General features: G+C 40.3%; 7 protein-coding genes and 2 non-coding genes across 22 annotated transcripts; 2 read left to right on the top strand and 7 right to left on the bottom strand.

Moving 5' to 3' along the window:
- The first annotated feature begins 46,658 nt into the window (after positions 1 to 46,658).
- RPGRIP1 (RPGR interacting protein 1) lies at positions 46,659 to 77,134 on the top strand. Of its 2 annotated transcripts, none has more exons than XM_072624078.1 (13): positions 46,659 to 47,084; positions 51,483 to 51,556; positions 53,027 to 53,172; positions 55,253 to 55,416; positions 56,236 to 56,394; positions 57,216 to 57,333; positions 61,883 to 62,811; positions 65,023 to 65,128; positions 67,469 to 67,569; positions 71,087 to 71,279; positions 72,158 to 72,242; positions 75,246 to 75,373; positions 76,377 to 77,134. In XM_072624078.1, the coding sequence occupies exons 1-13, from the start codon at positions 47,055 to 47,057 to the stop codon at positions 76,487 to 76,489; spliced, it is 2,346 nt and encodes a 781-aa protein (XP_072480179.1). In that variant the 5' UTR covers positions 46,659 to 47,054; the 3' UTR covers positions 76,490 to 77,134. The 2 variants fall into 2 exon arrangements, with proteins under 2 accessions (XP_072480179.1, XP_072480180.1); XM_072624079.1 differs by having other exon boundaries at positions 46,678 to 47,084; positions 51,483 to 51,567.
- SUPT16H (SPT16 homolog, facilitates chromatin remodeling subunit) lies at positions 76,848 to 106,983 on the bottom strand. Its single transcript, XM_072624076.1, has 26 exons — positions 106,493 to 106,983; positions 97,946 to 98,038; positions 97,466 to 97,636; positions 96,684 to 96,836; positions 95,877 to 96,023; positions 94,913 to 95,064; positions 94,383 to 94,555; positions 92,868 to 92,958; positions 91,939 to 92,012; positions 91,715 to 91,827; positions 90,600 to 90,665; positions 89,926 to 90,021; positions 89,722 to 89,837; positions 89,484 to 89,637; positions 87,426 to 87,553; positions 86,756 to 86,891; positions 86,511 to 86,637; positions 86,192 to 86,310; positions 85,650 to 85,775; positions 84,909 to 85,021; positions 84,293 to 84,368; positions 83,599 to 83,768; positions 80,995 to 81,124; positions 79,913 to 80,042; positions 78,966 to 79,043; positions 76,848 to 78,219 (listed from the first exon to the last, which is right to left on the bottom strand). The coding sequence occupies exons 1-26, from the start codon at positions 106,556 to 106,558 to the stop codon at positions 78,074 to 78,076; spliced, it is 3,144 nt and encodes a 1,047-aa protein (XP_072480177.1). The 5' UTR covers positions 106,559 to 106,983; the 3' UTR covers positions 76,848 to 78,073.
- Positions 106,984 to 107,783: 800 nt separating this feature from the next.
- On the bottom strand, positions 107,784 to 165,780 carry CHD8 (chromodomain helicase DNA binding protein 8). Of its 5 annotated transcripts, none has more exons than XM_072624071.1 (38): positions 165,581 to 165,780; positions 141,427 to 142,484; positions 140,491 to 140,862; positions 139,377 to 139,762; positions 137,993 to 138,107; positions 136,810 to 136,992; positions 136,635 to 136,703; positions 136,142 to 136,197; positions 135,584 to 135,701; positions 134,383 to 134,466; positions 131,951 to 132,088; positions 131,670 to 131,791; positions 131,278 to 131,521; positions 128,634 to 128,810; positions 128,166 to 128,309; positions 127,513 to 127,768; positions 126,675 to 126,885; positions 126,249 to 126,444; positions 125,588 to 125,755; positions 124,964 to 125,143; positions 124,059 to 124,169; positions 123,672 to 123,868; positions 123,167 to 123,366; positions 122,895 to 123,051; positions 122,698 to 122,787; positions 122,328 to 122,431; positions 120,765 to 120,894; positions 118,463 to 118,538; positions 117,993 to 118,047; positions 117,600 to 117,807; positions 116,968 to 117,176; positions 116,161 to 116,877; positions 115,598 to 115,749; positions 114,980 to 115,282; positions 113,922 to 114,035; positions 113,557 to 113,736; positions 113,215 to 113,331; positions 107,784 to 108,790 (listed from the first exon to the last, which is right to left on the bottom strand). In XM_072624071.1, exons 2-38 carry the CDS (start codon positions 142,267 to 142,269, stop codon positions 108,200 to 108,202), a joined length of 7,773 nt encoding a protein of 2,590 aa, XP_072480172.1. In that variant the 5' UTR covers positions 142,270 to 142,484; positions 165,581 to 165,780; the 3' UTR covers positions 107,784 to 108,199. The 5 variants fall into 5 exon arrangements, with proteins under 5 accessions (XP_072480172.1, XP_072480176.1, XP_072480175.1 ...); XM_072624075.1 differs by having other exon boundaries at positions 122,895 to 123,036; XM_072624074.1 differs by lacking the exon at positions 165,581 to 165,780 and adding an exon at positions 165,186 to 165,205.
- LOC140515089 (small nucleolar RNA U6-53/MBII-28) lies at positions 114,244 to 114,353 on the bottom strand. Its single transcript, XR_011970846.1, has one exon. It is a non-coding gene; the product is annotated as a small nucleolar RNA U6-53/MBII-28 (small nucleolar RNA).
- LOC140515088 (small nucleolar RNA U6-53/MBII-28) lies at positions 120,024 to 120,133 on the bottom strand. Its single transcript, XR_011970845.1, has one exon. It is a non-coding gene; the product is annotated as a small nucleolar RNA U6-53/MBII-28 (small nucleolar RNA).
- Positions 165,781 to 166,512: 732 nt separating the features above from the next.
- RAB2B (RAB2B, member RAS oncogene family) lies at positions 166,513 to 187,482 on the bottom strand. Of its 2 annotated transcripts, XM_072624088.1 has the most exons (8): positions 187,368 to 187,482; positions 187,015 to 187,086; positions 184,501 to 184,568; positions 180,463 to 180,545; positions 180,136 to 180,228; positions 169,875 to 169,986; positions 168,998 to 169,066; positions 166,513 to 168,243 (listed from the first exon to the last, which is right to left on the bottom strand). In XM_072624088.1, the coding sequence occupies exons 1-8, from the start codon at positions 187,411 to 187,413 to the stop codon at positions 168,136 to 168,138; spliced, it is 651 nt and encodes a 216-aa protein (XP_072480189.1). In that variant the 5' UTR covers positions 187,414 to 187,482; the 3' UTR covers positions 166,513 to 168,135. The 2 variants fall into 2 exon arrangements, with proteins under 2 accessions (XP_072480189.1, XP_072480190.1); XM_072624089.1 differs by lacking the exon at positions 168,998 to 169,066.
- Positions 187,483 to 187,543: 61 nt separating this feature from the next.
- TOX4 (TOX high mobility group box family member 4) lies at positions 187,544 to 212,468 on the top strand. 5 transcript variants are annotated; one of them, XM_072624085.1, is made up of 10 exons: positions 187,766 to 187,831; positions 188,078 to 188,146; positions 191,601 to 191,663; positions 205,176 to 205,418; positions 206,705 to 206,965; positions 207,296 to 207,523; positions 208,884 to 208,964; positions 209,376 to 210,155; positions 211,037 to 211,200; positions 212,031 to 212,468. In XM_072624085.1, the coding sequence occupies exons 3-10, from the start codon at positions 191,661 to 191,663 to the stop codon at positions 212,089 to 212,091; spliced, it is 1,821 nt and encodes a 606-aa protein (XP_072480186.1). In that variant the 5' UTR covers positions 187,766 to 187,831; positions 188,078 to 188,146; positions 191,601 to 191,660; the 3' UTR covers positions 212,092 to 212,468. The 5 variants fall into 5 exon arrangements, with proteins under 5 accessions (XP_072480184.1, XP_072480183.1, XP_072480185.1 ...); XM_072624087.1 differs by lacking the exon at positions 191,601 to 191,663 and adding an exon at positions 203,532 to 203,721 and having other exon boundaries at positions 187,781 to 187,831; XM_072624083.1 differs by lacking the exon at positions 191,601 to 191,663 and having other exon boundaries at positions 187,544 to 187,831; positions 208,884 to 208,955.
- A 421-nt stretch (positions 212,469 to 212,889) lies between these two features.
- METTL3 (methyltransferase 3, N6-adenosine-methyltransferase complex catalytic subunit) lies at positions 212,890 to 233,153 on the bottom strand. 3 transcript variants are annotated; one of them, XR_011970436.1, is made up of 11 exons: positions 232,900 to 233,136; positions 217,476 to 217,693; positions 216,984 to 217,388; positions 216,356 to 216,531; positions 215,451 to 215,667; positions 215,044 to 215,231; positions 214,773 to 214,811; positions 214,502 to 214,610; positions 214,301 to 214,366; positions 214,069 to 214,201; positions 212,890 to 213,206 (listed from the first exon to the last, which is right to left on the bottom strand). XR_011970436.1 is itself a non-coding variant. In XM_072624080.1 (11 exons), exons 1-11 carry the CDS (start codon positions 232,997 to 232,999, stop codon positions 213,095 to 213,097), a joined length of 1,743 nt encoding a protein of 580 aa, XP_072480181.1. In that variant the 5' UTR covers positions 233,000 to 233,153; the 3' UTR covers positions 212,890 to 213,094. The 3 variants fall into 3 exon arrangements, 2 of the variants coding, with proteins under 2 accessions (XP_072480181.1, XP_072480182.1); XM_072624080.1 differs by having other exon boundaries at positions 214,069 to 214,181; positions 232,900 to 233,153; XM_072624081.1 differs by lacking the exon at positions 214,301 to 214,366 and having other exon boundaries at positions 212,954 to 213,206; positions 214,069 to 214,181.
- A 9,426-nt stretch (positions 233,154 to 242,579) lies between these two features.
- On the bottom strand, positions 242,580 to 261,854 carry SALL2 (spalt like transcription factor 2). 2 transcript variants are annotated; one of them, XM_072624543.1, is made up of 3 exons: positions 261,293 to 261,854; positions 244,367 to 247,200; positions 242,580 to 243,897 (listed from the first exon to the last, which is right to left on the bottom strand). In XM_072624543.1, the coding sequence occupies exons 1-3, from the start codon at positions 261,363 to 261,365 to the stop codon at positions 243,403 to 243,405; spliced, it is 3,402 nt and encodes a 1,133-aa protein (XP_072480644.1). In that variant the 5' UTR covers positions 261,366 to 261,854; the 3' UTR covers positions 242,580 to 243,402. The 2 variants fall into 2 exon arrangements, with proteins under 2 accessions (XP_072480644.1, XP_072480645.1); XM_072624544.1 differs by lacking the exon at positions 261,293 to 261,854 and adding an exon at positions 247,659 to 247,825.
- Between the last annotated feature and the right edge of the window lie 4,054 nt (positions 261,855 to 265,908).

Below are 265,908 nucleotides of genomic sequence, written 5' to 3'. Positions count from 1 at the left end.
GGCCTTCTCCTGTCACCACCGCCACGAGCGCCCCCCGCAGCTCCCCACTCTGCCTTTAACCTGCCATTTCACAGCTGCCGAAGTAATAACATTGCCAGTGCGTCCGCTCAGGGCCCTCCCCCGCATGCCCCTGGTCTCCACGAGGAATCCCAGACGAGGATCCGAGGCCTTTGCCCCGGCCGTACCTCCCTCTGACGTGCCTTCTTGGACCACCCCACCCGCAGGGGCGAGGTGCCAGCACCCCGACTACGGCCCACCCTTCTCCAAAGTTACTGTGCTGAGATACCCAGAGGTTCTGCATGTGATTGGGGGCAGCACTCAAATTATCAATGCCCTCAGGGCAAAGGTCGGGCCTTCTAGACCTTAGCCTGAATGGGCCAGGGTCTCCCGGTGCATCCTGGGCCATCTCCAGTCATCCAGATGGCTCGGGAGGAGAAGCGAGGCTGGTGACTGCACAGCCCTCCCCCACCCAGATCCAAGTCAAGGGCGAGTGATGTCATCCTCTCCCTGCCGTCATCCTCTCCTGCCGTCATCCTCTCCCTGACGTCATCCTCTCCCTGCCGTCATCCTCTCCCTGCCGTCATCCTCTCCCTGACATCATCCTCTCCTGACGTCATCCTCTCCCTGACGTCATCCTCTCCCTGACGTCATCCTCTCCCTGACGTCAGGTGCGTACCACGGGGCACCAGAAGTGCTAGAAGAATCTTGTTAAGAAAAAAACGCGCACACCCCAGGACAAATGTGGGGGGCCGAATAACGTGTTTTCTGTTTTCCGTGAAGCCTCGCTCAGCGCTTGGCCCTGAAGGGCCCCAAGACTGCTTTGTATTCACCTGGGTTCGTCCAAGGACCATCAGTTGTCTCCAGGTGGAGTCTTCTGCCCCTCTCCAAGACCAGCACGGGATCACCTGGCTGCTGAGGTGTGGAGGATGAATGGGGGCACTCCCGCTGATCAAAGCACAGATACCTGGATGTGTGGAAGTCCTTCATGGAAACTGCCACCTTCACACTGATGTCACAGCCAGTGGATGTTTGCTGAGAGCCGCTCTGCGCTCTGTTCTGAGCAGTGGGGATACAAAAGAAGGCAGAAGACGGCTGGTGCTCATGGGAACAACTGTGTACTCACAGGATACAAGCCAAAGAAGTTGGAAATCATCAACACTGGGAGAGCACTAGAGTGAAGGAGGATCAGGAAAGAGTTCTTGCAGAAAGTAGCATTTTAGCTGGGACTTGAAGGAAGCCAGGGAAACCAGGAGGCACCAGGAGGAAGGAAGGAAGTCATCTGAAGCATGGGGAGTTGGCAGATGGCATTTCTTCTGATTAATAAGAAAAGCAGCTAACATGTATGTAGCGCTTACCGGGTACTGTACAAAGCGCTTTACAGATCCTTACAACAACCCCAGGAGTAGGTGCTATTTCCCATTTTACAGAGGGGTAAACTGAGGCAGACAAAGGCTAAGTGACTTGCCCAGGGTCACGTAGCTCATAATATGTGAGGTCTGATTTGAACTCAAGAGTCTTCCTGACTCCAGCTGCATCTATCCGCTGCATCATTTAGCTAGCTATGAAGAATAAAAAATATATGGAAAAGTTTATGAAATAACATCAAGTAAATAGACAAAGCCAGAAGAATGAAAATACCACTTGCTACAACTGTGTAAGAGAAAAAAAAAGAGACTAAATGGACAAAGAATCCTGATTGAATATAGAGCATCCGATTAAAGGGTTAGGACATTTTATAGGTTAAAATTAAAGTAAATATGAACTGTTACCCAGTGTGTTTAATCAGTTATGTTGATATTGAATATCAAGGTTGTAACAAAGGTTTTTATAAAGAAAACTGCCACCTTTATAGAAAATGAAAGAAAAATGTTTTCATAGGATTATAGAAAATTCTTTAGCAATTATTTGATAGAATTGATTATTGATTGTGTTCTAGATACTATAAGGAATCCTAAAGGAAATACCGTAAAAGAGAAGAGTCCTGCCTTCAGTTCAACAAACATTTGTTAAATGTTCATAAAACCGTGGACTTAGACCTGGAAGGAATCTTAAAAGATCATCTAGTTCAATCTCCTCATTTAACATATAAGGAAATTGAGACCAGAGAGATTAAGTAACTTGATGAGGTCACATGGGAAATAAATGTCGGGGTCAACATTCGAACTCAAGTCCTACAGCTCCAAGTTCATTGATTTTTTCATTGTACTTTGCTGCCTATTAATTGTATGGTACTATGCTAGGTGTTAGGAATTCAAGAATGACAACACAAAATCCTGTTCTCAGTGACTGAATAATCTACCATAGTAGTTGGAATAAGATATGTACACAGATAGCTATAATATACATTAGAATATGATTAAGTGTGTAAGAGAGAGGGAAGGATGACTTCCAGCCATTGTAATGAGGGAAACCTCAGAAGAGAAGGTAACACCTGAGCTGGGCTTTGAAGAAGTAGCATTTTTACATCAGAGATATAGAGGGAATCTAGAGCTAGCTATTCTGGCACTCAGGACAAGCAGCAAGAAAAGTTTACTTACATCAATTTGGCAATTAATGTAAAAATAATGAGACGAAAAATTCATTTGTGACGGGAAATTATAACTCATTACAAGGTTCACGTTAATGATACGGTAGCTTATTTTAACTAGTCTTACCAAGTAGAAGTTCAGTCATTTCTACGCTGGTAAAAGTGTACAAGGCTATCAACATGGAAGAAAATTTTAAATTGTATAATCTTTTAAGTTTGTCTTTTTAATATTTTTGTGCCCTCTAAATCAGGGGTTCTGAGTGGAAAGATTTATTGGATTTTTTTTCAATTTTATTTCAATTGTATTTCAATCAGTATTGATCAGGGTGATTCTACAGGGACAATGATTATAAGCAATTATTAAGGATATACTTATCTACTAATAAACATATAGTCAGTTTACCCAACTAATATTAGTATAAGAATAACATATTAATGCATATTTTACAATATAAGGATAAGTAGATAAGATAGATTTTTCTTTTCTGTATAGTAGGCCTCAAACTTTAAAACCTATAAATTCCCTGGTCACTACTTACTTACTAGTTTTAAAATTCGCTTGCATAAGAATGAGGGTATCTGCACCCTGTTTTGTTCAGTTACTGTGACCAAACCGCATGGGTGGGATGCTTTGGCTTGATATAGAAAGTCCTCCAGTTTATTTTTGTACCTGTGGACCACCCTCTCTTGCCCAATGTGAGGAGGAACCCATCTTACGATCACCTAGTAGAAACTATATTAGTTATGTTGTGAACGCAGTTATTGAAATTTTAAAAATAGATTCATAGAACCTATGCTTAGAGCCCTTGTTTTAAATATTGATCACCAGGAACACAGCCCCAGCTTCCTACCCTAGTTACAGCTTTGAGGGAGTCCATGCTAATAAGCTATAGAGCTTGAATATCTAAATACCACACAATGACAAAACTACATACCACTGCCATTTCATGATATAATTATTGAAAAGTCTCCATTAATGACTGTCTTGCAAAGTAGGAAGCTGTGCACACTTTCACAAACCTTGGGCAAGACATTTTATTTCCCTGGGTCTCAGTTTCCTCAATTGTCAAATGAGAGAATTTTACTGTATGGCCTCTGAGAGCCCTTCCAACTCCAAATTCCGATAACTTCACACAATTTACTTAGCTAGTGTCACGTATTCATTATTAGACGGAGCTATGCAAACAAAACCAATTCCTCTCAATTGAAGATTTTCCTCTAGAGAAGTTAAAAAGCAGTTTTCCATAGCTGTTTTTTATAGACCTAATTAAAAGGATTTCTGCTCTTTGGATTTTTCCTCCTCTGCATTCACCCTCTACTCTTTTTTTCCAACATCTATTGAATTTACCTCATACTTTTCTTTGGGCGAGGGGAAAGCTGGATACCTGTCATAGACTTTCACACTGTATTTTGGACGATTAGAGGAAGGGATTGCAAAAATCTCCCTTTCCCAGAGCAGAGGAGACCTGAAAACAAGGTCAGACGGAATGTGGGAGTCTTCGAAGTTTAAATGCATAAACTAAAATACATAGGCTAACTCCACCCTGAAACTTTCTGTCTGGGTGCTACGGAGGGAATCGGGAGATTAATGAGTAACAAAATTCAACAAAATCTCACCAGGAAAGGAGTAGAAAATAGAACCTGTTTGAGGGATTCTAGAAAGTGCTGTTCCCAAAACCATCCGAGGAAGTCCGGGAGGGAAGGGACTGTCTTTTTCATCTTTTTGTTATCACCATGCTTAGCACTAGGCCTGGCAATTAATAGGCACTTAATAAATGTTGATTGATAGATTGTGGGGATAAAGGAATCAAACCCTGGGATAAAACAACTTTAACAGCTCTGAGGAAGTCATTGACTTCAAGAACGTGAAAAAGCTATCTAATCACTGGCCCAACCTCCCCAATTAATTAGCATTCACCTCTCTCGAGGACTCAGAAATTTTTATAATCTTTGTTTCATATTGCATATATTGCAATATGCAATATGCAATATATTGCATATATTGTGAAAGCGTAGAGTAGGTGTTACAGAAAGCCAAATTCAACGAGTTATAAGAGAAAAAAAGGTGAGTAGTATAAAAGAGGTTCAGTTCACAGGGGAGAACCAGACATTGAAGGAGAGGGAAATTTGGTGGTCTTTGCTACATAAATGTTTATGTGCCAGTCTTTTTCCCCTCTCCCCCACTGGGTTGTAAACCCATGTGGGCAAACAAAATAATTTATTCATCTCTTAGCTATCAAAGCACCCAGCTCACAACTTTGCACATAATTTGTTGTTCAATTGTGCCTGACTCTTTGTAACACCATTAGCAAAAATACTAGAGTGGTTTGACATTTCCTTCTCCAGCTCATTTTACAGATGAGGAAACTGAGGCAAACAGTAATGAGGAACTTGCCCAGTATTTGAACTCAGGTCTTCCTGATTCTAGGCTTGGAGCTCTCTCCACATTGTCACTTAGATGCCACAGGTACATAATAGCTATTTGGTAAATGTGAATAAGCTGGGAATCCAAAGAGAACGTTAATCAATCACTTAACAATGATTTCTTCAGTAGCCACTAGGAACTTGGACTCCACCCCAGACTTTCTTCAGTTTTCCGTCATTATTTTATATATTTATTGTCTTGGATCGCTGTAGTGCTGAGAAGAGCTAAGTCAGTCATAGTTGATCATCCCACAGTTTCTGTTACTGTGTACAATTTTATCCTAGTTTTGCTCACTTCACTAAGCTTCAGTTCATATAAGTCTTTCCAGGTTTTTCTGAAGTCTCATCATTTCTTATGGTACAATAGTATTTCATTATATTCATACACCAAAACTTGTGTAGTCATTTTCCCAATGGATGGGCGTCCCCTCAATTTCCAGTTCTTGGCCATCACAAAAATAGCTGCTATAAATATTTTTGTACATGTACATTTTGTACATACCTTTTCCCATCTTTATGATCTCTTTATGATATAGACCTAGAAGTGGTGTTACTGAGTCAAAGGGTATGTACAACTTTACAGCCCTTTGGGCGTAGTTCCAAATTGCTCTCCACAGTGGTTGAATCAGTTCACAACTCCATCAACAATGCACCAGTGTTCCAATTTACCCACATCTTCTCCAATATCTATAATTTTCCTGTTTTGTCATGTTACCCAATCCAATAGGTGTGATGTGGTACCTTAGCATTGTTTTGATTTGCATTTCTCTAATTAATAGTGATTTAGAGTATTTTTTCATATGACTATAGATAGCTTTAATTTCTTCCTCTGAAAATTGTCTGTTCGTATCCTTTGATCATTTATCAATTGGAGAATCGTATTCTTATGAATTTGAATCAATTCTCTTTATATTTTAGAGATATTAACTGTAAAATATTAACTGTAAAAACTGCTCTCCAGCTTTCTGCTTCCCTTCTAATCTTTGTTGCATTTGTGCAAAAACTTTTCAATTTAATATAACTAAAATCATCCATTTTGCATTTCATAACATTCTGTATCTCTTGTTTGGTCATAAATTCTTCCTTTCTCCATAGATCTGAAAGAAAAATTATTCCTTGCTCTCTTAGTTTGCTTATAGTATCAGCCTTTATATCTAAACTATATGCCCATTTTGATTTTATCTTGGTATAGTGTGTGAAATGTTGGTCTATTCCTAGTTTTCTGCCATACTGTTCTCTAGTTTTCCTAGCAGTTTTTGTTAAATAGTGAGTTTTTATCCCAGAAGCTGGAGCCTTTGGATTTGTCAAAGAGTAGATTATTATAGTTATTAACTATTGTGTCTTGTGTACCTAACCTATTCCACTGATCCACCCCTCTATATCTTAGTCAATACCAAGTAGTTTTGATGATTGCTGCTTTATAATACAATTTAAGATCTGGTACAGCTAGGTCACCTTCCTTTGCATTTCTTTTCATTAATTCCCTTAATATTCTGGACCTACATGGTCCAGATGAATTTTGTTATTCTATATTTCTAGCTCTATGAAATAATTTTTTGGTAGTTTGATTGGTATGGCACCAAATAAGTAAATTAATTTAGGTAGAATTGTCATTTTTATTATATTAGCTTGGTCTACCTATGAGCAACTGATATTTTTCCAATTATTTACATCTGATTTTATTTGCATGAAAAGTGCTTTGTAATTGTGTGTATATAGTTCCTGAATTTGTTTTGGCAGGTAGACTCCCAAATATTTTATAATGTCTACAATAACTTTAAATGGAATTTCTCTTTCTATCTCTTACTGTTGGCCTTTGTTAGTTATATATCAAAATGTCAATGATTTATGTGCGTTTAGTTTATATCCTAGCATCTCTTTTTTTGTGATGGCAAAGAACTAGAAATTGAGGGGTGGCCATCAATTGGGGAATGACTGAACAAGTTTGGTATACAATTGTGATGGAACACTATTTGCACTGTAAGAAATGATGAGCAAGATGCTTTCAGGAAAACCTGGGAAGACTTACGTGAATTGATGCAAAATAAAATGAGCAGAACCAGGAAAACAGACAATTCTTAAAATGAAAAATGCTATCCCCTTCCAAAGAAAGAACTGATGGAGTCTGAGTGCAAAATGAAGCCTAATTTTTAAGTTTTCTTTATTTTTCTTGCTTCTTAAAAAACAACATGCTTTGCCTGATTTCATATATATAACTGATATCACATTTCTTACCTTCTCACTGTGGGGGGAGGGGTTGGGAAGCAGAGGGAGAGAATTTACTACTCCCTCCTGTTCTCCCTTCTTTCTTTTGTCAACACATTCACATTTGGTTTAGTGCCAAATCTTTTCCCTTTATCATACTCCAAGTGGTGTAGCCAGGGGTAAACCTGGACAATTTAAGTGTTAAAATATGGGAGGGAGAAAAAGTAAATGCTTGTTAATGGGGGGATTAAATGAAGATAGGAGGAATGTAATTTAGAAAATTAAAGAAAAGATGAAGACTTTGTTTGAAACTTTGATTATGTCTTCTTGAGGCAAAGATTTTGTTTATTGTCTTTATTGTCCACTCCTTACCTCTGTCTTTTAGATACCCAGTTTCCTTCAAGACTCAGCTCAAGCACGACCTCTACATGAAGACTTTCTTTTAAAAAAAAAAATTTATTAATTTATTTCATTTTAGTTTTCAACATTCACTTTCATAAGTTTTAAATTTTCTCTCCCTTCCTTCCTGCTCCCTCCCCAAAATGGCATGCAATTTGATATGGGCTCTACACATACATTCCTATTAAACACATTTTCACATTAGTTATGTTGCATAGAAGAATTATAATGAATGGAAGAAACCATGAAAAAGAAAACAAGACAAAACAAAAAGAAAATAGTCTGCTTTGCTCTGCATTCTAACTCCATAGTTCTTTCTCTGGATATGGATAGCATTTTTCACATGAAGCCTTTCTTAACCTAGTAGCTGCAAGTCCTTTTCCTCCAAAATTACCTTGTATGAATTTTATATGTACCCAATCACCATTCTGTTTAATAAAAAGCATTTGACACTCCTGACCTCTCTTATACACCTTCTCCTCACTGTTTCTTTTTTAAAACATTTATTTTATTTTTTGTTGTTGTAACATTTGAATTACAACTGTGTCCCTGCCTTCCAATCCCACACTAGAGGTCAACTTTTGACACAGATATATACATATATATATATATGTACGCATGTATGTGTATATATATATATATATATTATATATATATATATACTAAACTGTACAATACAATCTTTTTCTAAAGATGGATAGCATCTTCCTTCATGAGTTCTTTGTAGTTGATTTGCATACTCACATAACACAGAATAGCTTAGTCATTCAATTTATTCTTTGAACAATAGTGTTGTTTTTGTATACAATGTTCTAGGTTGTGTTCATTTCACTCTTCATTATTTCATGTAAGTCTTTCCTTGTTTTCCTGAAATCAACCTGCTCATCATTTCTTATAGCACACTAGTAGCTCATTCACTGAGTTTCTTGACACTCATTTCCTAGTTCTCCTCCTACGTGTATGGATGGACCAGCATCCTTTACAGGATTATCATCTTTGCCTCACCCCTTATCCCTATACTCTCAGTGATATTGGAAGTTCCTTGGAGTATATGGGGTGTTCCAGGAGGACTAGCACCTTTCTTGTGATAAGTTCAAGCCCTTTTTAGGGCTGCTCATGCACTTTGGTGTCCACCCAACCCTCATGTGTGGCTCCAAGAAGCTGTAGTATGCCCAGCAGCCATACACTGGTCTGAGAAAAGGGACTAAGCCAGGTTGAGGGTAACTGAGAGGCCTCACACCCATCAGTGAGTTAAGGGGTTATCTACCCCAAGCTTTTAAAAACTTCCCCCATCAGAATGGGTGAGTGAGAACAATTTGTTCCAATAATCATGAAGATAGCTGAAACAGCAGCTGTGGAGTTCTTAGAGCTTGGTCAGACATCAAAGATGCCAAGGTTATCCACTGCATCCTAAGTCATTACCAGTCATTTTGACTTTTGCCCTGCCACTAGACTTTGATGACCCTGGAAGAGAGAGTGAGACAACTTTTCCACAATTCTGCCTCATTTAAATCCAATTCACCCCTGAGTCAAGACATCACCCTAGATGTCACTGGTCCTCTTCAAAACAGGACAAACAGCAACAACATGAACCTTCCATGGGTTCAACTGTCATCTCTATGTAGATGTTCTTAGATCAGTGAATCTACTGCTAGTCTTCTCCTGAACTCTAATTGCTTTCCATGCCCCTAGTCTTTTCCCTTTGCAGTACATTCTCTAAATAGTAATTGTTTCTCTTTTACCCAGGGGGGTAAAAGACCCTGAGGGCCTTACCCTCCCAGTTCGATTTTTTTTTTATTAAAGGGGCCATCCCTTGAGTAACTACTTAAAGAAGGGTCTTCATTGAATGGGTGTATCTCACTCAAAGTGAGAAAGTGATAAGACCTTAGCCTGAAAAGGCCAGGGTCTCCCATTGCATCCTGGGCCATCTCTAGCAATCCTGATGAATATCAGGTCACTGGGCCCAGATGGCTCAGGAGAAGAAAGTGAGGTTGGTGATCTTGCACAGTCTCCCTCACTCAAATCAGTCAACTGCAAGTCATGTCATCCTCTTGATGTCATGGTCCTCTTCGAGAACTAAGGACAAATACAACAACATTCTCCACACAGTTCCCAGACTGATATTTCTAAAGCACATGTCTCCCCATGTCACTCCCTTGCTGCAAAAGTTCCAAGCAGTTTTTGGACTTCTTCAGGTCTCTAGGAAAAAAATACAATCTTCTTTATCTTACTTTCCAGAATGTATGTGTGTGTGTGTGTGTGTGTGTGTGTGTGTGTGTGTGTGTACACACATATGTATTCTAGGTACAGGGCTTCTTAAATTTTTCCCACTCACAACCCCTAGCACTTCTTAAACTGTGGGTCACAGCTTCATATGGGTCACAACCCACAGTTTATCAAGAATGGGGTGGGGAACCTACAGCCTCAAGGTCACATGTGATTCTCTGAGTCCTCAAATGCAACCCTTTAACTGAATGCAAACTTCACAGAACAAATCCCTTTATTAAGGGGATTTGAATTAAGGAGATTTGAATCCTAGATTCTAAGAGATATGTGTCACATATCATATACACACATGCATGTATATATCATGCATGTATATGCATGTATTTGTGTATTGTTTGAATTTACATATACATACACATGTGCATGTAATATATGACAGGAACATGTAATATAATTGTTATTATATGTTACATACAACACAATGTAGTATCACATATTGTGAGTGTGTATATATGCATATTAAACATATATAAAACATACACACATATTTTTACTTGCCTTCCCTATTACAATGTGAGCTCATTGTGAGTAGACGTTGTTTTACTCCTTGTATTTATATTTTCAGCTCATTGCCCTGGTATATAGTAAATGTTTTTTGCTTGATATATTTATATTCCTCCCTTCCATGATCTCTCTATTCTAAGCAAGCTGGCCTGCTTAATGCCCCTCACACATGCTTAACCTTCATCTCCATCTCCACGTCTTTGCACAGACTGCCCCATGCCTAGAATACACTTACTCCTCACCTCAAGCAATCCCTTATAACTCTATTTAAAATGTAATTGGGAAACATTTAACAAAATAAGTAAAAAATTAAACATAGATGGCATTCCATTTTAAAATCAATACCAGTATTCAGATAATATCAGTGTTATTTCTATTTGAGTTTGACACCGCTGCTGTAGGCAATTCTCTAAGAGCTAAGTGGTAGAGAAAGTACCAGCTCGCACTAGTAGAGGGAGTTTCCTCTCAGAGTCCCTATGCCTTAAATGTCATAGGTTGTATTGCTATGAGAAATAAGTAACCTTGTCATCTAAGAAAGAAAATAAGCATTTGACACTGGCTTTCACTCACTCCTGGAATGCTCTCCCTCCCTAGCTCCATTTATAACTTTGCTGGCTCTTTTTAAGTCCCAACTAAAATCCTACCTTCAGGAAGCCTTTCCCAAACCTCTCAGTTCCAACTCCTTCCCTAGCTTAGTGATTTTCTAGTTATCCTGTTATAGCTTGTTTGGATATATTTTTTTGTTTGGTTTTTTCTTTGTTTGTTTCCCCCAGTAGACTGTGTGCTCCTGGAGGGTAGTGATTATCTTTTTCCTTTTTTAAAATTTTATCCCCAATCCTGGGCACAGTGCTTGGCACACAGGAGGCACTTAATAAATCCATATTGCTTAAATTAGTAGCTGATACCTCAGGTCTGCAAACAGAACCTGTCAGTCCATCCATAAGCATTTATTAAGAGCCTACACTATGCTAAACTGAGGATACTAAGGGGCAAAAAACAGGGAGCTCACAATCTAGCAGTGCCTATGATAAAGCCCAAAGCAGATAAAAGCACTGAATGACATGTGGTTTAGTAGAAATATTTGCCAATGTCAGGTGTCAAGACCAGGAGATTAATAATTTATGGTCAATAGCAGGATGGAAAAACTCTGCCATTTTAAGGAGAGGTTGGGATAGTAAGTAAAGAACTTAACTACTCTTAAGAAACTTCCTATTATTTCTTGCATTTTTCTTCTTTTGCTTGCTTTTCATTCTTCTTTTAATTCTTCCTCTGTCTTCCTTTTTATGTTCTCCTCTTCTCCCTCTTCCCAACCAGAAATAGCCTAAATCTGGTTTCTTGTAGATTAAATCCTCTTTAATGCGGTTGCCATCTGTTATCCTTCTGGCTCTGAAGTACAAGGTTTCATCCTCTAGTAGGTTTTCATTAAGCTAATCGCTCTCCCTTAGTTCTCTCTCTCTCTCTCTCTCTCTCTCTCTCTCTCTCTCTCTCTCTCTCTCTCAACCACTTACAAAATGGTTTTCAGTTAACAAGTCTCACAATTCACTATTATAGCCACATTCTTTTGATGTTTACTATTATAATGCAGGCTGGCCTTACTGGTAAACGTGAAAATTAAAAAAATAGCGTGACTTGCGGAAGAGGTCTTCGTCTCTAAATGAAGCTATGAGGAAAAAGCTCTGCCCCCATCTGATACTGCATCACTTTACTGCGTTCTCAAATTATTGTTGACTGCCTAACTTATGTTTACCTCAGAGCTTTTAAAACCCCACATAAGCTGGCCTTAACCTATTGTTCCAGCTTCTTTGGACAATACTCTCCCTCTCATATTCTGCAGTTCAGCCAAACTGACCTTCTCTCTGTCCTCACTCACAATATTCCATCTCCCATCGAGGTGCCTTTGTATGGGCAGTTGCCAGTTCCTGGAATGCATTTACTTTACCTCAGAGTCCTTCCTCCTTAAAGAGGAAACCTTCTACATGAAGCCTTTCCAGATGCCATCAACTGCTAGTGCTCTCCCTCCCCACATACCTTGGCATTTGTTTTACATAAATGTTTGAATGCTTTGGCTTTATGTTTATGTTACATATATCATATATGTATTTGTGGCCTCTCCTTGGGAGTAGGGATTGTTTAATTCTTTGTACTTCTATGTACTTATTGTCTGTTAGAAAATAAACTTGTGAACTTCTTAACAAAAAAAAAAAAAATCCCAATGGAGGATCTCAAGGCAAAATGCCTGCCACACTCAGAGAGAGAAATATGGAAGTCACTCACATATTGTAGCAGATCATGTTTGTGTATGTGTATGTGTTTGTGTATCATGTTCTGATTTGTTATACGATTTCTTTCATTTATCTTAGTCTGACTACATAGCATGACTATTGTGAAAATATACTCAATAGGAAAGTATATGTAGAATCTATACAGAATTGTATGCAGTCGTGGGGAGGGAGGGGGGGAGCGGGGGGGGGTATGTGGGGGGGATAAAATCACAATTGTATGGCAGTGATTGTTAAACATTACAAAATAAAAAAAAAAAAAAGAAAATAAACTTGTGAATAGGAATCATTCAATTCTTTGTATCCTCAGCTCCTAGTACACTGCCTGGCACGCAACAGGTGATTAAGAGTTGTTGATTGATTGCTCAGATTAGCTCTTCTCTACTCCCCATTCTACCAATCTTTTTGTTTTGTAAATCAGTCAATCAGCAAGCACTTATTAAGTGCCTGCTGTATACCAAGAACCTCACTAGGTGCTAGGAATACAAAAATTTGATCAATCCCTATTCACAAGTTTATTTTCTAACATGAGAGATGAGAAGTACATTTATAATTATATACAGAATAAATATAAATCGAGCAAAAAGATAAAATCTCTGCCCAAAATCATGGGTGCTTCAGTCTATCAGATAAGTGCATGGTAGTGGTCAAGACAAGAAGAGTTGTTAGAATATGAAATAATACTGAACGGGGGATACTGAGATTACAGAGGTAAATCATAGGACTATACATTTTTGAAACCAGTGAGGAGGAATAAATAGGTAGATCATGATGGGCCTTCTTCCACCTGAGTTCTAAGGAGACAAAAGAAAGCTAAAAGGAAATCAAAAGACTTAAGTAGATTTCAGTGCTAGACTAGAAGAATATTTATATTTTAACATTTACTTAAATCTATATCTGTAGAAAATTAAGATCATGGCAGGTATTAAATCTGTAATATATAGCATACGATTTAATGCTTTAGTATCTTATACACTGTACTTACTGGTGGGATTATATAAAATCTTTATGAGATTAAGAAAAATCATTCAAAACAGGAGAATCTTTGTTAGATCAGCTGACTAGACCCAGTACATAGGTTACTGATTCTTGCAGAGTTTCCTCAATTCTCAGTCAGTCATAGGTATTACTATAACTCAGATAGTTCCTGAAATTCTAAGGCAGAGCAGACCTTACCTATAGGCAGAATAGAGCTGTCTACATGGTGTGTGTGTGTGTTAGTCCTTCGTTGCCGAATAAGACTATGCCATCAGAGAAATAATGACATGACTTGCACTTGACTTTGTTTTGAGTGAGGGAGGGCTGTGCAGGTCACCAGCCTCACTTCTCCTCCTGAGCCATCTACAATTTACAATTTCAAGGAAAAAACAAACCAGCCTTCCTCTCAGCCTCTAACACAGACACAGACACAGACACAGACACAGAGACAGGCACACAGACACACACACAGACACAGACACACACACAGACATACACACACAAACATACACACACACACACACACACACACACACACACACACACACACACACACACACACACACACACACCCTCCTGAACTTGCTGAAAAGCAAAAAGCCCAGAAGCAACATGTATCTTCTCTATTCCTCCCTGGTTTATTCTCGAAATTTCTCTAAAAGGAACAAAGCTTTGCACTCTATAATCAGAGCTACATTAAAATTTAAAATGCGAAGGCTCCTAGGGAGATTAACATAAATTCACGTCAGTAACAAAGATAGCTCTCATTTACATAGAACTTTAACGTTTTCAAAGCACTTTCTTCAAAGTAGCTCCCTCCTCCCCCAAGAAAATATTATCTCTACCACCACTTTCTTCTCAACTAGGTGTTAAACTCCCTGGATAAAGTAAATTCTCTGACAAATTGTAAACTTACCTTAAACTGTGTCCTTCTTGACATGGCCCCTTGTTCTGGCATTGACTTAGGTCCACAACTTTGGTTATTGTTTCAACATCGCTGAGGATCAATGTGGTTGACTGCTTTGAAGACTCACCAGAGCAGCTCTTTGGACTGGATCTTTCAAAGAAAAGAAACAGCTGCAAGGAAAATCTACCAATAAACAAGACTCTCTTCCCTGAAGAAAAACCTATGAAAGCACACACATCTTCAGAGCATCGATGAAGACACAGACTAACACAGAGATACAGATCAGCGAAGTCAGGCGCAGAGACATACTCTAGGACCTGGACGGATGTCAACAAAGTCATGTAGAACCCCAGGAGAGATGATACTGTTCCCAGAGTCGTGGGAAGAGACGTATAAAGGGAAAGCAGGTTTTTACAAAGCAGAGTCAGGATGTGGAGGAGGGCCCTTTGCAAAAGGTACTGAATGTGCAAAACTTCACATAACAAATACAGAGCATGTCAGTAACTAGCATCTATGTATTGTCAAACACGTACCATGTTCTCTGTTTTGCACTCTCCTTTGTTCCCTGGAAATAATGAAGAAGGAAAAGAATTCTTCTTTTCTTCTTCATCCCAGCCTATCAACAACCTGCCTTTTTTTTTTTTTTTTTTTTGTAAACTTAAGTTAGGACAAAGTAGATGTACTGGTAACCTTGAAAAGTCGTGGCGTTGACTTCAAGGCAATAACTGTACATGTAGTAGAGTTTTCCCTCTGCACTGATTTAACATGAAATGTTAGTCCATCTGCAGAGAGGGTAAGTGATTGCCTGTTCTCCATAGTAGATAATATAGGGGATATGAAATCTTTTTGTTGAATCTCAGCCTTACCCGACATTTATTTGTTTGGGAGCTTTGTGTCAAAGGCAACCCATATGTTGACCTCTGTTCTTGGCCCTATACAACATGCAAAAGCTATGTCCAGATTAGTGTTTGTGAATAAATCCTTTCTACATAAGATGTAGAATTGCCTTTTTAGAAACTTTAAAGTTCTGGAAATCCCCTTAGGGAGAGATAATTAGAGTTTTCTTTTCAGAGCAGCACCATGGCAGAGTGGAAAAAGAATTGGATTTGCCATCAGAGGAAGGTTAAAGTCCAGGAGCTGTGGGATCCTAGACAAATCAGTGCCTGTCTTCACTTTAATTTCTTCATTTATAGAATAGGAATTCTAATCCGTACACTACTGTTTTGAGGATCAAGACCTTATTAAGAACTTACTATGTGCCAGGCTCTATGTGAGGTACAGGGGATACACAGACAAAAATAGAACATGTCCTGCCCTCAAGGAGCTTATGCTCTATAAAGGAAGATGATGTGTACATATATATATTAGTGGCTGCAAAATAAATATCAGGTAGTTTCGGGAGGGAGTGCACTAGAGGCTGAGGGGATTAAGAAAGAAAGCATATAGAAAGTAGGGCTTGAGCTGAGTCTTGAAGGTAGTAAAGGGATGTACAGGGTGAAGGGAAGGGAGAAGGAGTGTCATGTAGGTGGAACAGAAAGGTCAATTTAGCTAGACCATGGTAGCCATGAAAGGAAGAAACATGATAAGGTTAGAAAGGTAGTGTGGGGCCAACAGGGGAACAGAGAAACAGAGGAGTTTCTATTTCATCCTAGAAGGCACTAGAAAGTCATTAGAATTTACTGAGGGACACAGCTGGATGTGCACTTTAGAAAAATCACTGGTGATTGTGTGAAGAATGGATTGACATGGGAAAAGATTGAGGTAGAGAGACCAATTAAAAGGCTATTCCAATAGTCTGAGCAAGAGGTGACCAGATGAAATAATGTTATGTGACAATGCTTTATGACTCCAAAAATGTTCAATAAAATATAAGCATCTTCTTAAAAAAAGAATTGCATAGCTTTATTAGTAAAGCTAGAAGCTTTTTCAGGTGTTCTTTTAATCTATGTATTTTGTGAAGTGCAGTCTCTCCATTGTGATCTACAAAGAGTTAATTTCTAATGTGCTTAAATGAGACTAGATCAGATCACTTCTTCCAGAGCCTGGCAGACAACAAAAGCCCTTGTCTATTTGAGATTGGCTAGCTGGAAGAAACCAGAGGAAATAACTGAGCAGAGATTACAGAACAAACACCTGCTGTAAGTTCCTAATTTGCATACCTGTATTTGAATTTTCCATTTTACTTTCATGTAGTTTTCAAGTACTGAAGTAGAGGTTTGTTCATCTGTTTCTTCTTTCAGCTGTATTTCTACCTCTCTTTTCTAAACCATGGTTTGCTCTGTCAGTCTGCAGCCACCTTCAAGTTTAGACGCCTGCAGAGAATGACTTCTGTCGCTTAAACTCACATGAGACTGATTTAGGAAAATCATTTTAATAATTTGTAATGAAATTATTTCATTTCAGTAGAAAAAAACACTTGGCATTTTGAGGAAGAAAAAGTTGGCATGAAGGGTAACACTGGAGGCTATCAATGCAGTAATCCAAGGAACTTAGAAAATATTGATCTAAACAGACGTCCATTTTGCTACGATCATGAATCTTCCCTCTTCTCTCTGAGCTAGCAGTTCTTCATCAATGTGGAGCACACTGATCAAAGATATTCCAGCTAGCCTAGTAAATCTCTTGATCCTCTCCTGGAAAAGTAACTCTCAGGTGAATTTTGAATGTGGGACTGAAGGAAGTGGCCAAATTCTGAGTTTCTTAATTTTTGACCTACCTAGTCAAAATGTGAATCTTGGAAGAATTGGCCAATACCCTTTGTGTCAGATGGGTTCAGATCACTTGGGAAGGCAATCAGCAGCAGCTGTCTGGCTATCCTTTGTCCTTCTGGGAGAAAGACAAAAAAAAGCACTTGCTATAATGACATAAAAATTATCACAGTAGTAGCCATTACTAGGAAAAATTATCATATAGCAACTTTGAATTCTGGTCAGCCCTACTCCTCCTATTCACAGCCATTTCTGCCTTTCTTTTGCTTCTATCCTTACACTGTCCTATCTACCTGTGTTTAATTTACATTAAATCTAATTTACTAATCAAGGGGGGGACTATGTGGTGAAAAGGGACATATCTCTGCTGACTTGTCCCTTAAACAGAATGGCTCCCGCAACCCTGACCCCCCTCATCTCTACCCATCCACCACACACTCTGGATTCTGTCTTAGAAGGGAATTCCCTCTAGTTAATTTTTCATAGTTACTACCCAAGGATAAAAAGGGTAGAGATATCTCCTCCAAAGACTACCCTGTGAAATGAGCAGCCTTTCCCTCTTTCTATTCTCTTGTGGTTCTCCTTTCCTCATCTTGCCCACCTGAACTAGATTAATAACAACTCATTTTTAGAACACTTTAAGATTTCTAACAATAATAATGACTAACATCTATATGGTGCTTGAAAGTTAGCAAAGTATTTGACTTGCTATCTCATTTGAGACTCACAACAAACCCAAGACAGATACTATTGTTAATTACCATTTTACAGATGAGAAAACTAAGGTTCAGAAGAGGTAAGTGACTTGCTCCAGGTCACACAGGTGGTGATTATTAGACCTTGGGGGTTGGCATCAGATCTCCTTCCTCCAAGTCCAGCATCCTTTCCACTCCACCATACTTCCTCTCCTGGTAGCCCAAAGCACACACAGTTACATGTGCAACTGAACTTTACTCAGGATGACAGAAATCAGGGTACAAGCTATTTACAATTTCAGTAAATGCCAGGACATTTTTTATGATAGCTTGCCATAGGTTTAAAGATTTAAACATTTCTTTCCAGGAATTGCCTATTTCTTGTTACTCATTCTTTTTGATCCAAAGATCCTTTTTGTAAAACCTGTAGATTCTATCATCCGCGGGGTTTCAATCTACTTTGTTATTTCACCCTCTGGTGATTTTTTTTTTTTTTTTTGGTCCCTAGAAAAGCAAGATTTTTTTCCATCTGGGACCAAGTCCATTCACTTTATTTTCTATTTCAAACTGCTCTCCTGGTAATCACCTGCCTCATTAACTCTGTAAAGTCCTACTGAGATTTGCCCCCATAGGAATTCTGTTTTCTGTCAGAGTTTAGATTCTTTTAGCTAGGGCTGTTCTCCTAGTATAGAGGTTCTTAACTTAAGGTTTGTGAGCTTGTTTTAAATTTCTTTTCTTTGGTAAACAGTATTTTATTTTTTCCAATTACATGTAAAGATAGCTTTCAACATTCATTTTTTCAATAACATTTTGAGTTCCAAATTTTTCTTCCCTTTCTTCCCTCCTCCTCAAGATGGCAAGCAATCTGATAAAGGTCATACATGTACAATCAAGTTAAACATATTTTCACATTAGTCATGTTGTGAAAGAAGAAGTAAAATAAAAGGGAAAAGCCATGAAAAATAAAAAACAAAAAAAGTGAAAATAGTAGGCTTCGATATGTACTCAGACTCCATGGTTCCTTCTCTGGATGTATGTAACATTTTCCATCATGAGTCTTTTGGAATTGTTTTGGGTCACTATATTGCCGAGAAGAGCTAAATCAATCACAGTTGATCATCACACAGTGTTACTGTTACTGTGTACAATGTTCTCCTGGTTCTGCTCATTTCACTCAGCATCAGTTCAAATAAGTCTCTCCAGGTTTTTTCTGAAGTCTTCTACCTGCTCATCATTTTTTATAACACAGTTGCCTTCCATTACATTCATATACCAAAACTTGTTCAGCCATTCCCCAATTGATGGACATCCTCTCAATTTCCAATTCTTTGACACCACAAAAAAGTCCTGCTATACATATTTTTGTACATGTGGGTCCTTTTCCCATTGTTATGCTCTTTTTGGGATACAGACCTAGAAGTGGTATTGCTGGGTCAAAGGGTATGCACAATTTTATAGCCCTTTGGGCATAGTTCAAATTGCTCTCCGGAATGGTTGAATTAATAGAATTGTCATTTTTCTTATTTATCATTTTTATTACGCTCAGTCTACCCTTGAGCAATTGATATTTTTCCAATTGTTTAGCTCTGACTTTATTTGTATGAAAAGTGTTTTGTAATTCTGTTCATATAGTTCCTAGGTTTGCCTTGGCAAGTAGATTCCCAAATATTTTATATTGTCTACAGCTCTTTTAAATGAAATTTCTCTTTCTCTTTCTTGCTGCTGGGCTTTGTTGGTAAGGTATAGAAATGCTGATAATTTTTGTGGGCTTATTTTATAACCTGAAACTTTGCTAAAGTTGTTAATTATTTCAAGAAGTATTTTATTTGATTCTCTAGGATCTCTAAGTATATATTGTATCATCTGCAAAGAGTGATACTTTTGTTTTCTCATTGTTTATTCTAATTCCTTCAATTTCTTTTTCTTCTCTTATTGCTAAAACTAATCAATATTTTTAGAACAATATTGAATAATGGTGGTGATAATGGGTCCCTTTGTTTCACCACCGATCTTATGGGGAGGCTTCTGACCTATCCTCATTACAGATAATGCTGATGGTCTAAAAAATATTTTGACAATTATAATTGGTTTCTTTTGTAATCTTGTATGTCAGGTTTTTTACGTTTAAAAATATTGTTCTGAGAAGGGGTCCAAAGGCTTCCCTAGATTGTCAAAGAAGTCTGTAATAAAAAAAGGTATAAGAATCTGTACCCTAGTTCCTCCATTCTACATTAACTCATTTCTATATTTCCGAAAGCAAGTTTGCTTAAAAGAAAAGAAAAAAAAGTTACTTAGTTATCTCACAATTTGCCCACTACTTTTCTCTTCCTTTTTTCCAAATCATCATTTCATCTGGTCGACCTAAACCCTATTCCCTTACTCAATCTGCATGTTAAGAACAATCGCTCGTGCTTGACACTGGAAAGTTTTGTATTTTTATTATTTTCTTCAACTATTTGTGAGTTCATAGATGGCTACTCGTTCCACCAGACCTCAGCTCTTTCATATAATAGTGCACAGTCTTTATGAGACATTGTAGGGAAAAGAAAGTCATTATCTGATCAACAAACATTTGGTGATATTTCGCTGAACACATATAGACTGATCCTAGAACATTAGGAACCCCAGTGTACTACTGGGCAATCCTAAAAGGCTTTCCAGCTGGGTAGGACCTGTGAGAGCTTTTGCTCTGATGACAAAGCCTTTGAGAAATGGCTAGGGTCACTTCGACACTACAATGAGTCATGGGAAGAGGACTTTTAGTAACAATTTCATCCCAAAGACGTTTAAATTACTTAAGATCTTCTATTTACATTAACCAATAAGTATTTCTTCAAGGGCTATTCTGTACCAGGCATTGTACTAGGTGCTGGGGCTATAAGAACTATGAATGAAACAGTCCCTGCCTTGAAAACAGCTTACATTTTACTTGGGTACATGAGTACATATAAAAATATATATGACATAAACATAAAATGAACAAATAGAGATATAAGCAAAGTAATTAAATGCAGGATATTTGAAGAGGGAGAGTATTTGCAATTGGAGGCTCTAGAAGGACTTTGTACAAGGAAAAAATGGTGGTCTTTTTTTAAAGACAGTGATGATTAGTATGTCCTCTTGCCCATTTATTTTTTTAATTATTTTAAAAATTAAATTAATTTTTTTCTAATTAAAACAAGCATCTTTTTCTCTCTTACCTACTTCTCCCCTCACTTCTCTGATTAAACAACAACAAAAAAGAAAAAGAAAAAACTTTATAACACATCTTCATAGTCAAGCAAAGCAAATTCTCTCATTGGCTAAACTCATAAATACATCTTATTCTGTATTTTGAGTCCACAGGACTCTGTTGTTGAGAGACAGGCACATGCTTCACTTTTTATGATTTGAAATTTGTCATTTCAATGACCAGAATTCTAAAGTTTTCCAAAACTACTTTTCTTTATAATGTTGTCACCGTATAAGTTGTTCTATATAAGATAATTTCAGTGCCCCCAGAAAGTATTCCTGGTTCTCAAAATAATGAATTCCCACACAGATTGGTTTCTAAATTTCTACAAACAGAGTTTCATTCCTTTGATTTAAAATATGAAGCGCTATTAAAGTACAAATACCCAAGATAAGTAAGGAGATTTTAAAAATGTTCTCAAATGAGTTTAAGCATAAATTATATCCTAGGGATTTTAAATTTTTGGCCAAATTCTAGAATCCATTAATAAAGTTTGGTTTGTGAACATCTGCAAAGGGAATTGATGATTACATGGTTTTGCCAAGAACAGGTCATGCCAGATTAAACTAATTTCCTTTTTTGATAAGGTTACTAGAATGACAAAATTACATTGACATAGCTTGCCTCAATTTCAGCAAAGCATTTGAAAAAGTTTCATGCCATCTTAGCATGCAAGACTGTGAACTGGGACAGACAGTGGTATAATGATGTGGATTTGAAACTGACTGAATGACTAAACCCAAAGAATAATCATTAATGGCTCAGTATAAACTTGGAGAGAGGTCTCTATTGGAATACCTCCAAGATCTGACCTTGGTCTTGTTAGGGTCAACATTTTTATTAATGTTCATTCAAGAGAATGAAGACATTGAAGGACTATTTATGAAATCTGCAGATGGCCCAAACCTAGGAGAAACAGTTAATATGCTGAGCGATAATCAGGATCCAATATGAGCTCGAAAGGCTAAAATGATGGACTGAATCTAATAAGAGGTAGTTTAATAAAGTTATATTTATTTTTGTTACAGTTACATTACAGAATTATGCTATTTTAATTGTATAGATTAATGTAGAAAATAAATGTGAAGTCCTATAACTGAGTTAAAAATAAATTTCACAAGTACAAGTCTGGAGTGGTTTAGACTGGCATTCCTTCTAATTCTGAAATACTATGATTCTGGAAAAGGTAACATATCAAATCTTATCAGTCATAGAAACATAGCATGTTTTACCTAGAAGCAGGGGTATGCTAGAAATAGCTCCTGCCCGCCCCAGCAGATTGTTAAATTTTTAGGGTGAACTTTTACATCTGAAAAATAGGCAAATGCTGTAAATCAGGGCTTGATTTGTTTTAAATAATATTTTGGTTTTTTCTAAATTACATGTAAAGATAATTTTTAACATTCATTTTTTATAACATTTTGAGTTCCAGATTTTCTCTCTTCCTCCCTTCCCCCCTCCTTAAGATGATAACCAATTTGATATGGGTTATATGTGTGTGTATATTGATTTATTGTCTTGGTGATCTTCTGGACTTAAAGAAGTCAACAGAGAAAAAGTTATAATGCAAATTAAACGTCAAAGGGTAATGTGGGTCTTTGGAATTCTGTTTGTTAGACATTTATCTGCTCACCATGGAATAGAAAGGAACTAGACATCTTCTAGATCAATATCCTCATTTTTCAGACGAAGAACATGAGACCTGGCTTATCCCATTTGTTTTAATTCTTCTAAGCAACATGACTAATGTGAAAAAGTGTTAAAAGGAATGTATGTGTAAGAGCCCACATAAGATTGCATGCCATCTTGGGGAAAGAGGGGGAGGAAATTTGGAACTTATGGAAGTGATTGTTGAAAACTGAAAACAAATAAATAAATAAATTTGGGGGAAAGAAAAGAAAGTTGAGACCCAGAGAAGTGACGGATTTTCTCAAGGTCATACACCACTTCACCATTTACACTTTTCTTGAGAACAGATTTTTGATAGAGAAGGAAGGGAAGAGAGGTGATGAAAAGGCAAGGCACCTGAATAGGAGTAATGAGGAAAGGAGACCAGGTAGAGGAAGCTGGAAGAGCAAAAAAAATTAACTTATTTCATTTCCTTATAGTCATCACTGTCTATACCTGTACACAGAGAGAGTCCTTGGTTTTAGAGGATTTTATAAAAAAAAAAAACCAAGGCCATGTGGCTTCCAGGTTCATTTGTTTGTGTTGGAATGGGCACACACTGGGATTCTCCAGAACCGTTTGATGCCTACATGTTAGAGAACTATACTGTGTCCTTCCAATACTGCCCTGTAGAACAGGGTTTAAAATGATCCCAGCTCCAGGTTTAGCCATCTGCCTAATGCTACAATAGATATTTCCTTTTAGAGTAATTTAATGAACTTCAGGGGCTAACTTAACTTTTAAAAGCAAATTTTTTTTACTGAGTTTTCATGGCTGTTTGTTTCTAATTCCAAGAATATTCATTTGCTAATAAAAACATAGCAAACTTAAAAGCCTCTCCACAGAATCAGTATCCCCAAGTATGCCAACTAATTTAAAATGATGTTAGCACTACTGAAACTTTGCCTTTATTCTTTAGTTCAGAATGATCCAAACCTACCAAAGAAATTTCTATGAAGCTGTCACTACAATTTAACTACAGACAGCAAGGGAGTAGATATCTTAGGACTTGTACCTGTGCTTAGGCTACACATGAAAGCAAGGGTGACATTTTTTAACAGTCTGCTTGCTACCTGTGTTCTCTTTCAGGGTAAGAATTGTAAGGGGTCATTGCCTCTTGTGGATGATATAACTGATGTAGCTGGAGACATGCCTATCAGAAAGAGTGACTCCAAGCCCTTGATGATAACATCTACTCAAGGTAAACTCAGTGCTTGAGCTGTTCATTAATAATATATATTTTTAAAAAATTAAGCCCACACTCAGCCTTTTATTATACTGAATTCAGTATCAGGTTTAACCTCTTAAGAGTCTTTCTCCCTCTCCTTGTCCTTTTGTAGCAATTTCTGAGTTGGGGTAAGTCTGTACCAATTATGAGAAATAAAGGAGTTGAAGATAACGGGTTATGTAATGGGAATGGGGTAAAAGGAGAGGTCAAAGAGAGAGAGAGAGAGAGAGAGAGGGAGGGAGAGAGAGAGAGAGTGGCTGAATTGTTTACTTATAGTCCTATGGACAATGGGAAGAACTAAGTGTCTTTAAAAGAGTTAACCTCAAGGAAAATGAAAACATTCTTAGCCCTATTTTTTGACCTGGGCTGTTGACAGCTTGTCTGTGACTTAGGGAGGCCTCTAGTGGAGAACAAGAATGTAGCTCCCCAGTTTCTACATGAGAACAAAACCTCTGATGTTTGTGTGTGTGTTCGTCCTTCGTTGCCAAAGAAGACCTTGCCATCAGAGAAATAACGAAATATATGAGATACATATATATGTGTGTATGTATATATATATATGTGTGTGTATGCGTGAGTGTATATGTGTATGTGTGTGTATATATCTATAGATATCTATATAGATATATACACACACACATGCACACACAAACACATATATATTCTCCACCCTATCCATTACCAAGGTAAAATAGGTATCTCTGGCAATGCATTCGTCAACCTCATTATCAATGTGTACATCCCTGCAAAGTACACTACCAAGATAAGTTAACTTATCCACAGCATTCAAAACTTCTCTATTTGCTGTAACCAGTGGTTCTAGGTATGGATGGCTGATGGAGCACCTATGTTTTCTTGGTGTTAATTGTTAGGCAAATTTATTAGAAGCAGCAGAGAATTGATCCATACTCTGTTGCATCTCATCTTTAGAGGCCACATTGAGTGCACAATCCTCTGCAAACAGAAAATCATACACGAACACTCCCTCCACTTTAGTCTTGGCTTCTAGACTTTTCAAGTTGAAGAATTTACCGTCAGTGTGGTAGCTGACCTTGACAGAGCTAGCTCAGAGTTTGGGAGGCTCCGAAGGAAAGTATGGGAGAAAAGAGTTATTAGACTGACTACTAAAATGAAGGTCATTCACCAAAAAGAGCCATTGTGCTAACCTCATTGTTGTATGCCTGTGAAACCTAGACAGTATACCAGCACCATGCCAGAAAACTAAATAACTTCCATTTGAATTGTCTTAGGAAGATTCTGAAGATCACCTGGCAGGGTGGATACCAGACCCTGAGGTCCTTTCTCAAGCTAAACTGCCAAGCACTCAAACTCTGCTTCAAGAGAGTGCAATTCCAATTGGCTGACCATGTTAGAATGCAAAATGTAGGCTTGCCAAAAAGACTATTTTATGGAGAACTCTCACAGAGCAAGTGTTCACATGGTAGTCAGAAGAAGCTATACAAGGACACTCTCAAGGTCTTTCTTGGGAACTTTGGATTTGATTGTGTGACATAGGAAGCACTGGCACAGGACTGCTCAGCATGGTGTACCTACATCAGAGAGGGTATTGTGCTATATGAGCAAATTAGAATTGAAACAGTTAAAAGGAAATGCAGGATGTGCAAATTTAGAGAATCGACCCCAAATGTTCACACAGACCATCTGTGCCCAATCTGTGGTACAGCATTCTCAACTTGCATTGGTCTGAGCAGCCACAGTTGGACACACTGAAACTTGACTCTAGCATAGTGATGTCATTTTGGTTCTCTTCAAGAATGAAGGACAACACAACCAACCAACCATCTCTGCCACCTTTCTCTACCACACACATATTTCTTAGTCTATTTTTAATTTTTTCCTCCAACAAGCATATCAACAATGTTAATTTTAACTTGATTTCACTGACATAAAAGAGTTGGGTTTTGTTATTATTGTTGTTTTGGTACTTTTGGGGGATAGAATTGGGGTGAAGCACAGTCACAAACATAGGGAAGGAGACAGTGTGATTTGGGTGCTGTGCGTTCTAGCTCCCTGGACTTCCTGAGTCTTTAAGGACATTTTTTTTCAAAAGTCAGGGAGGAGAAGACACTTAATATCTTTTCTTCTGAGGACAGAAGATGGACCATTAATGATCCTATATTTAACGGGGTGGAGCAGTTACAGCTACGCTGACATCATCAGAAGATCCATAGAAGAGAAACTGAGAAAAAGAATAGTTCTACGAAGGAATCCACAATCTGGTCTAAGCACAATTGTTATAGATAAAAGAAAATCACAAATCACAGAACGACAAAATTTTAGGGTTGGAGGGGACCTTAATAATCATTTAGTCCAATCCTCATTGAAAAAAAAATACCACTACCATGTACCTGACAAATCAGTCAGTGGACAGCTATCATCTTAACTTGGACATCTTAAACTCAACACATACAAAGCTGAACTCCATATCTTACTGTCAAAACTTACCCGCTTCCAAATTTCCTTATTATCATCAAACGTACCACCATAATCCTGGTCACCCAGATTTACAATCTAGAAGTCATTCTTGACTCTTTACTATCTCTCACCCCCCCATATCCAAAATGTTGCTAAGTCCTATGGATTCTACCTTACTAATATCTCTCTTATGTGTTCCTTCCTTTCCACTAACACTGCTACCACCTTGTTCAAGCTCTCAGCACTTCATGCCTGAATTATTGCAGGAGTCTTCTCATTGGTCCCATGTCTCAACTTTCCTACTCCTGTCCATCCTTCATTCAGCTACCAAAGAAATCATCCTAAAGTGCAAGTCTGACCAAGTCATGCCTCTAATTAATAAACTCCAGTGGCTCCCTATATTTTCCAGGATTAGCCATAAAACCCTCTGTTCGGCATTTAAAACCCTTCATATTATCCAGCAGCTAGATGCTGGTAAATGTAAAACTAATTACTAAACAGGAATTCTTTCTCTTTTACCCAGGAACCTTAAGGGTCTTCCCCTCCCAGTTTGATTTTTTTTTTAAAGGGCCATCCCTTGAGTAACTACTTAAAGAAGCCCATTCATTAATTGGGCATGTCTCACTCAAAGTGAGAATGTGATAAGACCTTAGCCAGAAAGAGCCAGGGTCTTACATTGCCTCCTCCCATATGGCTCAGGAGCAGAAAGTGAGGTTGGTGACCTTGCACAGCCTTCCCTCACTCAAATCAAAGTCAACTGCAAGTCATGTCATCATCTTGATGTCATGATCCTCTTTGAGAACTAAGGACAAACATAACCTCTGAGAGAGTAGTAGCTCCTCTCCTTCTCCTTCTCTTCTCCTACCCTCTGGTGTTCTACCCAGGGGAAGGTACACTCCAGGCCCAAAAGCTGTCTTTTTTTCCTCTTGGTTTACTGGCTATATTTCTTTTTTTTTTTTCCCTTCCCTTTTTTATTTATTTATTTATTTATTTTTATTTTTTGATGTTTAACAATCACTGCCATACAATTGAGATTTTATCCCCCCCCACCTACCCCCCACTACCCCCCTCCCTCCCCATGACTGTATACAATTCTGTATAGATTCTACATATACTTTCCTATTGAGTATATTTTCACTATAGTCATGCTATGTAGTCAGACTAAAATAAATGAAAGAAATCATATAACAAATCAAAACATGATACACAAAAACATACACATACACAAACATGATCTGCTACATTTTGCGAATGACTTCCATATTTCTTTCTCTGAGTATGGAAGGCATTTTGCCTTGAGAACCACCTTTGGGATTTTTTTTTTTTTATAAGAAGTTCTTGCGTTATTACAAAATTCCAAGTCTACCAGAAAAAACTCTCGCACACTGTGGTCGTTGCTGTGCACAAAGTTCTCCTGGTTCTGCTCCTTTCACTCAGCATCAGGTCATATAAGTCCTTCCAGGCCTCTCTGAAGTCTTCTTGTTCATCATTTCTTATGGCACCATAGTACTCCATTACATTCATATACCATAATTTATTCAGCCATTCCCCAATTGATGGACATCCCCTTGACTTCCAGTTTTTGGCAACTACATAGAGTGCTGCTGTAAATATTTTTGTACATGTGGGACCCTTTCCCATTTTTATGATCTCTTGGGGATATAGTCCTAGTAGCGATATTGCTGGGTCAAAGGGTATGCACATTTTTGTAGCCCTTTGGGCATAGTTCCAAATTGCTCTCCAGAATGGTTGGATGCGCTCGCAGCTCCATCAGCAATGAATTAGTGTTCCAACTCTCCCACATCCTCTCCAGCATTTATCATTTTCTTGTTCTGTCATGTTTACTGGCTATATTTCTTGCTCAAAGATCAAGCCTTAAACCCAATTCACTCTGGAGCTCATAGACTGGACAACAAGTCTCCACCCACCTAGCACAGAGTGAATATAATTACTAAACAGGAATTGCTTCTCTTTGATCTAGGAACCCTGAGGGTCTTCCCCTCCCAGTTTGATTTTTTTTTTTTTATTAAAGGGGCCATCCCTTGAGTAACTACTTAAAGAAGCCCATTCATTGAATGGGGGTATCTCACTCAAAGTGAGAATGTGATAAGATCTTAGCCTGAAAGGGCCAGGGTCTTACATTACATCCTGGGCCATCTCCAGTTTTCCTGATGAATATCAAGTCACTGGACCCAGATAGCTCAGAAGAAGAAAGTGAAGTTGTTGACCTTAAACAGCCCTCCCTCACTCAAATCAAAGTCAACTACAAATCATGTCATCCTATTGATGTCATGGTCCTCTTCAAAAATGAAGGTCAAACTCAATAACGGCTGGTAAATGTTTAACAACCAACTTGGGGGGGGGGAGTGGAACACAAGACACACTTTTAAGTTTAATCTGCATTATTAACATTTTCTCCATCACTGTCTTAAATCTAGACCAGGATTGGGGAACCTGCAGCCTTGAGGCCACATGTGGCCTTTTAGGTCCTTGGGTACAGCCTTTTGACTGAGTCCAAGTTTTACAGAACAAATTCTTTTATTCAAGGGATTTGCTCTGTGAAGTTTGGATTCAGTCAAAGGGCTGCACTTGAGGAGCTAGCAACTGCTTTAGAGTTGAACATTTTATCCAAACCCCTCATTTTACAGATAAGGGCCATTTATGTTAAATGATTTGACCAAAGTATTATTAATAAGTAACAGAGGTAGAATTCAAATTTGGGTACTCAGACTCCAAATCCTGAGTTTTCTATTCAAAAGTTATTAAAAGCAATCATGAATAAAAAATGAAATAAAAGTCATCAGTATCTTTAATATTCCTTCTACCTCTAAGATCTATAATGCTATGATTCCTTTTGTCTTCTTGGAACTTCAGGTAAGAATGTAAAATCTGGAACATACTTGAGTAAGATGAGCAGGAAGGAGTTGGAGGACAGCTTCTCTCGACTTCAAGAGGAGAGTTTGCTGGTAAAGGAGTTATCTTGGAAGCAAGAAGATCAGATCAAAAGGTATATTGAAATTATTTTTCGTGTTAGCAGAACTTTACTTGTTGACTTGGATGCATTATGCCAATAAGAAAGCGGCAAAGATGAAATATTTACAGAGGTATCTACACTTAGAAAGATAAAAGCAATGATAACTCACTTTGAAAGTAATTTTTGAGGTAAAATAATCATACTAGCTTTATTGCAAAGAACAAGCATTGATGGCCTTTGATATGAATCAGGAAGTAACTAGAAAACCCTGACATTCTAATTCTCTGGGTGTTAGTCTCAGTTGACCTAGAAACATCCTCCCTTTCAACATGGAACAGTACTAGTTCTCTTGAAACAGAGAAGGAAGCACCTTTACATTGCTACCTTTGAAATTCATGGAAAAATTGTCCTTAACAAAATAATAGCTTGGCTCAGAGCATTGGACAAGAATTGGAACAACAGTACCTTTAAAACCTTATTTTAAAACTTGACAGAAGTGCAGGGGCAGCCTTGACTGAGAAGCAAGGTGAGGGTGTTCTTGGACCCACAGAATCTCAGAGTTAGAAAGGACCTTGAAGAACATCCTGACAAGCTTGTACCTGAACAACAGTGCCCTCTGCATCATTCCAAACAGTAGTCATCCATGATTTACTTGGAGACCTGTAGCAAGAGAGAAACTACTGCTTCCTGAGGCAACCTATTCCCCTTATGCATAAGTCTAATTGTTAGAGATTTTCTTGCTCTTGTACACTAATATTCTAGATGATCTATTATTTCATCGATGTGGGTACTTCCTCCTATTATGTTTTGTCACATCAAGCCTAAATCTCTCTCTCTCTAACCTCTACCTATTGCTCCAGGGTTTGCTGTTTGGAGCCAAGTCTTCCACATGACAGTCATCCTAAAATCTGAAGATAGGTGTCATGTTTCCTCTAAGGCTTCTCTTCTTAGGAAAAAGGATCCTCGTTTGCTTCAGCAGGTCCTCATGTGGCTTGATCTTGAGGCCCATGACCATCCTGGTCACTGTCTTCTGGATACTTTCCAGTTATCAATATTCTCAAAATGGAGTATCCAGAGCCGAACATAACACCCCAGATGTGGTCTGACCAGGACAGAAGACAACAGGACAATCACCTCCCTCATTCTGGGTGCTGCCTTTCCCAATGCCATTTAAGTTGTCTTTAGCATCTATGGCTGCTTTATGACAGTATTATAGTTCACTCAAAGCGCTAGAGCTAAAGATAGTGATGGCATCCCTATTCTTTCTTCTCTTCTCCCAAATAAACATATTCTATTCCTTCAACTGATTTTCATGTGACACGTCCTCAATGACAATAACCATAGCCAGCATTTATCTATCTCTAAATTTAAGGTTTACAAAATGTTGCTTTCTCCCTCCCTCTCTCTCTCTCTCTTTCTCTTTTCATTTGATAATTTAGCATCAAGGGCTGTTGAAGGTCAAAATACATTTTTCCTCATGGTTTCACCCAGTGGTGGTATTGATACATTTTAGTGTTTCATGAGGCAACAGGGGTCTCCCCCCCCCCCCCCCCCCCCCCCGCGTCATATGTGGAGATTCAAAAGGTTCAAGACACATAATTTCTGGGTAATTCAATCATTTTACTAATAAGGCCAGCATGTTTATTGATAAAGGGATGGTCATTTTGTCATCTCTCTTGGACCAAAGACACTTTTGGAAGAGGAGTGTTCAAAAGGATGGCAAACAACTCTGACTGGTTAACAATTAATGATTGGATGGATCTGGAGAGAACATGAATGAATCTGAACTTTGATTACATCATCCACTTAAGTCCCCCCACCCCAGCCTTGGGGAATCTATTCAAAGAATTTATGCCTCACCCAAGCCTGAACAGAACAAACTGGCTCCCCTACTTGGTTGGGGTCTGAACAAGAAAGTCCAATCTTATTATTAGCAATGTCCCTCAACAGACTGAACTTTTAAAAATCAGGACTTCAGAAAAAGGGGGATACTCTGGATCTAAATCACTGGTTATTAATAATTATTTCTCTCACATCCAATTTTTATTAAGTGTTTATTAAATAAGTGCTTGCTTTATGTTAGGTGCTAGGAGAGATACAAAGTTTAGATCAAATGTGGAATTTGATGTTCAGCGTGTGATATACAAAAAATTACAATTATAATTTGCCTCATTGTATTTGCTATGACAAATGTGGTCTTAATAGAAAGAACACTAATCTGTGTTCTAATCCCATTTCTAGACCCTAGATTCTAGTCTATAACCCATTAACTGTCGATCTAAGCAAGGTACTTAATGCTTTTGTGTAGTAGATTCTTCACCTGTAAAGGAGGAAGAAACATTTTCCCTACCCATCTTACAGTGTTGTTGTAGGATAAAATTTTAAGTGAAATCAGCAATTATTTACTAAGTGGAAACACTTTGGTCAGTAATGTACTAGAGGCACTGTGTTACCAAGTCCTGTCAGTATTACCTCTGTTTATATCTCATCCCTTTTCCTCTTTTCCCACTGCCACAGTCCTAGAGTAGGCCATCATTACCCCTCACCTAGACTACTGAAATAGCCTTCTAATGAGTTTTTATTCTTCTCCCTTCTCAACTGAGTCTATCTTTTTTATATTGACCAGAATAATTTTTCTTACTAATCTATCTGACTTATAACTACAAAGCTCAAAAAAATCCATAGCCTTTTTTTTTGTTGTTGTTCCCTACTGATTTTAGACTTCAGATGACTTTGCTTGATCTTCAAGGCCTGCTACAATAAGGAATGAAACTGCTTTTCCATCTTTATCCCAGACTAATCTATTCCATTTACTTTTATATTGGACAACAACACATACTCCAAATATGACCTATGATTCCCCACCTCTTTGCGTATTCTCATGCTGTTCCATATGCCTAAAATGTCCTTCTTTCCCCTTTTCCTGGAAAATTCCAAACCATCCTTTAAAACCCAGCTTAAGTGCACAAGCACAGAAAAGAGAGAGATATATCTGGAAAGTACTTCCTGTGAGAGAGCTAAATATTGATTAGATTGCAATCTTAATAGGAATATGTAGTACAACAAAGTAATCAAAAAAACAGAGGACATAATTTTAGGCTACATTAAGCAAGACAGTGTAAAGGAGAGAAATCCTTCCTACTTACATTTTGCCAAACAGAACTGGATTAAGGTGCTCAAATGTACTGACTAGGTACATACCATATTTCCATTAACTTACCTCAGATAGGACCTCACTCCAGCAAAATCATCTTTTTACCCCTTCCTAATTCTGTATCTCACTCTTCTCATTTTCCCCAAACCTTTTCTTCTCTCCTCAGTTCTCTCATACTTTCTCATTCCTTACCCTTGTTCTCATTCTTTCAGGTAAGGGGCTTATCTCTTACCTTGCTGAGAAAAATGAGGCTGTTCCCCATCTTCTTTTCTCTTTATATCAATGCCCCTTGACATTACCCTGCTTTCGCCCTTTTCTTCTATTCTCTGATGAGATGGGCCTTTCCCTCTACATATGCCCTTTCATCTTCATTCCATCTCTTTGAATCTTCTCTAGCTGAGTGACTCCTCAATGATTCCCCCAACTCCCCTTTGAACCTATCACCTTCAAAGAAGCCCAGTTCTCCTCCATCCTTGAAAAACTTTCACTAGATCCTACTATCCCCATAGTCTTGTATCTCTCCTTCCTTCCTCAGCCAAACTCTTAGACAAAGCTGTCTACACTTGTTGCTTCTACTTTCTCATCTTTTTGTCCTTCATCCTCCTGTTGCAATTTGACTTCTGACCTCAATAGTCAACTGAAATCACTCTCCAAAGTTTCCAAGAATTTCTTAATTGCCAAATCTAATGGTCTTTTCTCAGTCTTCATCCTTCTTGACCTCTCTACAAAAGCTTAATAAATGCTTGTGGGTGGATTGTCTTGTCAAATATCATCTGGAGTTTTGTAATCAGTTTCGGAACACTGACCAAGACTGGAGTTTAGAGATGAGTGGCCATGATAGACTGTAACCTCGAATTTTTGCAGCTCAGTCAATTAGCACAAATCACTCCAGGAGTCAAGGTTAGGAATGGACTCACTTGTGGGCTAAATTATTGTCCAGGAAGTGCACTGTCCAGGACAGCCTGACTAAGCTGGTACCCTGCTAGTTCAAGTCTAATGGTAGAACAAACATGTCCTTCAATAATTAAGAAAAAGAAGTTTGCTTAGCTGTAGCATAGAAAGGATATTTATTAAGGATATTCTAGCACTTAGCTTGGGTAGTTGTGGTCTCCTTCTATATGGCAGGATTAGTTACTTTTGGGGAATCTGAAGGGCCCCTACTTCATGTGTGTTGGTTTTTTAAAAAAGAAAAACTTTTAATTTTTTTCTCAAGTGTATGTAAACAAAACATTTTAACATTCTTTAAAAAAAAATGCCTTGAGTTCCAAGTTCTCTCGTTTCGTCCCTCTTGTCCACCCTCCTTAAGAAAGCAAGCAGTTTGAGACATTATATTTCCACAGTCATGCAAAACATTTCCATATTAGCAATGTTGCAAAAGAAAACGCAGACCAAAACAAGAATAACAAAATTTAAAAAGTATGCTTCAATCTGCATTTAGTCTCCATCAGTTTCCTTTGGGGGTAGGTAGCAGTTTCTCTCATGAGTCTTTTGGAAATGTCTTGGATTGCTGAAAAGAGCTAAGTCAATCACAGTTGATCATTGTACAATTGCTATTACTGTGTACCATGTTTTCCTTGGGCTATTCATTTCACTTTACATCAGTTCATGTAAGTCTTCTCAGGTTTTTCCAAAAGCATCCTGCTCATCATTTCTTATAGCACAATAATATTCCATCACAATCATATACCACAATTTGTTCAGCCATTTCCCTATCGATGGATATTCCCTCAACTTCCAATTCTTTGCCACTACAAAAAGAACTGCTATAAATATTTTTGTACAAACAGGTCATTTTCCTTTTTCTTTGTTGTCTTTGAGGTACAAACCTAGTAGTTGTATTGCTGGGTCAAAGGGTGTGCAGTTTTGTAGCCTTTTGGAAATGGTTTCAAATTGCTGTCCAAAATGGTTGGATCAGCTTACAACTCCACCAACAGTGCATCAATGTCCGTTTTTTTCCACATCCTTTCCTATATTTGTCATTTTCCTTTTCTGTCATATTAACCAATTTGATAAGTATGAAGTAGTACCTCAGAGTGGCTTTAATTTGCATTTCTCTAATCAAAGTGATTTAGAGTATTTTTTCACGTGGCTATAGATAGTTTTTATTTTTTCTTCTGAAAGCTGCCTGTTCATATCTTTGACTATTTATTAATTGGGGAATGACATGTATTCTTATAAATTTAACTCATGTCTCTAGCCTTTAGCAGAGAAATTTGCTGTAAATTTTTTTCACCACTTTCTGCTTTCCTTCTAATCTTGGCTGCATTGATTTTGCTTATGCGAAAACTTTTTAATTTCACATAATAAAAATGATCCATTTTATACCCCATAATGTTCTTCATATCTTGTTTGATCATAAATTCTTCCCTTACCCAGTTTTCCCAGAAATTTTTGTCAAATAGTGAGTTTTTTTCCCAAAATCTTGGATCTTTTGGTTTGTCAAATATTAGCTTACCGCAGTCACTTACTACTATGTATTGTAAACCTAATCTATTCCACTGATCTATTTCTTAGCCAGTATCAGATTATTTTAATGATGACTGCTTTGAAATACAGTTTTGAAATCTGGTCCCACTAAACCACCTTCCTTCACATTTTTTTCATTAATTCCATGGAGAGTCTTGATCTTTTGTTCTTCCAAATGAATTTTGTTATTGATTTTTTTCTAGCTTTATAAAAAAGATTGGGGGAGTAATTTGTTTGGTATGGTACTGAAGAAGGACATTAATTCATTAATAAAATTAATTAAATAAAGGTTAAAGAATGAAGGTATTAATAAAAATTGTCATTTCTATTGCATTGTCTCAGCCTACCCAAGAGCAATTAATATTTCTCTAATTGCTTAGATCTGATTGTATTTGTGTGATGTGTCTTGTAATTGTGTTCATATAGTTCCTGGGTTTGCCTTGGCAAATCAACTTCTAAATATTTTATATTGTTTGCAGTCACTTTAGATAAAATTTATCTTTCTATCTCTTGCTGCTGGGCTTTGTTGGTAATATACAGAAATGCTGATGATTTATGTGGGTTTATTTTATATCCTGCAATTTTTGCTGAAGTTGTTAATTATTTCGACTAGTTTTTCAGTTGATTCTCTAGGATTCTCTAAATATACCATCATATCATCTGCAAAGAATAATCATTTTGTTTCCTCAATGCCTATTCGGATCCCTTCAATTTCTTTTTCTTTTCTTATTGTTATAGCCAGCATTTCTAGAACAATATTCAGTAATTATGCTAATAATGGGCTAACACGTTGGGGGAAAGTCTGATATTGTAGGAACTTCCTATTTTAAGTAATCTTGCTAACTAGGTGGTAACTGCAGTCTCTACGCAGTTGATGTACTGCAAATGCTGTTAGCATGCTCTAAATTTGTCACACTGGGGCAAATCCCTAATCACCCTGACCTAGTTATGGCTCTGGTGAGGAGACCAGAGACAATTTCATGCATAAATCAGTTGAACAGTCTGAAGATGTTTTGCCAGGAGAAGAGAAATTATAAGGGGAATATAACAACTGTCCTTTTTAAAAATGAAATTTTATTTTTTAATTAGCAAGTATTTATTTTCACTCCTTCCCACTTCCCTTTCTTCCCCCAAGGTAAATAATTTTTTAAAAACCTCTTGTAACAAACAAGAATGTTCATGTTGGCCATGCTGGAAAAGAGGTATCTCCTTCTGTATATTTAGTCTGTCATGTTTCTGTTGAGACGTGAATAGCATTCTTCAAGTAGTGCTCTGCACCTTGAATTGAGTTTGATTGAATTTGAAAAATAATAAAGTGGTCCAAGGTAATAACAACAATAATGGCTTTACTTATTCTTTCAAAAAGGATGAGGACAAAATTGTTAAGGCTCACAGCCGAGGGAAGGACTAGTGGGGATCCCAAAAGGTCTAGCAGGAATTTAAAAACTGAAGAAACCATTGAAAACCTGAAGGACCGAGTGTGGCAGTTGCAGCGACATAATGAGGGGCTCAACCACCGTCTTCTGATGTATAAACAGCAGCTGCGAGTCCAGAGCTCTGGGCACTCTCTATACAGCTGTGTACAGCCACGGATCAATACAGGGAGGAGGCAGCTTCACACTTCCGATGCTCAAATTCCAGCAAAACTCAAAAGAGGTGAGGGAAGACTAAATCCTATCATGGTTCATCAGTGTTAGAACTTTGCTAAAATATATGCAAGAAAAAAGAATTCATTAACCATATTTCCTCACTGAAACTACAATAAAACATGCTCCCTTTCTCCTTTTTGAACAATAACTAAACAGGTGAGACTATTTACTTAATTGAATCTGTAGTATAATAACAACCTCAATCTTATGCTGATGGGAAATAGTGGATAGGAAGCCTGTCGGGTACAGACTATGGGAAATAGTGACTTTGCCAATTGAGCCCAGGAGCAGTCAAGACGAGGAATTCTTGGGTCCAGGGCAAATTCAGAAGAGATAGCCCAGCCCTCAGAAAGTCTGGGCTATACCTCTCATGTTTTTATTGACTTTCCAAAACTCTACAAGGAAGTTGGGGGTGGGGAAGCAGCAGATAGGGATGGTGGGGTGGGTTGGGGTGGGGTTGGGGGGAATGACACACTAATTGGGAAAGACAGGTCATGGGAGAGGGGCAGACACCATGGTGCCTGGGTCTTGGAAGGAGGTGCCTTAACAGTCTGATTATAGAATAAGTATGGCAAGAAGATCAAAAGGTCCCAAAGGAATTAAATGTAATACCTCCATTTTGATGTCAAAGGGCAAAGCCTTAGCATTTCTTGATAGTTATGCTGTGTCCAGAGGAGATTGTCTTCACAATGAGACCTATGTCTTGAACCTCATAATTAGAAGAGACTACATTGAAAATAAATTTTAGGGACTAATAAGGCCTCTTCCCTGTAATTGAAGGATATAGGGGCTGAAGAGCTGAATTTTCTTACTCTTTCCACACATATACACAGATTCTACCAGGGTTTCCTTCTCAGCCATGCCTCTCCGAGCAGCTAATGTCTGTGTTTGCCCCTTCCCCAAATATGGGAAAACTCTACTGTGAATGAATATTCTGGTAACTGGCCAAAGAGCTAAGGTCACATTCTCTTGTTAAAATATTAGAGTTAGATGAGCATAGATGAAATTCACATAAAATATATTATCTCATATAATACTGTAGTTTCAACCTATCCTTGTCAACTAAAATTTTTACAGCTAAGAAAGTAGCAAATTTTTATTCTAAATATTCCCTTTCCTCTCCTCTCTTCCTCCAATTCATGAGATTCTGGGGTTTTGTTCAATTCTTAGTGGCCATTTTGCTGTCAAAAAACAAAAAAAGAGATGTCCTTCACTAGACCACAGTGCTGTTTAGAGTAATCTCTTGGTCCTATAGGCCTCAAATCCCAGTAAGACTTGGTGTTCTGGGAAGGACTGTGCCACAGGCTCCATCCTCTGACTGCATCTTCTCTTATAGGACCACCTACCAGACCAAGTTATACAGCCCCTCCTATATACAAAGAGCATTTGATGGAAGAAGTCAGAGCTGAGATGCCCAGTGAACCGTGAGTTTTTATTGTTGTTGGTTTTTTCTGATCTGACACCCTTGTTTCAACAGCTTTATTTTAAAAGTCATTCTGGAGAGAAAAAATGAGAGTTAACTCTTCAGTTTCCTCCTTCCTTGATTTGGGAAGATAAAAATCAACTCCAGGACAAATTCCGAACTTATCTTTAAAATGGGAAAGTTTACATTCTGACCTCAGAGAAAAGTGTAATCTCTTTGATACACATTTAAGGAATCTCTATATATACCTAGGGGCAGCTAGGTGGTGCAGTGGATAAAGCACCAGTGCAAGAGTCAGGAGGACCTGAGTTCAAATCTCACCTCAGACACTTGACACTCACTAGCTGTGTGACCTTGGGCAAGTCACTTAACCCCAATTGCCTCATCCTGGGTCATCTCCAGTGACCTCGATGAATATCTGGTCACTGGATTCAGATGGCTCTGGAGGAGAAGTGAGGCTGGTCACCTGCACAGCCCTCCCTCACTCAAAACCAAGTCAAGTGCAAGTCATGTCATCATTTCTCTGATGGCGTGGTCTTCTTTGGCAGTGAAGGACTAGCACACACACATATATACCTATCTCTCTAGAAATTTCTTTTATATTTCTTTCTGCTTTGGGGGATTTACCATTCATACAGGCATCTTCCATCTGCCCTGGGGTACTAATTCCCAGTATCTTTCATCTTATGTGTACCCCTAGTTCTTAATCCTGTCTGAGCAACAAATTAAGCCAGCTTTTATTCCCTTCTCTTTTCTTTTTATGCTCCCAATTCTAAACTGTATATCTTCTTTCAATAAAAACGTAATTTCTATTATTACAAATCCCCTTATTAGTGTGTGCACAGCTAACAGAGTCCAGATTATGACCAACAATACTCTGAAAGTGGATGAACTAGAATTGTCAACCAAGTCTTCAGAGAAGATGTGGTCCAAAGATGAAGACTGTGAAGAGAAAAGCACCTTAGAGTATGCGCAATTGGCCACAGAGTATAGGTATGACAAGGTAGCACTCTGTGCTACAAAAGTATACTCAGCTAAGAAGGTTTTTCTTCCCTTTTAAAATTTCCAGGAATGTATAGGATTAGAGTTAGATATATAGAGTATGCTGCAAGCCCATGAAAGTCTAGAGGTGGGTACTTACATATAATGGTAATTTGTGAATTCCATTTCATAGAAAGCATAGATGCTATTTCATCACCAAAAAGCATCTAGCGCGTAATCCAGTGACTCACACTGAGTTAAAATATATTTAAGCCAAACATCCTTGTAGAAATAAAAATTCCCTTATTCTTTGACTTAGGGCCAGTTGGGCATGTAAATGGTACATGGAAGGAGGTCAAACTTCAAAATAGCTATTTTGCTATGTCTATTCCTTTTCCCATCCATCCTCTCCTTCTCCTCACCCCATCCCATGTATCCCCACATATGGTGTGAATAAACTGGTAGAACCCAGTTTATGGAATTAAAAGTATCAACCACGACTCAGCTGGTATACTATAAGAAGGAGGTGATGTTTCTACCTACGTCTCCCACTTTTGTGGAGTGTTCATCTAAGGCTTTTAGTGTGTGTTCACTATGTATTCTGTCTTCAGAGCTTCCATTAGAGAGAATGTGGAACGGATCCAAGTGATGAGACTCCTGCATGAAAGAAGCTCTGCCCTGGTGGCAGCAAAGGCACAGCTAGCAGACCTACAGGAGGTGAGTGAGAGCTGCGTGAGTGGAGATGGGAACTCAGGGCTTGGCCATGCATTGTATCACACAAATGTGAGGTAAAGAAAGGTTGCCAGTACATCATTCCTGGAGCTGGCAGCAACTCCTTAGGTTTGAGGGAGTCACTGTTGAACTACTGGGGCAACTCACTTTGCGCTTTTTGTGAGAGACTTCTAAATAGCACCTACAATGCTAAACATCTGCCCTCCTCCACTAAATTAATAATACCTGTACTACTGCAGCTAGGGCTCAATTCTACTTGAATTAACACCAACATTATTTCCCTAGCTAGAGATGTAGCCAGCTCTGGGGAACATTCCTGAGACACTTATTGAAGAAATACACTGAATAGCAAGTAGACTTGTGTGCATGTGCTTATACATATGTATGTATCTATGCATGTACATGTGTATATATGTATATGTGGATATAGGATGTTCCAAAAGTTTTAGTTCAGTCTTTTAACTTTGGTAGGCTAAAGCTTAAGCTTTATGTGTATATGTGTATGTACATATAAAACACACATATACATGTACACATATACATATATGGTGTCCCAAAAGTCTTAGTGCAGTTTCAAGCTTTAGTAGCTAGCTTAAAACTACACCAAGACTTTTGGAACACAATATAGATATGTGTATGTATATATATTCATACATATATGTTTCATATCACTTCAAGTGCAATACATAACAATCAGTCAATTTCATTTATTAAACAGGTACTGTGTGCCAATCACTGTGCTGATATGCCCTGGGGATATAAAGACAAAGGATAAAATAGTCCCTGACCTTGAGGAGCTACAAATTATAAGAGGATACAAAAGCAAAAAATAGAGACTGATAGACCTCAAAGACAGGAAGAACTTGGTTTAAGTTCTGCCTCTGACATATGTCTTTAAAAATTAACATTTATATTTTTAATTTCATCTTGAATTCATTTTTGTACCTTGTGCCTTTGGAAAATATAGAAATGTAATAATGGATTATCTTCATCATATTTCAATAAGGCAACAACCTGAATTAATGATGTCCTAGTTCCTCAGGAAGTCAACCATGCAACTTAATAGGTATTCTATACCTAAAAAAAGAATATATTTTGCTTTTCCTTTCATTATTTGATTAAGTTTTCATGAGAATTTGTGGATGAGCTCTAAGTGGTATAATCTTATTCTTGAATGAGAGGGACATCTGCTGCTGTATTACACTCCACCTACCCCTTGTCGGCCAGTTGACTAAGTACCAGCTGGATGCAGATCCCTCTGTCAGATCTAGAAGAATACCTGGGCTGAGTAATACTGCACAATATCCTTATACACAAACCCACAAAGGTATGTAAAAACTCTGAAGCTCCTTCTCTCTAAGGTGAGATTAAATGAGGTTAATTTGAGAAGCCCTGGTTCAGACACTAAACCAAAACAATAATGTAGAATCTAGGTAAAGTTCCCAGAGCAAGGTAACGGCCACGCACCTAGGTACATCACTATCTTACAGTTGAACACCTGGGAGGGTTAAATATTTCATTTCAGCAAAAGATGCTTCTTTTTTCACCTAGCCCAGTTTCTTAGATTATCCCTTGCTCATTTAGTCAGACTGGTCCCCTTTCTTTCTGTGTGTCTAAACGATCCTTATAAATCTTTCTCCAAATCTGTGTTGCCTTAAGATTCAGTTTTATGTTGTATACACAGATATTTATGTAGTCTTAATCTAGTGATATGGCTAGCAGTCAGAGCAATGGACATTTCTGTGGAATCAAGTTCTTTTTTTAACTTCCATTTATGAGTTACATTAAAGGCAATGAGTTCCATTCCAATCATGAGTTACGTTAAAGGAAAAAGTAAGCAGATTGCCAAACTACAGTCGATATTTTTATCTATGCTAATAGATGAAAGAGGTGGTATGGCTAATGTAAAAAAATTGATAGTCAAAAAACCAGTTATTATCAGCTTTGGAATGACTTATTGTTATGTATGAGTTTTCTCCCTTTTCCCAGCAGATTACCCTTCATAATTTTATCTTTCCCAAAATGGCATGAAAATGAGTTTATATTCTCTCAGCTCACTCTGACTGACATGGAAGTATGACATAACATGACAAAGGTATACTTGATGAAAGGTGGAAGCCAGTTTGAGATTTTAAACATTTCATGGAAGATCAACTAGTAGATCATCCATGTATGGATCGTCAGCTGAGCTTATCCAATGCACTGACCGTTTGAATCTAGAAAATAATCCATCTTGTCAAACTGCAGAGGCAGCATCAGTGCTTCTTAACCTGATAGGAGAAAGGATACATGCATCGTGAGTGAATCCAAAAGAATTCTCTCCTAGGGGACTCTCCTGATTGGTAGTGGTCTAGCCTCTCCTGGGAAAGAGTACCCTTCCTTAATACCACTGCCACTTCTGGAACCACAAACCTCGATCAAATCACCTGTGCCATTGTAGCAGAATGAGGCCTATTGTCTCCTATGGCCCCACTCACCATCCTCTCACTTTCTGGGCCAGATTGCCCCTCCCTGGTCACTGTTTTCCTGTGTGTGTTGTTTCATCCAGTTGAAGGTTGGGACTATGCTTTTCTTTTTGTCTCCAGCTCTTGGCATAGTGCTTAGTGCATGGTAATCCTTTAAATATTGCTTATTGATTGAACTGTGTTAGCCCCTTTCTAGCACATCTCTCAATACAGGGGAGGCAAATGCACATATTTATAATAAGGAAAAAAGACTAGACTGTGATTTCATGTAAAGAAATTTATTCTACCAATGCAAGTCAACACCTCTGAAATTTGTAGTCTTAGAGACATGCCTAGGACATTAAAGTTTAAGTGACTTGCCCAAGGTCACACAGTCTCTGTGTATCAGAGATAAGACTTGAACTCAGGTCTTCCTGAACTCTAGACCAACTACTGCTGCTCTGTCCTATAATAATAGTTCCTATCTTATACAGTATGTTAGAATTTACAAAGCACTTTTTACATCACAATTCTATGAGGTAAATGTGAGTGTTATTATCCCTATTTTACAGAAGAGAAAACTGAAGCTTGGAGAGGTTCAGTCTCTCACCCATAGTCATACTACTAGGGCCTCAAACTGAGACCCAAGCTCAGGTTTTCAGACTCCAAGACCAGGCTTTATATTATGCTATGCTGTTGATTTTTCTCTTCTAGGTACATGATTCCTCCAGAAGATGTATTTGTCCCTCCAATTTACACCTCTTAGATAATAAGAGTTACAGCTCTCTCCAAAATATCTTACGTTTCTGAATGCCAGAGCACTCAAAATTAGCCAATTCAATGAAAATTATTTTTCAGACAAGATTGTTTAAGACAGTTAAACAACTGCAAACTTCCTGAATGAGATCTGCTGTGGTGCTGTCACCATGGAAATTTGAAATATTTAGAACTAGAAGGAGAAAAAAATCTAGGACATTGATTTGTTCAGAAGCACCAACACAATGAGCACCTTCAGCATATTCTTCTATGACCTGAGCAGGGGTGCAGATTTTATAAAGCCATGCCACCTCTACTGCCTCTAGCCTTATTCCCTTGCAGGGTAGAGAGGATCTTTACCATTCAAGCTGTGTGTGTTCGTCCTTCGTTGCTGAAGGACACCATGCCATCAGAGAAATGATGACATGACTTGCACTTGACTTGGTTTTGAGTGAGGGAGGGCTGTGCAGGTTGCCAGCCTCACTTCTCCTCAGAGCCATCTGAATCCAGTGACCAGATGTTCATCAGGATGACTGGAGATGACCCAGGATGAGGCAATTGGGGTTAAGTGACTTGCCCAAGGTCACACAGCTAGTGAGTGTCAAATGTCTGAGGTGAGATTTGAACTCAGGTCCTCCTGACTCCTGCACTGGTGCTCTATCCACTGCACCACCCTGCTGCCCTACCATTCAAGCTAGGTAAAAGATGGCAGCCTCATTTAGGAGACAGCATGAAATAACAGAAACAATGCTGGACTGGAGAATATCTGACCCTTGGACAACAAAGCCCCATAAACCTGCTAGGTCTCAGTTTTCTCATCTGTAAAATAAAAATCCTTAAACATATGATAGGATATGTCTTATTTAGATCCTGATATGTAGATCTGTCCAAAGTCCCTTCCTGTTCTAACGTTTAATAATCTCAGGTCGATAAGGTAGTTTCCTATTTAATTCTCACCCTCAAACTTGGGGGTGCAGTGCGGGAGGAAGATCTTTTTCTCTGCTTTCTCCTTCCATTTCCAGATATCAGAGGAAAATGACAAGGGTGAGGTTGAATTGCCAGGGGCATTTAACTTCAAAGCTGTTATCTAAGGTCCTTTTAAATATTCAACTGAAGCTAGACTTTTAATGTCATTTAAGGTCAGCAAGACAATTGATTTTTAAAAATTTATTTGTTTTCAATTTTCAGCAATCACTTCCACAAGCCTTAAATTTTCTCTCCCTTCCTCCCACCTCCCTCCCGGAGATGGCATGCAATCTTATATGGGTTCTACACATATATTCTTATTAAACACATTTTCACATTAGTCATGTTGCATAGAAGAATTAAAACAAATGGAAGAAACCATGAGAAAAAAACAAAACAAAACAAAACATAGCACAAAAGAAAATATTCTGCCACATTCTGCGTTCTGATTCCACAGCTCTTTCTCTGGATGTAGATGGCATTTTGCCTCAAGTGTCCTTTGGGATGTTTTAGGTCTTTATATTGCTGTGAAGAGCTAAGTCTATCAGAAACAATTCTCACACGCTGTAGCTGCTACTGTGTACAATGTTCTCCGGGTTCTGTCCTTCTAGGTCTCTCTGAAGTTGTCTTGTTCATCATTTCTTATAGCACAATAGTATTCCATTACATCCATGTACCATAACTTGTTCAGCCATTCCCCATTGATGGGCATCCCCTTGATTTCCACTTTTTGGTCACCACAAAAAGAGCTGCTATAAATATGTTTGTACATGTGGGACCTTTTCAGCAAGATAATTTAAAGGTCTGTAGGTAACTGTTGTTTACTTAAATACCTATGGCAACTCAATTCCACCTTTCCAGCTTTTCTCCGTGGCCTGGAAATCAATCAGTCAACAAGTAACCAAATAGGTTATTAAATATCCACATCGAGTTATTAAATACAAACTATGTGCCAGGTACTGTACTTGCAACAATTGGAAAATGCAAAGGAAAAGAAAAACCCTGGCTAGGGGTTAAACCAGTATGTAATAATACAGGTTGCTGGGAAAGTACCCAACTGTTTTCTATAGTAATCTACACCAGGACAGCAGTCTCCTAAGTGCAAAAAAAGGGATGGGAAGGTAGACGCAGGATTTATTATTGTAAACTATATCTTAGCCACCTAGAAAACTTAAAGAACCTTTTAAAATTGCTGTCAGAACATAACTACTGCAGTATAATTCAAACTAGGAGGATTTGCTTGTGACAGATATTACAAAGGGGAGAAGCAGCATGGTTTATAGTGAATAGGAAACTTGGAGCCATGAAGGAAACAAGGGTTCATTAAGTGCCTGCTTTGCAAACAGCACCATGCTAAGACATTATACAAATAATATCTCATTTGATCCACACAACAACCCTGGGAGGTAGGTGCTATTACCCCCCTTTTACAGTTGAGGAAACTGAGGCAGACAAAGGTTAAGTGACCTGTCTAAGATCACATAGCTAGTAGGTGTCTGAGGCTGGATTTGAATTCAGGTCTTTCTGACTCTAGATGAAGTGCTACATTCACTGAGTCACTAGCTTCCTCAAGGTAGAAGAAATGGGTTCAAGTTCAGCCTGACACATAAAGACCTCATTGCTTTCAGTTAGTCATTTAACTCAGCAGTACTCTAAGGCCAATGAGGTCAAACTCAAATAGAAATAGATTGCTGCTGGATGCATGCTGACTTAGAAAACCACAAATTAACAAAATCTGTATCTAATTTTTATTTTTCTTGTTAAACATTTCCCAATTACATTTTAATCTAGTTAGACCATACTAGGGAGTTTTGCTGGCCTCCTGCTAGAATTTGACCCTCTCTGCTCTAGGCAACTTTTTTTTTTGAGGTAATTGGGGTTAAATGACAGTGACTTGCCCAGGGTCACAAAGACAGTAAATATCTGAGGCTGGATTATGAATTTAGCACCTCCTGACTCAAGGGCTGTTGCTCTATCCACTGAGCCTTTAGGTAACTCTTTATAAGTTTGCAAGGTGTCCACCTGCACTGGTAGAGGGAATTTGCTCATCCAGGAGTTCTCTCTTAACAGTGAAATCACAGTCCCCGGCTTCATCCCAATTGCAAAGATATTTTCTCTTGCTCTGTTCCACTCCCTCCTCCACTCCAATTTTATGTTCAGATGTGCTAGAAAGAAAAAATATAGGCCTGGAAAATAAGGAGATATATATTTAACTGAACTCTGCCACACATACAGAGTCATGGCCATGGAAATAAGGGGACTATGTTATTTGTTAGTGAACCAGGCTGGCTACCTAGAATTTCCAAGTTTCTGGTGCTCCACTGCCTAAGTTTGTACTAGTTCTTGGCCAGTGAAACAGACCTAGAAAATAAAGGTGTTAGTGACCAGGAGTGTCCTCACCAGCCTGGATCTACTCTATGTCCTCTGTTCTCATCCTCCGAACTCTTCTACTTCCCTAGACACTTAGCTCTGAAGGGTAACTCTCCTGAAGCAGCCCTTTTGACTTTTTCCCAGAAGTCCATTCAATGGCCAGGGCAAGACCCTGGAATCTGGTGAACTTTGAGTAGTCTGCCTGGCTCACAAACACCTAAGTCACTATTGTTTCCACAGCAACAGTTCTGTGGTTGGGTTAAAGCCAGGTTACATAGAGATACTCAAACAGAGTTGCTTTCAATGGAGCTATAAGGTGTACAAAACAAATTTGTCCAGCTTGTCTGCAATTATCATGACAATAAGAAACCTTTAGGTATTTCAGGTGATCCCAGTGAGTGATGATAGTCAGCTATACTAGTGTTAAAAATTTTAAGTCTCTATCACTCCCCATGGTAAATTAAGGTAAATTACACCTGCCTTTGTGAATGCCTCTTCTACCTTTAGAATTTCTGTTTTGCCTTTTTCCTTATCACATGACATCAGAATCAGGGAATATTAAGTACATCCCATAATGCTCTGCTATCTCAAGTGGATGAACTCAGTACAGAACTGAAGGAAAAGAACAAGAAGGTGGTGAGTCTGGAAAGTCAGTTGGCGGATATGTCCGTCCTGCAGATCACAGTGTCAGAGGTAAGTAAACTGTATACAAGCTAGGCCAAATGCCTGCCCCCAGTCAATTGTAGATGGGTTGCCCTAGAAGATCTAAACAGTCTCTTGCAATTCTAGGATGCTATAACTTAGAAAGTACCATGACTTTGGCCTCCTTCTTCTAGCCAATGATATTGTTTTTCAATCCATTTGGACTGGTGGCAAAAATCTCACCTGAAGAGTTTCTGGAAGAGGTTCATCAGTCCAAGGACTTCTCTTTGTGAGACCTCTTGACAGCCACTGTACGTCACTTTCCAGGTCTTCTCAGTCTGTTTTTCATGGTATAAATGAAAGACTGAGAACAGTACTAGAAGTAGAAATCCACTGTCAATTACTAGCGCTGTAACAGCTCTGGACTAATTTTTCTGATGTCATTCAACTCGATTCAACAAATTAGGTGCCTGCCATATATAAGGCACAGTCCGAGGCACCAGGAATGCAAATATTGTTTCTCAGTCATGTCCTACTCTTCATGACCCTATGGACCATACTATATTGTCCATGGGTTTTTCTAACTGGAATGGTTCATCATTTCTTTCTCACAGGCAAACACATAAACACACAGGTAATACCGACTACATCAGGTGTTCTAGTACAGGTTCATTCTTGATCCAGGCAAACAGCAAGACCAGAGCAGCTTACTTTATTCTAGCCTAGTCTTCTCACAAGGGGTTGTTGATAACAGGATCACCAGCTCCTACAACTTCCCTAATCACTCCTCACAGGAGCAGGCGAGATTGTAGTAGGAGCTACAATGCCCACAGGTTCCCTAAGCCTCAATGGGGGTTGGTTGAAGCAAATACAGTTTCCCCTTCCAAGCCTTTATGGGGGCCAATCAAGGCACACACAGCATTCTGGCTTGTGGGTTCTTCCCTCAGTGACCAGTGCCCACTTAATTTATAGGGCAACAGACAAAGAAGGCATTTTGCCAACAATAAGATCACAGGTTAACTTTAGCACTATTGTCATATTCAGTGCAAGCATAGTAATGATTACATTGTGTTATCCCCATATCTCACTTCCCAGTCACAGTAAAAATTGTTTACCACCAAGACTTACAATCTAAAAAAAGTAACAAAATCCTCCTTCCTTACAGTGTGTCAAGGCAAGCAGAGGTTAAGAGTCTTGCTTAGGGTCACACAGCTAGTAAGTGTCTGAGGAGCTCAAATCCTCCCGACTTCAGACTCAGCACTCTATCCACTGAGCCTACCTGCCTTCTAATGATGCATTGATGCAATTTAGGCTGTGCTCTCAAGGAACTGACCTAATGTTCAGGTAGATTTTGTTGTTTTCTCTTAGACTTATGCCACTATGCACTAAAATAAAACACCCAGCTGTTAACTGTCAGTCCTTTGTTAGTCAGCTAATCATAATTAACAAAAAGAACTACTGACAATTCTTTCTGTTGTAAAGTTAAAACATCTCATGAGGATCTTCATTAACCTAAGCTAACTGCTCAGTTATACCCATGATAGTTTTAAGAACATTTTGAATTGTTTCAAAATGTTGTCAAAAACATTTAATTCTCAAAAATGTTTTGTGACGTTGTACTTTAAAATGTTTATTATTTTTAAAATGGTTTCTTACATTTTCTGTCATTCCCTCTTTGCCCAAAACTGGAACAATCTTTTTTTAAAATTAATTTATTTGTTTTCAGTTTTCAACAATCACTTCCATATGTTTTAAATTTTCTCCCCCTCTCCACCACCCCTCCCCAAGACAGCATACATTCTTTTATATGGGTTCTACACACATATTCTCATTAAAAACATTTTCACGTTAGTCATGTTACATAGAAGAATTAAAAAGCATGGGAGAAAACATGAGAAAAACCAAAATAAAACAAAACATAACAAAAGAAAAAATAGTCTGCTTCATTTTGCATTCCAATTCTATAGCTCTTTCTCTGGATGTGGAAGGCATTTTGCATCAAGAGTCCTTTGGAAACATTTTAGGTCCTAACATTGCTATGAAGGGCTTAGTCTATCAGAAACAGTCCTCGCACACTGTAGCTGTTACTGTGTACAATGTTCTCCAGGTTCTGCTCATTTCACTCAGCATCAGTTCAGATAAGTCTTTCCAGGCCTCTCTGAAGTCTTCCTGGTCATCATTTCTTATAGCACAATAGTATTCCATGACATTCATCTACCACAGCTTGTTCAGCCATTCCCCAATTGATGGGAGCATTTCCTTGATTTCCAGTTCTTGGTCACCACAAAAAGAGCTGCTATATTTTTGCACATGTGGGTCTTTTTCCCATTTTTACGATCTCTTTGGGATACAGCCCTAGAAGCGATATTACTGGGTCAAAGGGTATGTACATTTTTATAGCCCTTTGGGCATAGTGGAACAGAGTCCTCTTTACCAATCGGTTGTTTCCCCTCCTTTAAACTTCTATCTATAAGTCACCTCATTAAACTATCATTAACCAAATACAGTTCCAATAATTTTGGACCTTTTCAGCACCTTAAAGAAAATCTAAGATGATGAAACTTAATAAAAATACATATGCATACACAATGAATATACATTGAAATTGTAAACTGCACAAGAAGAGGATAGGTTTGGTGGTATTTCAAAACTATTTGTTGTTAAGTTGTGTCTGATTCTTTATGACCCCATTGGGGGTTTCTTGGCAAAGATACTAGAGTGGGTTGCCATTTCCTATTCAAGATCATTTTACAGAAGAAGAAACTGAGGCAAAGAGGGTTAAGTGACTTGCCCAGAGTCACAGTTAGCAAGTGACTGAGGTGGGATTTGAACTCCTAAAGATGAATATTCCTGATTCCAAGCCCAATACTCTATCCACTATGTCATTTGGCTGCTCAAAGCTATTTACAATAAAAATAATAGACTCATAGTAATAACAGCTTGTCAGTCCTTTGCTCTGTTGTCCTCCTCTAATATCTCTTTGGTTGTCCATTTACTTAGGTACCAATTTATACTTTAGTTTACGTGGTCATATTTAAGGTGTAGCCTCTTTTCCTAGTTTGGGTTTCGTCACCTTGCCTTATTTTGTCTTTCCAAATTTCTTTATATTGCTAGTATTGCTCATTAGTAGTATATATCCTTTTAATGACAGCGTAACAGTGAGATATTCATCTGTTTAGCCAGTCTCCAGTTATTAGATATTTAGGCTGTTTCCAATTTAGGGTATTATAAATAATGCAGTAATAAATGTATTTGTACACATCTTTTTTTTTCTTTTTAATTATATCCTTGGGATAGACTCCTATACTGAGATTATTGGTATTTTTCAGTTGTATAAGTCTTACAGTGCACTGTCAGATTGCTCTGCAAAATGCACCACTTTGCAATAATGGCAGCAAACTCTTAAATGTACCTGTTTCCTCATTATCCCATTAGCACTGAGGATAGCAATTTTTTTTTTGTTAATTTTTGCCAATTTGACAGATACGAAACTGTACCCCAAAGTTGTCTTAATCTACATTTTTATTTTAAGTGAAGCTTAACTTTTCCCATTGTGTTTATTTAAATGCACATTTCTTCTTTTGTAAATTGTTCAAACCTCTGGGTCATTTATCCACTGGATATGGATCTACTAGAGTTAGATCATTGGGTCATACCATTTTATATCTCTCTGATCATGTACTCTTCTATTTTTGCATCATTTTCTTACAAATTCTAGATTTCATGGCTTTATCTGATATACTGCCTATACTTTTTTTCTAATTATCATTTTTCTTTTTATCTGGGTATGCTACTTTTGTCATAAAGATTTTAAAAATTATATAATTAAATTAATTTATGTCTTCCTGTGCTCTGTAGCACTTTAAGTACATATAGCTTGCACTATATTAACTTGTGGCAGTTTATGCAAGCATTTTTCAATTTTCTTTTGGTTTGTTGTCTTCCCATTTGTATTTGTCAGTCTTTAAGGGCAGAGACTTTTCTGTTCCTATTTCTTTGATGTTTTTCTATGCCATATTGGACATTCCTCTGCACAGCAGCATTCAGTAACTAACATTTAAAGACTGACAGCATTCCCTCATCTTCATGACCAGGAAAGCATTGCAATGTGAGTTTAGTTCTTCAGATCTGGGTTTTCTCAGTGCAGGGAGTGAGGTGGACAGCTGTAAATAGTAGCTGAGTCACTCTTTTTCTTGGCTGTGCATAAAACCATTCTTTCAGGTTTCTCAGTAATTTATTTTAGCAACACTTTCATCACCCCCTACTCTCTGTTGGTCCAGAAGGACTTGGTTTGGACTTATGCTTCCTTACCTTGGTTTCTACATTCAGGATGATTAGAAATAGGCAAGGAAAGTATTAAAATGATAGCAAAGAGACAAATCAAGATCTTACAAACTCAAAGCATCAGTTTTTGTTAAGTAGTCAAAAATGTTCTATTTTTTTTTTCAGTTTCAGGACAGAATGGAGGATTTAAAAAGAGAGAAAAATCTGTTGAAGGGAAATCATGACAGACTCTTAAAAAAGTGAGTACAAAGTGAGTACCAAGGAAGGAGAGAGGAAAAGAGAAGGGTCTGTCCTGACTAAGCAGAACTGAGGAAGTGGGGTTCAGGGCAGCCTACCTGGGTATAATAACCCTAAGGTTGGTGAACAGCTTGGGAGCTTCAATTCAGACAAAGAAATGTAATGAATTCTTTATTATCTGTGGCACATTTTAAAACCAGGCTTAGCTTCCTTCTGTCAGCTAGCAACTTCTTGGGCCATCAGTTTCAGTATGCTCAAGGAATGCAGCCTAGTTTTAATATTAGCCTAAATAAAATATAATTTGAAAAGAATTACTTAAAAAAAACTTACTTAAATCCCTCTCCCCTAAATGATTGTTACACATTCTTTGGAATCATCCATGACAGTGTTGTCAAGTTCAATAGACATGTGCCACTTAGCCATACACAAAGATCTCTGCAGGCTGCATGTTGACTTAGAAACCCATATATCACCTATTTTTATTGTCTTTTTATTTATTTTGTTAAGTATTTCCCAATTACATTTTAATATAGTTTGGGTTGCCACTGTGACTGACACCTCAGATCCATGCTGTTGTATAAACTAGCTGAAGTTTAGCGTTAGCTTTCTTGGCAAAAGTAATGGAGCTATTTGCCATTTCCTTCTCCAGGTCATTTTACAGATAAGGAACTGAGGCAAACAGGGTTAAGTGACTTGCTCAGGGTCACATGACTAGTAAGTGTCTGAAGCTGGATTTGAATTCAGGTCCTCCTGACTTTAGGCCCTCTACTCTATCCAGTATGCTACCTACTTGCCTACATATATATGTATGTATGTATGTATGTATGTATGTATGTATGTATGTATATATGTATACATACACACACACACACACCTACACTTTCTTATGTTCTACCTTCCTTTGCCCCATAGGACTTCATTGCTAGACCTATTGAGTGCATACAATAGATCTGGCAATGAAGTTAAGTTATATTCTATTAGAACATAAAGAAGATACAGTCCCTGCTCTTAAGTACTATAATTTTAAAAACTAGTTAAAGAAGCAAATTATTTCTGAATTTGATTTCCTGACGGGGAAGGAGGAGAAACATTTTCTCTTATAATCAATATAGCCTGTCTTTAAAAATGTCTTGGTTCATGATTCCCAGGCTAAAGAAAATCATATTATAATGAGAAGAGCCTTGGAGGGGCAGGACAGTAGCTTTGGCAGACTTGGGAGAGGTTATCCAAGCAGAAACCTGAGAATCTGACAGGGTGTGGATCATTTGTTTTCCATGGACCCCCAAAGGTTCCGAGGCAGTTGGGAAACAACAGTTGGGTATCCAGTGGGGGCAGGAAGAACATGAGGGGGAGCAGATGAAGTCCTAAACACAGGAAATGCTGAAACTATGGAAAATGAAAGCCATGATGACAACCTCAAATTGTTCACCTGATATTTCCTCTCTCCCCCACACTTCTCTCAACATTCCCAGCATGTTAAACAGCAGCAATCAGCCTCACTGGAGCACTGACCTCATGAAGGAAAGGCTCCAGCAGAAAGTCTCTCATCTACAAGAACAGCTGGATTCTGAGGTAGCGGAGAAGAGAAAGATCTTGCTTCAGTTGGCTAAGGAACAGGGTAAGTGACAAGGTGTTTCAGTGGGTAAAATTCTGGAATACCTGGGTTCGAATCCTACCTCAAAGATACTTAGCTATTACTTATCAATAACTAAAAGTAGATGCTACCACTTTAGGATTCTTAATAGATCCCACTGTAATTTTTTTTCACCTTTCTCTTATTTCCTTGATGTTTCATCTTTTTTCCTCTCCTTTTCTGCGTGAAGACAGAAGGAAGGCCCTGATGCACATATGGATTTAGCTGTAGGAACCTAAACAAGTTGCTCTTCTTTCTTTCCGCCTTACTTTCCTAAAATGAAAATAACATTAGGCCATCATGAGATCAAATGAGATATTGTATTAGAAAGTACTTACTTGGCAAACAGCTCTAGTAAATTTGTCAAGAAAACACCAAACAGGGTCATGAAGAATCAGATGAGACTGAAAAACAACTCAGAAACAACAATTGAAAGTACTTTGCAAGCCTTAGAGATAAACACACTCACACACACACACACATACACACATACACACACACACATACACACACACATACACACATACACACATACACACACATACACACACACACATACACACATACACACACACTCACACACACACACACATACACACTCGGATTGTTATGAGTAGAATGTTATGGAGTTACATCAAACTGCTGTTACTTGGCTTTTGCTTTGTGGGGTTTTTTTCTCAGAAGAAAGATGTTTTATTTTCTCTTTCATCTCCCTTATAAAAACTCAACTCAACATGAGAGGTTGCTGCACTTTTTATGTCTATACACTAAATACAAGACAAAATGGTACAGGATGAAACTAATCAGTAACACTGTTATAAAGCCCCATCTAAATGGGCTTCCAGTTCAGGATTTGTAGAGGCAATAGACCATTACCATTCCTTTCTTAATTTCTGCATTTCTTCTCTTAAAGTACTCTATTAGCTACTTTTTAAGTGGGTTTTTTATGTATAATCCCATGCAATCTAATCTAACACCCTCATTTTTGCAGATAAGGAAAATGAGGCTTTAGGAAAGCATCCATCTGTACTTTGGTTATTTGTACATATGCCTCTACTCTAACCACTCTGTAATCTCCATGAGTGTAGGGATCTTCTCTGGCCAAAGCTTTTTATCTCTACCAGCTAGCTCCTAATACAGTGCTGTGTACATACCAGGTACTTAATAAATGTTTGGTGAATTGAATTTGTAGTTGGTCATGGATAGCTAGGCTAGAGACACCAGAAATCAGGTCATATTTACAGTCAATGAAGAATGGCACAGACAAAACATTTATACTTTCCCACCTTTGTAATATTTTCATCTTCAGTAGAATTAAAGATTTTTCTTGCTTTTGTCTTCCATACTTTGTTTCCTTGGAGAATTGCAAATTAATATTCTCCTTTGCCTTATTTATTATGCATTCTAGGAGTATTCAAAAGTCTCATAATTGGGAGCTGCCTTTTTAGTCATGAGGCCCCTGAAGTTTGGGGTTTAGATGGTTAGCAAGGATTTATTCATCGTTCCTTGCTAGAAGATTTTTTTTTCTGACAGACCTCATATAACTCTCAGTAATGGGACACAGGTGGTAGAAGAAGCAAGCAAGTTCAACAGCAGGTGACTCTACTCAAACTTCCAAAAAATGTCACAGAACACTGCCTCCGACCCACCCCCTCTCAAGAGTTTGTAATCCATGGCTTAGCCATATCAGATTCATATGTACATCAGGGCCTTCCTTGTGTCTCCACTCAAGAAAGGATAGAAAGACTAGTGAAACACCAAGGAAATAAGAGAAGGGTAAAAAAATGAGATCCATTAAGAATCCTAAAATGGTAGCACCTAATTTTAGTTACTGATGAATAAATAGCCTAGAGAACATGAAAGAAAGAGAACTGGGGGAACAAGGGGCATAAGGAAGGTAAATCTCATTGCTTTGTGTTCCTATGGCCAAATTTACCAAGGTAACTTTGGATAGCAAGGGATATTTTTTCCTTTTACTAGCTCAAAAATCTTAGTCAAGTAAATTTTTTAAATGCCTTTACAGACTTTTTAATGCCTTTACAAACTCACTTGTTTCTTTCTCTAGCTGAAAATGCAGACCTGAAGCAGGAAGTCACCCAGATGCTAATGAAACATAAAATGGAAGTAGAACTTCTCCGACAGAAAACTACCACCATGACCACTACTAGTAGCCAATCAGAGCCAGACTTTTTGCAACCTTCACACCAAGATTATACTAAAGAAACACAGGTACAAGAATTGGTTTGGCTTTTTATTTTTTGTTTTTGAAACACAGGTAATCATTTCTTAGGAGTGGTCTGAACCTTGGGCAAGTCACAACCCTGATTGCTTCCAGAAAAAAAAATCCTACGTATTTTATGAATTAAATACATCATTTCTAGTAAGGGGTCCATCAACCTCACTAGAAAGTCATAAAGATACATGACACAGAAAGGATTAAGAGCCTCTGCCTTGGAGTCTAAACTATGATGATAAAAATATAGAAAAGATGAAGAATCATGTACTTCAGGATGAACTAGAAATTGTGAAAACCACAGGAGAGGGCTCTGGTCTTTAATGGTGGGTCAGTACCCTTTAAAAAAAACAAATAGTAAGAGAACAAGTGAACAGCCAAATAATCCGCATCCAAAGTCAAACACAAAATACAAAAAGCTGTAGGGAGTTTGAGAAAGGTGAAGATGGAGAACCTTGGAAAGCCAGAGCTCTAAACTATCTTTTCTCACCTTAATCCTATCCGGCTCCTCACAACTTTAGTGTACCCACTGCTATTTAAAATACAAGGGAACAAGGAAAATAGTAGCATCATAGGGTTATAGGATCATAGATTTAGAACTGGAAAGGACCTGAGGTGACCTCTTAAAGGCTCCTTCATTTTCTAGATAAGGAATCCAGAGACTAGAGAGGTTGCTTGGCATCAGGGCAGAGCTAGGATTGGAGCCCAGAGTACTTAACCGCAGTTTGTGCTGCCTCTTACAAAGAATATTGTGAGGCAAAATCTGCTGATGACATTCCACCAATGTTTTTTAACCAATTCTTTTCTCTTTGAAGACCCATGAACTGAACTCTCTACTAGAAATCCAAGAAGAGGAAAAGAACCTGTCTTGGGCTTACAATCAAATGAAGGCAGCACATGCAGAAACTGCACTAGAATTAAAGAAGATGAGAGACATGCTGCTTTTGCAGCATCAGATCAACAAACGTTATCAGGTGCAAAGAAAGAAGGGAACAGGAAGTGGGTGAATGTGAAGTATCACCATTTAAGAGAAGGGAAGCAAAGTTAAATAGGGACTGACGTATCCTGTGTTGTCATATGTGCCATTGTATCGCTGTCTGCAAAATTGATACCTCTTCCCATGGCAGAGGTTGAAAGACAACAGTGTTTTCATAAGACACTGGCAATAAGAGTAGATCAGGGAACAGCTACTGCATATGGGTAACGCGGAGGTCCACTTTTAGAAACCATTTTTTGCTGCTCTCAAGAACCTGACATTCCATGACACTACTACCTCAGTTGTTTCTGGGGGTGGTGCCATCCTTGAAGAATTCCCTGAAAAAGAAAACCAAATAAATAGCTACTCCTTTCTTGAAAAAGATACTGGCAGAATATCCCCTAGCCCAGTTTTTCCTGAACTCCTTAAAGCAGAGTTCTTCATCTGCAGTCCATGAACTTTTTCCCAATATTTTGATAACTATATTTTAGTATATTTTATTTCCTTTGAAATCCTGTGTATTTGAGGCAGCTAGGTGGTTCAATGCAGAGAACATCAGCTCTGGAGTCAGGAAGACCTGAGATCAGTTTGGCTTCAGACACTATCAGTGTGACCCTGGACAAGTCACTTAATGCCAATTGCTTCCAAAAAAAAAGAATCCTAAGTATTTTATGAATTAAAACACATTATTCTGGTAAGGGGTAGATCATCCTCACTAGAAAGCCATACATGACACAGAAAGGGTTAAGAACCCCTGCCTTAGAGTCTAAGCCATAATAATAAAAATTACAGAAAAGATGAATAATCATTTTGTTTCAGGATGAACTGGAAATTGTGAAGACAAAAGCTGATAATAGTGAGAGAGAGCACAAGGAGGAGTGGGAGAAGTTGAATCAACTGCTGGACCTCAAGAACAATCGAATTCAGCAGCTGGAAGGTAGTTCTGGAAATCACAGACTTAGTTAAAGCTTCCTCTGCCTTCTCCCAGCCTCTGCTCAGGGAACTGCTGTTTTCTCGGTGTGGGTTCCTTACTAACCCTACCTCCCTCTGTGATTTTCCTAAAAAGTCTCTTCTCGTGGTTTTTAAAATGTTCTGGATTCAAATTGTGCCTCCGGAGCTTACCACTTTTGAAATCTTTGGTCAAATAACCTCCCCGTCTTTATAAAACGAGAGGTTTGAATCAAGAGCCATTTATCCTGTCATCTTATTCATACTCTTAGCCTGGTAGAACAAGAGCTTGTTTCTCTCATTTATCCTGTCATTATGTTTTACTGTGTGCTATGCTATCGTACCCTCTCTGGGACTCAGTTTCTCAACTGTAAAATGAGGGGTTTCCACTGGCTTGAGTTCTCATGTAGCTTTCTAATTTAACATTCTTTAAGCTACATGAAGTAAGCTACAGAGGGAAATGGCTTCTGGTATTAAGGTCAGTCACTTTGTTTTCTTCTTGCTCTGTCCTCTTGTCTTGTAGTTTCTCCTTTAGAATCTGTACTACATCAAGCTGATGTAGGCTGAAGCTTCTGATTGGTGCCTGGTGGAAGGTAATGGTTCAGATGAGGTGGAAGGGCTGTATGTGGCTGCCAATATCCTATCAGTATTGCTTGTCTTTTTGTATTTTTCCCTTTCTAATTCATCTAAAGTGAAATTGTGCCTAATACTGCATTCAACAGAATAAAAATAAATCATATGCTCTCCTCTAGGCCCTCCCCTTGTCATTGAGGCACTGCAAAAGTTAAGCCATAAGGTCCCACAGGGCATTTTGTAACAGACCCTCTGTGGTGGTGGAGCTCTGTGATTAAATGTGCCTGTAACAGGCACATGGTAGTAGTCATATATGTCACATAGTCACATGTGGTTATAAGATATAGAGTCACCAGAGAGGAACTCTTTAAGAATGTGGTATACTTTGTTCTTTCTTCATTCAACATTCCAACCCTACTCTATTTGTTGGGAATAGTAAAGCTGAATTTCTTATAATGATCCTCTGACAAACCATGACAGTCATGGTCTCACTAGGTGGCACAGTGAATCGAATGCTAAGCTAGAGTGAACCAGGAAGATGAGTTCAAATCTAGCCTCAGACATCTATTAGCTGTATCATCCAGGGCAAGTCACTTAACCTCTGTTTGCCTCAATTTCCTCAGTCGCAAAATGAGGAATAATAACCCCTAGCAAGAAGGGGTGTTGTGAAGTTCAAGTGAGATAATATTTGTAGGATGCTTAGCATAGTGCCTGGCACTAATTGGTGCTTATCTTGCCCCCTCCCCATTTGTCCAAAACAGTCTCATCTGGTTGATGAAATCATACATAAAATATTTTTCTGAGCTTGATGTATATATTACCTTCAATATTTACTTTTCAATCCATTTGGTCAATTCTCTCAGAAGAAGGCACGGGTTTTTTTTGACATGTGACGGATTTCATAACTGAAGTTAAAAGACTCCCAGACATAATGCTTTGCCCTAGAGTCACTCTGTTGCTTGAATGGCCACTGTCAGTCCTTTCCTGTTTCTACCAGTTAGTTTACTACTCAGCTCTTGAATGAAAAGGTAGTTTTCTTTCCCCTTCAGCACAGCTCAAAGATGTGGCTTATGGTACCCTGAGGTTTCCGTTGCGTCTGGAAATGCCAGTCCACAGGGAGAATATGGTGGACTGTCTTCAGCTGCACCAAGGAGAAAACCTTTTTGAACTGCACATTCACCAGGCCTGCCTGTCACCAGCAGCCCTGTCCCAAGCTGGAGATGCCCAGCTCACCTCCTTCTGTACCTATTCCTTCTATGATTTTGAAGTCCATTGCACCCCTCTGGCGGTGGGGCCACAACCTCTCTATGACTTCACCTCCCAGTATGTGGTAAGAGCAGATTACCCTTTCCTGAACTATTTACAAGGGGCTTTATCCCAAATTAACCTCCATCAGACTGCAGCTCTTGACCACAATACCCTTGCCGTTGGCTGGCTCCGTTTTGACAAAGTGCTAGAGACAGTGGAGAAGGTCCACGGTACTGCCATTCTTACTGGTAAGTGCCTCCCCTGGCTTTCCCACTGCTCTTAGTCTTAGTGTAGATTTTCCCAAGTTCCCCGACTCCTCTTGAACTGTTTTTACAATATCTTCCTTTGTTTCTCAGCCGTGTTATTACCTTTGTTTCTTCCATGCATGTCCCACTTTCTGGTCTCCAGGAAATAATGGAAAGGACTTTGGGACATTGGATTACTGGATGAGGCTGAAATTCCCTGTAGCACACTGCCTACAGGCATACAATAAACAATTAAAAGCTCAAGCATACCTGTCTGCTAAGGTGCTTAGGGCCAGGAAGGCTCAGCCAGAGGAGGTGAGGAGAATGTACCAACATATTTCAAAGGAGCTATTGCCCAGCAGCTTCTCAGAACAGCACGAGCCAAGTTCATGCGATTCCCCTAGCCTTAGTCAAGTGTTCTGAGCTCATTGCCAATAGTGGCTCTCATTCAAAAGGATAAGTCCCACTTTTCAGTCTTCATTCTTAGAAAATGCATTTTGTTCATGGAACATTAAGGAAGGATGAAAAAAGTATGTAAAATGTACTTTGAACTTATTTTTTAAAAGATATTTTGTGGGTATAAGGTCTTCATTTCTCTCTCTGTCTAGCCTTGAAGAGTGCACACAGTATGCTCCCTGAATTTAGATGCAAGATATCCTTAATCACTTATCTTAGATTCTCTACTTGATTGAGCTTGCACTAAGTTTGAGAGTAGAGTTCTCCTTAAAGTTGCTTTTCTGGGCCAGTTGTTTTTTTTTTTTTAGAAGAATCCTTTTTTTTTTTTTAAATTTTCACAGTCATTCTGTGCCAGTTTTAAAGACTAAAGACATAAATAAGCAGGTTTGTTGTAATCACCATCAGCAGGAAAAATTTCAGGAGGTCACATTCTCTGCTGGGCAGTACTCTGATCTGCTTGTCACAATTCCAGAAACCCACTAGCTTTTCCACAACCAATGACCTACCTCTTTCCAGTCCAGATCAGAGACTTTCAAGCATAGGAATCAGTTGTGGGTGGAAATCATCAGGTGCTGCAACCTCCAGAGTCGACGTCTGGGTACACAGCCTAGCCCATATGCTATCTACCAATTCTTCACCTTTTCTGATCATGACACACCCATCATTCCTGCCAGCAACCATCCCTACTTTGGTGATCAGGCCAGCTTCCCAGTGCACATGACCTTGGAATTGGATCGCTATCTCAGGCAGACGGTCCTGCCTATATATGTGTTTGATGACAACGAATCGGAGCTAGGCTGGTTCCTTGGCAAAGTTCAGGTACCTCTGCTGCCTCTTGCACAAGATAAAGCCATTCAAGGTGAGGGCTTAATGTTATTGGACCATTCTCCTTACTCCCAAGCTATCTTTATTTGCTTGCTTGAAATAATGCAGGCTGAAAAAATAGCTACAAAATAGACAGCAAGATTTCATCAAGAACAATGGAAGACATTAATTCATTGCTCTATGGATCCCTTATAGAAGAACCCAGGACTTTTCTGTTTTTTACCAGAAACATAAATTAAACAAAATCCCTACAACTTGGTAGAGCCAACTTGAATGCCACACTTTATCTTTGATATGAAGTGATCAAAGCTTTATAGTAGTGATTCCTAGGATTTTTCCTAGTTTAGTCTTTCTACTTTTCAGTTTGAGGTCTAATGTTTCTTATTACATGATAATGAGCTGTGGCATTAAATCATTCCCTCATTTTGCTTTCTTCATTTTTTAAAACTCCAGACAATAGCCATTATTATTCTTACATGTATCCTTTCCCCTAAATTCAATTTCCTAGCTATCTCTTTTCCTAAATAGTAGAACTGATCTCATTCCTTTCTATCCTCATCTCGGTACCCCTTCACCCTAACTCCCTCTCCCTTGTGCAATCTTTCTGAATGTAACTCTGGGAAGATGGGTATGGAAAAGAGTGTATAGAGGAGTGGGGGTGGTAGGATCAGGAAGCACTGATGCCAGCACCAACTTGGCTTAGCTGGATTTGGAGACATTCATATTCTAGCTCTGCTAATTTACCTGTGTGACCTTGAGAAGATCACTTTACCTTTAAGTCTCTTATTTTCTCACTTGAAAATGGCATTACAGATTAGCTCTAAGTTCCCTTCCAGCTTTAAATCTATAACACTAGGATACTTCTATGTGGTCTGGTTAATTATCAACACCATGATTACGTGAGTTATCACGAGTTACCTGAATCAAAGGTATTCCTCAGTGGGGGCTCCTAGAAAGCAAGCCATATTCCTGTACCTCTTTTCCCACCTAGAATGCTTACATTGTTTCACTCTCCTGTAAATTCAGTAATGTGTGATGCAATTCCTGAGTAATATTAGCCAGTAATATTAACCAATATTGGCTTATGTGATGGACCTTCATTTTATTACCAAAAAAACCTAGATTAATTCACACCTGAAGGAAAGTTGTAATATCCAGACTTTGATATCTATTCATACCCGTGTGTTTCAGGTAACTTCAACCTCAGTAACCCTATGGGGAAACCCAATGGAACCATTGAACTGAAATTGGAATGGGAGTCTCATTACCTTTCTCCAGAGAGTTTACTGAAGCCAGCAATCCAGTCTGTTGAAAATGACAACAAGGCACCCCTGTCTGTGGAAAATTACAATGAAGCACCTTTATCTGTAGAAAAACACAATGAGGCAAACCTGCAAGTAGAAGATTACAATGAGGCACTCCACTCTATAGAAAACAAAGAGATAGACTTGCATATAGAACATTACAATGAAGCACCCCTGTCTGTGGAAACTTACAATGAGGTACCCCTATCTGTGGAAAATTCCGAGGCACCCCTATCTGCAAAAAAGTGCAACGAGACAAACCTATCTGTAGAAGATTACAATGAGGAAGATTTGTTTATGGAAAGTCATAATGAGGCCAACCTGCATATAGAAGATTATGAGGAAAGTCTGCCTATAGAAAATTTCAAACTAAACTCATCCATAGAAAATAATGATGAAGCAAATCTGTCTAAAGAAAACTGTGACAAGGCAAAACAGTCTATTGAAAACTGCGATGAGGCCAAGCTGACTATAAAACACTGCGACAAGGAGGCCAAGCTGTTTATAGAAAATTGTGAGGAGGAGGCCAAGCTGTCTATAGAAAACTGTGAGGAGGAGGCCAAGCTGTCTATAGAAAACTGCGAGGAGGAGGCCAATCTCTCTATAGAAAATTGTGATGAGGCCAACTTGTCTATAGAAAACAGTGACGAGGAGGCCAACGAGTCTATAGAAAACTGCAACGAGGCAAAACAGAATATAGAAAATGACAATGAGATGCCCCTGTTGGTAGAAGATAAAGCATCTGAACCTATAGAAAATTATAGTGAGAAACCTATAGAGATTCCAATTGAAGAAGAAAACATTTTATTTCACCAGGTAGGGAGCCCTTTGCATGTTCTAGTAAGGAATGAGGAAGGTGAAATTGTTATGGTGACTGGGGTGAAAGGAAAGTGTTTTTCATATACTAGGTGCTTAATATATATTTGTTGAATTGTTACTGAAAATACTGTATCAGTACCATTCAATTCATTAAACATTAGTAAAAAACAAAACAAAACACAAATCTACTATGTGCCAGATACGGTGCTAGGTGTTGGGCTACAAAAATTGCCAAATATTTTATGCATTTTGTAGTTGTTTGGAATGAGAATTCCTATTCTTCACTCCTGTATTTAGCTATTATTACATAGAAATGCTGGTGATTATATGGGTTCATTTTGCGCTTGTTATTTTATTGAAACTACTGTCTAAATTAGTTTCTTTGCTGATTCCTTGGGGTTTTCTAAGTAAACTACCATGTAATTAGCAAAGAGAGAGTGCTTTATCTTTTCTTTGCCTATGTTTTTATCTTTAATTTCTTTCTCTTATTGCCTTCACTAGCATTTCTGGAACTAGTCAAATGACAGCATGGAAAGGGGATCATCTTTGTTTTACTCTTATATTTATCAGGAAACAGATGCAAGAACAAAACCAGAACAGCTCTTGTTCTTGAGGAGCTCACTCTCCATTGGGGGGAAGAGTGAGATGTGTAATATAGAAATTTAAATGCAAAATGTGTACAAAATAACTTATGGGAGGAAGATAGCTAGGAGATAAGATCAGTCTTCTGTAGGACATGACATTTGAAGGAGACCAGGGATCCTGTGAGGCATTCAAAAGACAGTCATTCAAAAGCACAGGGGAAGGAAACACAGAGGGCATCCTTTTCAGAGAACAACAAGGAGACCAGCTAGACTGAAGTGTAAAAATGTATAAAGGAGAGTAATTATATTGAACCAGCAGAAGAATTTGTCTTTTATCTTAAGTGTAAGAGGGAGCTTCTAGAGAAAGGGGGTGTCACATTTGGATTTGTGTTTTAAGAACACCACACTGGCAACTCAGAAAAACTGTTGTGTTTCAGGAATGGCTCTTTGGCAGTTACCATACATAGAAAATATGTACTGGAGGAAGGTGGCCGATTAGGAGGCTGCTGCAAATAGTGTAACCTGGAGATGATAAATTCCTGAACTAGTGTGGAGGCAGGGTAAGTGGAGAGCACCAGAATGATGCAGGAGATGTTGAAGAGATAGAATTGTCAAGATTTAGTGATTGATTGGATAGGAGTGTTAACAGTCAAAGATGACACTGAGGTGTGGTGAACCTGTATACCTAAAAGAATGATGGTAACTTAAATAGAAATAAGGAATAAGAAAGTTAGGTAGGTTTTAGAAGAAAGATAATTCCATTTTGGATATGTTGAGTTTGAGATGTATATGAGACATAGAGGATAGAGATGTAAAGCAAGCAATAGGTTACGTGGGACTAGAGTTCAGGAGGGGAAATGAAGGCCAGATCAGTAGATTTAGTAGTCATCTGGATAGAGATGATAATTGAACTCATAGAGGAGAGAGATAGAAACAGAGAGAAATAGAGACAGAGATTCAGAATAGGACTAACTCCTGGGCTACAACAAAATAAAGTGGGGTGGGGCATTGATGATGGTTCAGCAAAGGGAATTAAGAATTAGTTGGCCAAGTAGGTTGCAGAAAATCAAAGAAAGATCATGAAAACCCAGGGAGGAGGGAATATCTGGGAGGGAGGAAGTCAGTTCAGCACAACTATTTGGTTTCACTACAGAGAACAGTCATCGTTTTTGTTTCTCAGTTCTTCTGGAGTAGAGAAATGACATCTAAAATGAATTTGAAAATCTCTATTTTAGACATTATAGTTGTGGAAATTTCCTCCCCTAACCCTTCTGAAAAGAGTTAGATGACTTCCATTGCTAGTATAACTGAGTCTAACCTGCAAGAAATACAAAATAAACATTTAGATTTAGAAAAAAAAGGAAAGGAAGCCTCAGGTTGAAAGCTATTTGAGAATAAAATATGGCAGGAAAGATGAGTAGAAAGTAAAATCCTAGTTTTGATTTCCTGATTGGAAATTGATTAGAGATGAGAGCTAAAGGGGGGAGGGTAAGAATACCTCCCCCTAGTCCCAGCATTAATTGAGCACCTGTTGCTTAGTTGCTACTGTTTAGACCTGATGGCCATGGAGGAAATAGACTGAAACTGCTGCCAGCTGTTCTATGATGAGTGTCTTTTTCTGAAGGAGGTGAATGAGAAGAAATTGTCAGATGCTACTGATGATGCAGAAAAAGAGCCAGAGGAATGTTACCCAGAAGTAAAGCAGCAAGAGTCTCCATCTCCTGGCATTGGTATTGTCTCTTTTAAAATCTAGTTTTACCACGTGATCCTTAACCACTAAGGAAACTTAGTTAATCCTTTCCTAAACTATTCAAGCCTCTATTTTTACTAAAGAACAAAAGTCCGAGACCTCATGCTGTGGTAATAATCTGATGGAGTTGGTAACCCATAGTCAGGCTAATCACAAGTTTAGCGTTAGCATCTTAATTAATTATTATGCTGTGAGTTATCCCTAAAACCCATGAATTACTGAATTGGGAAGAGCAGAGGGGGAAAGTGTGTTTAACTAGCTAATTACAGGAAAATCCATCTTCATAGGGTTTAGGGAACCTTAGAGAACATTCAGTAAAACTGAGACTCAGGTTATATACCTTACTCAAGGTTCAAACATGGGAAAGCCTTAAAATTCTCAAAGGAGAATTGTGAGACTGTATAGAATTTTTTCTTACTGGTAAGAAACAAGCGTCTCTGAACCATGACTCAGCTCTTCTTTCCAATAGTGAGGGAGCCCTTTACAGGAAATTATCTCAGGAATGCCTAATCTTGGATCTTAAATATTCTTTATCTATGCCCTTGGCTACTAGCTTGTAAAAACCAAATGAACTGCTCTTAAGATAGGGAGTGTTATCTAATAGACTTCATCTATCTAACATGTTCCTTCCATCCATTTCCACATTCCTTTTAATCTGCCCGGTATCCATTGGCTTTCTGTTCATGGAGAATATAGTTGATAAGTAGAGATAAAGGAAATTCTAAGAAGATCAGGGACCAGCTATTTAATTTATAAGTGAATGTAGAAAGGGAGGCTGTCTTGCTTTTTATATATAAGGTAAAGACTATAAGCTTCTTGTGGCTAAGGATTGCTTCACTTTAGTTTTATATCTGAAATGCTTAGCATAACATCCTGCACATAGGTATCTGATACATGTTTGTTGAATTAATTAGATAGACCAAAGCAGAACTATTTGCACCTTCCTATTCTTTCCAATAACCCTCTTTCTCCTGGACCTCAAATGATCAAGAGTAGCTCTTTTCTTTGTGTCAGCACCCCAGTCACACTGGACACAAGCCAAAAATCTGTAGTACATTGGTCCTGGAAGAAGTGCTACCCTTAATCAACAAACATGCCAGGTGTTGGGAAAACAAGGACAAAATGAAGCAGTCTTTCTCCTCATAGAGTTGACAGTCCTGGCTCTTATAATAGATACGTGGGCTTCGTCAAGTCACCTAATCTCTGTTTTCTGAGCAGTAAAATGGGGATAATAATATTTTTGCTACTTTCCTCAGAAAGTTGTCTGTTATGAGGAGTGGGCTTTGTAAATCCTAAAGCTCTATAGAAATGTGAGTAGAATAGCTCTGGAGGAGGCTTCCCAGCATACTGGAAAGAAGTATTGGTTCTAGAGTTAGACAACCTGGTTTCAGATCCCAGCTCTTGGGATAACTTCCTGCCTAAGTTGCATTGGTCAAATCTCTTAACTGATGTGGCCTCAGTTTCCTCATCTGTAAAATGAGGGAGTTGAATGAAATGATCTTTGTGGTCTCTTTCAGCTTCAGATATATGATTCTATGAGCCTATGTTACTGTTGCTCTTATTTTCAGCGAAGCATTATGGGCATGATATATTTTAAGAAAAGAAGCAATTTCTATTTAACGTAAAATGGCTGTTCTTAGTTAATAATGGTCTAATGGCTATTGTGGAAGATACCACAGAAGAAAGGAATGTGCCTTGTTTAAACTCATATGTGCCTCTAGTTTTGTAGCATTTTCATATGCTGTATTAAGATAGGAACCAGCTTTATTTGAGATCTTCCTGTCTCTGGGCCTCCAAATACTTCAGGGTAGATCTGAAACAAGGCCTTGTAAAAGCCTTGGCAGGATTTTAGTATCCCTGGGTGTGACTATTTATTGACTGGAGGATTTGCTGCCTCATGTGCAACTTGGTTTATCATAAAATGCCTAGGTGACACAGAATCCTCTCCTGGCATGAAAATTATTTTTAAAAAGTGTAAAAGTTTCCTGAACTTGTGTCCAGGCAGTTCCCTGCATGTTTGCAGCCTCTGCTTCTGGCATACATATTGCCTCTCCTTATCTTTGTCCTATACTGGAGCCCTTACTGAAGGATTTTTCTTTCCTGTTTCAGAAATATGCATGTGATAGTTAGAAAAGTTTCAGAATGAGTGAAACTTTGTGAAAAGAGACTTTACATCTTTGCAAAATACAGTGCATTTCTGGATGCTATGACCTTATGACCTAAAACCAAACAATGGGGTGGAGAAGTGTGTACTGGACCTTTTGTTGGGAAGGATGGGTTATCTGGCACAGAGATATAACTCCAACCTTTTCTACGGCAGCTAATCCACCTTCTGAACAAGCCGATGACGTCAGTGAAACCCAGACAACAGACAGTGATGACGTCATCGTGGCACCCCAGACTCAGAAAAGGCCTAAGACGGTAAGTCAGTCTGGAGATAACTAATGAGGGTGAGACAAGATGGTATAAATTTTGATAACAAGTTATATTTAAATGAAGGAATAAAAAGCAGCAGCAAGCTCTACTTCTTATTTGTCTATCTCAAAATCTGAGACAATGTGGTGCAGTGGGTAGAGAGCTGGCCTTGAACTCAGGAAGATTTAGGTTCAAATCCCTCTTCAGACATAGCCTGACTATGTGACCCTGGACAAGTCACTTCACTTCTCAATGTTCTTGGCTCTAAGACTCTTTAGGTTGCACACAAGGGACTAACCTGTGTTGGTAAAGGGAGTTTCCCCAACCAGCGTTTCCTTATATCACAAGTGGTTTAGTTTTTATCCTAAAAAATTATGAAGTCATACTATTTCTAGAGTTCCTGAGGCCCTCCGTAGGCATCTAGTCCAGTTCTGTGTTAGTGGAACATCAACATTACTTAGTCAAGTTTGAATTATGCTATGTTGGAGATCTAGTGTGCTGCTTACTATGTGCCAAAATGATTATTTTATTTTATTAAATGAACTCTACCTATGAGGGCAAACCACCTACAAGGACTGATCTTTCTACTCCACTCTGTATCAAACTGAAAGCAATTTTAGAGTCCGGAGTGTGCTTCTGGATTGTCTCTTCCAGGTTCCTCACAGGTCACATACATATATATACACATACATGCATACATATGTATATGTACCTAAATGTGTATATATGTGTATGTATATGTACATATGTATGTGTATATATAATATATTATATCACGGTCATATCAGAAATAAAAAAACTGGTACAAAACATTGGAACAATAGTAAAGAGAAGAATTAATATATGGACATGATTTAGGAACATATTTGTTTTATTAGATTTTTTTTAAAAAAAAGATCAGAAAATCACTATTACTGTGAGCCTTGTGCTTTGCTAAAAAGACACATATTGAAACGGTGCAGCTTAAAAATAAATTGTACCTGTATCACTTGCATCAGGCATCTGTCAAAACTCTGTGTCTGCCCCAAGTGGACTGGTAATCATTGGGGTTCTCATGAAGTAAAATGGGGAATACTGAAAGAAGAATCTTCCTTAGTTAGTAGAGATAAGAAGTAGTAAGTAGGGGGTGTAACAGCTGGGAAGAGTAGGATGATTTTTGGTAGAGAGGCAAGGGGAAGGTTTAGAAAAGTGGTGTCTGCACAGAGAAAACATTTCATTTCTACCTTCATTGCTACAGATTTCTAAAAGTGGTCAGTAAGTATTTAATAAATATCCATTGTGCTTTTCTAAATGAAGTATATGAAAGGGTTCTTGTCCTCAAGGATTGTACTATTGTCGTAGTAAAAAGAGCACTGGGTTTGAAATTAGAAAACCTGGATTTGAATTTTGATTCTTTCATCTTCCTTTCTACTGTAATATTGTAAATTTTATGTTAACTAGTTGGGAATAGGTTTCCCTATTGCCATGCATACATTTTCCGAGGGTCTCTGTGTAGAATCTGTGATACAAGAATGTTGAGAGAAAGAAAATAAGTCAGGGAAGGTCTGATAACCAACCATCAATATTTCCCGGAGATGGATCTCAACCCTTAATCACTTAGAGCCTCGAATATTCAGGTTCCTCTGGTAGAGTTTGCCATTCCCCAGTCATGACTGCCAGTTTTTTTCCCTCTCTCTTCTCCCAACCTCCTATCATTCCTCATGATCTTGGCTCTGTAAATGACAAGGCCATTTGGTTCATGAATTCCCTGGCAAAGAATGGCGCCATCTCATGCAAGATGAGAGCAAAGCTTGAGAGCCATCTTTTTTCTTCCGACCTCTACATCCCTTTTCTGCCTTCCTTTGCATCTCCATTGTCCACCATTCCAGCCCCCATTCCCATCTCCAAGCATATCTCTGGGCAAGAACACTCTTTTATTATCCTCAGTCACTCACAGAGGTGGAAGGGGAAAAGATTCTGGTACTTGCTTCATATCGTTTCAGAGGAGGCCTCCTTGTCTAAAAATAATCCCCACACTACCTAGGATTCTACTAATTAGTGATTCAGTTGGGTTACAAATATTAAACATCTCCTAGCTATAAAATAATATGTGTAATATTTCAAGAGTGAGAAGGTCATTTATACCTTAGATTAGTAGATTAGTTTAATCTGGTTATTTTCCTAATACTTAGATGGAATGGGAATTTTGATAAGAGGGAAAAGGAACACTTTGGTAGTATGCAAGCTTAAGTTGGGTATCACAGAGGAGGTTGTTGATAGTTACCAGGCTTCATGAGGACCCCAAACTCCTAGGGATTTGATGATAAGGGTTTAGAAAGAAGGTATCATTGCCTGGGTAGTGAGGTATGGTATAGTGGATAGAATGCAGGGCCTGAAGTCAGTAAGACTCATCTTCCTGAGTTGAAATCCAGCCTCAGATGCTTAATTAGCTGTGTGACCTTGAGCAGATGACTTCACCCTGTTTGCCTTAGTTTCCTCTTCTGTAAAATGATCTTGAGAAGGAAATGGCAAACCACTCCAGTATCTGTGCCAATAAACCTCCATACGGGGCCACAAGGAGTCAGACATGACTGAAAAATGACTGAAAAACCCCAAAATAGGCATTATATACAAATTGTATATATATCCGAGGATATCCTACGTAGATTCCAAACAGAAGAGGGAATACCATTATCAGGTGCATTTTTCTCCAAATTCTATATGTAGATGCTACTGCATCAATTGTACGGATTATGTTACAGAGCCCTATTAATGACATACACACTAATTCAAAAGAGATAGGCCTAACTGTCTAGATTGGAAGACTAAAATGGATGAATAAATGCATAGTGCCTAGACTGTGACATCCAGATGGATGAGGGACCAAGTGAGTGTACGTCTATCTTGGGACAGGTACTGAGCTGGCCCAGAATATGAAAGATGGCATGGCACTGTCAGTGATTTTAAATTATTCCCTGCCTGCATTTTAGTTACAAAATTCTCCCAGTGATGCTACATGTCTGTGAATCATGCAGTGGCACAATCTCAAACAAATCAAAACTGAGTCATCTGATGGGTAACCAGAGAGATGGAGAGTAAGTAGAAGCAGGCTGAAGTCGATTTACCAGGGATGACTTTTATATTGTAGCCAAAGTGAAAGAAGACATTTTTCAACATCAATTGTAATATTCAAACTTGTTCTATAATGATGTGAGACAGTTATTATTTAGACAAGTATTTTTTAAATCTACCTGAGCAGAAAGTTTTCCCAGCTCTCCCTGAATGTGTACATAGCAAGCAGATGCTTAGTGAGGGACTGGGACAGAAAACTTCTGAGTTTTGTATATAGATTTTCCACGAATTAACTGAGTATTTATATACCACGTCTCAAGGCCATAGTTTTGCCACCTGTGACCTGGAAATGATACCATGCTTCTGCTATAGGGCTCAGAGGGATGTTGCTCGTTAACCACATATAAAACGTATAATACCTAGAGTGTGGGAGAAAGCAGAGAAATGGAGATATTTTTCTTTTTCTTGTCAGAATTCAGACAAGATTTGCATTGAAATTGTGTCACTGGCCTTTGACCCCGAGGCTGAAGTGATGTCTGATGAGAGCATCCAGCAGGTGTATGTGGAGTACAGATTTCATGATCTGCCCTTGTCAGAGACGGAGACACCTGTATCCCTTCGGAAACCCAGGGCAGGAGAAGACATCCACTTTCATTTCAACAAAGGTAAAAACCAACCTTCCTGCTGTTCAGGCAGATTCCCTCTGGTCAGAGGTCCTGTGGATTCAATGGGGGAAAGAACCTGATAAAACTCAGGCTGAGAACTTTCTCTAATTTGTCCTGATGGATTATTCTGGTCCTTTAATAGATACGGTCTTAAGACTATCAAGGTGGTGGTAGTGATGGTGATGAATTATCTGTGAAAGAATCTACATTATCAGATTACCATGACTACCGAGTGCCTCCTAGGAGTACTCTAAACTGGGTTTATGTGGTAGGAAAAAAAATCTGTTATCTGCCAGACCACATGGCTACTACTAAGAGTTCCTAGGATTTTATTATGTCCCAGACCAGGGGTAAAGAACATGCAGCCTTGAGGCCACATGTGGCCCTCTAAGTCCTCAAGTGCAACCCTTTGACTGAATTCAAACTTCACAGAACAAATCTCTTTAACAAAAGGATTGGTTCTGTAAAACCAATCAAAAATTAAAATCTGTAAAACTCAGTCAAAAGACTGCACCCAAGGACTTAGAAAGCTACCTGTGGCCTCAAGTTCCCCACTCTTGTCCCAGACCTTTACTTGGACAGTTTGGAAGATGCATTTGGCTTTTTGTTCTATGAGAAGCAAAGTGATAAAGTAGAAAGAGTCCTGGACTTGTAGTCAGAATTGGATTCTAATTCTACCTCAGGTACTTAGGAGCTGTGAGACCATGGGCAAGTCACTTGATTGCAGTTTCTCTATCTGTAAAATGGGAATAGTAATGCTGGCACGACCTACTTCTCAGGGTGGTCATAGAGAAGTCTTTTGTAAACTTCAACATGCTAGATAAATGTGATCTGGATATTGTGAACAAAACTTAGGTTTCCCTTTGTTTTGTATACAGTGATAGACCTGAACCCAGTGGAACACAGAGACCGAAGGAAGTTTCTCTTTTCCATGTTGCAAGAAGAAAATCCTGAGCAGAGGCAGTAAGTACCTCCTACCTACTCTTGGGGAGTGGAGCTATGCTGTAGCAGGTTCTCTGCCTAAAGCCTATGTCTCACACTGCTGGATACACAGGGTGTCCCTTTTCAAGTTCATTTTCCTTTGATTTCCACATTCCCTGAAATCTGAGTATCGAGAGATTAAATCTCAGTTGTTTGTGGCAAGCTTACTCCAGTAGTACAGTTTACCTCCTCATGTGTGCCCCAACCATTGGTGGTGCTGATTTTGCTGGTGTTGTACAAGCCAAACAAGAGACTATATGCCTGACTTCCCTCTTCAACCTTTATATTCCAAGGCAGTTTGATCTGTCCAGCATATAATAATGATAGCCCACAAATGCTGGATCTATGTTTTACTATGAATTTCTATTTACATTTTTTCTTTGTAGGTTTAGAATTTTTTTTTTAAAAAAAAGCATTTGTAAATTTAATAATCTTTAACAAAACCTCCCCAAAAATATAAAACAAGGTAAAGTTTTAAATGTGAAACACTTGGGTATGAAGGACTATTAATTCATAGGCTACACATATGAAGGGTTTTTCCATTAAGGAGGTGATCTAGAGCAGATGCTGCAGACAACTGGAAAAAATGAGATTTGATATTATTACCCCCAGAAAAAGATGATGGAGGAAGCCATAATAACCTCTGTGCTGGCTTTATCATCTCAGAAAAAGTTTCTGAGAATGATTTATACATTTATACATATCCTTGATGAAAATATGAGAATGGAATTAGTACTTTTACAAATGACTTCATGTAAGAGAGAACACATCTTCATGTCACAAAATTACTTGAAGGGTGTAGGGAATACAAAATTTCAGTTTATTTTAATAAAAAATAATTGATTCAGTGCAAAAGGCAGTCTTAAATGCTCTCATCCAAAAAGTCATCCCCCTTGCATATGTTATGGTCACTCTTTCTATAGTACTTTGAGATAATGCCTGTCATCAGTGTCAATAGTGATGTAAGATGGGGTGGAGAGATGCTTCTGAAAGGTGTTTACTCCTATCATTGAGGATAAATTTCAGATTCCAAATGGATAATGGATCCCTTTCAGGTGGTGAGGTACTCCAGATGCCCTTGTGTGTAGGTAATATTGTGCTGACCGTATCAAAGGCCTTCTTAATGATGTTTCTGTCACCTCAAAAGAGGTCAACATAACATTCTATACAGGTGAAAACAAATGAACAAAGCATGCTTACTGTCCAGACTGAGATATTCCTTTGGAAAGTCTGCTCACTGAATTATTCTGTTAGAGCTTATATCTTGGGCTAGTTATTAAAAGGAGGGTAAGAAATCTTATTTTGTCGAAGGAAAAATAGGATATTTTGCACAGCAGGAAAACACTGCAGCGCTTTCAACAATCCTAAACTTCTCCTTTGATGCAAGAGATAAATTTTTTAACAATGGGTTGTAACTGAGGAGGGGAATCGGGGAGTCACTGTGCTTTCAAGACTTGGCTTAGTGGGCTCCTCTAAGTCCAAAAAAGTTGAGCCCTATTCCTACCTTCGGACCAAATATCAATATTCTTCCAGTGATGTTAAATAGCTATGAACCATGGAAAACCACAATCTGTGAAGAATAAAAATTGCAAATGTGTAAGTATCCTTAGCTTCGTGGTAGTTTAGAGCTTGATGCAATAAGCACAAGGCCATCTGGCAAACAGGAGCGTCTGAAGGATCTTCCCCATCCACAGGGAAACTAGCTTTAATTTCTCCAAAAGGGAATCGAGAAGCGCATAGCTGGGCCAAAGGAGGCGATAGAATAGGATGGCTTGCAAGCCAGAACACTGAAAGAGCTTCTCTAATAAAGTATGACTGGAAAAAGAAGTGGATCATGTTGCGGGAGAAGAGAGTAATGAACAGCTCAGTACATGGGGAAGGTTAAAATGCCTGGAGGAAAGCTGTCAACAGCCTGGGGGGATTTCCTGAAGTCCCGCAGGATGGGTGATGTTCTGCATCACTAGGGTTAACATCCCTATCTACAACAATCACAGGTCCACTGAAGCAAGCTTTTCTCTCCCCTTCTTTTGGAATAGATGTAACCCACCTTGTTTTTGTTCTTATTTTTTGCTTTGCCCACTGTTGCTATGGCATGCTTTGGCTTCTAGGCTCTTCATCCAAATGCTGCCACCACAGCCATTTGAAACTGAAGGTGAGGAGCCTGGAGCTTCAAATGACCAGGGTGCCCCCTTTCGAGACTGGTGGTACTGCTAGGGAACCTTTCAAGGTCCAGAAAAAGCTGGACTCTTCTTGCTTTGGCTTCTCCCTTTTACCCACAGGCTTGTTTTGAGTTTTTGTCAGTTTCTTTGCTTTAAAAAGCACCTTTTCTTTTTTTACCTGTAACTGCAGTTACCTACATAGACATAGACTCTTGTCAGTGTCTGGGAGCCAGTGGAGCTCCAATACAGCTCTCTTATCTAGCTATTGTCTGCAACTTCAAGGCTGGGCTTGCTTCCTCTGCCCTTGCCCAGTTTGAATACTTTATTGTTCTTTGGCCTGTTCTGAAGAAAGTACTTTGTTTCCCAGGGGTGGTAGAAATGGGAGTGATAAATAAACATGAGTTATTAAAAAACAAATCTTTCTCTAATCCTTCCACCTTTTGTCATGTTCTTTCCATTACTGAGCCAATGTGATAGAACATTTATTTGGGTTTGATCTTGGCTCTGTCAGTAACTAGTTTGTATAAAATCGTTTAGCCTCTCTGGGCAATCTGTTATTTTGTAAAAAGATTTTGAAGGTATCTCCTGGTGCCAAGAGTCTGATCTTGATTTCTGTCTTTTCCTTGCTTACCTCTCCTCAAGACAGTATTTTGTGAGGTTTTCTAACCCTGAAAGACAATCCACTAAGACATTTAAAAAAATAAATGATTCTGCTTGTCCCTGAAGAGGTCATTGTGTCCATTTCCTCTGTTAGCTGGAGGAGTGTAAGAAAAAAGGATATCAGAAGGTAAAGCCTGCTACAACGAATGCTGTTTCTTTTCTTTAGATTGAAATTTATAGTAGTGAGTGATCCTGAAGAGCAAAAGAACGAGTGCCAAGAAGTAGGCTATGCTTACTTGGAACTGTGGCAGATCCTGGAGACAGGAAGAGACATTTTAGAACAAGAGATAGACAGTGAGTAACCTTACTTCCAAGGCGTCTCATTAACGAACACTTTTTCTTTTATCATCCTCACCATCACAAGTGCAAAACTAGTTGGATGCTACTAAAGTTAGAACCCTTTTCTGTTGCCATTTAAATGTAGCTAACTCTAAAGTTGGCCTATTACTACCCTATAGAGTCTAGGACCAAGTTTTTAATAACATTGGACCAAGGTTGTAGGTCTTTTAACTCCTTAATTGGTATTTTTAGAAAACCAAACTCCATAAATGTTTATGACTTCTCCCGGATTTGGATACATTGTGCAAAATGCTGATGGGTATTCACTTTCAACACTAATTTTCTACCTTTTCCTTGATTATAAAGAAATCTAGGTTAGAAAAACAGGCCCTAAAAGAACTTTGGCTTCCTTTATTGCTTCACGAGAGACAGTCAAGACCTTAACTGGCTTTGTCTTTAGTATTTCAAGGAACCATGGAGTGAAATGAGGACTGGACTTTGGAGTCAAGAGATCTGGGTTTGAATCTCAAGTCTCATACTGAGCAGTTGTGTGAACCAGGGTCAAGTTTAAGTCTCAATTTTCTCACCTGTAAAATGAAGATAAAATAACCTGTTAGTGCCTTAAGAGTTTTGTCATAAGGATCACACAAGTTAATATATGCAGAGTTATGTTTTCATCCCTAGAACATTATATAAATGTCAAACTATTATTTTCATTTGTCCTGGAGGAGACTGAGCAGCAGCTTGACCTAAGTGGAAATGGGCTTCCATCCAAGAACACCTGCTCTTGACTGCCACAGGCTGTCTCTCATCCTACACCAGTCACGTCACCTCTTAGCGCTCTAGTTTGAGAGTAGGTGAAGGAAATGACGGGAGTGACACCTCTAAAGAAATCATAGGTCCAAGCCCCCTGTCCTGTGAGGCGATTTCGCTGCCAATCACCACCATTGACCCTTGGCTCCCAGCACAGGGTGAAGAAAATCTAACTGCTCTTTTCATGTTTTCTCTCTTGCAATAGTCATCAACCCTCAGGACAAAGCCACCTCCATTGGAAAACTGAAAGTGTCTCTTCAAGCAACTGATGCACTTCAGGCCATTTTCAAGGAGATGAGTGAAGACATGCATTTGTGATAAAGCAGATGCTTGCAAGGGGTCTCTTATTTAGAATTGAATATATATATGTATATCACAGGGTCATTTTGAGGGGACTGTTGTAAAAGTCTGCTTACAAAGTGCTTTACTATTCCACAGATTTATACCCCTATATGCTTAATTAGTGCCATCTGGTGTCTTCCTCACTATCATGGAGAAAGCCTAGACTCATTACCTTTGTCTGGTACCAACTTTAGAATGACTTTACTATCTGTTCAAATGTGGCTCCTGCAGTGCAAGGTCTTGGCACTTCATTAGGTGAGAATGCAGACTTGAGATATGCTCATAACTCTTTCAGGCTACTTTGGGAACTGTACAAAAGAACTGTCACAAGAGGTGAACTTACAAAAAAACACATTTTATTCATCTTTTAGTTCTTCCAAAGTTGAAAATATCAAGTCCTACTGCTAAGGAGAAAAAAACAAACAAAAAGCCTCTCTCTCTCTCCTAAAGTCACAGGACACAGAATGATCTGTTCTGGGACGGGTGAGTGCAGAGGACTAGGAGGGGAAATGGCGAGCAAACCCCCCCTCCCAAATATTTAAACAAACAAAAAAAACCTGTTCAACAGAAACTGTGATAAATACAGGACAATGCAAGACAAGTAAAAATGAAGAACAGTGACCAGTGGCTATGTTGTCTTTCTTTCCCTCCTTCCTTACTTTCCCTGACAGGATCTTTTAGGATATTGAACAACTTTTTTCATTCAGAATTGCTGATGCTTCAAAACAAGCCCTTAAGATTTCATTAGGAATTGAATGTGAAGCACTACTATTTCTTCTTGGGTGAAATGTCCGTACACAAAAGCAGTATTATTTTCTCTTGCCCATTCTGTCATTTATGAATTTGTGGAAAAAATGTGATGGTGAGGCAGGGAAACACCGCTTGTCTCATCTCTGGAGACAGCAGGAAGACCTTGCATGAGTCAAGAAGGCAGGGAGAGTGACAATTACTGAAGTTGCTGCGTGGAGCTTATGGGTTATAACAGCCTTTAGCAACTGCTGATTGCCATCAAAAGAACCTTTTCTTGAGTACTGCAAGAACTGGGGGAAAGGATTATGGCAGTAGGGGAGGACAGGAGGAGAGATTGAGCCTGCTGGTCAGGATCCAGGGTGCAGGCAATGCCCTATGCCACTCTATAAAAAGGATACCTTTGAGCTGCCACAGAATCCATGTGGCTCAGAACTCAAGCCCCTCGGAAATGGGTTACATATGGGTATCATAATCAGAAGCCAACAAGGTCTTCCTGGCAGAGGATGACAGAGAAAAAGAGAGGAAGGAAACTATATTAATAGCTGATGCCTCTGGCCTTCTTCAAGAATACCTTGTCCCTTAGCATCTGTGTGGGGCCATTGATTGGTGTACGTCGTGGTCTCAGGACATGTAGGCTGGTGGGCCCTGGAATTCACTGAGTAGATTGGTCCATACAAAATGGCCCCAAAACCCATGAACACAAATGGCAAAAAGTCAAAGAAAACGAAGGGAAAAATACAGTTTCTATGTCATGTAAAATATTTAAGGGTTGGCTGGAGGAAGAAGGGATTATAAGGTGAAAGTTCAACTCTACTTCCTCTTTTTCTTGGGGGGTGCAGAGCTGTGTCTGGAGCCACGGCTGGAGCTGCGGCCTGAGCTATGCACAGAACCCTTTCTTTTTCGGCTCATGCTCCGGCTTTGTTCCTCCTCTTCTTCGTAACGGCTTTCACGGTCAGCTGAGAAGAAAACAGAGGTGACTGTCAATCAGAGCCTCAGGTTCCTGATAAACCCACTGCCAAGATATAGCAATTCTTGTTTAATGTAAGGGGGTTGCTCAGCAGGCCTCTCCCTCCCTCGTGGGGCTCTGTGTGGCCCTGTTCTCTCCTGCTCTGTGCTCGCTTCAGTTCCTGGCTTTGGTGCCTGTAATGGAACACCCTTGGTACTGGGCTGCTCCCTGCCACCCTCAAGCAAGAACTGTCTGTACGACTTTCCAAACTCTGACACAACCCCTTGGAAATTAGGTGAAAAAAGCACCAAGACCATCAAGGCACAATTTCGGTGCCTAACAGCATGCTTTACAAAAACCTTCCTTAGGGCTAGAAGTATGAATTCAGGTTTGGCTTCAAGGATAGATCTGGGTGCAAGAACGTTTCTGGTTACAAAGGTCTCTGGCAGGTTGTCTGCTTCATTACATCGCACTGAGCCTCTGGATGTGTTTTACAACTATCCAGATCTTAAGATTCACTTCAGAGGTGGAATGCCATAGAATTCCTATCTGATTATCTGGACCACAATCCTAGGTCATGTCACAGGCTTGAATGTGTAGAAAAGAATCCAACCAGGCACATTCTTATGCACAGACCTAGATTTTCTTCCATCTACGCTCATTCGAACTAGACCATTGGCGTAAGATGAGTCTTCACCTGCCATGCTCAGTAGGTAACCCCAACATGACGTGCTCCCACATCCTTTGTCAGCTCACCTTTTCTTGCTTCTTCCTCCAGTTCATCCCAGTCTTTTCCACTTTCTTCTTCACTGCCCAGTGACTCCTTGGAATAGTCTGTAACAGAATAGATTCAGGTTTAATCAATTGTTTAGGGGACTCAGGGACCAGGACAGATATGGAAAGGTAGCTTCCTTTTTCCCTAAGAAGTTACATCTAATAAAAGTTAGATCTGTTCACGAAGAAGAGAATGAGATGACATGATGAACTAAAGATGACAAGAGTCCAAGATATCAAGCTAGAAGGAAGGACAAAGGAAAATAAATTCTTCTTATTCTTATGGCTCCTGCCTCTGTTATTTTATGTGCTTTTCTAATTCCCCTTAAATATGACATTTCCTCTCAATTCTGAATACTTAATCACATAAATTTTCATACCTCAGGGCCAGGGATGCAACCCAGACTTGGGCTGGGAAAAGAAGCGGGATAAACAAAGGGAGGGGAAGTTAAAAACTAGGATGGAGACAGTATAACAAAACTGATGATAAAACAAGAGGTGAGGCTAAGGTGGAATAAAATACTAGTGGCCTGGGTATAAATATAATTTTTACAAGGACAGGCAACAGGGGCTAGACTTGGAGTGGGCAAATGGACAAGAATGGGGAGTATGCTGGTAACTCGAGAGTAAATGGGATGTAGGGAGTCATAAAGTTAGCTTATATTAGCAAATTCACGAGTTGTATAAGACTGTGGGTACAATTTTTTAACATGCACATGCAAAGGCCCTGTGACTTGGAAATTAGAGACCTATCTCAAAATAATCAAACAGTACTTCAGCACACATACCTCCAAGATGGAATTTGGATGGGAACAGATAAAATTATGTGAAATAATGATTATTATTAGACTCTGGGACTGAAGTGCGTTCTACTTAAACCCAGTGAATCTGCTTTAGCCAGGACAAATGATGATCCTAAAAATACACACCGGATTCCTCTGCTTCTGAGGAATAGTCTTCATCACTATCCTCCTCCTCCTCTTCATATTCATCCTCCGAAGGATTAAAAGTTTCATCTTCAATCTCAGATTCTGAGTCTCCTACCTCAGCATCACTCCCCTAATATCAGAATAGCAGAAACCATGATAAGAAAGCATTTCATATTTTTAAGATAGTTTCCACCAATAATTTAGTGAATCCTTTAAAAACAGTAGTTCTAGTTTCATTTTATATGAATAAATTGAGATAAAGGTAAAGCCAAAAGATAAAGGCACTTATCCAAGATCACCAAAGTCAACATAAAATAGTTCTGTTTGGACCAAGCTTAGATTCATAGATTCTTAAAGCTAAAAGGAATCTCAGCGATTACCTGATTCAACACCACCTCTTTTATTAACCAAGTCAAGGGTTGACAGGCATAGTGGCCTTTCTATACTTAAGAAATTGAAAAGATATCCTACTACTTCTTTATTTCTGAACAGATCAGTTTCTTTTTCCTTCAGGCAAACAAAAAATGAAAATAGGCTGTTCTGAGAAAGGAGACTGATTGTGGTGTGGAGGATGATTTTTAGAAAGCAACTTCTTATGAGTATCTAATATTCTCTGAAGACCAAAATCTATTTCAAAGACTAAAAACACTCATTAAGAATATGCTTATCCCTGTGATTTGAAAAACAAACAAGAGTGGACACAACTGCGGAAAGAATATGGATTTGAAGTCAAAGGACTTGGGTCTGTGCCCCAGTTCTAATGTGATACATTGAACAAGTCAATTTCTCTAAGGTTCAGTTTCTCTCAAATGTCAAAAAATGGGGACAATACTTGTGATAATAAAATTAGGCAAATTGTTCTACAGCTATACAAGTGTGTGCTATTATTTGATCAATGATTTACCTGTAAGGTGGATTAGAGAAGAGTGGTCCAAACTTGATACTGTTCTCCTGACTTCCTCCTCTCAAGTGGGGCTGGTCTTTTTTGCTCATATGTCAATCTCCATTCCCCCATCCATCCAAAAGGTACTGGGCAACCTTGTACACATCAGCCACTGACCTGAAACCCTAAGTTCACATACCTCACCTTCAGGCTCCAAGAAAGACCAACCACCTTGTTCAAAAAAGCCCTCCGGATCATCCACAATAGTCTTCATGATTTTGGTCCAATTGAGGGACTGTACTCCTTCAGTGTACTTCAGGTCACAAGAGCTAAGGGAGTTATATAATATCAAAACCAGTACTGCACAAAGTCCTCAATATTCCTGACCAGTACCATCTTCCTTTAGTCACTAACATGACCAAATACATGTAGCATTTGCCTAAACATAAGAAAACTTCTTCCTTGTATAAGGGTACTGAACCATGTCCAAGTGTCTCCAAAGTCTGGCTTCACATAGCAAAACCCTGCTAGAGTACTAGTCCTCACTGTGAAGCTCTCCTCTAAGTGCTAAGATTTTTCCTTTTTAACTGTTTCTCTTTTATCTGTCTACGTTACTTTTTCAAAATGAATTTTTATTACTATCTTTTACTTTCATATCATTAAATACATCAGAGAATCTGAAAATTATATGCAACATTCCACATCCCACCCATCCCCCAAATCAATCATTTCCATCTTTTGTCATCTTTGTCAGTGTGTTGGGTGTGAGGTGAAACCTCAGATTTTTTGTTTTGATTTGCATTTCTCTTGTTATTAGTGATCTGAAGCATTTTCATATGGTTATTAATAGTTCATTAGAGAACTATTTGCTCATAATCTTTGACCACTTATCAATTGGGAAATTAATTTCTACGTTACTTCTAATGATCCTTTTCCTACCCAGTGCCGCACTTACCTTACTTTACTTGATTTTCTTTCCTCAACCCTATCTTCACTTGTTTTCTTCAGTCCTTTCCCACTTTCCCTCTTCCATTGATATACCTTGGGAAAAGCACCTGGCCTCAATGACGGCCTGTTCGGGGTGGGGGGGGGTGGGGGGGGTCTCTGTGTTTACACAGGTGATAATTTCAGCCAATGCACTGTCTCCCAACTGGAGTATGTGGGCAATGACAGTCTAGCCATTATCTCCAATGAACTTATCCCTTCTTTGGCCCCATGTCTCTTTATTAAACACATGTGCTCCATAAGATAGGAATGTCTTTTTATTTTTACTAACTTCACCTAACACCTAGTAAATATTATTCTAAGTATTTTCCTAAACTGCTATAGAAACAGATTATAAGGGAAGTAATTTCAATTACAGTGGGTGAGTGAGGAATACAAAAGGAAGAAAAATAAAAAATGAAAACAAAAGGTCTAGCAGTCCTAAGATTTTAACTTAAAAACTGCCCAAGAATATTATCAGTGTTACCTATACAGAGATAAAAGCAACCCACCAACAACCATGAAAAAAATGTGCCAAATTACTAAGAGCAATGCAAATTAAAATTACTGAAGCTTCACCTTACACACATCAGGCAAAGATAATTAAAGGAAAACATAAATGTTGAAGGGCCTACGGAAAGAGAGGCACAATATTAATGCACAACTGTTGAAGCCATGAAACAAGTTCAATAAATCTGGAAAATAATTTGAAATTATACTAGAAAAGCTACCAAACTATCTTTTGACTCAGTGATATGACCATTATGCACATATCTCAATGAGGTAAGAAGTTCTATGCATACAGAATACACGTATACACACCTATGTTTACATAAACATTTCTATTAACACTTTTTGTGATATACTTGTAGTGGGAAAGAACTGGAAAGAAAGTGGATGAATGGGAAATGGCTGAACAGATTATGGTACAGAAATGTAACATAATACTGTGCTTCAAGAAAGAGTAACATGAAGAATTCAGAGACCCTTGGAAAGATTGGTATGATACAGTAAGTGTGACAATTTATATGATGACCACAAAATTACGAAGGAAAGCAGCACGACAAGTCTTTAGCTCTCTGCTCAATGCAGTTACCAGTCATGATTTTGGGAAACTAATGGTAGTACCCCTGTTGCTCCTAAAGCAGAGACATCATGGACTACAGGCACAGAACAAGGCATTTTAAGAGATGAATGCTGCTTCACTGTACTTTGTGACAGAGGAGAGTTCTACTACTTGTAGTGGTGGGGGAGGGTATCTTTAGAAACTGACAGTTAAATAAGGAAAATATCAATGAAACATAACATTCAAATTATTCCCAGTGTTCAGTTCTTAGATTCCAAAAGCATTTCTCACAGACAAAATTCTATAACCACTTCCTTTAGGTAATTTACAAAGCAAATTCAACTCCTATTACCCTTCCAGCTCTTCCTAAGGATGGTTCTTCTTTGCTAGGTGGTCCCACTAGAGAAACTTTCCCCTAGCTGAAGTACGGACAACTTGTCATCAAAACAATATGCTTTTTCTATTCAATCTTTCTTCAGCAAGTTTACAGAACTAGTAAGGAACGTAACACTTTGTAATAAGAATCTGAAATACTCTGAAGATATTTTGTATGAAGTATTTAAAAAATAACAATGTAGATGCTGACTCGCAAAGAACAATACTATGGACTATGGCTAAGCATTCAACATAAAGGGGCCAGGCCGATCTTAGGAGCATCGCTAGTTTTTTATATACCACCTATACAATTCTTGGTATCAACAATCCCAGAATTCTAAGTTCCATGGAAGAAAGCTTCCTTCTGGATTAACTTACTTCAACCACTCCTTGATGGGGTCGAGAGAGGCCACGGGGATGGCGTTGATCATGGTCACTTTCTTGCTGTAGTCTTTGTAGACTATCACCATATCAAAATTCTTCAGATGAAACTGGACCCGCTCAAAATGAATGAGCTCCACTTCATCCAATGTCACCACAAAAGGTGGCTGGGGAAGCAGAAATGGTCCATTACCTTTTGGGTATATCTGGAAACCCATTAGCATTTCCCCATTCTTGAATAATCCTATTTAATATAACAAAGAGCTTGCTTATTTTGCCATAGCTCAAACACATGAAGAGGTCCTACTAGAATCAAAGACTTTTTGAGTGGGGAGGGACCTGAGAGAAGAGCCTCCTTTATTTTACAGTTGAGTAAAATGAAGTTAACTGGCTTGTAAATGAATTTCACAGCATTAAACGTACCCTCACAGGTAGAAAAAATTCAGTAGAATTTATAGCACGGAAGTCAACACTTTGGGAAGAAAGTTATAATATTAAAAAAGTTGAAGGTGAAATAAAAACTGCTCTCATGTCTTATATACAATGTGCTGATTATTAACAAATTAATTGAAAATGTTGATAGAGATGTTTAGAGTGAAAAAAATTAAGATCTAATTCTCAACACTTTCTAGTCAACTAAAAACTGTTTCCTTCTCCATGCAAAAATGTTAAGTAATAATGAGATATTCACCCATTCTGTAGCATTCACCAGTGCACTACTAGTGGGCTGCAGTAGGCAGGTGCTTCTGTAAGGGGCTCCATTAAACCTGGAAAGAAGTAAGAAAATAAATTCACACTCTGTGCAGAGCAAGATCAGAAGGCCAAAGCCAGCAGGAGCTAATCCCATAATAGATATGCTTTTCCTTCCCATTCCAAATTCTCAAATTCAAGTTCCATCATACCCACAGGGGATTCTCGTCTTCCAGTGCCAGATACATTTCAATCTATGTTCTACCTACCTCCCCGTTTCCTTCCCTTTGCATGTGAAATGTCATATTCAAAGGAAGTTTAAAGAATTACAGAATGTTGAAATCTGAAAAGGACCTTAGAGCTACAACTAGTCCATCCCCCTCATTTGTAAATTGAGGAAACAGAGAGCTAGAGGTGAAGTAACTGGCCTAAGGTCCAAGCATAAGTAATAAAACTGGTTCTTGAACCAAAACTTTCTGATTCCAATGCTATTTCCATTACAGCATAAGGGTAAGAGTGATCAAAGTGATATTAATGGAGGGGGTCTTCAACTTTTTCCTATCCCTATGGTTAGAAATAAAGTCTGCAGGACTCTAGGCTAATAAGAAATATTTTACCCCAAGTCCCTAAAAGGCACTTCAAACTCCAGCTCCTCCTTGGTTAGGGCTTCAACTTTCTCAATGAAGTTTTTAAAGGCTGTTTTCAGCTTGTGCCTCATCTCTCTTTCCATCTGTACAAAAAGAAAAACAATAACAAAAGATACCACTTTGACTTTTAAATATAATGTTTTATTCCAAAATAATTATCATATGTATCTTTAACATCAGCGCTTGCTATTTATATTCTGGATATTTCTGGAGCTATGGGGGAAAATGAAATGCTAAGAAGTTACAGTTTGTTCAGTGTTACAATGGCAATGACGAAAAATATTAGAGTATGTGGACTAGTGTTTTATCCATTGATTTACTGATAAAACAGCAGTTTGTATAATATAGTGGACAGAGGGCCAGACTTAAGAGCCAGGCCCAAATCCTGCCTCTGAAATTTTCCTAGCTATGTGACAATGTACCTACCAGCCCTTACCATTTCTGAGCCTGTCTCTTCACTTGTAAAATGGAAATAATATCTCACAGCTGTTGTGAAGCTCAAATGTGACACAGGTAGAACACACTGAAAACTGTCTTGTGTAAAACGTGCATGAGATTACAATTTTGTACAGCCTTTTTGCTAGCCACCGAGTTCTACTTCAAAAAGATTTAGAATGTCATTAATTTATTACTCCGAGAAACTGGCAATCCAAGACTTCAGATCTTATCCTGTCTATCTTCCCCTCAAATCAGATCCAGAATTTTACTGGCCTGCTCAGCATACAGGTCATCTCGGTCATGCATATGCTGGTGTTTTCCCAAGTCAGTGGTGATTTCTCCCACTTCAGTGTAGAACTGCACATCAGTGTGACGCTTTTTCCCAAACATGATGGCATTCTGGCAGCAAGAAACAGAAAACATAAAGCAGAAGTTGGGAGGCTCAGACTACACAACAGCCAAAAAGACAATATACAGGGTTGGAAAAATAACCATCTCTATAATGGAAGCAGCACTGGTCTTATTAAGATGCTTTCACATCATGCCTATTGAGAGGACTAAATGACTCTGAAAGTATTACACGCAATTCATTTTTGTGAATAAAGAACAATATTTGACCAATCTAATGGAATGAATTTCTAGTGGGGACCATGAAGGCATATAAGAGGAATAGGTCTTGGGGGAGCTGGATATGCTGTGCAAAAGTTGAAGAGAGATGGAAAGAGGGGGGGAAAAAGGAGCTCTAGAGTAGTCAGATACCAGAGAAACAAAGACCCTTCCAGACCCTTCTCTTCTCCCCTCCCCCTGGAGTATACCTTGAGGTGAAAGTGCAGGACAATGATCATTTCCCCATCACAAGGTTGGAATAAGGCGTGCTTAATGTTGTTGTAGAGAATATCCACTTTGTCTCCTCGAACTGATGTGAAACGGAAACCTGGATGAAATAAAGAGTGAGTGCCTAACAACACTATTAAGCAAAGTGGAACAATACAGTGCTTCAGAAAAACTGGAAAGGAAAGAAACGGCTTTTTCCTCTCTGTAGTATATTATAAATTATGTAAACACCACAACACTTCCCTTTCATTGTACTTCTCAGCTTTTCTACACCTGCCAGTGATTCAGAAGAATCCTTACCATTGACATGAGCTTCCAGGGAGCCTTGCATTCTCTTTTGGGCAATGTTGGGTCGGATGTACAGATCCTTCAGCTTGGGATTACTCCGGTTAAGATTGATAACCAGTGAGTCTTGTTTCACAATGCCCTGAAAAAACAGATTGAATGGGAATGTAATTATGTCCCCAAATGTCCCTATCAAGTAATCTGTGTGTCCTTTTTCTATGCATATGTTCAGGCCCCAGTCAAGTGTCCCCAAGGCTCACCTCCTTTTCTTTTTCTTCTGCTTCCCGAGTCTTATAACGCTTTTGAACTTCTTTTATAATTCGAAAGGCATTCTGAAGATTTAAAGATGGTACGGACTGTTCTCCAGGTGCCTTCATATTTGAAGCTCGATATGTACTATGGTAGAAGGGAAAACAAATGTTAGAGGAGGAATTGTTATAGTGACACTGGGCTGGTGTTACTGACCTCAGAACCTTTACGTTTAGCTTAATGTCTCAAGAGGAGAAAGGGACCACACCGAAGAGCGAGAGGATGATGAAAAAGATCATACTACAGATTTCTTTTGCTCTTCAAAAGGAACGGATCTGTGAAGGGTTAATCTAATCAAAGAGAAGATGTAATTAACTTTTCATCTTGAAACCAGATCCAACACTCCAAATTTAACCCATCATATCTCATTCAAGGAAACAATCCATCATGGTAGCCACCAATTTAGTTGGAGAAGGGATTTGGGATTTAACTTCTCTTTAGTGGGTAGAGTTTAAAACTACACTGACTACATGTCTGCCTTTTGCCAGGAACACCATATAAATGACCCTAAATGAATCCTGCAGGAGACATTGTGAGTTTCCCAGACAAAGAGGAACTCAGGATAGAGGGATCAACTTTGGCCAGCAGGAATTTTGGGATAAGTGGTGTCTGGGAACTCACATTTCCTTGACAAACGTAGCCTCTGGATTGGGAAAAATATTGCCTTCGTTTCTGCCCAGAGCACTGCCGGGGCAATAGAAGTTGATTCGCAGGTAGGTGTAGTCTCCTTCCACAGACATACTGATGTTCTATTCAAAGAAAGGGAAGACAAAAAAACACACAGAAAAGATTTCTTTCTCATCTAGATGTTACCCTGTCTTTCCTTTTCAAGTCAAATTTCTTGAAAAAGCTGTGTATGCTCATTATCTACTTTCTCAATACCCTTGTAATCTGGCTTTTGGTTCAACCAGTTTAAAAAAATGTCTTCCACAGATCACTAATAATCTTAAAATCCTGCCATTTCTTCAGTTTCCATCCTCCTTTACTTCACTTCAGTGTCTACTACGGTTAGTTATCTCTTCTTCTGGCTCTTTTACTTCACTAATGTACTATTTAAAAAAATCTCTTATGGGTACTCTGTCCCTTATCAGATGCTTAACGTGGGTTCTACTCAATACTGCAGGCTCTGGTTATTTTCTCTCTACACAGGAGTATCTCTCCTTTAGGAATGTCGTTTACTTCCTTGTTTTCAATGATTACTTTTACATGGATGAATCCCAAATCTCTGGGTTCTGACCACTCTCCCCGAACCTTAAATTCACATTTCTAGCTGCCCAGAGACCATCTTCACCTGTATGTCTTGCTAGTACCTTAAACTCCATAACATACCAAAAGATCTGTGATTTGTCACTCTGAGAACTTCTTCCAGACATTCAGACCATAATCCCTCTTTGCCTCAGAAGATTTTTTCATGAGTTGTGCACTACACCCTCTTCACTCAATATATCATTAGCAAGAGCTGGTGATGAACTCTCTGAACTTAGCTAATTTAGTGGTCCCAAATACTCTCTGAAGCCTTTAAAGCTTACCATACCTTATATATTATCGAAAAAGCATTTGAGAACCAAGGGTCTTTTTTCTTTTTTGGAAGCTATCTCCCTATATCACACTAGGCTAGAATTACACCCACAGCCCTAATCCTACTACTAACAGGCACAGGTGTCTTGATCTGTGCAGTTTGTGATGTGGACAGGTTTGCCCATCTTTAGAATCTTGGTGGCCTCAGATCCCAGAAGGTCATCACACTGGTGCCATATTTAGTGCAGAAATCTGACGGGTTTAGCTCAATGCAGCTAGGACCTACTGAGCTCAAGAGATTCCACAGCCTTGGTCTCCTTGAGAACGAGGATTATACATATTGATATCATTCCCAATCGATCTTCTTGTTATAAGGAACTAACTGATTCTCCAAAACCCTATTCCTCTGATGATTACTATTTCTGCCCATGTCACCCACACCACCCACCTAGACTACTGCAGTAGTCTCCCAACAAATTTTCAGACTCTAATCACTCTGCCCTTCAATTGATCATTTACATCACTGCCAAACTAGTCTTCCTTAGGCATAGAGCTGGTAATACCTTTAAAGATTTCCTATGTTCTACAGAATTAAAGTTCAAATTCAACTTCACATTTAGAGTTCTTCACAACATGACAAAACTACATTTTTAGCCTTGTCATATTCTACTACTAAACTCTGAATCAATTCTGAGGGCAGAGATCATACCTTACCTAAATTTACCTCCCCAATCAGAAAAGTCTGATTCTGATAGTCCACTTTAAGTAACATTTTTCTCCAGCCCTCTTTGTTTCTATGTGTAGAAGATCCAATATTTATCACTATGGAGCTTATTATATTGAGAGTGAATTAAATCCTCAATGTTTAACACAAACACAGGTGAAAAACTTTTCCTGAAGTCCTAGGAAAAACCAGGTAGACATATCTATTGCGAAATAGGTTAATCTGAAACATTTTTTTTTAGAAAGCAAAAATGGGGAGGGAAATAAAGAATAATAGGAGTATAAAGCAGATAATGAATAAGACTGGAAAAGTGCATGAAAGAAGATGGGGCTACAAAGAAGAAGGATAAAGTGAAACAACATACTTATGAAGAGCAGAGACAATGGTCTGTAAAGAACTTTAGATAAAACCTGGCCTAGAATATGGTAGTCAATTACCTTGATTGTGGCAATATGGAAGGGTGTTGCGATGCCAAACACAGGCATTATTACGGTCTCATATTTTTTATCAATGTAAATCTTCATTTCACGGATATGTAGCTCCTTAGGCATCAGAGATGGGTTCTTGTAGGACACATTAGATTTCCGAGCTCTAGGATGGGAACAATAAATGTGAACAACAGACTTCAGAAGTCTTAGGACTCAATCCCTTCACAGTCACTGGCAATCCTCTTACTTCTGAATCTGCTGTTCTCCTTTCTGCTCTGTCAGTCGCCTTTTGGCTTCCTCATTGAGTTGTGTGGCCAATTCCTTTTGATGTGCTCTCCTCTTCTCCTCCGCAGTCATCTCATTCTAAGGGGAGGAACAAAGACAAGTTACTAAAACATGTAAAACAGCTATGAGCAAAAGATGTGAATAATTTACAAACCAGGGGACCTACTCGTGTTCTTTCTGTGAGTAAAGCTGCTCTCGAACCTCGTCCCAAAAGGTCCTCAGCCTCATCTTTCTCTTCTTCCTCTTCCTCTTCATCCTCATTCTGCAGTGAAGAAGAAACACACATAGGCAAATGAAAATTGAGTTTTCCCACATCAGAACATCTTTAAACAAAATAACTCCTAAACTTACATACCTTATTCCTCTTCCTATGCCCTGGACAAATATAATCTGCTTAAGATCTTTAGCAAAAATGTTTTACTTATTTATGTGACTAAGTAAACGTGTAGCACCTAATCACAAGAAATTTCTAGTTATATGGCCAAACACTCAGTAAATAATATTCAGATCTGCCTAGCTCCACAAAACTGGTCAAACTGAAGTAGAGTGTCACTATCAATGCTATAATCCTGGAGTGAGAATTGTGACTTAATTCAATACAATCTCATGGATCTTGAAGAGTTTTGTCTTTTAAGTCCAATATTCTCACTGAATTGAACAAAACTGACTAGTTTTATAATTATTTTTTATAAAGTTTGTACAGGTAATTTGGGGAGGAGAAAGAAGGGGATCCCCTTTTGTATTGCTATTTAAAAATAAATTTCTATTTTTGAACAGACAATAGACCAAAACTTAAAGTGGACTGCAAACATGTATGACCATTTCCCTGTGCTTTCTCACCTTTAAGAAGATGCCCACATTCTTCACTTTCTTCTTGACAGAAGTAAGAACGACAGCTGGACCATCCTAGGGCAAAGTGCAGGAGATGGACAATGCTCAGATAATGACAGCACTGTCTTCTCCAAACTTAGCACAGCAATACCTCATACTTAGTGATGTCAATCACTATTTAAGGAATACTGGTTTTCATTCTCTAGATATGGATTACCAAGAATGCAAGCTCATTTAGAGCAAGATTAATGTTTGTGGCTATGTATTCACAGTACCTAATCCACCATAGGTACTTAACAGATATTGGCTGAATTCATTATCTTAAGCAGTATGGCCCTAAAGCTAATTGATTTCAGTCACAAACATTTTCCTTGGATACTGACCTACCACTTCATTCTCAGACAACAAGTTAATATAATGTGAACAATGAGAGAATTGTGTGAACTATACTAAGTCTATCTGATGTCTCCATTCTGGATCTAGCTCCTTTCCAATTTCTGCCTTGTGAGAAAACTATTTAACTATGGGAACTGTGAGAAAACTTTATTACATTGTTCAAACCTAGCCCTGTGTGGCTGGGAAGCTGGACCACCTCTACCTGTTGCTCAAAGACCTTTAACTAAGAACCTGAGTTATAATGACCAGAAACCCAGTCAGATCCAAAGACTGATAGAAGTTTTCTCACAATTATGTATTTCAAGCAATCCATGTCTTATCTCAAAACTGGCCCCATACTGGTTAATCAGTTAGTGGTTCCTTTAACTGAACACACAGTTGAGAGAAGGGAGAAGGGCTTCTGATTTCAGGGAACTGTACCTGTTCGTTCTCCCCCTTGCAGCTTAGAAAGTTCCTAATCTTTCCTCCAATTAGAAACATTACCTAATCTTATATCCTGTTAGTTGTTTTTTTTTTTAGTGCATAAAAATGTCTGTATTTGAGGTCCAATGCCAAGTCGAGGCCAGGTCTTGACTTGTTATACAATTGCCTTGCATTGCTTAATAAATCTAGAAGCCTGAACCTCTGTTTCCTCAGTTATTTCAGATTTCACCCATCACAAAAGACCCACCTATGAAATTTACTTCTACAGTTGTGGAATACCAATGGTTCAAATGGTTAACACCCACCTCATCAACAAGAACTGTGTCACCAATGAAAAGAGCATAGGTTTTTTCTTCTGGTTTCTTTCCTTCCTTGTTAGTCAGATCTGAGAATCCCATATTGATGCTAAAAACCATCCCTAAAAGAGCAATAATGGGGATCAATGAAGAACAAAAATTTTACAGAGAAGAGGCAAGATGGGAAAAAGGAAGATACTTTTAGAAAGAACCATCATGTTGCAATGCCTCACCTTTTTTCAACTTGTACTGATTTTTACTATTGATTACCAAGGACCCTTCACGGAATTCAATTCCCATTGCAAACCTATAAAAGAAGTGAAGTCAGAATTCAACACAAGCGGAAAACATCTAAATATGGAATATTTGGCAAATATGACTTAGCTCTCACAACTCTTCAATGACATGGGCACTAACAAAATGTTATTCTTAGTTTTTCTATAGGTACGCAAGGAACCACAAACATTATCACGAGGTTCATCCACACTGGTCGATCAGGTATGAAGTGGGATTAGGGTTCACAGCCTTTAGGCTCTTTACGTCTAGTCTGGTGATGGTAAGAAAAAAAATTTACCTAAACTAGTTTCCTATCCCTATACTCAAGCCCTCCCCATTTTGTGCTTCCCAGTGCCCAAGCCTTTCAAACATTTAAATTTTACCATGCTGTCCAAAAATCAAAGCCAGGAGCTCTCTCTTCCTGTTACACCCACATATACCCACGCCCACACCCAGTTGGGCTCTCAGAAACTGTTAGGGGTATGCTACTAGAATGGCCATGAAGGTAGACTAAGCTCCACTTCACTCACCCATAACTAGGCCACACGATCCAGTTGTGACAAGCTGGTAACTGGATTTTCAAGCCCTGGCAGCCAACTGAGCCAGCACTTGGTACAGCCTGACACATTTCTTCTCATCTTTCAGAGGCCCAGGAAGAACAAGTATGTACCCTGGAATGGCTTTCATCTAAGAAGATTGCCTAGAATTTTTCAAAAGTAGAACTTAACTGAATATTTTCTACAGGGTACTGCTTAGAATACAGTGTGAAGGGCCCCCTGAAATTATTTCTGCTAGTCATAGATTGACCTAAAAGGATGATTCTATTAGTTACTGCCCACAGAAGAGCTTTAATTCAAAATTATATTTGTCTTACAGAATGCCTTACCCAAGATTTTTGGTGATTTTGTTGAGCAGGTCTGGTTTTTGTTTCTTGACCATATCCATGACAGCATTGTATACTTCACATAGCTTTACACCTAAGGGCAAAGCAAGTGGGAGGAGGAAAGTCTAAGAAAATGTGACTTACAAAAAATTCATGGACCTCCCCTGGCCCCGCCTTTTAAAAAGTTACAATTAAAACCCAACAAACATCAAATAAATTGAGTATATCCATATATAAAGCATAAAAGAGAAAGAAGATTGTATACAAAATTGGAAATCTCTTCCTTTTAGGTATGTAATAACTTCAACGTGGAACTTTCAAAGCTGTCCTGGCTATGTTTTCACCTGACTTCAAGGATTAACTTTCAAAAAAGTATAAAATCTCACACAGCAAACTTTATCTACTTTTCAACCTCTAAGAAGGAAGACCAAATCTGGGTTGGGCAAGTGGGAGTTGGCAAGTATCATACTAAACTATAAAGTCTAAAATATTTCAAAGTAAGATTCTTATAATCAGGACAACATAACCTCCCTTTTTTCTACTTATCTAAGTTGTGAAAGAATAGACATTTCAAATCTGAGTGTTCTCTAGTTAGATTAATGAAATGATGAACCAAGACATAGTTTAAGCTATAACACTCATGGTCTTTACTAAGGGACAGCTAGGTGGCACAATACTATCCACTGCTGGGCCTAGATTTAGGAAATTCAAATCTAGTCCCAGAAACTTACTAGTTACGTGACCTTGGGCTAGTCACTTAACCCTGTTTGCCTCAGTTTCCTCATCTGTAAAATGACTTGGATAATACAATAGTATACCACTCCAGTACTTTTGCTAAATGAGGTAATGAAGAGTCAGACATGACTAAACAATAACATGGTCTTTGCTAAGTTTTTCTCAAAGTCCATCTTAGAAAAGTGAGGTCAGCAGGCTTTAGCAATAATAGGTGGGCAAAAAACTAGAGGTGGTGGATAATGGCAGGTCTAGTCACCAAGCAGCTACTTTCTGAACTGTAACAGCATCTAGGTCAGTCTTGGATTCATTCTGATTTGTTTCAAAAACAAACAAGAGAATTTAGACTCTCTCCTATAAAAGCTCCATTTCTTCCCATGGACAGATCCTTCCAAAATCCTACTAGCTCCCTTAATTTCCATGAGAATAATCTGAAACAAAGAGAAATGTAGTATTTATAGGACAGATTTTAAATTGCAGATCAGCAGAAAACCAATTAAGGGAAAAAGAAAGTGGTTTTCTGGGAGTGAAACATTTAATTTTGAGGAAAATAGAATATGGGAATTAATCAGCGATATACATCAAAACATGCTATTTCTACAAATATGAAAAATATCTCTTAACTCTTCATAAAATAGATTTATAAGCATTTTAAATATGCTCCCCACTCTCCCAATAATTAAAACTAGAGATCAGTTTGTCTAATAGAGACTTAAGGATATGCAGAAAAGACACAGCCAACGTTTCTGTATATTTTCTCTTAACTATCTTTTGCAGAAACCTTACCATGTCTCAGTTCTTTCAGCAGCTCTTCTTGTAGCTGGAGCAGAAAGTTGTAATTCTCCTGGACTTCCTGGGGAGGATCTACCATCAGCGTTCGTACAAGATTGGAGCAGTAGGATTTGAAGCGAATACCCATGGCACAGGTGATGGCCCCAAAATGCATGTGGTTCTTGTCACTTGAGACCCAAAATAAAAAACCAAGATACTATTGAAGCCAGCAAATCACTTAGTACCCACAGTATATATAACATAGAGTCAGTATATTCCTTGGTCTTTGCTGAAAGTGCAATGGTGACCTAAAGCTCAGCACTGTATAATTTATAGTGCTCTAGGGAAGCTGAAGATATACTGACTGAAATCTAATTATTGAGTCCAGCAATATGGAGATAAGGAGCCACTTATGCTGCAGTCCATTGTGAAATGAAAGGAACGCAATTCCCTCAGAATGGGGGGATGAGCTGCCGGCTGCAGCTACAAGGGTACTGACAACTGTAAGACTGCTGGAGACAGTGTCTTAAAGGACAGTTGCTTACCTAACTACACTGAACTTGAGATTGTAGTTGCCGCCACTCTGGATGATGGGAGGGTAACACATCTCCACCGTTGAAGGGTCCGCTCCAGCTAGGTACTTCTTCTCTTCAATGGCCTTCTCCACAGACTCAGCCAATTTGCTGTGACGAACTTTCTACAATACATCCAGGAAGGAGGCAACAATTATAGGGTTATCCTGATTATCTGACCCTTTATTATGGGGGGGTGGGAGGTGGCACCGCAGTAACATGGTTCCTGATGGCATACAAATCTCAAAAAATAATATCCCAGTCTTACAGAATATGTCTTCGGTTTAAATCCTGGGAATTTTTTTTTTAACAGACTCAAGAAAAAATGAAGAAATTATAGTTTAAGTATCTGGAATTCCCAGATATGTTAAAAAACGCTCAGTAACATTAGATGTTTTCTCACTCGTTATTTCTACTGGCAACTGTTCTTGAAAGAAGTGACAGTCACACCACTAACAAATGACCCAAGTTAGATCTGTAAGACATTTCACTATTGAAAACAAACGCACAGCTACCCTCTACCCTAGAGTGACATGATTCTAATGAATTTCACTTTGCTCTACAGCATTAGAGAATTTCTAAGCAGCATCACCGGACAAAATAATTTTAAGACTGACCTGGCAAGAGAAAGAATGGGATGTGGGGGGGAAGGATGTGCTTTCCTTAGAAAACTGTAGCAAAATATCTTCTTAATTATTTAAGATTCATTTACTTTATTTTATTTTTGCAAGGTAATTGGGGTTAAGTGACTTGCCCGGGGTCACTTAGTGTCTTTCTTACTACTTAGTAAGTAGTGTCAAGTGTCTGAGGCTGGATTTGAACTCATGTCCTCCTGACTCCAGGGCTGGTGCTTTATCCAGGATACTACCTAGCTGTCCCTCATTTACTTAAAACAAACAAACAAAAACATCTGAGGTGATGTCTCTTCCACAGTTACCTCATCCGCATCAACAATTTCCATGACTCTTTCCTTGAAAAATTTGTTGAAGACTTCAGAGGTGATGTTAGCCGCCTTCTTCATCAGAGTAAGCTCTCCATCCTCTTTTACAGCTATGGTATATGCCACAACTGCACTGATATCGATCTGTGGACAAAGGAATATGTAACCTGAAATACTCTATTAAAACTATTAATGAGGTACAGCTAGATACTAAGATCTGTGAGGCTAGGGACTGTGTTCTGATCTTATATTTAGCACTGTAAGGAGCCTTAAAGGCAGAGAACCTAGCATAGCTCTTTTTACGCATTAAATGTTCAAATATTTGTTGAAAATATCTAAAGTGGCAGTAACAAGAAAAAAATCTCATTAGCTAACAAGTTATTATACACATTATCTTCTCTGACTGGATAAACTTCCAAAAAACGGTCAGAAAAAAACTTTTTGCTAAACCATACCAGGGAAACATGAAGAAATTACTTATGTCCATAAAACATAAAGTGACTCTAGATTAAAAAAAAAAGAGTTGCGGAACAGAGGAAACAAGTCACCAAAAGTTAAGCAAGAAGACTGTCAATTTCTTGGTCAAAAGGATTTTCTGGTATTTATGAGGTCCTTGAATATTAATCTTATTCTGACCAAAAAAATATAAGTGTCTCACTTCCTGAAAACAAAACAAAACAAAAACATGAAGTACAGTACCCTACTGCTTGAGAATGAATTTACTTTTCCTAACCCTATGGAACGATCCTTATACTTTCAGCTTTCTTAACCCTACCGCTTCCGGTCACTCATCAATTCTCTTACTTTTTCAAAGCCCTCTCTGTTAAGGCAGTCGTTCCAACTCTTCATGAACTCTCCAGGGAATTTGTCTTTGCTGAATACCCCGATTTTCTTGCCACTCTTGCTCTCTTTAATGGCTTCAATCATTTTGTCGAAATTGCCTTTGTTACTCTCATTCTAGCAACAGGAAAAGGGAGGTGATGTTTATCATTAATACAGAAAAATGAGATCATTCTAACAGTTCTTAGATATAAATGCTGCATTTAGCTAAACCAAAAAGCCAAACTTGGGCTCAGCATTAATTTCTTTACAGTAGGTTTGATTGACCTAAACTGAAAGGGAAATAAAGGCCCATACTGTTTGAAGACAGCTATGACTAAGCAGGTTTATTACTAAGCATAAATGAATAACAGGTCGAGAAAGAAGATGATTAAGGGTGGGGAGGCAGTGAAAAGGCTTCAAATGCAAACAACAACAAAACAGATGCCGAAGTATTGGGAATACCATGGGTATGTTAAGTTAACCAGAGAGACACGTGGTGATTAACATTAAACAAAGAAACTCCTGCCAGTTTCCATGGAGAAGGAGCACATAACACAAATGGATTTAGGAGTTTAAAAGTTCAAGAAAAGAATTGTCATAATGCCCAATATTCATCAAGGTATGAATTTAATGTCACAACCCAACACTCTCTCTTTGAATTCCCTCAAAATGGGGGGGGGGGTGGGTGGGTTGTTTTTTTGCTGGCATTACTCTCATTATGTTAAATACTTAAATGTTTGCAATAAATTCTTTTAATTTCTTACTTTTTCTCGAACCAGCAGTGTGATGGCAGGAGCACCATTTGCATTTTCATTACCCTTGGTGTTGGCAATTTGTTTCAAGAACTCTACTTTTTTCTTGCTGGCCATGAAGAGGATCTTGTCATCACAGAACACCATAATGGTATCAGTTAGCTCATAACCAAAGAGCCACGTCTAAGGGAAAAGAGAAGTCAAGATACTCAGGCAGAAATGGAAGATTTATTCAATAAAGAATGCTAACTGCATCCTACTATGATTAGGATGGCTGATACTCATGGGATATTTGCCTATTCCTGCCCTTGGCTAAGAGAGCCAAGAGCAACACTCAAGGTCACTGTCGATGGCATTCTTATTTCACCCCCCCCCCCCCCCCCCAAACCTTTTGATCATTTCCCCTTCCACACTGACTAAATCTGAATTCGGACAATGGTATCCAGGCTAAAAACTCTGCTCATCCCACCTCTGATGGTTCCACCTACTTACCTGAAGGGCAGTAGATTTGGCATAAACAATCTCTTCATCAACACCTACTGAAACAACAATGGCATCAATGTTGGCATACTCATCCTCTCCTTTCTGAAAGACAAAGAGCAGAGTATTTGGTCACTCAATTTTTTTCAACTGTTCATTGCCAAGAGAAGAAAACAGTAACCTAGGTATTTATCCACAAAGGAGATGAAACAATCCTCCCCCTCCCCCCCATTTGGCATCTATTCAGCTCCTCCTGTTATAATCAGAGCTTCTTGACAGAAGAGAATGATCCTGTGATTTCACAGCTATTTAGTAGACCCCCCGCCTTCCTTTATCTCTGTGTCCATGTTATAGAAGGACAAGGAAAAAAGAAAGCCATTCTGACCCCTTAGCTGTCTAAAGTCCTATCTCCCCAAGTCTTCTTGATTTCACTGTAAAGCTCCTAGCTGCCAAAGTGGTTGGAGGATAAGAAGGCAAATAAATCAAGCACAGAAGGAGAAACTGAGCTGCATGGTATAAAGCTTTATAACTCTATCTTATGATAAAAGTAGTATCTAAAACAGAAAGCACTTGACAGAATTTTAATAGGACAGTTTTTCTTAGTTTTTTTGGTCCCATATTACTCATACTGACAGTGATTCTTCATAGATAGGTATTGAATGCTCTCCTGATAATGTTTGATATAAAATTTTGGAATAATCTCTTTGTTCTCTCTCAAGCAAACTCAGAGGGTGCCTCTTCCTATGTCAACAAAAGCCTGCCAGGGCTGACTTAACATTCCTTAAGAGACCTTTAACCTAAGACACTATCTTGAATAATGGGACGTTTTTCATATCTTAATATTTGTAGACATATACTATGTTATGGCATGTTAATGGTAAAGAAAACACAGACATCTTGGGTCGTAATTTCTATGTGAAACTTTGTCAAACTCCGTTATCTTATTGTATTTACAACCTATGCAATTAAGAAATTCCTTTACTAATGGTCTAGTCAGTCAGTTATGGAGATCATAAATCTGAAGGACACAGAACACTTCTTTGTCCTAAAACATATTTAAGGCTGCCCAATTCTTTGTATCGGTAGCCAGAACATTTCTGGCTCCATAATGCATTATACCGTTTTCTTTAATAGGGAATTGATTAATTAATTAAATCATAAAATGTATGCATTTAGCCTGTTGCCTTTTCTTTAAAGAAATTTTAAGGTCAACACTCCTTACTCCTGCTTCACAGAATCCATCACTTCCTCAAATTATAGTCTGAGCATTACCTTCAACCTGGTCTTTTCTTATTCCTCCAATTACTAATCCTCTATCTTCTTTGTACTGATTCTATATATTCATACTTGTTAGCTCCTTGAGTAGGGATTGCTTCATTCTTTGTATCCCTGGTACCTAGCACACAGTACTTGGCAAATAGCAGATAGTATAATCCTGGTATTTTCATAAATATCTTACTATACTTAAATATTTTGTATTAGCCACCACCTTTGTGTATAATAAAATGTTTTCACTTACTCCTTACAACATTAAGACTCCTTACAACTCAATTACTGAGTTCTTTTGAGAAACTTCTTTTGAAATTTGGAGATAGCCAAAAAATTAATCAAGTGCATCAAGGGAGGATTTATTCTCTTAATTTCAAGATAAATGACAACTTAAAAAACTCACAGGAGTACAATTAAGTCCAACTATTTTAAATGGTACTGTAAAATTATTTGGGACTTAACAGATGAAAAGGAAATACTTATAAGATAAAAACTTGGACTGTGGGGAATGGGAACAAACCTCAGCAGATTGTTTTCATCTCTATTAATTACCTATTTCTCATAAAGTTTCCATGGATCACAGAATATGCTGTAATACCAGGGAGCAAATTCTTAACTACTGTCTGATCCTTTCAAATGATTATCTTTGAATGTTTTTCTACAGAAGATGTTGGAACCTAGAAAGAATTCAGGCTCAGAAGAAAACTCACATGACCTAATGATATCCAAGAGTATTAGATACATTTCCTTGTGATACAATGTCAACCAAAAGACACCTGTCCATACCCTTGATTAATTAAATATTGCTATTTTGTAATTTAGACTTTACAAAAGGATGGGGTATCTCCATTTATATCAATGTCTTTTGTTTTCACTTTTAGTTATTTCTAGAAATATTCCTCCTTCACGACCTTCCTTCCCAATGGAAGCTTCCCATCTAACAAAGAAAAACAGTTAAGCAAAAGTATCTGAAGGTGACCAGAACTGATAATGAAAACAAACACTCCACCCTGGAAGGTCCTAGCTTCTGCCCACAGACATATTTCATTATCTGTTCACTGGGATCAGTACTGGTTTTTCAATTATTTGAATATGACTTCCTTTTAGTGATCTTTTTATTTATGGTGTAACAAAACGGAAACTATCACTTTTTTTTAAATTAATTTTATTTCAGTGTCCTACAATCACTACCATATAACTTAGATTATTATTTTTCTCTCCTTCCTCCTCCCTCCCCGAGACAGCACACAATTTTATGTAGGTTCTACTCAAACTTTCTTATTAAATACATTTTCACTATAGTCATGCTGTGTAGAAGAATTAAATTGAATGGGAGAAATCATATAACAAACCAAAACGTAATACACACACAAAACAACGATCTGCTACATTCAGCAATTGAATTCCATAGTTCTTTCTCTGGATGTGGAAGGCATTTTGCCTTAGAAGACCATTGGAAAGTTTCTTTTAAGTCTTTGCATTGCAATGAAGTTCTAAGTCAACCAGTTGTTGTTGCTGTGCACAAAGTTCTCCTGGTTCTGCTCCTTTCACTCAGCATCAGTTCATATGAGACCTTCCAGGCCTCTCTGAAGTCTTCCTGTTTATCATTTCTTATAACACAATAGTGTTCCATTACATTCATATGCCACAACTTGTTTAGCCATTCCCCAATTGATGGGCATCCCTTTGATTTCCAGTTTTTGGCCACCACAAAGGGAGCTGCTATAAATATTTTTGTGCATCTCTTGGGGATACAGTCCTAGAAGCAATATTGCTGGGTCAAAGGGTATACATATTTTTGTAGCACTTTGGGCATAGTTCCAAATTGCTCTCCAGAATGGTTGGATCAGCTCACAGCTCCACCAACAATGTATTAGTGTTCCAACTCTCCCACATCCTCTCCAACATTTATCATCTTCCCATTCTGTCATGTCTGCCAATCTGATAGGTGTGATGTGGTACCTCAGAGGTGTTTTGATTTGCATCTTTCTAATCAAAAGTGATTTAGAGCATTTTTCCATATGACTATAGATATCTTTAATTTCTTCCTCTGAAAATTGCCCATTCATATCCTTTGACCATTTATCAACTGGGGCTGACTATCACTTTAAAGTACTTAGGTGCAATGCACTGTCCTAGGTACTAGGACGGTGCAATGCACTGTCCTAGGTACTAGGAAAAGAAAGACAACCCCATTCCTCCCCCAAAGAAGCTACTGCCTGCAAAGAGCTTCCAAAGAGTTTTTCATACATGTATAGGCTGAATTAAAGAGGATTTTAACTCAAGTAACATATAAAAATATCCATACAAAATTATAAATGCTGGGGAAGATATGTTAAAATCAGAACACTAATTTATTGCTGGTAGAGTTATGAAATGATTCAACTATTCTTGAAAGCAATTTGGAACCATGCCCAAAGGGCTAACATGTGCATACCCTTTGACCCAGCAATACTACTTCTAGGTCTATATCCCAAAGAGATCATAGAAATGGGAAAGGGTCCCACATGTACAAAAACATTTATCACAGCTCTTCTTGTAGTGGCAAAGCATTGGAAATTGAGCAGATGCCAATTAGTTGAGGAATGGCTGAACAAGTTGTGGCATATGAATGTAATGGAGTATTATTGTGCTTTAAGAAATGATGAGCAGGCAAATCTCAGAAAAACTTGGAAAGACTTATATGAACGGATGCTGATTGAAGTGAGCAGGACCAGAACATTGTACACAGAAGCTGCCACAAGGTTCGATGACTAACTGTGATGGAGGAATCCAAGACAACTCCAAAGGACGTGTCCACATCCAGAAGAAGAACGACGGCATCTGAATGCAGACTGAAGCCAGTTATTTGCTCTTTTGTTTCCTTTTTTGTTTGTTTCTTCTTTCTGGTGGTTTCTCCCATTGGTTCTAATTCTAATTCACACGACTAATGTGAAAACAGGTTCAATATGAATGTGTAAGTAAAGCCTATATCAAATTACATGCTGTCTTGGGATGGAGGAGGGGAGAAAATCTGGAACTCAAAATCTTACGGAAGCGAACACTGAAAACTAAAAATAAATAAATATATATATTTTTAAATTCATGCAACATATAAGAATGTAAATTCCCTGAAGACAGAGATTGTTTTATCACCTGCAGCTTTATCTTTAGCAGGCTGCTCAGCACAAAGTAGGTACTTAATAAATGCTTGGTAGTTTGGATCTCTTTACATTGAAATCAGATATTTAGGACTGGATGTTCTTGAAATACGTGTAAGCACTTCCAGCACTGTCTGCTGTGTCCTTTTCTCAAAGAAATGTCTGTGACAAGGGTTTATGTTCTTGATTAAAAACCTCACATCCAACTTTAAAACAACAGAAATGACTGTACTCATGGTTTTTATCACCTAATATACATCACATTACCTGCAATTCTCCATAAAGTTTTTTGATGTATGTTCATGTACATAAAATTAAATGAGCCAACATAATAACCAAATAAATATTTATGATAAAGATCATGACATAACCATCTTCTAAAATCTTTAGAATTCCTGTCTTATTTTTATTGAACAAATCAGAAGGGATAACACTTCCAGGACCAAGGAAACCAGAAATTTCATTGTAGAACTTTTGATAAGCATCTTTCAGATTTCCAGAGAGATCTAGGATCACTTCACGACTTTTTGAAAAACTGATCTAGGATGGTCAGTTAAGGTGTCTTCATTTGACATTCTGTTTGTTTTTTCTGCCACAAAAGATTAATTTTAGAGGGAGGTGGGAAGTAACTATGATATAAAGACAAAAGCCACTAAGACAAACTGCTTTAAAAAACTGATCAAGGTATACATAACACACCCCCCCCTCCCTTTTTCTAAAAAGATTGTGGCCGCTTGTCATCTACCCTACAATAGCACTTATGCTTTATCACCCTTTATTACAATGTAAACTCTTTGAGGACAAGGAGTGTCTTGCTTTTTTATGTTTACGCACTGTGTTTGGTACATATTAATAACTTAAATGTGTTTACATTCACTATTAACGGAAATTTCCCTGTCCTTCAGTAAATCCTATTTTCATACCTTATTGTGGTATGTTTTTGAAGGCTGTGGTAAAGTCTAAGTAAGCTCTAGCTCAAGCTGGAGACAAAATATGTCTGTGACATGAATGCCAGGATCACTAAACTGAGGCTCATCACCAAAAGGGTGGTCGTGTGGTGATAAACATTTTTAACTCTGATAACTGTCTTTTTCTAAGAGACAGATTGTAGTGGTAATTTACAGTCTATACTGGTGACGAGAGTATCTAAACTGATGAAATCATAAATCCTCTGAGTACTGAAGTAGGAAATTTCCCTGCAGCAAGTAAAGACAGAAAGAGACCACGTTGGTCTTTTTTTGGTTTTGAGATTGGGATATATATCCTCAAAATTGGCTAGGCAATGTGACAGCTAATGTAGCGCTGCCTTAAAGCATGGAGAAACTGACACAAGAAGTCGACTGATTTGCTATAGGAGAGTTAGTCCTAAATGGACACAGTGCGGCAGTACCTTTTCTATTTGTACTTCTCATCTTTTTTTGGGTGGAGCTATAGGTGTAGAATACTGCATATACTGTCAGATACAACTGATAGATTGGTTTTTAGAATTCTTTTTTTCCTCTTTTTAAAAAATAAAGATTAGGTCTTCCCATCTTGCCTATTAATCAATGGCTGCTCGAGGACCTGATTCCACTACTCAGTGGCAAGGTAAGTTGGAGTTATTCTGCTCCAACATGGGCTAGTTCACCCAGGCAACCTAGTGGTCCCTTGGGGTTTACCCTATTGATGCCAGATTTAGTGTGGACACGTGATAGTGGCTTCATCCACAGCAGCTCAAAAGATCTGCCAAAGACATCATCCTTGGTAGAGGGATTGCCAAGTCTGTGTCACTACACTCATCTCTTCTTTAAAAAACAAACAAAAACCAACACCCAAAACTTTGGTACAAGGGATACTAAATGGCTCGAGAAGGAATATATTTGGGATGAAGGTGATTTAAGAATAAAAGATAACAATAAAAACAAGATTTTTAAAATTCCCCGAATGGGGCACTATTGGGGCCCCCAAGTAGAAGAAACACTGGAAGTCACCAAGACCAGTCATATAATTGAAAAATAAGTATGCTTAACAGCAGCAAATCGTTGGGGAGCTCATTCTAGTTAATTTTTAGTCACTCAGCCCTCTCTGAAGACTTTAGAGATTGTTTAGAAGCTCAAGACATGGAGCTTGTACAAGAATGTCACTACCCATCTTAACTCTGTAAAAAAAAATAGGGTGGAGGAAAAAATTAAAACAAACAACAGCTTATCTAGATAACTGTGCATACTCCATCCCTTACAATTCACTTTAGACACTATCACTTATTCCAGGAAGAAGTCCATTTTTCTTACAGTTGGTAGTAACTTTCTCCCTCAGACCTTATAGAAGATTTTGTTTTGTTAACTGTCCAATAATACCAATCATGTAATAATGTGTATTAACAGCTATTAGACCAGAAGCTTCTTTAAGATTGAGATCATAGCTTCTACCTTTACGTGGCCTGCTGCAGTTCTCTACACATGCTGAACCTGAATAAAGTATTCTGGATAAACTAAATATATACAGAAAGCTCTGCAAATGAAAGATGAATGTATTCATTTATTAACTTTTATAAAAATGAACAAAGCATCCAGAATTCTAGTAATGAAACTGTAACTGGGCCACTATTTTAACAAACTAATACATCTTATATACAATTTAGATGCTGACATCTTAAGGTGTCCTTGCTTTATCTAGCATCTAACATGCTTCAATCTCCTGTGAATGATACTATCTATCACACTTACATTGTTACCAAGTAAACAGTGAGAAAGTAAAAACAAATCATTACAACTTTCAGAGAAACAGGAAAACTCTAGGCAGAAGCCTATAACGTACTGATTTAAACACAGCATTTGACATTAATAATCAATAGCCTTCTCCACATCTTCATACGGATTTCCACCAATTTCCCAAACATGGCAGATTCTATGTCTCACTTTAAGCAGCGAGGCTAAGTTTCAATGACTGTTTCACACCTTCGCACAATCAATGAACTGATTCACAGTCAGGAAAACCAGGCACCTACAACCTGACGCTGGAAACAACTTTCATACCCAATCTGACCACAGCGGGGAGGGAAAAAAAGGTGCAGACTTGACAGTTCAATCTAAGCCTACTTCCATCCAAATTAACATTTGGAAAACAGCAGCTTCACAAGGAAGCGTGGACCTGCAGAGTGCCCATCTTAGGGACTTTTTCTCTGCAATCAAAATAGGCACCAGCATAATTACAAGAATCTAAGGCTATTTTAGCAAATAAGTCACAAACGAAGACAACATTCTACGCGTATATTTTTCTCTCGTGCTGATTTACTAACTACAGATGTTCACGAGCAATACAGACGAAAATACTTCATTTTAAAGGCTCCATCACAGACAGTACCACACAGTAAAACTTACTGAGCCTGACAGTCAAATCTGAGTTAAAATTTAACTAGCCCCCTTTCTGGAGGGGGTGGGGTGCTGCCACCTCCTATTCCAGACTGAGATAGGGGACATGAACGGTCATTTCCAGACTCGGACTCGGGCACAAAGTCTTCTCTGAAGCTCCCCTGTAATCACTGTTCCTCCTGGCTATTTTGTTCACCGAACACAGGGCGGACTTCTAGAATTCCTGCCACGAACCTCCAGTTGGACTCGCGTTTTCAAGTCCACCAGAAAGACTCCCGGTCTTTGTAAGACACAGGAGATAAGGACGCGTGAGCAGCCCTGCGGACCGCGAGCCCGGGCATCCTCCGCGCCTGGGGGGCACCTCCAGCCCCGGGGCCGCCTCGGCGGCTGGGGGAGGGTCCTCCCCTTCGGACCGAGGCCTCGCCCCCCCCGCGGCCCCCCCAGGCTGGGCCGCAGCGGGGGCGCGGTCAGGGAGGCTGCGTGAATCCCGCCGCAGCAGAGGCAGGGCAGGCTCGAGCTCTGACTGGCAGGAGCCAGAGGGCGGGAAGCGCCTCGGAGGATTATGGTGCGTGACTCGCGGCCGGCCAGCGGGAAGATGGTGGGGGCGGCCCGAGGACGCCCGCGATGGGGCTCCCGCCTCCGCCGCCCGACGCCGCCTGCGGTGAACGAGGAAGGGGCAGGGAAGGGAACGGAATCGGAGGAAATCCCTCCGGGAAAAGAAAAAAGGGCGCCGAGAGGCAGAGGCATTATGGGATGGCGAGAAAGGCTCTCCCCGGGGGTTATTACGGGCTCTTCCTTACCCGCCAGTTGCTGTAGAGCCTTTTCACCCGCCGGTAATAGGCTTCTTTGTCCAGAGTCACCGCCATGGCCCCGGGAAGCGACTCTTCTTTGGGCTCCGAGAATCACGCGAGGTCCCGGCTTCACCGCCCGCTCTCGGCCCCGGAATCCTGCGCTCTCCTAGTGACCCGGAAGTAGACTCCGAGAAAAGGGGGGGGGGGGCTCCTTCCTCTTCCGGGATTCCAGAGAGTTACAATTATTTTTTCCCCCGGAGGTTGCTAGGATAGGCGTATGTAGGTTAGAAAACAAAAACAAAAACAAAGACAACCCCCCCACGCTAGATTCACAACAGACGGAAGACCCGGATTTTCGCGGGGTTTTCTAGGCAACTCCTTTCGGCCCCGCGCGAGCACGCACCCTCACGTGACTCGCGCGGAGACGCGCCCGCTCCATCCACGCTCTTGCACGTGGTCTCCCAGAGCACCTACGAGCGGGTAGCGGAGGGGGCCGGAACTCAGGAGAGCGGCGAGGCTGCGAGGGGCCGCGCGGGCCCCGCCCCGCACGTGAGGGGCTGGCGCGCGTTCCGCGGCGGCCGCGCGGGCCTCTAGAGGCCCCGCCCCTCCGAGGAGGTCGGCAGGCTGGGAAGTCGCCCGGCTCATTAGGGCTGAGCGGGCCGCAGACCGCGGTTTCCGCCGGGGACCGTTCGGGAGGGCCCCGCCCGTGATTAGCTTCCCCTCCCTCCAGGCCTGGGCCGGCTCGGTCCCCGCAGGCTGAGGGGGCCGGCCCGGCGCGTGGGCACGCTTCGATCCCGGGGCAGCGGTGAGGGGAGGAGGCAGTCTTGGCCCTAGCTAGCTTGGTCTGCTTGGGCGGCGAAATCATAAAATGGTTAAGGGGGAGCTGGGCCAAGATAAGGAAACCCGGCCCGGGGGGAGGCCGGCCACAGGGCGGTGACATCATGTTTCCCACTGGTGGAGTCCGTGTCTTAATCACAGCACTCAGGAATGACCTTGGGAAGGGGCAGGGCTGGCCCGGCTCGAGTACGGATACCAGGGCCGTAAAGGCACGGGGAATCTGGGCTTTGCGCCCACCTGGGGAACAGGTTGTCATCCGGACGAGCCGAACCGGGCTGCCCCGTTATTCACCTGCTGGAAACGTCTCCTGTCAGAGCCGCAGAGGCAGCCCCCGGCTGGGTTAGCTAGCTGACTTGGGAAAGAAATGGCTGATGTCTGCCTGGAAGGAGCATCCTTACCTCGCTGGAAACAATTAGCATTTTACACTAAGTAGGAGCAAAAACAGCACTGGGGAAGAGTGGAAAAGGATTAACTTAAATTTATTAATGCCAAGGGGAAGGAAGGTAACAGTTCCCGTCCCTCCAGCCTGTATCCACAGTTCCAGCAGGAACAGGCTCTTGCCAGAGGCTGGGGCCAGCGCTACAGTCTGTTGTTAATGGAGGTGTCCAGGGAAGGGGTAAGTGAGCACACCAGCGCTCCAGTCTCCGTTCCTTCCCCAGAAACGAGGAAGTGGTTATGTATTATTTGATGAGTTCCCCCTGCCCACCCAATCCTCTCGTTTGGGAGCAATTAGGTACAAGTTTTCTTTTTCTTTTCCACCTCCCCGAGTCCTGGGTTTTCCCACCTCTCTCCTGCCCCTTTCTTTCTCCACAGTCCAAGGGCCAGAGTGAATGAAAAAAATTGGACAACCACTAAAGCAGTGGGGGCTATGCTGGGACTTCAGTCATCAGCATCTTCACTGGAGTCCGAGTTGGCTGGCATCATAGGGTCATCAATGAGTGAGAAGTCCCTTTCTGAGCTATCGTAGCCCTGAGATAAGTCATCATCTTCTTCCTCCTCCTCTTCTTCCTCTTCTTCCTCCTCCTCCTCCTCTTCTTCCTCAGGTTGCAGCGGTGGCAACCTGAGGGCTGTGCCTGCAGAGGTGGTGGTAGCTGGCGTGGAAGGATAGCTAGAAGCTCTCAGGCCTGGGTGGTGGTGATGGTGGTGGTGATGGTGGTGGTGGTGATGTTGGTGATGAAGCATTGTGCTGGAGTCTACATGAGGGGATGAGACTGTACCTCCCATCACAAATGGCACAAAAGGCAAAGATGTAGAGGTGGCACTGCTGTGACCCAGTGATGACACAGGCTGTAGGCCACTGCTACCATGCTGGAAGTTACTATGCAAAGACAGAGGTCCAGAGCCCCCACCCTGCATGAGGGCCATCATTTTGGAGAGGTCTGGCCGTACCCTGCGGGCCCGCTTCTTGCTATTGTCTGGTGCAACTGGGCCCGGTAAGACCCGGTTGAACATAGTGTCAGGGAGATGACCCTGGGAAGAAGGAAGGGAGGAAAAAGGGAGGGAGACAAAGGAGAAAATAACAAGTCAAAACAAATTTCTTAGTTTGCAAAAGTTTCCTCACAGCATGCCTCACTAGTTCGTATTTTAGGATATTCCAAAAAGTGTGTATGTGTAGGGGGATGTTAGGCTAAGTAACTTAGAGCACAGTATTAATTTAGGCCAAGGTCATAAACTTGATAGCTTTGAAGGTCAGCTAGGTTTGCTGTTTCATAAATTCATAGGGCACTTCCATCCCACCCTAGCTACTCAGCTCACAAACCTATTATCTTTTGGCCACATAATCACAATGATCGAGTTTAGCTCCAAAGAAAAGAAAAAATGCACCTCTTTCCCTTTAATGCAGAGGTGGGGAAAGGTGGGTGTGGAAAATACATATAAACAGACATATATATATATATATATATATATATATATATACATATACATATATATATGTATATGTATACACATATACACAGAGAATCAGTTGATGGGTTGGTTAGTTTTTCTCAACTGCAATTTTTCCCCCTTTTTTATTCTTTGTTAAAAGGGATGGCTCTCTAAGGAGGGAAGAAATGAAGGATGTATTTGGATATGAAGGTGATGTAAAAACAAAATATATGAATAAAGACTTAAAAACAACAAAAATGTGACGGAACAAGCCAGTTTGCCTGGTTTACTATATCAATAAACTTAGATGACAATTAAAAGCACACGCATAATCATGGTGGCTTGTAACATTATTTTCACAAATGATTTTCATCATATTCAGATTTGGCCATATTACTCATTAATGCACCAGACCACTGAAGCACTGGATATGGAGCCAGAACACCTGAGTTCAAATCTCAAACCTGACACTATCTGTACAACTGAAGGCAGATTAACTTTAGACGTCTAACATCTTTTGACTTCCACTTTCTTCTCTAAAATGAGGGCTTTGGTGTAGCTGATCCCTAAGTCCACTTAGATGCTTCACGATTCTATTCATACCTTTCCCCATCTTGGAAAAGAGAATATCTTAGTGCTGTTATGGACAGGGGGCGGTCTGACTATTGTATAATATCCAGCAGTCTTAGAATAATAATCCAATTCCTTATTTTTATTTGACAGTTGTGCAAGAGGCTGTTACTCACCACTTATAATTCACGCTAACTGTCCAAGAGGATTGTTCTTTTAATTGTCGCAGTACTCACAGTGAGTGCATTACTGAGGCAAATGTGCCTGAGTTAAAACTAAAGAGCCTTAAACTATACTCAGAATAGGAAAAGATGACAGAACTGCTACAGCTTGGAATTGGCACTCTGCCAGTTACACAGTACTATATGTAAATACGTAAGCCTTGCCCCACAAAAGTCCTTTTCTGATGGCTATGCTGGGAGAGTATAAGCTCAGGCCAATCCTATATCAAAGCTAAGAGAAAGCTTCCAGGAGAGGTCAAGGAGCTGGCTGACTGTTTTCTGAGGCCCAGGTAAATTCTGGGAGTAGGTAAATTAGGAGAGATTAATAACTAGAGTGGCCAGAGTGATGATTTTTTTTAGTCACAGAAACTCTTGAAAACCATTACTAAACTCTAGCAGAGTTACGATCTAGGTATAAGAAGCACCAACATTAGCAAAATCACAATCCCCAAAACACTAACATAAATTTATACACGGTGTACCAAGAGTTTTAGTGCAATTTTAAGCTATTAATGCTTAAGCTTGTGCACCCTGTATATAGATATGTGTGAACTTACACACACACACACACACACACACACACACTCTCTCTCTCTCTCTCTCTCTCTCTCTCTCTCTCTCTCTCTCTCTCTCTCTCTCTCTCTCTCTCCCTCCCTCCTTCCCTCCCTCCCTCTCCTCTTTGTCTCTGTGGAACATGCTGATACCATCAATGTGAGAATCCTTTGGTACTATGAAGCCTGATATTTGAGAAATACTCAGATAAGTCTTTTATTTATTCCTTATCAATAAATATGATTATTATAAGAAAGATATTGTGCTAGGTGTTTTTAATACAAAACAGACAATTTCTTTATCTCTAGGCTTAAGTTCCCTCCCCTTTAAAATGCGGGGATCAGACTAGTTATATTCTATGGTCCTTCACAACCTAAATTTTAGATTCTGTGACATAGTTCTTGCCAATTGGTGACCTTATGGGTGCATACAACTTAATCCCCCCCCCCCCAAAAAAAACCCCACCCTACATGTACATTCACATTGGGAAAAACAAGAATGATTATTCACTTTACAAAGCATCCATTGTAGGTTTCCATATTAAGCTCTTCTGAGCCAATAAGAATGATTTGATTCATGCAAATTTCAGGGATAAATTCATTACATAAACTAAGGTAAACCTGTGTAAATAACAAGGTGGACACACATACAGCAACAACTCTAGGTTGTAATCACATGTTTAAAGCACCAAAATGGGGAAAAAACTTCGGAGGTTTAGACAGCTGCTGGCTGTACCCCCCACTACCCGAATCATGACAAAGGCACATCTACATGAAAAGATAGCAAAGAAACCTAATGGTCCCTGGCCCAGTCAAGATCTGAAAAATAGCTAGATAATCCCAACATGTTTGGAATTAACCATTACCTTAAACCCTTCTAAAATGTCTAGTATATTTTCATTTTCTTAGTCAAGATGAATTAAAATTAACTTTGTTTTGAGATTCCTGGGATTAGTTTTAAGACAGAATACTATAATACCATAAAACACCACTAGGAACTACTACTCTTATACTTCTTTTCATCCATATATAAAATGAAGATGAGAGACTCCTAGTGGATAGAAAGCTTTTGGGCTCAAGTCCCACCTCTGACTTCTACTAGATGGGTTACCCTGGGTAAATCACTCATTTCAAAAGACTCATTATTTCAACCTGATTATTCAATTGAAACTCCTCTCTCCAAATTTACCAATGATCTCTTAAGTGTGGCCTTATCTCTCAAGCTCTTGACAGCACTTGTTACCATTTACTAGACTCCTGAAATACAATAAATGCTTAAGAAGTGCTCATTGACTGCTACTCTGTCCCTTCTGGGTTTTCTGGACACTGCTCTACTCTGTTTCCCTTACCAGTCTGTCTGACTGCTCCTCAGTTTCCTTTGCTGGATCATTACCCATAGCCTACCTTCTAACCATAGGTGAACCTCAAGCCTCTATCCAGGGCTATTTTTTCTACACTCTCTTGGTGTCTTTATATAATACCTATGGATTCAATGATCATTTCTATGTAGATGACTACCAAATTTATACATCCAGCTATGGTTTCTCTCCTGAGCACCAATCTCATCCACCCCACCGACTATCTATGAACATTTTAAAGTGAATGTTTCATAGGCATATATCTCCACAACAGAACTCCATATTTTGACACAAGGCCCAAACCTTTTTCAAACTTTCCTATTTCTGTTGAGGACACCATCATTCCTTCTAGTCATTCAAATCCACAACCATGACTTTACTGTCCCTCCCCCCACATATTCATTTAGTTAAAAGTGTTGGTGATGTTACCTGCACAATATCTCTCAACTTTGTCCCCTGTTCTCCACTCACATGGCCACTATCCTAGTTAAGGCCTCATTACTTCATCTGAAACTATATTAGCCTTCTAATTAGTTTCCTTGCTGAAGTCTCTTCCCCTCTTCAATCCATCCTTTACCCTTTGGTGATGCCAAAATAATGCTGCTAAAACAGTGGTGAGACCATATCATTACACTTTTCAAGGAGTTCCAGCTTTCTGACATGTAGGATAAAATAAAACTCCTCTGTTGAGCATCTGAAGTCTTTCACAAACTGGCTCAAGTCATTTTACACATTACACTATCTTTTGGTCCAGTCAAACTGGTCTTCTTATAGTCTCTCAGACACAACAGTTCACCTCCCATCTCCATGCTTTTGCAGAGACTGCTTCCTTTGCCTGGAATGCACTTCCTTCTCGATGGGCTTCTTTGAATTCCTCATTCCCTTCAAAGCTCAGCTCAAGGGCCACATTCTACACGAGGCCTTTCCTGATGCCGCACTTGCTAGTGTTTCTCCCTGACCTCCAAATTAAATTACTTTGTATATACTTATATGGGTACATCATGTTTCCCCTGATACATTGTAAGTTCTTTGAAGGCTGAGACGGTTTCCTTACTATCTTTATTCCCAGGGCTAGGCACATAGTAGATGTTTGAACCCTTGCAGATTTGCATCAGTTCTGAGTTTCCTAACCAGACTCCCTAGAACAATGAAATCATAGGTCTGGACCAAAAGGGGAAGAAGCGGGGAGATACTCATCCTTAGAAATGTTTGTATTGAGGAACAGATTATTAAATAAAAAATGAACTACGCCAATAAAGAAACTTGGAAACGAGGCCTTAGAGCGAGTCCAGTGGAAAAGCAGGCTATAACCAAACAGGCCTCACCTTCTTTCCATTCCGGGAATTGATTGTTTGCATTTGTTCGATTCCCAAACAACTCATCTCTGCCTTGTTGGGTTTTTTACATCTGAGCCATTTCTGTTTTCGGTGATCTTCCATATACTGAAGCAGAAACACAAAGCCAATTATCTTAAAGGATCAAAGATTTCTCTACTGTACTAGCTAGGGTGGCTATATAATTTTCAGAAAGGATTAAGTAGAATAGTGCCACTATGTATCCTCCTCAAAAAGGGATGAGGGAATATTAACTAGGAACAATAAAAATTTGTTTCTGGCATGCCTTATCTTTCTCATGCACTATCAAAATGAATTTAAATGGTCACTTACAGCTAGGAACCGAGGATCAACAGCAAATTCTGGATGACCCTGTAACCACATTTCCAGCTCAGCCCGACGAGGGGCATCCTCACCCACCAGCAAAGTGCCATCAACCTTATTGATGACAGGAATCCGGGCTTCCAAGTCTACATCAAGGTGATGAGGCTCCTCCATACACTCCACCTCCAGCTGTAAAGTTAGAATCTGACTCATGAGGACATTTTCTTATTTGGAGGAAAGACAGTCATATCCATAAAATGAATTGAAGAACTTAAGTGTTCCCAAACCATTCCCCACCTAATGTTCACTGATTTAATTAGGAAGAAGGCCCAAGAGACACTATATTATTCCACTAAAGGCCCAGGTCCACTCACCTCCACTAGCTTCTTTCGGCTCCCCTTCTTCTTATGGAATAGTGGATGTCCATCTCCCAGCACTCCATTGGCCATCAACTTGTGCTTCTGGAACGTCAATTTCAATCCTTCTTCCTAAGAGACACATCAGGCACCCATGACATAATATGGTACATGTTCCCAAACTGAAGACTAAGTCTTGGTGAACTTGAGCTCTGTATCACCCTATGTCTCAATAACAAAGAAAAGGGAGACCACTAGATTGGTTATTAGAAGTCAGGAATGTAACATAAAACCTTCACACCTTTATTTTCTCAGAAATATCTCCATTCCATGGCCCTGTGCCCCTCAGATGTCTATAAGAGAAGTGAAGTTTAACTCAGTAACACCCAGTGCAGAGCATCACTGTCCTGCCTGGTGCTTCAGTATTAGCATGGCAACTCATCACAGAGGCACATATCTGGAATGAGATTTAGATACTTCCCTCTATTTTATGATGACTGACAAGCTGATTGTGTTTATCACTGAGGGGCTAGCAATTAAATTTTAGTATACATTGACTTGGGAGTCTTAGCTAAGGTATGGGTGAACAATTCAGAGGCCTAAAAAGTGAACTAGAGTTGATTTTAACATTAATTTGATTTTAGACTTCCATAAACAGTATTACTACATCAATTTCTCTATGCTTTATATAAAAATGCCATCCTACTTCAGATATTGTTTTAACTTAAAAGAAGAAAGAAATATATACTTGTGCACACATGAAATGCTAAATTACTTTAATAACTACAGCTTTCTAATAATTGATTTGATGTCTGGGTCACTAAAAAGGATCCTTTTCTTTTCAAGATTTTCTTTAAAAATATTGTTTCCATCTCTTTCTTAGGGAGGACAATTAATGATCTGACCCCTTTAGCTACTCTTCCCCCTTCCCCTCCCAAATAACCTCCAATTTTTTTGGCTTTTTCATTTTGAAGTCTTTTAATCAAATCAGCTCAACATCTTAGCTGAGCTAGTGAGATTAGTTAAAGCAAAGAATCCACTTCCCTACTCCCCTTTACCAAAGGTGCTCAGCTCACATCTTTGATCTGGACTGTAAATTCCTTCTCGTCCATGCCCCGTCGAAGTTTGGTGAACTGGGCTGCAGCAGTACTGACAGCAGCCACCTCCTCTTCTGCCATCGAAGCTGCACTACTGCTTCGAGGTGTGGGCACAGGTGAGTCACCATATTCGCCTGGAGTCAGCAGAGGACTATCCAGCAGATGGTTGCCTTGTCCCAGTGACCCTCCAGTCATCATTTCTTGGTTCCGGCGGTTGGAGGGCCATTTCCCTGAGAGGACAGCCTGGCAGACGAGGTCAATGCGGTTTATCAGGACACGATCCTGGTCAGGAAGAAAGAAAATCAATATTAGTTTTAGTCTAGATGTTGACAACAAAATGTATTTAATGAACCCAAACAGGGCTGCAAAATTGGTAGCAGCTAATATGCTTTGAGGCAAAGCCTTTGAGGCACAGAGGCTAGTTCCCAGATTCCAGATCTCCTAAACCCACTCAGACTAGACTACGGTCACTAGAGAAACAGCAAGATTGATCCTCACAATGAAAAACAAAAACAAAACAAAAATTTCCATTCACACCTCTCCCTTTACTCCAATTTTAATTTCCCCTTCACTCTGGGCCTAGAAATAGGTTATTACCTTGGGCCATTCAGAAGCTCTCTGCCTCTCCTGAAGCAGCAACAGTTCAGGAGTCATTTGCTCTCCATCTTCGTTAGGGAATCCATCTTGGGACATAGTGAGGGACATGAGACTCTCTTCATCATAGAGCTTGGAGCAGGACTGGTCAGCACCTGGAGATGACACATAGAAAGAAGTACCCAAATGAGCAGAGATGGAGGAAGAGAAATTACATTATGACTGAATGGATTATCAAAACCAATCCTGAGTATCTCATGAAGAATAATGCATTTATAAAACAAGGGAAAATATCTGTAAAGGTGGAGAACTCTCAGCATGGAATATTGTATATTATCAGATTTTACTGAAGTGTGCTGGCTCATTTTGCTGAGCTGCCTTGTCTTCCTCTTTTTAAAAAAATTTTTGTCACAAATGATGGCTTGAATTGTAGGGTAGGGAGGAGGGATGTATTTAGAAATAAAGGTGATATAAAATCTCAAGACAGATTAAAAACAAGATTAAAAAAAGGGGATGAATGAGAGAAAAACAGGAAAGGATCAACAACCCCAATAACCTGCACTTACTCAGCTTCTCTTCCTTTTCATCTTCACTATCTTCAGTGCTAGAGCTGGAGCTGGATGAGGAGGAAGAAGAGGAGGAGGATGGTGACAGTTTGCTTAAGTCCAGCTCAGAGTCCGAATCATCCTCTTCCTCCAGTTTGACTGGCGGAATACTTTGGGAAGCCATAGGGATAGGATCAGAGGGGGCTACCCGTAGCTCATAGTCTTGGGTCGGCCTGCTTTTGGCCACCGCCTCATGCTCTAGTTTTAAGGCCAGATTCTCCAGGTTGGGGACACGGGTTGCTGCCTCCTCTGGTAGCTTTTCAGCAGGAGCATCTGGACGCAGGGGCAGTGGTGAGGCAGTGCTCGAGGCATACTGTTGGTGCAGCAGTGGGGTAGAACAGCGTGACAGGGATGGAGCTGGTGCCCCTGCCTGTTGGCTCTGCATGTAATTCATACGGGCAGCCAGAAAAGAGAAGTCAGGGTCCTGCATAATATTGCAGTCTGTTTGGCTCACCCCATGGCGGGCTGCCCCTCGGAGAAGTTCCCCATCATGTCGAACTGGTTCCCACCACTTGGGCAATTCAGGGCCTGGGGGTTGGCACAATGCCAATCGGTCTTCTAATAACGGATGGCATAGTACTTGTTCCCGTAATCGCCGAAGCAACTCAATTCGGAAAAGAGTGCGTGAGGCCCTCTCCTCTGTGATGGGTTCAATGAACAGAGTGGGGTCTGGGGATTCTGCAAGGAGACACAAGTGAAGAAGAGTTAATTGCTAGTTCTTTCATCATTCCTTCCCAGTCATCTTGGATTTATTTCAGAACCACTTACCATCTCCAGCAGCAGGGGGTAGACGGCACACTTGTCGGCACATGGCCACGAAACCATGGAAGTACTTGGTAAGGCTTTCATCTGTTTTTTTGTCCAGACGGGCAAATGTGCGAAATCGACCCCAGTGGAAATGTAGGGTGTCAGGATCAAACTCTACTCCAAAGGTTGACACCACTCGGTAGAAATCTGATTCCTCACGCCTTGTCCATCTATAAATTGGAAGAAAAAAAATACAAGATCAATTAACAGGTGAACATAGGAGGCTGGTTACAGTTTGGCAACTTAAGATCACCAATGCCAACAAAATTTGGGAGGAAAAGAAATAAACATGTTTGAGAAAGGCAGCAGAAGAGATGGTTAATGGTATCTGAAAAACATAGAATTAACAAACTAGCAATAATGTGAACATGGTATATCAATGGTTTCCCTTATTGGAGCAGACATTTCTGGGATATTGTGCTCAAAAGTGGGTTTCTTAATCCCAAAGGTTCTATAACTTTAGCAGGTAAGAGACTGTCTCTTTGTAAGAGGTTCTCAAGAATTCCTCTCTTTAGAAACCTGAAAGATGACTAGAGAAGAAAGATAATATAATTAGAAATCTCAATTTATTCATTCCCCTTCCACTGATTTACCGCTGCTGCTTCTCTCGCCGTGCAATTTCTTTCAGTTTGAAGGCTGCCTCACAACGTCGCCGCCGCCGATCCCCACGCTCGGCTGCCTCTATCTTCATCTGTTCTCGCTTATAGCTACGTTGATAGGCGGTAACCAGACGCCGAAGCCTGGCTGTCAGGGCTGAGCCTGGAGGCCAGAAGAGATGACCTGGCTGCTGGGTCACCTGGACTGTGGGAAGTAAAGCAAAGTAAGGAGGGAATGGAGAAAGGGCTAGTGAAGTAGACTGGGGTTTCAACCCACCCAAAGACAATCCCAGGCAACTTAGGAGAGAATTAAGATAGTACTCCCTATAATTTGTTCTCTCTTAGCCCAGTCTCCCCCATGAAAAACTGAACTTTGGGAATCCAGGTTACCTTCATCACTGTCAATCACAGAAATCTCCTCATCCATCAACATCAAAGGGTCACCCTAGAGAAAGAGACCCATCCCACCAAGAGAATGGGGAAGGGGGTAAAAGGAAGATGTTGAAATGCTGAATTTTTTGCACTGTGCTCCTCTTGGGCATCAAGTGGAGCAAGAATGATTCTCAATGAAATTATTATCCACAGAAAGATACAAACATTCTAAATCCCATTGGCCTATATCAGAACAGGAAGAAAATGGAACTTTCTTCATAAACCAATGGTAAAGTGGGTGTCTATCTGTGTGCATGCATGCATGCTCACAGGAACACACACATATTTGTCTGTTGGGGGAGAGAGTGGATAGACTGCAATTCACAGAGGTTCAGCAAGTCAATCAAAGAAATTAATCAAATATTTAAATTTTGAGGAGGGGCACTGTGACACAGGAGTTAAAGCATGGGAAAAGATTTCTTTCTCACCTCATCATCTTGGTCCTTTGGGGGGCCTTGAAGTGGTTTATATTCAGGATCTTCACAGTCCTTGTCAAAGTCAACTCTAAAAACCATATAGAAACATCAAGAATTAATGATTTACCTTGTTTCATTTGTTAAAAACCTGGGATGAAAGCCTAGCAAAACACAAATGCAACGCAGAGTAAACCAAGTCCATTCCAGAACCTTCCTTGGATGCTACTCTGGCCTAGAAATATCCAGAGAGAAGGGAGGAAGTCCTGTTTCTGCAAAGAAGTTAGAGTTGAGAAGTAATAAGGGACCCTGGCTGAAACAAAAGTATCAGCTACCAATTCTCTTCATAAAGGCTGTTAGCTCTCTCTGGTCTAACAACTAATTTTCAAATCCTGTCCTCAATCTCACGTCTACTCTTTTTGATAATGAGGGTAATGCCAGATAACATTTGGGGGAGAGGAGATCAGTGAAAATCACTAATTAAACATGAAAGTCTACAAGATATTGTTTTCCCTTGATTCATGACTTGTGGAAAACTACTTCTGTTCTCTAATTCTCTTCACTGGTTGTCTTAAGTGTTAGCTCTTAGGCTTCCACAGTGTGAACACAGAATAAGTTCAGATACCCTCAATATGAGCCACCACAGAGATTAGATTATCGAAGAAGAATACAGTCGGTTAAATCACTTATCACCATTTGGAGCATTTAGTTTCCATTGCCTACGAAATGGAACAAAGATACCAAAGAACTAGAACCAGGGGATTAATTAATATACTGAGTACTGAACAAGATAGATTTGGTACTAAATAAGGTACCATGGTCTTAATTCGGTGACAGAGAAAACAGGCCACCTATTAGTTAACCTGTCAAGGCAGAAGGGAAGATAACACAGCCTGACACTGAAGGATACAAGATCAATCCAGAGCAGAGCAGGACTCTGCACAACTGGCCATTCCCGTCCTGTCCCTTCCTAAAAAGTCAAGACCATGCCTATCTGTAGTCTATTTAGTGCATAACAGCCCCTCAGTCAGAATGGCATTTAAATTTGCCAGGACTAATTCTTATCATCTACTTTTTCCCCTTTAATCCCTCCCTTCAACATTTAACTCCTATTACTTCAAAGGACCACAGATTTAGAGCTGGAAGTCACCTCACTGACCATCCTGTTCAACTTCCCCTACTATTTCAGTGCTATTATTTTACTTTATTATTCTTCATGCTTAATACATTGAACTGTCTGGAAGAGGATGGATAAGCCCCCCCCCCAAAAAAAGACACAATTTTTTTTTGAGAAACATAAAAGGAATTTTGTTAAGTCACTTGAATTTTGAATATTACATAGGACTGCTGGTCAGTCAAGAGAGCAGCACTGTTAGATTTTCAATTCAAATTCCCATTATGTATTTCATGACACCGACATACACTCAACCTGACATTCCTCTCATGATTCTTGTCGTGAGTCCTAATTTTTACTTTTATAAAGTCACTAGATAGCAGGAATATCATTTGCAAAATTTTGTAACTTTGAAAACAAACACATAAAGTCTGCCCACATCTAAAGAAGATCACTTCATGTGCCCCTCAGGTCTCCATGTGAGAAGTGGTGTTATACTCACTGGCACCCAGACCAGAACAACATTGCCCTGACTGGTGACTCAGTATTAGCATGGCAACTCATCATGGGGGCCACAAGGTAGTAAATAAATGCCTGGATGTGATGAGTACCACTATTAACAGAAATATGACTGGAAACTAGAAAATTCTTAGGCAGAGACTATATAGCACATAAGCTATAAGACTAGATAGAATTCAGGGTTGGAAAAGACCTCAGAGATATTTCAGTCCAAACTATACTTCAGCAGGATTCTTTTCTATAACATCCATTCTTCCTCTTGAAGACCGCTAGTTAAAAGGAACTCACAACTTCCCTAAGCAGTCCGTTTCACTTGTGGATAATTCTAGATAGCTTGGCTGAAATCAAAAGCCATCACCTTTTGAACAAAGCACTTATCTCTTAATTGCTGTGACTATATAAAAATGTTTTTAAAGCAAGGGAAATTTATTATCCCAGTTTTTCATTCATGCTGTCATCTTATGGTCACTACATAGCTAGACTCAGGCAGCCATACTCTTCATGTGACTGCCATCCTATGGCAAGGTAACACTACTCACAGGAACTACAGGAGATCATCAAGATCTCCTCTGAGCTAATCTAAGAAGACATAGTTGTGTTTTTCTTAGACCTGCTAATAAGTTCTTCAAAGGAAGGGACACTGTAATTTAAGAGAAAGTCTACACTGAATGCTTAGTGACTCACCCTTCTACAATATCAGAGAAATTGTCCAACACACGATGCTCTGCTGCAATGGCTTTGTCATCCGGCCGGCCAGCCTTTTCCAGAAAGCATAAAGCTGGATCTGCCCTCATGGTATTATATTTCTCATAGCCTAGGTGGAAAAGGCCCAGAACCAAAGACAATATGGATTTCATTATGTCGAGGTCAAGTTTCTTCAACTGGTAAAACTTACATTATATATGATTAGACTATCTAGAATACAGTGTAAAATGTTGATGTAATAGCCAATATTTTAGAACTGTCAGGTAACATTTTTATTCCATTAAATGTTTCTTCTGAACTTTATATTTGTTTCACAACCAGTGGGTAGTGAAATAAAGACTAACAGATATAATGGTGATAGGAGACAGATTTAAGTAACAATTTAATTATTCTATTATAATCCCTGTTTTATAGGTGAAGAACTGAAAGTAATTAAGTGATCTGTCCTTAGCCATAAAGAAAGCACAGAAGGCGGGTTCAGAAAACTTGACTTCTGAAATTAGGTAGTATATGCTTTATACATAGTAGGCATTCAATATATTTTTGTGGAATAAGAATCAACTTTCATATAGGGTGGTTTAAATCTTTACAAGTACAATCTACACATGCTCAAAATGGTTAAAATCTCATTTAGCTTCTCAATATCCTGTAGAGTAGGTACAAAAACAAGTTTCTTTACTCCTTTTTTTTTCCAACTAAGAAGTAAGCCAATATAGCAAAGGAACTTAGGATTTCACTGGTGTAGAAACTTCCTCCACTAAGAAAGACTTCAACCTGTTTATAACTTATAGACTTAAGGGGCCACCTAAGGCCCAGAGTGGTTACGTGACTTGGCAATGGCTGTATAGGCATAACCTAGCGGCATAGGCTGGATCTGATTCCAGGTCTTCCAGACTGCAAGTTTCATTATATGAAATGTCGTATGCAACTGCAACAAATGGCTTGTTACTCTGTCATGTCAGAGAGGAGCAGTAGAATTAAAAATAGAATCTACAACTCCTCATGCATTAGACTAGAAGGGCAATTCTCAACTCGCAGCATCTCCCCAGATTCTAAGATTTATAACAAATGATTGCTCACAACACATCAGAAACTTCCAGAAAGCCTGCATGGCCACACAGATTACTGAGGTTGAGAATGGGAATATTCTCATCTTTGATGCAGATCACAGTTAGTGGGCACAGGATGAAATATACATTCCAGTAATTCTAATGATAATGGTAATGATATCAGATTCGAAGGTAAGACTCATCCATCAAACACTTAATGAATACCTAAATGTATGTACATTATATCACTAATAAGCACGGTACTCTGAAATAGTTAACATCAGTTTCAAAGTCATAAGATGAGTTTTTTACTCAAGCATGCTGATTTTTCCACACCACCTGTTAAAGACTGATTATAGAACCCCATGAATCTGGGCCTTGATCATTCTTTATTGCCCTTATTGGACACAAGTCTTCATCAAGACAGATCTGAGCACGGAGCACAGGGAAATCGGAAAGGTGATGGAGTCTATTTTTCAGAAGAAGCACATACCATGTTTAAAGACTCCTATGAGCAAGGACTTGTCCGCTTCACTATCCCACCAGTTTGTTGGGACCTCCAATTGATCCACCACTGGGAACCATATATCAATTTCACTAGAAAGGAATGTGGGAAAGAGGTAACATAACAGTGCTTCATGTCACATAGCAGTTTAACAAAAATGGTACCCTATGAGAAGTTATTATGGATATTTACAAAATTCTCTTAGATTGGGGTGCCTCTATGGTCTTAATCCTTCTCTCTTAAATACTACATATATACAATTAAATTTCCCCTCTCCCCCAACAAACCCTCTAGTCCTCAACTTCTAGTGACAAATTGTAGAACACACTCTTCTAATAGTAAGGAAACAGAATTTTACCTAGCAATGGCACCTCCCAACACCTTCTCCGCCTGATCACCAATAACCTCTTGCCGCAAGTAATACAACATCCGTACTCGCAACAACACCCTAGACAAGATGAATACTAACTTCAGCAACACTGTTGTAAAACAAAAAGTAATTTTTCCCACTCTATAATTACAAAACAAATAATTTTGACAAGTTCCCCTGCTTACTTGTTACACTGATGTTTCAAATGTTTCTTATAACTTTCATCCTGGAAGAGGGTATCAGGGTTATACTTCCGGATCCAGTCTGCTTTGTGGATGTCAAAGGTACTTTGGGACTTCACTTTCTTCCCTTTGCGTCCTCGGGGCACTGGGATAGACAAACCTGATAGGAATAGGCAGACAGTGGAAGATCTGCACTAAGAAACCCCCTGGATATGGAAGAGATCAGGTACCCATGAGGGAGGTAAAAGGGAGAGAAAAAGAGAGCTGATGGTTACCTGAATGGTTCTGAAGTTCTTTTGTTTTGCCATTCTCTGCAGGGCTGATCAGGTCCCAAATGAAGCCTTTGATGTTTTCGTCCCCACGGTAATGTAGAAGACAGTACACAAGGATGGCCCGGCAAATTGTCTCCACATCCCGTTCAGTCATTCGTCGTTTGAACCGCCCATGGGACAGAATATCTCGCCAGCGACCCCAACTTCAAAGACAGAGAAAGAACCACAACCATCTTTATGGAGCCTCTTATTCAATGATACGTTATGCTTGAAGCAGATATATTTCCCCAAAAGAGAAAAAAAGGGTTTTAAGGAATATACTGTTACTGTGACTGGCCATATATCTTCTCTGAAAGCACAAGGGTATTCTCAACCATACCACTCTTACAGTCATATCTTATTCTTTGGAAGGAATAAGACTTCTCTCTTCTCAGCACTGGACACACAGGGTTACACTAATAGGGCAGAGATGTACTATCCCACTTTTAGCTGCAAACTGGGTTCTTACCCATACACCAAAAGGTGCTTTTCCACCCGGAAGCAGTCAGTGCGTCCATAGGCATGATGCCTGTCATGCCGGCGGGATCGAGGCCGCTCATCATCCTCACTTTCCAAATCTGAGAATTCCACCAGGTCATCATCTTTCAGAGTGCTAAAGTGCCGTGTCTGCTTACGCACTCGTGGCGTATCAATCACCAAGTTATTCTGTGTGAAGGAGAAAAGGAAAACAAACTTTCATCATGTTCTGCCCCTTCTAATGAGGATAAACAACCTATGGTGATATACTACACATTATTAGATTATTCCCCAGACTTAGTAATACGAAGCAGTATTGAGAAAGCATCCTGAAATGCAGAGGTCCATCTGCTATCACCCAAGGGAATGAAGAACTCACCTTGCTGTTGAGTAAATCCATATCTAGGTCAGCTTTTTTAGCCCACTTTTGCCAGAAGTTAGGATCATCTAGAGAAATATCTGTCCTATTTTCAGAAGCAACAAAGCTAGCCTGTTGAACAAGGAGACATGGAAAAGAAAAAATAAGGAGTGAATGTGTGTCACTTTATTTAGAAATATACCTTGCCTTACCCAAAAAGGAAAAAACAAGCTTGAATATTGTATTGTGAGGTGAAGGTGAAGTTGGGTTCTTGAAGGCAATGGCACCAAAGGACAAGTTTTGACAAGTTCTACCAAGCTAGAAAGACTTCAAGAATGGGCCTAGATACTTAAGTATTGATTAACACAATGACCAACCATGATTTTAAGGGACGGATGATGATAATGCATGCTACCACCTCCTTACAGAGGTGACACTCAAAATACAAGAAAACACATTTTTGGGCATGGTCAGTACAGGAATTTGGTTTGCTGGACTATGTATATTTGGAAGTAGTAATGAAGAGAGAGAAGAGAGAAAGAAGGAAGAGAGGACTGGGGAAGAGGGAGAGAGAAAGAAACAATGAGAGAGAGAGAGAGAGAGAGAGAGAGAGAGAGAAGGAGAAGAAAAAAGAAAATGTTTATTAAATGGAAAATGAAAAAAAAAAAAGGATCCAGGGATAAGCTTGTATGAGGAGCATCTTAGCTAAGGTGAGAAAGGCTCATCACTGGAACTTTGGCTACCAAGCAATTTTTTTAGCCATAGTAGCTCATGTAGCTAATCTACTTAAGAGTTGGGGGAATTACAATTTACGCTCCATGCTGAAGACATCATAGTCCTTAGAAGTACTGAAGAATTTAAATCATAGGAATTACTAATGCTCTCCATGCTCCTGTATTTCAGTTTTTTATATAGGCAGAACGCACCTTTGCAAAGGTGGACCCTTTCCCCTCAGATTCAATGGTGATGGTAGTGGTACGCCTTAGTAAAATTTGGTCAATATCTTCCTCACAAAACTTGGAACCCTCATCATCTTCTTCCATAATGGCTGCATAAGCACCTTTCCTTAAGAGGTCCTCAATCTCCTTCTTGGAGAACTGCTGAATCTGCAAAAATTAGGTACAAAGATGGCAAACCTAGTATCCTCCTAAAACATGTATAGGAATAGAGATACACAGGGACTGGACCTGTGATTTCACCAGCATTTGAACTCTCAGTTAAAGAAACTTCCTCTCCCAATGCACTTTTTATCTGTAGCTCACAGTCTTAGAGCACTGAGGTTAAGTCTTTGGCAGACTGGACTTACATGGCCACAGAGAGAATAAGAGACAGAGGTCCCATGCCTTCCAAGCTTCAATGCCAGCTCTCTCCATCTACTAGGCCATGCTACTATACACACACTTCATAATCTCTTAGTTCACTATAGCTCTCCAGGATTAAAAAACTGAGAATCCAAAATAGGTGACAAATTCCTATATACGATGAACTCTTGCTTCCCTCTCCAACTCTTGTCCTAGTGGGGAGGAATTCTGTACGATGAAAGGTCTCACCCCAGTGATGTTGCCATCCCGACCACTCATGGACTGAAGAACTGCTTTATCCAGTCCCAACTTGAGGCTGGCCTTATCAAACATCTCCCTCTCATAAGAATTTCGAGTGATGAGGCGGTAAACTTTCACAGCTTTGCTTTGCCCTATTCGATGACAACGTGCTTGGGCCTGGTTGGAGAGATGAAAAGAAAAAAGACATTAGTAATAACAGACATTTATATAAAGCTTTAAAATTGGCAAAATGAACCTAATCATAGTCCTGTGAGGCAGGCAATACAAGTATCATTTTCATTCAGGTAGGATAAGCTATTTGCTCCCAAGATACATAAAGACCAAGAGGTAGGAGCTGAACCGAAGTTTTCCAGATTCCAAAATCATTACTCTACCTATCATATGCTGTTGCCTCTGTAAAGGAAGGGCTATCTCCAAAAGATGAACTAGCCTTTAACCATTTAGGATTTCTGGGAAAAAGCAAAGGATCACCATTAATACTTCCAGTCAGTTTCCAAAGAAGATATTTGTCCTGTCATTTGGGCTTCACCAACCAGATGATCTTACAGCATGTCCTTCCTATGAGAGATCCCCAGCTATCTGAACAATCTGCTACTTTAATCAGTCTCCAATAGCTAGAGCTATGACAAGTGACGAATATTCCCCTCACCTGTAAATCATTCTGAGGATTCCAGTCTGAATCAAAGATGATACAAGTATCTGCAGCTGTAAGATTGATACCAAGGCCACCAGCCCGAGTGCAAAGTAAGAAGACAAATCTGTCAGAATCAGGCTTACTAAAGCGGTCAATGGCAGCCTGACGTAGGTTGCCTCTCACACGTCCATCAATACGCTCATATAAGTACCTAAATAAATTGTAGGGAAAAGATTAGAATAGGTAAAAATAAGCAAAGACTTAGTGCTTTACCAAGATCACTACTTCCTACATTCCTGTAGCTTGGCACTATCCAGGACAGGAGGTTAAAGGTTAAAAAAATACTCCTTTGGAATTAGAGAAAGTAAATATATTTCTAACACCAAATCAGTAGTCTTAGAAACCTAATTTCAAGGGCTGGTTGGCGAATCTATCTCTCACCTTCTCTGGATCAAGTAATCCTCCAGGATATCCAGGCAGCGAACCATCTGGGAGAAGATCAGCACCTTATGGCCACCAGCCTTGAGTTTTGGAAGTAGCTTGTCAATGAGAACCAGCTTACCAGCTGAGCGGACCATAGCCTGAAGATGGAAGTCATGAGGGATGATATGGCAGGCCTCCCGGAATTCTGTTAGAATTTTTTCCTCTGCGCCTGTTAAGAGAGTCAACCTTGATGCTGAGAGCTGAAGAAGTATGTAATAGGTTATTATTTTATCAAGACAAGGAGCCAACGGGGTAAAAAACGAAGCCTAATTTATGGTAAACATTTCCAAGACAAAATAGTTCAGGAAAAAAAGAAAATACTCCTGAATTACAATTCAAAACACAAAATTATCTAAAGCAGGGATTTTTAACCTTTTTTGTGTCATGTGCCCCTTTGGCAGTCAGCCAATGGATCCCTTCTAATGCTTTTAAATGCATAAAACAAAACACACAGCATTTCAAAGGAAACCAATTATACTGAAATGCATTTAAGAAAAAAAAAATTTTTTAAAAGCAATTTCACGGAGCCCAGGTTAAGAACCCCTCTTCTAAAAGAGTATCAGGGAATAGTGTACAAACTCAGAATGTATCAGACTGAAAAGATTTGGCAGAATTCTCATCAACATGACTTTACTTGGGAGATCAGAAAGGATGAGATAGGCAAAACTATGGCCACAGCACATGAAAAGTCTTTTTATATGTATCTATAAAAATATCTATATCTATACTAGGCTGAGCCTACAAGAAAGGAGTTTCTGTAGCCTGGTAGAATAGTAAGAACTAGCATAGTATTTACCATTGATGAGATATGGATGATTACAACATTTACGCAACTCCATCATGGTGTTAAGTAGGTTGGGCATGTTTGTGTGACCTGCTCCTTTGGAAAGGAAGGAGAAGTTTTTTTCCAAGATAGCACGATAATACTTCTTTTGGATGTTGGTTAACTCCACTTCAATGATTGTCTCTTGTTTGGGAGCTAGGTTTTTTTCTACGTCTTCCTTGAGTCTTCTCAACATCATTGGTTTCAGAATTGCCTGTAGTTTCTGGACCTGAATCCAAGAAAGAAAGAAATGTAAATTACGTAGCATAAGAACGGAGAAGTGAAAGTAGGCAAAACACCTCAGAATCTGAAAGTTGAAGGTCATGAACATTATTTTATGATTGGGTTAGAGTCACAGGGAAGAAAAGGAAGGACAATAGATGTTTACCTGTCATATACTGTTTGTACTAAGTCAAAAATCCTTAACCTGGGATCTATGAACTTGTTTTTTTAAAAGAACACTTAGATAACCATACATCAAATAACTGGTTTTCTTTGTAATATTATGCATTTTGTTTCATGCATTTAAACACCATTATTCTGAGATAGCATGCATAGGTTTCACCAGATTGTCAAGGGGATTCATGATACAATAACAGTCAAAAACCACAAAACCAACTTTTTACCTGCTCTTCTGTCTTGAGATCACCAAAGTCCTTGAGGAACTCTGATTCTGAAGGAAACTGTGAAGGTTCCAAGAAGTGCAGCAGACTAAACAGTTCTTCCACAGTGTTTTGCAGGGGTGTTCCTGTGAGCAGCACCTTATGCTCCTGAAAATGTAGAAAACAGAGGAAATAGGAAATCAAACATTACAAAAACACCTCAGCTTTGCCATTAATTAGCTGTCAGCTATTCTCTTTGAGATCTCACCTTAAATGACTAAAAAATGAGTAGGTCCGCACTAATATAATGTCCCTGACTCTTAAAAATCATACGGCTACTTTTGACCATCAGACCTTTTCACCTAATATGAAGACCTTTCCTTTGGTTTGCTCTTTTTCTCATTAACATCTTTAGCAGGGTAGGGGAGTTCAATACCATTGAGGTGACTAATCCTTCCAAGTGTTGCCCACAAATAAGTCTGCTGAACTCACCAGGTCCATGTGCTTGAGACTATCAAGCAGCTTGCAATTTCGATTCTTGAGTCGATGAGCCTCATCGATAATGACACAACGCCATTCAATCTCCCGTAGCTCAGGGCAGTCTGACAAGATCATCTCAAAAGTGGTGATCAAGGCATCAAACTTATATGCCCCAGGGATAAGCCGTCCCTGAGCATGAAAGAACAAAAGTTAGAAATTATCTGAAGCTTCCTAAAAGAGAAAGGCTATTCAATCACTGTACATAATTACTGACAAAATAATCTAAATCATCTTCCCAACAAATAATAGCAAATAATCTAATATAAAATATAGTGCTGACTGATTTGAGTATTGCCAGTTCGATTTACACCCTTTTATTAATTACATACTATGTTCAAGTCACTGTGCTGGGTGATACAAAGACTGCTCAATGTACAAAGATGGATACGATAAAGACTCTGCTCTCAAGGATGTTGTAATATAGAGACATGACATACACATACACACATCATAGGGAATAAACAAAAATATCACATAAGATAGAATGAAATAAAGGCAACCTTTACCACTTTAAGTCTCAAAACTGTTTAAATGCCAAATTTTTTTGGGGGGGAGGGAGAAGGTAAGGCAATTGGGGTTAAGTGACTTGGCTAAGGTCACACAGTTAGTAAGTGTCAAATGTTTGAGGCTGCATTTGAACCCAGGTTGTCCTGACTCCAGGGCTGGTGCTCTATTCACTGCACCACCTAGCTGTCCCATAAATGTTAATTTTTTAAAGAAATCCCTTTCAAATGTCTGTCTTCAAAGAATACTTTTAGGATCCATAACTTCACTGATACGGATACTCCTTCCTGGGGCACAAATTCCCTTGATCATTTTCAGGAAGTGCTACAGTCAAAAAAATCATCACTGTATGGTCAGCCTAATGGTGAGCATCTCTGAACTGAGCTAAGCTGCTGTTTGGATGACAGTGTGTGTGTGCGCGCGCACACACGGACACACAGAGTACACATCCCTAGACCAGTCATGAAGCCTTTCCAGCTTGGTAGGATCTGCAGAGTTGGCACTCTGCATGTAGATTTTAAAAACTCTTTCCCTTCCCACACTGTAAATCACTGCCGTAGGACTGTGGTGAGGTCAACTGGCATCATCATTCGGAATACTTTTCACTATCCCATTCTGCAAGGTGGCACTGGGTAAAGCACATATACTTAGGTGGTCCTGGGAAAGTCACCCCACCTTACTGGGTCTTAACTTTTGCCTCATAAAATAGGCCAATACACTGAATTATGTACCATAACAAGGCTGCTATGAGTAAAGGACTTTTCAAACCTCAAAATGAATTAGTTACTATTATTGTTTTTAACAAAGGACTACCCTATAGGACCATAAAAGTTTTTTTTTAAATAAAGTTTTGTTGGTGTATTTTGTTTTTATATCACTTTTTATTTCTGAATGTATCACCCTTCCCCCTCCAAGTTTTCTCTTTTAACAGAATCAAAAAAAAAAAAAAAAGTTAAAAAAGTAGTTTTGCAGAACCAATGAACAAATCAGCAGCAACGGACAACATGTAAAATATTCCACACCTCTGGATCCCACTCTCTGCAACAAATGGAGGGAAGTTAATTTTCTCAAATCTTTTTCAAGGGTCATTAACGGTTTGGATAGCTATTTGCTCATCTACTAAATGGCTCCAGACTGTTAAAACATTTTGAATTCTTGAGTTGGTATTTTATGGCTTTGGGGGTCTCTTTCCTTCCTGAAAGCTATCCCTTTTCAGTACCATAACAGTATACCTCTGGTGCTATCTCACAATTCTTAGACTCTTCTACTAACTCACTGCCTTCAATGTGTTATTATTATGACCTAGGAAATCAGAAAACTGAGGTTTTCTAAAGAGAGTCAAGGCTTTAAGTGAGCGCCTAAGGGGCTTACTTTTAACATCAGGAGCTAATTTAGAACACAGACTTTGGATCTTAGTTGTCAAAGTGACTTTTACTTATTCCTTAATTTTCAACTATATTGTTTGGGCTACTAATTAAGTGACCTTTGGATAAGCAATGTGCCACTAGACAGATGCCTTTATATATGGCCCAGGTAAGAACCTCTATGAAGATACCTTTAAAAAAAACCTGTAAACTTATATAAATCCAGAAAGGCAGGGTGAGTTAAAGCAGGAAGTTTAGTTCAGTTGAGTAGGGTTTAAACTTTTGCATAAATTAAACAGCCACCACTAGGCCACTATGTCTGCTTTCCTGACTAGTGAAATGACCCCTCTTCCTCGCCCCAAATTCCCCTGCCAGCTACTTGCCAAGTAGTCATGCATTCTCCTCAGATGAAACAGGAATCCAATCAAAACTAACCATTCTTGGAAAGGACATGACAATCAACTGTCCTATGACTTTACTCACCATCCCTATGACTTCTCAAACTAAAATATCCACCCATGGTCACCACCCCATTATATGTACTATCTTCCCCTATTAGAATGTAAGCTCCAAAAAAAAACAAAACCAAAACAAAACTAAAATAAAAATAGAATGTAAGCTCCAAAAAGGGTAGGAATTATCTTGCTTTTTTGGTATTTGTATCCCCAGTACTTTTTCATCCATTCATTCGCTAAGTGAAAAGCCCTTTTCCTACACAGAAGGCTCACCCGTGAATCTTTGCAGTACATTTCATATTGCTGGATCATCTGCCGGCTGGCCAGACTGCCATGGTACACGATAGTGTTCATCTCTGTCCATGTATTGAACTCTCTCTCCCAGTTAGTAATTGTAGAGAGTGGGGCAATGACCAGGAAGGGTCCATGGATCCCTACATTATATTCCTCTTGTAGGAAGGCAATGGACTGAATTGTTTTGCCCAGCCCCATTTCATCAGCCAGGATACAGTTTTGCCTGCAGAACCATCACAGAAGGGAAAGCATGTCAAAGGGTGCTGCCTTCAACACAGGGTAGAAAGTATGATATCACACCTCCAAGAGAAGAACAGTGAAAAGTAAGCCCAAACTGAGCCCACATCTTTTGGGCCCATCGTTCTGTTTACCTGTTGTACCAGTTAAAAAGTAGCCAATTGACCCCTTCTAGCTGGTATTCTCGTAGCTGATTCCGATTTTTGTACTCATGTGATAATTCTAATTTCTTCCAGGCACTTGCCTGAGGACGATTCTAAAGAATGACAAATGAATAAGAAATAGGATGAAGACAGCAGCAAAACTGGGCAGCCTCTGAGACTGATAGGTGGCTACAGCAGTTCAAAGAGAATTTAGCATAACATTAAGTAATATATTTACAAGGTACACTGTTCTAGAGGCAGCATCTACTTACCACCCTTTTGAGTTCTGGGTGCCTTGACTGGATCCGCTTGAACTCCCGGACTTTGCCCTCATCCACGTCTTCTTTCAGTTCCCAAGTGCTGTCCTCATAGGGCAGAGAGCACCACTTGACCAGGTAGTAAATAACAGGCTAGGAGAAAAATGGGTCAAGATGTTAACAGGCCCAGTTCTTGGCTGGGGCCACAGGAGCCTCACTGCCCAACCATGCCAGACGCTGGCAAAGCCCTAACGTAACAACCAAGAAGGCGCCAGTGATCTTCTGGGTTTAACCTGGTGTGCCCCTGGAAACAAGACTAATGGCCCTGATCACTGTAGTTAAGTGACTAAAAGTAAAGCCTATTCTAATGGTGAAACTCTTACAGAATAACTTACAGAACACTGAGCATTAAAGCACCTCCAAAGGCTGAGCATAAGCAAAAAAATATCCTCATACTGAAGTATCTTAAAATCCATAGCTGCTAGGACCATGTGCCTTGTTCCACTGCCCTCTTCCTGCAAAAACCTTGGCCGTAGCCAAGCTATTTTTAGAAGTTAGAACAGGCTAAACCTGTAGGTAGCATAGCAGGGATCACCTCCACTGGGCCTCAGCCCCTGGGGCTATCAGTAGTTCAGATGCTACCTCAAGAACAGTCAGGAGGCTGGTAAAGAAGAGGTCTCCTTGTGAGCCACAAGGAGCTAGGAAATAATTAGGAAAGGGTATCACTGAAAAGAAGTAACAAGGGTGAAGGTAGAGAGGAAATACTACTGCTCCAATTAGATGCTATACTCAAAAAATATTCTTTCGGGAAGCAATTATTTGAAGGAAAATAGTAGTGATCCATGACAACACAAGGCCCCAAGTTTCACTATTTAAAATAAAAGCCAAGATGACTGAGCACTTGTAAGACTTTGCTAAAATTACTGAGCATCAACTTTTGGCTTAAATAAGAGGGGAGTTGAATATAGAGGTAGCAAATTCAGACCCAACTTATAGGGATCCAGAAGCATCATGGCATAAGATAATCACCTCAACAGCTGACAGACAGCTAGGAGAAAAAAAGTAGGCTAGTGGAAATAAGTCATATAGCAGACATCACTAATTAAACAGCAAGCTGTTATTACACACCTATTATATGTGAGGTACTGTGAAAGAATAATAGTTCTTTTCCATTGTTTGGGCATTAGCATCATATTAGTCTATCAACCTTGTCTCACAGTACAGTAGCTCCAGCTGACCTCAAAGCCAGGAAGACCTAGGTTCAAAATCCATTTCTAACAGCTACTGGCTTTGTGACCCTGGGACAAATCACTTAACCTTCCAGCAGCTCAAAAAACTCTATAAGAATTACAGAGAAGGTGCTAGCTAACCTGCATCTCATGTTTCTCCCTATCCAAGATGATGTGTTGAGACTTCCAAGCCATACACTGCTGGCACTACATTTTACAATTCAAGGATTTCAAAAATTTTAGAAAAAGGAAAAATTGAGGCACGGAATGATCAAATGTCTTAGCCATCATCTACGGCAGTTTTCCAAGCTCCTGAACTTAATGCTTTACTTAACCAATGTCAGAACAACAAACCATATTAGGGACCAGTAAACTTTTGAGAGTTGTGGCAAGATGACAGTTTCTTTCCATTTGTTATGCCAAATGCAGAGAGATCATAAGGAATGCTCAGTGATGGCTGGTCACTTCAGGGGGCTGATGAAAAAGAGCAAGTACCAACTGAAGACTTGTGAGGAGGAGAAAGGCTAAGTATCCAAATGCTCAATTTTCAGAACCAACAAACAGTCATTGTGCTGATGGCTATTCTATATAATAGGCTAAGTGGTGCAGTAGATAGTGTTGGACCTGGAGTTAGAAAGATCCGAGTTCAAATCTGACCTTAGACACTTAGTACCTGTATGAATCACTTAAGCTTCCTTCCTCGGTCTCAGTTTCATCGCTGAGATAGGAATACTAATAGTATCTTATCTTGCAAGGTTGTTGTGAGGATGAAATAAGCTAATATTTGTCGAGCACTTTGCAAACCTTAAAGAGCTATGTAAATGGTAGCTGTTATTACATAACTGAGGGGGTAAAGGAAAAAAAATACAACGAAATTTCTTATTTGTCCAAATTCCTCCTGCCCCAAGGTAACCAAGTTTTCTTATTCAGTTCAGTAAACATAAAATATAATTCCAATAAGCTGACTTCAAAGCAAAAAGCATTTAGGATGGCAAGCCTTGCCTCCTAGACTATTTTCCCCTTTCAGTTTTAATCAATGGTTATCTCAGCCATTCTGCCTAAGGAAATGATGAAAATACTTTTTAATTCCCAAGGAATTTTCACCTTTGCCTGGAAAAAATCAAAGACAGACCAAGATGATAGGGGACATATAACCTACCAGTTCTATAAATAAGAAACCGATTCCATCCTTCTACCTAGTCTCACATTACAACTCACCTCACCATTGTCTTTGTCAATGCTGTGAGACTCATCCAATATCCTGTCCACTTCCACATAGTCTGGATTGAAGGGTTCTTCATCCTGGTTTGGTCGTGAGCACAAACAATGAGATGAGAAACCATCCAATAATGACTTCCCATTAAATTTGCTTTTTAGGTCATTTGGGCATGCTCTGCCAACATAGCTATGCTCTGTGTCTAAACCATATTCTTAGTCCTTACAAATTTTACAGTAAGAAAGAAATTATATCAGTGTAAACTCACTGCAATTCACACCTCAGAATACAAGTACTAGTTAGGCAGAGTCAATAACATCTTCATACATGAAGAAATCATAAAATCTAATTGGTCACTCCACACCTCTAAGTTAGAAAGCAGCTTACTTCTACAGATCTGTTAAACCATGTCAGAAAGTCTATAAGTCAGCCATTCTGAGATGACCAAATGCATCTTACAGTTTCTATGGCAACCATGCTTTTCTGACGATATCCCTCAGTTTCTTCTAAACCTCAAAGTTTTGGTTTTTTTTAATTAACTAACTGTTGCCGTCAGAGCATAGAGGCAACGCAGAGGATGCATGAAGCTTCCTACTCTGGCAGAGGAACATCTTGCACATTTTTGTTACAAGTAGAAAAGGAGAGTTGAAAATGACTTAAGAAGCTCATAAGACTGCTAAAGAGTAACCAGTCAGGCTAGACATCAATACTGAAGAAAGAAAATAACCATCTTGACAAACGATGATTCAGTGAGAAATTTTAACAAAATTACTACTCTTTTATTAAGACAGTTACTTATATCTATTGCTATCACTAACTGCTCATAATAAGTCTTAGAAAAGAAATCCCAAATGGACCAGCTCTTTGATTCATTCACAGTACAAGAAAAAAGTTACTAATGGCTTTTGTTTCAGAACATCTTTCTTTGAGAGAAGCTCAAAGCACTTCATACACATTACGTGAAGCACTTGAAAAAGATTCTAAAGAACTAAGGAATAATTTTATAACTAAGAAAACAGAGTATGGGGAAATTAAATAAGGAAAGAAGTCCAAGTATAGCAATGACAGAAAATAAATACCTAGGTACTCTTTAAGGACCCAACCATATGTTCAGTCATTTGATGTCAAGAAATTAAGATCCCCCTAGGAGATCATGTTTCTAGAAAAAAACCGACAGAAAAGGCAGCACCTATTCCTAATTACCTCATGGAAGAAATGTCTCATTTGAGCCATTTTGGTTTTGAATCGCTTAAGTTTCTGATGGATCCTCTTGTCTTTCTCTAACTGAGAGATAGTGGCCCATTCACAGTGCAGGTAAGAACTGGAGAATGAAAAAAATAAAAATAATACTCATGCTATAAGAAAGGGTAACTGATAAGCAGTGGCTCCAGACTCCAGGAACAGTCATCAATAAATTAATAAGCACTTATTAAGTGCTTACTAAGTGTGAGGCACTGGAAATATAAAAACAAGAATATCTTTAAGGAGCTTATGCTATCAGAAGAGACAACATGTAAATTTTAGCATATTAACTGGAGTCATATTGAATAGCTATAGACTCTTCATGAGATACCAGCAGCCTTCCCTCGCAGAAGAGAAACAAGCAAACACTCGGAAGAGTCATTTCCCAAATTTTCATCACACGGACTGGGAGAAGGAAGCAAAGAAGAGAACCATGACAGACTATGGGGAGGGTCGAATAAAAGTCACTACTGTCCTTCTGAGTTTCAGGGATGAATATTTTTAGCATGGGATACTTACTAGTTCTTATACTTGACAAAAAATTCCTCTGCTTCTGTGTACTGTCCAGAGGGAAGCTAAGGGGAAAGAATTGAGAAATTATAGTCCCACCTTAGAGTTATCCATTCTCTATCATCCTAAGTAAGAAACACTCATTTCAACCACACAGGGACCACTAGACAGGCAGAACTCCTGGCAGCAAACCCTGGGATACATCATATCCGGTCCTCTTATTGTGCATTATCAATCCAGGATGGGGAAGAGTTGGTCTCCTAGAATGATGACAACAGCATGCTCTTAGCTTGTCCTTTAAACAAATTTCTACACCCTTTATCTGCCTCAGATTGATAAGTTGGCGGAGAAGCCAATGCAGTTATCTTCTTCCTAATTTTGGATCAGTTCGTGTCCACTACCCTCCCACAGGTAAAGTCTAGTAACAAGCCCTGGTAAAGTCAACAGTGAAACATCTGGCAGTAGTTAAGATGTAGGCTGACACCAAGCATAGAGGCCTAACCTCCTTTTTCACCACCCGCATAGAAAGCACTTTGTCCACAATGGCTGCATCTTCTTCACTGGGGTTCTCCTATAAGAAGAGATATAAGTGGTCAGCAGAGGATTCTGAGCAATAAGGATAAACTCTGCCCTTGCTCTTAGTACTCTCCCTGAAATGGCTCAAGTACTCAGCTCACCACAAAGAACTGCATGGATGGCAATGTCTCGCCATCAGGTTCCTGAACTGGCTCCGGCAGAATGGGCTCAGGCTTTACGGGACCAGTCACGTCTACCTCTTCTTCCTCCTCATCATCTGTGATCTTAATGTCCAAATCTTCTGTGTATTTTTTTCTTTTCACTTGTCGGTTTGAACGTCTCTTCTGCAGAGGCAACAACAGTTAGACAACCCAACATGGAGTGATAAAAAGTTGGCAAAAATTCTAGTAAAGTCACAATTTTTTATATAAGGGGCAATAATCCTAAGTCCTACTTCTTTTTTTATCTACCAGTTAGACTATATGTTCAAATAGGTAGGAATTCTCTGTTCCTTACGTATAACACTCCATCACTCATCACCATGCCTTTGCACCTGCCACCCCCCACTCCTGGAATGCACTCTATCCTTACCACTACTTCCAGAACCTCTCTCTTCCTTCAGATATAGCTCATGTAAAATCTTTGCATGAAGCCTTTCCCCATCGTTCCAACTGCTCATGTCCTCTCTCTTGAACTAGAATGTAGTTAGCTACTTTGCACATATCTGTATTTCCTCATTCTGTATCTGTACTGTGTGTGTATGTACTTAAGGTCTCCCTCAGGAGAAAATCAGCTTCTTATGAACAGAAACTGTTTCATTCCCAATACTTGTATGCCAGTGCCTAGAACATAGCAAATGCTTAATAAACATTTGTTGATTGTGCTCATGAAATAGTAATTATATAAAATCACTAAGAAAATGGCAATATTTACAGTAAAATTTTATTTAGACAACATTCTAACAAAATACAGTTATAAATACCCCTCTCTCACAGGTCACTGAACTAGGAATATCTGTCTGCTGTTAAAGATGCTCCAGTTTAAAGAGAGGGTCAAAACCCAGAAGTATGGAAATGGTCAGGTGGGAAGAACCAAAGTAATTCTGACTGCTAACAAGTCGTGTGGCATTCATATTCTCATTTCACTTGTATCTTTAATTTGTGAAACAAATGGAGTAAGGGAAATAAGAATTCTTATTACTTTCAGAACATCCTAAGAAGAGTTCAAAAGATGAATTTTGTAGAAAAGCATTTAGGAAGATACTTCTAGTACCTGGAGGTCTAGGCACCATCATTTTAATTTGGGGACATGTCCTGCTCTGTCACCCAAATCATCAGCTTTTACCTGAATGCTGCTCTCTTCCTCCTCTCGAGGTGACTGCGCAGGCATGACTTCCACATCAGAATTATCAGATGAGGTGTTGCGTTTCCTCTTCTTACTCACCACAGGAGTGATGGTGCTGAGAGGGAAAAAAAATTCACTTTCAGTGAGGTACTAGGGACCCCTCAGACATATCGTTATAGGACTTCAATTGTCAGTCTGTAAGAGATAGTTGTGGAAAGCTAAAAACTGATAGCATGTATGTATATGCTAATGTGTGTGTGTGTGTGTGTGTGTGTGTGTGTGTGTGTGTGTATACATGTATTGTATTTGTATGGTAGGACAAGGGGTAAGATGGCTCAGTAAGAAGACAAAAATCCTATTTGTGCCTAGGCCCAATTCACTTCTCTAAAACCATGAAAGACCATAGGACTTTGTCAATGTTGTTTTTACAGCCACAAGTCAATATTATAAATCCCTAATGAGAGGCAGAATACTGGTAGTGGAAAGAATACTGAATTACAAATCTGAAGACTTGGATTTTAGTCCTAGTTACACCACTACTAGTTATGTAATTCTGGGAAATTATTTAATCACTTGCAATTTTAATTTCTTCACTCTTAAAAACTGGGGTTAAAACTTGCCCTCACAAAGTAGTTGTGAGGATCAGATGAGCTAATGGCTGTAGAAGCCTCTTTATAAATGGTAAAATGTGATGAAACTATACCCTGTATAAGGCTGTCCTAACTACTATTATTTTGCAATAACGTCTTTAATATGATATAACCAAATCGTAATGGAAAATTGCATGAAAGTCTATAGTAAAATCATTCAGCAAATTGCCCACACATTGCTATGGAACCGTCCCCTTAACATTCTTTTGTCTAACATTGTATTTTCACAGAATCATTTAATGATGCTGAACAACTATCCTTAATACAAATGCAAGATATTATTACTGCTTTTTTTAATTGTATTTACTCCTAACCCTGATGTATTTTGAAGAAGCTACATGACTCATAAGTATGGGAAGTAGGAAATATCGTAAATTGGGGCTAAAGGACTCCTAACTGTGACAGAAATGAGGTAATAGGTTATAACTCCCCTTAGCATGGCCCAAGCTTGTTGGAGTTGGATCAAAGGTTGAGTGATGAAGGTGTGATATATCATGTTCACAGAGGCATCATAAAAGGAATTGTGGAAAGACAGGCCACAGCTTACGGATGGAATCTTCAACTCTATCACTGATTGACATTTAATCTTTTCTATTCCTTAATTCTCAAAGTTCTACCAAGCAAATGATGGCCATGTTCAACATGAAACGTATGCAAATCCTCTACCGCCTTTAAACCCCCCGTAAGATGTCACATCCTACCAAGAAGGACTTCAGGTGGCAGCAGATACTCACTTAAGCTTACTCCTGCCCTTAGACTTGGAGGTACCGGATGCTTTGCTCTTTTTCGGCTTCTCCTCCTTGAGCCTCTCTCCTGTGTTCTTCTTCCTGCGTTTCTTCTCACCTTCTTCCTCAGGTCGGACACTGGGCAACTCATCTTCATTTAAGACTCGTGGGATGTTTTGTTCCCCTCGGGCCCGAGCTCTGGCAATGGCCTCTGCCACTATCCTATTAGCTTTCTCTTGTTTCTTCTGGTGCTCCAGCCTTCGGTTTTCCTCCACTCCAGCTTTGCCCCCCGTATGAGGAGTGGGAGCTGCTGGAGAAGAGAGAGCTGCCACTTCGCTGGCACTCAACACTTTAACCACTGACAGGCCCGAGGAGGCTCCTTGGGAAGAGCCAGCCTGCAGAAATAGATAAATATGAGTTTCATTATCATTCCTTTGTGAAATCTGCCCAAAACATAGTTCTGAGGCAAAAAGGAAGGGTAGTTTAGCCTTTCTTTATATCAGCAACAAACTGGGCTCAGACTGTATTTTATGGTACTAAGACTTTGTGGCATTTAGTATGGGATGTGGAGAAGAGTGAGTGAAAAGCAGCACAGAAGCTAATTCAAACTTCCATCTCCAATCTCCTCCATTTGTCTTCCTAGTCTCATTTTTGGTCTCCCCCCAACAAATCACCCAAGAAAAGTAGTAAACGAAACAACTAGAAAAGACTGTTAGATAAGAAATTGTCAAGAACATAGTTGCTATCGCTATTCCTAACCTATTTGGGAAAACCACTTCACTATTCCTGTTTCCTCACCTTTAAAATGAAGGGTATCTGATGTTACTTTATTTCAGTTACATTAACAAAAAAAGGTTAGAAGGGATCTAGAGATGATTTCAAGCAGGTCAAAAGCACTAAACAAATCATCACCTCCTTGGTTCACTCCCCAAATTAATCCTCTTATCTCGGGGACGCTGTAATTTTTATGTTCTACTAGTTGTATTCAACCAAATTTATTTGGGGGACAAAGGTAACAAAGCTGGTCTGGCCCCTGTGCTTAATAACAGGCTGCTCTGGCAAGGTACAATGAAAATACCATGCTTTTCTTATTTCTTTCCACCCATTACAGAGTTAGCCTTACCTGTGGCTGAAGTACCACTTTGAGTGGTACTGTAAGTCTTTGGCCTGGGCTTTGTCCTGGTCCCATAATCTGGGCTGGCTGCACTGAGGAAAGGGTCACTGGCTGGGCTGAAGGTGGCTGCTGTGGCTGTTGCTGGGATGAGGGTGGCTGCTGTACAATCTGAATCTTTTGCTGAGGTTGCTGTACCTGCAGCTGGATAGTCACCACTTTGGCAGGCTGCCCCTGGGCATTCTTGGCCTGAGTCAGGGCTGCCAGCTGGTTGCCCTGCAACACAATCTTGCCTGGCAGACTCCCTAGAACGACATGCCGATGGCCTTGAGGCCCCCCTGACTGAGGCTGCTGGAGAACCAGAGTGATGCGCTTTGATTCACCCTGTTATTAAGGACAGGAAATAGTAAAAGAAGATTTTTATGGGATAATCTGAGGACTGAAGTATACATCGGTTCTATTACCCAAACTCTCTGGCCCTAAGTTTACATGTCAAACTGTCTCAGGGTCACTCAAGTATTTCTTTCTAAAAGCAAGGACCCCTTTGACTAAATAAAGGGCATTTTATTGGAAAGAATAGCAGGCATTCAATTTTGATGATTAGATGATGAAGGTATATCTTTAATCAACCTTGCAATAAAAACAAAAGCTTTTTTTAGATGTTACTTGTCCACCACTATTCCTTCTCCCTACTCCCAATCTGGACAATTTGGCTGCTTTCAGAGGAAAATACTATGCAGCAGTAATAAAGTAAGAACACTGAGTAACGAGGGCAAAGGCCTAAGGCCATAATATCACTATCCACCCTGGTAGGTAAGAAAATATAAGCTACAAAATCCAAATACAACTGAACATAGAACTTAAACAAGCTGTCTCATTATCTACGCTTAAGATTGAGTCTGACCATAATCAGACTGTATCCCACTTCTGCCTATTTCCATGAGTCACCTGAGTGGGAGCTGAGGTCAGTGTGACAGCAGGCTTCAGTGGAGTTGCTCCAGTTCCCGGGTTTCCAGTTGTGGTAGAACTCTTAACCGGCTGCAGGACCAGCTGCTTTACTGGCCGGCTGGGTTGAACAATGCGCTGCACTGTGGCCTGGCCTCCAGTGACCTTAGTGGCCAAGACAGCATTGCCAGAAACAATGGAGACTCCTGGTCGAAGTGGAGTACCAGTTAGCACCTTGGTAAAAGTGACTTTACCACCATTGGCTGTGCCAGCCACTAAAGGCTGTGCTGTGCTGGTGATAGCCTGGGCTTGGATCTGTGCCACATGAGCACCTGTGACTGAGGTACCAGGTGGGGCCTTGAGGATGACAATCTTGGGGGCTGTCTGAGGGGGTTGCCCCGCACCACTGCTGGAGGAGACAGCTGTGGCAGAGACACCCATAAAAGGATTTCCTTGGCTCAGGATCTCCTGGCCCTTGGAGACCTGAAGAAGTCCTGCTGATGGTGGTGGTGCCTGTAAGAGAGTTTGGTTGGGTTGTTCCTGACCCACTGGTGGAGTAGTATAGTCATGCAAGGTCAGTGACTCTGGGGCTGGAGTTGCTGATTCTTTGGGAGGTTCCGTAGGAGGGGTTTCCTCTGTTGGAGGGGGCAGGACACTTGATGATGAACTTCCCAAGTCACTGCTTCCACCATCCTGATTCATCTGATCTAAGGAGTCCAGGGTACTTGGCAGTCCAAGGGCTTCTTCTATAGGGTCTCTTGTGACTTGGTTAAAGCTGTCATCAGTTAGAGAGTCCAGGCCAAATAAATTGGGATCATCGAAAAGGTCCATGATGGGATCTGCCATCTTGGGAAAGAGGTGTGGAAAGTATTCACACAGTTCTAAAGAGGGAAGGGGAGGGGGATCCTGGTTCTCCCCTCCCCTCCCCTATTAAGGAAAAGCTGCACACAATGGGGAAGAAGCGCTATCCTGCAGAAGAGACAAGAAACCCACACATGTCAAGTTGTTCTGGTCTTCATGGAGTGAGGTGGTTAAGTCTTCAGAGGACGATGGTAGAATTCCTATGTGGGAACAAAAAAGAAGTGTGAGAAGAGCTAGAGAAAATAATAGGCCTACCGTGATGAGAATTCTTCTACCTTAAGTAAGAGAGTTTTCCTCAAGCTTGGTAACACCAGAAGGATAAAAGGAGAAATAAAAGGTCTGGGGAGAAGAGACCTGACAAAAAGAAAAACAACATCTATTCACAGCTTTGTTTCAAAACAAAAAGTAGCCCAATTCCTCCTTTCCTGTGGTTCTCCTGCCCTTAACCTTCATTTTTCCTCCCACGAACAACCTCCTCTTGCTTCTATTCACACATTTCCACATTTCCCAGTGCCAGTTAGAGATTAGGAATCAGGACATTTACTGTTTCCTGGTCTTAAAACTAGCAAAGTTAATGTAACACGACTAAAAGTTTCAGTGAGTGCAGATGAAAATATTTTTGATACATTCAATGTAATAAATTTCTTTGTATCTATTAAGGCTTCTTTGTTACCTTTCAGGCACAAATGTACTTTCAATCAAACACACTGCACAAGCTGAGACAGATGGGATTCTCTAAACTTTCAGCAATTCCAGGATCTACTTCTTCCTTCCCTTTCTAAAATTTCCTGAATATAAACCACTCTTCCCAGGAAAGAAGGCTCCACTTGGGACTCATAAATAGTGAGCAAGGAGGGGCCTCAGAAATCTTCTAGTTCAACTCTCTCATATCTGCAGCTAAGGAAAATTGAGGCCTCAGAGAAATTTAATGATGTCCAAGGTGATACCAGTAGGAAGTGGCAGAGTCTAAATTTGAACCAAGATTCTAACTCCAAATCTAGTCTCCCACTGCCAACATGTTGTTTCCCTCATCTGATGAGCCTAATTTATTTGGGCTGGATTCCCAAAATGATGATGGTGGATCCTCAGTCTTAGGGAACCCTTCTAAAACACTTAACAAATGTTTGCTATTCTAAGAGATAAATGGGATTATTCAAATGAAATATCAGGGAACTTCCTATACTCTGTACAAATGAATTCCTGTTAAGACAGATCTGCTTTGCAAAGGGCAGTTAAGAATGTTTATTTAACATATATATATACATACACGCATATACACACACACATACACACACACAGCCACAACAGTCTCTGAAACTACTGGTGAAGTCAAACTGAAAAAAATCTGGGTTAAGAATTGGCTACATACTGTCACTTGACAATTACAAATGAAAATGAGAAAACCTGCTCCTTTTACATGACAATCCCAGGAACTTGGTTAAGCACCGGAGATACAAAGACAAAAACAACAACACTGTATCAGAGGAAGTGTCAAGGTTTGTTCTGCTCCCCAGTCATCAACACTATACAGTAACGAGTTCCATAACAGTTTCCAAAGATAGGGGGCATCAGATGGGGAAAAAGGCACAGAAAGTGTTAAGTAATTATCAACACAATTAAAGATCTAACTTCAATAGTGTTTCTTACCCCTACCTTAATACTTAACCTCCAAATTACTATGAATTTTCTGTTTTTCTAGGCCACTATAATAATTCAGTCTATGTAAAAGTACAGGAATGGCTTGTTACCACATATAAATAAGAATCATGGTTGACATGTCAATCAAAATTCAAAACTCCCTCACCAACAGGATCTTATTCAACTTCATGAAATGTATACTCACCATCTCATTTTCTTCATTATTCTCACCCTCGCCTCAACCACTCCTTCAACCTTCTGCCTCCTCCATTTCAACATTCTCTTGATTTTGTGCCTACCCAACAATTAATGAATTCAATCCAAACATTTATTAACTGACTTAATGAAAGAAATTGTGATACCAAAGTGGAATTTAGGGTATTTCGGGTGATGGAATCATATATTCCTTATTTAGCAAAATCACTATGGAGATTGAGTCAATATCACTAAATAAGCATTCATTTTTACTATTCTTCGTAGTTCAGTCCTACTCTATAACATATACTCTACTTTCATCATTGCTGAGGACATATGTTAAGTAATTATTATCAGGGAGACACACTGATGTAGAGAAAGTTGGACCTGAAGTCAGAAAGATCTAGGTGGAAATCCCACCTCTGGATCAAGCTGTGTGACCCCTCCTGCCACCCAAGTCACACAAGCTCTCTGAACCTCGGTGTAAAGTAAGCGGGAAGGCCTAGATGGTGTTGAAGTTCCCTGTCAGCTCCAGTAGTCTAAGATACATGATTTAAGTATGATAAAAAGAAAAGTCCTTGTTTCCTGTCCTCTAAGTTTGTAAACTGAAAGCAATTGATAAATCTTTTGAAATAGCCTTTCCTATTACTTTTAGCACCTTAGTCTTTTAATAATAATTTCTTATTGTAGAACACTGAAAACAAAATAATTTTAAAAAATAATAATTCCTTCTTATCATTTCTTCTCTTTACCTAGTACGAACCTTAGAGAGAGGCCTCCTTTCTAAAGTGCTGACAGTAAAGGAAATGTAAATAATTTCTCTACTCTTATTTGACTCAAGCAATTTGCTCTCAATAACTTGTGCCCCTACCTGCCCCATAAGTTCATAAACCCATTCAGTAACCAAAAAACTCCTCTTTTCTGGTCTTGTCAGGCCTAGAAACTCAAGTTTTCCATATCAGTGCCACATTACACTAAAATGTCCTTTTTTACTCAGTCCTACCATCCAGCTTAACCCCCAATTTTATTTCATCTATTCTGCCTCTCTCTTCTGGTTTGTTTCATGTCTACCACTGATTCTCAACTTCTTGTTCCTCTCTAGTCCTTTCAGATCAGTAATGCTCCCAACATATCTCCAGCTTCTTTCCCTATAATTTCTGGTTTACCCTGGTAGAATGAAGCACATGAGATCTTGTTCTACTAGCTCAACTCCACATAGTCAACAAGGCTCAGAACCATCCACAGTTCAATCTTTTCTTTAACCTCCAATGATTTTTAAATGAGGTACAAAAACCTACACAGTACTCAATTACCATCTAGGTGAAATTACTGTCCAAATGAATCAAACTTTGAACAGAATTTTAATATGTAGAATAAGTAATGGGAAGTAAGGAGCTGTGGGGAGAGTTTATAGTTACAGTTCAAAACAGAATTATAAATGGTAAAAAAAAAAAAAAAAGACAAAGCTCAGGTGGTCATTTTCTGTAATTCTAAATTTTTTTTTAATTAGGGAAAGCAAAAGCAAAACACAATTGAATAATAAATGTCAATTTCCATCCAGGGTCTTTTTCCGGAGGAACAGATTGACAGCTGGTATCAAAGCCCTGGGCTGTATATCGACAAACTCCAAATACTGCTACCTTGAGAGGAATATTTTATGTAGGCCAGTAATAACTATCCCTTTTAAAAGATGGGTTTAATTATCGAAAAGAACAGGATACCCGGACAATTCTTCCACCGTGGAGACTAAACATGCAGAAGAAATACAAATTGAACGCTTTGGTGCAACTTCTATACTTTTATTCTGGCTGATTCTGGTTTTATTAAGACCCAGATTCTCAACTACCCTGCCCTCCTTTCATTCCTTCCCTTCCCTCTCCTGCCCCTATTTCTGTTCCAGTCTTTACCTGTCCCACTGCAGGGAAGGCAGCTTTGTTCCTGGACTTTTTACTCCAAACATTTCCCTCCCAGTTTCTTCACATCTTTCAGTGAAGGGTAAAGGAAATCAGAAAGACTGACTTCCAGCTGCCTGGAAGACTAAAGTAAACACAGTACAGCTACGGTCTTTCTTTACTCCTACTGACTTCTTAAAAAAGGCAAAGGACAATGCCACATTTACTCTGCACTTTTCAAAAATACCTTGAAACTCATCTAAACAATCTTGTGTCTAAATACTAACTTTAAATTTCTACCTTCAAAATTTTAAAGGACATTAGATAATATTTTCCTGAATGGGACTAGAAGGTATTATGCATACATATAAATGTTGTGTATGTATATACATACATATACAAATAAACACATATTGTACTAGAAAGAAATAATTTAATGATAAATCCCTTTAAGCCACAGAAACATTTACAAAGTTCAAAATTAAATCAAATCACCAAAATAATCTGAAAGGAGGATCGCCCTAAAGCTCAGTATTACACTGTGGAGACAAAATTTGTGCTCAAGAAATCTCTGTCCGCCAGCCATAAGGGAAAATGCACAATATTCTGAGCTATCTAGAAGGTACCTCATATAGTTAAAGGCATCATCTTCATTCTCCTACTCCTCAGTAATTGAGATAAAAGACAGAAAAATGGGGTCCATAAAATAGGAGAAACTAACTTGAGGGCATAATACGAGCATAAGCTGATGGTTACTGGAGGCCAGGCTATCTGGGTCCCATTCCTTGCCTTTGCAACAGTTTGCATCGGGCTTGGACAAGCCACTGACTCAGTTTCTCCACCTGCAAATGGAGAGCATGAACATCCCGAATGTCGGAGCGTTAGGGGTATCTCCAAGCCCAGGATGAGGTCTGTAAAGTAACTGGAGCCCGCTCTGATCGGCATGGCAAACGCAATAAGCAATAACAACTCTGGGCACAGGTCGGTTCACGGACGTCTGGGGGACAAGGGGAAAGCCCCGAAGAGAGGTCCTGGTTTGGGAGCAGCCGAGGGGGAGGAAGTGGGGATTTCAATGAGTGGGAAGCGAGGCCGGTGAGGAAGAGGACCGACACATTACCTGCACAAGAGCCAGGGGTGGTGCCCGTGGGGCCGCAGGGCGCAGAGGGGGGCTCTGCCGAGGGGCGCCCAGACCAGGGCCGGGCAGACGTGCATCTGGGGCAGGGGCCGGCGGGGGAGCCCTGTGGGGCGGGACGAGCAGCACAGGAAGATGCGGGAGGGGGAGGATGCCCGGGGGCGAGGGCGATCTTCGGGCGGGGGCTGCGGATGGGAGGCTCAACAGGGCGAGAGGGGGAGCGACAGAGAGGGGGAAAGGAAGGTAGAAGGGCGGCCGGGCCGCGCCGCGCCCCGCGGGGCAGAGGCGGCTTTACCTGCAGCGGCCGCGGGGGGCCGGTTCGCCCCTCTTGCTGTCTCTCCAGCACCAGTTCCCCTCCTCCTGCGCAGCCTAACGTGCTGCTCCCGCCCGCCCCTCGCCCCCATTGGCGGATGGCCCACGTCACTCAGCACACCGACAACGACGCCGAGCTAAGCGGGGGGCGGGGCTAGCGAGGCTCTCTCCCCTCCCCCTCCGCCTCCGGGTTAGGTTGAGAGCGCATGAAGAGGCCTATCCGGTTTCCAGGGCCAAGGCGAAGCCTGCGGTTCGCGTGAGAAATGAGCCTGGCCCAAGAAGCAGGCTCGCGGCCTCCCAATCTCCCGGCGAGAAACAAGTTCTGGATATTCAATTCTTGATCCCTCCAGACCCCTGCTGAATTCTGCTCCGAAGGCGGGCTGGGGATGCCCCCGGAAGGAGGGGTCCTCGCCGGGCCGCGATGCCCGCTCCGGTCCCGATGCCCGCTCCGGTCCCGGGCCTTCTGGGGCCAGGGCCGGGCTCACGCTCCCCCGCCCCCCCCCCCTTCCCCCAGCCCCGCTTCGTGAAGACCCTGGTCCTCGCCCCGGGGCCCCCCTCCCCAGCGGGGTGAGTCGGCCCCCTTGCTGCAGTGGCAGCCTTCACTCCGAGGCTTGGGCCTCTCTGCCACCAGCCAGGGTGCTCGGCTGCACCAGCGAAAGCCCCTAACCCTTCCTCTGCAGCGCCCTGGAAACTGAGTGCCACCCAGCCACCCTGCCACGCACCGAGGGCCTGCTCTTCTCACCTCCCCTTCGGGACCTCGAACGCAATTCAATGCAGCAAACCGCAGTACCTACTACGCGTAGAGCCCATCTGTCAAGAAAATCAGTGTGCCTCCCCTCTGGCAAACCCTTTCATCCAGTGACACTTTGGCCAACCACAGAATGACAGAAAACAGGACTCAGCTCTTCACATATCAGTTAACACTTCGCTCTCCCACTAGGCTGTCACAAGCAAAACTCAGCACAGATTTCCTCCAGAAACTCAATTACGTTATTTCTTCGACGTATTAGAGTACCAATTAATTGGTTTTAGTGCCTTGCTAGCAGCTAGGTAGTGCAATACATTGAGTGTTGGGCCTAGAGTCCGTCTGCCTCAGCTTTCTTAATTGTAAAATGGGGATAATAAAAACACCTATCTTCCAGGATTGTAGTGAGGCTTAAAAGAGATTATACTTGCCAAAGGTTTAGCACAGTGCTTAGCACATAGTTGGGACTTCATAAAGGTATGTTTCCTTCCTTTCTTCCTAGGTCTACCTAGGCACTAATTACTGCTGACAACAAGGGCCTCTGCAAACACCAGAGTGGTTGGGTTGCTTGCTTCCCCATTCTCTCAGTCACTCAGGCTCAGAATCTGCACCTTCACTAACACTTCCACTATCTCCTTTCCTTACCTCCCCAAATGCAGCACCCAGGCTCATCTTCAAGTCTTGCAGATCCAACTGTGACAATATGTTTTATAAGTAAGCACTTTGAGGACAAAGATTCATTTTTGTCTTTGTATCACCAGTGCCAGAAACAAACAGAATAGATTCTCTTCCGGTCTGACAAGATCCTTCTCAGTCTCCTTGGTTGGATCTTCATCCAAGTCACACCCATTAAGCATGAGTATCCTCCAAGCTTTGGTCCACAGCCCTCTTCTCTTCTCTCCCAATACACTCTTATCAGTAATCTCACCAGCTCCCAAGGATTCTATAATCTTATCTATGCAGATAATTCTCAGATCTATTTATTTAGTTTTAACCCCTCCCCTGACCATCATTCTAAACTCCCTGCCCACTGGGCATTTCAAATTGGATGTCTCACATACATTTCAAACTCAACATGTACAAAACAGAACCTCCCTCTTTCCTTACTCTCCTCTTCCCAACTTCCCCATTATTGTTAAGGCACCAACATCCTCCTAATTAGCCACGATCACAAACATGGAGTCATTCTTGAGTCTCTCACTCCACATATTCAATCTGTTGCTAAGTTTCTACCTTGGCAGTGTCTTCGTTGCCAAAGAAGACCATGCCATCACAGAAATGATATGACTTGCATTTGACTTTGTTTGGAGTGAGGGAGGGCTGTGCAGGTCACCAGCCTCACTTCTCCTCCAGAGCCATCTGGATCCAGTGACCAGATATTCATGAGGATTACTGGAGATGACCCAGGATGAGGCAGTTGGGGTTAATTGACTTGCCTAAGGTCATACAGCTAGTGAGTGTCAAGTGTCTGAGGTGAGATTTGAACTCAGGTCCTCCTGACTCCTGCACTGGTGCTCTATCCACTGCACCACCTCACTGCTCATACCTTGGCAACATATCTAGTGAATATGTATGTTCAGTTATCTGAACTCATCCAGCCACCATCAAGATACAGGTTCTCATTACCTCAACACCTAAACTACCACAATAATCTAGTTGCCAAAGTGCAGGTCTGACCTTGCCTCTTCTCTTCTCCTCCTTAAACAGTAACTACCACTGGCATCCTATTGCCTCCAAGATCAAATACAAAATCCTCTGGCTCTTAAAGTCCTTTGTAATCTAGTTCCTTTCTACTTTTCCATCCTTTTTATACTTAAAACACCCCTCCCCGCCCCCACCCCACTTTGCAATCCAGTAACACTTAACTTCTTACTGTTTCTCTCACATGATACTAATTCTTCACTCCACACCTTTTCAAAACTGGCTGTCCCCCATGCCTGGAAAGTTCTCCCTCCTCATATCCACCTCCTGACTGCCTTCAAGATTCAGCTCAAATCCTATCTTCTGAAAGAGGCCTTTTCCCAGACCTTCCAATGAGAGTGCCTTTCTTTTGGCATTAGCTCCCATTGACACTCTATACTTGTTGCACATAGCTGTTTGTATGTTACCTTATTAGCAAGGAATTGTTTTTGCCTCTCTTTGTATCCCCTTTGTATAGCACAGTACCAGGCGCAGAGTAATACCTTCTTAAATGATTGCTGACTGACTGAATGAGTCCTTAACATGTTAAACTGAATTGAATTCATCCACTCTTTTTCACTCTTATTGTCGCTACTCTAGTTCTGGACCTTATTCTATCTTCCCTAGATTCTTCCTAATTAGTGTCCCTCCTTCAGATCTCTCTCTCTCATCTAAATCATCCCATAAAACTTGACTATTCTTTTTAAAGCATAGTTTTCGTCACAGATTTAAAGCTGAAAGGGACCTCGGAAATTACCTCGTCAAATACCTTCATTCTGTAGTTGGGAAAACCGAGCCACAGCCAGACGGGGGGCTTGAACTCCCCTCCCCCACAGTCTCTAGGGACGCATCTTCTACATGAAGCCAGCACTAAACACCTCCTGCCCACTGCTAATGCACTCTCAACTCCAATTACCCAGTATTCATTTAAGAATACTTACATGCATATGTCTCCCACTAGACTGTAAGCTCCCTGGGGTCCAGGATTGTTACACTTTTGTCTTGTTTTCTCAAAGCTCAGCATAGAGTCTCACTGAATACATGTCTGTCGAGACATATACATATATATGTATATGTACACATACACATACACACACACACACACACACACACACACACACACTCTTATTCACTGACAACCCAGTCATACTGGTAGTGAGTGGCACAGCTAAGGCCTGAACCCATGTTTTCTCACCATAAATCTATTATTGTTTTCACCATACCATATTTCCTGGCTTAAAAATCTTTAGCGGGACTCCACTGTTGACAATAAAAAGTCTCAACTCCTAAGGTTCGCACACAGCATCTGGCTTAAAAAAAATGTTCTTGTGACAGGTGTCCAGAATAGCAAAGGAGACTCCAAGAAGTGAAACTACTTCTACTAAATGTAGATACCTGCTGCTCAGAGCTCTGGGACATTAAGTGACTTGGCCAATACGTGATGAATCTAGATTTGAAATTCAAGTCCTCCTCACTCCATCTACCGTACCATACTGCCCTGTTGGAGTGTAAGCTCCTTGAGGTAGGCTGTTTTACTATCTACTTCTACTACTACTTAGTGTTTGGCACATAGTAAGTGCTTAATAAATGCTTTATCATTCACTGACTTATTTTATTTATACACCATCCTACACTCTAGCCAAATTACCATTCCCTGAATAGACTTTGCTTCTGTGCCTTGATTCATATTATTTATACCTTCTCTACTTACTAAAATTCCCATCATTCAAGGCCAAACTAAAATACTATCTCATCTGAAAAGTTTTTCTTGATTTTTCCAACCAAAATGTTCTATATCCATTCTATAAAATATACAATACCATATTTGTTCACAGCTTTCTCAATCATTGTCTACATTGCATTTGAGTTATATGTGCGTACAGTCTACCTTGCATACCTATTTTGTTGAACGATAATTTTTAAGCACTTGAAATGTGTCAGGCACTGTGCTAAGGGCTGAGGATACAAAGATAGAAGCTGGAAAGTCCTTACCCTTCAGGGGCTTAGCTTCCACTGAGGGAAACATGTACATAGATACCAACATGTACACAGATGTCTCCCAAGTCCTTTCAGGTTTACAGAATCCCAAAGTAAGTAATACAAAGTAAATACAAAGTAATTTTGACTAGAAAGTGGGGAGGGAAGAGTAGGTGAGTCAGAACAGGTCATGTCTAAGAATTCGTACTTGCCCTGAACCTTGAAGTCAGCCAGAGATTTCAAGGGGTAAAGGTAAGAAAGAAAGCATTAAGGGAAATGGCCAGGGCAAAGGCATGGAGGCAGGACCTGCAGTCATGCTTTGATTTGGTTAGAAGGTAAAGCTTGGGTTGTGGGGGGTGAAGGCTGGGGAAGGAGTCATGTAAAATCAGTCTAGAAAACAAGCTGAAGCCAGCTTATAAAGGGCTTTAAATGACATAAAAAGGAATTTGTATTTTATCTTATAAGCAATAAGGAGCAACACAGTCAGACCCAGGTTTTTGGTATATCGATCTGATAGATGTGTGGAGGATGGACGGGAAAGGGGAGAGACTGGAGGCACGGAGACCAATCAGGAGGCAATTGCAATAATTTAGCCAGCAGGTAATGAAAGTAAGTGAAAGAGAAGGGAAGAATGGGAGTTGGAGAGGTGGATTCAATGAGATGCAGCAAATGAATGAACATGTGGGTTAAGGGAGTTTATGATGAATCAGAGGCTGGTAACAGGACGGTACCCTCAAGAGCAATAGAAAAGTTAGGGGAACAAAAGGGAAAGGGAAAAAAAGCATTTATTAAGTGCCTACTATGTACCAGGCACTGCGCTAAGCTCTTTCCAAATATCTCATTTGAACCGCACAATACCCAGGTGCTGTTATTCTCATTTTACAGTTGAGCGAACTGATACCGTAAAGGTTTAAGTGATATGTGCAGGGTCACGCAGTAAGTGCCTGAGGCTGGATATGAACTTAGATCTTTCCTGACTCCAGGTTCTATCCACTATAACACCTAGCTGCCATTGTCCCTCCAAATAGGAGCTAGGATAGGTTGCGTCAGGTGTTGCTCAGTCTTTTTTTTTTTTCAGTCCTATCCAACTCTTTGTGAACCCCCTAGGGGTTTTCTTGGCCAAGATAGTGGAGTGGATTGCCATTTCCTTCTCCAGCTCATTTTACAGAGGAGGAAACTGAGGCAAATTGGGTTAACTCATTTGGAGGGAACCTTGGTATGGAAATTTCCCTCACTACTGCAGACTGGCAGCTGATCTGTGTCTTTTAGTTTTATAAAGAATTTCCTAAGATATTGAGAAATTAAATGACTTGCAATCCTTTTCTAGTCAGAGGTAGAATTTACTCCTGGTTGTTATTGCATGGATGGCACTCCATCCACTCTGGCATGCTTCCTCTAACCAGAAACATTATAATGTAAACTAGAGTGGTTCTTATTTTGACAATAATTCTTAGGCAAACATTCAGAACACAATATCTTTACACAAGCATAAGATGATGACTGCAAACAGAGCCTAAACCTGTTCCCTAAGTCCCTAGGGTACTACTTCCCAACCCCAGATCATGATGTATGTGTGTGGAGGTCAATTCTAAGATCAGACTTTCTTCCCTCTTTGTCACTGGCCCATTACTGAGACAATTTTGCCTCCTCCTACCAACAATAAAATCTCAAAGAAGCACAGGCAGGTTCATCCATCTCTGTTTCTGGTCCCAAAGACAAGGAGATGTGGTCAAGGACAGGGAAGTAGGTCCAATGCACAGGCTAAAGGCTAAAGGGTTGTTTATTCATTGTAGTGGTCATTTTTATAGATGCCCTTCAAAAATTTCTTTAAAAAATAAATACTCCCTATTTCAGTTTCCATTTAAGCTGTAGTCTTGATTTAGAATCTTGGTGAGAGAAGTTTGGAAGCTACCTCCATAAGCCTTAAAGAAACTCCTTATGACACAAGAGCAAGGCACAGATTGGGCTGCGAAGCAAAATGAATAGGTCAGTGGGTAGAAGAAAAGCCTATGTTGGCATCTTTTCCAGTAAAGTCCTGAAGGACTGACCTGAATCCATAGATAACCAAAAAGGAATCTAATTTTTCAAGATCCAGCTCAAAACTTTCCTCTATAATTCCAGCCTATTGGCTCATGATCCTAAGATGTCAATCTGTTCTATGTTTTTGAACATTTGAGTATTTAATTTAGTATTCTGTCATATGTATACACCATCTTATATCATTCTCTGTTTCATGTGTATACTTATTGCCTGAACTAAACTATATGCTCCTGGAGGGCAGAGATTCTGTTATGTAAATTTGTATTCTCCAAAAATCTTTGGAATGCTAGACACATTGCAGGAACCTACTGTATACCTGCTTAACTGAAGGTCAAGATTTAAATCCTTCTAGCTCTGAGTGGCTACAGAAACTCTTAGACCTAAAAATAGTTTGCAAAAGTCGGCAGTCAACTAGGAATCTCTGATTGGGTCATCCTCTTAATTCCAAGGCCCTACCCAGATCTACTGTTGAGTTCTTTTTGTAAATTAATTTTTAGTTTCAATTGCGTCATATAATATTATACCTATATGCAGACATATTTATATATTTATTATTATTTACCAGTTCCAAAGCCCTCAGGGAAGAGAAATAAGCATCTCTCTAGCACCTACTGCACCAGGCACTGTGCTAAGCCCTTTAATAATAATATTATTAATGACAACAGGTAATAGTTATATAGTGCCCACTATGTGCCAGGCATTGTGTTCAGTGCATTACAGTTATTATCTCATTTGATCCTCACAACAACCCACAGAGGAAGATATGATTATTATCTCCACTTTGTAGGTGAGGAAACTAAAGCAGACAGAAGTCAAATGACTTACTCAGGGTCACACAGTTAGTAAACGTCTGAGTCTGAATTTGATCTCAAGTCTTCCTGACTCCAGGTCCAGCAGCCTATCCACTGTGCCATCTAGCAGTCTCAAGGCTAATGAAAACTCTGTGGAAGAGGTTCTTAACCTTTCTTTTGTCATGAACCCCTTCTCAGAATGCTTTTAAATGCACAAAATAAAATGCATAGTATCACAAAAGAAATCAATTATATACAGTTGTCAAAATAGTAAAAAACCAAACAAAAAAGATCCTGGGTTAAGAACTCTGGCTCCAAAAGGTTTATACTACGAATACTGATCAAACAGAACCACCTAAGCTTAGTGATCTGATCCTACAATCACATTCCTACAACTGCACAAATCAAATAATTTCAGAACTGGAAGATCTAGCCCAAACCTTTAAATTTAGAGGAAACCAAGATCTAGGGAGATTAGCTTGGCCAACAATAATTTAACTTGCACAGCTCAAAACACAAAATTTGGCTGGGCTAATATCTATCTGGGTAGTTGATCAGAAATATTAACTTTTACTTACCTTCTTCGGTCTGAGTATGAGAGGTTGTTTTCTCTGTAACATTTGAAGACATTTATGTTCAAAGGTGAATTACAATGCTATAAAGGAGTAAGTAGCAAAAAATCAGTCCTAGAAAGCATGTGGCTAATAAAAATTGTGTGAGCTGATTCAAGTATTTATGATTCAAAAGAAAGTTATTTTCAAGGGTTACCAAATGTTTCTTTCCCTTCTATGGGAGGTTGATGTATTTTGCATGGTATTAATTCCTATCTTGACAAGTAAAGTCAAAGAAACTTATCCTTTTCCTAACATCTGGGGAAAATGAGGCGAAGAGTAAGTTGACTTGCTTAAGGTTCCACAACTACCTAACTCCTACAATCCAGTGTTCTTTCTACAAATATTCTGGGTACTCAATGATAAATCATACTTTCCACTTCTTGACAGATAAGTGACTAAAGGTTAAGAATGAGATAAAGTTTTGGACGATGTGAGTAACTGTTTAGCTTGAATATGTTTATTGATTACAAGGGAGAAATTTTTAAAAAAATTATTTTTGATGGAGAGAGAATTGGGACATAATGACAGTTGTACAAAAAAAAAGAGTGAGTAAATGAAGAATTTTAAAAAGTGTAATGAAGAGACGGCACCAACTTTGGAACTAATATACTCAATATACTTTAAAATACCAAGCTGCATGTAATGGAGAAAAAAATCTGGGTGCTAATATGACCAAAGATAACATATAGATACAGCTTTTCATCCATATTCCACTGGAGGTCAGTACAAAATTCTTCTGACATCTATTTTGAATGAGGAATGCTATAATGGGGAAAAGATTCCACAGTATTTTCACAAGTAACACTATAAAAAGGATCCTAGTGGAGAAAAGGGGATTGGAATGGGGTTCTAGGTATAGAACAGCAGGACAGGTATTAAGCAGTGGCAGGGAACTCCAATAAACACCACCGTCTAGCACAGGTCAGGTACAAATCTTGGACATGAAGTCAGGAGATGCTTGGGTTCAAACACCAGCTCTGACTTGGCTGTGGGATTTAATTGAAAGATGCTTTCCATTTCTAAGCTTCAGCTTCCTCATTTACAAAAAGGACATAAATAATCGCACTACCTCTACTGTAAGTGATGAAAGCACTTAGCAAACCTTCGAGCACTATATAAATGCGACCTACTCATATTTATTGCAATGGTAGCATTGATGTTGACTCACATGACCTTGTGAATCCATCTATTTCACAGGTCTTCAGTTAATTTTACAGTGTATGTGTTGGCAAATATAATTTCTCAACTGATTAAACTAGCTGTCACTCGGCTATTTACATAATCAGATTTTTCTGCTTCAATTGTCTCCTGATCCCCCATCATTTAAATGTTTGGTGAATAGAAGAGATGCAAGAGGATGATTTGGGAAGATTTGTGCAAAGAAAGTATGATGTGCTCCCATACATAGTACTAGAAGATGACTGATAACTGACTCTCAGTACATTTTAGTTGGTAGATTTTCAGAAATTCCTACCCTCTTATCTGCTCACAATTTAACTACACTTGTTTTCAGGGAATAGCACCTTTGAGTCACAAAATTCCATTGCTCTGGAATCTAAATATTCATATGAATAGCAAAAAATAATATATAAATAATGGATTATTATTGCTGTGAAGTCAACCAAAAACAAATTATTATATCCTTAATTCTTGGAAAAACATTTTTCTGCTATTAGTGTCACAAAGGAATGAAAACAGCAGCAAATGTGTTAGACTCGGGAAAAATGAGGAAGCTTATACATGTTTGTGTAATGAGAAAAAGACTTTGCTGTAAGGAAAAACTTCTTAACAAACAGAAATAATGGAAAAGGCTGGGCCAGGAGGGAGTGGGTTTGTCTTCATTAGAGATGTTCAAGTGAGGTTGAATATCATAGAAAACGTTTTTGGTCAGCAATAGGTTAGCAAAGATGGACCTCTGAAGTCCCAATCCTGAAATTCTGTTATTCTTAGAATTTGTGAGAGATTCTAAAAGATTTTTATAATGAAGAAATGCTGCAGTTAACATGTCCTTCTCAGAAAGTTATTCTGATAGAACCCCAGGAAAATAAGACCCTAGAAGAGAAGAAATGATAAGAGGTAGATGGAGAAGGTATATTTTGAGAGAAATAGTGAAGTAGATAGAACGAAAGGTTGGGGATCAAGAAAACATGGTTTCAAGTTCTGCTTATACTACACTATTAATAGTCAGTAACCACAGGCAGGTCATTCAAGCTCTGTGACACAAAGTTCCATAACACCAGTTGTATTTATCTCACAAGAAGTTTTGATGCTTTAATAAGATAATGAATATACAGTACTTTGTAAACTTTGAAGCACTGTTAGATATTCTTCTCACCAAGAGGATTAGAACTTCTACATTTAGTGTGTTATTGTTTCAAGGGAAGGTGGAGAAGAGTGATACTACATACTTTCATCACCTAATAAATGTAATACCTAAGTATTTTATTTAAGAAAAGAAGGTCAACCTAGTCAGCCTTTAGTTTCATTACCACAATGCTGGCCTCCAGGAAATGAATTTTTTCTTCTACAGCAACTCATGAAGATCTTTCAAACTAAGGAATTTAGGCAACTTTTCTTTATCCATAATGAAGAAAGGAAGTAGTAGTACGGATGGTTCAGTTAATTTTCAAAAGTCATTAGAGTCCTTGTCCTTATACTTGAATATGGGTAATTTTTATTTTTATTTTGAAAGTTCAAACAATCAATAAGCATTTATTCAACCCTTTGCTAAGTATTGGGGTACAGAAAGGGGCAAAAACATGATCCCTGCTTTCAAGTAACTCACATTCTAATGAGAAGAATAGGTAGACAAAAGGAAACAACAAATACAGAGCATTTCAAGCTCTATAAAATAGTTAGCATTTTATATAACTCTTCAAAGTTTGCAAAGTATTTTATAAATATCACATTTTATCCTTAGAACAACTCTGAGAGATAGGGGCTATTATTATCCCCATTTTACAGATGAGAAAACTGAGGCAGACAGAGGCTAAGTGACTTGCCTAGGTCACAGAAGTACTAAGTGTCTGAGGTCAGATTTGAACTTGGGTCTTCCTGTCTCCAAGTCTAGATCCAATCTGACTTGCACTGGGGAAGCCTATAGCAGATGGGGAACCAAGAAAGACAGAAAATGGTCTTCAACAGTCTTAAAGAAATTTGGAGATTGTTAAGTGGCAGAAGCGAGGAAGCAAAGCATTCTACTAGGATGTTGGGGGGAGACAGCAAGTAGATTGCAGAGTGTCTAGAGGAGAGTAAATGGAAAGACACTATAAAGGTTGTGAAGCTTGTAAAGACATTTAAACGCCAACCAAAGGCCCTTTCAATTGAGTATGGAGGTAAAAGAGAGATTTTACTAAAGTTTATGGAGCAGCAGTGCAGTGACATGATCAAACCTGTGCTTTAAGGAAATTATTGTGGCAGCTGTGTGGAGGAGGGACTGAAGTGGGGAAAGACCTTAGGCACCAAGATCAATGAGAAAGCAAATACAATAGTCCAAGGGAGGGCAGAAAGAGCCTGAAATAGGATGATGGCTGTGTGAGGGGACTGAAAGAAACACAAACTAGGGATATAAAGATAGAAATGACAAGATCTGGTAACTGATTAGATGCATGGGATGATTGAGAATGAGGACTTGAGGATGACATCAAGTCTGCCAACCTGAGCAATTGGTAAGATAGTCATAGGGTAGTTGGGAAGAGGGTTTGGTTGGAGGGTCAGAGGAGAATTAGTAAGTTCTGTTTTGGACATAGTGGGTTTGAGATAGTTACGTTTGACACACAGTTTGAAATGTCCAAAAACAGTTAGCAATGAGGAACTGCCATCAAGGAAAGGGACATGTCCACAGAATCAATTACATAGAGATGACAATAGAATTAATGATAAGATCAAGTCAGAGTATATATACAGAAGAGGGCAATGGACAGAGCCCTGGGGTACATTCATGGTTAACGAGTGTAATATCATCATCACAACCAAAATGATGATCCAGCAGAGGAGACTGAGAAGGGTCAGACAGGAGAACCAAGAAAAAGCAGTGTCCACACAAACCTAAAGAGAGAGTATCCAGGAGGAAAAGGTGATAAAGAGTATTTATCATCATTATGCAGACAGGTCAAGCAGGAATGAAACATCAGTTTGAAAACATGACTCATAAGGAGGAGGAAAACTGTCTAGCTTCCCATTCTTCCTTCCTTAAGAAAGACAGGCTCACAGCTCCAAAAGAGGTTAAACACCTATGAATGCTGAGCTGAAATTTACTGTCATTTGCTAGATTTCTAATTTGGGAATACAAAAGTTTTGGCTTAAAAAGTCAAAGAAAAAATGAGAATTAAGATGACTTAGAGTTGACCATATTTGCATCTGTGACACTGATCGACTGAGAAGCAGATGAATTCAACAAGCATGCATTAGGCCCCAAGATATTCAAGGCAATGGGGTAAAAGATAAAATGAAAACTGGCCCCTGTTTCAAGGAGCTTACATTCTACTGAAATATAAAACATTCTGAGGAGAGAAAAAGAACACCAAAAACTGGGGAGATCAGGAAAGACTTCACAATGTGAGAAGTCTCTGAGATGAACCTTGAGAAAAACCTAAAGATTCCAAGAGGCACAAGTGAAGAAGGAGGGCCAGACTATATCAGCTGATACAAAGTCCCTGAGACAGAGACAGAATGCCAAGTTCAGAACAGTGGGTTGTTTGGTTGGAACTGAGGTCTTAGGACCCAATGTCTTGATAGCAAAATACTTCTCAGAGCCTACTTTATCTGGTCACGGATCACTTGACCCCCTTGCCATATTCCTGCCCTTCCAGTCTTGGATCCTTAACTGGACATGCCTTTCCAAATTACAAAACTCTGCACTGGCCACCACTCCCCATTCATGTTGTCTTTGTCCTATTAGAATACGAGCTCCCTGAGAGCAGGGACTGTCTCTCACTTTTATATCTCCAATGTTTAGCATGGTGTTGGGCACATAATATTTATTAAATGCTTTTCTCATTCATATATTAGAATATATGAAGGGAAATAATTTGAAATATTTCTGGAATGGCAGGACAGAGAGTGAGGCCTTTGACAAGCAAAGGAGTTTGCATTTTGTTTTACAGGCAACAAGGAGCTAAGATTTTTGTGCAGGGTTGAGTGATACAGTTAGGACTGTATTTTAGAAGATGATTTTGGCAGCTAAGGGGTAAGAGGAGACTAAGCAAGAAGAGCACTTATGTGATGAGGGCCTAAAGTAGGATGGTGGCTCTCTAAGTGGAGAGAAAGGGACAGATTCAAGGTATATTTTGGAGAAGAATCAACATGTGTACGTGTGGGGGGGGGAGATATAAGCATTTGTATAGTTCCTACTACATGCAGGCACCATACTAAGTCCTTTTAAAAATAATATGTCGTTTGATCTTTACAACAATCCTGTGAGGCAGATGCTATTTTTATTCCCATTTTACAGTTAAGGAAACTGAGGCAAAGAGAGTTAAGGGACTTGCCCTAGGTCACAGAGCCAGTAAGTGTCTGAGGATGGATCTGAATTCAGGTCTTGCTGATTCCGGGCCTATCTATTTCTCCACTGCACCACTAGATGTGTCTAGTGGAGGATAGGGAAAAGGAAGAGTCAAGAATTGCTCTGAGGTTGGGAACCTGGGGAACTAGAAGGATGCTGGTGCACTCAACAAGAAACAAGAAGTTTGGAGGAAGAGTAGATTTAGAGCAGGAGTTCTTAATCTGAGATTCATGAACTGGTTTTTTGAAAAATATTTTTATAACTATTTCAATATAAGTAGTTTTCTTTGTAGTCCTACATATTGTATTTTATGAATTTAAAACTAACAGAAACTCTGGAAATATAAGGGCTAGATATATAACCTACACTGATTATGAATGAATCTAAATAAGATGACCAACAGAGGGTGAGTGGAAATGAAGGACAAGAGTTGGGAGATGGGACATGGCTAATGATCCGGCAAAGACAACTGACAAAGTCTTCAGGCTGGAGGACAGTCAAGAGAAAGTAATGTCATAAAAACCTAGGGAGGAGAAAGCATCCAGAAGGAAGCAATTGTCAAAAGCTGCGGAGATGTCAAGGAGGAATTTGCACTCCCCCCCATACTCTTAGTTGGTGTGGGCAGGCCCTGTTTGGTCCTAAGAAGTGATGGGAAAGATTAACTCTCCCACTTCTGTAGAAATCCCTGTGTTTTGGTTCAGTCTCCTTGGGGCACAGTTTAGTTTCTGTGTTGGTTCTTCCTCTGTCTCCTTTTTCTTACACAGACCTAAACCTAGACTTGATTCCATCCCATATTATGACTCTGACAGGCTTCAACTAGATGCTGTTGCTTCTCAGGTACTGCCTTGGCCCTTTCCCCTGCTATGGTTCCAGGACTGGGCTGCTTGGTCAGCGAGTTGGTCTTCTATCCTGTGGCAATTCAGGCATGAGCTGCCTAGATACTGGATCAGACAGGAGATTCCTGGAACTACTCTCTCCTTTTGTGGCTGGGACTCAGGCTACCTGGGCCCAAACTGCTTCTGTACTTTGCCTTCAACCTAACCTAGCTCATCTCGGCTCAGGATTCTGGTCGTCTTTGTGTGGAGCCCAGACTAGATGGAAGATCTTATAAGTGTTTCTCTTTGGTTTTCTTTGTCATTGTTCCTTCTGGCATATTTTTAGAGCTTTACTGGGATGTTTGTAGGCGATCTGACCTCCATACATCCTAAGAAAATGCTATTTTTTGAGAATTCTCAGAGAGGTCAAGAAAAATAAAGACTTAGAAAAGGCCCTAGGATTTAGTAATTTAAGAAATCATTGTTCTATGCAACATGTATTTAATAGGAATGTACGTGTAGAACCTATATAAGATTGTATGCCATCTCAGGACGGGAGGGGGTGAGAAGGGAGGAATGAGGGAGAGGGAGGGGAAAAAATTTAAGATATATGGAAGTGATTGTCGAACACTGAAAACATATAAAATAATTTAATTTAAAAAAAATCATTGACAACCTTGGATAAAGAAGTTTCAGTCAAGTGGTGGTATCAAAATGAAGCTTTGGTTTGAATTTTAAACTATTTTAACAATCAAGATGAAGAGATCATTAAATTGGTAATGAAAAGGATAATTACATTTGTTAAAAAGACAAAAGAGTAAGTTAAAAATTTTAAGACATAGAGAGGAAATTAAAAAAAACAGTATAAAGAAATTATGAAGCGAAGGAAAGTTAAGCCAGAAAAAGAGGCTTAAGAGCAGGAAAAATTTAGAAGGAAAATAGCACTGAAAGAATTTAGAACTCTGATCAATGTGGTGTCCATTTTTCACTCCAAAGGACTGATGTTGAAGCATGTCTCCCGCGTTGAAGTAGAGAAGTAGTGGACTGAGTATAAGCATAGAATGAGCCATACATTTGCTAAAATAGCTAATGTGCTGATTTATTTTATTTGACTGTATTAATTTGTTACAAGAGGTTCTATTAGAGGGGGGTACAATCATGTTAAAAAAGTAGAGAGCAGAAAAAAACATTTTTAAAAAATTAAGAATAGATTTAGTGGTCAAATAAAATTTTAGGGAACGATAAATCGCAACACAGAGAGCATCATGAAAAAACACAAGTGTCTCTTAGGCATCATGTGCCAAAGACACTTCAACTGAGGCCAAGGCTCTTTATACAGGCCTGGGAAGGCCCTCGTAATTTTTTGCATTCTACTTCAGTTGCAGGCATTCAATACCAGAAAGACACAGAAAGATTACAGGAAAGTCAGGGAATTATAATAGAAAAGAAAGAGAACTAAAATCAGAGAGAAGCAATTGAAAGAAATGAGGTATGTGTACTTTATAGTCAAATGGCTACCAGCAAGGTATAGAGAGAAAACTAATCCAACTAATGGAAAAATGGCTACAGAAAGAAGTGGAGTTAAACTGAGTAAGATACAATCCTAAAACAATACCCTAGAACTGAAATAACAATTTGAACTGCATAATTATCCCAGTAAAAAAGACACTAATTTATAAATGGAAAACGTAACAGTCTCAGAATAGGTCAAATGTCCCTCCCGTCAAATCCTAGGGCAATTGTTCCAGGTCAGTCTCAGCAAGGTAGACTTTTCCATGTAGGTTCAAGAAATCTGTCCAGGAAATCTCCAGAATCAATCCTATGAGGTTCAAGTTTGCTTAAGCAGATTCCAGTGATGTAAACAGTAACTGTCAATGACCCTTCTTCACACACGGATACTTTAGGCTTTTTAACGTCAGCTGGGGAGAAAATAACTCATCCTGGAGAATACAAACACTGCGTCTCCTAGCACTTTACAGGCTTGCTAGTTACACGGGAATACAGTTCTCATTCTTCTATCTCTTGAACAGTACACTTGGGTTAGAAGAATCCCTCCTATCCCAAGCAGACTGACAAGAGAGCGTCTTTTGATGAAGATAACTAGAATTTATGTGGCGCTTTAAGGGTTACTCCAGAAGTGCTTTATATGCATTATTTCACTTGATCCTCACAACAATTCTCTAACGTAGGTGCTCTGACTACACCACCCCCTCAATCCTTTGCTGTCTCCTAGGCCAACTAGCAGTGAACTACTCTTCCCGAACTATAATGTTCCATTATCCCCATCCCAACCAACAGTCTGCAGTGATGGATACCACACTGCCAACAAACCTCCACCTCATCATCCTGCGGTGCTGCAGAGAAAGAAACACTCGGACTGTTTGCTAGTGATTCACCATCAGCTCAGCAAATTCACTTCATTTTCTGTAGCATCTAAATGGACTTTGTCAATTTCCGCACTGGCAAAATCAAAAGCCAAATGCACTAGCTACAACTAAATATAGAGCAGAACTGAACCGTGCTAGCTTCCCACATACAGCTCCATCAAATCCCTTCTATCCTGACCCACCATTCCTTTGCTATTCCAGTCTTACACTCTCCCCACCCCCAACCACACAGAGACATATATATTACTTCACCAATGTCCTTTATCCTGCGTTGCAGGCTCTCTGGCATTCCAGTCTTGAAACACAGAAGGGCCTCTCAAACGGTAACAGTTTCATTCCCTATCATAACTCCTTTTCCCTTACAGGACTGGATGACTCCAAAATATTCAGAATAAGGAGCTTCCTACAGTTTGAACCACTAGCAGTAACCACGGGTTTTTTTTTCCTTTAAAATTTTTCCCCCTGCTATCTACTCAGTGCCCCTTACAGAAAATCAGTACTTCGAACCATTGACATTGACTGGTTAGTAGAAGAAGGTGACTAAAATAAAAAAAAACCAAAACCTAACTTCTAGCACCCTAGAGATCGTCATACCCTCAGCGGGTCCTCAATTAGCTAATGCTGATAATTCATAGTCATTCCTGTCACAGATGGCAGGCTGGGGAAAACAAAAAGGTCTGAATGGTTTAGGGACACTAGGAAGACTGGTAAGTAATGGAACGATTAATGTAGCTGCCCAAAAGTGTCTTGGGGGCTCTCAATTCAGTACCTCTCATCGGTATCGGTCTTACGGAGGACGCTAAGTTCTAGGGTCTCATTCAAGGACTTCTTCGATCACTCTGCTTAGTTACCACCCAAGACATCGAGTCCAAGCCATCCACTCGGGTGGCTGCCCCTTTAAAACACTACAGCTGCTGCATTTCCACAGCTGCTGCAATGGGCAGGGATATTTCCTGCGACACCAGACCCAGGTAAATAAAGGAATGGATTCAGTGTGTGGTGGGAGGCGGGGTCTTCCTCCCAGAGAGTTTACATAATGCCACAGAAAACAAGTCCGTGAGCCCCGCAGACCTGTCACCGCAGACGCCAGGCTGAAGCCCCCCGTCCTTCCAGCACCCCACCTCCCTCTTCCACTAAGGACTCCCAAGCAGACCCCCTCCCCCTGCCCCTGCCCACCTACCTTTTTATACTAACCCAGCCTCCCACCTCGGATTCCACTGAACTGGGAGTTTGTTCCCAGGGAGAGAAGGGCTCCGGACGGAAGGAAGCACTGCCACAAGTCCACACCACGCCCAGCATGCAAGGACACAACGATGCGAGGCCGGGTGCAAGGACTGCAACGTGCGGCGCGGCCCCCCCAGCCTAACCCGGCTCCTTCCTGCACAGAGGCCGCTTCCCTCCCTCCGCCTTCACAAAGGAGAATGGTTCAGTCCGGAGCATCCCCCGGCAGCACCTGATCCCCCATTATTCACGGGGGAGGAGGGGGAGGAGGGAAGGAGAAGGGGAGTGGAGCTCCCGTGCTGAAAGAGGAGGTGAAGGCCCCGGGGCCCCCCAGAGGAGCCCGGGGGAGCCTACCTGAAAGAGTCCCGCTGCCTCCTGGACGGGGCCGCTTTCAATTCGCCCCGTGCAGAGAACAAGGCGCCTTCTGGCGGAGCATGGTCAGCCCTTGCCTCAGCCTAACTTGCTGGTAGTCCATTCTCCCCAGTCCCCGCCCACTTTGCTCCGCAACAGCCAATGGCGTGGCCGGGCCCTGGACTCATCTAGCAGGGTAGGGTGAGCGCCATCCAGGAAGTCTCTGGAGGGAAGGGAAGGTGGGGTCCTAGGAAGCCGAGCGGGGTAGGCGCCCGAGGCAGTGCCTGACTGAAAACAAAATGAGGTGGCACTGTCGTCTTGACCCTCTGGTCCCCGGGGGTTGGAAGTCCTCGGCATCTCTCTTATCCCCGACTTTTGGGGGAGCTCTGGAGTGAAAGACCCAGTGGCTTGCTCCTGGGAGGCCATCTTGGGCTGGACGGGCTGGCGGGGGTGGCTGAGTGGGGGGGACGCGGTGGACACCTTCCTTCCAGCCTCTCTGCCCCACTCCCCTGCGTCCTGCGGGGAGCCCGTGGGCGTCCTTGAATGGACCCCGCCGAGGGTGACCCCGAGCCTCCCTCCGCCCCGGCGCAGGCCGGCGCCCGCGCCTCTCCCCGCACCCCCAGCGGAGGAGCCAGGCTGGATCCCGCGTGGGCAGAGCCCCCGAGAGCGGAGAGCGCTCCGCTCGCTCCTCTCTCCCGAGAGCTGTCAGTTCCTGGGGTGCTGAATCTGGGCCGGGGAACCTGCCCGGCTCCCTCCGCAGGCCCGAAGGAGAGCTTCGGGGAAGAACTCTGCAGTCTAGGCCCAAAAGCGGGGGCGAGTCCTGGCCCCAGGAAGATTCTGTAGCCCCTCTGACCCGTCCCCTGCAGCGGGGATAGTTCTTGGACCGCTGCCTTCCCACAGTTACACTCAGAAATGACACATGGAAGGGGAGCAGGTTGGACGCATGCATATATTTAATAATGAAATAATTCAACAGCAAAATAATAATAAAAAAGAAAGTAAAGAAATAAAGTCCATGAGGCACCAGTGTGGAAAAGGGGGACTGAGTGACCTAAGCGGAAAGATACAGGGGCTGGACCGGGAAGACGCGTGATGGGAAACGGGAGCAGGGCTAATTGTTTGGAAGATAGCATAATATGCTTTTGTAATACAGGACTGACTAGAAAAGTGCATGCTGATTTGCTGGCCTAGCGGCAGTCAGCCTTCCTATATAGGTCTGCATGGAATGGAAGTGAAGATCCTGGATATGGTAAAGGGAAGGCAAATGAACATGGATCCTAAGAAGGGAAAAAATGAAAATATGGAACCCAGGATCAGCCGTTAGAAGAGACTGGGATATAGTTCCTAAAAGGTGCTTCCAAAGCCTCAGAAAAGGCATACAATAAGGCTGTTCTATGTCTTTGAAGTCAGTCAGAGTTATAGAGTACATATTATGTGCAATACTAAGCACTGTGAGGGAACTGGGAAGGAAGGAGAAGCACAAAACAGAAGACATGGTCCCTGACCTCTATGTGGGGAAGAAAGGTCCTCCACATAAACAACCAATGATACATTTACAAAGAAACAAAACGTGCAAATTAACATAATACTGAGTTTATAAAGGCTGAAGTAGCACTGAGTATTAGACCAATTAGAATTTGGTGGGGTTGACTTTGGGTCATAAATTATTCTTAAACTCACTAAGTTGAAGAACATGGATTAGCATGTAAAAAAGCAAGGAAGAAGGAACAAAAGTCATGTGTAACAAGCTGAGGAGAGCAAGCAGATTTGCTTGACTGGAGGATCTGTAGTGAAATGAGGTTGGTCAGATAGTAAAGATTCAGTTGTTTGAGGGTCTTGACTAGATATAGTCTCTAAAAGAACAAGAATAAAGATTGTTTTCTCTAGGTCCTACATAGAGAAAAAGACCATTGGTCCTGGACTGCCTCAAGAAGTTTAGTTACTTCTCTAAAAGTGGACCCTAAGAGATAAAAATTAACAATGGAAAGGAGTTGCTTACAGACATAGAAAATTGATCATTATCTCTAAATGCTCTAGCAGAAGGAACTATATGTTCCCTACAAGGTCTTTGAAAAAGTAGCAAACGGACCCCCAAAGGGAAGGAAATAAAAAGGCTGCTGAAATTCCCAAGCTGACAAAACCATTCCCACATGGTACACCAGTTCCTTACTCTTTGACATGCTCACTCAGAAGATCTCTGACACTTGTTAACATTCATAACGGGCAGCAGGGTTGTGCTAAAAAAAAAATCAGTGTTTGCTTATCTTTGAACTCTAGTGAGTCTCAGCCTTGCCCCTAACAATTCAGAAATTAAAAGATGAGGATGGGAGTTGGGAGGGGAGAAGGAAGAGGGAGGAGCCCTAATCTATAGGAAATGTTCATGTCCCCAAAGAGGAACTGGTCAGTTAAGGGCACAAATTCTTCCCTAGTCGGGTGGAAGGGCAGGATATCACACCTGGGGATGAGGCTCCCCTGGCCTAAGCAGCCAGGACCCCTTCCCTCAAGTCTGCTGCATGTGGGATCTGTTCCAAGAAGGACCAGATACTATGGCCAGAAATTCAGCAACAGCTCGAGCTGTCACCTGTGCCTTCATAACTCCTTTGATATGAGCTGGGTCCTGATGATGCTGAGGCTGGCTGCTGAGGCCCAATCTTGATGCCATTTGCCTGTAAGAAAAAAAAAGAAATATCCCCAAACCTTAGTGTTAAAATGGAACAGAGACAGGAAGAAAGAGGGAGAGAGAAATAAAACAAAACAAAACAAAAGAAAAAACTGATCACTCTCCAAAAGGCAGGAGGGGCCTTGGAAGGTGAACAATTCTTGTAGGTGCATACTAAACAGCTGCAAGGTCAATCAGTAGTTATATAATGGCTAACTGTAATAGAAATACATAGAATTGTCTAGAATTAGTGGAGGTTTTGTTTTTGTAATATGTATGTGTATGTTTATATATATACACATATATGCATATATATACATATATGCCTTTATTATGTTTAAATTTTTGAGCCACAATAACATGCATACATGTGGTGGGAAGGAAAGAGAGAAAGGGAGGATAGATATGGGAAATAAGTTTCTCCCTTCTGTTTTCACCCCAGATTGTATAGAAGAGGATGGATCCTTCTAATTGATAGTGTTTATAACTTCCCCATACCCAAGGACTGTAAAAAAGAAAAATTTTAAACAGTGAATGAAATGATTACTAACCACTTATTTCTTCAACCACTCATTCTGCATCATCAAAAGAAACCAGGAAGAAATAATGGGTCTCCTGAAGTCTCATGTGAAAAGTCAGATTTAAACTGCCTTAGTTTAAATAGAAAGGCAACAGATGGGAGAAACCTACATTCTAGGAAAATCCTTATCTTATTCAGGTTAAAATAAACCAGTGCTAGGACATGCATCACCCCTTCTCACCTCATTGTTGACATCAAATAAGCCCTGTTGGATCTTCCTATATATTTCTTTGGCTGTGTTAATGAAGGCCTAAAGGAAACAAATCAATTCACATAGAGACAAGGAGAGCTGAATATAGAGAAATAAGAGAAAGAATGCAATAGCTTTTTTCTGTTGTATATCTAAAGAGTGAAAGGGGGAATTATAGAAGACAGGGAAGAAAATCATAGGAAGTCTCAATAACCACGGCACAGTCTTTCTTAAGATTCTTAGAGAATGCTTCCCAAGATTTTCAGTACCATCCTCAGTATTGGCCCAAGATCTTTTCGGGTTGGTGTCATATTTAAACTTAAAAAAATACTGATGTCTTTTGCTTTTATATCACCTTCATTTTCAAATATATCCCTCAATCTTCTGTCTCCAGAGAGCTATCCCTTGTAAAACAGAATAATAAAAAAGGGGAAGGGGGGAAGTTAAACAAAACTATTCAACATAACAACCAAGTCTGACGGAATATGAAATGTTCCACCAGCGCAGCCCCCATCTCTGCAAAGAAGGAAGGGAGATATGTACATTATATACAAACTGAATGAGCATCTTCCTTATCTTACAAACCACTGGGGAAAATATTAGATGAATGTAGGCCTCTAATCAGTTATGCAGCTACCCAACAGTGCTGTATATACCACATTTTATTAATGTTATTTGACCACTTAGGAATTAGTTAAAATGGAATAATTCCATAAAAAGAGAGCACTTGTTTCCCCAATCCACTAAGACTACTCCTTTCCTTACCAAGAAGACTTTGTGCTATTGGGGAAGGGAGTTCTGAAAGAAAGGTAAGAATAATGTCCTGTTAGTCCCTACATCATTTTCTCCACTCCCTTTGGGGCAGTACCTCTTCAACATTAGAGGCGGTTTTGGCTGAGGTCTCCATGAAGATAAGCCCATGCTCCCGAGCAAAGGCTTCTCCTTCTTCCCTTTTCACATCCCGTCGAGACTCTAGGTCACTGAAAGAAATTGATGGAGACAAAAGGAAAGAAAGATCCATATTAGAGAGGGAACTCTTCCAGAAACACTGTGGCAGTACAATGTCAATTGTAAGACACCAGTGCAGTATTCTGCATGTGTAGCAGCATACATAACTTTTTCCCTGCATAGGGTTATTTCTGTATATCCCTTAGGTATCATCCCTGTTTCTTGATTCCACTTGATTCCACTTGATTCCATAGTGCTAAGCACTATGCTAAGTCCTGGAAATACAAACAAAGGCAAAAACAATGCCTGCTTTCAAGGAATTCACAATTTAATGGAGTTATAGTGAAAGTGAAGGCAGGAAAATGAGTAAGAGGAAATCCAAGGTGTTAGAAAACAGAATGGGCACTTCATACCCTATCATTTCCTCTTCTTCCCTCTTTCATGAAGTTTATTTGCAAAGAACCTTTGATCTTACCCACCTCATCATTTCTTGCCCCATCAAACTGTCCCCATTATCTATCATCTTCAGTCTTTTCACTCTAATGGTTTCTTCATTTCTTCCTACAAACATGATCAGATTTCCCTAAATTTTTTTGAAAAGCAATTTCCATTGACTATACAGTCCTTTCAAAACTACTCATTGCTCTCTTTTCTCCTCTCTGAAGTCATGTTTTTGAAATGCTGGTCAATCTTCACCGCTTCTTTCTTGCCACCTACTCATTCTTTGTCCTCTTGCATTGTGGCTTCTATGCTCACCCCTCTTCTGAAACTGTTCTCTAAGTTCCAAATGACTGTGCTTACTGTTCGCTTCTTATTCTCCTTGCTTATCCTAGAGCATTTGGTTTTTGATCACTACTCCATGATACGCTTTCCCTCAGATTCTATGATGGTGATTTATTCTGCCTTTCATCCCATCTTACAACAGTTCCTTCTTTATCTCATCTTTTTACCTAAGTATGGGGATGTCGCTACTCTGTCTTTAGTTCTCAATTATCTTCCTCCACAATCTTTTCTACTTTTATTGCTTTATTGTCCTTAAGCATAGGAGTTCCAAATCTCTATCACCAGTCTTGATTTTTCGTTCAACCTCCAAACTGGCATTTCTTTCTTTAAAAATCTCATACCTTTTACTAATCCACAAAACAAAGAAAAAGAAAGGAAAAAGAAGCGGTTCAGCAAAAACAGCCAACGTATCCACTGAGTCTGATGACGTATAGAGTTTTCTGTTTTCCAAGAAGGGAAGGAGATGCTTTTTCTTCTTTGTCCTTCAGACTGACCCTGGGCTTTATGTTTCACAGAATCCAGGGGTTTGTTCTCATTACTGTTGTGGCTACTATTGTTCTCTCTCCTTACACTGTTTGTTGTTTTCCTGTTTCTACTTATTTCACTTTGCATCCATTCAGGTAAGTCTTCCCATGCTGCTCTGTATTGTTCCTATTCATCATTTCTTATGATTTGGTAATATTCCATTAATGCACATAACACAATTTATTTAGCATTACTTTCAACAGAGTGCTGCTATAAATATTTTGTACAGACCTTTGATAAGTTTGTACCTTGATCTCCACAGGGCTGTATGCCCAATAGAGGAAATCTTTGGGTCAAATAGTATGGATGGATATTTTAGATACTTCTTTAGCATCATTCCAAATTGGACAGAGTGGTTGGCAGGCTTACATTTCTAACTGTCTGTTCAAAATTGAACTCGTATCTAACCCCCAAATACATCCTTCTCCCTGACTTCTTTATTTGTGTTGATAATACCATCTCCGTGACCAAGACTCAACATCCAAAACCTATTTATTACTTTTCACTTCTTTCCCCACATAAAATCTGTAGTCAAGTTTTTAATTTGAGAAGATAAATATACCTTCATAACTATATTCGCTGACACTTGATGGGAAATGATTTAATGACAGGAATAGGTATAACATATTCAAATGGAACAGATCAAAGGAAGTAGAAATGTGTATAAAAGCGATTCTTCCACAGAAGACTGAGTAGTTACAGTGTGGAAAAGATTAGCAATTGAGATACATAGAAGTTCTTAAGACAAAAATCCAAAAACAGGGTAGTAAAACCAATAGCCTCAGATGTCTATACTTAAATTTGTTAACTATGGATAACAAATGAGAAGAACTAGAGATGCTATTGTACAAAGGCATATTTAACGTAATAGGTATCTGAGACAGTGTGATGAGACACGACTGAAATATGGCTCTGGAAGTATATACCTTATTCAAAAGAAATAGGGTAGGTAAGAGAGTGGGGAGGGAAATAGTACTTTATATTAAGAATGTATATTCATGTGTGTGAAGAAATCTAAGAAGCTAAGGGAGAAAACAACTGGATAAAGATCAGTGGTAACAGAAACAGAAGTGATATTGTCATCAGAGTGAACTACAAACCACTCATATAGAAAAATAAAATACATGGGAGTTCAGGAAACTAACCATATACCTAGCACAGAGGCATGAGACAGTAATGATGGGAGTACTTTGGTTATTCAAACTTTTCCTAGTGCTTTCTCTGCCAAAAGAAAAGCAAGTAATGATTTCTTGACTTGCCTTAATAATAATCCCATCATTCAAAATATGAAGGAAACAACAAAAGGAAATTAAATTCCAGATCTAATTCTTACCAAAAGGGAAGAACTGGTTGCTGGAGTAGAAGTGATGGGAATATTCAGGGGAAGTAGACTGCAAAGATTTTAAAATTTGTGATAGTGAATGAGAGAAAAGTCAAGAATAGTCTGAAATGCACTCTTGATTTTGAGTGGAATAGATTTCCATGCAAGGCAGATAGGTAGGATCCCATTGCTCAAATTCTACAGGGACAATTCAACCCAGGGAAGTTAAGAATGAAGTTCTAAAGACACAAGAGAAACAAGCATCATGAAGAAGAAAAAAGGAAGCTGTTAAAGAGATTGATGCAGATGCACAAAAAACTCACTACAACCAACTTAAGGCTTTAAAAATATATGTACAGAAGACAGAAGCAAGGGTAGGCAATACAGGATGACTAAAAAGCATGGCATAGTCTTGTAAGAATAATGTCAGCAATGATAAAAATCAGAATAAAGTGAGGCTGGTGAGGAAAGCTAAAGAAGCAAAAAGGTTTTTGTTGTTATTTTTAAACTACATTGGGGAAAACAAGAGGATGAAAGAAGACCAAAGGATGGTTCCTTGGGGTGGATAGGGCAATGACAACTGAAAACTGACAATTGGCCAAGTTGCTCCACTCACTTTGCTTCTGCTTTCTCCACCAAGGAGAAGGGTTTTTGCACAAGAAAGGACAGAATGAAAATGGCTAAACCCAAGAGATTGCAAGATAGCACCTATTTTTCCTTGATGGGTTCAAGTAATTGGTTCAGGTACTGTAGAGAACTAAAAGAATGAGTCATGATCAGGGCTCTTTCAAAGAACATGGAGAAGACAGAAATGACAAGAATGGAAAAAAGCAAATGTCCATATTTTCCAAAGGAGAAATACAATGGTGTTCAAACTGGACTCACTAGCATTGTAGAGGCAGCATGGTACAAGGGAAAGAATACTGAGTCAGAGGTCTGGGTTCAGATTTCATTTTATTAGATTTCATTAGCTATGTTACACTTGGGCTAAAACATTTTAGCCCACAATTTCATAACTATAACATTGGGAAAGGGTGGTTAGGTAGCAGGTGGACATGGAGGCGTTAGGGACTATGTGGGATCAATGTGTCTACAATGTGATTAGTGACCAAAAAAACCCTAATATGATTGTGGCCTATATTAAGAAAGACACAGCAATCAGGACTAAAACCTGATAATCTTGCTGTATTCCTCCCTAGTCAGACCGGCTTTGGAATATCATCTATAGTTCTGATACTACAACTTAGGAAGGTTATTGATAGCTGGAGAGTTTCCATAGGAATAAAACTGGGATGGAGAAGAGAGGCAATAGCATGCCACTTCAGAATTGGTTGAAAGTTCTAGGAAGGCTTAGCACAGAGAACGATGACATCATTATGTTCAAGTCCAAGCAAGGCTGTTATGTGCAAGATTGTTGCGCTTGGTCCCAGAAGGCAGAACTGGAAGTAATGGGTAGAAACTGCAGAAGATTTGACAACCTTCCTAACAATTAAAACTATCTAAAAGGTGAATGAGTTGCCTCATGAGGTAGTGGGTTATCCTCACCTAGAGAATGTTAAACAAAAGCTGGATGACTACTTCTTAGTTTTAATATAGATGGCAGTTCTTTTTCAGTTATAGACTGTATTAGGTATCTATCATGTCTCTCAACTCTTGAGATTTTGTGATGAGTTAAAGATAACAAAGCCAATTACAAATCCCTAGAACAATGGTCTCCAAATATTTCATACTGCATACCTTTATCAATAAAAATTTAAGGGGCACTTATCCCCCATGTATCCTTATTTACAAATTATATAAATAACTTGCTAAATTATGGTATATGTTACAAAACAAAAATGGAAATTAAGAAAAGGATGACAAAGACATAATTTCTGATCCTAGATTCAATTAGGTAAGGATGTGACATGGTCTGATACGTGTTTTAGGAAAATTACTTTGGCAACTCTATGGAAGATGGATTGGAGAGAGAAGACTTGACAGAGGGGAGACCAATGAGAGTCTATTACAATAGTTCAGATGAGAACTGATGAGAAATGTCACTTTCTGAGCAGAGAGAAAGGGCTAGATAAGAGGTATATTGTGGAGATAGGACTGACAAGGTTTGACAATTGACTGGTTATGTGGAATGAGTGAAAATGAGGATGACATTGAGGTTATGAAGGTTGGTAGTTTCCTCAAAAGCAATAGGGAAGTTTAGAAATGGAATGGGTATATCAGTAGAAATAATGAAATGAGATTCCCCAGGCTGTCACAGTCCATCCACGTAGGCTTATCCTGTCCTACTCAAAACAAAAAGGGAGGCTCGGCTCTTACTCATTCATCACTATGCTTGAGCCAGATCCTGACCTTGAGAGGGTCACCTCTCTAGCCAGAAAGATAAGGGTGGGGAGTATGGACTGAGTAGATGTTTTGGGTAGGGAAGGGAGGAAAAGAGGGCTATTTCCAGCAGCACTTACACAGCTGCTGCTGTGGGTGCTCTGGTAATAGTTAGATTGTAATTGTCCTGAGAGGCCAACTTCCACCTCAGAAGGGTGTTGGGGGTACAGAAAGGAGGCTGAGGATGGAATAGGTAAGTGTTAGGAGGTAAGAGTGGGTGTAGTTGTGTTGGAGAGAAGTCTCAGGAATGGCTATGTGAGAGAGGATGGGATCTGAGTCACCCTCTAGTGGATCACACATGCATTACGACTGCCTGGTCACCTTTTAGTTACCACTGCCCTGGAACATTCTACTAGAGATATGACTATTGTGACTGACAGTGCTCTATTAATTTGCTATAGGACAGAATAGAAGGTTTTCTGTTTGGCATTCATATTTCCCTTTTAACCTAGACCTTTAGACTGATTTCTTGCAATCTCCCCTGTCACACTATATACTCTAGCCAAGCTGCTCTACTTTTACACTCTTACAGTCATCCGACCTTTGGGAACTCCGTTTCCCTCAGCTCTGGTGTCCCCTCTACATGAGGCCTTCTCTTCTTCCCCACTAAAATCATTTTCCTGTTTATTTTTGCACACAATTTTATTTCCTCTTCTGTACGTAACATTTTCTTTGGTAGAAGGTGCTGAATAAATGACTGAAATGTCAGTTCCTTAAAGACAAAGACGACTTTTTTTTGTTTCATATCCTCGGCACCCAGCAAAGGTTCTGGCATGTGGTGGGTGCTTAATTAACGCTTCCTGATCTGAACTGAGAGAAAAAGAAGAAATTCTTTCAACAAATTTTCCTAATTTCTAGTCCTGTGTCTTCTCTTCTATTTTCCATGATTTTTTATATAAAAATGTTGCCAGCAACTGAGCTGCTATCACATTCATGAGCTCTTTTAGAATGATTGCACAGAATTCATCTGGGCCTAGTGAAATTCCCAGAGCCACTTGGGGTTTGGATTCTGCTCCCAGGTCATCAATCATCTTGGGTCTCAACTCCATGTGGCTGCATTGTTCCTTAAAGGACTACCTGTCTAGAATACAGGAATGGACAATGAATTAGAGAAGCCAATAATGAAACTGATGGGGAGGCAGGTCACAAGTGTTTATGGAAAACGTGCTGAACTGGGCGCAGCTAGGTGGTACAATAGATGGAGCACTGACCCTGGAATCAGAAGGATCTGAATTCAAATATGACCTCAGACACTTGACACTTACTAGCTGTATGACCCTGGGCAAGTCACTGTCCTTTAACCTGACTGCCTAGCAGAAAAGTAAAGAAAACTTGCTGAAATGAATTCAAGATCTCCAGTATCCAAACATCTGTTAGTGATATCTCTGTTAAGAGCAGAACACATGGTCATATGGCCTCTGAATATAAAAGGAAAACTGTCTCAAAAGGAATTAGAAGTTCTCAGGAAGAAAATTTTGATGATGAGGCATATAACACTAATGAGGAGGAAAAGGGAAAGCTCCTTAAAAAATGAAAGCCACCCATCAATCGAAGATTAGTTTCTGGAGAGGGAACTAATCTATAAACTCAGATTTTAAAATACAGTACAGAAGAAAGAAGGATGGATATCAGAGGATAAATGCAAAAGAATAGCAAGGCTCTAATGGATAAAGGCTAAATAACTCCCAGAAAGCATTCAGGCTTGTGATAAATCAGAAGAAAAACAAAAGGGGCTTTAAAAAAGCTATGTTGGTGGCATGATAGGGAAAAGACTCCAGCTTGGGCTGGGAAGATAACTGATAATAACATACAGTAGATAAAAGGTAGAACTATTAAACATCATGTTTGCTTTTATTTTTTTCTATCAAGAAGAATTACCTTCACACTGCAAGATGGAACAGTAACAGTAAATAGGGAACTGAAACTCAAGCTAAGTGAAGAGCCAATAAGAGAGCACATAGAGCTCTACTTAGTGAATTGTCTTTTTTGATATCCCTAGGGCTCCTGTGCACAGTCAGTGCTTAATAAATGCTTATTGACTGCTTGAAGTTATCATGTCCAGATGTATTACACCCAAAAATATTGAAGTAATAACAAGTAGATTACTGTAGCCATACCATGGGTGATCACTGAGTCCAAACTCCTTATTTTATGGCCTTGGAGCTCAGAGAGAAGCGATTTTTCCAAGGTCATGTGGGCAGGTGTTAGCAGAGGGAAGCAGAAGGAATAAGCATTTATTAACCACCTACTATGTTTCAGGCACTATCTAAGTGCTGTACAGATAATATCTCATTTATTCCTCACAACAACCCTGGGATGTTGGTGCTACATTGTACCTATTTTACAGTTGAGGAAACTAAGGTAGATGGAGGTGAAGCAACTTGCCCAGGATCACACAGCTCCCAAGTGCCTGAGGCCAGATTCAAATTCATTCTCTCTTGATTTCAGTTCCAGAACTCTGCTGCTGAGCTGGCTTTTGTATTCATCCCAGGAATGGAAGGGAAGAAGGCTCTGTGTTTAACTCCAGAATGGAAAGGAGTAGTCCATGAGGAATGGTGTAGGGACACAGTTACTCAGTTCTGGAATGCTAACCCAGTCTGTATTTTACAGTCTCTCTTACCTGTGTTCAAGATTCTATAAATGTTACCTGAAACATATAGACAATGGAAATATATGAAACCAAACGCCATTCCTCAATAGATAAGTACTCAAAGGATATGAACAAATAGTCCTCAAAAGAAGCTATTAACAGGCATATGAAGCACTAATAATGAGAAGTGGAAATCAAAATAAGTCTAAGGTTTCACTTCACACCTAGCAAATTGGCAAAGACTACGTAAGATGGAAATAGTTTGGAGGGTTTTAGAAAGAGGTACACAAATGCATTGTTGGTAAATCTGAATACTGATTTAATCATGCTGGAAAGCCATCTGAAATAATACAAGGAGAAAGACTAAAAAGTCCATACTCTTTCAATGAGAAATTCCATTAAGGTAAATACCTCAAGGAAATCAATGACAAATAGAATGTACCCTTATAGACCAAAGTATCTATGGCAGCACTTTTTGTAGTAGCAAAGAACTATAAATAAACTTCCTTTATTGGGGAATGGTCAAACTGTGGCAAATGGATGTAATGCTATATCATAATCTGCTCTATACAAAATGAGAAATACAGAGAAGTATGGAAAGGTTTACACAAACTAATAGAAAATGCAGTAAGAACCAATATGCACAATGACTACAACGATGTAAATGGAAAGAAAAACAAAATAAACGACACTGAATGACCAAGTTTTGTCCAAAAAATAGCTCAGAGAAGGTCCTCCTGTCATCCTGCAGAGGTCTGGGAACGTGGGTTTGAAACAGTGCATATGATGCCAGTCTTTCTGAAATGTGAGTTTAGCTGATATCTCCCCTGCTTTTTCATCCTTTTTATTATAAGGGATGGCCCTGGGTGGGGGGAGGGGGAAAGCACAAACTGGGAAATGTAGCTGTTATAAAAACAAATGATGTGAATAAAATTTAATCATCCAAAAAGAATATTTAATAGGAATAAATGAAGTTCCACATTTGGTTCCATAAAAATCAGCTATCTAACTATTAAATTGAAAAGGTGTTGCTAGAAACATATTCACATTAACCAAAGTCAAGGTGAACCTTAAAGACCTAAGTAGTCTGAGAACCCAATTGATTCAACAATATGATGCTGCAGGCAAGATAGTTAACGTGCTCTTAAGCCACATAATCAGCACTGTTACTGTGCGTATATTTTGTGTTTATTTAGGACCGATTTAGAGCCAGAAGAAACTTTGGAAGGCATCTAGTCCTAGGCCTGCATTTCACAGATAAGGAAACTGAAATTTACAGAGATTAAATGACAGTAAGTGGCAGAGTGAGGATCTGAATGTGGGTCCTTCAATGCCAATTACAGTGTTCTTTCCCCAGTCCTACGCTGTCTCTGCAATTCTGCCAAGTTCCCCGGGATGCTTTTCCCTAGTTCCGTAAAATGATGGCCAATGCTTCCCTCATTAGAGTCCAGAAGAAGAGTGGGAACTGATTGGGTCAGAACCAAAATCTAGCCAATAGTTGCAGACGTGCCTTCAACAGCATGTAGCGCTATCCAATAAAAGAACTGCGGTGAGCAGGATGTTTCCCTGCTGAAGCAGGCTAAGGGGGCACTTGGAACACATTCCAGGAAAGGTGAGGCAGATTCCCTTCTCACCACCCAATTCCTCCCTTCTCATCACTCCCCTGAGCTTCTTAACATAATTTTTCAGAATGACTTTTGTATCATCATCCTGACAACACTTATCTGTGCATATGTGTTATCCTCAAATAGAACAAAAGCCCCTTGAAAAAAGGAACTGCCTTGTTTTTGCCTTTGTATCTCCAGCTTCTAGAGCACCTCCTTCCTTCTGCCTCCTCAAATCTCTCATAGGATTTTGTCTGAATTTTTCTTATGATCATATTATACCTTGTATTTTACTTCTCTGTGCACATACTATTTGTCTCTCTCCAACTAAATTGTGAGTTTCTTTGTTGTTGTTCAGTTGTATCTGACTCTTCATGATTTCATAATCCCATGATCCCATGATCCCATGTCCATGGAGTTTTCTTGGCAAAGACACTGCAGTGGTTTGCTATTTCCTCTTTCACTGGTTTAAGGCAGAGGTTAAGTGACTTGCCTAGGGTCACACAACTATTAAGCGTCTGAGGCCGCATCTGAACTCAGATCATCCTGACCCCAGGCCCAGAGCTCTATCCACTGAGCCATCTAAGTGCCTTAGGACAGCTTAAAGTATTGTTCTGTCTTTGTAGGCCCAATTTCTTGTCAAAGAAGATCATAGACTTAAAGTCGGAAGGAACTTTATAGGCCATTCAATTTAATCTCATTTTACTGATGAGGAAACAGATTCAAAGATGCTAAGTGACTTTCCCAAGGACATAGCTAGCAACGTCAGAGCAATCTGAACCTATATCTTCCTACCTCCAAGCCCAGCACCGTAGGCTGCAGTCAAGCACTGCATAGAAGAGGTATTTATATTAGCTCCCCCATAGCTATACAAAGCTCAGAAGTGAATACATAACAAGCCTATGGAATGCCTTTGAATTAAATTTGTAGAGAGCAAGAGAGTCTTTTTCCTTTAATACTCAACATAAGAAAAATGTACCTCTTATTTCCAATCAACATGATAACCATGTTGGAGCTGGAGTGCTGCCGGGCATCTTCTAGCCATGAAGTCAGGTGGTTGAAGGTCTCACGTCTGCAGGATGCAAGTATAAAGAGAGGTTAAGAAACGCAGCTGAAGAGATCAGAACAGGCTAAAATGGCCCCAAATAAGGGGAAGATAGCTTCCACATAGGAAAGAGGGAGAAAGAATGGAGAAGCCCTTTCTGCATGGCTTTTTCAATAGATTTAGCGGGTGATAAAGTTGGAGATTTGTAGGGTATGGAACAAAACTTCTTCCCCACACCTACATCTCAAAGACATCACTCACCTTGTAATGTCGTACACCAGTAGGGCTCCAGCTGCTCCCCTGTAGTAGGAACGGGTGATAGAACGGAACGATTCTTGCCCAGCCTTTCCCACCAACACGGCAATAAGAAACCCCAAACAAAACCAGGTTATTCCTGGAGAACAGGCAGAAACACACTCTTCATCACCCCCACCCCAATTCTTAAACAGAAAAATTTGTTTCTCTTTTTTGTGCGGCAATTGGGGTTGACTGACTTGACCAGGGCCACAGAGCTAGTACATGTCTGAGGCCAGATTTCAACTCAGGTCCTCCTGACTTCAAGGTCAGTGCTCTACCCACTGAGCCACCTAGCTGCCCCCAGAAACATTTCTTTTGTAGACTAAGATGACTGAAAGAAGCCAATCTACAAGAAAAGGGGGACTCAGCTAAGCAATCCACTAGAAACTTAGGTATTTTTAAGTTTTGGCTCCAGATATGTTACTGATTGGTCAGGAGATAATTCACATACAATTTTAGCCTTTCTGCTCCCATTTCTTCAGATGTTAAATTATGTTAGAATGTTAATGATGGAAATCCTTCATGGTACAAACCTTATCATATGTTATAAGCTGGTAACTATTGTGTTAATGGCAGAAACATGGTTAACTTTCTGGGGGGCTCTGCCCAACCACAATCTTAACATGGTGAGTAGCATGAAAAAACAGGAAGAGAGCTCGGGCAATAAATAGCCCCTCACTAGAGTTTAAAAGCTGCAGTTGCACTTGCATGTTCAATTATATCATAGGTTAATTTTATATGTATCATTAACACTCTGGCCCGTATGATACAGACAAAAAAAACCATAGAAGCAACATTTGGTTTCATGATTATTTGTGCCATTGTTTTTTATAGGAAGAAAATGACTTTTTAATCAAAGTATGTAACTATTCTACAAGGAAAGATAGCTAAAAGCTTTTTGTAGCTCTGCTCTTATCCTCACATAGCTTCCTTGGAAATCTGAGAAGGAATAATATTATCTATAATGTGAAGATGAAACTAAGATACAAGCATTGGAAACAAAGTGATCTGCTTAAGGTTACATAGTAACTTATCTTGGACCTGCAGAATAGTTTGGGTTTCCTGACTAGTGGTCCACTTTTCTTTTCCCTAGATAAGATTTTCTCTTAAGAATTATACAAATGTTTCCACCAATTATATAACTGTTAGGACATCAGACTCGAAGAAGAAAAATAATTCCAAGTTCTTTGTAGCTAATACCTACACCACTGTAGCTTTACAAAATATTATCTAAGAACCCATTTTTAAATTTCATATTCTTTAGAAACATAGTCAACATGTCATTTAGACATGTCAACATAGTCATTTAGAAACATATTCAGTTGGAAACATAGTCAACATGTATTATTTTAGCTGTTTTGCTTTGAGCTCCTGTGGACTTTCTAACCTCCTCTACTTACTTTCCCTGCAAGTAGATTACAGCCCAATCAGAGCAAGAAAGGGAAGTTTCGTGGAAGTCCATGTGGTGGCCAAATCATATAAGAGTACTTAAGTTCAGCTGTTGAAAACATCTCCTCTGTCTTTAAGCTGCCTCAAAAAGGAAAATCCTTTTAAAAATAAAATGCTCAATTAATTTTTCCAGTTCAGGTTTGCCTATTCGAGGACTGAGTAACAATGCCAATCAGTTTCCATTTTTGCAATGTAAAGATAATATTTGCATTATCTCTTTTAAAACGTTGTTTTGTAAAGTCCAGCACGCTATATTGGTTAGGAGTTCTTATTCCTAAAATGTTAGGTACACTCCACTTCAAACTGAAGTATCAAAAGCACACCAAAGTCAAACATAAATGAGTTTTGGATTACTTTCTAAAATTGCACGAGCCTGAAAGTTTCCCTTCATTTATGTGGATACCTGGGAGTTGGCTGCACACAACATAAGTGAAAGCCAATAGAATATACTATCCTTTCTCAACAACAGAACAGAGATGGAGATCACAGAGAGACCTGTATGAGTAAAGCACTCCATAAAAAATATATTTACATTTTGCATACATACACACATTCTAGTGTACCAAGATGACAGTAAAATGAGAACACTGAAGATATATTTCATCAGTTTAAAAATAATTAATATTTTCAGTAGTGATTCCCTAGTCATTAGTATCTCTTACCCCAGAGACAAGTGTTTTTAATTTTTAAAAAAGTTATACAGTCTCAATCTATGGACATTTTATGTATTTGTTGCTTTTAACTCAGTTTCAAAGGACAGTATCACTAGAAGGGAGAAGAATAATTTGAATGATATAGATTAGTAGAATTGGCAAGAAAACATTACCTAGGCATCAGTTAAATAGCAGTAGTTCTCAATTTTTCTATTTATAACCTATATTATCTCTCCAAAAGGAAGCTACAAATCAACTTATCCACACAATAATAAGCAAATTACTTAAGGGCTCTACAGGACTCTCACATTAAATCTGATCCATACTGGGGAGGCATGGGAGATCTCAGCTGGTTCTGCTCATTTATAAAGCCCGCAGATTTTCTTTCTATGATTTCTTGGAATTTCTAGGATCTCCCTCTGGGTTAAGAACCACAGTTTGGGAAATACAAGGGTAAGAGATACTAGATGAAGAGATTCTATATAAAAGAGGGATCAAAAAGCAAGGCTTTTGAAGCTTCAGGGTCCGTGGTGAGAAAGAATTCATGAGCTCAGGCAACATAAGGAAATGCAAGGCAGCATAGGGTAGTGGTGAGAGAGTTAGACTTGGAACGAAGCGGAGCTGGGTTTGAATGTTGCTTGTGAAGTTACTTGTGCGATCATGGACAAATCACCTCTCCTGTTTGACTCCATTTCTTTAATTACACGAGATAACATCTGAGGTACTTACCTCACAGGGTTGTTTTGAACTCCAAATGAGATGTCTATAAAGCACTATGTGAAAGTCAGTTACGGAGACAGCGGCAAATAACGACAACACACGTTCTTAAAGGTGTGCTGGTAGATATGGTGTGGCTTTTGTCAACTTGGATGTTAGGAGTAAAAGTAAGGGCATGGGTTAAGAGGAGTGCAGGCTTAATGAGACTATAGGAAGTATTTGGCTACCAATGCTACTATCTGAATTGTGAACCACTCGTGATAATGGCCCTGACAGGAGAGAGGGAAAGTATGCATCAGACAGAATAATCTTGGCAAAGCCGCTTGGAAAGCTCAACCTTACATATGCATATACTAATATAATCCTAATTAAATAGCAGACTGATCAACTGGAGGTACCCCAGAGCAGTAATTGAAACTTTAAGGGTTCATACAATCAGGGGCTTTATACAAAAAGCATCCAATGTTCAATGCAATTAACAAGAGGACAGTCCTCAAGAAAAACTGCCTAGATCATTATACACAGAATTGAGCCTCTTAATACACAGATGCTTCAGCTCCTAAGTCTGCTAAGTGACAGAATACAAAAAGTCAAAAGCAACCACAAAGGGGAGAGATTCTGAACAGAAATTAGGAATAGCTCCCCGTATACAAACTAAGACAGTGTTAAGACACTGAAGAGACTTCTTCAAGGCAGAGAGAGGAATTGAATCAAATGATATCAAGTAAATAAAAATGATCTGGGAAAAATAGGTATATAAGTAAGATAATGTAAATATATATATGTATGTATGTATGTATATACACATACATTAGTATCTCTTGCCCCACAGACAAGTGTTTTAATTTTTAAAAAGTATCTATATATATATAGATATAGATATAGATATATTTATATATAAATAAACACACATGACATAAATATATATATATGTATAGACATAAGGTAATACCACTAGTATTTGCCTTTTTAAATGCTGCAGCAGAATGAAACATAAAAACATTGTGACAAGGAATTCCATCCTGGACTTGGAGCTGAAATCTACAGGACCTGAAACTTTTCTTTTCCATCTCTTTAACTTCATTCTTCTTCTGTTTCAACTCAAAATACCCCACCCCACCTCTTCCCCTTTCCACATAAGCTTAGCTATTGGAAGGGGATGAGCTCTTCTGTTCTCTCTCACCGTGTCCCAGATTTGCAGTTTGATTTGTTTGCCATCAATGTTGACCATACGGGCCCCAAACTCCACACCTGTCGATGAAGAACACAGAATATAACGATGCCATCAATGACTGTCATGTTCAATGACGAGTCAAGGTTCTGGCCCCCATGTTTCAGGTTCCACTTCCTGTGTCTGCTCCAAGCGTAGCCATCCTCCTGGCAGTTGTCTAAACACTTGCTCCATTGCATCTCAGGGTCTATCATTCTTTTTCCTCACCTGGATTTATGTAACTATGCTTCTGCTAATAATCACCTCAAGGTAAAAGTAGCAAGTCAATGTGGAAATTGGCTAGTTTCTTAAACTTGGTTGCATTTTGCACCATTTAACTAATTTGGATGGTTTTTGTGGGGGGGAGGGGTATTGTGATTTTATCAGAGAACTACTGATATAGAAACTCTCCCACTTATGCAGACTGACAATTTGCCTGTACCATAGCCAGGTAAATTTTAAGAGGGTTTCCTGGGGAACCTGCTCATGGTCACATAGTTAGCTAGCATGTATCAGAATTAGGACTTGAAACCCACCCTTCTAAGCTCCAAGGCTAGCTCTTTATCCACTATGCCACGCTGCTTCTCAAATGTTGACCATTGTAAAAATAAGTTGTAATAAACTTTATAGCTTCTTTTTAAAATATAAGTTGCAAGGTTTAAAATCTTCAATACTAACTTTCCCTGATGTACTCATTCTCTAGTCTTCTTTATGGAACCATAATTATTTATTATAAAGAGGGAAATATGCATTTATTAATTGCATATTATACTCCAGGAACTTTACAAATATTATCTCATTTGATCCTCACAATGATCCTACTATTATTATCCTCATTTTACAGTTGAGGAAACTGAGGCAGAGGTTAAGTGATTTGCTCAGGGTCACACAACTAGTAAGTGTCTGAGGCTTGACTTGAACTCAAGTCTTCCTGACCTCAGGACCAGCATTCTACCAATGTCACCACCTATTACAACCCTAGGATCTATTTGAAAGACATAATATAGTGCATCTTCCCAAGTAATATAGTTTCTTAAGAACTAAAATGCCTAGGATGAGTAAGTTTCTGCATTAGGAACTTACATTCCCTTATTAGACTGTTAATGCCAGGTCTGAGCCAGAAAACAAAAGGTACTGCTATTAAACATATTTGATAACAAAATATGTATTGTCTCCTCCTTTCACTCTAAACTTTGTCATTTCATATAGCATGGAGGCAAAAATTTTAAGGAAAAAGTAGTTTTATCTTAGCTAGCAGTAAAATACTGACTTAGCCAATAGTACTTTTGATGGTGTTCATAATTAAGTTAAGAAGTCTCAAGGAGGGCTAGTTGTAGTCAATGAGGCCACAAGAATTGATTCTGGTTGAAAGCAAACTAATCTCCAAATTCCTTCATCCAGAATATAGTAACTTTTCTTGAAAAAAATTTTCTTTATTTCTCGGATAGTCACAGAACAATTTCAGTAGGCATAAGGATAAGAAAATGTCTATCCTCACTTGCACTTTTCCATAAACATGATCTTAAAGACACTTGGGCTCCTGTGCACAACTACTTGTCCAACTTCTTTGTGTGATGGCAAAAGGCCAGAAGGAACATAAATTCCATGCCAGAATTTGGACAAAATGCTAATTTCCCTGGTGCTACAAAATCCCTGTCTTTTTTTATGAACCCCATATGTCTGGTGACTTCTTGATCAAGCAGGTTTTCTAAGAGAAAATGCTTCTCAGAACTGCTAGTTACATTCCTAGAAACTTTTGCTTCTTTCCTCTTATGCACAGGCTTTTCTCCATATGATGGAAGCTAAAAATTTTACCTCTCTTTTATTACTGTAATGAAGCTGTTACCGTACCATAATTTTTCTTATCACTAGCCATATATACTTAATCTCTTTGTTCCTTCTCTGCCACTACCAGTAACAATTTTTCTCTTAAACCCCTGCAAAAAGGCATTGCATCTGAAAATGACAAATATTGCCACTCGGGAATTCACTAAGCTCTTTCACAACTCACAAACCAACCAATCAATTTTTCTCTTGTCGTTACAACATATTAAAGCTGGAAGGATACTCCTTTTATTTTACAGATGAGGATACTGAAGCTTACGGAGAAGCAAGCTGCCCGAGGTCACCCAGACTGCAGCTACTCTTTGGTTTCTTTGTCAGTTATTTTTATTGTCTCCAACTTGACAATCACTTGACAGCACTCTTTCACAGACTCACAGAATTCAAAGCTGGAAGGGCTCTTAGTTACTGCTCTGATTTTATGGAGGGAGACCCTGAGCTCTAGAGACATGAAATGACTTTCCTAAGCTAGTCAAATCTATTTACCCCCAATTCATGCTCTTTCCATGAGACGAATCTGCCTTCGCCATTTTCTCTCCATTTATTAACACAACTTTTGGCTACTTAAAAGTGGAAGCCCATGGCTGCTAACTTTTAACTTCACACTTCTCACCCACTTTCCTTAGGGTGGCACAAAGTCCTTACCTATGGTGAGGTCGTGGACAGGCTGGAACCGCTTGTCTGTAAACTGCAGAAGGAGACATGACTTGCCCACACCTGAAAGAGGACGTGGGGACTCAGGTCCATCCTCCCGAGAGAGGAGGTGGGCAGGGCAGCCCAGAGGAAGGCACCAGGTGTGGCTGGCGTCGGCTCCCCCCGTGTCGCAAAGGGGCCAGAGCTCCTTCAGCCCCGCCCCGCCCCGCCCCCATCCTGGCCCCGCCCCCGACAGCGCCCCTCCGGGTGGCCCCGCCTCCCCAACGAGCCCCGCCCTCCCCTGGTGCCACCTTGGGCTTGCGAGCCCAGTCTCAGTTTAGCGGATGGCCCCGCTGGCCGAGTACCTGTGTCCCCGATGATGATGTACTTGAAGAGATAAGCGTAAGTCATGGTCCCGACCGCTGGTCCTCCCGACTTCTCTGGCCACCCACCTCCGGCCTCTCTAGCCACGCGACCTAGCGATATCTCTACTTCCCCATCCGGTCCCTCTAGCCCGAGATCACGTCTCTAGTGCTCTCCTCAGGAGCAGTTCAGTCGTCATGTGTGGCTGTAACTTGACACTTCCTCCCTCGAAGCCTCTGAGCCTCCAGCGGGCATTCTGGCCTCCGGCCGAAGGGGGCGCTGCCCAGCTCCTCATTTCCGCTCAGTCGCCTCCCTGCTGCAAACTCACCGCTTCTGCCAAAGAATCCTCCAATCCTCGGAGGGAGCCGCGAGTGTCGGCGGAAGTGACGCGTGTTCCGTTTCCGGCGGGGGCGGTGGGCGCTATGAGGGAGCTGAAGCGGTGGTAGCGGTTGTGTTGAAGATGGAGGTAGGATCCTGAGCCCGAAGGAGGCGGGAGGGAGAGAGAGAGAGAGAGAGAGAGAGAAAGAAAGAAAGAAAAGAGGCGAGAGGGAGAGGAGCAGAGGAAGGGGCCTGGGCGGAGAAGCGGCCGACGGGCGAGAGGAGCGGGGGAGGCGGCGGCGGGGGTCGGGGCAGAGTCAGAACCCGTCGCTCCAGCCTGACTCCCCGGCCCCCCCCACCCCTAACATCCCCGCGGGTTTCTTTTGGTTTCCAGTTTCCCGGAGGAAATGACAATTACCTGACGATCACAGGGTCCTCGCACCCCTTCCTGTCGGGGGCCGAGGTGAGCAAGATTGTTGCCAACGCGGGTGGAAGGGCGCCAGGCCCTTGGGGGCGGCGGGGGGGACCCGGGGCTGGGGAAGCGCTCTCGGACAGCCCAGCGCAGCCTAGAAGGGCGGGCCGAGGAGGAGGAAAGGCCGCAGGAGGGTCTCGAGTGGAAGGAAGAAGTGAGAGAGGCCCGAGAGGTTTTGCGGGAGGCAGTTGGAGCCACCGGACGACGCAGCCTCAGGGTGGAGGTTTTGTGGAAGAGCTGAGGTGGAAAGTGTAGTCGGAGCGGCTGGACCTGGCTTGGTTTTGTGGGGGGAGGGTGTTGTGACTGTAAGAAGCAGCGTGGTTTAGTCTCCACGTCCATACAAGCCTGAAGGGCCTGTTCAGAGCCGGTCCGTTTGTGCTGGGGCGCACTGCCTTTCCCTCCAGGTGATGAGAGTGTATTTTGTGAAGCAGAAGGGATGGCTGTGAAGAGTCTTAAGGTTCTTAACTTGAATCGTGGATCACGTGCTCCTGCCACTATCTTGGGAAGCAGACTTGGGTATCTCAGAAGACAGAAAGCCTTTCTTGGGTTTTTTTATTTTTTACTATTTTTAATGGAAGACCCAGTCTTTTTTTTAATGCAGCAAACATCCCAGGCCATCCTACCTGTTCTGCTGAGTTTGCTATCAATGAATGAGTTATTCTGCTTATCTGCAGTTGCTTCTTTTAACTCTTAGCCTTAGCGTTAGGTTGGGAAACTGGGCAGCTGCTTGTTAGATTTCAGCTCTTCTATTGACTTCTGTTTCTACTGAGATTCCCTATAAATCTTCAGCCTTAGCTACCCAGCCTAAATGGAAGACCTTTTAAGATCATGATGCTAAATGACCGATTCTTCTGGCTTCAGGGAAGCCAAAAACCAGACCTTTAACACGTTTAGATTGGTTCTTTGTGAATTCCAATGTGTTTTCTCATCTTCAGCTTCTCCTTGACTCATGCTTTTAGCGTCATTAAATTGTTTGGAATGTTGTGAACTCCAGAGTATTATCCTCATCCGTATTTAGATACTGCAATACTTCGAAATCCCATAATTTTATTTATGGGAATGTGCCAACCATGTGGCCCATAAGCTCTCTATTGCTTAGTACATGGCTTACTGAATTACTGTGGCTAAAAAAATTAATCATCTATTGGCCAATCATCTGGTGAGTATGAGACTATTTTATATTAGCTGGATTGGTCCTTAGACAAGTCAAACTCTTTGCATTTTTAGTGAGACCATTTGGAACTTGTTCCTTTTAAAGCCAAGATCACCCCCATTCTACAGTGAGACTTCAAAGTAGGATACTAGATGGAGGAGCCCTAATTTGTCCAGAGTTTTGAGTTCATCTGTGTAGAAGCTCCTGATTTGGACCTTCCTTCCATTGATACAGATAGGCAACCCATCCTTGGACATTAAAAGGTTAAGTGACTTGTCCATGATTATGTGGCTAGTATTTATTAAATGGGGTTACAAAAGTGGCATTCTAACCCCAGATATAAATGACTTAGATTATTCGCTATTTTAGATTCTGTTCCTTCTATTTTCTTGGATAATCAAGAATCACATCTGTCTGTCAATAATCAATAAACAAGTACCGCTACTACTAATGATGATGAACATTACTAGGATGCTTTAAAGTTTGCAAAGCACTTTAAGTATATTGTGATTTAATCTTCACAATGATCCTGTGAGGTAGATGGCTATTATCTCCATGTTATAGATTAAGAAACTTTGGTAGAGAGAGGTTGAGTGACTTGTTAAGCGACTGAGTCAGGATTTGAACTTAGATCTTCTTTGACTCCAAGTCAGAGTCTGTTCATTTGATATAATTAAGTCTAACCATTATACTACCATGTATCAGTCACTATACTAAGTACTAGAGATATATACTAAAAGAAAATTGTCCCTGCCCTCAAGGAACTTCATTCTAACAAATATATGTGGTTCCCTTCTTATTTATAATCAAGTGCTTGGAAAGCTGGAAAGTGCTATAGAAATAAATGTTAGCTATTATTATAATGTTATATAAAGAATGTTGTAGATTTAGGGCCATTCTACAGTTTTTTGACCCCTCTAGAGGCAGCTAGGTGGTACAGTGGCTGTCAGAAAGACCTTAATTCAAATCTGGCTTCAGCTAGCTTTGTAACTAGCTTTGTAACTCTAGGCAAGTCACTTACCGTCTGCCTCAGTTTCCTCAACTGTAAAATGGGGATGATATCACCACTTTACCTTTTAGGGTTGTTAGGAGGATCAAATGAGATAATGTCGGCTCTATTAGAAAGGTGCTTATTCCTTTCCCTTCTCCTGCTTGGGGGAAAAAAGACAATATACTCCTTTGGGAGAAAAGCAGTCATTTTTGGTGATGTTAGAACCTTGTCTGCAATATGTATTACCCACCCCAGAAAGCCTTACCATTTGTCATTGCACAGATTGATCATCACTATAAGCTTGTAGCTAGAAAAGCTGTTAGATGTGTAGCATATGGACCACACATTTTGTGGGGGGTTTGGTTATTTTTTTTTTAATATTGAAAGTACACTGTCTCCCATTTTAGAAGCAATCAATATTCTAGAACATAGTTTCACTGAATGATTATCAGGAGTAGTTAATAGTTTTTATCTATACAAATAAGATGCCACTGTAAGGAAGGACTCTGTTGTGTTTTAAATTGTTTCTGTGTCCTGATGGATTTACCATAATAATAGTGCTTTTTTTTAATCATGTTAGTGCACATTTCCAGTGAAAGAAAATAATTTTGATGTCCTGTATTCATTATAATTCGATTTTACTTTTTACTCTGCTGATCTTTAATAGTAATAATGGAAGATTAGAGTGAATCTCTCCATTTGTTATGGTATGTAGTTGACTTTTTTATGTTCTTTTATTTTTACGACTAATTTCCCTTCATATCGGTAAAATCTGATTACATCAAATGCACGTGTGGTCGGTCTTTATGGTGCTTCTTTGTGGTCTAAGGACTACTCACTTGTCCTGATGTTTATGATAAAGCAAAAAACCCCAAGTACTAAACTTTCATTTAGTTATGTTTCTCTTAAAAATTAAATTATATTTGTCATGGTTTTTTTTTTTTTCTATTACTTGTTGTCTATTTCTTGGTGACCTTTTGGGTCAGATTCTTTTCTTCCCTAGCTAAAGTTCTCAGAAGACTGAAAAAATTTGAAAACTGTTTCTACATTGTAATATATGTATTATTCTGGCCTCCATTAATGTATTCGCCTCTCTTTATGAGCATGTAGCTATATATTGAAGGAAGCTAAGTTCTTCAGAGTAATTTGGGGCCACTAAGAAGAAGCATTTTCCTTTGTTGCAAGGTGTTGAGGTTTGGGGATAGGAACTGGAAATTGCAGTAATTTTTTTTCTAAAGGCAGAAGACAGAACTTAACTAAAGAAGCAGTTACACTTCACTTTTCTGTACTCTCCACCTCAGATATCATAGGAACTCCTACCAGAAAAAAACAGAAATTTCCATACCATTCATCGAAACACCATGGTAAGCAAAAAGATTTCAGGAGCGTAGAATACAAAAAGGGTAAAAATGTATACGTGATTCTCCCTTTAATGAGGAATTTCTTTTTATATGCTAATTTACCTAGAATTAAAACTGGACATTCTACCCCCTTCTAAATTTCCTGAAACCTGGGAATCTGATTTAATGAAACTATGGTATTAGAGTGATCTTGCCCTGGGTTTGGAAAAAATAATGAACTCTTGTTTATTGAGTATTGTAATGAATTCTAGATGCTTGTATAATTCATGGAATTTGTGTTAATTATCCTATTATTGCTATTTGAAATATGTTGGCATAGGTCTAGTGGATTTTCAAATCAAGGATTGTTTGGGAAGTAAGGCAATCAGTGGTGAGTTCTAGTAGACTATTTTAATTTCTCATCCTCAAGTAGGTAAAGTCACTGAGACGATACCCTGCATCATTATTAGACCCAGGCAGTAAATAACAAGATTTTAGGGTTAATGGCCTAGCCTCTGTACCTGAGGAAAGTATTGGGTTTTTTTTTACCAAAAAGTAAGTATTGCTGCTTTAAACCAAGAAGATGAGAAAAGAATTGTGTTAACCTGGCAAATCACTGTCACCATGAATTTGCAAAGGGGACTTTGAAGAGGAAGAATGGACATGTGTCTTGGGAGTTAGAGCTGTTTTGTTTTAAGCAGCATATTTTTTGGCTCTAGCTTTTGTATAGGCCTCTCCTGTCATTGTTGTCCTTGTTGCACCATTGTTAGTGCTTCCTTAGCATATTATACAAGTGGGAACCTCACAACTACTGGCTTTGTGATTTCTAATGAAAGAGGTCAGAGATCATTCAGACTTGGTAAGACTATTGGAGAAAGACAGAAGGTTCCTATAACTATCCCTTATCTTTTCAGGGGACCTATAATGACCCAGAAATAAATTTGCTTTAGGTGTACCCATTTTGAAGTAATTGGTAAATGTCTGAGACTTCAGAGAAGTAAGTACATCAGAATGAGAAAAGCTAGGCAAGAGTCTAATCCAACTAGAGATTCTAAATTATACATTAGAAGAATATCACAGAGAGTCGTTTTCAAGGTTTCCAGAGGACAAGTGGTACTAAGGCAGTCTGGATAGGTGTCTCCCATCTCCACCATGAAGCAGCTCTCGTCTGTAATCTACATTGCCCTCAGCCTCGTCCTCCTGTCTGCGTCCTTCTACACAACTTGCTTAGCAGAAACACACAGCTCCTCAACGGTTCCCTCTCTGGTGTCAGACTTGGCATTCACAGCACCGTGCTCTAATGTAGATTTCTGCTCGAAGGCTGCCCAGTGCTGTAAGCATGGAATGGATGAAGATGGTTGGATCGCAGCAGCTATTGGCTGGAGTCTCTGGTTTCTTACACTCATTTTGCTCTGTGTGGGTAAACTCCGAAAGATAATACCTGATGAATCCAAGTACACACAAGCATAAAATTTGGGACTCCATGGACAAAACTAGCAAACTCCACCAGTTTCCTACATGAAAGGAAGATAATAGTCTTGAAATAAGATCCAGCTTCCAGTTTCAACAAGGATAACAGTACTTTCACACCTAGTTTCAAAAGGTTACTATTTAGTCCTGATAGTTTTCCTCTCTTTATAGCTTAGTATCAGATTTATTTCCATAAACATTTGCTGAATTGAATCTACAGGAAGAATCTATGAACTATCAGTTGTGTTCCCAGCACTATCTTGATACTCAAGGATACAAAAAAGGAATAACCAAGAGCCATTCCTCAAAGATAAGCAATCACAAGATATGAACAGTTTTTGAGATAATTGCAAATTATAAATTACATTAATTGCCATTTGGAAACTTGCTCCAAATCAATAATATAAGAGAAATACGAATTTTAAAAATTCTGAGTTTTCACCTCTCACCCTGAAAATTGACTAAGAAAACAAAAATGAGGATAGTGCTGGAGGAATTGTGGGAAGAAAGGAATACTTGTACACTGTTGGTAGAGCTGTGAATCAATCCATACATTTTGGCTATCCATTTGGAATTATGCAGATGTGTGACATTACTTCATACTTTTTGACCGAATAAATCCCTCTACTAGACATATACCCCAAGAAGTTCAAAGATGAAAACAGTTTCAGCAGGACGCTGTGGTAACACGTACAACAAAAGCTGGAAACAAAGTAAAGCAAAAGTCAACTGGTATATAAATGTAATAATTCCTGCTCCATAGAAAGGAGAAAAATCTCAAGAAGGAACCTGAGCTAAGAGACTGAGAAAGCAAAAAAGAAATGGTGCTAGAGAACGATTAAGGGGACATAGTTGTCTCCCTTTGACAGTAGTGTGAGGGGGATATACAAAAGGAGACTGTCAGAGCCACTCTCAGATAGTCTTGTTTATTGAGGTTTTTTGTTTGTTTGTTACAAAGAAGGGTTTGATAGGGGAGAGGGTGGGACAGTGGTATAGATCTAGAAATAACTGATGCAAAAATAAAAGGCATCAATAAAACTTTGAAAAAAAGAATAATATCACAGAAATAAAAGGTTAAGTAACCCTTTACTTTACAACTGTTTTGTAACCTGAGATGATAGAGATTAATAAAAGAAAATTAAGGGAATTGAAAATCATAATTGATGTTGTTGAGAGTAGGTTGTTAAGAGTTGTTCTCATTCACCATTTGTTTATATGTGACCCCAGCACATACTAACTACTTTACAGAAAACTGCAGGACTGGTTTGAACCTCTCTTTCCCTTCACCTGTAATTGTTTCAAGAATTTCCATACTTCTTTTTCTCATGTCATTAGTGCTAGATATCCTCTTATTTCATGTAACCAACTGCATTATAACAAATACATATTTCTTCTTTATGTCATATAACTAGCTGCTTTGTAATAAACCCTATTTCCTATTTATTCTATGTAATGAGTAATATAGACACAGATGTGTCTTACAAAACAGCTGGATATATACGTATGTATGTGTATGTGTATATATACATATATATACGCACACATATGTATCCATTTGTTTATAAGAGAGACACATTTTCATCCACTTTCTGTTGGAGTGTGTCTCACTCTGAGTGAGTAAAACTGCAGTGTTTATCCGTTTTGTTGCCAGGCAGTTGGCAATAGCTAGTAAGTGAACTTGACAGAGGGAAACTTATGTGACAAAACTCATAGGACAGTTCTTGCTGACCCAAATGGGGACTGTACTTTCTCAGGCCCTCCCAAGTCCCGAACTCAAGCAACTTTCCAGCTTCTACCACATTAAGTTCACCTATTTGGAAACTTCTAGAGAGGGGAAACTGAGAGGGCTGATAAAATTGCAGTCAGGCACCTTTGTACTCTAAATTTAAAAGTTCACAGAGTCAGGTTAGCATTTTGTGTATTTTTTGTTCTGTATTGCCCCTCCCGAACTCTTGCACCTGAGAATTTCTTAGATATGAACAGTTGCCCAGAATTGGGAATATCTGACATGGGCAGCTATACCTGCTCCGCCATGAACAGTGACTCCAGATCAGGATACAAAGGCTCAGTCAACCAGAGAACCTCATCCTCTAATAGGAGGACTTATGGGGGGCTATCTGTTTGAGACTAGGATCTCAACCTTGTACCCTGCCACCTCATCTTCTGCAAGCAAATAAGCAAGAGATATATTTGTTAGTTAGTCATGTTTTCATGTTTTGTTGCCTTCCTGGCTTTCTGGTTGTAGTATTATTATTCTGAGGTAAATCTTGAGTAGTCAGTGCTATCCCTATTTCTAATGATATAATTCTGATAGAATTCTTAATGGAGGTACAAATAGTCACTGATAATTTATGGAATCTGGTTAGTCTGTCCTGGAACAAGACCTTCTGGGATATGTTTTGGTAATTGGAGAAGAGTTCCAGGAAGGACTGATCTTTCTAAGTCTATATTTGTTGAACTTAGTCAATCTAATTGGCACATGTATATACACATACACATATGTGTGTGTGCATACATGCACAATACTCTGTGTGTGTGTGTGTGTATGTGTGTGTGTATTCCTGCTAAACAACTGGGGCTGCCATATGGTGCCTTTGGTGATAAAATGTTACAGTTTTAAAGGGAAGGAATCAAGTATTGTCATTGGCTTGAAAGATTCTCTAGAGGAAAGAAAAACTTGAGACCAGACAGGAAGTAACTAAAACAGTGAGCATTGTCTATGTTCTGTGTCCTGGTAAATCCAGCTGACATTTTCCTATTGTGTCTGACCAGTTAAAGGAAAAAGATTGAAAGAGTAGTACCTTTTATACTGAGAATTTCAGTTTTCAATGGATATAGTCTTACTTCTACGTGTTTCTAATCTTGGCCAAATTGGGGATGCAGAAAGGGAAGCCAGTTAGAGGGAACGAGGCCCTTTTCCCATTTGCAGGAATTTTTGTTAATGAAAAACTAATTAGAGACTAAATTTATGGCAAGTGTAATCTATTTAACATGTATTTCCAAATTATGAAGAAAATGTAGTTTGAATGTTTTTATGTATATTAAAATAATCTTGTGGGCGCTTTTGGTTTGTAGTACCCTAGGGTGGGGAATAAACATTTACATAGTATCTATTATGTAGCAGGCAAATGCTAAGTCACATACAAATCTCATTTGATCCTCATGACAATCCTGTGAGGTTATTTTTACAGTTGAGGAAACTGAATCAAGTTTAATTAGGCAATATGCCCAGGGTCATAAAACGAGTAAGAGTTGGAGTTTTAATTTGAAGTCAGCTCTTTCTGAGTACAGGCCCAGTGTTTGGACTTTTAAAAGAAACTGTGAAGTTTGCATAGAAACCCAGACCCCTCTATTACTCTCTCCCTTCCTTCCTTCAAGAGTAAAAGATTTATTGTTTAAATGTGGGGAAAGAAGGTGATTTTACTGATTATAGAATGCTCAGTACTTAAATAGAAGCCAGTACTTAAACTGAAGCCAGTATAAATGATTTGTCTCTAGTGATTCTAGCAATTTTGCAGTTGGAAGTTTTGAAGACTTAAGAACCACCTAGTGCAGCTATTGACCAGAGCTCTAGCTTGGAAAGAAAGAGCTTTTTTTTTTTTCTTAAAGCAGAAAGCAAATAATTTGGGAATTAAATTTTATTTTAGGAGAATGATTTGCCTTATTACTGTAGTCTTCTGTGAATCAAATAATCAAATACTTCATTGCCAAGGTAAATTTGAAGCAGTCACCTCAGGGAAATTAAAATAGACATGTATTTGCAAGCTTTTAAGTAAGAGGAGGGAATATGCACTTACCTATTTTTTAAATATACTTTTATTTTGTCATTAAAAATCTCCCAATTACATGTAAGAAAAATTTTAACATTTATTTTTAAATATTTTGAGTTCCAAATTCTCTCCCTCCTTTTAATCCCTTGAGAAGGTAAGCAGTTAATATCAGTTTTACAAATGAGGTCATGCAAAACATTTTCATATTAGCCATTTTGCAATAGAAAATGCATACATACAAAAAACCCCAAGAAAAGTAAAGAAAGTTAAAACAAGGATGCTTCAGTCTGCACTAAGAATCCATCAGTTCTCTCTGGTGGTGGAAGCATTTTTTCATCATAGGTCCTTCAAAATTGTCTTGGATCGTTTCGCAGATCAGAGAAGCTCAGTCTCTCACAATTGATCATCCTTATAATGTGGCTGTCACTGTGTACAATGTTCTCCTGCTTCTGTTCATGTTACTCTGCCTCAGCTCATATGAGTCTTCCCAGGCTTTTCTGAAACCATCCTACTCATCATTTCTTACAGCACAGTAGGGTTCCATCTCAATCATATACCACAGCTTGTTTAGTCAATCCCCTCAATTTCCAATTCTTTGCATCCCCTCAATTTCCAATTCTTTGCCATCACAAAAAACTGCTATGAATATTTTTGTACAAATAGATCCTTTTGCCTTTTCTTTGATCTCTTCGGGTTACAGACCTAGTAGTGGTATTGCTAGGTTAAAAGATGTGCACGATTTTATAGCCCTTTGGGTAGTTCCAAATTGTTTCCTGAATGGTTGGACCAGTTCACAACTCCACCAACAATGCATTAGTGTTGCACTTTTCCTCATATTAGCCAACCTAATATGTGTGAGGTGTTTTAGTTTGCATTTCTCTATTAGTGATTTAGAGTATTTTTTCAAAAATGTGACTATTAGTAGCTTTTAGGGAGCAGCTAGGTGGAGCAGTAGACAGTGTTGGATCTGGAGTCAGGAAAACTTGAGTTTAAATCCTCAGACACTTACTAGCTTTGTGACCTTGAGCTGGTCATTTAACCCTATTTGATTCAGTTCTTCATCTGTAAAATGAGCCAGAGAAGGAAAAGGCAAATGCCTGTAGTAACTGTGCCAAGAAAACCCCAGATGGAGTCAGGGAGAGCTGTGCCTGAAAAGGCTGAACCATAGCAGCAGTTGATGCTTTTGGTTTCTTCTGAAAACTGTGTCTTTATGTCCTTTTACCTTTTATGAACTTGGGAATGGCTCTTATTTTTGTAAATTTGTCTCAAATTCATGTGTATTTGAGAAAATGAGGTCTTTATTAAGCAGAAAAACTTGCTGCAATGTTTTTTTTTCCAGTTTCCCTTCTAATTTTGGCTGCATTAGTTTATGCAAAAACTTAAAATTTCATGTAGTCAAAATGATCCATTTTACTTGTTGTGTTCCACTATCTTTTGTTTGGTCATAAACTCTTCCCTTATCATAACATAGATCTAACAGATAAACTTTTCCATGCTTCCCTAATTTACTTATGATGTCACCCTTTTTGTCTAAATCATTTATCGATCCTGACCTTATCTTGTTATACTATGCGAGATGTTCATTCATGCCTAGTTTCTTCCAAACAGCTTTTCAGTTTTTACAGCAGTTTTTGTCAGATGGTGAGTTCTTACCTTCAAAGCTTAGATCTTTTGAGTTTATCAAACATTAAATTACTATGACCATTTACTACTGTATATTGTGTAGCTAGTCTAGAATAAGCGTTTTTTAAGCATTTAAAATATACCAGACACTATGGTAAATCTGTATAGTTCAGGAAACTCAGGCAGAGAGTGGTTAAATGACTTGCTCAGGTTCATCAGCTAAGTGTCCATTGTGCCACCTGCTTGCCTCACCTCTCAGCAAGAAACCAAGTTGAAAACATTTTATTTGACAAAATGAGAAACAGACTTTGAAGTTGAAGTTCTGATCAGATAAAAGTAAAGTCTGGCAATGAATCGAAGTACATAAGGAAAGTATGTTAAATTTGCAAAGGAAAGATTCAAGAGAGTAAAATAAAATTAGTTTTAAAACTGATTTGAGAAGATTTGGAAGCAGAAAGCTGCAGGATGGAAAGAAAGTCAGCAGTGGATGCAAGTGAAGCATTGAAGTGGTGTGTAGAGAACAGTCCAGATACTGTGGTTCGCAAGACTTTGGTCACAGTCTGTGGGAAGAAAGGGAAATAAAATTGGAGGAAGTTGGAGACTGCTCTGACCCAGTATGGATGTGAAGCTCAGTTGTATGTGTGTAAAAATGACTTTAGACATAGAAAAGTTTTTAAAATGCAGCTCAGTTTTGATTTCCCCAAAGCAGGAATATAGAACTAGTGATTTTTCACCCAAATTGTGGGACAGTATGAGGTCTTGAGCAGTTTAAAATTTGAATTCATAATGGGTTTGATAAATTAATTGGGGAAAGAACTCAAGCATAGTTGATTGGTTCTATAAGTGGTAATTGCTGATGTCACCTTTGTAATTATAAGTGTAAAAGTGATAATTACTTTGTACTTGTCTCTGAATGCAGCTAGTATAGAATGCCAAAATTGGTAGGTGAATGGAATTTTTCTCCCGTAGCTGATAACATTCAGGTGGATAATGTCATTTGACTGGCAGTACGTTTTATTTTGTGTTCATGTTTTAAATCTTCAGTATTGTTTTATGTTAGTATTATAATTTTTCACATTGTAATTTTGGGAATCATTGTACTGAAGTGCTGTTAATTTGTGGAGTGCTACCTATAGTATAAAAAGCATTTGTATCATCATTTGTATCTTTTGATCTGAAACTATGAATTTGAGCTAACATTTGTTAGGGATTTTTCAGTAAAATGGTGTCTGTATGGTTATAAAGGTTATAAAGACTATCAGGTCATTCCTATGGGTACGTTTTGTTAAAAAAGTAATGATAATCACTTAGTGTTTGAGAAAAGTACAGAAGACCTTGCAAAGTCTCATCTGGGAAGTTCTTTGAGAACTTGCTCTAGGTCCTTGGGATCTTTAGCCTTGGCAAAGTCAAAATCTTATCGATTCTGTGAAAGAACAATCTGAAAGAATGTTTCTGAATAATGAGAACCTTGTAAATTCTAAAAATAGTAATTTGGTTTTAGAGCAACTAAGATCTCTCTTCCAAAACAAACACAGCCAAAGAGAGGATGGCTTAAAAATTTGCTTATAGTATAGAAAAGGTTTTATAATGAATCTTACCGTTCAAATCATTTGACGTATCTGAGCCTACTAATGGGATCCAGGCATAAAGGATCTTATTGCTTTTATTTCTACTGTTCAGAATTTATGGCCATTACTTATCTCAACTTCCAAACCTAGGCAACTAAGGTAAATTAGTTCTTAAACTAGCCTCCTTGCTTATTGGTTTAATAGTTATATATTTAATGTATAAGATCATATCCTCAGAGTTGCACACATTTTCTAGCTAAATAAACCTTCCTGTGATATGAAGATAAAATATATCCTCAAAGGGTGTTGTAGTAAGTGATAAAGATGTAAAGTGCTCTTATTCTTAATTGAGTAGTAAATCTTACATTGGGAAGGACTGCATGATCAGAATATTTCTATTATGGACTAGAATATGTTTTTCAGTAGGTAAAAGAATATACTTAAAGGACTTGTAATAGCTACACCTGTATTAGTAGTCTTAGAACTTCTGCTTTTGTGCCATTATAACAGTGACCAAAGGCCAAGAAAAGAGAATGGTCCTAACTGATATACTTTAAATTTAATCCTGGAGGTAATAGAGAACATGACTGAAAAAGGTAGAGCAAAGTATTCAGTTTCTTTCAAATTTGTTTTAATATCCACAAATAAATTTTATACAAATGCCTAAATAAATGACTTTTGAAAAGGTTTTAGTAATTGTAAATTCCCAAGCTGGTTTGAGACTTTCACATATAAAATTGCTTTATTTAGTTCTAAAGAGTCTTTTAAGTCATATTTTCCTTATTTGAATTTTCTCTCTAATAATATCAAGAGACAGAAGGACTCCTTTTACAAGTCAAGTCCTCAAGGAGCCTTTTAAAAATGCTTCCTCTAACCCACTTTTCAGATGAATTATAGGTACCCTGGTCTGTTTCTTTCCATGATGTTCTTTCTATAACCCTGATCACTTCAATGTTGACACCATAAGACTTTCACCATGTGCAGTAATTACCAGAAGGCCAATGTGATTAAGTTTTGTCAGACCTCACTAAATCATTCTAAATCTTATCACTGGCAGGTTTGAATGTCATTACTTTGGGAACTTCTGTGAGTGACTTAGAAACTGAAAGAAAGTTAGATCTATTGGTGAATCTATGAGAAAAAATACCACTGTAAATTGGCCATAGAAATAAGGTAGAAAGGATCATCTTAGTGTAAGTAGATGTAAAAATAATTTTGATACCCCTGCTCAATTTAATCAGTATTTACTCAATCCATTGTGATTTAATGGGTACTAGTGATTGTATCAGTGAATTAAGTAGAATTAAGTTTGATTTAGTAAGAATAAGAAGTCATATAGGTTATAATTCATCAACTCACCACGTATTGATAATATTACTTCTGTTTGATTTATAAGATAGATTTATACTTTATTGGTTAGGCCTGTTATAAGGACTTATATTAGGGACTTATCATTTTAAGAAATTGATGTATTAGCACTAGCACCCCCCACCCCCAATAAGTGAACTATGCTTGAAAAAGCAATTTCTTTGTGCTCTTCCGCCCCAGAATGCTATGGACAAAGGCTGGTGGATATGTCCCTGCTCCTGGAGATGACCAATCATGAGCCTCATTCTATTTTTAGTGACCTTCAAAGGTATAAAAGTGGGTGACTTCTGAGCAGAGGGATCCTTGACTGCCAAGAAGCTCTTGGATCCAGTTGCTTAGGGACCACTGGTCTTCCCTAATAAGTTGATGTAGCTCAGTTTCCTTTTGTTGCAGATTGGATTTTTGCTGTTTACATTTTGGCAGTGCCAGTGAGGAGTTTGAGGTGTGCATCTCGATCCTCTTTGGCTGCCCTCCCCGAGAGACTGAAAAGGAGCATGCCTCTGACAATTATTTTCACTGCTGGCTTCTTCCGGGGAAGACAGCACTGGGAGGTTGGGCTCCCTTCATCCTTCCCACCCAAATTCTTTGAGCTAGAGGTAAGCCTCTCCAAACTTGCAGTTGGTGAGTCTGCCTTTATTTCTAAATTAATGGTCTCTTTATTTTCATTTTGAAAGAGATCCCTAATTGGACTTGAAAAAGGAACTACCAATTATTTCCAAATTAAGTTAGGTATTTCTATGTCAGACACTTTTAGTTAAGAAAGGCTCTAGAACAGTCAGGTAAATTTTAAAATTAAAAACTAATAAAAAAGAAAACTTTGAAATTTGAAGTGCACGCCAAATTTTTCAGTACAAATTGAATTTTTTTCTTTAGGCGGATCTTACAATGCCAGTGTCACTTCCCCTTTCCATTAACTAGCTTAGTGTTTTCTGGCTGACCTCAAGGTCTGAGAAGCTAACCAATTTTTGGTAGAACTTCCTCTTTTTTTCTTTTTACTTTTTCTTTAGAATTTTTGAGCATAAAATAGGGTTTTGAGTGTGAAATTGATTTTAAATGTCTAGTTATTGATTATTTAAGCCTATTTTTCATTTTGGGAACCATTCTCTGGGCCTTTCTATTTATAAAAGCACTATATTATCGCTTTTAGCCATAAATGGGGCACCAGGACTAGGATTTATCCTGTTGGTCACCTGAAAAGGAGCCAGTGGGGGACTCCTGTAACCCTCCAGGAGCCTCCCTACTTATGAACTGATGTGTTCAGGTGCTAAGGTTGGTGGCAGCTGCCCTGAGGTTGTTTATGAGTGGACAGCAGTGACTGCAATCTCAAGAGTAAGGACTGCCAACTGGAACACCTTAAGCTCTCAGGAGGGAGTAACTTTTAGGGCTGCCTGAGGGTTTCTTCTAGATCAAAGGTGGGGAATCTTTGACTGAGGCCATATGTGGTCCTCTAAGTCCTCAGGTGTAACCCTTTGACTGAATCCAAACTTCACAGAACAAATGCCCCTAATAAAATGATTTGTTCTTTAAAACTTGGATTCAGTCAAAAGGCTGCACCGAAGGACCTGGAAGTCCCCATGTGGCCTTGAGGCCACTGGTTCCTCGCCCCTGCTTTAGATCCATAAGCAAAGATCAAGCCGGTGACTAAGGCTCCTGAGACAGCTGCACCTATAATGAGGAGATGAACTGAGCCACTGCAGAAAGCAAAGGATTTTTCTTGAATGATCTCCTAAACCTCACATAGACCGAATGAATTACTGATATTGCTGGGAAACTCTCAGTCAAGCCCCTTATTTTCCAACCGGTCCTTCATTCTTTATCCTGCCTTACCTGATACTCCTCTCTCTCCTTCTCTCTTACTCTCTTCTTGCACAACAACTACACATGGAGAAGAGCCTTGTGGAAAAGGTTTATTAGACCAGAGGAGGAGCCTTAGCCCCTGTTAGAGAACATAACCCTTTTAGCCCTTCTGAAGATACCCCTAAATTTGGTGAAGATCTTGCAGTTGTTATAACCCAATTTCAGGCCATATTTAGGGGTTATAACCCAACCTGAGGAAATGTAACTGACTTAATGGAAACCTTGTTCTCCCCAAGGGAAAGAACTGCCATTAACAGAAGCTGCTAATAAAGTTTCAAGAGGAAATGCTCCAGCAAGGCCAGGAGGCTGGCTTTTACAGCACCCAAATTGGGACCCTAATAGTCCTGCACACTGTGCCCTGTTGGTTCAAGCCAAAGCTTCTTTAATTCAGACCATGGAAATCTGTGCTACATCCAGACACCTGGAGTAAGTCTCAAGAGCCCAGCCAAGAAGAAAATGAGACCCTCATGTGCTTCTCTGACAGGTTATACAAAAAGTGCTGAGCACTTCAGTGGGTTAGATCCTCTTAACTCTCAGGTTGCCAGGATTGTTAATGCCACCTTTGTTGACCAATTCCTGTCAGAGATCAGGCAGTATTTTCATGAGCACTGCCCTAAGTGGCATGAAAAATAGTATAGGTGAACTAAAGACTATTGTCCAGTATGTTTATGAAGGAAGAAACACAGTGGGTGATAGGAGAGGCCCATGTTAAAAATCCAATCCATCTTGGCCCCTGTTCAGGTCACAGGCTTTTTTTGTGCTATACAACCCCATTGCAAAACATGAGAATGCTCTTCTTGTTGTTAAAGGGGACATCTCACTTGGTACTGTTTAAAGGAAGAAATGAGATCAGGAAGGCAAAAGGTTCCATACTATCTTCACCAGAATTCAGGGTGAAACAGTAATAGAGTCTTGGGGACACCAAATGACAGTGGGTTTGTAAGGCCCCAGGAACAAATTGAGAGAGGTTTTAGACAGCTGCAAGGAAATCCTCTCACATGGAGGGGTGGGGTGGAGTGGGTGGGTGTGTGTGTGTGTGAGGGAAGAGAGAGAGAGAGAGAGACAGGAAGGCACAACAGTTGAGGGGCAGGCAAGCACTTTGTACTATGCTAACACACCTAATCTGACATCCTTGCCCCCATTATCCCTGTCTTTACCTTTCCCTGAACAAGATAATTCCAAATTACCCTTAAGGTTGGTAGTATTTCTTAGGATTGTCCTGATCCAACATGGTAGGTTCAGCACTAACTGCTAGAAGAACCAGAGGAATAGTTTAAGCCATCTAGCTTCTTTTAATATTTTCTTTGTCCTCCACCTGTAATTGTTTCAAGGACTTTCTATACATCTTTATCTCATGTCATGAGTGATACATATTTTCTTTATTGTGTAGCCAACCACGTTGTAACAAACACATTTCTTTTTTTATCTTATGTAACCAGCTGCAAAAAGCCCTCTTTCCTCTTTTTCTCATATAATGAGTGGTGTGTGTTTTCGTGTGTGTGTTCAGTGGTTTTATAAGAGACACACATTTCTTTCCACTTGCTGTTGAAATGTATCTCGCTCTGAATGAATAAAGCTTCACTCACCCTGTCTCTGTCTCATTTTTTTTGGTCAATTGGCAGTGGCTAGTCAATAGATGCATCAGAAAGAAACTCGTGACAATGTTGACAGACAGCTATATGGATGATAGGACTGTCATGATGAGGCAGGAGGGAATGTTCTTGGTAGAATCAAGCACATCTTAAGAGTTTAATAACAAGAATGGAACTACAGGCTGAAGTACATTGAGAAACCTCCAGCTCTAAGCCATGTTCCCTTCCTTATAACAGTGGGTGTGTTTCTTACCCCAACTAATTCTCATCTTTTTTTTTTTCCTTCAGACATTCCATACTCCAAGTCTGGGTGATGAGGAATTTGAGATCCCTCCTATTTCGTTGGACTCTGACCCCTCATTGGCTGTCTCTGATGTGATCGGCCACTTTGATGACCTTGGAGACCCCACCTCCTCACAGGATGGCAGCTTTTCAGCCCAGTATGGGGTCCAGACATTGGATATGCCTGTGGCCATGACTCATGGCTTGATGGAACAGGGCGGGGGGCTCCTGAGTGGGGGCTTGGCCATGGTAAGAGGCAAGAGCATTGTTAAGCTTACCCCACATATGGGGTGAATTGAGGAAGACACAACATAGGCTTGCATGTGCTTGTATGGTGCTTATCAACTTGGTGTACTTAGACTTAGATCTACTCTAGACCAAAAAAGTGGAGGGGGTTGGGGGAGAGGTTTGGATTAAAGAAAAGGAGTTTATTACTAAAGTCAAATTCATTAGCAACTATGTTTTATGTTTTTCAAGTATGAAATAACACCATGAAGTATAAGTGATTCAGAGAGAATCTTAAAGCATTTTGACCAGCTTTGGCGTAGGCCAGAAATTTACTTCAAAACTGTTTTATTGGAAAGTGGGTAGGGAATGAGGGAGGAGGAGGAGGAAGCAGTGTCTTGGCTCCTATCATGTCTTTGGTTCAAATATAGTGCAGTTATGTTTTCAGATAGTATCTGTCTTGCCTACCCTAAATGCCATTTGAAATTTTCAGTTTGATGTGTAAGACAAAAGTCAAGTTTCTGATGATGATCTTTAGGCCTTTGAGTAACTTTGTTTTCCCATATTTTGATTTCCTTGAAAACAGTACTGCTCTAATTATTTGTTAATATTTATGAATAGGTCTTTTAATTCCAGAGAGGTAAACCTGTTGAAGAATTTGTACTTTAAGTAGATACCTCTGTTATCTGTATCAGTGATTTTAAGCTGCAGTTTTCCCTGTTTCTATTGTGAAAACCTGCCCCATGATAGTAAAGCATCCTATGCATTGCACAAGTTAGGGATTAGTGTTGTAAGAAATGTAGGGTTAGAGGAACTTCCTTGGCTTCCCATTAAGCCAGAATCATCGATCAGTTTCCAAGGCTTTGTCAAGATTGTTGTTGTTCTATTTTGTTAAACCTGTAAAACCATACTGTGTTCTTTTTGTTGATTTATATATAATCTTCATTTTTGTTTCACCACTACTATAAATGTTAGTTGGAAATTGCTTTAAGGAGAGGTCATTTGAGTGACAGAAACTCTGACAATCAATGCTGGTCTCTGCAGTCGTGCTTTTACAAGCATGTAATGTCCAACTACAGACTTTAGCCAAAATACAGAGTGAAGGTTATTTCTTGTACAATATTCAGTCACAATTTTTTCTCCTCATTGTTATTTTGCTGTTTAAGGTGATGACACAGCTGTTCCCCAGAGGGAAATTAGGTTATAAAAAGGAAGTGCCAATGTGGCTACAATGACCATGTCACGAATCTGGGAAAGAGGGTGGGACTTAGAACATTTAGTGCCTAAATTTGTCTTCATCTACCTCTCAGGACTTGGACCACTCTATAGGGACTCAGTATAGTGCCAACCCACCTGTCACAATTGATGTACCAATGACAGATGTGTCATCTGGCTTGATGGGACACGGCCAGCTGACCACCATTGACCAGTCAGAGCTGAGTTCTCAGCTTGGGCTGAGTTTAGGGGGTGGCACTATCCTCCCATCTGCCCAGTCCCCTGAGGATCGACTTTCAACCACCCCTTCACCAACTAGCTCCCTTCATGAGGATGATGTCGAGGATTTCCGGCGGGTGAGACATCCCCTGGCAGAACTGCTACTCTCATTTTATCCAAGTGCAATGTCCTCTGTGTACAGCCCAGTTATTTTGCTTCATTCTTGTATAGCCATCTCTGTTTTCTGGATACAAAGCCACTAATTTTGCAATTAATATTCCCCTGTTCTCCTTGTTATACCCCTTGGTTCAGTGTGTGCTTTGTACTTGCTTTTGTCTTGAGCAGTTTTTGAAAATATCCCTGTGGCTAGGTAGTGTCTTTCCCATTCATGGTCCTCAAATTATGTGTTGTTTTTTTTTTTAAACTTCCTAAGGTACAATGTTTCCCTTTTCGCTTCCTTTTTGTAGCTCCCCAGTCAGAAGACAATTGTGGTAGAGTCAAGCAAAAAGCAGAAGACTCCGAAGAAAAAGAAGAAGAAAGATCCCAATGAACCCCAAAAACCAGTATCAGCGTATGCCTTGTTCTTCCGTGACACACAGGCAGCCATCAAGGGACAGAATCCCAATGCTACTTTTGGGGAGGTATCAAAAATTGTGGCCTCCATGTGGGACAGTCTTGGAGAAGAACAAAAACAGGTAAGAGATGTGAGGAGCAATGGTTAGCAGTAGACAGTAGAAGTTAACAAAAGTTTTTTACTGGAAAAGAAAACTCCGAAATATTTATCTATTCCACGTCTGTTTCAATTGTTTATTTAGTGTCAACTCTGAGTTCATTATTACTCTTTGCCTCAGATCTTTACCAGACTTCACAACCATGTTATAATAACTGGCATTTCTTTTTTCAAAGCGCTTCATTAAGTTCTTATTATATCCTCATAACCCTATGGGGTTGGCAGTATATGATTGTACCATTTTACTGTGGGGAAAATTGTTACTCAGAGATGTGAAATAACTTATTCAGGATTGCAGAGCCTAGGAAGTGGGGATTCGTGGGGCTGAGATTTAAACCTAGAACTTCTGTGCCAAAAATCAGTTTTTATTATTGCACTTTCCCTGACCATAGTTGTCCTACATGTGAGTTTGAAGACCAGAAAGCCCGTCTTTCAGCTCTTGATTTATCTCTGGCAGTTATAATGCTCTATCACTAATGTAGTCAGTGTCCACTGATAACAGAATGTTGTGGATATTATCAGTGAATTCCCCTGTAGCTTCCTATTCCCTTGTATATTTCCCCTTGTTACTTCACCTATTTTTCTATCTGGAACTTACATGATCGTTCCCTGTGTGTGACAGTTGGAGGAGAAAGCTGAAGTCAATATCTCATTTGTCTTGCTGGGCTGCCCTTATGGGGAAGCCTTGTGCTAAGGAGAGGCAGAGAGCTTGCTGGAATTGGATGTGCCACGTTCAAGGAAGGGTAGCTTCACCAGTGGACCCACATCCTTTCTTGTGCCATACACCTGGAGTTCAGTTTATCTCAGGTTCTGACACCTGACCTAATTGATTTCTTGCAACACCCCCACCCTCCATATCTTTTCGTTTCTTCCCATTCCTAATCCCTGTTATGTAGTAGAATATACAATATGTAATTATGTAGAATATACACTGTGTGATTAGGGCCTGTAGCTGCATTACTCTTCTGCCTGGGTCATTGTAAAACCCTCTTAGCCCTATAAGCAACTAGGACAGTTACTTAGCCTTTCTTTACCACAGTTTCTCCTACATGTAAAATCGATACTTATAATAATTGGGAAGTTATGTGGTAACATTCATCCATCCCACTTGCTAGGTAAAACTTAGAAGTTCATTTCTCAGCTTGGACGCTGAAAATATAGAATACAGAAAATGCAGTTGACATCTCCATTTTAGATTCTTTAATTGGATTTAGGGGAAAAAAATGAAGCATTTTGTAAATGTAATGTACCATGTCAATATAATATTGTCATGACCATTTCCCCTCCTAATTTCTGGTTGACCAGCGTGTCTTCTTTGCTTGCAGGTATATAAAAGGAAAACTGAAGCTGCCAAGAAGGAGTATCTGAAGGCTTTGGCAGCATATAAAGCCAATCAGGTGTGTCAGGTAAGAATAGTAAGGGATGGCCATATAGTTAAATAAAGTTATCAGACCCCTCGGAGATACTTGAAATAACTTGAGATGTTTTCTATTAGATATTTTTAAAAGGAGCCTAATTGTATTATGAAAAGTAGTTGAATCAGTTTGTCTTATTGGAGAGGAAAGTGAAGAGAGGCGTCTTTTTTTTCTATACCTAGTATTTTCTTTCTAGAGACCCATAGGAGCTTTATTTCTGCTTTCATTCATGAGATTGCCAGAAAAGCTTTTAGTCCTAATCCTGTTCAATTTCTTCTTCCAGCAGTTTATTAGGAAGGAGAAGTCACCTCTTTGATTTCTATTATACCTTTCTTAGTGGATGCTTATGGTAGGTAATGGGGATATATGATTACACTTGTCAGTCTTACTGAATCCTCCTAGACTCCTGTGGAGACAGTGGAATTGGATCCAGTGACGCCACAACAGACGCCTCCCCCATCTCCTGCTGCAACAGTTGTTGTGCCAGCCTCTCCAGCACCAGCACCAGCACCAGCATCAACGGAGCCCCCTTCCCTGTCCTCTTCCATTGTGGTTAAATCCACCCTCTCATCCTATGTGACAAGCCAGACATCTGGTGGGACAGGGGCCCAGACCAGCATCACCAAGATCATTATATCCAAACAGACGTTGACATCTAGCCAGTTGACTTCTTCTATTGCCATGTCCCAAGGGGGCATGGTTACAGTCATCCCAGCCACAATGGTGACTTCCCAAGGGCTTCAGTTAAGCCAAATCCAGGCAGCTACCAGCACATCTGCCATTGATCAGAGCCAACAAGCCAAGATTGTTACCAGATCTGTGTTGCAGGCAGCAGCAGCAGCTGCTGCTTCTATGCAGTTGCCTCCACCTCGACTGCAACCCCCTCCACTGCAGCAGATGCCTCAACCACCCAGTCAGCAACAAGTAACCATTCTGCAGCAGCCTCCCCCACTCCAGGCCATGCAGCAGCCCCCACAGCAAAAGGTTCGTCTTAGCCTCCAACAACCGCCTCCTCTGCAGATCAAGATTGTTCCTCCACCTACATTGCATATTCAGCCTGCCTCAGTCCCACCTGCTCTGGAGAGTAGCCCTGAACAGCCGGTTACCACTAGTCCTGAGCCCCATGCAGTGGAGGCAACTTCTCCTGAGCCAATTGAGATGATTACAGATGTCGTACCTGAGGTGAGACAGTGCCCTCTCTTTATTTCCCTTGGCACCAGGTCCCTACTCCAAGAGAAGGTGAGCTAAGTGTGAGGCTAGAAAAGTACTGTACTGCAGTTTGTGCAGGGACCAAAAGGGTATGGATTCTTTCTCTTCTCCAGGAGTATTATCCCAATTTTTCCATGGGAAAAGGCTCATTTGGGACACAGAACTCAGAATTAGGAGCATAGGTCTAGATCATGAAGGGATCTCAAAGGACATCTAGTACAACTACCTCATTGTATAAATGGGGTTCAAGGTCACATAGGTTAGGTAGGTAAGTATGCATGACGTGGAATTGGAACACAGGTCCTCTTACTCGATAGCCAGTGTTTTTTCAGCTCTACTAAAGGTTGAAACAAATACTCAGAGTCCTGATTTTCAGCAAAATAGCTACTTAGCACACATGTGGCTCAGGAGCCAGTTTAGAAAGAGTATCATATAACTCCCTCCTTTTAAAGCATATATATCTCGATTTCCCTGAACTACCTGTTGTACTTGAAGTGATTTCCTAATCTTCTTTTTGGTCTGATTTTCTTGGAAGTAGAGGAATAGAAGTTATAAAACTACTCCTAAAAAGGGATGTACATTCTCCTAAAAAGGGATGTACATTCATGAATTAGGAGCAAGATTTAGAATTCCTATGACTTGGTGCTAATAAGAGGGAGACAAATTAGGAATCTCCGCTTAATACTTTGTTTATGAATTAAATTGTCACAGTGTTTATTGATGTTATCTGAGCCTTTAAATGGCAAAAGTAGTTCTAATCAGTGCCGGAATCTTTAAGCCTGTAGCGAGAGAGCCTGTACTGTACCCATTACTAAGGTGGAGTTAGGTTACCAAGGCTATTGTTTTTTTTATAGGTTGAATCTCCTTCTCAGATGGATGTTGAGCTAGTGACTGGGTCTCCTGTGACACTCTCCCCTCAACCACGATGTGTGAGGTCAGGTTGTGAAAACCCTCCAGTTGTGAGTAAGGACTGGGACAATGAATACTGCAGCAATGAGTGTGTAGTGAAGCATTGCAGGTAAGTTTAACAGCTGATTCAGGTCCTTTTCACTTCTTAGGGAAGAGATCACAAGGTTTATTTGGCCTGGTTCAAACAAGGGGCCATCCAGAAATGAGGCAGAGTTTTCAAGGTCCTGGATCTTAAACTCCATTATCTCAGGATCAAACTACTCATAGATAGCATATACCAGGCTGACCTTAAGTTCAGGTGACTTTTCAGGAATTGCACTATTATTGATTTATTTTAAGATTTAAAATGTTTTCAGGTCTGCTTTTACAAGTAACACATTAATATTTCAGTCACACAGGTAGTAATAAGCAAGCTGCAAAGGGGCATCTGAACACAGGTTGTCTGACTTTACAGCCAATGTTTTTTTCCACTACATCAGAGGTTGAAACAAATATCCAGAGCCTCAATTTCCAGCAAAATGTCTTCCTATTGAGTTCATGCACAAGCCAGTTTACAATGAGAATATCAGGAGCAAATTTCATATACAACTATTTCCTTTTAAAGAATCTATAGTTTCTTGAATTCTTACCACCTTACCTATGACAAAAATTTAATAGAGTAAATTCGTACTCGCTTATGTCAGGTAAGTAGAAGTACCAAGGATACTGCTGGTTCCATGGCTCAAACCTCCTTTGGTATGGCACAATGGGGATAGTAGGTCCTGGGCTCTGTTATACTTTGATTCTAACTTTTAAGCCTATTTTGTACATCTCTTGGGGAATATTCATTGGAACTCACACTGTTGGGGAAATACTTGGGATCTTATTCATTCATGGGAGAATTTAAGAGAATTTTGTAATGTAATTCTGGGTGTTTTTTTTTCCTCTCTCCCCCTTTAGGGATGTATTCCTGGCCTGGGTGGCATCCAGAAATTCAAGCACAGTGGTGTTTGTGAAATAGCCCATCCCATCTCCCAAGCCAGTGAAAACTTATCAGCCTGTATATGAAACACAAGCTGGGCTTCTGGTGGTGCCTGATTCCAGTTAATAATGGCCCTCCGTGCTTCTTCCCTTTTCTTTTCTTGGATAGGGGCCAGGCTTTGGAGGAAGGCCCCTGTGGTTGCTGAAACCTGGGCCTGCATTCAAGTACAAGCAGAGGGCCCAGTGATGACAGCAAAGGAGTTGGGGGAGTGAGACAGAACATGGGGATGTGGGAGTAGGGGAGTTGTTTGATTCTTTTTAAGAAAAAAATTGTTGGTATAATTTTCAAAAGACTTGCCTGAAAGATAATTAAAATAATAGAGAAAATACACAGCTCTGAACCTCAGAGAAAAACAACATGTTTACATTTGTACTGATTTTCATGTCTTAGGAAGAAACATGGCTCTATGGTCTCTATACATTCGTTTTTCTCCCATACGATTTGTAAACAAAATATTTCAAGCTTTTTTTTTTTTTTTTTGGCAACCTGTCCTTACCTGATTTGTTATCTCAGGTCATAGGTGAGTGAAGGGCAGACTGATGCCTTCTCCTAGTAAAATTGTCTCTAATTATTAGAGGCTGTGAACGCTAGTGTTTGACAAACTGCTTGTCTACATGTGTTTCCAAGGGAGGAGATTCTTGTTTAAGTTAGAGGGTAAACCAGCCCTGCATACCCTAAACTTCCTGGTCCTTAAATAAAGGCCAGGTTAAGTAATCCAGTGGTATGTTTTCACTTGTTAACCATTCTGAAAAAAAAGTACAGTAGAGTAAACGCTGGTGTTCGTTCCTTTTCTATATTCTATATGTATTATTAGTTACTAATTATGGCTGTAGCCCATACATAGAATTTTGCAGTCCTATTTTATTTAAAAAGATATCCCTTCCCCCTTCCTTCCCCAAAAGAAGTCTGTTTCGGTCCACAAGGCAGTAATTACAGCAGACATTTGTAGGGCTGCTTAACTATCCAGGAGAAGAAAGTACTTCTACATATTCTTAGGTTTGGAGATAATGCCATCAGGATACCGTTGCTTGAACCTGGCAACCACATCTGGATCAAGCAGGTGAATCCCATCAAGTTGGTTCCCAAGGGTGATCCTGAAAGTAAGGAGTAGCAATGAAAGTTAGCATAACTACAGACCCAACTTGTAGACTTACTACAAGGTCAAAGAGTTGAAGTTAGAAGGAACCATAGAGTCTATGTCTAGACCAAGAGTTTTAAAGAACTTTATTTTGTGTAATAGACTGTTCTGCAGAATAACGCTATTAAATACATAAAATATATTGGATTAGAAAAGGAACCAGTGATAGTTATCAAAATATTTAAAAAATAAGCTCAAAGATTAAGAAGCCCTGATGTAATCCATAAGCACTTGCTTTAACTGATACTATCAAAGGGAAATATGGTCCTTTTCCCCCTGCCATTTTTGCTCAAGATTCCCAGACCACTTGCTACCACAAGTAGCAAAACCACCTGGTACTGACTAAGAAACAGAGTAGTAGATCAGTGGAAGAGGTTAGGTACACAAGACAGTTCAATGACTATGCTAATGTACTGTTTGGGCTACAGGCTTAGATACATGTACATTAGTTTTGAGCTCAAAAGTTAGAAGTGCTTATTTCAGCACACAGAAGACATGCTCATAAATGTCTTAATGTCTAGATCTCTTAATATGTTCATTGCTGTAACTAGAAATACTTCAGAAAGTGGTGACTGAAATACTGACTGTAGTTTAGACTCTCTGGGAAGGGGGTTTGGTGCACCCAACCAAACTCGCTCCCCTCTGAACATTAAAGGGACTACATCCTTCACAACCACAAGGGGGCAGAATGCCCCCACCAAACAGGTGGCAGTCACATGCCCAAGAGATAGGATGGAAGTGGAAGAAGCTATGTTAGTTTTTGGTCCACAATCCAAGGGGATTGTTATCTCAGGTCAGCTTCTGGCTGAGAGCCTTACCAGTTGGGCTGTACATTGTGTGGTCGTCCAAATAACTCAATTTTGCGGGTCCCAGGGGATAGCCTCTCTATCATTCCATAGATTTCATCTGGTTTGTGGCTGGTGGAGCGAACCTGAAAAACAAAGGTCATAGCTGCTTTTAAATTAACAATATTTCTACAATGAAATGAGATATTGAAGAATTCACCATTGAGAGGAAAAAGCAGAATGCTTTGGGGATTTAAGTACTTACCTCAGCTACAATCACTTCACAATCTAGGCCTCGGTTGAAGCCCTGAGGATTTCCCTTGACACCAACCTGGCCACCATAGAGAAAGAGAATGCACTATATATAACACCTGAAGCTTCTGCTACCACACTGCACCTCAATAAGAAATGAAACTATTGTTCCCTTGTCATCCTATCGAATTAGCTAGTTCCCACAGTGACTTACCAAACAATGCTCCTTCCCATGGTTTAGCCAGTGGCCTGTGCGCCCTGTTCGGATGATACGTTGCAACTGATTTGTTTTCACCCAGATAATCTCATCTACTCGTTCATACCTAAGGGAAATAAAAGAATAAATACATACTAGTTAGGCTTCCAAATTCTGCAAGGACAGTATCACCAATAAAAGTGATAGGAAAAAAAGAAACTGGAAAATTCTTGGAGATAATGATATGGAGTTCTATCCTTCAAGAAACAACATACTGATAGTAACTCACCCCCAGAGGTTCAGACATTCTCTGCCCAGCTCCATGGCTCTAGGGAGGAAGTAAGGGACAATTAATTATCATCACTGCCTCTTTCCTCCCTCTGAGGAATCTATAAACAAAACTAGGAATGGGGTGAGTCAAGGTTCAAGTAAGATGGGTTAACGCTGTCATAAGCTTAATAGCAGAACTAGGAAGACAATTCTGGATCTTACTTTTTCCACTCAGTACTTTTATGCCATAACTCTGCACTTTCATGTCCCTGAAACTGGAATGTGCATACCTGCCTGTGACCCAGAGAAAGAGAAAGCCATCATCCTGAAGCACTGGGATGTTGAGTCTTCGCATCTCATCATCTGTTAGGGTACCATATGGCAACTCCATGTGAATATCCCAGGGTGGGTCAGCCATTACCACTGCAAACTTCCCCAAGATGCTCACATCCAAGTAGCGGATATCACAACAGATCCACTGTGTGGGAGGTAAACTAGTAAAATTCATCCAATCCAAAAGTAAAATTCATCTCCAATCCCTCATCTCTAATTATCCTTCTAGCCCACTGTAAATACTACCCCATTCCTAATAAGTAGGGCAACCTACTGCAGCTTAGCCCTTTCTACAACTTTGGTTTTCTCCTACATAAACACCACTGGAATTGGGCTCAGGATTTCTGGGAGAAGAGAGTGATACCTGGGGTGGGAAGAGTCGATCCACGCTGGAGTCGGTACCAACACCTTGTGTAAGGGCCAGTTCCTGACTAGGGGGGTGGTCCGAGCCGCCAGGGGCTTCAGCATCTATGCAGGCATCAATCTCATAATGTACATACTTGCAAGTGTCCATGTGGAAGCAGGTGTTGAGGAAGGAACAGTCACCTAATGATTCATCTGTATGTTTATTGATGATTCGCCTGTGGAGATAAAAGCAGAGAATTCAGAGCTGCCCAGAAGAAGTAAACTACCTCAGCACCTGATTCTACAATGCAGATCTGATATACTACAGGTAGCAAATCTTTTCTCATAAGATTTGCAAGGCCAGTCCTCCTTATTCTCATTAAAATTTCTTTCTCTACCACTAGGTAAAGCTTTGGGGAAGGAAGGATGATGGCAAATAATATAAGATGATGTGATCAAAATTTTAAAAAAGCTCTATTCTACTCCTCTCCAAATTAGCTTTTTTATCACGAAAGCAGGAGGAAAATACCCTCTGGTTAAAGAAAAGTTTAAAGACAATCCAATCAGGCACAGACTTTGTATAGGTTCCTGTCTTTTTTTTTCCCTGTGAAGTTATACTTCTTTTAAAGAAGTATGTCAGTGGGATTTAGAAAACACCTAATGCTTTCTTGTTCTAGGAAGGAAGATATAAAAACAGCATTTTAATCTATCAGTTCCATTTGAGAGAGCAGCAGGTACTCCTTCCTAGGGAAGATTGTATCTCTGTATGGAGGCAAGACCACTCACTCTTTCTGAAATATCTATTCAAATATCAGGTGACAGGATAAGAGAAGAATCCCCATGGTTTTGGAGGGGATTTATGCCCAAAGGGAATAAATGCCTATTCCTAGGGGGCCACCCCACCCTTTCCCCTCTCAAAAAGACCTGAAATGCAACTTGCGGCAAGGTCGGTCAGCATCACTAGCCTTCATGCACTCTTCTTTGGTGCCATAGTCACAGAACTCTTGTACCTGGGCCCGTCCTCTTGAGCGGAACTTCTCCACAATGGACTGTTCCTTGGCTGTTGTTGTATTTAGCAGCTCCAAAATCTCTTGACTTACCTATAACAAAGGAAGCCTAAAACCTAAGAGGTTCTTCATGTAGACCTTACCAGCTTCTTCATAAACACCTCTACATATGCTACCTGCTCTTATGGCCCTTGGGAGAGGGAAGGACAAACTGGAAAGTATGTGACTTGCTACAGAGCAGAACGAAGAGAATCCTTATCTAAGACCTGGACAGACCTGGCCTGTAAGATGGCTTTTGGGCTCAAACTAGAAGGCAAAAGTTTTGACTTCCTGTTCTAATCATTTAAGTTGTCTTTCGCCCAGGAATTAAAACAAAACAAAAAAAGAATCAATGATCCTTGGATCCCTTTCCCTGGATCTTCCTCATTCCTATTCTCCCACTTAAGCACTTTTCTTGGGCTACCTGTAACACTTGTCCACATATAGTCTTCACCTTAATTTTTCTTTATTTAGGTTTTTCTATCGCCACCACTTCCATTCCTAACCTTCTTGCTCTGCTGCTCCTTGGTAGACTGTTGATTCAAGAGACTCTCAATTTCCAGATCTACATCGGAAGCAGCATGTTTCCGTGACTTTTTGGCTGGCTCTTTGGCTGGCTCAGAGGCTGAGGAGGCCAGACCAGAGGCTGAGGAGCTGGCAAACGTAGTAGCTGTGGTAGGGTCTTGCTCTGCCCGCCGCTTCTGCCCTGTGCTGGCCCCTGCCACCTCCCCAAGGCTCTTCTTCTCTGCCACAGCCCCCATCATGGCTGAGAGCTTGGAATGGTCAGCATAGGTCACCAGGGTGGGGTGCGCATCATCTTGAAGAAGGCCTCGCTTTACTTCAATCAACTCTTGTGCTGCAAACTTCTGGAGAAGGCTTTCCACCCCATCTTGTGTTGCAGGGGCATCTGGCTGGGGAGGGGCAACAAGACACTGGCTATGAGCTGAAGAAAAGGGAAAGTGGGGGATCCCAGCCCTCTGTCACACAGATGTCATTACCGTAGAGATGGCAAGGCGGATGGACACAGCATCAGTGGGTAGTGTCAGCGCCAGGTCTGAGAGGTGGTGTAATAACTTCTTCTCCAGCTCAGGGTCTGTGGCGAGCTCTGGAGTTCCTGAAGCAGTACTGGGTTTAGGGCCACTTGAGGTGGGTGTCATAGGCACTGGACTGTCACTGCGAAACGTTGGTGAAAGCACTGCTTCTGGGTTCCGAGGATCTATAAAAAAGGAGCCAGGAAGGAGGGGTGAAGAGAAGAACATGGCAGGACTGAGAATAATATAACCACTGGCCACACGATATTTTAAAGTAAGTCTAAACGTAAGCCTCCCCAGAAATAACCTTTCCTCATGCCAAGACCTCTGACCAGGTCTATTAGGTTGACCTTTCTTTATTTCGGCTTTCATGGAACAGCCACTAAGCTTCCTAATCTTTTCCATAGGATGTCTTGTGAGTTCCCTCCAAAAGTCTTCTCCAAAACTCCACATCAGTTAATAAACTAATTAAGGCACAATACATGGATGTACATTTCTCTACTTTTTATCTTCAGGGTCACCTTTTGATTTAGATGGCATTAAACAACAGTTCAAAGATGACAGAAGTTCCTAAAAGCTAGGGCTAGTTTACCTTCTTGAGTTAGGAAGAACTAGTTTTCTTGGAGCCATGTCACTGTCATAAGGGAGAACTTTCAGGAGGTAGGACTTTGAAATGGACTATTCTGCCTCATGAATTTTTATCTAATTAAAATGGAAAAGAAACAATTTTCCTGAAGCCCACTAAATCTCTAAGAATGTTTCCTGTCGGTGAGTCTGGTACTTTTCTTTTCCCACTACTTCTTTCCTATTCCTCTCCAGGATGCTATCCAGTCTCAACTGGGCTGTAACCCCTTTTGACTCTTCACTGATCAACTATCACATTCCACAGCAGATGCTCCAAATATTTTCTCCAACATTCCCCCCCCTTTCCCCAGCCAACTCCCAAGAAATGATACTGCCTTATATTTCATACACCAGAAAGTGGAAACAATCCATTGAGAACTCCCCTTCCTCCCCAGTTCTACAATTCAAATCACTGCAGCATCACCTTCCATTCTCTTCTTTGCTACAGTACTGAAGGACAAGGTAGGTGGTCCTTCCCTTTGCCAATGTCAACCTCTCTACCAGGAGGGAAAGGGGATCAAGGTAGTTTGCCCCTTCTGTTATCCTGCACTCACTCACTGTGATGTTCAATCTCCTTATGCACTGGCTCCTTCCCAGTTGCCTATAAATATGCTCAGACCTCATCCACACTTCAAAACAAAATCTATTTATTTGAATGTACCATTTCTTTTGTCCTCTCATTCCTCTTCATATTCAAATTCCTAGAAAAAACCACTTCTGCTTTCTCACATCTCAGTTCCTAATAATCTGTTTTCCCTCCTCATCATTAACCAAAATTGCCCTCTCCAAGGTCCCTAATAATATTTATTGCTAAATCCAATAAATTTCCCAGCGCTCATCCTTCTTGATATCGCTAGCATTTTATACTGCTGACCACCTCATGGATATTCTCTGCTCAGGTTTTCATGGCACTGCTTTTGTGGGTCTCTTCTTACCTGTCTGCCTAATCTCACTCTCCTTTGCAGGATCACTCTAATCAGGTATACCTCAGTCTGTTCCTCTTTTCTTCTTTCTACATTCTCTTAGTGATCTTCATCTTGTAGGTGACTCTCAGATCTACATATTCAACCCTAATTCCTCTCCCGAGCTCCAGGCCAACATTTCTAACTGCTCACTTAACATCTCTATGTGGATGTCCCATAAGCTTCTCAAACTTGATGTTTAAAACAAAACCCATAATCTTTCCACCAGCACCTACCACTCCTCCTAACTTCCCAATTTCTGTCAAGAGCACCATCGTTCTAGTCAACTAGATTTGCAACCAAGGAAGCATCCTTACCCCTTCCTTCTCACTAACCCAGCCTTGTAGATACCTCCTCACCATCTTTAGTGGCTCTCTTCTGTCCCTATTCCCACAACTACCTTAAATTCAGTCCCTCATCACTTTCCATTTGGATAATTAATAACTTTTTAATTGGTCTCCCTGATACTAGCCCCTCTCAATTCTTTCTCCATAGAGCTGCCAAATTGATTGTCCTAAAGTACAAGTCCAATTGTCCTTCCCTTGCTTAAGAAACTTCAGTTGTTCCCCAATGCCTTTCAGATAAAATATAAACTTGTATTTTAAAATTGAAAGACTTTTCCCCCACCTGGCTCCAGCTTATCTCCCTCACCTATCTAGCCACTATTCTCCTCATGCATGACACCTCCAGCTAAATTGGACTACATACATACATTCCATTCTAGCTCCTGTTTCTGTGCCTTTGCAAAAGCTGTCCCCCTCATATCTGGAATGTTTTCCCTCCTCAACTCCTCTTGGAACCCCAAGCTCCCTTCAGGGTTCAGCTCAAATGTCACCTCCAAGAGGCCCTTCTAGTTTCCCACAGTTGTTAATGCCCACCTCCCCAATCATTTTGTATTTGTGTATGTGGATCTGTGAACATCCTGTATCCTCCAAGTAGAATGTGAATTCCTCAAGGGCAGGGATTGTCACAGACTTACACTGCCCCCAATGCCTGAGCATACTGCCTGGCACATGGCAGGTTCTTACTAAATGCTTGTTGACTGATCTATATCTAAACAAAATAACGAATACTCTGTATAAGATTCTTACCAATGTATATTTCTGTAAAATAATATAGATCCAGTCTCATTACAGGTGGCTCCAAAGATCTTTTTTTTGTCATACTAAAATTTTTATGGAATTTATTTTAGTGAAATCTGAAAGTTTAATTGAAGGGAAACTTAACTCAGATATAAAAGATGTTCTGCTGATAGTGCTGCACCTTAAATATGGTCAGCCTCTTTGGTAAGCAGAATTTCACTTTCCTATTAACTGGTAAGAGTAAAGAGTTGTTTATTTTCACAGTTTTGTTTCTGGCAATACTGTCATTATGGTTTAGTCCTAGTAAAATAGAACAATGCATATAAAGTATATGAATTAAACTGATCCCTTCTCTCCCATAAAATATAAAAACTTGGCTAAGAAATAATCTTTTTTTCCTTGCACAACTGAGTCTAAACCAATGTAAAAGTCAACAAACTGAGAAAATACTGTTTGTAATGTTTTAAAAAGTGAGGCACTAAGCTAGTACAGTTCATGTAATCATGACAACCAGTGCAATCCTTCTTCATTTCTGCCTCTTGGAAGTTCTGATTTCCTTCAAGTTTCAATTCAAGTATCATCTTCTACAGGAAAGCCTGACCTGCATTCCACATCCCTCCTGCCCCAGCTGCTAGTGCCTTGCCTTCCAAAGGTTAACCCGCATTTATTTTGCATATATTCTTACACATCTACATGTTTCTCCCTATCAGAATGTAAGCTCCTTGAGAGCAGGGACTATTTCATGTTCACCTTTTTGTCTCTAGTACAGTGCCTGGCACACAGTAGCTATTAATAAATGCTTGTTGATTCATTCACCAAGGTTGGCCCTGCGGAGTTCAATCAAGCAACCAACCAGCAAGCATTTATGACCTACTATGTGCTAGGCCCTAGGGATTCAGAAACAAGTATGAAATGACCCTTCCCCTGCAGTGGTTTATATTCTAACAGAGGAGTTAACATGTACACATACAGAGCAGCTCCATGAGACTAGGAAATGCCTCCTGCAAAAGGTGGAATTGGAGCTGAGTCCTGAAGGAAGCCAGGGATTACAGTTAAGAAAAATGCCCCTCCCCCTCTTCTTTGAAGAGGTGAAGGTCTATCAGCGTAGAATACTGCATACAGAGTCAAACACAATGACAGAGTTGGCTGCTTTTACCCCCCACCCCCTTTCCTCAATAACCTTTGTTACAAAGGAGGGCTGAGGGAGTAAGGTAGGAGAAAAAGATACATTCAAAAATGAAGTTAACATAAAAACCAAAAAAAGTTAATAAAAACAAATGAAATTGCTGCAACAATTTCTGCATAAGATGAATGTGACGGAGTTCTATAAGAAATAACAAACGAACAAAAAAGAAGCTTGGAAATACCCGAACGCATGCTGACTGAGGTAAGCAGGGCCAAGAAAAAAGCTGATACAATGACTACCACAATGTATACAACTGAAAAACAATGTTGCAAAGTACAGAGAACAAGCATGGCTTCACAGAAGAGATATGAGAAGACTTTTTCCTCCGCGTCTGCGGAGGGGGGTGTGAGAAGAGATACACAGACACGGAACCGCTGCACGTGTTGCCGGATTTTTTTCAATGTATCCATCAGTTTTTGCCAGTTCTCCACCCCCTCCCCAGCAGCTTTTCTTAAAAAAAAAAAAAAATCTGTTACATGGGAGATGGGATGGAGAGGGAGGGAGATTTAGGAGATGTAAAAACGAAAGATGTCAATAAAACTGTATTTTAATAAAGAAACTCCTCTGTCCGAAAAAAGCAAAAAAACTTTCCGAAAGTCTGCCTTTCTACTTGAGTTCTCAGTCTAACTTGCTAGATCACAAGGATTTCTTAAAACTAACATTAGGCTAATAAAATGCAAATCACAATGACCCTGAGCAAACTGGCAAAGATGACAAGAGATGGGAATATTAAATGTTGGAGAAGTTGTACGAAGACAGGCACAGTCATGAATTGCTGGTGGTGCTGCGAATTCATATAATCAGTCTGGAAAGTAATTTAGAATTATGCGCATAAAGTGGCTAAAAAATATTTAGACCCTTTGACACAGAGAGTCCCCTCCTAGGCATATAACTCCAGAAGAAAAAAAGAAGAATGCTTTCCCATTCACCCAAATGTTTATAAATAGCACCTTTTGTGGCAGCAAGGAACTGAAAGCAAGACAAGGATCCATTGTTGGGATAACAGATAAACAAACTGTGGTACATGAATGTAATGAAATGTTATTGTGCTGCCAAAAAATGATGAATAAAATAATTACAGAAAGGCAAAGACTTATATGAATTGATGAAAAGTGAAATACACAGAGCCAGAAAACCAATACAATAAAGTAGAACCACCACAAAACAAATGAAACTCAAAGTGGTGAGGCTGTTTATAATGAAAATGCTTGGTCCCAAAGAAAAAAATATGAGAAGGCAACCTTTGCAGCCATTTCCTCTTCCTCTCTCAGAAAGGAGCGTCCTGTGGTTGCTCCAGGGCATGAAACACTGCATATAATACCAAATTTTAAAAAATATGTTGATTGATTTTGCTAAAAATTTCCCCCCCTCTTCCTCTTAAAAAAAAATTTTTTTTCTTTGTTATAAGTGAGAGTTCTTTGGGAGGGAAAATGATACAAAAGGAAATCATTTTTAAAAACTAAACTTGGTATTTTAGTGCTGATATGACTGTTTCTGGTCACGCCGAAATGTCCAGATGATTCTACCCATGGTGGAGGGGGAAGAGTTTAAATTGATGTTGAATAACTGGGTCCATCACAACATTATGAACATTCTAAATTTTCACTTGATGTCAGAGGTAGATCACATTTTATCTAGACAATATTTTTCTTAATATGCATTCATATTTTTGAGTAGACAATGTCTAACATGATATTGATGTTCTTGGCATTAACTTACGTAGGCAATGGAGACCTATGCTTACTTAGGAAAATTTCTAATGTATTTTCATTGTTTCTGAAATCCTTTCCTGAGTCATGTACATATACAGTCATGTCATTCAGGTGTAAGAAATTTTAAAAAGGTATGAAAGATCTAAAAATTGTTAGAAACTATTGAGTTGTATATCATGATTTCAAAACTACAAAGTGAATTCTTGAGTGTCTTATCTTTACAACTGTCATCTAACCCCAAATCCTGTGTGGGAATAGTCTACTCAAACTGTCACAAATAATGATTCTTTAAACACTTTTCTCAAAGCTGCAGCTGTGAAACACCACCTTATTTTCCTGCCAAATATCCATTCTTTGTATGTGACTCTCATAAGAATGAAGAACAAGAATCTAAAGATTCAAAAGAGAGGAGTAACCTCTTCTGACTTTCCCATGACATCTATTATTACCAAATTCAAAACATGCAATCCCACATGTAAACTTGGCTGGATGATGGCTCTTTTAACTTAAATGAAACCCTTCATGTTGGCTGCTCTATTGACCGAAGACACTAACCAATTCTTTAGAGATGTTATTTGATTTCAAAACATTTATGAAACTATTCTACCCACAAATATATTTTAAGCACTATAATCAGATATTTTCTGAGGCCTATCTTTCATTACTGAAAAAAAACATTAATTTTTATTTTAACTTGAATGTCAATGAATTTAAAATGTGCCATTAAAAATAATTTCTTATATATCCTGTTGATGCCATCAACTACTAATTTGATTTCATTTTAGAAACAAGAATTATAAGAATATTTCTTTCTCCAACATCTTTTTGACTTGTATTACTTAATATGAGGATCAAAGAGCTCTTTACAAATTAATCATTATTTCCTAATGGAAGCAAGAGTCCAAGAAATAATCCATGCCAACCAACGAATACTGAAAATCTGTTGTCAATCTTTTCCCTTTGGAAATCTGATCAATCATTTGCATTTCAGTACTACTATCTTAATTTGTATTATCCTCACAGAATTCTGGATGGGAATTAGAAAGTTATTATCTCTCCTGTTTCCTTTATTTGCATTCAGGACTGAAAGGAAAGAAGGCTTCTTTTCCGGTTATACATACACACACACACACACACGCATATATATATATGAATATGTACATATGCATGTAAACATTCCTAACAATCAGGTAATAACATTCCATTAATGAATTTCATTCATCTAAACATGTGAGTGTCCATATGTGACTCACTGGTCTAATAATTTCTACTCAATCTAATAATTAACATGTTGCCAAAATTACCTAACACCATTAAATTATGTTTGTACTTATCTTTTACACCAAGATTAACTTAAAACAACACCAACACCCTTTTGATGTGCTAAGAGATCCAACAAAATTAGTTAAATCAGTAAATCATTAAGTTCAGCGCAAAAATGTAAATACTGGAAATCTATAAGTCAGTGTATATGAACCTCTGAAATAACTGAATAGGCATTTATGTTATATATTAAGCGTATAGCAGCAAAGAGGGTCTTTTAATCTAAGATAATAATAAAGCCAAAGATATGATTTTCTACCTTTAAAATGAAATGCAGATTTTCATCACATTATCAAAAGAAAATTATTTTATTTCAAAAGATTTACTAAGATAATACATAGAAAAAAGCTCCCACCTCATAAATTTCATTCATATGGGGAGCTTAAACAGTTTTCAAAAGAAAGAATATCTGTGCAGGCCTACGATCATAACATTTTTTGTTTGTGAGCCAGCTGAATTTTTGTGGTAGTAGAAAGTAAAAGTAAAAAAAAAAGGAAAATTAAAAAGTAAAATTTGCAGTAAAAGGCCCTGGTTGTCAGAGCTTGGACAAATTATCTCACCTGCTGGAATCTCAGTTTCTTCATCTGTAAAATGAAAGAGTTGTACTAGATATCTAAAGTTAGGATTTTTTTCTTATCTAAATTCAGGATTTTATGACCCTACCTGTTTCTCTGTATTTAGTTCTACTAAGCAAGCAAGACAGTTTGTAAAACTAAAAATATTGTGTTGGGCCAATTATATTTCCTTCTATTATAAGGAAACATCATGTAGAGAATTTAAAAATTTATTAAAGCTTCTGATTACTTACAAGGCATTTTTTATCAATACGTTACAGAACACACACTTTAAAGGTTATGTGAGTACTGCTTTCAACAGTGCAAACTAATCCCTTCGTGCATTTTCATTTCTATGAATTCTGTTCACATCTTCCCATAAATCCTCAGTAAGGGTCATCTCAGCATGCTGGAAGTAAGGAACCTTACATGTTTTGACTTTATTTAGAGCGTGTAACCTAGATGTCCACTGATTATTTAGCTCTCAGTACATAACTATCCTACCTCCTTTTCTGTTTATCTATCTCTGAATACATCCTTTTCACTGTTTCTTCTGGTCAGTTCTTTACTGGGAACACACTACAGCCTACTCATGGCTCCCCTGCCCTGCCCTACAAACACCACAACGGGCCTCTCTACTGCCCTTTGGGTGATGTGCATATTTAATTCTTTAGGGACTGGTATTCCATGACCAATAGTCAGTCAACAAGCATTTAATAATGTGGCAGGCACCGTGCTATGCGGTGGGAATACACACACAACAGCACCACGAAGAATACTGACATTAAAAGGATAGGTCATTTTTTCAGGGAAAAGCTTGGAGTCATTAAAAGCATTGCACAATTTCTGAAAGGCAATCCAGTTCATTCTGCTCCTCTTTGATGCTGGGCCAAGTTTGCTGTCCAGTCACTACGTCTGGCCATCATAAATGCACCGAGGAACCAGTCCTACAGGTTGGACAGCTAACCACAGGGGTGATGGTTCCCAAACTTTCTCAGACCTCTCTCCTTAATCTCTATCTTCTCTTTCCTCTGTCCTCTCCTGTTCCTGCCTTTTCTTCTTTCTTCTTTGTACTGATATCTTTGTTTCTGTAACACCTTCATTTCCCAACATATTCCTCCTTCCTTTCCTAAGAAAGTCACCCCTTCTAATAAAAAGTAAAAAAAGAAAAGAAAAACTACCCAGCACATAGACCATGTTTTGATAGGATGTGTCATATTTCCCATCCACAGTCAAAATAACTGTAATGAAAGGAGGGAGGTGTAATTTCTTAACTATTCTCTGGAGCCAGTTTGATCGTTACAACTACAGTATTTAGTTTTCGTCCTATTTATATTATCACAGTCATCGTGTATATTGTGTTTCACTTTGTACTTCTTCCTGAGGCATCCTATGCTTCTCTGAATTCTTCAGTCATTACTTTTTATGATACAGTAATGTTTCATTACAACCACATGCACAATTTGATCATCATCTTCTTTGTTTCCAGTTCTTTCCTATCTATAGACTCTTTTTAAAAAAACAATTATTTGGGGCAGCTAGGTGGTGCAGTGAACAGAACACCAGCCCTGTACTCAGGAGGATCTGAGTTCAAATATGGCCTCAATCTCAGCTGTGAGATCTTGGGCTAGTCACTTAACTCCAACTGCCTTGCCTTCTCCCCTCCAAAAAAAAAAGACAAAAAAAATCAATTATTGGAACACAAGGTCTAGAATACCAAGATTAATAATGAAAAAAATGAAAGGGGAGTCTATCAGTATCATATCTCAAAACAACTTTGAAAGATTTTAGAACTGTCATCAAGTCAATAACAGGCCATGAATCCAGAAAAATGAAGATGAAATACAAGTCTGGCCAATGTGGAAATTTTTATTGCAGGGTCTATGCATGTTTATGATCCACATTGTGTTTTTTCTTTTCTTTTTTAATGGGGGAGGAGGAGGATCAGATTATAAATGCATGCAAAAATTAATACATTTGTTTTTAAAATAAATATTACTAATCACTTTTGATTAGAGAGATGCAAATCAAAACACCTCTGAGGTATTACATCACACCTATTAGACTGGCAAATATGACAGAACAGAAAAATGATAAATGCTGGAGAGGATGTGGGAGAGTTGGAACACTAATTCATTGTTGGTGGAGCTGTGAGCTCATCCAACCATTCTGGAGAGCGGTTTGGAACTATGCCCAAAGGGCTACAAAAATGAGCATACCTTTTGACCCAGTAATATTGCTTCTAGGACTGTATCCCCAACAGATCATAAAAATGGGAAAGGGTCCCACATGTACAAAAATATTTATAGCAGCACTCTTTGTAGTGGCCAAAAACTGGAAATCAAGGGGATGCCCATCAATTGGGGAATGGCTGAACACATTATGGTATATGAATATGATGGAATACTATTGTGCTATAAGAAATGATGAACAGGAAGACTTCAAAGAGGCCTGGAAGGACTTATATGATCTGATGCTGAGTGAAAGGAGCAGAACCAGGAGAATTTTGTGCACAGCAACGACCACAGTGTGCAAGAGGTTTTTCTGGTAGACTTGGATCTTCACTGCAATGAAAGGACATAAAAATAAATAAAAAATTCCCAATGGTCTTCTAAGGCAAAATGCCTTCCACATCCAGAGAAAGAACTATGGAATTCAATCACAAAATGTAGCAGATAATTTATTTGTGTGTGTGTGTGTGTATTATGTTTTGGTTTGTTATATGATTTCTCCCATTTATTTTAGTTCTTCTACACAGCATGACTATAATGAAAATGTATTCAATAGGAATGTATGTGTAGATCCTATATAGAATTGTATGTCATCTTGGGGAGGAGGGAGGGGGAAAAAATCTAAGTTTCATGGTCCTGATTGCAGAACACTAAAAATAAATAAAAAGAATATATATATAAAACAAGAGAAAAAAATAAAATAAATGTTACTAACATCTTCTTTGCAGCACCTAAACTTTCTCTTTCACAGAGAGTCACGTCCTTTAACAGATTTTTTTAAGTTTCACAAAAACCAACACTACATGGGAGAAGTCTGACGTTATATGAAACATTTCACACTTGTGGATCTTTCACCTCTGCAAAGGAGTAGAAATGTGTCTTCTCATGTCTTTTCTTTGGGGCCAGGCTTGGGTTTATTTTTTGTTGGTAATTTTGCAACGTTTTCTTTAGAAGGATAAAGCCTCAATGTAATAACAAGAGCACTGACTGTGTGAGAGTCTGAGGACCTAGTTTAGAAAATTCATTCTATTTACTTCCCATGTGACCTTGGAGGAACTACTTAAAAGCCTCAAGGTCTGACTTTTTCATCTCTAAAATGAGTGGGTTGGACTAGTCAAACTCATTAAAGTTAATCATCCTAATTACAGTCATAGCAGCTGGTTCAATTTGTATATGCAGCACCCCACACCAATGGGGACTGCGATGTGTCAGAAAGAACAATAAATGATTACGCAGAGCACAACTTAAAATATTCTCAAACTACTGATTCTGTCCAGGACATTAGAGGCTTAAATTCAAAGAAATGGTTTTCAGTAGCTTACTTCTCAACACAAAGGACACACAGAATGATGTTTCTGAATGCATTAAAAAGCACTCATTAAATGCTTACTGTGTACAAAGTACTCTGTTAAGCACTGGGGATATAAAGAGAAAAACATGAGAACTGCTGTTCTCAAGGACCTCACATTCTACTGGGGGAGACCGTACATCTAGGTGGTTTCATCTACGTCAGATGATAATGCTTAAAGCTATTTCCATAGAAAAATTCTGATGTTGACCCATCTGACAGCTCCAAGTACTTTTTATGAGAATCAGCCATAACTGCCAACAACATTTAATGATGATCAATGACTTTTCCATTTTTTGGGAGGTGGAATCCTACATTTTTATTCTTGAATACGCTTGGAATAACGTTAGTTGAGCTTTCTCTAAATTGGTTTTACATACCAATGCTTTTCTCTTTTTATAAAATGATACTGCTCATAATCATTTATCATTCTTCCTTGCAAGGTCAAGGACAAACTTGCATCCAAATTCGGTTAGCTGTGGCAGTCATCTCTCTCCACTCTGTAATTAAGTTATGTATTTGCGGATCGTGGTGCTTTCTGTGCTCAGTTTTCTTGGGGTAATTAATTGACATTGGTTACTCTCTGGGATAAAATTATTAAAGTTATTATTGATGTCAATTCTGTTGTTTATTTCTCATTTAAAAATTTCCAACAATTTGTTTAAATTATTGTAGCTTAGCTGTGTGCCATATCTTTTTCTCATTTTTATTTCTTCTGCTGCTGCTCCTTACAAAATCTGATCTTTGCTCTGACAACTCTATGTTATAGACTGTCTAGAGATAGCTGTAGGAGAATACCTAAATCAAGAACAAGTCTTTTCCTATTTGGGAAAATGCAGGAAATTTCATCCTTGCCACATCTGATGCCTACCAATTCTTTTTCTGAAATATTCATGATCTAGAGGTGTGACCCTTCTATAGTTACAAGATCCCTCTAATTTCTTTCTCCTGGAATATATTTTCACATATCCTTCTCTTCCATCTTTTGCTATCTTTCCACTGAAGTCACTAAGTAGCATGCTGAATTGATCTGGAGAGATTTATCTAATTCTTTGTAGAATTTCTCTACCACTTTGTCCTCAGAAAAAAAAATGCTGGTATGGAAGAGTCTTCTTGCAAATGCTTATCATTAGTATTGACTTAAGAAAAATCTCACCACCTGCTTTCTCCATCAAGGATGGGGGAACCACTAATCTTGGACCTTAATTAAAAAAAAAATTTTTTTTTCACTGATGCTGTATGTTTGAAAGCCAAGGAATGCCACAATTTCTGAAAAATCAAAATGGCACAGCATTCAACAGGCAACGGAGAGACATGTTATGGCATAAGCATACAGCACATTACCAATCATGGTTTGAGTGCAAGAAGTGGTATAAAAAGACATTATTTTGGAAGAATATGATGGGAGAACGGAGGGAATCAGTCACATAGTGAGAGCAGGGGTCTGTATCATAAGGAACGATGAATATGAAGAATTCAAAGAAATATGGAAAGGCCAATTCAACAAATATTTATCAACATCTAGTATATATGAGGCACCAACTAAGTGCTAGAAATAGAAAGAAAAAACTGGCTTAGTTTGGGGATAAAATATGCACACGATAGGTAAACAGAAGATATCAACAGAGTAATTTCAAGAGGGGGTTGGATCAGAAAAGACCTCAGATAGGAGATAGCACTTGAGCTGTGTTCTGAATAAAGCTGAGGTCTTTTTAAGGCAGAGATAAGGAGGAAATACTCATAGGGGACCAACCATACAAAGGCAAGGTGTTGAAATATAGTTTCTCACATACAAAGAACAATTTGTAAGTTAGTTTGATGGGAACGAAGAGTACGTGCAGAGAAGCAACAGGAAATAAGCCTGGAAAAGGAGAGAGGAGCTATACTGTAGAAGGCTTTAAATGCTTGGCTGGGAAGTTTATGTTTTAATGATTAAAGATTTTTATTGAGGATTTTTTAGTATGGGACTGATAAGATTCAATCTGTGTTTGAGATATATCATCTTGGTAGCTATGTGGAGGATGAAGAGACAGAATAGAGGAAACCAAGTGGCAAGCTATTGTAATAATCTAGATGAAAGGTGATGGGGATCTGAACTATGGTGGTCACTGTTGTTTGTCCCAAGAGTTGCGCAGTCATCGGCCTCACTTTTTCTTCCTGAGTCACTGAGGTCCAGTAGCAGAGAAGCGGATTGATATGAGAGGTTGTGGTAGTGGCAACTCACTGGAGATGGGCATTGAGGAAGAAGAAAGAATCAAAGATGACTCTGGAAGGTTTCAAACCTGGATAACTGGGAATTTAATGATTCTTCATCAGAAATAGTAAAATTTAAAGGAGGGGCAGTTAATTAGAAAATTTATAATAAATTCTCTTCTGGCCATTCTGAGTCTGAGATGCCCACAGAGATGCCCAACAGACACTTGGTAATGTAGGGTTTAGTTTAAGAGAAAGGTTCGGGCTGGATAAATAGACCTATATGAAAAGATGCAGAATGAAGACAGCCAAAGCAAAAGAAGAACTTAAACAACGACTGCAACAACGTTATGGGAATGGGAACAAATAGGAAACAAAACTCAAGACAAGACACAGTGGATAATGTTGTAACTCTCTTATTAAATTTAAATCTATTCAATAAACTCCAGTGACTCCTTATTACCTTCAGGATCAAATATAAAATCCTCTGTTTGGCTTTTAAAACCCTCCATAACCTAACCCCTCCCTACCTTTTCAGTCTTACATTTTACTCCCCTCCACAGACCATGCAATTCAGTGACACTGCCCTCCTTGGCATTCCTCAACAAGACACTCCATCTCCGACTCTATATTTTCTTTTTCCTTCAAATTTAAAGTTGCATTGATGTGTTCTGTCTTCAAATTACCTACATTTACAGATTATTCCCACTATGTGAGAAATCTCTTGGAAAAAGTGGAATAAAACTAAAAATGTGTTAAGTGGCCTTATTTGAAAGTTCAGGCACTATTTCACATCTGTAGCATTCTGCTGACTTTCTATTTAAAAAAAAAAATCCATTTGTTCTCCCTCTCCCATATCCATCCCATGGACAGAGAGCATATGCATAGCTATTTTTACATCATGCCTGGAATTCTCTCCATTTACATCTCTGGCTTCCGGCTTCCTTCAAGTCCCAGCTAAAGTCCCATCTTCTATGAGAAACGTTTCCAATCCCCTTTAATGCCAGTGCTTTCCTCTGATCTCCAGTTTATCCAGTACACAGCTTGTTCATACAATCATTTACATGTTATCTCCCTCAAGAGAACCTGAGCTTGGGGGCAGAGGACTTTTCCTCTTCTTTGTATCCCCAGCCCTTAGCAAGGTGCCTGGCACGTAATAAGTTCTTCAAAAATACTTGCTAACTGACAAAAACATTGATTCTTCCTTTCTTTTAATAAACAGCAAACTATTAGTGTGAAGTTTTATGGACGATTACAGTAAAATGATTGAGAGGATTGCATTTGGAGCCAGGGGACCTCAGTTTGGATACTAGGTCTGCTCCCTACTAGCTGTACGTGATCTTGGGCGAGGCAGTTCCCATCTCTTGTCCTCAGTCTCTGTGCCTCTGAGTTCTTTCCAACTCTAAATCTATGAGTCCACAGTCAAACGTCACATTTTATACTGTTTTCAGTATACAAAGGATCAAACGTTACAAAGGAATAAACTGTGAGTGTGGATTTGTATGATATAATGAAACAAAATTTATCAACAAAAAAATTAAAAATGTTAAAAAAATGGACAAACAGATAGCTTTGGTGCTACATTAGTATCCAGGCTGCACTAAAAGCCTTAGAGGAAGGCCTTCTGCAGGGGACTTACGGGAGGGCAAGGGCAAAAATATCACCAGAGAATAATAGCTAGCATTTGTACAGCACTTTAAGGATTGCAGAATCCTCTCCGTTTACATACCCCCAGGTATACGGGGACTCCGGCTACGTCACGCTGCCTTTCCTGGGGGTGTTCTCTACATTTTTAAGATGAAGAAACTGAGGCAATGGGGAAGTCAAATGACTTGCCTGGGGCCCCCAGGTAGCAAGCGTCTGGCAGGATGTTAGCACCTGAGCTCGTGTGGCCCTGGTTCTGTTCTGGTGCTCCAGCGCTTCGCCAGGCGGGTCTATATATGTAGATATATGTATGTGTGCGTGTGTATATGTATGTGTGTATACGTATATGTATACATATATACACACACATACACATACACACATATGTACATATACATATATGCACACACACACACAGCGGGCCGTTCCGGGTCCCCCGCCCCCGCCCCCGCGGGCCACCTGCTCACGTGACGCGCCCGGCCCGGCCCCGAGGCTGCCCCCCGGCTCGGGCCCTCCCGCGCCCGCTCCTCACCGAGGTGGCCTGAGTCCTGCTTCCGCCGCCGCTGCAGCCGCTCCCGCAGCGAGTCCAGCTGCTTCTTGTGGGCCTGGATGGAGCTCCACGTGTCGGACATCTTCGGGACCGGGGCGGCGAAGCTGCGGCCGCCCCTGCGCCTCCTCCCCGGCCAGGGCCGCCCGCAGCGGGAGGGCGGCGGGGAAACTTCACATGGACACCGGGGCCAAACAGGAAGAGCCCGGAGGCCGCGGGCGGCGCCATTTCCGCTTCCGCCCTCACTCGAAGCCCGAGCGGGAACGCTAGGAATCATGGGTCTAAGGCTCCATTTTCCTTTTTGGCGGCGTAAAATGCCGCGGCACCGGCGGGTACTGGCAACGTGAAGCCGAAGCGACCATGCTGGGAGTTGGCAGGAGGGCGGCCATGTTGATACAGCCGCATGGGCGGCCATGTTGGACGTTAGCGGAAGAGGGGCCATGTTAGTCACCTCGTTAGGAAGGCGGTCCGGAGGGTGAAAGGGTCCGAGGCCGGAGCGGGGACCCTGAGTTAGCACTAACGTCACCATAGCCTGGGAGGTGCGCACAGCACCGTCCGTTTGGGAGCTCTGATCCTCCCCGTGAATCCGTGCCATGTTTAAGTGGGTCAGCGGGTCAGCGGGTCAGCAGGTCAGGGGGCATGTGCCAGGGACTGCAGACAAAGCCCGAAGCAGCCCCCGCCCCCTGGGGAGACAGTGCGCGTGTATATTCTGTGTAGTGTGTGTCTTATTTGTGTGTTTATCCGCACGTTTATACACGTGTGTTTTATTTATGTGTGTTTATCCGCACGTTTATACACGTGTGTTTTATTTACATGTGTTTATCTGCACGTTTATACACGTGTGTTTTATTTACGTGTGTTTATCTGCACGTTTATACACGTGTGTTTTATTTACATGTGTTTATCTGCACGTTTATACACGTGTGTTTTATTTGTGTGTTTATCCGCACGTTTATACACGTGTGTTTTATTTACATGTGTTTATCTGCACGTTTATACACGTGTGTTTTATTTGTGTGTTTATCTGCACGTTTATACACGTGTGTTTTATTTACGTGTGTTTATCCGCACATTTATACACGTGTGTTTTATTTACGTGTGTTTATCCGCACGTTTATACATGTGTGTTTTATTTACATGTGTTTATCCGCACGTTTATACACGTGTGTTTTATTTACGTGTGTTTATCCGCACGTTTATACACGCGTGTTTTATTTGTGTGTTTATCTGCACGTTTATACACGTGTGTTTTATTTACGTGTGTTTATCCGCACATTTATACACGTGTGTTTTATTTACGTGTGTTTATCTGCACGTTTATACACGTGTGTTTTATTTACATGTGTTTATCCGCACGTTTATACACGTGTGTTTTATTTACATGTGTTTATCCGCACGTTTATACACGTGTGTTTTATTTACATGTGTTTATCCGCACGTTTATACACGTGTGTTTTATTTACGTGTGTTTATCCGCACGTTTATACACGTGTGTTTTATTTGTGTGTTTATCTGCACGTTTATACACGTGTGTTTTATTTACGTGTGTTTATCCGCACATTTATACACGTGTGTTTTATTTACGTGTGTTTATCTGCACGTTTATACACGTGTGTTTTATTTACATGTGTTTATCCGCACGTTTATACACGTGTGTTTTATTTACATGTGTTTATCCGCACGTTTATACACGTGTGTTTTATTTACATGTGTTTATCCGCACGTTTATACACGTGTGTTTTATTTACATGTGTTTATCCGCACGTTTATACACGTGTGTTTTATTTACATGTGTTTATCTGCACGTTTATACACGTGTGTTTTATTTACGTGTGTTTATCTGCACGTTTATACACGTGTGTTTTATTTACATGTGTTTATCTGCACGTTTATACACGTGTGTTTTATTTGTGTGTTTATCCGCACGTTTATACACGTGTGTTTTATTTACATGTGTTTATCTGCACGTTTATACACGTGTGTTTTATTTGTGTGTTTATCCGCACGTTTATACACGTGTGTTTTATTTACGTGTGTTTATCCGCACATTTATACACGTGTGTTTTATTTACGTGTGTTTATCTGCACGTTTATACACGTGTGTTTTATTTACATGTGTTTATCCGCACGTTTATACACGTGTGTTTTATTTACGTGTGTTTATCCGCACGTTTATACACGTGTGTTTTATTTGTGTGTTTATCTGCACGTTTATACACGTGTGTTTTATTTACGTGTGTTTATCCGCACATTTATACACGTGTGTTTTATTTACGTGTGTTTATCCGCACGTTTATACACGTGTGTTTTATTTACATGTGTTTATCCGCACGTTTATACACGTGTGTTTTATTTACATGTGTTTATCCGCACGTTTACACATGTGTGTTTTATTTACGTGTGTTTATCCGCACGTTTACACACGCGTGTTTTATTTACATGTTTATCCGCACGTTTACACACGTGTGTTTTATTTACGTGTGTTTATCCGCACGTTTATACACGTGTGTTTTATTTACATGTGTTTATCCGCACGTTTATACACGTGTGTTTTATTTGTGTGTTTATCCACACGTTTATACACGTGTGTTTTATTTACGTGTGTTTATCTGCACGTTTATACACGTGTGTTTTATTTACGTGTGTTTATCCACACGTTTATACACGTGTGTTTTATTTACATGTGTTTATCCGCACGTTTATACACGTGTGTTTTATTTGTGTGTTTATCCGCACGTTTATACACGTGTGTTTTATTTACATGTGTTTATCCACACGTTTATACACGTGTGTTTTATTTGTGTGTTTATCCGCACGTTTATACACGTGTGTTTTATTTACATGTGTTTATCCGCACGTTTATACACGTGTGTTTTATTTACATGTGTTTATCCGCACGTTTATACACGTGTGTTTTATTTACATGTGTTTATCTGCACGTTTATACACGTGTGTTTTATTTACGTGTGTTTATCTGCACGTTTATACACGTGTGTTTTATTTACGTGTGTTTATCCGCACGTTTATACACGTGTGTTTTATTTACGTGTGTTTATCCGCACGTTTATACACGTGTGTTTTATTTACGTGTGTTTATCTGCACGTTTATACACGTGTGTTTTATTTACGTGTGTTTATCTGCACGTTTATACATGTGTGTTTTATTTACATGTGTTTATCCGCACGTTTATACACGTGTGTTTTATTTGTGTGTTTATCCGCACGTTTATACACGTGTGTTTTATTTACGTGTCTTTATCCGCACGTTTATACACGTGTGTTTTATTTATGTGTTTATCCGCACGTTTATACACGTGTGTTTTATTTATGTGTGTTTATCCACACGTTTATACACGTGTGTTTTATTTATGTGTTTATCCACACATTTATACACGTGTGTTTTATTTATGTACACGTATAAATAAAGTACACACTCGTATGTATGTGGATATATGTTTGTCGTATATACACATACCTGTACGTGTATACATTTTTTTTCTAGAGGGAATTCAGCAGAAAAGTAGGGGAAAGAGGGCCAGGAAAGGGAAAGGGAAAGGCTTGAATCCGTGGGATTTGAGCTGAGTCTTGAATGAAGGCAGGAGGGAGGTGTGAAGGTGGGAGGAGAGAATTCCAAGCTCCTGAGACATGGTCTGAGATGGAGGCCAGCGTCGCTGCACCGTGGAGAGTCTGGAGGGAAGTAAAGTGTGAAGACTAGGAAGGTACATGGTGAGGAGCATTGAATATCAAACATTTTATGTTTGATCCAGGAGGTAATAGGGAGCCACAGGAGTTATCAGGAGGGAGAGGTAACACGGTCAGACCTGTGCTTTAATAAAATGTAAAAGACATTTTGTAAAGGGAGAAATGGCAGATTTGGACAACAGAGTGGGGGAATGAGTGAAGAGTTGCGGGTAACACTATTGAGAAAATGGTGGTTCCTTAACAGTAATAGGCAAGTTGGGAAGAGGGGAGAGTTTTGAGGGGAAACTAATGAGTTCTCTTTTAGACACTGAAACGTCCCATGAGACATCTAATCCAAGATGTCCAAAGGAAATGGAGGTCAGGACAGAGGTGCCGGATAATTCAATATAAAAATCATCTGCGTAAAGATAATAACTGAATGCATGAGACCTGATGAGATCACCATTCAAAATAGTATAGACTATAGGGAGAGGAGAGGAGGAACCAGGACAAAACCTTGGGGTCACTCAGGGTTAGTGGGAGTGAACTTCTCAATGAAAATTGGGAAGAACATCCTAAGAGGTAGAAGGGAGAAGACAGTGCAAAGGAGAAGAGGGTGCTTGACAGCGTCAAAGGTCCAGAAAAGTCAAAAAGGATAGGAACTGAAAAAAAAGGACATGAGGAATCACTGGGAACTTTGGAGATATCACTTTAACAGAATAAGCAGCGATGCACCACAATTCAAAAAAAGCTTAATAATTATTGCCTTTAAATCAAGTAGGTCCTAACAAACCTGGCATTATGGTTGCCACTTTGGTGAGTTTTAGTTTCCACATTAGGCTGGGGTGTTTATTTTAACATTTATTCATTCATTTAATAAAACACTAAATGCTTTCTATGTCTGAGACCCCATGCTATCAGTGAGCAATACATGATATTAGGTAGAATATAAGTTCCTTGAGGGCTAAGAATGTTATTTGGTTGTCCTGTTGCCCATAGTACCTAGTACAGGATCTTTGGCATTTAGTAAACCATCATAAATATTTCAAGAATTGATTTAAATTGAATATGCAATAAGTACCATACTGGTGGAATGAAGTAACTACTTTAGGAAAGAGTGTTCATGTGATCAGAAAAAAACATGGGGAAGGTTTAGTGTTTCAGCATTTTAGCTGAGTCTTGAAAAAGAGCTAGCATTTCCTTCCAGGAGGCTAATATGTAAGACGAGTGGATACTAGGAATGGGAAAAAGCATGGGCAAAGGCACAGAAATGGAAAAGAGATTTACCTATGGGAACTGAGTACTCTTGATTGACTAAAGCATGGCATTCACACGGGGGAGGAAAGGGAGAAAAAGCTTTAAAAGTACATTGGGGTTTGAAAAAGAAAGGTGTTTTGGAGGACCTTACACGAGAGGCTGAGATGTCTGGATTTTATTCAGTAGGCTATGTGAAATAATTGAATATTTTTGAGTGGGAGAATGATAAGAAGAAAATCTGGCCATGATGCCCAGGATGGATCAGCAGAGAAAAACTTGGAGACGTGCAGACTACATTTCCCACAAGATGTTGCTTGTACATCTCTGAAAGTTGCTGCTCTCCCTTGTATGATGGCTATTTTGGTCTTTCCTTTTTCCCCATTCCCTTCCTTCCCACCTACTGCCTTTTAGATTTCAAGTTTCTTGAGAGTAGTTCCTATTCTGTCTATCTTTGTGTGCCCTAAGTGACAAGACAGTGCCTTGCAAAGAGTAGGAATTTAGTAGATATTCGATTAACTAAATTATTGCAGTAGTCTAGGTATCAGGTGATTAAGGCCTAAAAGTTGGTTAGTGGTATTTAGCATGGAAAGGAAAGGACATAGCATTTGAGAGAGAAATTTCAAAAAGTTTGTGAGAAATGTTGGAGAGAAAAGTTTTTTCCACCTAAGTCTCTAAACCTGAGTTACTTGGCTGGCCAAATGCCTTTTGAAATATACAAGCTGAAATTGGGGTAGAATGAAGGTACTTCTTGTTGAAATGTCCTTATTAAAAGGAGAACTGACACAGAGTTAGACAATCTTTCCTTGCTTTAGAGAAATGGTATTCTGCCATTTTATATGAATTTTTATATGTGCTATAGGAAAGTTGTACGGTTGGTAGTAATTGATATGTCTAAAAATAGAGCAACAAATTTTTTTTTTTAATTTAGGGGAGGGGATGATGCAGGATAAGCTAACAGGACCAGATTTTTCTGTACATTTTTCTGTTCATAGCCAACAGTTTTCAAGGCAACTTCTTCTATGTTCCAAAAGCAGTTCATTATAGTTACAACCAGAGGTTTTAGAATTATATAGATCTAAAGTTAGAATGAGACCTTAGAGGCCAACCTACTCATTTTTACAAATGTGGAAACAGAGGCTCGTGGAAGTTAAATGACTTTCTCAGTCACGCAGAGCTGGGATGAAGCCCAGGTTCTTTGATGCCCAGCCAGCATTTATTCCACTATATCATGCTGCCTCTTTTCGCATAGTGAAGGATCTGATTTCAGGGTTTTTTTCTAGCCAAGAAGAATGTCCATTTGCCAAAAGTGATCATAGGTCTACTCCATTAATTTCTATTCCACTTTCCATCATTTTTAGTTGTGTTCAACTCTTCATGACCCCATTTGGGGTTTTCTTGACAGAGATCCTAGAGTGGTTTACCATTTCCTTCTCCAGCTCATTTTATAGATGAGGAAATTGAAGCAAATAGGGTTAAGTGACTTATCCAGGGTCACACAACTAGTTTCTGAGGCCAGATTTGAACTCAGGAAGATGATTCTTCCCTGACTCCAGGCCCAGTGCTCTACCCATTGTGTCACTTAGCTGCCTGCCCGCTTCCCATCTTTATCTCTACTTCATTCATTTGGTCACCCATATCAACAATAGAACTTAAACTCTTACTCTTCTCACCTTTGCATATGTACCCTGTTCTCTAGTACTATGTATTCTTTCTTCTTTTCTAATTCTTCTATATTATCCGTTCCTAAAAACATGGCCAACATTGAAACAAGTAATTTACTTTTCTTAGAAAATACTAATAATAATGATAGCACTTGAAAGTTTTCAAAAGGACTTTTAAAAAATTCTCATTTGATCCTCATAATAACTCTAGGATGTAGGTGCTATTCTTAACAGATAATATTAATCCTTCCTCCATTCAGCTACTAAAGTGATTTTTGTAAAAAGCGTAGCCAATCATGTTCCCCTGCCCTGCCCTCTCCCCTTAATAAGCTCCAGTGATTTTGTATTGCATTTAAGAACAAACACAAAATGCTGTTTGATATTAAAAGTCCTTCATAACCTAGCTCCCTCCTACCTTTTCAGTCTTCTTATACCTTACTTTCTGACTTGTACTCTTTGATCCAGTGACATTGGCCTCTTGGCTGTTCCACGAATAAGACACTCCATCTCCCAACTAAAGGTGTTCTCTCTGGTTGTCCCCTATACCTGGAACACTCTGCCTCCTCTGCTCCAACTATTGACCTCCCTGGCTTCCTTTAAATCCCAAATAAAATCCCACTATCTTCAGAAGCCTCCTCGACTGCTCTTAATTCCAGTACCTTTCCTCTGTTACTTATTTCATATTTATCTTATACGTGGCTCGCTTTGTTTCTATTTGTTTTTGTGTTGTCTCCCCCATTTGACTGTAAGTTCCTTGAGGGCAGGGACTGCCTTTTGCCTGTTTCTGTATCCCTGGCAGTTAGTACAGTGCCTGGTTCACAGTAAGAGCTTAATAAATGTTTATTGGTTGATTCAGCTAGAAGGCAATGAGGGTGAGGGTTTTTTAAGGGAGAGGTTTTATGGTGGGAGGCATCTCAGTAACAGATTTATCGAAATAGAAAATGTAACCCTGGAGATTGAGCTTCCTTGGAAGATCTAGTTGATTTATAGAAAGAGGCAACTTTATCTGCTTTGAGATGGAGCACATGCTCACCACAGGATCAAAGATTTAGAATTTGAAGAGGTGGTAGAGACCATTGAGTCCAGTACCCTCACGGCACAAATGAAGAAACTGAGACCAAGAGTGACAGTGTCTGGCAGAGAACCACATGGGTAGTGAATCCAGGTCCCCTGATGCCAAATTCAATACTTTTTCTATTGCTTCATGCTGCCTCCTGAAAGTAGGAATGCTATAGAGACCTGGGTAGGATGTAAAGGGGAGGTTCAACCCAAGGAAGCCCATTCTAAATGAGTATCATCCACCTTTCTGGAGCAACAGGAGCCAGGGTAGGTGTACCCAATAAGGGGTTGCAGAGGCCTCACTGTCTTCAGCCCTTCCTGGTTTCCCCAGGAGTTACTGCCTATCTTACCATTCTGTTGCATATAGTCAATTCCTTCCAGTTGTGCCAGTATCAAGTATAGTCTACGTCCTTATTTGTTTATTTTCCTTTTGAAACATACCCATCTGAAAGACTCAACCCTGCCTCTTTATTATATGGTATAACATCATTAGTTTGCTTTTTGGTTTGTTTGTTTTTTTTTTTATGAGATTCTCTGGAGACATAAGAAACTGAGTGTAAGCTTTCCAAGTTTCACTCACAAATTCACCCAGGCCACTGCATTAGGCACCTTCTGAAGAGTTGACTAGAGGAAAACTGAATGTGAGAATGAAGGATAGGGATGGTGAGAGGGAGGAGATAAGTAAGTCACAGAGAGAAGGAATGAGGTAAGGCTGAAGACATGGAACAGGGCTGGATTGAAATAATAGTAGCGGGTGGGAAGACAGAATAGAATGAGTGAAAAGAAAAAAAGTGGCTTAGAGAATGAAGAGGCAAGCAGAGAAGAATGAAATGGAACAGTGGGAGAGGGGGTGGGAAGGCAGAGGGAGAGCTCTGCTGGGATTATAGTTGACCTGAAGTAAGGAAGTGTCCATCAATAAAAGCCTCACAGACAGCTGTTACCATGAGAGCTGGCACCTCCACAGAGGACAAGTCAGGTTTAATTAGTTAAATAGCATTATCTGTAACCAATGGGAGTGGGGGAAAGTAGAGAGAATGGAAGGGGTTGTTGACCCACCTCCTTCCTTAGAGAGAATGAAAGAGGAAAGAAACAAGAGACTTACAAAGCTTTGCCAGGAATTAAAGGGACAGGAGCTACTTCTTCCTCATTCTGGGCCTCCCAGTTGTATTTTAAAAAGGAAATCATACAGCTCTGGTGGGGCCAGTTCATTGCTTCTGCCTGAGCTTAAGTAAAGAATAGGTTTACTCACCTCCTTCCCCTTCATCCTGGAGCTGGCCTCACAACAGGAGCTCCTAGTTGAAGCGTCCTACAAATGGCCACCTCGAGGCCTAGAGATTCTGTCAGAAGAAAGGCAATGGAGCCCAAAAATGTGTCAGCACTTCCTCCAAATCAGAATTTGGACCTTACCCTGAGACCAGAGTAGAAAATACCTACTTCACCCTGGCCATATGATGCCTCGGCCCTTCATCCCACTCAGCTGTGTTGGAGGTAGCATGTTATTTTTTGAGTAAGCAGTAGGGGTAAGCCTATTTCTTTATCACATTAATTTATCTCATAGTTTCACAGGGTTGGTTTTTTGTTTTTTGTTTGTTTGTTTCCATCTCTATTTCAAGGAATGAGAGGATCAGTTCACCTTGGCTCCTTCGGCCGACCTGGTGACAACTTGAGGTTTGAGGAGAAGTCAGATGACTATAGAACCAGTTACATGGTGGTGGAATATGGTGGCAGAGGGCCCTCCATTTGTGTAATGGCAAAGAGAAAACCTGAGATGGCAGGAACAGAGAATGGAAATGTCCAACCTTTTGAGGCTAAGGTAGAGGGAGAGAACACTTCCATACTAGAAGTTACAATAGGATAAGACTGGACAAACTCAACCTTAACACCAGATGTTCAATTCTGGCAGAGAACTGGAGGCCTGAAGGGGAAAGGGAGAGAGTTCAATGGTGCAGTACATAGAAACTGCTCTTGCTAAAGAATTTGAGTCACAAGGAGCAAACAACACAGATGCTTGGTCAAAACACCTTTAATGATGGAGAGAAAGACACTAACATCTCCCCTCTCTGCCCTGCACATTTCACTATGTTAGGAATCTCTGGGGCCTACAGTTATAGAGGAGAAGCAGGACTTCTTCGGCAGGATTCCCGAACACTACTCCTCTTCTGGAGTTCCTGTTCCCATATGATCCTATGTTAAGAGTAAATACTACATTTTGTCTGTTACAGGAGGAAGGAGAAGGGCATATATCTCCAGGAGCTAGTCTCCAAAAGTCTGGTTCTGTATAAGAGCCAGATAGTGGTGAAGACATAAGCCCTGGTCCACAGGCAGGGAGAATGGGGAAGAGGAAGAGCTTAGAGAGAAGAGAGATATTCGGGAGAAAGCAGGATCTGGGGAAAAGGGTGGGGGGAAATCTAATAAACTGGAAACACCCCAGTCTAGGAGGACTCTGTGCACTGTTGCACATCTGTGTCATTACTATAGCCAAACATTCACTAGAGCCATTCGATCTGAATTAGGACTCCCTTCTTTCAGAGATATGTCCCAGACCCAGGATGACAAGAGTTCATACCAGGCCTACCCTCCTCATGTCCCCATTTGTACTCTATGAACTGCCCTCAACCCCCAACTAAACTGTTTCTTCCAGAAACGAGCCAAGCTTGCACTCCTCAAGCCCTACACTGGGAAAGCCTCAAGATGAGAAGCTGCCATTCCCCAAAGCCTCTGTGAAGCCACAAAGACGGGGTCAGGAGAAGGCTGACAAGTCCTGCCATACCCACCAACCAATCTCCTTTGCCTAGATGTGACTCTCAGGGCCTGTGGGTTGGCATACCCTTCATTTCTTCTCATCCCATAGGGCTAAGCCATGAACTGCTGCAAAATCCCTGTTGCTGGCACCTTCTGGAACAGAGTGAGGGGCACTGCTGTTTGTTACTTCTTTGCCTGGGTTCTCAGGTACAGTCTTGGATGCAAGAGGCTGGAATATGAGGGGGGCGGTCTTCTCCTTGGCCTCACTGGAGCCTACTGCTGGAGATGACTTCCCAGCCACAGTTCCTGGACCAAACAGGGCAGGTGTTGCCAGGGCAGCAGTGGTGGTAGAGGTGGAGCTGGAACCCGGGGGCTTAGAGGCCAGGCCACTTGACAGGAAAGCTGTATACTGGTTCCAGAAAGAGAGAGGGCCCACCCCCACCAATTGGGCAGGGACGTCCCGGGACAGGAAGTCCTGTAGCTTGACCTGGCCACCAGAGAGGAGGGGTACAGGGCCCTCCAGGGACAGATGCCGGCCCCTTCGGGCTGGGCTGCAATTCCAAACGTGGGTGCTCAGGTGCACCTGCCAGGAGGGAAAGGGAGAGGAAGAGAGGAGAGGGAAGGTTCACCCCTGAAGAACCTAGGCAAGGGTTCCCCCTGGGGATGTGAAGGCCTTCTAGAAGACTCTGTTCCTCACAAGGGTAGAAGGGTCAATGAAAAATTCCACAGGGGACTGTGCCCTATGAATATCAGGATCTCAAATGGGGGGCTGGAGAGGATCTTTGGGGGATATAATTATATCAGGAAGCCCCATTTGTCATTGACAATGATATAAAGGGGCAGGTAAAATCACAGGGGTCCTTCTACAGAGCCCCCAGCCTTTGCTCCTTGGCTCAGGAAGCAGTAGGTACAGCTAAAGGGGCTCACTGGATTGCAGGGTCATCTTTTCTACCAAAAGGACAGAAGCCTGGTGTGGAGACCGAGGCTGAATGGCCTGGGGCCAGGGAGAGTGAAGGTACACTCTGAGGACCATGGGGGGCAAAGGGCTGTACCTGGTGGTGTGCCAGCAGCACGTGCTTCTTGAGGGTGGCCCGCTCAGGGAAGCCCTGCTTGCAGATGCTGCAGGTGAAGAGTGACCCCTCCTTGCTGTGGACTTTGTGGTGTTCCTCCAGGGCTGCCTGGCTGGGACAGGGCTGGCCACACACCCCACAGGATCGCTTACTGCTGCTGCTCACGTTCTCCCCATGCTCCTTCCTTCTGGCTTCCTGCATGCCTGGCCCCTCTGTTATGACAGCACTGGCTACTTCCCCTTCTGGAGAGAGCACTGAAGATGGGCTGCTATTCCCCTCAGGCTGTGCATCCCCCTCAATGCCTCCTGTAGGCTCACTGCTCCCATGCTCCATGGGCTGAGGTTCCTCCAAATTGCCAGCTAGTGTCAGGGAAGGCTGCTGGGCTGACTTCTCACCACTGTCCATTTCCTTCCCAGATATTGCCACTGTGGCTGCTGCCTCGTCCTCCGGACCAGATGCCTCTTCGGAGTCCCCTCTCACAGAAACCGCCTTCTCACCGCCACTCTCTGAGCCCCTCCCAGCCAGGGAATCTTCATCCGTTATATCTTCCTCTTCTTCTTCCTCCTCCTCATCTTCTTCCTCAGATAATTCCTCCTCTGGGGATACCTGCTGCTGTGGCTGCTGCTGCTGCTGGGGGAAGACTCCTGCTGCTTGTGGCCCAGACTGGTCAGCTCCACTTTCCTTTGTAGCCACACCCCCTTCAGGCAGCATGGTACCCCCATTGGGGATCTGTCCACCCAGGTGCATACGGACATGCTGCTGTAGAGTGACAGCATTGGTGAATTTCTTCTGGCAGATGGGGCAAGAGTTTTGGGCCCGGGCAGCAGGACTAGCCTTATGACCTACAAAGTGGGCCCGAAGATTGCCCCGAGTAGAGAAGGCCCTACCACAGACTTTGCATTTGAAGGGCCTCTCTCCGCCATGCTGTCCATAATGGAGTCGCAGGGCCCGGGGACAGCTCAGCACACGAAGGCAGATAACACACTGGTTGGGGCCTGAGGAGGAGGCGGAGGACACCGCAGGGGCAGAGGTGGTAGAGGCCCCTGAAGCAGTAGAGACGGCCCCAACAGCTCCCTGGCCATCAATCTTTTCCACTAATTGCTGTAACTTGGAAGTCTCTGAAGGGGAAGCCCCCAAGGGCTCCAGCACATATGGGAAAGGGAAGCCAGCAGTGGTCTTGAAGTGGTTGGTCAGCAGTGCCCAGCTGGGCAAAGATGTTACCAGTTTACTCAGTTGCATCCTAGTTGTCGGACCAGTTTCCGCTCCTCCAGCAACAGCTGAGCCCTCACTTCCAGGTGGGGTGTTTTCATCTGCTTTGTTCTTTGGTTCCACTGCCTTCATGAGCACAAACTTGTTGAAGGCTGGGAGCCCTGGAGCTGCAGCTGTGCCTGCAGTGGTGGAGAGCAGGGTTAGGCTCTCTGTGGCAGTGAGGGCTGTAGCTGAAGCTGACAGTGGCTTCCGTTCTGCACTCCCTGAAGTGGCTTCCTCCTCAGCCTTCTCTGGAGGCACAGACATGCCATAGGGGAGACCACTGCCTGTGATGACATAATCCAAGTGTTCTGGTACTGGGTGTGGGTTCATCTGTACGTGAGGGTACTTCTCTCGGTGGCGGTGGAAGTGTACCTTTAGGTTGCCTCTAGTGGTGAAGCGGTTGCCGCAGACATTGCACTTGTAAGGTCTCTCACCTGTGTGAGAGCGCAGGTGGATCTGTAGGGCACTGTCGCTGCCAAATACCTTGGCACAAAAGCGGCACTTGTGGCGCCCGCCAGGCTTCTCTAAGGGACCCATCACTTCTCCATAGCCCAGCTCACCACTACCATTCTTTGGTTTCAGAAGACCTGGGGAAGCTGCTGCTTCCAAGCCCCGGGCTGCCCCAAGGCACTGGGCTGCCAGCAGTCCTGTGGTGCCAGGGAATGCCAGGTGGGGAGAGGTGATCAGTTGGTCTGTGGTGCCTGGCAGTGCTGGGGAAGGGGTTGCGGTAGGCGTGGGCTTGTGACTTCGCCCTACCCCACCAGCAGAAAAGGGGTGCTGTGCCCCTAGGGGGTGATAGAGGTGGAAGAAGGCTGGCTTGGGTACATCTGTCCCAGAAGTGGAAGAGGAGGAGGATGAAGAAGACGGTGTAAGTGTCTTACTTGCCTGGCCAGGCTTGATGGGACTGAAGAGGGGTAGCAGGGTCTTGGAAGAGGTGGTTGTACCTGTGCCAGGCAGTTCTGAGGGGCTGGCAGTAGCACCCACAGATTGACCCAAGGAGCCTAGTAGGAGCACTTGACGGCAGATCTGCTCTGTCATCTGCATCTGATGGATCTGTCGCTGCTGCAGGACCCGGAGTTCCTCAAGTATCAAAGGGATGTTCAAGTGACCACTACCTGCTCCAGGAGGAGGCGGGGGAGGTGGGGGTGGAGGGGGTGCAGGGGTAGACTCCTTAGCTAAAGGGGTTGCTCCCAGCTTGGGGCTGGCCAAAATCAGCCCCCCACCTCCACCAACTGAAGTAGCTCCGGCTGTGGTGATGAGAAAGTGGTCTGAAGATTCTTCTCGGCCCCGCTCTGGTCCCCAGCTAGTATCTGTGGGGACCGAGGGCCCAGGATCAGGGGGGTTGCTCTGCTCTGTATCCATAATCTGGGGGCTGTCCTGGCCTTCTGGTCGAGCTTCAGAAGAGGAGGAGGAGTTTGACCTAGAATTCTCCTGGCTCCCGAGGATGACCATTACTGGGGGGTCAGTACAACACGTGTTCTGGTGGGTGAGGAACTCAGCTGGATCAGTGAACTGGGCACAACACTTGGTGCAGACTTGGGGCTGGTCCTCGTCGCCAGTGTCACCTGAAGTAAGGAAAAAAGGATCGGGGAGGGAGTAAAGGTGGGTATGGGAAGAAGGAAGACATGAGTCTCTGATAAAGAACCCACTTAGCATAACCAGGGGTGGGGAGGCCGGGTGGGGGGCTGGTGGTGGTGGTGCTGCTGGAGAAGGGTCTGAGCACCGCCCCCTCCCCCTCCCCGCCCCCACCTGACGCGCACTTCACAGCAGGATCCCCATCCCGCCAGCCCGGAGCACCCCGAGGCTGCAGTCATGCAGGAGATAACCCACACATCCCTCCAGGGGGCTGGGAGGTGGGGGAGGGGCAGCCTTATCTCCGCGGGGGGCGGGGGGCGGGGCAGCGGCCTCCGTGGGGACCTGGCATTGAGCTCCCCTCCCGTCGTAAACCCCTCGCCTATGAAACATCACCTCGGGCCCCCCCTTGCCTTGTAACCCCCTGCCCAGGCCCCGGCTCCTACCGCACCTCTGGGCTCAGCCCGCAGCTCCCCGCAGGGTCCCCCAGGACGACAGCTCCTCCCGGCCTCGTGCGCCATGGTGGGGGTGCGGGGATTGGGGGGACAATGGGGACGGGAGTGGGGGAGGGGAGGTGGTGGCAGCGGCCGCGGTAGCTGCGGCAGCCTCTGCACCCGGGCGTCTGGACTGCGGAGATGGAGCTCGGCAGCAGCGCAGCAGCGCAGGGGGTGGGGGCTCGGGGGCGGGGCCGGGGAGCGGGAGGGCGGGGCCGGGGAGCTGGAGGGCGGGGCTAGAAGAAGAGGCGGCGAGGGAGGAGCTGCTTAGGGAGAGCGCTGGGAAAGGGCAGAGGGGAGGAGCCTCTGGGAGGAAAGGCGAGAGGAGGGCGGGGCCAGGGCGTGAGGAGGGGGGGCGGGGGGGAGAGCATCCTGGGGGGGGAGGGAGGAGAGCATCCTGGAGAAGAGGAGAGCATGGAGGAGGAAGGAGAGCATCCTGGGGGGACGGGGAGAGCATCCTGGGGGGGAGGGAGGAGAGCATCCTGGGGGGGAGGAGAGCATCCTGGGGGGGGAGGAGAGCATGGAGGAGGGAGGAGAGCATCCTGGGGAGGAGGGAGGAGAGCATCCTGGGGAGGAGGGAGGAGAGCATCCTGGGGGGGGAGGAGAGCATCCTGGGGAGGAGGGAGGAGAGCATCCTGGGGGGGGAGGAGAGCATCCTGGGGAGGAGGGAGGAGAGCATCCTGGGGGGGGAGGAGAGCATCCTGGGGAGGAGGGAGGAGAGCATCCCTGGGAGGGGGAGGAGAGCATCCTGGGAGGGGAGGAGGAGAGCATCCTGCGGGGAGGTGTTGAGCCCACCTGTAAATCGGGTGCCCCCACCAATACTAGACTTCTTGATTCATCCACACCCCCTTACCTGCCCTTATCTAGGTAATGACCTGGCCACAATAGTATATAGAGAGAGCACGGCTGGAGGCAGCCCTGCTAATGAGAGGACTGCCCCCAAGTGAGCTAATTTTTATTTGGAGGAAGGGTGTGATGAACCAGGAAGGCCTGAATGCCCAAGCAGGTGATCTGAGAACTTCTTTTCTCCAGAAAAGTCTGGAGAAAACAAACTTATAAGCCCCACTAATGTATTCCCGGTGGACTTTTCACAAAGAATGATGGCCAGCTTTCCCCCTATGGCAGAACTCTAGGTAAAATTTTTCAGGCCCAACAGTCACTGCTACTTCCTCTCCATGGACTCCTTGCCTTCCCCCTAAATACATGAATGCAGAAACCCTGGAGGCCTCCAGGAAAAGCCTGCTTCCTGAATAATCTAGGTTTCAAGCACAGACATGGTTGAACAAAGGTGCTACCTCCTGTTTAATAGTATTATCTTCTATCTCTTCCAAAGTTACTAGCCTGCTTGGGTCTGGGACAATATTTTGAAAATTATTGAAGAGACGAAAAGCTTCTGAGAAAGGGGGAAGGGCAGGCTATTCTCATGAGATAGACAAAGCAAAGAAAGCAATGGACCAAGGAAGTGATTTGGGCCAGTTATGTGGTCCCTGAATTCTCTGTTTCATGATACATACTCTGCCTGTGTTACTAGAAATGGCTAGTGCTTTTCAAGAGGGAGCTTCTTAGAATCATTAAAATTTCAAGTTGGAAGGGATCCAAGAGGTCATTAACTAAAAAATGAATTAACCTCTACTACATTTCCTGCCAGTAAGTGGTGTGGTGAAGAGCCCTGCCATGAGTCAAAAAATCTGGGTTCTAATCCCAGCTCTAAGACCAATTAACTACATTACCTTGTGAAGTCACATTCTTTCTGTAGCGTTTATTCGAAGACCTCACCATCTGGGAAGTCCTTTCTGTAACCTCTTAAGGTGTTCCCCAATGTTCTCTCCTCAGCCTTTCCCCATACTTACCTCTTTAGCAGTTTCATTCACAGGCCCCCTCTTCACCTTGAGATATTGTCTCTAAGGAAATAATTTTCAGATCTATATTTTGAGAAAGCTTGACCTTTCTCCTGAGTCAGCATTTTCAAGTGCTGACAGGACATTTGCACCTGAATTTTCTCCTGGGATCTCAAACTCATGTCCCAGAGTGTCCCAGACCAAGCTCATTATGTCTTTCCCCAAACCTTCTTCCTCATTTGACTGTTTCTGTCACTGGAACCATCTTCTACCTACCAGTGTTAGAAAGTTCGGTGATATCTTTGAATTATCCTTCTCCTCCACTTCTCATAGCCAGTCATTTGTTAAGTCCTATGGATTTTTCTTCTCTAATATGTTTCATCCACCTCTCTGTAATGTGTTTTATCTACCTTCTCTCCATTCCCACTTACCACCAGCATAGTACAGGCCCTACTTATTACCGACTTGGACTACTGCAACAGACTCCTAATGAATCTTCCAATTTCTATGCTCTTCCCTCCCTAAGATATTTGCTTTTTATCTGCCTTTTGAAAAGATCTGGACTTGGAACTTTTCTGTTGCCTAATGAACCAAGTTCAAACTACTCTGTCTGGCATTCAAAGCTTTCTACAGTTTAGTTACACTATACTTTTCCAATCTTTTCTCATATAAATCTTCCATATATACTCCATTCAAACTGAACTACTTACCATACCCTGTATATGCCTCATCATTTCACACCTCCATCCCTTTGCTTATGTTTTCACTCATGCTTGGAATACTCTTTCAGACAGAGGTCTCAACTCCCTAACCCCCACTGAACAATAAAAACTGCTCCATTTACTCAGGACATCCCATACTTCCCAACTGCAACCAGAAACATGATGGGTTAATCACAAAAGCTTTGGCTAAGAGTCAGGAGTCCGATGTTTACTACACCTGACCTGAAACCCTTCATTAGAGCTTTCAGAAAGAGATTGATGAGAAGAAGCAGATCCTATAGTTGTTGGTGGTGGAGAAATTCCTGAGAATCCTGTTTGGGGGCATAGGAGTTGAGTGAAGTCAGAACACCCAGAAAACAGAGAAGGAAATGATCATCAAGGCCTTGGTCTACATGTTTGAAGAAAGAATTATACCTTTGCCCTTTCTCTAGGACAGGAGTTCTTAACTTGGGGTACACAGACTTCCAAGGGATCTCTAAGTAGATTTTTGGGGGTATGTGAACTTGGCTGGGAAGAAATTTTATCTTTATTCTCACTAACCTCTAAATGAAAATTCGTATTTCTTTCAGTTATGGAGGTAGTCCCACATTCTATTCTGAGAAGGACTTCTACAGGCTTTGACAAAGGAGTCCATGACACAAAAAGATTTAGAACCTTTGCTTTAGAAAGAAACTTAGAGGAGGAGATGGGAATGATCTCAGGGCTTTTGAAAGCTGAATCCCAGCCATAATGAACAAGCAGTTCTCCAAATTGGAGATACTGACTCATTCATGCCTCTGCACATTTACCCAGGCCAGCTCCCATGCCTGGACCATACATGTATTCCTTCAACATCATCTTTCAGAATACTTCTCTTTCTTCAAAGCTCAGACCAAGTCCCATCTTTCTTGGTCCTTATTGCTGAAATTATTTTCTCTCTTTAAGTTTCCTAGGGCAGTTTGTCTGATCCTCTTCTTTTTTTGTTTTCATTCCATTCACACTCTACCTGGTTTCATGTTTATTAATATATATGTAGCCTTCTCCAAGCCTCACCTTTTCATCCCTGGTGTAGCAGAATGCTAGACTTGTATTCCTTTACTAGCTATATAACTTATATAACCTCTCTGAGTCTCGGGTAACTCTCAAAGGCTGGTCCATGATAGATTGTCATTATACCAACTCTAGATGCTATAGATCTAGTTGGACATACAATAAATCACTAACATATCCTTCCTCCCATCCCTCTTTCTCAACTCAGGTAGAATGTTAGCTTCTTCAGGGCAGGAACTAAGCTGTTTTTCATCTTTGTATCCTTAACGAAGATGCCTTGCACATGGCTGGCATTTAATAACTGCTTGTTGAATTAAATTGTTAAGTACTCACCTTATTCATTTTACTTAATCCCTGAGTTAGCCATTAAATGGAGATCATAATAGTTGCCACAAATTACTCCTTAAGTGGAGATAATCATAGTTGTTCTACCTCATAAGAAGTATGATAAGGCTAAAATGAGACATTTCAGTGCTTCAGAAGCCACATGATTTTTTCAGTGTGGATAGTCTTTCCACAGAAGCAGATTGTCTGTGAATTTAGGAAAAAAATTTTTGGTAACTATTTCAGTATCATTAGTTTCTTTTGTAATAATTTGTATTTTATTTAATGTATTAGAAAACATTATTCTACTAGGACAACAATTTATACAAAGACAACACTAGAGAAAAACACTTTGAAAGATGTTAGAACTATGATCAATGCAAGGATAAACCATGAGTCCAAAGGCCTGAAAATGCCCAGCACCCTCCCCACCTCCTATTAGAGAGGTAATCAACTCAAAATGCAGAGAGATATACACTTTGGGGCATGGTCAATGTGAGATTTTGTTTGGCTAGGTTATGCATGTTTATGACAAGATATTTTGTTTATTAAATGGGAGGGGGCAATGAGAGATTATGTGAACTAAGTAGATTTATTTTAAAAAAATTAAAGCTAAAAGCATTGTTCTGAGAAGGAGTCTATAGACTTCACTAAGTTGGCAAAGGGGCCAATGGACCCCCAAAAGTTAAGAATCTCTTCTTTAAAGAGTTTTAGTGAGTGACTATGGACCGAAAATTTCATCGTTTAGAGAACAATCTTGGGTAGATTGGTCTACAGATGACAGCTAAAGGAGCTAAAATGAGATAATAAATGGAAAAATCTTCAGTGACGTATACACAAAACATAAATGTTATTTTCTATGCTGAGCATCATGAATTGGGGGGCTTATATGATAGGCAATCTTTACCAGATTTCTTTTCCAGGACTTCATTGTGGTATGGGGAATGATTTTGGGTTCTCAGAGGCTATACCAGAGGAACATAAAAGTCTTGCTAACAGAGAAAGGTCCAATATTGTGGAAAGATCTGTCTACCTAATTTTGAGGGGGCTTATCCCTGGAGGATTCATCCCTGGGCAGTGATTTCTTTTGGCCACTATTGATTTACTAAGAGGCATAGATGAAAACGGAATGCATTCCATGAAAGTGGAAAGCGATAAAGTCAGGAAGGGCAGATTCAGGAGCAGCAAAGGAGGCCAGTTTGCACAGAATGTAGAAGGTACAAAGCAGAACGATGTGTCCCAGGGCCCCACAACCTGCAGCTGGAGAGATACTTACTGCCTTTGAGCAGTTTGTGGGCAGACGGAAAAAAATGTAGAGGGAAACATCCTTTGTATGTAGAGGAATTCCTTTGGCATACTGCAAGAGCAATCCTTGGGCAGCAGGTTGTGGAGGCGGGAAAGGGGCTCTTTAATAGCTAAACTGAGAAGTTTCAATTGACCTAGGAGCAATGGGGAGCCACTGCAGATTATGGAAGAGCAACAGCGACATGTTCAAACCTGTGTTTTGGAATGGTTATTTTGTTAGCTGTGTGGATGACAGATTAGGGGGAGTAAAATGGAAGAAGGGAGATAAATTAGAAATGTGTAACAATAACCGAGACAGTCTACTAAGTCACGGAAGATTTGCAGTCTGCCTAGGTGGAGGGAGTATCATCTAGGAAACCATACATTTTGTAGCTACTGAAGCATATACATGTATAGTAACACACTTCTGCCTCTGTTTCCCTGGCTTCTTATAAGACTCAGCTCAAATCCTATCTTTTATAGGTGACCTTTTCCGGTATTCTCAGCTACCTGTTGCCTTCCCCTCCCATATTACTTTCTACCTACTCTGTGTTTATTTCCTAATGATAATAATAATATTAACACTCTCTTTTACATAGAGCTTTAAGGTTTGCAAAATGTTTTATATTTAGTATCTCACTTAATCCTCACAATGACTTTGAGAGGTGGATGCTTTTATTATCCCTATTTTACACATGAGGAAACTGAGGTTTCCCGAGGCTGAGTGACATACCTGGAGACAGGTAGTTTGCAAAGTTTGTCTGACATGTGGTTTGAACTCAGGTCTTCCTGACTTTAGATTCTGCTGAACTTAGTTATTTACATATTGTTTTCTCCATTAGAAAGTGAGCTCCTTAAGGGCAGAGGTAATTTTTGCCTTCGTTTGTATGACCTTAGCACAGAGCTCATTGACTGTTGGTTGACAGACTGGTAGGCACGTCAATATGGTAATAATGATGATATTACCACATATGTAAAGACCAGACCAGCTTTGTGGTGTTGCTTTATTATTTCTGGCAATGCCTTCTTAAACTAGGATGGTTCATTTCTCTAGTGGAAGTCTCAATTGATTTGCAGTTGTTACTGGGGATAAGGACTGGACCTCTGATTTCATTGGAACTCCTGGGTAAGGAAATTCCCTTTACCAATGCAGGTCAGTATCTTCTTGGAAACTTTAAGTCTTTTAAGAGTTGCCTAGAGCACAGAGAGCCACTTGTCCAGGGTCACATGGTCAGTATATACCAGCAGTGGAACTTGAACTCAGGTTTGTAGTTGTAATGCCCTACTTTTTTATTAAGTTTCATTAATGATACCTACCCTCTTTCTCATCATGATCTTTGTTTGTTGTTTGTTTGTTGTTTTGTTTTAAAGCCATGAAGTCATAGAATTTTTGAACTGGAAGGGACTTAGAGATCGGAGAAGGCAATTAGGAGTCAGGAAGACTCATCTTCCTGAGTTCAAATCTAGTCTTACTAGCTATGTGACCCTGGGCAAGTCACTTAATCCTGTGTGCCTCAGTTCCTCATCTGTAAAAATGGACTGGAGAAGAAATGGCAAACCGCCCCAGTGTCTTTGCCAAGAAAACCCCAAATGGGGTTAGGTAGAGTTGGATACAACTGAACAACCAGTAGAGATTATGGAGTGCCCTACCACCTCCCATCCTCTCCATTTATAATCAGGGAAATTGAGAAGGTTAAGTGCCTATAGTCACACAGTTATTTTTTGGAGCTACAATTCAGGTTTCTTGATCAACCCCCATCCAATTCAAGTAATTTTACTCAGAGAATCCCGGATAATCAGTGAAACCTAAGGACTCAAGGTGAGTCCTCTTAACTGATCCTATAGTCTTTTGCTTGCAGCCTTAATCCTGGAAACCATATTGATAAAAAAAAAAAAAGATCCATTCAGTTTTGGAATGCATGCCAAGGATAAGTACAGCATTTTTTCAGAAGAAAGAAACTGAAGCTCAGAGAGGTTAAGGGTCTTCTTCAAGGTCACACAGCAATTGAGTGGAACTAAAGCCAGAATTCAGGTTTCCTGATATCAGTCTGGTGCTTTCTGAAGCATAATGACCCTGTCCTGCTTCCCTGAAGTGAGAGAAATTGCCTTATGTGGCCACTACCTGTCAATTGCTCTTTGCAGTCAGTAAAGAAAAGGAAGTCAGATGGAGGCCCTCTACTGAGCGTTTGTTAATTAGCATTGAATATTTGATCTCAGGTTGCTGTTTTTGCCAAGTCTTCTGACAAGAAAAAAAGAAACCCTTTTCTTTTCATCTTCTCCAGGGAAACACTGTCCCCTTTCTTACTTTTTAACTCAACTTGCTTTCTGATCCGTAAGTTGATCTGTATTCTCCTTTAAGGTAAATTTAGCCTGTGGTGAAAGGTGATGGATCAACAGTTTCTTGTAAAGAGAGACACTATTTCCCAGCACTTTGGAGCTGGGGGGTTGGGGGTGGGTAGGAACTTTCTTTCCCTGAGGGGCCTAGGTTTGGTCAAACAGGCACTAATGGAAACCCAAACACAAATAAGTTAAAACCAGATGGTATCCCTATTTAACAGATAAAGTGAAAAAAGTCATCCTGGGTTAGGTGGAAAAAGGAATAACTGTACCATTAAAGCTCAGAAATCACGTTTTAATCTAAAAAGGAACCTAGAAGGTCACCCCTTTTGGACTCTTTAACCATGCTCCCCTCATTCATCTGCCGTTTTGAGCTGAGCTGAGAATATTGGGAGACAAGAGAGGAGAGATTGACAAGGTGAGATGGGTCCTAAGGAAGCTTTTACGCTTGGTGAGAAATGGAGGAGTAGAAGCTACCAAAAAAACTTCCAAAGAAATGGTAAAGGAAACTAGAAGAGAGAAAACATTAAACACCAGGATCCCCCTTTCAAAATTATGAAGTGAATTAGGTTGTTTTCAGCACCCCCAACTTCCCTCCTTCCTCTTTTCCTATTCCTATCTCCCCTTACCCTCCAGCCAAGACAAAGACCCAATAACCTTTGCTCCTTCTCCCTTCTCTCTCCACCCAGCAAACAGAAGACCTTGGAGAAAGGTTTTACACCTTGGTGTGTATTTAAGCCCTGGGTCACCTTTCTCAGCTGTATTTGTATTTTAAGCCTTACTTATCTCTTATTGTACTAAGGTTAAAGGAATTTCAAACAGCAATCAGTAAATAGGGGATTTTTTTTAGGTAGTAGGGGAGTAATTTTAAGACCCTTGAAATCATGTCACATATAAGCCTATACAGAATGAAGTTTACACTCAACAAGTAGCTTCCACAACTCTTTTTGTCCTTCAGAAGTACAGCTTCATCTTTTCTTCTTCCTGATCTCTCTCTGTCTCTCTTTGTCTCTCTCTCTGTTCCTGCCTGTCTCTCTATCTCTCTTTACCATTGTCTGTAACTATGACCCTCTCTAGGGTCATTGTTGGTCCAATGCCAGATTGGAGAAAGGGGCTCAGTCATTCCTAGTCTCAGTCCTTCATGGGGAAAATATATACCCATCTCTAAAGTCTTTTCCAGCCCAACATTACACATTATTTTGATCACTTTTGATCACATACAAAGTGCCTTTTTAAAAAGTGCGTTTTTAGCAGGAAGAAACTTGGTACTCTACTCAGAATATAAGACTATTTCCAGTGTATTCTGGCAGTCGGAGGGAATTGTGGTCTGGCCAGAGGCGCAGAATCATAAGCTACCAGAACCTAGGATGGGGTTGGATAGGATCTTTAGAAATCATCTAGTCCAATATGTTTATTTCTCAGTTGAGGACACTGAGCCCCAGAAAGGTAAAGTGCTTTGCCCAAAGTCACACAGCTTGTTAGTGTGACTAACCATGACAAACTCAGGGTCTCCTGAGTTCCACTGATGTGATATTTTTTCACTAAGTCATGCTTCTGGCCAGCAGGCTGGGTCCTGGTGCCAGCTCTGCCGCTAACCCACTGAGTACCTAAGTGTATCTCACCTCAAGTTCATTCCTCCCTCTGGGGGGAGTCTCCTAAATTATCCATTTGTAAAATGATGGTTGAAAGAGGTAGGCTGTGAGCTAGGGTAAGGAAAATAAAATTAGTGACCTCTAAGCTTTAGAATTCTGCAGTCTATATAATATTTCTAATCGTAAGGTCCCTGCGACCAAATAGTTAGAGAATATTTTTCCTTTAGAAAGTGAAATGAATAAAATAAATAAACATTGTTTTTGCTTATTTTCCCTTTGCTGACTGCCAGCTTAAATCTAATGTGTTCTCCATGTTACCTCTAGGTGTCTTGGTGGCTATCCTGTTTTCTACCTTTCACTAAATAACTGGGTTTCTGATTCTTTCCCAGCTGTATTAGTTTGTACTCCCCTGCCCCCCCTTCCCCTTTCATCCATTACATTCTCTAATGCATATTTCTAGCCTAGAGACAGACAGACCTCTTCTCTGGAGTCTCCCCATAATGGGTTACTTCACTTTCATCACCAAAGTGCAGTATTTACTGGTTTTGGCTGGTGTCTTGAGCAGTAACTTTTGAGCAAAAGAAAGGGTGGAAGAATACCTCTCCATACCATTCTTACTTTCCCAAGAAGCTAGGTGATATGGGCAAGTCTCTGGGCCTTGAAAATGAATAACAAAGAACTTTGGGCTACTTGCATGGGTATGTATCAGACTCTGATGGGAAGTCAAAGAACCAGGGTAAAACCTGTGTTCCCAAACACTCACTAAAAATGCTTTCTTGATGTTTACTCTGAGGCCAGGAATTTCACATGTATGTCAAAGGACATGGTATTTCCCAAACTGTTTTGGTGATTAATGAAGGCTTTCCAAAGCTCATCCAGTTAGAAAATGTCACTAGGGGAAAGAGGTTATTGGGCATAGAAAAAAAGATGGAAAGAAAAATTAGTATTTTAAAATGAGCAGCCTCAAGATCATAGAAGTATAAAAGTATAAAAGAAGTATAAAAAAGCCCTTACTGTGGAACCCAAGGGGAAGACTGAACTAATGCACATAAAACACTATATAAATGTTACCTATTAAGAGCAATATATATATACATATGTCATATATACAAGGTATCCCAAAAATATTAATGACATTTTAAGTTTTAGTAGCATAGTTCAAACTTTTGGAAAGCCCTGTTATCTATCTCTCCTATCCATCTCTCTCATATCTATCTGTATTTTTCTATCTCATATTCTTCTCTCTCTATTATACACACTATGTCTATATGTTAATAGCCATAGAATATATATTTAGTTAGAAGTGACCTTAGAGATCATTTTGTCCCATTATTTGTTTTACATGAGGAAATTTTGGGCCAGAGAAGTAAAGTAACGTCTCCAAGGTCATATTGTTAATTCATGATAGATCCTAGTTCATTATTTTTCCCATTGCACCATGCTACTTTCCATATTATGGCCAAGATGTATATTTTTTCCCCCAAACTCTATCTGTCCTGCCTAAACCTGGAATTTAGATTTTCTCCTGTTTCTGTCTGGCCATATTGCTCAATGCTGTGACTAGTCAGAGCAGAATCCATCCAGGCAGTAAACTAAATCCTGATGATAATGTTATGAAATGCAAAGGCATCTGCCTAATGCCTAATCCTAGAGAACCCAGGAAAATTTATGAAGCATTATTCTAGGGCAAAGACCATTTGGATTCTTTCAGAGAGAGCTGGAACCTTTTGAGTAAGAACTGTGTGCAGCGCTGGAGTGCCTCAAAGGAAAACCAGACACTTGCCCAGTGTCCTGTGAAGTCACCAGAACTCAGAACTTTTCTTGTGGTAGAGAGGAAGGGAAGTAAGCAACAAAAGCCCAGAACTCTGGAGAACTTGGTCTGGTGACCTGGGCACCATGGACAACTGTCTGATCTGCCCTGTGCAAGCTGTTCCTGACCCCTTGTTTAAAATCTATTTGGAAAGCAGGATACCACTGGAAAGTATAAGAAAAACCCTTTGCAAACTTCATCGGTATCAACAAGGTCAATCACAGTCAGAATGATAATAGCTAATATCGATAATAAAAGTAGTGTTTACAGCTAACATTTATGTGGCCTTTACTATGTGTCCTGGCCTGTGCTAAGCGCTTTACAATGATTTTCTCATTGGATCCTCACAATAGCCCTGTGAGCTAGGCGTTATTAGTGCCCCCATTTTACAGTTGAAGAAACTAAGGCAGGCTAAAGTTACGTGACTTGCCCAGGGTCACAAAGCTAGTGTCTGAGGACAAATTTGAACTCAGCTCTTTCAGTCTCCAGAGCCAGCCCTCTGTCCACTGTGTCATCTAGCTATCAGTTAGTTGTTCATGTTTAGGTGGTTCTGAAGAGCGAGCACTTAGTAAACCCAAGGAATTGGATGACAGCCATCCTAAAAGAGGCTGCAATCCCTTCCCTGCCCTTTGGTCTGACTTTGTATTTCTGGTCTTTTCTTAATCAAAGGCAGCACTAAAAATGGAGTTACTGTCTATTTCATACTTCAGACTGTTTCTAGTGGTGATGATTTATGTGACATTATCTATACATCGCCAGTATCCAAGGTGTGTGGAATGGAACAACTGGGGAGAGTAAAAGTTCTGTACTGGGTGGCCATTGGAGACTTCTTTCTGACCCTCTTTGGTAACAGTGGTTTTTCCTTGAGCTGCTTGGTACTGGGGGTGAGTTAGCAGGCAGAAACGAGCAGAGAAGCAGGGCTATGGTTGACTCCAGGGGTTCAGCATCGCTCCACGATGGAACCAGCAGGGGAGCTGGGCTGTGAAATGATTCCTATCCTCTCAGGGAGATCTCCTGTAGAGCATGAGGAAAAAACAACCTGCCTAGAAGCAGCACTATGAAGGACTAATTTGGCGTAGGATTGGTAGGAAGCCATAACCACTCTACTACTAAATACGGACACAGCAGGATTCTAGGAAATTTTGGAACATCTGAACTGGGCTTTCCATAAGAGTCGGAGAAAATGCAGTTCACTCAAACCACAATCTGTGTGCCAAGGAAGGCTGTTCCACAGTCAGAAGCCCACTGTGAACTGATCTCTGTGGCCCCTAGGTCTTTTTCCTAGCATGGAGGGGAGGGGGAATTTCACCTGTGACCCCATTCTTTGCTAAATAGGTTACCTAGGAGTCTGTTTTTCATGGAATCCATTCTGTAACCTCTAGCCAAACTCACCAGAGTTCCCTAGTTCTGTCTGATTCATTTCCCTCTTACCTTGGGGGAAGTTGTACTAGTATATCATGATGGTTGCCCCACCTCGCCTGCTCAGTACATGACCTTTGGGCTCACGTAGCCAGATTCTCTCTAGAGTTCAGTATGTCATCATAGAGGCTTTGTATACTTAAACATCCATCCTTCCCACTGAATAATTTAGTGAATTTTGACATAGTGACATTGGGACAGGAAGTTAGGACAGCAGCATCCTTGTTCTAGCTATAATTCTGACCTATTGTGTGACTTGGAGCATTATAGTCTCTCTGACACTCAATATAATCCCTTGCACATAATAAGCCCTTAACAAATATTTGTTGAATTTAGTACTCTATTTGTAAAGTGGAAATATTAAAAGTTGCCTCTGCCTATAGGAGTGCTGGGAGAATAAATAAAAGTTGTAAAACAAAAAGCTTTTTGTCATTTTAAAGAAAAAAATCTCCACAAATCCAAGGTTTTTTTTTATAATAGTGGATAATATGATAATATATACATCCATATTCACATTTATATAAGCTACATCAGCGACTAAAAAGCCCCTTTTGCAAACTCCCACACTTTTACTCTCCAGTCTCCTCTGAAATAAGCCTTGTTGCACAAGCCTAAACCACTTACACTGGCTGACCCCCTCTAACATCTACCCCAAATGACACAGATTCACACCAAAAACCAGGTCTGATTCCCACTGTCACAGATAGGCACTCTCCCTTGGGAGAGCTCTTCTGATCTCTTCTCTCTCAACTCAACAATGAGAAACTTTTTTTCTCCTCCCTCTCAGGGGAACATGCACGTTTTTATCCAACTCATTCTCCTGCAACCCAACTCCCCAGAAAGAAAAGGGGGAAAATCCCACCCCTAAGAGACAGTCTTCAGGTCTGAGGTCGTTACTTAGCAACGGCACAAAGACCAGCCAGCACAGGGGACATGAAGAAAAACTCTTTGGGTGGGGGAGACAGAGCCAGTTTGGAAACTCCATTTTCATTGAGAGGCAAACAACAGGAAAACAAAAAGAGAAAGGACGCCAAGGAGAGCTGAGGGGGCCCACTCCCCAATCCAAGTTACCCCATGAAGCCCATAAGCCTTGTTTCTTGACTCCTTCAATGATAAGGCTTCTCCTGCCTTCTTTCTGGATGCCAACCTCTGCCCACCTCCCAGGTGCTCTCCCCCAACTACTACCCTGCTTTCCTGGGCTTGGTCCCACTTCTCATCCCTCCCTGGGACACCCACCGTTCTCAGAAGCGGTGGAACCGTCGCAGTCCGAGATTAACTGTTGGGGTTTCCGTTGCTTTCGCCGAGACATACCCAGGCCAGAGAGAGGTGGGGAAGGGAGGGGCGATCGTTCACTTAGTTTCAATAAGGGTGACTTGGTCCTGTCTGCCTCTTTGGTCTGGAGCCAGTGGATGCCTCTCCCAGGGCAGGTCACTCTAGAACAGAGGTTCTTCCTCTCCAAAGAGAAATTGGCGCTCTCTCTCTCTCTCTCTCTCTCTCTCTCTCTCTCTCTCTCTCCACTCACTCAATATCTTTCTTCTCTTGTTTTCTCTCTTCTCTCTCTCTCTCTCTCTCTCTCTCTCTCTCTCTCTCTCTCTCTCTCTCTCTCTCTCTCTCTCTCTCTCTCTCTCCTCTCTCTCCCTCTCTCTTTTACTGTCTCTCCCTTGCTCTCACTCCTCTCAAGTCTTTAAAGAGGAGACGCCCCCTTTTTTTCTTCTGCTTCTTCCCCAGGCTTCAGCAGCTCCCATTGTAAAAGCAAAAATCCTAATCTTTCCGCACACTCTTTTCTTTTGTACTGCAGTGGAAAGGATTTAACCCATTCCTCTCTAGGAGGGCTCCTGTGTCCTCCTCTCCCCATGATGTCCACTCTGAGCACTCTCCCTGCCTTTTTGCCTCGATATCTCTTTCTTTGAGATCTTCCCTGTGCATTTTGGTTCTCTGAGGAACCCTAAATTGAGAGCTGCATTGTGGCTGAACAGGGGTCACCCCAGTCTAGTCTCATAATATGGCTATTTCTAGGGGTGGGAGCTTTGTGAAATTTCTAGTTGGGGAAGTAAGAAAGAAGTCAGTTGCATTAATTTGAGAGCAAGGAGAGCATATCAAGGCTATTTAGAGACTTCGAAACAACAGTAGTTATCCCAACAAGGTCCACAGGAGGGTTAGTAATTTCACTGAGGGAAATAATTGCTAGCCATACAGAATCATTAGAAATATGTAGGTGTGTGGATATTTTCCCACCTCAAAGACCGCCTGTATTCCTCGGTTATAAGGGCAATCATATGGAAGATGGTATAGACTTATTCTGTGTAGTTCCAGAAGACAGGATCAATGGGCAGAAGATTTTGACTGAATACAAAGGACTTTACTACCATAACTGTCCAGTAATGAAATGGGTCCCCTTTGAAGTAATGAGTTCCCCATCACTGCAAGTATTCACACACTCAAAGAATACTACTTGTTGGAGAAGTTGTAGAGGGGGATTCCTGCATGGATGGGAGATCTCTGACTAGATGGTTACTCATAATTCCAGTACCCAGTGATGTTCGGATTCATCTTTCTTGGCCTCAGATTTCTTGTCTCTACCATGGGAGGGATTGGACTAGGTGATGTTGAAGGTCCCTTCCAGCTCTAATATTCTGATTCTAGGATTCTATCGTTTTCTCTTCTGGCAAACAACTGAATCGTCCAAGCCCTACTTAGCCATAAACTCAGTCAGTGGTGTTTCATATTTTTGTTCACTATCTTTCGATTGTGGTCTCCCTCCTAAAACTTAGGCAAAGTATGCTTCTGAATGTATAAGATGGCTTCTGTCTAGCAGTTTTTCTGCTTGGATCAACCCTCCTTCTTTTCCCCTTCTCTACTCCCAACCCCCTAAACCTTTAGCTGACAGGAGAAGCTTTATCACCTTCCATGGAGAAAGGAGGAATTGTTCTTCTCTCCGGTATTTCATAAGGAGACTTTATCTCTGTTTTTCTTTGAGTGTGCCCTCAGCCACTCATGATGACTCACAAAGCTGAGCTGAGCCTGCATACCTTGTATACTCCCTTGCTTCTTTAGTCTAACAAATGCAGATTAAGTTGGGCCTATTAAAAGGATGGCAATGGCAGACAGACACTCTTGGGGGGGGGAGGGAGAGGTTGATGAATGATGTAGGTACCTATAGTAGAAAAGTTTGAGAAACCTCTCTGTCTCAGTTCTGTCCCCATCAGCCATTATTATTTTCCTAGTGCCTCAGGGTCAGGACCCTGGGTGACGCCCTTCTGGTTCTACCCCCATTAAAATGCCTATGACGTTATCTCATTTATCCTCATAACATCCCTGTAAATAGACAGTTATCGTGATTCTATTGTAGAGAGAGAAAAATTGAGGCCTGGAGAGGCAAAGTCCAAGGCTACTGTTCACCAGTGGAGCCAGCTTTTAGCTCAGTCTTGTCACTCTTTAATCAGGCAGGGTCCATTAAGCACCTGCCTTTGTGAAATAAGAAAAGAGAGGACAGGGGACTCCTCTTTCTCCCAGGAGCCTCTGAAACTTTCTCTAACAGCAGCTCTGGGGTCCATTTTTGCCTTATTCCTGGGTCCTGGCTCCCCTCTTCCTTTCCTCTGTTTTTCTGCTTCACCCTCCCCAATTCTTTACCCATTGTGAAAGGAAGGGTTCTTTCCCTTACTCTCCTTTCTTCCGCCCTCCCCCTTTCACTCTTCTTTCCTTTTACCTCTTCCCTGTGGCCTATTGACCTCCCCACAGAGTTACAAAAGTAAAATCCTTGAAGAGATGCTGCTGTGGGAATGTTAATGAGCCCTCACCACAAAGGGGCAAAGACTACTTCACTGGGTTGGAAAAAAGCCCCTTTGAAAAGGAGTTTCTGTGTGTGGTGAAGTGGAGATGGGAGGGGAAGGAGGAGGGGAAAGGAGAGAGAGAAAGAGAGAGAGTGAGGGAGGGGAGGGAAAAGAGAGAAAGAGTTAGAGAAAGGGGGAGTAGAAGGAGGGAACTCTATAATAACACAAGAAGAGCAAAGAAGAAAAAAAATCTTTTCTTTGAGGTTTTTAATTTGGATGAGAATGTTTGATGGTCACCTGACCTTTTAGGCCCAGCTCTGAGGGCCCCAAGAAGTTGGAGAGGGGTTCAAGGGCACCTGTGATCACAATGCAGTGGGAAAAGGGTGATAAGATCACCAAGAGTGTCTCCCCCCCAGAGAATCCCTATTTTCTCTGCGTGTGGGGTGCTGCTGAGGGCCCCCCAGGGATGAGGTCCCAGACCCTGAAGGTCTGGCAGGTCTGCCACTGGTAGAGGTGGGCTTTCTAGGTTTTGAGATTTCTTCTCCTCAATGCCCATGTGTGGTATGTGCCAGCCCTGAGCAGTTTACTTGGATTTCTACTCACTGTTGTTAGTGAAAACACTGACTAAATCCCCCAAACTCTGAGTTCCCTCTACCACTGTTGAAATGACTTTTTCTGCTCTTTATAGTATTTTCCATTTTAGCTTCCCTCTTGATCACTGGCCAACTTCTTTCTCTCCAGGAACAGCTTTCATTGCTATTGAAGAGGTACATTATGGACACAATTTCCAAGCCAGAGCACTTGAGAATACCCATATCCTACATATGTCTTGGGCTACCCCTGGAGCACTTAAAATAAGGTTTTAGGTGCCTCATTCTTGGTATGATGCCCAAATAAGAATGGTGATACTGCTGTCCTGAGAATATTTGAAAATTTCAGAGAATTTTCTACATGTTTTCTCATCAATCTTCATAAAATTCTTGTCAAGGCAGCAGGAACCAGAACATTCTATGGAATATAGCACTGAGGTGCAGAGACCGGAGAAATGAACTAGAATAAAGTCAAAAACAGAGTGAAGAAAAGAACTCAGAATTTTCAAAGCTTTGCACTCTCCCTTAGACTTCACTGCCTTTTTTCTCCCTATAAGAACAGTATTCTCTTGACACTTTATTTACAGTTCAAACCCTGTGGAAGGTTTTATTTTACTCCAATGAAGTAAGTAGGCTTCTTTGAGGGGTGTTTGTTTAATAGTAAGAAAACTAGGCTAGGAATCAGGAAACCTGTGGACACTTCTGACTTCTGCAGTTGTAGGTCTTAATCCTCTCAACAGATCTGGAAGGACTTTCAACTTGTAAATTTTCCAGAGATATTCTCAGGATCATGAGAAAATGCCTACCATAAGCTTTAACCCATCATTTGTTTCCTGTAATAGTGATGTAATGAGACTAAGAGGAGTTGAGGAGATGTGTTCTTTGGGAAATCACTAAAGAAGAAAATTCTTAGCAAAGGATTCCTTTTTTATTTGATGGTTTAGTCCTTGACTGACTCAGGTGGCAGTTGACCTGGTGTTATGGGGAAGAGGGAGGGGGAAAGATCAGGGAGAACATTCAGGCTCTAGCTGGTCTTCTGTGTTTCTTTTCAGAGTTCATTCTTCAGAGAATGACAGGAATTCAGCCAGTCTTTAGGGGAGGATCAGAATTGCTTCTTTCATGCTCCCTTTCACTTGTCCATATTGCTCATGTTAAGCACACAGAGAAATGGTGTTTGTAAAAGAGGATGGTGGCGCTGAAACAGGGAAAGGGAGATGGTGGGGGGAGGGCTGAGAGACCTATGGGGGGTGAATCCTGGGATGTGTTTGTGTTTCCCTTGTAATTGTAGATGCTGCAAGATGTCTGTAGGGTGGACAGAAGTGGACAATTTATAATTCTTATGGATCCTAAAGGGATTGGTTATTTGAAAAGAAAAGATGTAATAGAAGAAGGGGTTGCAAATCATGAAAACATCAAGGAGACAGGAAAGGAAAGGGGAAAAGAAACTAGGATCAAAGAAAGGAAAGACATGGGGAGAGAAAGTAAGGTTGAT

This window comes from Notamacropus eugenii, chromosome 7, assembly GCF_028372415.1.
Source record: "Notamacropus eugenii isolate mMacEug1 chromosome 7, mMacEug1.pri_v2, whole genome shotgun sequence".
Taxonomy (NCBI): Eukaryota; Metazoa; Chordata; class Mammalia; order Diprotodontia; family Macropodidae; genus Notamacropus; species Notamacropus eugenii.
The sequence above is the reverse complement of the archived record's forward strand: the minus strand, read 5'-3'. Positions and strand labels throughout refer to the sequence as shown.

Excerpts from the sequence above, each read along its gene's own strand:
- SUPT16H (XM_072624076.1), bottom strand. The coding sequence starts at position 106,558 with ATGGCGGTGACTCTGGACAAAGAAGCCTATTACCGGCGGGTGAAAAGG. Across the intron at positions 89,838-89,925 it reads TACTCACAGAAAGAACACGA|AATGAGATGACTGCGGAGGA; the intron begins GTAGGTCCCCTG and ends TCCTCCCCTTAG. Across the intron at positions 83,769-84,292 it reads TGGTGAATGCTACAGAATGG|CCACCTTTTGTGGTGACATT; the intron begins GTGAATATCTCA and ends CTGCTTCCCCAG.
- TOX4 (XM_072624082.1), top strand. Across the intron at positions 205,419-206,704 it reads TGAGTGGGGGCTTGGCCATG|GACTTGGACCACTCTATAGG; the intron begins GTAAGAGGCAAG and ends TCTACCTCTCAG. Across the intron at positions 211,201-212,030 it reads TGTGTAGTGAAGCATTGCAG|GGATGTATTCCTGGCCTGGG; the intron begins GTAAGTTTAACA and ends CTCCCCCTTTAG.
- RPGRIP1 (XM_072624078.1), top strand. The coding sequence starts at position 47,055 with ATGTCCGTCCTGCAGATCACAGTGTCAGAG. Across the intron at positions 47,085-51,482 it reads TGCAGATCACAGTGTCAGAG|TTTCAGGACAGAATGGAGGA; the intron begins GTAAGTAAACTG and ends TTTTTTTTTCAG. Across the intron at positions 56,395-57,215 it reads AGATCAACAAACGTTATCAG|GATGAACTGGAAATTGTGAA; the intron begins GTGCAAAGAAAG and ends ATTTTGTTTCAG.
- CHD8 (XM_072624071.1), bottom strand. The coding sequence starts at position 142,269 with ATGGCAGATCCCATCATGGACCTTTTCGATGATCCCAATTTATTTGGC. Across the intron at positions 123,367-123,671 it reads AAGCACCTTTTGGTGTATGG|TTGGGGTCGCTGGCGAGATA; the intron begins GTAAGAACCCAG and ends CTGTCTTTGAAG. Across the intron at positions 108,791-113,214 it reads ATTCCCGGAATGGAAAGAAG|GGTCATCTCCCTGACACTAT; the intron begins GTGAGGCCTGTT and ends CCTTCTTCCCAG.
- SALL2 (XM_072624543.1), bottom strand. The coding sequence starts at position 261,365 with ATGTCTCGGCGAAAGCAACGGAAACCCCAACAGTTAATCTCGGACTGC. Across the intron at positions 247,201-261,292 it reads TTCCACCGCTTCTGAGAACG|GTGACACTGGCGACGAGGAC; the intron begins GTGGGTGTCCCA and ends TCCTTACTTCAG. Across the intron at positions 243,898-244,366 it reads TGCTGCTGGCACACCACCAG|GTGCACCTGAGCACCCACGT; the intron begins GTACAGCCCTTT and ends CCCTCCTGGCAG.
- RAB2B (XM_072624088.1), bottom strand. The coding sequence starts at position 187,413 with ATGACTTACGCTTATCTCTTCAAGTACATCATCATCGGGGACACAG. Across the intron at positions 180,546-184,500 it reads AACTGCAAATCTGGGACACG|GCTGGGCAAGAATCGTTCCG; the intron begins GTGAGAGAGAAC and ends TTGGTGGGAAAG. Across the intron at positions 169,987-180,135 it reads ATGTTGATTGGAAATAAGAG|TGACCTAGAGTCTCGACGGG; the intron begins GTACATTTTTCT and ends AATTTCTTTCAG.
- METTL3 (XM_072624080.1), bottom strand. The coding sequence starts at position 232,999 with ATGTCCGACACGTGGAGCTCCATCCAGGCCCACAAGAAGCAGCTGGAC. Across the intron at positions 214,611-214,772 it reads GAATGTCTGAACCTCTGGGG|GTATGAACGAGTAGATGAGA; the intron begins GTGAGTTACTAT and ends TATTTCCCTTAG. Across the intron at positions 213,207-214,068 it reads CACAATGTACAGCCCAACTG|GATCACCCTTGGGAACCAAC; the intron begins GTAAGGCTCTCA and ends CCTTACTTTCAG.